The following is a 288,358-nucleotide window of genomic DNA, read 5'->3' on the forward strand; positions in this document are numbered from 1 at the left end:
TCCCTGTGGCGCATATGGGGAATGTATTATCTTACAGAATAAAATATGTTAATGAGTGATTTTCAAACAAACAAAAAAAAATTGTAGAAAGCACCTTTCTCCACAGGCCAGAGGGAAGCAGGTAAGAACTAAGCCTTCTCAAGTAAATTAGCATGCCTAAATTAAACATTCCTTTTATCCATCTCTCCTTCCTGCCCATCCTTGTTGCTGGTTGGGGATAGGTACACAGAGAAGTGGGCTTGTTTTCTTGCTTTCAAGAATCTGCAAGTAATTGGGGTTGATTCTTGTCACCGGGAAAGGCTTTGGAGCTCAGCTTAACAAGCAGACTCATAAAGGGACCATCTGCTTGCTGCAGGCCATGACAACAAATCCCTTAAACATAGCAAAGCTAAGGAGGAAGGGAGGTGGGTGTGAGGAAGGAGGAAGGGAGGTGGGTGTGAGGAAGGAGGAAGGGAGGTTTCACAGAGATGGGCTTCCGGTTGTGACTTGAAGGACCCATAGGAGTATGTTGCACACTTAAACATTAATAAAAGTTCATTAAGCACAAACTAGGATCCATGGTTTAGGTGAGTCAAGCACATGAAAAAACAAGCTTTTATCAGGACTGTGCTTTCAGGACAGGCAGACGGGGGTTGGGCTTTTATTACAGCCAGGTGAGCTCTCCCTCCAGAGTGCAACTGGGATTCACGTTTCAGTTGCTGCCCTTGAAGAGACCAAGAAGTCCCATCTTCCCCATTAGCAGTAGAGATGGGTTTTAAAAGGTGAGCTAATGGCTTGCAGAAATCTTTTTATAAACTCGGGGTTATAAAAAGAGACAGAGAGAGAGAGAGAGAGAGAGAGAGAGAGAGAGAGAGAGAGAGAGAGAGAGAGAAAGAGAGAGAGAGACTGTGACACCATTCACAGTTAACTAGAAATTTCTTCACCATCGCTCATTCCCCAAGCTGGCCAGAGTTTTGGGGTTCGCTACACCCGGCTTCTTTACTGATTCGTGCATCCTCTTGCTTGCTCTAAAGCTCTCCTTCCACTCTGAGTCGCCGGGCTTCTGCCTCTACAGCGACATTTTCTTCCCTTCCTCTCTCCCTTCCCGCCTTCTCAAGCTGTTAGAGCCTGACTCAGCCGGAGCTGTGTGGGAACCATCGTGGAGTGAATCACTGAGCGGTGACTCTGAAGGGGACCGGTCACCTGATTAACCCCTAGTCCATCGGGCACATCTTGTTCCTGCCTAGCCGGCCATTTTCAAGGAAGCTATTTTTTGTGTGTGAGAGCATACTCATGGACTCCAGGCAGAGTATAAAAAGCAAAGAGCTTGTTGTGTAGTTGGTCAGGATCATATTCCCCAGGGCACTGACTGGGAATTTGACATGACACAGCTGGCTGGGGGAGTGTGCTGGAAAACTCAGCCCTGGGGTGAGGAAGAGGAGGAGGAGGGCCCTTTAAATAGCAGGTGGCTTCACTGTTTCTATAAACGAGATGGTACGTTTCCACCGAGCGTTGATTACAAAGACAGTCTTTTATTAGACAGCTGTACCAACCCATAGGCCAGCCCTTGAGGCTCTATCAGGAATAATTTCCCTGCAGCTCATGAACATGCTTGGCTGCACATCTCCGTTGAGTGCCAAGGCTGTTTGTTACTGATTTCTGCCCGTGGATTCTGTGCAGGCCACAAATGAACAGCCTGTCGGGGATGGAGGGAGAGTCATGGGCCAGAGCTTCGTTCCAAACACTGCCAGAGTTATTTATACTTTCTATCCGTGTGTTCACCCTCCTCTTGAAGACTCTGAAGAGAAACTCAGGTGTTCTGCCCTAAGAGAGGGAGAGGAGAGGGGTGAAGAAGAGGATGGGAAGAGGCCTTCAAAACCCTGTAGACCTCTCCGTGAAGGAAGGCTGAGTGTACATTTAATCTACTCAGGAGCTCCCCTCGAAAATGCAGAATTATGTGGGTGGCATATGAACTTCACCCCTGCATGAACGACCTGCTTTGCAGCAACTTTGCTCTGAGGAAACTGGGCTTCATGCTCCTCAGCTCATCACATCCAACCCATTGGACAACATTCCTAAAAGCACAGCAGCCCAAGTGGTTGGGAAGTCAACCTGGGTTGGTCAAAACCTCATTGGCCATGACTCCACACCACTCCACTCACAGCAGCCCATTCTTAACCAAGAATCCTCTCCGTCGATGTTTCTCATATTGTAATGTCTTAGGTTAGATGTAAAATAAACCAGAGCATGCACGCAGTCCTAATTTCAACCTGGAAAAAAAAATAAAATAAACTTTATTTAGCTTATAATTATTATTGTTACAATAATTGTTGTTGTTATTATAATCATTGTTGTTGTGGGCGAGGCGTATCCCACAGTGTGAGGGTAGAGATCAAGGGAAAAATCTGTACAGTTGATTTTCTTCTTTCTTCTTCCATGTGTTTGGGGATTGAACTCAGAGTAGCAGTCTTGAGCAGCAAGCACCTCTGATCAATAAACCATCTCGCTGGCTCTAATTCTAACAACCCTGTGAAATGATTCATATATTCAAACCAAGCCACCAAGGCTCACTCACAGTCACTGGTGGAAAGTGGCATGATTAACTCCAAGTGGATGGAGATCCAATGCTGTTACCACCATGTCTAATCCCCTATCTTCCCTTGTCCATGCTAAGCCCTTCTATGAGAGAATAGTAGAGGCCACTACTCAAGAAATAGCCACAAAATAAAGGACTCTCCCAAACACACTACCCTAATCCAGTTCTTAGCTTTCACAGTAGCTGGGAGGAGGGGTATTGGGTCTTAGACACTGAAGCAAATAAATCAGCTAGAGACTCCAAGTAAAGAGTCCTCAATTATAAAACCTCCCTCCTCCTCCTCCTCACAAGACAGTAGGTTGGCAGAAACCCACATGTTCCAGAAGCAGGAGACACAAGCATCTTGTGGTATGTCCACCCCCAAGAGGGAACAGAAGGCAAGCAAATTCACTTCCCAGATGGCCAGCATTGGAAGAGGGGACTGGCTAGACCCCAAGCCCTTTCCTGACCTGCTCTTGGCTTGGGGTACTGGGGTGGAGGCTGCTCCTCTGAGAAATGCATTTGCCCTTTGCTTGAAAACATCTTTGAGTGATTGATGAACCTGTCCCAGGGCAGAAAGGAATGGCATGGAAATAGAGTCACTTTAAAACAAATCTTTCACTGCTTCAGGAAGCCTCAGCTACCTAGACTTACAACAGGGTCAAAATAGATCAGATTGTGATGGCTGTGGGACCAAAGGCAGGCCAAGAAAGGAGTCTTGGTCATGGTCACTTGTAACAAGATGAGACATACATTTACACAGAGCTATGACCTCTGTTTTCTTCATAGGCTAAATATCTAGCAGATCCAGCTCCCAGGAAGGGCCATAACTCTTTCTCGACAGATTATGTCTGCCTTGGGAAATGGGCTGGAGGCCTCTAGTCTGCAGGTGGGAAGGTCACACAGACCATGTTGACACAGTACACACAAGTGGCTCAGGACAGGGTCCAGCTTAGAATCATTGAGAATCTGACCTTGTATCTGCAATTATCCCATGGAGAAGAATCACAGTAATACCTACTTCACAGATGATTGTAAAGATGGGTGAAATCGTTCATGGAGAGTGCTTCCTATAAAAGGGTTCAGTAGCATTTACTACTATCTGTTTGGCTGTGAGACACTGAGAGTCTCTCTCTGTGTCTCTGTTAAAGGCAGAGTGTGCCTACAAATGACCCCCCATGGGCTGAAGTTTGCCTGGATCCAACCGGTAGAGACAGGACCCGTGCCCCCACCTCTTAGGCGCCTGCCTACCCTGTTGGGACACCTCTCACTCACCCTCTGTCTTCTCACCTTCTGAGACCTCAGGATCTCAGAAGCGAGATCCCTGCTTATCCTCCTCTCCCATGTCCTGTCTTCCTCTGTTACTGCCAGCATCCTGGTGGGACAATTTCACGGGGAACTGAAACCAGTGCATTAGAGTAAGAAACCTAAAGAGATACCATTTTCTGCCTAATCTGCTTTCTCCCCATGGGTCGATTTGGCTGCACTTTTACTTTGAAATCAAAAGAACCTAGAAACCAGATAAGCAAACACCTTATTATCAAGAGTCATTTGCAGAAAATTCCAGGCAGTGTCTCCAAGGTCAAAGCTATATTCTGCCTCATACCCAAAACAATGGACAGGCAGACCGGATAAGGGGTCATGAGGCCCTGAGGCCCCTGAGCAAAGGCAAGTACATTCATCTCAACTGACTCTTTGAGTCTTCGTGCGATGCAAATCTTCAAGGGGAGTTCATGTGTGTATTTAATAGACACATCTAAGATCGCTTGGAGTCAGCTGGGGGCTGGGGGGAAGGGGGTAGGAAAAAAATCAACAGCATCCCCGAGCCTTGTTCTTGCCTCTTTCCTTCTCTCTGCTCTCAGATTTTCATTTTTTAAGAGTGCCATCTGTTCTTCCTAACTTTCTCGTCAAAGGAAATCATTTTGATTTTCGAAACTGCATGTTTTCTCTCTTTCCTGTTCCTAGGCTGGTTCTTCTGACTGCATAGGTGGGGCAGGGCAGGGTTAAGAGACCAATTCCTGCCATTACATGAAAGAGACTACTGACTTCCACCAGGGAAGGCTGAGCCCTGGGCTGCTGGGCTAATTGTGTAGAATTGGAGGATGGCAGTGGGATTTTCTTTAGATTTCGGGGGACCTAGCCAAGGTGATGGGAATGTTGTGCCTATGGTGTCTGAGGCAGTAGCCAGGTGTGGCTACTTCAAGTGGGAAACTACATTTAAAATTTTAATTAATTTCTATTAACTAACCCCCTACTCAAAATGTAAATATGCAGATAGTTAACTGTACAAGCTGTTTACAGGACTATGTGTGAAAGCAGATTCAGGGAGTTGAGACTAGTTGAGCTCCTACTACAGCAGGCTCACACCCGATCTGCCCCCCTTTCTGACCCTTTCCTGGTAGATGATCCTTCCACAAACCACCACAACTCACTGGATATTTCAGAAAGCAGTTTCATCTACCACATGACTGCATCAATTTGTTTTCTAAAAGTAATTATATCTTCCAACTACTGTTTCTGTATGGGCTTTTGAATATTCTAGAATATACGATACTAAAGCCCCATTGCTTCATTTGAATGTTAACTCCAGTGCAAACCTTGAAGCTTTTTCCTGAGGAGAAATGTGAGTCCAGCCTCAGGTCAGAGAGAAAGAATGCTGCAATCCATTAGTAATGTCTGCTGAGGTTGGGGGCATGGGTGAAATGGCAATACTGGTTCTCATCTTGGCCAATCTCACTATTGATCCTTGTAGCTTTGCTTCAAGAACTTTTGGACTAAATTATGTCGCTTACACAATCTATCGAATAGAGGTGCCTTTATAGAGTCTATGCTTCTAAATGTATTTTACAGCAATCACCTCCTGTTTTCTTACTCCTTTCCTGATATTTGTAATGTCCCAAGTCTCTTGACAAGATACAACTTGATAAATCAAGATAAAATATACACCTGAATTTTTTGTTGGGTGAAGGCTGAGGTAAGGCAGTGAGATTTTATTAAGAAAAGGGAATGCAGCCTTCCTACGAACTTACCACTCTGCGCTGGTAGACAAGAGCAAGCAGCTCCCGTATTTCTCCAGCTCGGTTGTTAGAGCTGCACAGAACGGGCAAACACCTTACAGATGGCCACAGGGCTCGCTTTCTGCTTGGTGCAGGGTTCCAAGATTGGCACTCAGAGCAGATCCAACACTGAGATTATATCTGATCAGCAGAGGGAGGAACTGTGAGCAGGTGACTGACACACCTCCTCTATCAGTTTGCTGAAGGTTCAGGGATATGATGCAGACAGTTCCCACTTGACACGGGGCCCATAAGAGGCCATAACACTCACACCTTATTAGCAGTGGGGTGGACTGGGAGGGTGGGGGACCACAGGCCTTCAGTGGCATGATCTGAGATGCCACAGACACTCCCCAAAACAATGGGAGGGGGCTTGGAAGTGTGCCAGCCATCCGTTGGGGTGACCAGCAGTGACGTTTGGGTTATGATTGTTCCTGCAGCTTTTCTGTTACCAATAGGCTGATAAGCCTTGCGGAAACTGAGTTACTTGGAGCTATGGTATAGATGTTGTGTTCTATCGGTGTTCCTATGTGGGAGCCTAACCTCCAGACAGCATCAACAGGAAAATTCTCTGGGGAATGATCGGGCCATGAGGATCCATCCTCACCAAGAGCCAGGACACTTGTAGCTAAGGACTAAGGGAGCCTGTCTGGGGACTTGGCGAGAAGGTGCAAGAGAACAAGTCCTCACCAGGCATGGAACTTATTTATTTATTCATTTATTTATTATAAGTACACTGTAGCTATCTTCAGACACACCAGAAGAAGGCATCAGATCTCATTACAGATGGTTGTGAGCCACCATGTGGTTGCCGGGATTTGAACTCAGGACCTCTGGAAGAGCAGTCATTGTTCTTAACCACTGAGCCATCTCTCCAGCCCAGCCTCCAAAGCTTTAAGCCATCAATTTCTGTTGTTTATGTAGTACCAGGACAAAGACATTTTGTTATAGCAGCAGGAACAGACTAAGATACAAAGTAATAAGCAGAAAAACCCAGGTCTGAATGAATGTCAAAGGTCACCCTGGCTCTTGGCAGTGTGTCCTACCTGCTTTTGTTTAAACTGTGCAGTCTTCAGCCCGCCACGCCATCTGAGACAGAGATGGTGGCTGAAGGAAGACGAGATTATGACCCAACACTTTTGTGAAAGGCCCACTGGGAAAATAAACGCGGATCTAAAAGAGTCCCAAAGGAACAAATGTCCTCCAAACACATCATCAAAATAATGCTCAGCAGGCCCCTGTAATGAGCACTGGTCTCGAATCGGCCTCCTGGCTGTCTGGTGGCAACCCAGGCCAGGATGTCTGTCCCAGTTGCTTCCAGGAAGCTTGCCAGACCCCCGACTCAGGACACTCAGCAGATACTCGTTAGCTGATTATCTAATTTTAAATTCTCAGGCATCTACTTTTTTTTTTTTCCAAAGAAATTTGGCAAAGAAAACCAAAGAACTATTTCTGGTTTCTCTTTGGATTACACTCTCTTCTGCTCAGCTTTGAGCCAATGCAGTAAGAATATATAATTCCATATGGGGCAGCTTTCGCTACTTTATCCAAGATGAACTTCCTTACGACTGTTATTTGCGTTCTGATGCAGACACACGAAAAGGTGACGCTGCCGGTGGCCCTAGTTCTAGACTCCCTACCCTCCATCCTTATTGCTCTTTGCTTCACCCCCCCCCCCCGTCTTCTCTTTCTTTTCTGGGGTCTGATCGACTGGAACTGGAGGTATAGAAAGGTGTGAGCCTCCATGTGAGTTCTGACAGTGGAAGCCAGGTCTTCTAGAAGAGTACCCAGTACTCTTAACCGCTGAGCCGTTTGCCCAGTCCTTCCCTTTTATTTGGTTGCTAGAGTTTGGAACCTAAATGTCCTGCAAAGACTCACTTGTCACCTCAATCCTTGGATGTTGGGAAAGTGACAGGAACTTTAAACAATGGGGTACCGTGAGAGGTTGCTGGGAGTGTGCTCTGGATGGGGGTCATGGGACTACACACCTCCTCTTTCTTTCACTTCCTGTTGACTGGTTCACCCTTTGGCTCATTCCTGCTGTGGCCTAACTCCCTCCACTGAGCAATGGGCCCCTAGTCATGAATTCCAACCTCTAAATGGTGAACCAAAATGAACTGTTTCTCTGTGCAAGTGTGTTTTCTCATGACAGAGTCCCATGTGTGAGGCATTTGTGGTTAGCATTACTAACACTTTTTAATAACTACCCCATGGATCCTATCTATACCATAAATCTTTCGGTTCCAATCTCTACCGGACTTCATCCGTTTATGTTATTTTTAAGTCTCTACTAGCTGTGTCTTGTTTTTTAAAAATATACTCTGAACATTCTTTAGTTAGAATTCTAACTTTCCCTCTAACTTCCTAAACACAAAACGTCTTACATGTTGGTTTTTTTAAATTCGAAGCCCTTAATTTCTCTCATTTTCAGCCTAATGTATTTTAATTATTTTTCCTTTCTATTGAAATTTTAAATGAAATTTTTTTTTTTAAGTTTTGTTTGTGCCACATGTTTGGCTTTTGTCTTGGACTTAAAGTTTCTGGTTCTGTTCTGTTCTGTTCTGTTCTTCTTAAGTCTCTTTGTCTTTCCCATGGGAGTGGAAAGTGTGGTTCCAGAAGTATTTATATAGGAAGACTCAACCCCAGCCAGACTGGAAGTCATTTTCTCTCCAGCTGCCTCCTAAGGCACCTTTGAGCTCTTAACAGGGAAGCCACCGCAGGGAAGTGTTGTCTGGCAAAGGCTCTCTTCTCTGAACTGGAATGGCCTGGAATGGCTTCCCATCCTGTTCCCGTGTAGTAGATCTGTGCAGAGGAGAATTCAAGAAAACAACCCTTAGGCCTTCTTTCCTGCCTCAACACAGAGGACCTTTGGTGCCTGGGACCTGTTTTTGAATCTCCTGTTCCCCAATGTGCTTGCTCTGCCTGAGAAGAGTAGCATGCTCCCGGGGGGTAACAAGGATTCAGAGAACCCCTGAACCAACTCTCAGGGCCTTACTGGGCAAATGAAATGCCATCTCGAGACAATTTCACTCCAAAATTCTTGAGTCCCTTTGAAGGAAGTCCCGGGGTCGGCTCTTATTCTCCAAAGGTATCTACTCTCCTTCTACTAAGCTCAGCGCACTGAAGCCTATTGCAAACAGTGGCCCTCCTTGGAGCTTTCCTTGTGTTCAAACCACCCTGTCTCACACCAATCTCACTGCCCATGGTAGCAAACCCAGACAATTCTTTGGCTCTTTCCCCAGAGAGCCGCCTTCTAGTGCGGTTGCTTCGTTCAGAAATCTCACACACACCTTAATTTTAGAAACATTTAAACGTAAGCTGGTATAGCTTGAAAGAACTCATCCTATTAAATCTTTTGACCATCTTACTGGGAAAAGATGAGCAACTTAAAACCCTTGACCAAAACCTCCCCAATGCTTGAGTCTCTGGAGAATCCGTCCCCTGCTAAAGAACCACAGCTTTGAGCATAGGTAGCCTCTGGAGCCCTCCTGTTATCCTAGGCGGAGCCACCCTGCTAAGCGATGTCCACAATAGGGCATGCTGTTCTTTGAGGGAGCCAAGAGCTCAGAGCATTCTCCTTTTTCCTAGTAAATGTGGTAGAATTGCATTGGTCAGATGCAGCCTGCATCTGCCTGTGATTCTGAGACGCATGCCATGGAGCTCCACCCAGAGGTCTTCATCCTCTAACCAAGTGGCCAACAGATGGGTGGGAAGGAGGTGGATTCTAGGGAACTGGGCCATAAATATTTCTCGGTGGCCATGAAATTTCAGCTTTACTACAACACTGAATTATAATACCGTTCCTCCCATAAGATGCCCCTTAAAGCATGCTAGGTGTCTAAAGTTTCACGCTGCTGAGAGAGCAGAGGCCAGTGTCCTCAATGTCCTGGGAGGTTCACTTCTGAGAAGCAAGTTGGTCGTGTAAACCCAAGAGCTTTTGAAAGGGTAATATTCTATATTACAAAATTAGTTTTATTTTATTTTTAATCTTAAAAATCAGTTATTATTATCATCATCGTCGTCGTTATTATTATCTGTGTGTTTATGTGTAAAATACGTGAGTGTGGAGGTCAGAAGTAGCTTTGTGGCGCTAGCTTTCTCATGGCACAATCGCTTTTACTCCTTGACCCATCACATGGACTCAAAGATCAATTTTTAAAAGAAACTATTACTAGGGACAAATTAGGAATAAGGAAGTTTATCAAAACATTATCTATAGTGTGGAAATAAAACAAGAAGCCAAAAAGAAACACGAGAGGCAGGGTTTAGTGTAGCGCCTGCTTGTACTCGTAGAAGGGGGGGTTACTTTATAGTCATCCTGCATCAGTTCTTCCCTATCAACATGGAAAGATGCTCAATATAGTAGCTAGATTTAAATAATCTACAGCAATCATACGTCTCAATTTCTGAGATGAAAAATTGAAAAGAATCAGAGGTTTAACCAAAAAAAATTACGAAGAAATAATAATAGCAGGTTAAACCGTACATTAAAATGTAAAATTTCACTTTAAGAAACCTTCAAAGGTAAGAAATAGATGCCTTAGGAGTGGAGGAATTCAGTGCGTCCCTGGGATCCCTTGTCTCGTCTGCATTGCTTTTTCTCTTCAGTGTTTATCAGTAAACCTGACTGTCCTGGGGAGTGACTGGATCCCGCTCAGCACAGAAGGCCACCAACAACTCCTCCTGGTCCCTACCTCACTCTACGCAGGGATGCTGAAAGAATGTTTAACTTGGTTTTTTAAGAACTTGGAATTTTCTAGTCCCTGTTCCTCCCTCCTTCCCTAAAGACTCACCCTACCAACCAGAAGAATTCTTTGCGGCGACCCCGCCCATAGGAAGGCAGGAGGGATGGGAGGCCCACAGACCAGAGGTTAAGTTCAGCTCTAGAGTTCAATGTTTGGGAACCAACTTGCCTGCAGTCATGAGCACCCTTCTGCGACATCAGTCTTACCACGGAGCGGTAAAGCACAGAAGAAAGATATTATTTATTGGACCTCTTTAAAACTCCAACAGATTGGTTGAACTTTATAGTTTAAAAAAATGGTTATACAAAGAACAACTGTTATAAACCACCGCCCATCCCAGTGAGGGAGATGCTCTCGGCATCTCAGCAAGCTCTCGGCTCGGGATGGGAAGGGCCCCAGGCATTCAGGACTGGCCTTTGGGGGTGAACCATTGAATAAGGTGTAACCCTGGGCAAGGACTGCCCCCTCTTCCAGCCCTGCTCTGAGTCAGCTCAGTCCCAAGATGCTGCTGGGAGAAGCATCTGCGTAGTCCTCTCCTTGCAGCGATTCTTGGTTGCTAAGCAGATCCCTCGGGTAACTATGTGGGCATAAAACCTTTGCAGAACTGCCAGGAATCTGCTTCACCCAATTGTCAGAGTGAAAAATGAAATCATTCCTCTCACCTGTCACTACTTTGCACAAAGCTTTCATTATTGAATGGTGATGGGCCGGAATGTATTCTCACCTACTTGCCGGAATATAAATGAGTTTTGCATATTCTACCTCCAAGAGAGTGGGAGGGGAGAAAGGAGGTGTTGGAATCTCCGGAGTTGATACTCTGGGGATCCAGCGATTGGGGAGCAGTGGGTAGAACAGACCAGCTTGCTCCTCCTTGTTGGCAAATGGGTGCTCGGAACAAGTGAAGAATCCTTTGCTTTGACGTAAGTTCTTAAGCTCAGCGGTGCCTGGGGACCCCACTGACGCCCGAGTTGTTGAATCATTATCTCTGAAGGGTGAGTCCAAGGCACTCTGCTTTCTAAAGAGATTTCTGAGATGAGTCTTTTAAGCACTGTTGAAGTTTGAAAATCACCGCTTTCTCTAACACACGCGTGTGCACTGATTTAAAAAAAGGAGACATTATGAATGTTCAAATAAATATCACGAAGGAGTGAGATGCTGTTGGTGGGGTAGTAAATTTTAACAGCGCATATTGAAAAGGCTGCTTTGAGTCTGGGGTAGCCAGTCTCTTTAGAGAGCTGAAGAGCCTTGGCCTCAGCCCCAGAGATAACGATTCAATAGCTTCGGAGGGTTTGGTCCCTGGCATCATGGATCCTAATGCACACTTCCTGAAAGCAAGAGTCTTCACTTGTTCCACCAGATGGGGGCAGATTCATCTCTAGGTAAGGAAGGGGCTGAAGAGGGACAGAAGCACTACACTAACAGCAGAGAAGGATGGGACGTTTCCTGGGAGACCAGGAGTAAGAGTAGATCAGCAGAGCTTAAATGGGTAGCCTAGGGGAGCACAGGTGAGGACGGGGGAGGGTGTCAAACTGTGGACTGCCGGTTAGTGAGTGTCTACCAAGAGTGTTTGGTAAGCCAGAGCTATGAGTAGATACGCACTCAAGAAAGGTGGCTGTGATCTGTGTGGTGCCTGTAATGCCGGCAGCTCTAGGCCTGCCTAGGTTTCATGAAAATCCTCAAAACCAAACCAAAAACAACAACACAAAACCAAACGAAACAAACCAGAAACAGAAAAAAAGGGAAAGAAAAAAGGAAAAAAAGGGAAAGAAAGGTAATTCGGAAGGGTAACACTGAAGGAAGGCTGAGTGAAGACAGGAGGGGTGGCACAGAGTTGATTCTCCTTGCAGGCCACGCTAGGTAGGAGGGCAGAAGCCATGAGATCTTTCTTGTACACGATACTGAACTTGAATGCCACCACACTGTTCAAAGGGTGTGCCTGTTTGGGTTTTTGTTTGTTTGTTTGGTAGGCTGGGTTTTGGATTTGTTTGTTTGTTCATTTGCTAATTAGATCATATGGAACTTTTAGCATAGCACCAAATCCGCAGATGATATTTATTTTACAGAATTTAAAAACAGCATTTAAATTAATCTCGAAAAATAAACTTCAGTACTCAGGAGAGCTAATGGAGTTGGTGTTTTTTAAGCAGGACGGTGACAGTGCTGAGAGTTACATAAATCTAAGACACTTAAAAAAGCTAGCGTCAGGGTTGTACCTCAGTTGGATGAGTGCTTGCCTGCTAGGCACAAAACCCCATCTTGCCTAAACCATGTGCGGCAGCATACATCTGCAAGACCAGCACTGGCGATGTAGAGGCAGAAGGGTTAGAAACTCAAGGTCATCCTTCCTTACACACCAATTTTGTGGCCAGCCTATGCTACAGAAGACTGTTTGGAAAAAAAAAAAGTAGAAAGAAAAAAGAAAGAAACAACAACAAAAAACAGTAACAAAATTCTGCATCTTTTAGAAGTAATTGCTTTAAGGATTAGAGAAATTGTTTCTTTTTAAAAACATACAAACGTATTATATACTGTGTAAACCAGGACGGCTTGGATAATAAGTAGCTCGTTCTTTCTGGTAGTTGGTCCAGCAGGAAACTGCAGGTTGAGTGCCATGATCTCTGAAGAATGCTTAAGACCCCAACCCACGATGCATTTTAGTCCTGGTTAGTTAATAGCCTCATCCTTTCTCTCCAGATTTTACAGAAAGGTCATTTTTTTCCCTATTTCTGTAAGGTCACCCTCCTCAATTCATTCACATTCTGGCTCCTGGCAGCTTTTCACCCTGCTCTCAGATCTTCCTTGCCTCAGGGCGGGGCCCCTCAGCCTCTGGCCTGCATTTCTTGCTCAACCAGCAGTTTCTCCTGCTTCCCCATCTGTCTTCTCAGGGCCTCATCAGTCTCCTCATCTTAATTTAGCCCTCCGCTCCTGAGGAGGGAGCAGTCCACCCTCCAGTTGACTTTTCCCTCAATTACTGCAGGTTTGACATTTCCCCTGCCTTCTGAGCAGTCCCTCCCTGAACCCTCTCACTCAGAATCTGAATTATTTTGCATTCAATGACTTTTCAGCTTTTGATTTAACATTTAACAACGGTTGCCTGTCAGCCTCCCTTCTTCCCTTCCAAATGCTGAGAGAGCTCACCGGAGCTTTTCTCACTACTTAGAATGGAGTTTTGCTGAAATTTTAACACAAATTTGACTGGTTTCATCAAGCAAGGAGGCAGAGACAGAAGCGGGGTGGTTCAAGTTCATTATTTTCCCTTCCCCAAGTCTTTGACACAGTCTCAAACACACACACTCACACACACACACACACACACACACACACACACACACTTTTTTTTTTACTTTATTTTTTGGTACTGTGGTCAGAGACTGGCAAGCTTCATCCTGAATAAAATGCTGTTACACAGCAGAACCCCAGGAATGAGAGCAAATTAATCTCTCCAAAGAAACTAAAACAGGGCCCTTTGGAATTGTTGCAGGACAACTCTTATTTAAATAATAAATAAATAAATAAATAAATAATAAATAGATAATAAATAGATCCGAAGGAGAAAGTACTCATGAATCTTGTTTTCAGACAAGATTTCTGGGTGTTGAAAGGCTAATTTGATCAGGAAAAAAAAAAACCAGAATGTTCTCACAGGTAGGTAACTGCAAGATCCTCAGAAAAGTGTCAGTGTGAGAAAGTTCAGTTATAAATCTATGAAGAATTGAAACTGTATTTGGATGGTAATAATGGCAGAGTTTTCTATTAAAGCCTAAGAAGCACACAGCACTGTTCAGATCAACACCATTGATCATCGAGGAAAAGCAAACCCAAGGCACAAGGAGCCACTTCAATATGTCTGCTGGATTTCCCAGTCTGGAACCCAGGCATCATTGCAAGCTGAGGGGAAGGTACATAAGGTCAGTACATGAGGCGAAATAAGAGGGAAAGGTTGGCATACACAGGAAGCTCACTGGAAATGACGTGTGTTTGCTTCCATGATGGGAACATAAGATAATGCTAATCGTAACAGAAGACAAGAAGGACTCGATATCCACCTACTGAATTAAACCTACCAGGTCAAACACCTGGATTTATATTTGCATATGCAAGTGCCGCGTCTCTCGCTCCGATCGCGGGGTGGGGTGCCCCCAGGAATCACGAGTAGCCAGTCTGTCTTGATGTAACAGCAAGAGGTAGCTTTTATTAACGAGATCCTTATTAGCGGGATCCCGGGTTGATACGTATCCCACACAGGAGACAGAGGAATCGACCCCGAGCTTCCAAACTCGGGGGTTTATATAGGGGAGGTTAGGGGCATTCTCGAAGTTACACATGATTGGTCAATTCAAATGGTGCACAGTTACTTTCGGCGTGAAATTACATCAGCAAGGAGTACGTGCTCTCTAGCAGCTCGGCAGGCAGGTAGGGTGGCTCATCTCACTCAGGGGGGTGAAGGAAGGGGAGGGGGTGGCTACAGATGGTCAATGTCCTTGGGGCTGATAGCTGGTCCCGCAAGTCCTGTCTCTGGCTCTCCCTCAGGTACGTCCGGCCCTGCACATCCGGACTCTGACAATGAGTAACCTTTTTAAAACTCTAGTTCTACAATGTGTGTGTATATTTGTGTGTGTGAGTGTGTGTATGTGTGTGTGTATAGTGTGTGTAAATTTGTGTGTGTGAGTGTGTGTATGTGTGTGTATAGTGTGTGTAAGTGTGTGTGTAGTGTGTGTGAGTGTGTGTATGTGTGTGTGTAGTGTGTGAATGTGTATGTGTGTGTAGTGTGTGTGTGTGTAAAGTCTGTAGTGGATATGTATAGTGTGTGTATGTGTGTATATGTGTAGTGTGTGTGTAATGTGTGTATATTGTGTGTATGTGTGTATGTGTAGTGTGTGTGTGTGATGTGTATGTGTGATGTGTATGTGTGTGTAGTGTGTGTGTGTGATGTGTGTGTGTGATCTGTACGTGTGTGTAGTGTGTGTGTGTGTAGTGTGTGAATGTGTATGTGTGTGTAGTGTGTGTGTGTACCACTATGCTTTATCACATTTTGGAACACAAAAACACACAAAGACTTTTCTATCTGCAGAGGCATAAACTTGGTGGAGTTTTAACTATGTTTGCAAAGATTTTCTTAAGAGTTTGGCCATTATCAGATCAAAGGTAATTAGAACTACTGATTCGAAAACATTAAAAGGTAATGATGTAAAAACATGTATGAAGTAAAAAGTAATTCTAATAATGAGGTATTAGTCTAAAAGTAGACTGACTGGAGAACAGAGCTGGGGATCCACACATTCCTGGTCAGCCGACTTTTGATAAAGATCAGAAGGCACTTCAGCACAGGAAGATGAACAGTGCAACTCCATAGTTCTTTTCAAACAAACCAAACAAAAGCAAGACGCCAATCCAAGTTAGAGTTACCATTGCTGTGAAGAGACACCATGACCAAGGAAATGTTTGAAAGAAACCTCTTAAGTGCTGGCTTGCATACGGTTTCTGAGGGTTAGTCCATGCCCATTGTGGAGTAGGAAGCGTGTTGGAAGGCCGGCAGGCATGGTGCTGGAGCAGTGGCTGAGAGTTTACAGCCGGTGAGGGGAGGGCATGGGTACCGGGTCTGGCAGTCTCCTTTTGAAAGTTCAAAAGCCCAACTCCAGTGACACACCTCCTCAAACAAGGCCACACCTCCTAATTCTTCCTAAACAGTTCCATTGAGTGAGGATCAAGCTTTCAAACATCTGAGCCTACGGGAGACTGTTCTCATTCTAACCACCACATGCCATTTTCTGTCCCCTTAGGCCTGGAGCCATCTCATAATGTAAAAATAATGCAAAACGCATTCAGCCCAACTTCAAAGATCCCCATAGTCTTCCACCTTCTGAAAACTGCCTCAAAGCACAAAGTCATGCCTTAGACTCAGGGCAATCTCTTAACTGTAACCTCCTATAAAAGAAAAATAAAAAACCAGATTACATGCTCCCAACATTCAATGACACAGAATATGTATTATCGTTGTGAAAGGGAGGGGAAGGAACATAGTGAGGAAACTTGGAACCAAAGCAAGAATGAAACCCAGATGTCTGGTGTTAAAGGGTTTATTACACGGTTCCTCATATCTCCTACTCCTCCCAGCTCTGCTAACTACAGCACACTTCTGTCTCTTGGGATGGTTCCACTCCCTGCATGCCCTGACTTTGGCTTGTATCCCAACCTCTGGCATCTCCAGCATCTTGGGGTCTCCAATGCAATCCAGGCTTCAATTCCACAGCTACATACAATAGCCTCTGTAGGCTAAACCCACTCTGGAGACTTACATTTGCAAACACTTTGGCTTGTTGGTGTTTTCTAAGTAGATGGAAATCTCTAGTATTCCCTTCACAAGCTGCCTGATTGGCTGGGTGGGGTCTCGCCCTGAGGGTACCAACCCCGTTATTTCATTTAGCATCAAGCTTTTCTTTAAACTTCTCATCTCCTTAAGCACAAGTGTTGCCTGCAGCATTAAATCTCTTGGTGTTCCTTTTCTCCTCAGACTACAGTGTGTATGTTGCTCTGCCCACTGGCTCTATTTCACTGTACATCTGTGTAAGATAATCCAAATAACCAAGGGATACAGTCAATACTAGGTTGTCTTGAAATCTCCCCTGCCAACTACATTAGTCCAAAACTTTAATTTAGCTGTTGGCAGACCTTTTTAGGACAAAGGTCAAAGTGTCCCGCGCTATCGTCCCGCCAGCAAGAACACTCGAGGACACCAGGATCCTTCTGCAGCAAAGCGTTTATTGCATCTTGAAGAGGAGAGAGCCGGGGCCCAGAAAGGCACTGCTTATAAAACCCTAGCACGGCGCGTCCACACCTGATTGGTCGCTTGCCCATGATCTCACTGGCACGCCCCGGGGTGGGCAAAGACTTGGCGCGAACACACTCTTGCACATGCGCACACAGCTAGCTTCCTGAAAGGAAGACGGGCTGGCGCAGCGGAAGCCAGCGCCATCTTGTAATGGCAGATGCTATCCCGGCTTTCCACGTGGGGTGCAGCGGAAGCCAGCGCCATCTTGTGATGGCGAATGTTATTGCGGTTTTCCACATCTCCCCCTTTTTGTTTTACTAGCATGAGGCTGGTCTAGGCCTCTACAGTTACGTCCATCTGCTGTGGCTCCTGTCTTAGGTCTTTCCTCTAATGTCACAGCCTTATCCGTCGTAGGGTAACCCTATCGCCACCGGGCTCCATGTCCTAGATTGGTCTGTGCATGAGGAAAGTTGCCCATCTCTGGATACCACAGTGCTGTGTGATAGTAACTGCTAAACGACCTAGGGTGAACTCTACAAAAGAGGCCAGCCAGAAAATGAGTTAGTGGGGAAATCATGATCACCCTATCGCGTGCAATGAGGAAACCTCAGTGATGTAGAAGGACTGATCAAAGAATCATTGAGTCTCTCTCATCCCAGTGCAATGGATCCACAAATCCATGGGGTGCAAGAGCAGAGAACTCAGATGCCGACTAATTCCTGAGTATAGATAACCAAATTCCAGGGGAGGCCCCTTGTTCAATGGCCACAAGTGCTTGAGTGACAATGACCTTGTCACGTTTCTGTTGAGATCTGAGTTTGCAAACCAACCATAGCATGAACACTAATCCACAGCATAGGGCTGTACCAAACAGAGCCACCCCCGCTAAGTAGTGGGCACCTCATCTGGTTCTCCTCAGCTGCTACCACCAAGGGCCATAGTCAAGCGCTCCTATAATAAAATTTAGAATTCCCAATTGTTACCAACTACTCCAGAAAGTTCACCCACTGTGCTTGCCTAACAATAGATTGGGGGAGAGTAACTCTAGACACTGCAGACACAATGGCTACAGCAGTAATGGCTGCTACAATAGCAGCGAAAGTAACAAGGTCTTTCCCAGGACAGTTCAGGATCAGTCATTCTTCTCTGGAACAACCAGCAGGCAAGGGAACCTTGTCTGAGATCTGCACAACCAGGGCAGAGTTCCCCAGTCCACAGCAGCTTCACGCAGATGGCATACAGACTGCAAAATGACAACACCAGTTAAGGCAGCAAAAGTCGCCAGGGGAATGAGGGGGCAAGGGTAATGGAGTCCAGTCTTCTCCAGAAAGCAGCAGTGCACAGAGGGTCTGAGCGTAGGCCACAGTGGGACGGGACACACGCAGTGGTTGACAAAAGATGAGGGGGGATCTTCCATCTTCCTCTCAGGGCAGAGGAATGACTCCAGGGACCCGAACCATGAAAGATGAATCTTCATGCAACCAGGATCAGCAAGTCTCACCAACCACTCAGGCAGCTGGCATACTCTTGTAGCATCCTGTAGAAAAAACACGAAGATTCCCTCTTCCCCATATAAAATATCTGAACAGGATCATGTCAATACGTGAATCTTTCTATTTCACCTAGGCAGAAGTATGCCTAGTTGTAGAGTGTCATAAACACTCAGAGTGTTCCTTCGCACCCAAATTTTAAAATTGAAATAAAAGGAGCATTATTAAATAATTGTATAGCATACATAGCATACAGGGATAACTCCCCCTTTTTATTTATTAAGATATAAACTGTCTAGTATCATTGTCCTCCCTCGTTAAGGGGTCCAGGCAATCCAGTTTGAGTTCTTAAATGGCCTCTAAAGGAACAGTATTTAGTGTTCTTAACCACTAAGCCATCTCTCTAGCACCTCACAAACTTTAATTCCAATGAGGATAACAAAGACCTAAGTCCTCTGGTAAGGTGAGGTGCTTAGCCAACTAACATATCCTTAGAAGTTTAAAATTAGTTTCAAATATTCTTTTCTGGAGTAGTGCAATAGCTACTCCCCAAATATTAAAGCTCATTTTGAGAGCAAAGGTTTGTAGTAAAAATTTCTATATACACTGAAAGATTTAAAGTTCTAACTTCTTACATTGAAGAAGCAACAAAATTACATAAGGCTATTAGCCATTCTTTAGTAAAATTTTTAATGATATCACTTTATGGGCTCTCTAAAATTATAAGCAAGCTCACAAAATGAAAACTCACAATTGCCAGGAAATAAATAAATTGCATAAAAACAATCCTCTAAATCTATCTTGAAATGGCAGTTGGAGTAAGCAAACTGGCTGTAATGCTCTCACAAGTTCTAAAACCTCATCAATCCTTCGTAAATCCTGTAACAATCTCTAGGTGTTTGATTTTTTCTTAATTACAAATAAGTTTGAGTTAGTCAATGTAACACTGGCAATCCTTAATCACAGTCTTTAAGTTCTCCTTATAACACCAGAGCACAGCCACAACTTTGGAAAGTCACCTTATTCCTGAGTACATGACTAGGCAGCTGTCCTTGGGGCAGTGGAATTAGCATCAAAATACAGGTAACTTCAGGGCAAACCACAACTTTGGAAAGCAAAACTCAACTTCTAACAAACTGGCCTCTAAAATCCAGTCTCCAAAACACCGAGTCTGTCCTTCATTCTACAAAGTTTGACTGCCAATTCCTACATATGAATGCACGATGGTGCGGTCTCCAATACCTCAACAAAGAGACATTGCCCTAAATTCTTTTAGAAGCCTGGTTTCTAGAATAAGAATTCCATAAAAATATTATCTCAATTTAGACCTGTTTCCCTAGGTTGGCTCATGCCACATGTTGTCTAGAATGACTCCATCCAAATTACCAGTTTTATGCCAACTTTCTGTTACCAATGTTATACCTTTTTAACCATATCCAATGACTTAAAAGCCAATAGTCCATAACCAAGGCATGTAGAGCATATTTATACATTTAAAACCAATCAGAAACAAAATTGAATTGGCTACACAAATCTTTAATATTTACACCAAGCACCATTTTTAGTTTTCTAGCTGTGATTTTAAGAGAAGCACCTTGTCACCTGCTAAGTCTAATAATAAGTCAGGGATTTTTCTAAGAGAAACAGCCATCAGCTCCTGTACCAAAGAAGCTGAGGAGCTGTTGGTGCCTTTAAGATCAGCTCGTGCAGACACTCAGCCCCCCAGGCAGCTTCTCCAGCTGACCTAGACTCCTGGCTACAGGTACAGGGCTCCAAGGACTGATTGAAACTGCTTTTTATTCATTTGTTCCTTTTTTGAAACGAGTTAAAACCAAATCAAGGTGTGAACAACTGGCAGATAATGTTTTTACCATTTTTTCTTTTGAACATGAAACATAAAACATTTAAACAATGAGAAACAAAAACCACAGACATAAACTGACATACATGGACAGCTTGGTGCACCAAGGACAGACAATAGACAGAGGGGGAAAAAACTAGATGGTGTCCCACCAAAGGGACACAGATTCCAATAGGAGTCAGCAGAGAGGTAGGATTTCCCCTTTCCCACCACTTCCACGGTGACCATCCACTCGAGTGGAGTTGATATGGACGATGGATTATCTCAATTCCTGGACTAGTCCATCAACGTGTCGAAACCAAATTCCTGTAAGATACTGAGATATATTACGGGATATCTGAGCAGCACGACTGACATTCACAAATGGTATGGAAGTGAAACACAGTCCTGAATATTTCCACTCACAACCCAATTACATTAACTCCATCAAGCTGTGCATGGGCGTTGAGATGTTCTCCTGAATAAATTCTCAGGCGGTCTACCTCTATCAAATCTGATCAGTATGACTCTGTGAAGTTTCCAGAGCCTAATCACACCTTTTACAAGCACAAAGACAAAATTTTTCTCCCAAAATACTGTGTTCCTTTTATCTCCTTCCTGTTTCTCTCCCAGGGTGTCCTTTCCCTTATCTCTCGCTTCCTCAGATCCAAGGTCCTTGGAAGGGCCTTTTTTCTTAGATGCACCTTTTCTCTTTGAGCTCTTTAATCTTTTATTCCGCTCTGTTTCTGACATGCTGTCCTGTAACTCCCCTAGCGCTCCCTGTCCTGCTCTTACTGTTGGGCAGCATTTCCCATCTTCTAGGCACGACTTCTGACTGTGCCTAGCAGCAGCCGCAAAATTGAAAACCAAAAGAAAAAGAATGAGTGCTGCCAAAACAATAACAAAAGCTTCCACCGCATCTTCTAATGGGGGAGACAGATGAGAGAGATCAAGACCAAACATGCCTCTCAGAGCCTACCTGCAGTTCTGGACCCTCTCCGCGAACGGAGGCTCTCCTCGGCGCTGGCGATGGTGAGGCGTTTTCTCCGGGTTTCAGCACCAGATGTTCCGTGCTATCGTCCCGCCAGCAAGAACACGTGCGGACACCAGGATCCTTCTGCAGCAAAGTGTTTATTGCATCTTGAAGAGGAGAGAGCTGGGGACCAGAAAGGCGCTGCTTATAAAACCCTAGCACGGCGCATCCACACCTGATTGGTCGCTTACCCATGATCTCACTGGCATGCCCCGGGGTGGGCAAAGACTTGGCGCGAACACACTCTTGCACATGCGCACACAGCTAGCTTCCTGAAAGGAAGTCGGGCTGGCGCAGCGGAAGCCAGCGCCATCTTGTGATGGCGAATGTTATTGCGGCTTTCCACATCAAAGTAAGCCATAACCTTTGCCAAAATATCTCGAGAATGGTCTCCAGTGTTATTGCCCCATTAAAATGTCTTGAGCTGGGCCTCCACATGACTCTCAGAACTGTGTCTTCCATTCTTTTATCAAGATGGCCCATTAATCTCTGTTTAAATGGCCAACCACTTTTATTAAGCCAAAGTATAATACAACCAATTTAAGCTTATCCCTGGCTAGCTTACGAAACCATGAGACTCAGACTATGGTTATTTTATTTTGGCTTTGATAATTACTAGGGAGTCACCCCCAATCTACTCTTCTTACTGCAGGCCTAACTAATTCCCCAGTAGTATGTCCGAGATACTTGTTGTTTCTCCTGGCCACGCACTCATGGTCCATCTCCCCTCATGGCGACCTCCTCCTTTCCTCTTGTTCCTTCACCTCCTCCTCCTGGTCTCTCCTCTCTCCTTTCTTTTCTCCACCCCATCCAGGTAACTCAAAACCCACCTACCTCTAAGTCCTCCAGTAACTGGCTGTGGCTAATTTTATTTAGCCAATAGTATTAAATTAAGGAACAAGGTTTGCACAACAAAAGCTTGTAAACGTGGGAATTCACTTGTAGGCCTAGAGCTTCAGGTACAGAATTTAGCATTACTGAACATAGCAACAGACCAAACCTCAACACCAAAATAACAAAGTCTTTCATATTTTTTCAACAAACATCAATGCAGTCAGGCCTGTTACAGTAATACCCCAGTCTTTAGTCACAATTTCTGTCTTAATTACTGTTCTACTGTTGTGAAGACACAGCATGACCAAGGCATCTTATAAAGGAAAGCATTTAATTGGAGGCTTGCTTACAGTTTCAGAGAGTTAGTTCATGACAGTCATGGCAGGAATCATGATGGTAGGCCAGCAGGCATGATGTTAGCGCTACATCCTGATCTGCAGGCAGCAGGCAAAGAGAGAGGGCTGGGTGTGGCATGACTTTTAAACTTTCACCAAAATCCCATGCCAGTGGAGCACCTCCTCCAAGGCCACACCTCCTAATCCTTCCCAGATAGTTCTACTGACTGGAGACCAAATATTCAAATATATGAGGACCATTCTCATTCATATTGCTGTATTAATATGTATATATATTGTGTGTGTGTGTAGAGAGAGACTTGCATATATAGATAGATTTATTATGTGTTATATATGTATAAAAGTGGGGCAAAATAATATTTATATATAATTTATATATGATATAATTATAAATAATATATAATCATATAATATATAATAATATGAGTAATATATAATTTAATAATATATAACATATATGTAATATTTATAACATATTATAGCCAAATAAATAATATATTTTAACATAATGTATTATATATAATTATATATAATATGTGTTTATAACTTATATAAATAATATAATTTATATGTTATATTACATATAATATATTATATATCATATAATTTTACATATATAATTTACATAATATATAGATAGATAAAATAATATATATAACATATATAATAAATCTATCTCTGTCTCTATATATCTAATTATATCTTATTCATATTTATATGTTATATATTATATATTTACTATATATTTTATAAATAATATGTGGTACTATTATATTTATATGAACTTATTAGAGTGATTTACAGGTTGTGGTTCCAATAGCTGCCTACGAACAGAAGTTTCAAGAATTCAGTAGTTGTTCAGTCCATAAGGCTGGATGTCTCAGCAGTCTTCAGTACACAACTGAATCCCAAAGAAGTAGGCTCCAGTGGCAGTGAGGGAATGAATGGGCTTGCTACTGAGGTGAGAGCAAACAGGCAAAGAGAGGAGCTCCCTTCTTCCGTGTTCTTGTATAGACTTCCAGCAGAAGACATGGCCTGGATTAGAGGTAGGTCTTCCCACCACAAAAGAAATGTGTTTCCACCTCAAAGATCCAGATTAGAGGTGGACCTTCATGCTTCAAATTAAGTGAAAATCCCTCACAGTGAAAATCCCCCTCCATTTGAGGGGAGAGTAGTTAATTTCAGATGTTGTCAGATCAATAACCAAGAAAACCAGAATGTGTAAAGCTATATAGTTCTGAGAGAAAATCTTGGTAAATTTGCATTATTAAGTAGAAGTCAGGTAGGGACCATCAAAGACAGTCATTGAACTAGATTTCATTAAAATAGAATAAAAACTTCTGTTCATCAAATGACAGTATGAAGTTGAAATGAACAAGGCCCCATGTTGACAGGACAATACTGGGGGGTGAGGGTGGGGACTTCACTAATAGGCAAATAGAAAAGGCATGAGGGGGAAATTATCATCATTGTCGGAGAGATGAGTCCCAATGAGCAACCAGGAGGAAAGAGCGATGGTAAGAATGCAGACAGACAGATTGCCAAAAGGCCCGGAACCTTAAATAGCTGAACTTCTGACACGTCAGCACATCCAGACCTCCTAACTCCAGGTTCTTACCCAATGGAAACAAGAACATTTATTGTGCACAGACTGTACGTGACTGAAGCAGCTGTATTTGTAATAACCCCAAACTAAAAAGAGCTACCTGCTTATCAAAGGTTAGTGAGTGAACAGTGCTATGTCCATGCAGTTAAACACCACTGGAGTGAGCTTTTCATACACAATGGCAAGAGTGAACCCCCAAATGTAGGATAATGTCATCACGCAGGTGAAGGCAGGGACAGGATAGAACGAGGCCTGTCATTGGGCAAGAAGGAAGAATGGGCAGGAGAAAAGTTTTAGAGAGGAAGAGAAGATTGAAGCAAGGGGGGAGAGAAGCTGAAAGATCATGGCAGCGGATGTTAAGATTCCTCTCTGCACATCTACAGGTTGTTATGAATATTCTTAAGGGATGGATGTGCACAGGGCTATGCATGTCTAGATGAGCAAATTATATCTTACTTAAGTGGGCAATTATATCTTAGCAATTGGATCAGAGGTTACTGTGTTGTGTGTTCTTTCATGTGGCAATTTAATTGAATTCAAGAGAGTATGTGGTGGCTGGAGACACTGGGCTGCCATGGAATTGGGATGTGTGTTTCTGGCATGGTGGTAACCTGCCTTGGGTACTGGATGGGTAGAGAGATTGTTGCCAGGCTCAGAGAGAGGCCATCATCAGTGTGATATGGGATAGAGCAAAGCAGGTGAGATGCTTTGCTGACTGAGATGAAAATATCAAACAGATGTCATAGGGCACTGCAGTGCCAGCCCTAGAGTGGGGTAGAAGAAAGCCACTATTTTAATTTTACTGCAACACCCAAATACTTAGACTGAGTGAAGAAACTTACCCAAATGGAGAGTTGCATGCCTTATGATTCCAGCCATGTTGAATTCTAGAGAATGCGAACTCACCTGTGGTAGCAGAGAGGAAATGGGGACCAGTTATGAAGAAGCACAGAGAAACTTCTAGAGTGGCAGGTAGGAGCTTTGTCTTGATGGTGGTTTATGAACATACTTGTCAAAATTCATCAGATCAAGTGCTCTATGTTAGTGCAATGTATTCATTTTAGTTATTTTTATGAGAAAAACACTTTACCATTGCTGCCAGGTGCTTTATTTCTTTAGGCCATGAATTCATAGGGAGCGGACACCAAAATGGAGTTTCCTTCCTAGTCATCCTAATAAAGCCTGCTTCATGGGCAGACACCTGGCACTGCAGTTGAACCCAGGTATCGTGTTCTCTCTCTCTCTCTCTCTCTCTCTCTCTCTCTCTCTCTCTCTCTCTCTCTCTCTCTTAGACATGGTCTTTCTCTGTCTTCCTTCCTTCCTTTTTTCTTTCTTTTTTTCTGTCTTTTTTCCTTTCCTTCTCTCTTTCCTTCCTTCCTTCTTTCTTTCTTTCTTTCTTTCTCTCTTTCTTTCTTTCTTTCTTTCTTTCTTTCTTCTTTTTTCTGATTGTCTTCCTCACTTCTTTCAGGAAGCCATCTCACTTCTTACAGTGCTCAACGCACTCAGTCCACACATTAATTCTCTTAATAAGCATCTCAACAGTGAACTATGAATTCTTCACACCTATGCTAAAGCTACTAGTGCTTCCCAGACCTGCACTAGTGTCCTGGTGAGTTCCCAGCTATTGGGTGGCTGGGCCTTGGTCTCCCATCTACACTCTCATTCCCACCGAGACCATGAAGAACAAGAAGGCGCTTTCTGAGAATGCCAAGCGAGATGACAGAGCTCTACACACCTTTTTAGCCCATCATGACTTATAAAGTATCTTGCATAAGTCTGGTAGACCAAAGGCCTTTATGAATCATAACCCAGCATATAACAGATCAGGAACTCCACCTAACTTATGTTGAAGCTTACAACCCAGTAATCGCTGTGTACTCTCCAAACGCCAATTCCAAACACCAACTCCCTGAGTCTTGTTCTAGATGTAAGACTCAATGATCTCAATGAAGTCAGTGTTTTCCAGGCTCTCTCTCTCAACACTCATTGAAGACAAAACTAAACAAAACAACAACAACAACAACACACACACACACAGAGATGTACTGGGAGAAAGTAGAAAGGCTGAGTTCAGCCTCAGCTTGAGGACCCATGGGTACAGGGCAGAACTCAGCCACCAATTCAGGGACAGGCTTCCACCACTCAGAATGGGAGAGGGTGGTGAGTTCTCAGAGACTGAATTCTAGAGAATGAAGGCCAGACACAAGTAAATAGAACTTGGTATCATTATTTCCCACAGAACACTTAACTTTTGTTCCTTTTTTTTTTTTTAAGTTTTAGAGATTCTGGTACAGATTCATAAGTACCTTAAGAGAAGCTTAAGAGAAGAAAGAACGAGCTATGTTATCTGAGTTGGGCGTGAAAGTCAACCAAATGGTGGAAAGCCCTGGGGGGAGGAGAGCTTTAAGAAAGAGTGGAAAAAACAAATACCAGAGAAGGCAAGCAACCGGACCATGGGGAGACAGAAGACGACAAAGATGCAAAGTTGTGCCTCCCTGAGGCCTGATGGTGGCTTGTGTGAATGTGCTGGGTGTAGGAATTCTGGGAAAGAAAAGTCACAACTTCACAAATGTGGTCACATGCAGGAGGCAAGCCCCAGAGGGAGAGAACACTGATGTGCTGTACCTGTGATCTCCATTCCCACAGACTCCTGCCTCAGCTTCTTGTGTGCTGGGGTGGTCTGTGCCGGGTCACTCTGCTCCACCTTGCCCTGTGTTTTCTACATCAGCCAATCCCAGGTTGCCCATGGCAACTCTGGACCACTATCTGAAAGCCAGTTGTAACAGTTCCTCTTGGAAGCCTTTCCTGCATCCACTGTGAACGTCCCTCATTCTGGAAAGCAGCTGAGACAGAGTCAGATCCACTGACTTCCACCCAGTGCTGTCCACCCAGCCCCCAGCACCTATCACAACAGACAGCAAGAACAGCCTGAGACTTCACGCTATTTCCACCCTGGCACTGATTGGCCAAAGCCAACGTGGCATCAAATTTCAAATGAAGCGTGGCACTAGCACCCAGATTTGCTGCTAAGCGATCCCCGTGTAACCCCACACCTAAACGTTCACATTAACCTCCTTCACTCAGTGCAGATTTTACTCTGAAGGTGAAGTGTAGCTCCCCAAGATCCAGGATTTCCAGGAGGGGGTGGAGAGGCCATAAGTGTATGGCTGTTACCTCAGAAAAGTGCAGGACCTCTGGTTCCCAAATCATTAAGAGCCCAGAGCAAAATTAATCAGCTCAGGACTCCTGAACTGCATTCTTAAATGTACAGGGACTGGACTAAGATGTTGAAATTGACATTATGTATTTTGGGTTGTTCTTTTTTTTTTTTTTTTTTTTTAACCAAAGCTTAAAAATCAATCAGGTCTAACCTGAGCCATAAATGCGCCTTGTCAGATAACAAGCAGATGCAGTCAGAGGCATGAGGAAGCTGGTACTCGGCAGGAAAGGGCCTTGCTGTCTTTGCTACGGGCATATATTTCCTCAGCTCTCACCTGGAACTCTGTGGAGGGTTCTGTGTCCCCAAACCAATGTGCAATTTCCTGGGGTTACTAGAACCACATATTGGGGTGATTTACACAACAGGCAGCTATCCCTTTCCAGCTCTGGAAGCCCACGGTGTGCAGTAAAAATGTCTGCAGCTATGTGCTCTCTGCAGAGACTCCAAAGGAGACCCTCCCTTGCCTCTCCTTCACAACAGGGATTGACAAACCTTCTCATCACGTGACAACAGATACGCCAACTTTCGCCTCTGTCTTCAAATGAATTTTCCTGTTGTGTTCTATATATCCAAATCTTTGCCCCCTTACAGTAGTCATGTGACAGCAAAGCCTCTTCTCGGCCTCCCGATGACATCTGCAAGGACTCTGATCCCAAACAAGGTGATTTTCTCAGGTAAGGTGGGTGCGGTTGGAGTAGGATGGGGGTGATAGGACCTTTCTCAGAGCCACAACTCAACCTGATGAGGGTTTCTCCTCTCTTCTTCTCAAAAGAAAGGATTCAGCCTAGAGACACAAACAGTTTAAACAGAATTTCATTTAGCAAGTGCTCTCCAGAGAGGCCGAATGGGCTATCCTAAAGGAGTTGAACTTTAAAGGGATTTGGTGAATACTCAGGAGATGACTGGCATATTCATGGAGTAAGATGAACCTTTCTCCCCTCCCACATCATAGTGGGACAGGGTATTTCTTCCCACATCTTGAAAAGCTCACAAAGTGTGTGGGGCACGGGGATGGCAGGGAGGGCAAGTGACATTATAATACAAGTGGCTATGGCATTAAATGAAACCAGGATCTTTTGAGCATAAAATAGACCCTTTTTAGTTCTCATGGAAGGCAGTTATGGAAATGGCCTGTGACTAGTTTCTGATACAACAGGAAAACCTGACTAAAGTTTCAAAGATGTTTAACCACCAAAGGAATATCCTGACCCTCACGGGGCACGTCCCTTGGGTCCCCATGTTTATCTGCCTGACTAGACACAGCTGCTAACACTTGGCTACAGCTAGCTTTCCTCTTCTCTCCTGACTGACTCCTTGACTGACTGGTCTCAAACCTACAATATTTTTCTTTTCTTTTCTCTTCTCTGCTTTTCCTTATGTGTGTGGGAAGATGGCGTGTGTGTATGTGTGTGTGTGTGTGTGTGTGTGTGTGTGTGTGTACACACAGAGGTCAGAAGTCACCCTCAGGTATTGTTCCTTGCCTTTTAAGATATAGTGTCTCACTGGGACCTGAGGATCACTGATCCAGGCCCAGGGATCCACTGTCTCCACTTCCCCAGGATAAGGCACACGTGTACAGAACCACCCCTGGCCCTTGACAGGGTTCTGAACATCAAACTCTAGTCCTCATGGTTACACAGAAACACTATCGGCTGATATTTTCCTGCCCCCTACACCCAAGACATTTTTTTTCTTTCAAAATTATTTGACCAAGACAAGAATTAGAAACTTTCCTCGGCTGCTGTCTTGGTTGCTCTATCTCCTTCTTCACTGAGAAAGGAAGCACTAATACCCCCCAAATGCATGTGCTTATGTTTCAGACCCACACAAAACCTACACGAGTCCTCCTTTGGGACCAGCCCAGGTGGCAGTAGCAGACCAGCAAGCAGAAGGGACAAGCAGAGCTGTCACTGTGACCCCGGGAAGCATTTCAAGGCACACACCTCCTTTTCTGGAATCATAAGGGATGTAATTTTGACTTTGAAAAACCTCCAGCTTTGTAAAGATAAGTCTGCACCTTCCCATGGAACCCTCCATCACCATGGCAACGAGGAGGGTCCCATTCTCTCACTCTGAAGGAGCCATGTCCTGAAACTGCAGGGCAGCCAGCATGGGTCCTCTGCCTTGGACTACTCTGGCTTGGTGAGGTAACCACAGCCACTTACAATCTTTTTTAGAAGACATGGCTTCTTTAGAGATGGAGCCTGTCCTCTCAAGCCTGCTTCTCCTCTTTACCCCCTCTTTCACCTTAATTAAGCTAAAAGGAAGCACTGTGGAGAGCAGTTCCCTTCTCTCTGCCCCAGTGAGCCCCATGAGGCCTCCCTGCTCCAGAACCCATCCCTCTGAAGAACTGTAGTATTTCCACTTCCTTCTCAGGCCCTGCATGACCCTGGACATAAAGGACCACACTGACAGGTGGTGTGTACACACGTGTGTGGGTCCGTGCACAGAGGCCCGAGGGCGACATGAGGTGTCCTGCTCTATCTTTCTCTGCTTTCTTCCGTTGAGACAGGGTCTCTCACTGAAAGTGGAGTAATGCTGGTGGCCAGCAAACCCCACCATCTTCCTGTCTCCACTTGCTTCTTCTCAAACCTCCCCACAACACTAGGATTCCAGGAATGCTTGTGGCCAAGCCTAGCTTTCTGACAGGGATGCTGGGTTCTGAAACCCGGTCTGTTTGCTTACACAGCATGAATTCTTACCAGCTGCCCAGACCCCTATCCCATATTCTGTGCACTTTACCCCTCAATTTCATTTCTAGGAACTTACTTAAAGAAAGTGCTGAAATATGCATGCAAATATTTGTTAATAAGAATAACACCTTTGAACCCTCTATTATATGCAGAAGTTAGAGGAAAAATCTCTGTCAAGTAAATGATTACATATATTTGTGGCAGAATACTAAGCACATGTTTAAAATTATATTCTTGAGGCTACTTAAAGATATGGAGGGAAACCTAGAGATATACAAACTCATAATCCATGCCAATGTTATTCTCTGGTTTCTATGAGAAAGAAACAATTCATGGATGGATGGATGGATGTGTGTGTGGGTGGATGGATGGATGTGTGGGTGGATGTGTGGGTGGATGTGTGGGTGGATGTGTGGGTGGATGGATAGATGGATGATGGATGGATGGATGGATGGATGTGTGGGTGGGTGGATGGATAGATGGTTGGATGGGTGGGTGGGTGGATGGATGGATGACGGATGGATGGATGAGTGGATGGATGTGTGTGTGGGTGGATGGATGGATAGATGGTCGGATGGGTGGGTGGATGTGTGGGTGGATGGATGGGTGGATGGATGGATGGATGGGTGGATGGGTGGGTGGATGGATGGGTGGGTGGATGGATGGACGGATGGAGCTCAGTGGATAAGCACTTGCATAGCACACAGGAAGCACTCAGACCCAGAACTGCCAATAAATAAAGTTAAAACAGACCTAGTGTCCTAAGTACTTTTGACGGAAGGAGTGGCCGAGTGCATTCAGAGAGTAGCAGTTACGGGGCTGGGGAGATGACTCAGTAGCTAAGACCACTGACTGCTCTTCTAGAGAGACCTGAGCTCAAATCCCCCAGCACTCACATGCTGCCACACAACTATCTGTTACTCCAGTTTCAGGGGATCCATAGCCCTCTGCTGGCTTCTGTGAGCACCAGGCACCCACGTATTGCACAGGCGTACATGTAAGCAAAACATCTATACACATTAAATAAATAAAGACGAGAAGGAGAAAGAGGAGGAAGAGACAACAGTAGTCTTTTATAAATAAGGGCTGAGTCTGGGTCTTTTTCCCCCATAATTAAAAAAATTATTTGACCGTGTATAATACACAAAAATATAGCAGAAGATATATATGTATATGTATATGTATATGTATATGTATATATATATATATATATATCCCAAATAAAACAATTTTTAAAAGAAAATCTATGGTAATATCCCCATGGCCATACAATAGACAGAACTTTCTTAAATCAAATATGAGAACATCTAACCAAAGAGGGGGGGAGATAAATTGAATTTTACCAAGACACAAAAACCATCTGCTTATCACAAGACATCACTAGGATGCTGGAAATTGATGCTGTAGCAATGAGGGAAAACGCTCCACAAGCACACATCCAAGAAAAGACTCACATTTAGAATATACAAGGAAATTCCAGTAAAGAGAGACATGAGGTCATAGAAAATGAGCAAGAGATTTGATCTGGGCCGGCCCCTTAAAGTGCAAATGCTGATTGCATCCGTGTAAAGGTGTTCAGTCTACGTACTGCAAGGAAGACGTAAATCTACGGAAGTGCAGGCATCTCCATACGCATCTGCTTAAACTAAAGTGGAAGCCCAAGGGATGATAAGAATGTGAAAAGGGAAGCGACTGGAATGCACAGACCCCTCTGGTGCGAACAGAGTGGGATGCAACTTTGGAGGCTCATTGGCAGGGTCTCCTAAAGCAGAGTACATCTTGCCACAGCCCCAAGTCCCCACACCAGTGCCAGACAGAAAAAGCATGCATCTCACACACACACACACACACACACACACACACACACAAACACACACAGGCACACACACACACTAACACACACACACACAAACACACACACCACACACACAAACACACACACACAAACACACAAACACACACAAACACACACACACCAACACACACACACACCACACACACACAAACACACACACACAAACACACACACACACAAACACACACACACAAACACACACACACAAACACACACAAACACACACACACCACACACACACACACGCACACACACGCACGCACACACAAACACAAACACACAAACACACAAACACACACACCAACACACACACCACACACACAAACACACACACACAAACACACACACCACACACACACAAACACACACACGCACACACACACAAACACACAAACACACACACACAAACACGCACAGAGAGAGAGGGAGAGCTTATGAGCAAAAGTACTCATAACAGTAGTACACATAGAGTGTCAAAAGCTGATGCTCTTTCTAAACAGAGAATTTCAAAAGAAAGCTATTATGATGACCTCAAATTTACTTAACTTGGGGAAAAATAAAAACCAAATAGCTAAAAGATTGGAGGACACAAGAGAGCAGGCGTCTGTCAGTCGTGACTCCTCCCAGTGAGCTTGACCACACACTGCTTCTTGTGGGTGTTCTGTGATGCTTTCCACTAAAGCAGAACATTGTATCCCTGAATAATTGCATGTTCACAGGAACACATCACAATTTAGAGCATAATGAAGTTTTCGTGGGTGATGTGCAGGTAGGCACTCGTCAAAACAAGGGGGAAAACCATTAGCATCACCAAGAAGAGGGGCCAATCAGTCCTTGAGACTGCCGGGTATCCGTAGTAGGTAAGCGTTGCCTGTTTTTAAACTTTATGTGAATGGAATCACAATATGTTTCTTGCTTTACAGTTTTTTGCTCAATGCCACTAGAGTCCCCTAAATTTCTTTGTCCCCTTTTCTCTGTTTCTGAACACTGCATCATCTTTTATCTGTGGTCCAATCCCTTTTCCCACAGCACCTAGATAATCACCCTCTGCACCCATCTGAATTGGTACAGCCACCTTCCATGTGTGCTTTTTATCATCAGTCTCTCTCTCTCTCTCTCTCTCTCTCTCTCTCTCTCTCTCTCTCTCTCTCCCCCCCTCTCCCTCTCTTACTCCCCTTCCCCCCTCCCTCTCTCTTCCCCCTCTGATCAGCCTGTATCAGTCAGTGTTTCCTATCACTTATGGAGGTCTGAATGAAAATGACCCTCAAAGACTCCTAGGGAATGGCATTATTGGAGGTGTGGCCTTGTTGGCATGGGCGTGGCCTTATTGGAGGAAGTATGTCACTGGGGGTGGCCTTTGAGGTTTCAAAAGCTCAAATCAGGCTTAGTGACTCACTGTCTCTTCCTGCTGCCTGCAGATCCAGATGGAGAGCTCTCAGCGACCTCTCCAGCACTGTCTGCCTGCACATCGCCATGTTTCTCACCATGATGATGGTGGGCTAAACTTCTGTACTATAAGCCGGTCCTAATTAAATGTTTTCCTTTACAGGAGTCGCCACGATCATGGTGTCTCTTCACAGCAATACAACCCTAAAATAGGAGTATTTTCTTATTGGCTCACATTTTCAGGATATTTCTATCCATGGGAGGATATAGTGGCTGGAGAGCTTCCGTTTGTGGCAGCTGGTCACATCATGTCAGTCAACCGAAAAGTAGATTATGGGCAGAAGCTGGGTTACCCTCAAAGGCAGGTCTTCAATTGACCCTTCACCCACCAGGCCCCCACCTCCCAGAACAGCATGCCCTAGCTGAAAATTAAGCGTTCATTCACAGGGCACTGTGGCATTTTTCCTGCTCACTTGGTGTGGACATTTTATATTCAAATCATAGCATCACAGATAAGCTCCATCTTAATTTGTTCTGTGTTTGTCTCAGACAACAGGAAGCTTAGACACATGTGGTGGAGAACCAGGGTGGGGGTCCCTCATGGTCAGTGTGTGAACTTCATTCTCAGGGTGTCAAGATGTCTGTATCACTCCAAGGCCTTGCGTCTGTATTTTGGGAAGGGACAGGCCAAAGCCCAACACTTTCAAGCAACAGGACACTGGTTTCTGGCTGCGGCATACAGATCACATTAGTCACTGAAATTCTTTGCTGTGTTCTAGCTTCCTACAATGATGTGCATTTAAGCTTTTTAAAAAAGAAGTCTGTGCTAATTACATGATAATGAAGCAAACTCGTTCTCTCATTTTGAACTTCAAGTCGTGTGGAAATAACATATTGGGTTCCCTGTTGGGCTGAATAACTGGAGAATCCTTCTTACTCTTCTAGGGGCAGAAAAATAGCCCTGGTCCTATTCTTGAGGAGATGGAGGACCATGCTTGCTCCATGACTCTCCTACGATGCATAGAGAGGCAGGTGGGGGCCTCCAATTGGCATTCTCTGGGAGCAGAGGTGTTTCTGACCTGAAATGACTTGAGAAAAAGGCAGCGTCCCACACAGCCGGGTTTACTGTGTAGGTGTCTGTCACTGCTGCTCCACACTCAGAAGCATCACGGATCCACTTTCTGGAGCTCTGTGGGGCGGGACGGGGCGGGGGTAGCTTAGCTCAGAATAATTAAGGGAAAATGCAAACCAAGAAATAAGCTTGCTTAGAGTTTAATTCACTAAACGAAGATGAAGTAATAGATGGCGTAAATTGTATGTCAAGACAGAATTGATTTCCAGAAAGGAACCATTGATCAACACTTCTGAAGAAATCACCCTGGGAATGGCTTGTGGTTTGAGCAGAGTTGAGTGTGTTCACCATGGCTGGGTGAGAATTCTTGGCCCCGGGCCTTCCATCCGCCTCCATTAACCATTTCCATCTGAGAAAACTTGGTTTTCAGCAAGCAAATGCCAGTGGAGCTTACAGAATTTGTAGGAGAGGTTTAACCCCCACCCACTGACCTATAAGCTAAGAACTTAAGGGAGTCCTAAAAGTTTCCAGAGGAGAAAAGCAGGAAGTTGATTAGCAATGGCTTTCAGTTATAAGAAAGAGAAATGGGGTTCAAAAACTGATACTTTTGAACACCTTTTTCAGAATTCCCTGTCAACAATGCGGCTTTCTCGATCACTCGCTAGGGTGTCTCTTCTAAAGCCTGTCCTGTTCGGAGAGAATGTCACTCACTAAAAGAAACAACTACCCCACACAGTTACACTCTTTGCAGTCTCTTCTCAGACCCCTGCACAGACCCTAGATTGACATGAGAATATACCACACTCCCATTAAAGCCAGCGTAAGGGACAAAAGCTTATTCTGGCTCATGGTTTTGGACCATGTCACTCGCCATGGTGGGGAGGTGCTGGTAGAATTGAGCAGCCCACATCTCAAAGCCAAGAAACAGACGGGAGTGGCTGTGCTCCCTGGATCTTTTGCTCCTTTCAGTACAACTGGGTCCTCAGGCTAAGAAACAGAGCTACCCACACCCTTAGTTAATCCTCTCTGAAAAGTTCCAACAGGTACACCCACGAGTGTGTCCCACTAGTTCCCTGGGCATTTCCCAACCCAGTCAAGTGGCTAATCAATGCCACCCATCACAAGCAGAGCCTCCATAGATGTCCTGTCCCAGACCACTTTGCACCAGGGCAATCTTTGTCTCCTCTAACTGGTCAGTCAGGCGCTGAGCCTTAGTTTAGGCATTTCTTCTAAGTCCTCTGAGCTCTTCTGCCTATGTTCTGATCCAGAACCTCTCCCCTGGATAAACTTTAAAAGAGCACAAAGAGACAAAGATACAATTTGTCCCTTATGATGATTTTATCGGAATCTTGTCACTCAGCATGATGACATAAGCTAACATTTTTCGAGCACCTATTGTGTACAAGACACTGTTCTGAGTGCATAGTGCACACTAAATATTATTCCTTACCATGGCTCAAAGAGTAGGATGAGTAGGTCTATTAGTGTCACTGTTTTGCAGAAGAAACCCAAGTATGAAAAGGTTGAATTATATCATCTTAACTGCACAGAGCTGGCGAGTTATTTAGTGTAGGTTCCAAAATCCATTCTCCCGGCCCATCTTTTAATGGGCCCATCTTTTAATGGCTGTGCTAACAGTGTCTCACCTTCTATAACTTCCCTAATTCTAATCTACATGTTATGTCTAATCTACATACTTGTGTGCATATCATGGCCTCCTCGAGGGCAAGGATCACCTTTTACCCTTCTTCATTCTTATCCTGGCTAGTTCATGTCAGTTTGACACAAGCGAGAACCATTTTGGGAGGGGGAACTACTCCAACTGAGAAAATGTTCCTACAAGGTTGGTCTGTGGACAAGACTGGGGTGCATTTTTTTTTGACTGTTGATTAATGTGAGAAGGCCTAACTTATCTTGGATAGTGCTACTTCTGGGCTGGTGGTCCTAGGTTCTATAGGAAAGCAGGCAGGTCACGAGGAGCAAACCAGTAAGCAGCACCCTCCATGGCCTCTGCATCAGCTGCTGTCAGGGTTCCTTCCCTGTTTGAGTTCCTACCCCGACTTCCCTCAGTGATAGATATACTATGGAGTAAATGAAAACAGACACTCTCCTCCTCAAGTTGCTTTGGATCATGGCGTTTCATCACAATAATACAAATATCTAAGACAGTCTAACAAGAATCAATATTGGTAAATTGCCAGGATAGATGTAAAATATTTTGTTTAAATTAAAAGTTGAATTCAATCACATTGGATAGACCGTAGATAAAAGTTGTCTTGGGACTTGTTCCATTAGCACATTTTGCTCCTTCTTCCGCAGATGTGTGTGTGTAAAAAGCAATTAAAGTTCATGCAATTGTAGAAACAATACATATTTTCACACGACAAATCCAGTCTATACCCAGGCCAACAATGGGGTAGGAGGTGCCTTTAACAGAAAAGAATTCTCTAGAAATGACACTTGGGATGGACATGGTGTGTAGCATGAAGAACTAGTTGAATAGTTTGGGGTGGAATCTTCTCAGTGGACTGCGTCTAAGCAATGAAACAGATACGTTACCCTGTGGCTGCTGTGAGAGGTTCATGACTGTATGGGTTGGCCTGATGATGCTTGTATTGTAACGCTGAGTGCAGGCCCCCAAGACCTGGAGTAGACCCTGTGACCCTGCCCCCAAGTCAGTTCTGATTGGTGAATAAAGATGCTGATAGCCAATAGCTGGGCAGGAGAGACCTAGGTTGGGTTTAGGTTTCCAGGTTTTGGAGTCTGGAGAAGGAGGAGGAGAAGAAGAACATGCAGGAGGAGAAGGAAGAAGTATCAGCCAAGGGTTAAGAGTCAAGAGAGTATGGCCCTGATGCTGCCTAATTAGTTAAGAGCAACCTAGATGAAACATAGTAATAACTCAGAGTTGTCAATAGGAAAATAGATTCTAACAGCATGGAGGGTAGGCAGCTGCCCAGCTCTTGTGCTGATTACGGCTTATTAAAAATATTAAGACTTACATAAAGGCCCTGAGTGTGTCTTTCATCCAGGAACCTAAGACCTAAGGCAGGGCAGAAACCCCTGGCTGGGATTTAAGAACTTTTAAATATTTTCTACTACACATGACAGAGAGAAAAGTGTCAATTAATTACATGAATTTATTTGCATTAAGAAATTGTGTCCAAAAGAAGAGACAAACCTAGGATATTACTTGCCGGGATAGTATACTACTCAGTTATCTCTGAGTGATGAAATTAAGGATAACTTACCTTTTGTTCAAAATATTTTCCCAGACTTCTACCATAAGGAAAATACTGTATTTCTGTCAGGAATACAATGATCTTTGATGGCATGATTAATAATTACTTTAGTATGAAGATACTGATGCACCGCCATGCTCTGTAATTGTAGCTAGATGGGGAACGCTGTATTTTTTTCATGCTGGATGCTCTAAGAAGTGTGTGCACATATATGTAATGTGTATATACATCTTCCATTTGTTTGTCACAACAACCCTTCTATCCTTTATTTTTATAACATATATCACTTTCTGATATTAAACGGGTCACTAATTTCTCTCCTTTACTCTCCATGGTAGTTACTTTTCTGTTGCTGTCATAAAAATACCATGACCAAGGTAAATTATAGTTTATTTGGACTTACAGTTCCAGAGAGAGAGAGAGAGAGTCCATATTGGTGGGAGAGGCATAGTGCCAGATGGCCAAAGTGGGAGGCTGAGAGACCACATCCCCAACTGCAAACAGGAAGCAATTGAATGAGAGAATGAATTGGGAGTAGAGTGAGGCTATGAACTCTCTGAGTTCTCCCCCAGTGATCTACCTCCTTCAGCAAGGCTTCACTACCTCCCCAAACAGTGCCACCAACTAGGGATCATGTACTTAAATACCTGAGTCCACAGGGACCATTTCTTACTCTAACCACCACGTTGTCTAGCCCTCCTCTGTGGAACATGGACTAGACTCTTAGGAATATCTGTCTATCTGATCACCCTGTACCTACCACAATACCTGGCTTTTTACGCTTGGTAAGTGGTTGATATATGCATGCATGAACAACTTTATGACATGATACATATGACTAATCCTGTATTTTCACAGTGAGGTCTGTACAAGGGGCTAAAGTTTGTCCAAAGCCACAGAGCTCTGAGGCAGAGTCATAACCCCAGATCTCAGAGAGTGCAGGAGCTGAGCTATGAGCTGTTCTCCCGTCAATTCCAGCCCACCCGTAGTCAATCTGAGAGACAGGAAGATGGGACATGACACCTTGCAGGGATGGTTTCTCTCTGACTAACGAGCTAGGAAGATTTGCACATAATAGACTGTGTTCCAACTTCTACAACAGTCACAGAGACAGACATGAGGTTGTTCACATCTAAAGCAGGAGGCAGGGATCCAAAACTCACACCAGGCATTTGCTGAGTGAAGAAGTGGCCACTGAACCTAGGGTTCTTGCATGAGAGTACTTAACCACCAAGTTACACTCACAGACCAGGGTCTCTATTTGAGGCCACTTTTAAGAAACAGATTACTAAGAATGTGAGAACTTGGGTTGAAGAGAGAGAAATGTCTCCAAAGCATGTGGTTTTCAGGGGATCCTAACACCGGTACAGGAAGAAGATCAGAGACAAGGAAACCCAAATATATCTGAGTCTGTGACCACCTGACTCAGTAACACTGGCCACAAAGATCATCCACTTAACTTGCCTTGACCACCAGGCAACCTTCGACAGATCTGGGGCTTCAGTGTGAGCATACACCAGTTCTTCAGGGTGTGTGGGAGTTGAGGGGAAAGCAGCTTGAGGCAGGCTACAGTTCAGCACAAACCCAGGTTGGGAGACAGCAGGCAACAGAGCCTGGGGGCCGACAGAGGGAATTTTAGGGCCAGCAGGTACATGTTCTCCAGCCACCTTGGACATTCAATTTTATACAAACCACACAATAATTCTGAATTATTAAGTTTCCAGGGGTTAGCTAATGTGGATGAGACCCAAGGATGGTGACTTTTTGGGAAACACTGACAAATCCAGCTTCCAGGTTGTCAGTGGGAAAACCAACCCTGTACTCTCCCAACCCCACGAGTGAACACACACACTTTCATACAAGCGCATCCATTAAACAGTCAGATGTAGTTACACACAAGAAATGTACACACACTCACTTGCATGCGCATAAGGGGACTCTGAGGTCCTGTTTGGTCAGCCACATCCCTCAGTGACATCTTGGGGACGCCTTCCTCTCACCCTCCTTGGAACTGCAAAATGGTGCTGTTGAAATGATGGAAACCTTTGTGCCCGCATTTCTTGACTCTGTGAGGAGGGTGAACAGGCTTTTCAGCACAAAGCCACGGGGCAGCAGGGGCTGCTCCTTTTGACGCAGGAAGTGAACAGGACCACAGGGTTCCTGGTTAGAGCTGAGAGAGAGACAATGAATGCCTTTTCATGTCTCCCTTACATGAGGCCTTTCTGGACCTTTCTCTGCAGGAGCTGAGACCTGGTAAGGGCTAGCCCAGGGGCCTTCAGAACTCCTGTTTAATGTTGAGAAACACAGCACAGAAACACATAAAAAGCAACATCTCTGATCCCCCTCCCCCACAATAAGCACCAACAGATTCCGTGAATGAACTAACTGTGGCTTCCCTTTACCGTTCCTCCCTCCACCCCACCCCCTGCCTACCCCACCCCACCCCCTGACCCACCCACACCTTTGGAGTTATTTCACCTACTTCTCCTGAAGTTGTTAAACATTTAACAATGTATTGGCTCTACAGGGCTGTTGTAGGGTGTGGGAAACCCTGAGTGACCTTGTACGGGGTAGAAAAAGTCCTGAGTGAACTTGGATTACTGGCATGAGCATGGCCACGTCAAGGACCCCAATGCTTAAATGCTTCAGATCATGGGAGTGGCCAAACCTTCCCTGGGTGAGGCTTAGAGGCTCAGAAGGATGTAGAATTCTCCTCTGCTTCATGTACCAATGTTGGCAGTGAGTGTGGAAACTGGCTGCCCCCTCCAGGATGACCGCTCCTCTATAGAGACATCTTACAGAAATCAGTTAAGCCTGCATCCTCTCAGCCATATACAATAAACCCACATCCTCGGGTCTGATGTATTAACTAAGCAGGCTAAGGTTCCAGGCTGCTGTCACAGTTGGTGCCCTCCACCAGAGCAAGCACAGCCTATCAGACACCAGCTGTGTCAGTGTGTCTGTCCTTTCTTCATGGTCTCATGTCCTCAATGCCCCAGTTACGGCAAGCCCTGAAGCCCTGTAGAACCATGAAGCCTGTCACTTCTCTCAAGTGTTCCAAGGATCGAAGTCCTTTGTGGTGTTGGGCTGGCTCAGCGCAGCCTGGGAGGTCTACTTGGCTAGGAAGATATTTCTTCAGTCAACCACTGGTCCTGTGAAAAACACTGAAGGAGGGGGTGTGAAGGGGATTCTAGACCATTCTAAGATGTGATGGCCAAATCTATACTAGGGAGAAGAATGTCCTTGGGTATGAGGAACTGCTTTAATGCACCTTTTAGTTCTGAGAAGCCCATGACTTGTACAGGATAAAAGAGACAGAGATAAAGACGGTCTATTTTGTTCTCAGACTGTTATAAAAGACGTCTATTCTAGTGAGAAGTTTTCACGTTTTGATGTTTTCTAATTCCACTGTCTGACCTAAAAAAAGAAATTCAAGTGAACAGAAGCTAGAAGTGTAAAGAAACAAAGTTAACTGGAGAGGGGCTAGTCTGTTTGCTACAGCAGGAAGGCCCGGCTGCAGAACACAGGATCAGAAGGGACTTTGAACAAAGGCAATGTTCAGCTGAGTATTGGTGTTCTTTGAAAATACCCCCCTCTTTGATATAGGATCTCTCTGGCTGTCCTGGAACTCACTCTGTAGACCACTCTGGCCTTAAACTCTTAGAGATCCACCTGCCTGTGCCTCTCAAGTGCCTGGATCAAAGGTGTGAGCCACTATGATCAGATATAGCCCCAGGACTTAACCTCAGCTATGTTAAGCACAGCCTTGGGTTAGTGTCCTGTAAGGGTGCCATGTTCATGTTTGGGAACAATACAGAGACGAAGAGGGAGAAATCCAGAAGCAGAGGAAGGATCAGAGGAAAATGTAGTCAGGACAGAAAATCCAGAAATTTGGGCTAGGAAGTAGAACATCCTATGATCAGTGTTATATCCCCACTTGGATAGAAAGGGAAGGACCCAGTAGAGAATGGGAGAGTAGAGCCTCCTGGACCACACTGAGTCAACGAGGATGTTATCCAGGCTAATCATAGAAGACCTATTATCAAACGCACTAATTCAATGTATTAAAATTGACCATACTGAGTGTATTAGCGAAATACTCAGGAAGCTGGGCTCAGGACTGCAGGATCACACATTTCTGACAATTAGCCTCTCTCAATTGAACACATGATTCTCTGCAGAGTTACTAACCCTTAGGCAATGCCAGAGACTATGTATATATAATATATATATAAGTATATGTTATATTTATGGACAAATTCTAAACTCCATGTGATTGCTTATACTGGTATTGTCATTGAAAAAGAGTTTTTTGTTTTTGTTTTTGTTTTTTTAAATGGTGGCCCCATCAGTCAGAACCCAAGGCAAACACTTTTGAGTCTTGAAAAAAGTGAAAGTCCCATTTACCCCAGGAACGGGGTACTCCTTCTCTTCACCGAGCCCCATCATGCCAGCAGCTGCTCTAACTTGAAAGGGAGATGATGAGGTTCTTTTGAGGGGGTCTATAGGACTGGCACAGGTCCAGACCAGATTTTTTAGCTATTAAAAAACATACTGTCGAATATAACCCAACAAGGGGCACGTTATTTCTCAAGTTAAGAAAACAACTGAACTGTCAAGCACAGAGGTGCAGGCTTCTGATCCCAGTGTTCAGGAGGCAGAGGCAAGCAGATCTCTGAGTATAGGGCTAGCCTGGTCTACAGAATGAGTTCCACACTAGCCAGGACTACATAATGAGATCCTATGTTTTAAAAAAGGAAGAAAGGGAGGGAGGAAGGGAGAGAGGGAAAGAAGAAGAAAGGGAGGGAAGGAAGAAGGGAGGGGGGGAAAGGGGAGAAAATTTTAAATATAATTAAAATGCTCTGAATCACTGAAAGAAGACCAATCAATGTTCCTTCTGGATTCATCAAATTCGCATACATGCTTTAGGAAGATTTTGGGAGCTTTCAGTACAATACCTAAAAAATAAATAAGCCTTTTTTAATAAAAGGAGGTGCATAGCTCCCGACATTTAGTTTTATGACTACTGGACGGGGTCTAGGGACTGGGAGCCTGTGTGTGTGAAACTGTCTAGTGAGAGTCGCACTGCCCCCAGAACATGTCGGGCGTTTTCTCTCCACGGTGTCCTGGTCCAGAGATGCCAGGCTGAAAAAGTTATGCACAACAAGTTTCACACAATAGATTTTATTTTACAAGATGCTAGCCATTTATTTAACAAAATGGAAATCTCTGATATCTAGCACTTTTCTACATTTACATTGTCAGAGAGGAGACGCTTACATTCTACAGCATACGTGATAATAAAAGAATCCATTGTAAATTTAGATCAGCTAAAACATTTTCTCTAATGACTAGGATTCATTATCCTCCAGTGAGGTAAGGTGACGTTTGCTTTGTAAGAGGAGATGTGGTAGGGACACCGCCCTCCCTCCCCTCTCATCTAGATATTGGGTATTTGATGGATAGAACAGGCGCAAGTCCTTTTCTCTGGTCAAGTGTAAATCCCTTGAATTTAGGAAACAACTCCAACCATGAACCAAAGGTGAAGGCTGCTTCCACCCGCTCCGCTCACACACTGCTCCATAAGGCACGAGGACCCTGGCTTCCCTCACATGCTGACTGCAACGCCTGAAGCTATTGTCGGTGCAGGTGTGTGGGAGACTATCTGAATAATGTATAGTGCCTGAGAGACAGGATGACAGCTCTTGTACCCCCAAACTCTTACTCCTATTCTTATAGACTCTGAATGCCCAGGATCACTTGTGCCTGACTGAATCCGGGGGCTCTAAGCCCAGATGCAGAGTGCATTTGCCAGGCTTCTCCAGGGCGAAGGCGGGATGCACGCCCTCATTGAACCTGTGCCTCACGGTGAAGAGCAGCTGTCCACTCTCGGCGTTTACAAACAGAAGTCTCTGGTTGGTGTAGTCCAGCAGAATGCCCACTCTGGCTGGACGCTCGGTTGCATGCACCTCGCTCACGATGCCACTGTAGAAAAATGTGTATCTGAAATGAAACAGAAAGGAAAATTCGGTTTTTAAAATCTTTGGAAATCCTTAGGATTTCATAAGAGAAAAAGAAAATCACTCGGAAAGAATCAAGGTCTCACTTTGTAAGTTCGGTTCCCAGTAATAAGTTGTACCAATATTGTCCTTGGTACTTTTTGGCCAGAGTCCTTCTAGACGCTGAGGTGGGCTCATCCCCACAGCGGTGCGCTTAAATAGCTCTGCTCCTTCCTTCTCAGGGGGCAGTCCCAGAAAAAGCAGCATGGGCCTCCCTTGTGATTTTTCTCTGCATTATAATTCCTTCCCAGCTGCCCACATGTTTTAACTGCCACATTCATGGTGTGTCATTCTTTTGAATAAAACTCCTTTGAGGCTGCCGTGTATTTAAACAGTACTGTGGGCTTGCCTTCCATACAACGTATTAATTTTACAGTTTTGAAGATTTATAGGTAACTTACATAAGGGCCTTATTGAAGTTCAGGAACAATGCTGCTAGTTTTTGCTAACTTCAAGCTCGGAATAAGCCCCTCTTGCCCAAACCAATTTCTCCATTTTATCTCTAAGTTTTCAGCAGCCTGACAGTTGGACTGGGTTGCCATCAGGGTTCTCGGTCCAATACAAATACATTCACCCGAGTTACATGGGCATGTCTGTGTACCTCAGTCCTATCTGGGCCCTCTAGGGTGTGGGGGCAGGCAAGCTCACACTAGGCTATGAGGAATGGCCAAGACAAGAGCGGGTGGGAGGAGGAAGGAGGCAGATCGTGGAAAGAGCAGCAGGAGCAGAACAAGGCAATCGAATAGGTATGGATGAGGGAGTAATCCCTGCCCACCTGGCAGGCCAAAGAGGACTAGAAGCACTGACCATAGAGTGGGCTGGAGAGGACTTGGAGCACGGACCATAGGTCAGGCTGGAGAGGACTTGGAGCACGGACCATAGGTCAGGCTGGAGAGGACTTGGAGCACGGACCATAGGTCAGGCTGGAGAGGACTTGGAGCACTGACCATAGAGTGGGCTGGAGAGGACTTGGAGCACGGACCATAGGTCAGGCTGGAGAGGACTTGGAGCACGGACCATAGGTCAGGCTGGAGAGGACTTGGAGCACGGACCATAGGTCAGGCTGGAGAGGACTTGGAGCACTGACCATAGAGTGGGCTGGAGAGGACTTGGAGCACTGACCATAGAGTGGGCTGGAGAGGACTTGGAGCATGGACCATAGGTCAGGCTGGAGAGGACTTGGAGCACTGACCATAGAGTGGGCTGGAGAAGACTTGGAGCACGGACCATAGGTCAGGCTGGAGAGGACTTGGAGCACGGACCATAGGTCAGGCTGGAGAGGACTTGGAGCACGGACCATAGGTCAGGCTGGAGAGGACTTGGAGCACGGACCATAGGTCAGGCTGGAGAGGACTTGGAGCACGGACCATAGAGTGGGCTGGAGAGGACTTGGAGCACTGACCATAGAGTGGGCTGGAGAGGACTTGGAGCACTGACCATAGAGTGGGCTGGAGAAGAGGACTTGGAGCACGGACCATAGGTCAGGCTGGAGAGGACTTGGAGCACGGACCATAGGTCAGGCTGGAGAGGACTTGGAGCACGGACCATAGGTCAGGCTGGAGAGGACTTGGAGCACGGACCATAGGTCAGGCTGGAGAGGACTTGGAGCACTGACCATAGAGTGGGCTGGAGAAGACTTGGAGCACGGACCATAGGTCAGGCTGGAGAGGACTTGGAGCACGGACCATAGGTCAGGCTGGAGAGGACTTGGAGCACGGACCATAGGTCAGGCTGGAGAGGACTTGGAGCACGGACCATAGGTCAGGCTGGAGAGGACTTGGAGCACTGACCATAGAGTGGGCTGGAGAGGACTTGGAGCACGGACCATAGGTCAGGCTGGAGAGGACTTGGAGCACGGACCATAGGTCAGGCTGGAGAGGACTTGGAGCACGGACCATAGGTCAGGCTGGAGAGGACTTGGAGCACGGACCATAGGTCAGGCTGGAGAGGACTTGGAGCACGGACCATAGGTCAGGCTGGAGAGGACTTGGAGCACTGACCATAGAGTGGGCTGGAGAAGAGGACTTGGAGCACGGACCATAGGTCAGGCTGGAGAGGACTTGGAGCACGGACCATAGGTCAGGCTGGAGAGGACTTGGAGCACGGACCATAGGTCAGGCTGGAGAGGACTTGGAGCACTGACCATAGAGTGGGCTGGAGAGGACTTGGAGCACGGACCATAGGTCAGGCTGGAGAGGACTTGGAGCACGGACCATAGGTCAGGCTGGAGAGGACTTGGAGCACTGACCATAGAGTGGGCTGGAGAGGACTTGGAGCATGGACCATAGGTCAGGCTGGAGAGGACTTGGAGCACTGACCATAGAGTGGGCTGGAGAGGACTTGGAGCACGGACCATAGGTCAGGCTGGAGAGGACTTGGAGCACGGACCATAGGTCAGGCTGGAGAGGACTTGGAGCACGGACCATAGGTCAGGCTGGAGAGGACTTGGAGCACGGACCATAGGTCAGGCTGGAGAGGACTTGGAGCACGGACCATAGAGTGGGCTGGAGAGGACTTGGAGCACTGACCATAGAGTGGGCTGGAGAGGACTTGGAGCACTGACCATAGAGTGGGCTGGAGAAAAGGACTTGGAGCACGGACCATAGGTCAGGCTGGAGAGGACTTGGAGCACGGACCATAGGTCAGGCTGGAGAGGACTTGGAGCACGGACCATAGGTCAGGCTGGAGAGGACTTGGAGCACTGACCATAGAGTGGGCTGGAGAGGACTTGGAGCACGGACCATAGGTCAGGCTGGAGAGGACTTGGAGCACTGACCATAGAGTGGGCTGGAGAGGACTTGGAGCACGGACCATAGGTCAGGCTGGAGAGGACTTGGAGCACGGACCATAGGTCAGGCTGGAGAGGACTTGGAGCACTGACCATAGAGTGGGCTGGAGAGGACTTGGAGCACGGACCATAGGTCAGGCTGGAGAGGACTTGGAGCACGGACCATAGGTCAGGCTGGAGAGGACTTGGAGCACTGACCATAGAGTGGGCTGGAGAAGAGGACTTGGAGCACGGACCATAGGTCAGGCTGGAGAGGACTTGGAGCACGGACCATAGGTCAGGCTGGAGAGGACTTGGAGCACGGACCATAGGTCAGGCTGGAGAGGACTTGGAGCACGGACCATAGGTCAGGCTGGAGAGGACTTGGAGCACGGACCATAGGTCAGGCTGGAGAGGACTTGGAGCACGGACCATAGGTCAGGCTGGAGAGGACTTGGAGCACGGACCATAGGTCAGGCTGGAGAGGACTTGGAGCACTGACCATAGAGTGGGCTGGAGAGGACTTGGAGCACTGACCATAGAGTGGGCTGGAGAAGAGGACTTGGAGCACGGACCATAGGTCAGGCTGGAGAGGACTTGGAGCACGGACCATAGGTCAGGCTGGAGAGGACTTGGAGCACGGACCATAGGTCAGGCTGGAGAGGACTTGGAGCACTGACCATAGAGTGGGCTGGAGAGGACTTGGAGCACGGACCATAGGTCAGGCTGGAGAGGACTTGGAGCACTGACCATAGAGTGGGCTGGAGAGGACTTGGAGCACGGACCATAGGTCAGGCTGGAGAGGACTTGGAGCACGGACCATAGGTCAGGCTGGAGAGGACTTGGAGCACTGACCATAGAGTGGGCTGGAGAGGACTTGGAGCACGGACCATAGGTCAGGCTGGAGAGGACTTGGAGCACGGACCATAGGTCAGGCTGGAGAGGACTTGGAGCACTGACCATAGAGTGGGCTGGAGAAGAGGACTTGGAGCACGGACCATAGGTCAGGCTGGAGAGGACTTGGAGCACGGACCATAGGTCAGGCTGGAGAGGACTTGGAGCACGGACCATAGGTCAGGCTGGAGAGGACTTGGAGCACTGACCATAGAGTGGGCTGGAGAGGACTTGGAGCACGGGCCATAGGTCAGGCTGGAGAGGACTTGGAGCACGGACCATAGGTCAGGCTGGAGAGGACTTGGAGCACTGACCATAGAGTGGGCTGGAGAGGACTTGGAGCACGGACCATAGGTCAGGCTGGAGAGGACTTGGAGCACGGACCATAGGTCAGGCTGGAGAGGACTTGGAGCACGGACCATAGGTCAGGCTGGAGAGGACTTGGAGCACGGACCATAGGTCAGGCTGGAGAGGACTTGGAGCACGGACCATAGGTCAGGCTGGAGAGGACTTGGAGCACTGACCATAGAGTGGGCTGGAGAAGAGGACTTGGAGCACGGACCATAGGTCAGGCTGGAGAGGACTTGGAGCACGGACCATAGGTCAGGCTGGAGAGGACTTGGAGCACGGACCATAGGTCAGGCTGGAGAGGACTTGGAGCACGGACCATAGGTCAGGCTGGAGAGGACTTGGAGCACTGACCATAGAGTGGGCTGGAGAGGACTTGGAGCACGGACCATAGGTCAGGCTGGAGAGGACTTGGAGCACGGACCATAGGTCAGGCTGGAGAGGACTTGGAGCACGGACCATAGGTCAGGCTGGAGAGGACTTGGAGCACGGACCATAGGTCAGGCTGGAGAGGACTTGGAGCACGGACCATAGGTCAGGCTGGAGAGGACTTGGAGCACGGACCATAGGTCAGGCTGGAGAGGACTTGGAGCACGGACCATAGGTCAGGCTGGAGAGGACTTGGAGCACGGACCATAGGTCAGGCTGGAGAGGACTTGGAGCACTGACTGTGACAGTGTATTCAAGGTAGCAGAAGCCCCAGGCCCAACAGTTCCATGGTCACATAGGTTAAGATTTGGGATTCTAGGTGATTCCTGTTTGATTAGAGCCCCAAATAGGGACAGTAGCCACTAAGTACATATGGCCACTTAAATCAAACGAACATCTAACAATGAATAAAATTCAGACTTTCATCCTTACCAGCCACAGTTCAAGAACATCATTTTTCTATTATTGTACAACACCGGTCTAGAGCAGCAGTTCTCATCTTTCCTAATTCCGTGACCCTTCAATACAGTTCCTCATGTTGTGGTGACACCTCCCCCTGAAACCCAAAATTATTTCCATTGCTACTTCATAACTGTAATTTTACTGCTGTTATGAATCTTTTTGTAACTATCTATGTTTTCTGATGACCACTATAAAAGGGTTGTTTGATCCCCAAAGGGGCCATGATCCACAGGTTGCATGACACTGGTCTACAGGGTTTGGAATGACCCAATGAGCTGATACCCTTCACCTACGGCTTGAAAAGTCCCTATCCCCCAAAGGATACTCAAGTCAGTTCCAAGGCAATCTCTATTGTGGAGACAAGAGGGAAAGACGTCCCTTAAAGGCTTGACTTCATCAGTCCCACAGGACCTGGAGTACATCCCTGCTTCTGCTGTCTTTCCTAGCACGCCATTCCTTATGGAGCTCTTAAGTGGAATACATGTGGTTATCTCAGGCCACACCCCCTCAGACCCATGTGCAATGGCCCTGGTCACCAGTCTGTGCAACAGGAGATGGTGGATTTCTTAGGAAGTAGGACTTCATGGGAGGAAGTTAGGCCACTAGGGAAGAAGCCCCTTGAAGTGGGTAGTGAGACCATGGCTCCTCCCTCTTTCATTTTGCTCTGCAGCTTCGATGAGGCAAACTGTCTTCCTCTGCTGTATATTGTCACTGCCGTGGTCTAATGGTCACACAGGTGAAGAAACCAGGGGAAGGAAGCCGTGCGCTAAAATGAAGCATTCCTCTGTTGGAGTTGGTATTCTTTAGTTTTGCTTGGGCATGATCCCACCCCAACCCCAGTTTTTGGCTGTTCCTATTGGGAATTGCTTGACTCTATTCAAATAAGAACTACCCTGAAGCCTGACTTTGGCTAAGTCCCTCAATCTGCCTGCTCTGAACTCAAGCTGATTGTAACCGGATCCCATTTACACTGAAAAAAACTCTCTGGGCTCCTCTGCTCCTAGTCTGATCACTGCTTTCTGGTTTCCCTTCTTCACTGGGTCCTGTGACGCCCCTGGAGGCTCCCAAGACTGTTCTCGTGCTTAGGTTCAATCAAAAGTCATAAAGCTGGTTTAAAGCCACTGAACTTGAAAACTGAGAACCATAGGTGGGTAGCTGCATCACTCTCCAAAATCCTAAAGGCTACGGGTGCTTCATGCGGTACCATCAGAGCGTGAAATAAAGGCACCTATGGCTGGCCTCTGTGCTGTGAACACACAGATGTGCTGTGTATATCTGCCTCCCAGAAGCTCACACTAAAGCTGTAGATAGGACTTGTCCCAATTCAGTTTTCTACAAAGTCAGTTCTAGGAATGTGTGGTCCCTGCACATGCGTGCCAGCGTTCACACTGGAGATCAGACTGTGTGGTCCCTGCGCATGCATGCCAGCGTTCACACTGGAGGTCAGAATGTGTAGTCCCTGCGCACGCGTGCCAGCATTCACACTAGAGGTCAGAGCAGAGCTTTGGCAATTGTTCTCGTCCTTTACAGTGGATTCCAGAGACGGAACTCAGGTTGGCCAGGCTTACACAGCAAGCGCGTCCACCCAATGAACCATCCGCCTAGCCCGCAAAGACGTTTTCAAATGAAATGAATACCTATGTTGGGCTCCCATGATTTGCTAACTGTAAACTCTAGGTTTAAATGATTTTAAAACTCTGGGCAGGGCTGAGTTCTTAAGCACAAGTCAGCACTGAATGTCAATTCACCACGATTGCTCTAACTTGACGAAGTGTGACTTTAAATTGCACTTGGAGACGGCATCCTTCTGAACCATCTCAGAGAATCAAGCTGTCAAGCGGCACGTGGGGAGAACTACTTAGCTGAAGACATGAGAATCCCAGTCTGGGGGCCTCTGCTGAGAACCCGGGGGAGCACCTGAAAGACTGCTTCCCTTTTAAAGCCGTGCATTTGAATAATGTCCGCCACTTGGGAGACAGATTCCAGTGCCAAAGCTCTTCCTCGTCTCTGATTTTACATGATCCTACCACCCCTAAAGGTAGCAGGCACCAGGCCAGAACCCTGGATTAGAATTGCATAAAGAATTACTCCAAGGGCTAACCAACTCACCGAGAGGAACCAGGAGGAGGCAGAATCAAGATAAAACCAGAAGTCAGACCATACTGCAAGTGTACCGAGATCACGGCACGTTCCCCTGAGCACTAGCTAAAGGCTGTGAGTAGTCACCTACCAAACAATCTGAATAATGGAGAACACGGTTTGGCAAACTTATCTATAAAGAGACAAAATACCTTGGCATGTGACAGCTATCCAGTTTCTGTCTAATCTGCCATTGTCAGGGCAAAAGTAGCCATAGCTAATATGTAAATAAATGAACATGGCTGTTTTCTAATAAACAAAAGGCAAGCACAGGATCAGGTTTGGTCTACATGCTACCGTTTGTCAGCTTCTGTTACAAGCGAGTGCCAGACAGAGAGCCTGGAAGCCACCTCTCGCACAGTCCTGCCAATTCTTCCTCTCTACAGAGAGCCCTCTGAGACCCATTGCGGGGTTTCTCTCCTGGCATGTGTTTAGAAGGGAAAACAGTCCACTTGATTCTTCCTCTCCCTGTCCCTCTGTCATGGCTGGTACACCTTTCTCTGCCTCTCCAAAGCACATGCTTGGCTCTGGGTGGCTAAGTCTGTGTGGTAATGAGGTTGACTATAAGACATCCTCTTATCTAGTTTAAGTGGTAATCGGGGTGATGCCTTAACCACCATACCTTTATGGCTGCTGTGCTGTTTAGTTTGGAATTTGGGCAAGGATATGAGAAGCCGCTCATTAGGTCCCTCAGAGGTCCCTGCCTAGGCACTGTAATTTGTCTTTGGATGCAGTTAGGAGAGGCAGGGCTTCAGCTTACCTCTGTGGCTCAGAGCAGTGCATGTACCATGAGCTCTCCCCTTGTCCCAGGGCACCAGCCCTCACCGCTGAGCTGGAGCAGATCCCGAGTCGATAGGCTGGACTGTCTGTGACTGTGGTTTCCCAGTAATGCTGGCCACAGGCAGGCAGCTCCTCACCCAGCACTGAGGGGATCCTGCAAACAGAGTTGACCAGATGAAGCTTATCACAGGAATCACCAGCTTTTACCTCATAATCATCAACCTTATACCCCCTTTAGGCGGTTTCTTCAGAAGCTGCTGCCAGTTGGTTAAAGACACTACCTGTTCCTTATGCTCCTAACCCTGGCCAGATTGCCCCAGGATTCACCAACCTCCAGCATCCATTTGACAGATGCCCACTGTCTTATAGCATGAGCATATGATACATTGTGTCTCTTAAAGGGTCTGGGAACCAGGAAAAGATTGGCATAAAGACAGGAAGGAAAAGAAACACTATAACCTCTGCTCTCAGGGGAGTAGGAAGAATGTAAGCTTCAGGTAGGATAACATAGCTTACAAACTTTCCTTCTTCCAAAAACTGCAAAAATAAAGGTGGAATCTCTAAAACTTTTCACGGTTTGTAGTTTTGACTCATGGGCTCACCACATAGCTCAGGTTCATCTCAAACCATGTAATCCACCTGCCTCAGCCACCCGAATGCTGGGATTACAGGTGTGTACAGTCAAGTTCAGTCTTTCGAACCTTCTAGAACTGAGTTCCAGTGTGTGCTGACCTTCCTTGTAACAGCGACCTCATGGGACACAGCTTTTAAATGTCTCAACAGCTGGCAAGGCCATCTCAGAATATAGAACCTTATGACTGGAGGAGCCTCTGGAAGGTGAGTTCAAGGCTTCTTTCTGCCTGGCTGTAACTATTTTGATAAAGAGCACAGTGAAACGAATCAGACTGCTTTCAACCGTGGATAATTGACCTTTTTTTGCCTGGGTTGCTCAGTTTTGCTGGAAAAGTGGCTGAGACAGCAAGGAGGACTTTTTAACTTCATAGCGTGAATATTCAGTCATCACACTCTACCCTCGAATAGATGACAAATGGTTCATTTGAGGAAATGTGTTTCACTCACTCTATGTCTTTACCCAGTAACTTCATTTCAGAGAGGCTCCAACTGACAAGTCTTCACTCCCTGGAACAAATCTAGGCGTCCTGATATTTATGAGCTAATTTTCATACTAATAATAAACAAAATTCTATAAAATACATCCCACTCTCCATCAGATAGCATCTATGAACTCTTGCAACTCCAGTCTACTTCTTAGTATTCTTTGTTTTTTTAGAAATCCCATTTCTTTCTTTTTTTTAAGATTTATTTTTTAAATTATGTGTTTATGTTGTTGTGTGTCTAACTGAACACAAGTGCAGGAGCCTACAAAGGCCAGAAGGGGGCATCAGTGTCCCCGGAACTGGAGTTGCTGGCAGTTAGGAGCAGCCCAACTGCTTCTGGAAGCCTAACTCGGGCCTTCTACAAGAACAGCAAGTTCTCTTACCCACTCTCCAGACCCATCCCATCTATTCTTCAATTCTTTTTAAAAACTTATTTTTGGATGTATTTTTAGCATCTACAGTGTTTCAATCCCCATGCTAGATTCTGAGAGTTCAAGGTGGTGTAAGACAGGGCTGCTGTTCAGCAGTTTTTCATGATTAAATAAATGGTGGATAAACAGCTTCATAGATATACGTCAGAGGTTCTGAGACCCAGGAAAGACTTGGCCATTTTCAGAAACAAGTAACACCTAAATGTGTCAGTGGACGGTCAAGCATCGAGATTGGGCCACAGGGCATGCAAGTTCCCAGGGACTGGGGTGACTGTGCCCTGGTTGCTCCTTCTGTCAGAATACACCCGCGCATATCAGTGTCCTCTGCAGCATGTGCTTCTAAAGCTTTGCCCATACTTTCTCCCGTTTGGCTATTTAAACCCTCAAGATAGTTGAGAGAGAAAGGGGGAGCAGAGAAAGACAGAGACAGACAGACAACAGACACAGAGAGAGAGAGAGACAGAGACAGAGACAGAGAGACAGACAGATAACAGACACAGAGACAGAGACAGAGAGACAGACAGAGACAGAGACAGAGACAGAGAGACAGACAGATAACAGACACAGAGACAGAGAGACAGACAGAGACAGAGACAGAGACAGAGAGAGCAGACAAATTCTGGAGGACAACTTCTGTGGACAGAAGTAAGAACTCGATAAGCTATCCTGTTCCTCTTGATACCTGGGCTGCTACTGAAATAACGGAATCGTTTCTGGATTCTGCTTTTCATTGAACCAGAGATAATAGCTTAGAGAAGACAGTGTTTCAACCCAAACCATCTGCACTTATGGTCCCAATAAAAATATTGACACTTGCTCCAAGTTGTGGGCTGTGTGTGCCACTTCAGACCTCACAGCGAACAGGGCCTGCTGCACAAATATTTATCCGCATCCCATAACTGAGCGAGCTCATTGAACCAAGAATGCATTTGGTGGGTGAGGCACTGGGGAAGCTTGTCCTCTGGTGCTGGGTATCAGCCCAGCTGTGTTGGCTTCTACTTACTCTGTCAGCCGTCTCCTCTCGGAGAAGCTGATCACCGTCCCATTCGAGGAGATCTGGAGGGCTGGGTGAGCTGTTTCTCTCAACAAGAGGAATCTAGTTCCTACGACAGTTAAGAAAAGAAAGTGACAACACTATTGCAATGCCAAGCATTAGGCCAATCCATATATTTCAAACCCTAGGCTCCCGTTCTCCTGAAGTCAAACATCCTAACTCGGTATTTCCCATCCACAACCGAAATGCTACCCATGAGCAAGCATTTGCAGATGGCTTGGACTGGTCACTCCCACCTGCTGCTACAGGTGACCCACAGAGGTGGATTCTATGGGAGGAAAATATGCTCTTTGCAGCACGGTCACCTAGAAGTGGCAGACTCCACCCTAGACCGACTGAATCTAAAGGTCTACTCGGACAAGATGCTCTAAGATCTGAGTGTGATTTAAAGTTGGAATCTCAGAATAGCCTGTAGTGGCTCCTGTGACAGAATGTGCTAGCAGCATTCTGAGATCTTGGGGAAAATCCTCCCGGATAGGCAGCCCTCCTACCTTTTCCTCAACCCAGGCAGACCCTACCAACATCTTGAACAGCATTGTGACTCAATGTGCCCTGCCCGTGTCCATCTTGTGCCATCTGTGTGTCTAGGGTAAGGCAACATAGTCGCCACCTTCCCATTCCTCCTTCCTCAAAACTGAAAACAGCCGGATGGTTTTTGTTAATATTTTCTGGGGATTTTCTCCCAAACGTCACTTAACAGTTTTAGCACTTATTTGAATTATTCATCCGTCCATTCCTCTGTTTGCTCATTCATTTGACAAACATTAATTAGCACAAACCAGGATAAGTAGAACAAAACTGAAAGCTTGCCACGGAGTTCAAACGATAACGGAATGAGAAAATCATTACGGACATCCCACACCCTAACATTATAGTGCATTGTGGGTGTACCACAAAGCACCTGGTAAATTTCTAAGCCCACACATGCTCCAACCTATCTCCAGAGCCAATAAGTCCATTTCTCTGGGGTGAGGCCAGGGGATACGTTGTTGTAAGCACCCTGACTGGTTGTTAAGCTCAGTGACGCTTGGGAACCTATGAAGAGTAGAAATAAAAGAAATGTCTTGACGCTGGATTGTGACAAGCCCTCTACCCAATGGCAGGCTGGAACTTGCTGAGGTTGCTTTAGGTATCTCCTCTGAATACCACACAGACAGAAACACCCAGACATGCTGACTCTACACTAAGCAGAAAGTTACCTCTGGTGGAGATGAGGGCAGCTTCACTCTGCTCACTTGTCCCAGAGGCATTGGTGGCTCTCACATAGAAGAAGTAATTGTCGTTCGGAGAGAGGTTAACTTTGAGCTGGAGTCCTTTAATTCCAGAGAAAGATCTAAACACAGAGGAAGATAATTCTGAGCATTATGTTGTATGAGTAATAACTTCTCTTCTGTAGGGAGACCACATCTTTCATTATCAACAAGAAACTTAATTTCTTTCCTTTCTAATGGACTTAGCAAGACAGACTCTTTTAAAAATCACTGTCCACTAAAATTACTTCACTGAATTGTTTCTGTTTCCAATCACCTTTTGTTCAGTATAGATCTTCTAGAACCCTCTTCAAGACAAACTCAGACACCATTTTGAAAAAACTAAGAGAAAAAGAATACTAGTGATCTTATGGTTAATGAGAGAGCCCAGGAACATGTTGTGGTTTTTTTTTTAACTGCTTTGGGGTTCAGTTTTGGAGTAATTCAATTTCCAACACAACGGACCACTATTATCTCACCCACAGATTCAAAGTGTGGAAACCTGAGGGTGCTTGACATCTTTAGACCTCGACAAGCCAGCATCACCACAGCGAACAAAAGCTTAATCTTGGCAAGAGAGGAGAATTCCAACTGCCACATCCCCCAAAGTCTTCAAAGCTGCTAGTATTCCTAAATTGCCCATTTAAATGAAAAGGAAAATGCAGGTACTGGTACCTAAAAGACCGCAGTCTGCACGTGGCTTGTAACAACAGCTCAAACATTTACAGAGAGCTCTCGGGATTTGGAGGTGGAGCTCTCTGGACTGCCCATGAACTGGGTGGCTTCTTTCTGTGTGCTTTCCCGACCTGGAAGGAGGACACAAGCCCATAGGCCTCTCTCCTTCAGATGCACTGGGAGTGACTTGGAGAGTTCCAGGCTGGGTGACTTTGCTAATGGAATCCCTGCTAGCCTGAGACCTGCTCTGACCTCTCAGGGAAAAGGATGGTACCTTGTTCTAGCTCATTCCTGGGACGAGGAATTCGTTGTTGTGATTAATGAATGTGCTACGAATGCATTAAAACGATACAACCCCCATCCCCAGGGGATGTCTACACAATTCTCTCCTCCATACCTGTTGTGGAAAATAACATGGAGAAGCAGAAAAAGGAAAAGTGCATTGTGGACTCAGAAAACAAACTACTTTAGCTTACTCTCAGTGTTGGTTGACCCTAAGGCCCCGTGGCTGGGCTCTACTGCTAAGTGGATCCTACCATAAGTGACTTCTTTAGAAACAAGAGTGCCACTACATAGCCCAAACTGGCCTCAAACCAATTCACAATCCTCCTGGCCCCTGCCTCCCGAATGCTAAGATTAAGGGAGTGCATCTGGAGCCTAGAATGTCTTCAAGAAAAAGACCAATGTCTGTGTGGAAGGATGCAATCCTGCCCCCACCCCATGCCTGCAAACACAAAACTCACAATGTGGTCCTCAGGAGGGTGGGGGTAGGGAGCAGGCCTGTTCTGCAATTCTGCTGGTTAGTGTTTGGCTGGAAAAGGTCAGCACATGTTCCTCAGATGATGTTGGTTATTTCTGGACCTATCACCCGACTAGGCCTCCAGAGAGCAGTATATTTAGCTGCACCGAGAGGGGGTGTGTGTGTGAAATTGGGCCATGTGACCCTAATGACTAGCTGTGCTACAGTTAATTAGTGAACATGCACGTCCTACAGTTGTTGAGTGTAATTCCCACTAATATCTAGAATATTAGTCCAGAGCAGACATGTTGCTTATCTAGGTTGACAGCCAAAGAAATGTTTTAAATAAACACTGATAACGATCGGTAATAAAATTATTGTTGTACACACGCTCAGCACGAACTGAGTTTTACACTTCGCTCGCTCATTAAATAACTATAGATCACTCACTGCCTTTGCAGTCCCTGCCACCCTGGAGTCTGGGGGGGGGAGGGGTGGTGATAGGGAAAGAGGGGTTAGCTCTAGAGACCAGACATAACACAGCGGTCTCATGTTGTAATAGCACAGTTGTTGAATATCAAGAATGTTTCTGAAGTCTGTCGAGGACAGCAAATGCCACAACGTCACGTGTATCATTAGCTCCACACCATGTGCCATAGCTTGGATGAGGAACAAAGATTACATGGCACTGAAGTCAAAACACAGCACCTGAGATGGCCACACAGATGTGTGCACCCCATCTGTAAAACAACAGCACAAAAGCAAAAACCAAGCACAAAAACAGAATATCAAATGTGGTGGCACTTACTGTCCCAAGTCAAGCACCAGGTCAAAGGGCAGATACAAAGGTACAGCGCCCAGTCTCCTTACACCGGTGTCACCAAAGTTTCCATGTTACCCTCGCCAGAGCTTCAACCAAATGAAGAGCTACTCCCTCGTGTAGCTTATGACTCTATTACCTCAAAACCAAAACCTCGCCAGGCTTCCAACCGAATTCATGTGAAACGTGGTCTAGATTAAAGGATAAGTTAGGTCCACAGGCTATGCACAAACTTCAGTAAATGACCCGGCAGCAAATGGAACCACAGTAAATTGTTGCTCCTTAATTAAAGGGGGTGCTAGCTGACCACGGTGAAACACATTTAAAAATCTGAATATACAGGCTAAGATAGGAGGACCCTGAGTTCGAGTCCCAGCGTGTGCTACACAGTTAGACATTGTCTCAGAGAGAGTATTGGTGGGGTTATACCTGTAAGAAAAGGGGTTAGGAGTAAAAGTCTAAAACCAGTAACACGATTCAAAGGACAATACGAAATGGCTCGAACGATGTCACTCCGGGTCCGTGAGTGTGGGGTTTCTCCTCTAAGAGCCATAGAGCTGTGGCAAGAGATGGCTTCGTGGGCACAGGATGCAGCAAGGCGAGCTCCTGACATGGCAGTGAGTTGACCACTGAATAATCTGAAGCTGTCACTTAGGCTGCTGCACCCAGCACATGCTCCATGGTCTCATGGCTCATCTCTCCAGCAGCAGGACAATTATTTATTAGGTTCCTGAGCCATAAAGTAGAGATATTGAGGATATCTGCTGTCTCCTCAGCATAAAGTAGAGACATTGAGGAACAGTGGCAGTAGGAAAGGGTCTGCGCAAGCAGGCCACTAGGGCTATTTTCTGAGTGATGGAACTATCTTCTCTGTTGTGTTAAAGAACAACCAAGTGGAAGCCATTAAGTAAGGAAAACCTGTCTAACTTGAACCCTGTAATTCTCGACTGACACAATTACCCATGACTCATAATGGAGCAAAGATTATTATAGGTAGGACTTGAAAACGAATTTTTAGAAAGAAATCTTTAGGGACATTGTGTTTATGAAGAAAATTACTAAAGGCATTCCCACTAACTCAGAGTGGGGAGCAGGGAGGGGGAGGGAGAGGGAGAGGGAAGGGGAGGAGTAGGGGGAGAGGGAGAGGGAAGAAGAGGGGAGAGGGGAGAGGGAGAGGGAGACTAAAAAAGCTATTTAAATACATACGGCTATTTATCTAGAAATCAGCTTACAACTCTTCCACAAGAGAAGTCAGTAGGACGGCTACTAATGAGAGAAACCAGGGTCTGAGGACGAAGTTCTGTGCTACACCACTTGCCTGGATTGCTGAAGCCCCAGGCACCAATACCGGCATCACCAAAACCAAAGTTAGAAAACCTCATAAAAAAATTACAGCCAGACAGAAGGTGGAACCGAAGATCAGAGAACAGGGGCAAGTAGGAAAGTGTAGAGAAAAATATATGAGATCCATAGTAGGTACATCTACAGAGGCTACTGAGAGACACACCAATTCTTCTGCAGGAAAATGGGGCGTCACGGCACCCTCAATTCTCCCGAAGGCAATCAACTCAACACACTCTCCAAAGGTAACCAACTGTCTAGAGTCGGTTGCTAGAGGAAGCTACACAAGCTTCTGTGAAAAAGAAGAAACAATGTATCGAGTGGGCCACCCAATCCCCAAGGGTCCTCTCTAAGAAAGCTCTACTCCTAAAACCAGTGTGGTTCTTAAACATAAGCACATTGTGGGCAGTGGAACAGCTGAGGGGCAGGAATGGTGAGGAGTGGATCAGGTGCATAGACGCTCAGGTAAGCGTCCCAAATCACAAGAAGAAATAAGAGCTGCTTTTTGAGACAAGCATGTTACCATATGGGAGAGAACTGAGTGTGGTGACACACACACACCTGTAGTCTGTAATCCCAGCACTTGAGAAGCAGAAACGGGGGGACTCAAGTAAATTCAAGGACAGCCTGGTCTATATCGCAAGTTCTAGGCCTGAAGGAGCTACGCTGTAGTGAGATCTTGTTTCAAAATCAACCAACCAAAGGAAAAGTTGGAATCTCTTCTTCCTATCTCCTACCAAAGTAGATTCCAAATGACAAAACAGATTTTTAAAACAAAATTAAGAAAATGGGAGGATATATATATAAGATATACATGCATATATTCAGAAAGAAGACATTTTAAAATATTACAAAAAAACTCTGGAAGTGTTTTTTTTTTCCAAAAAATTGGAAATTTCAACTAAATTAACATTTTAAAATATTCATGACAAAATATGTTTCAAAAGACTCCAAACTCACACATGGAAGCTAACTTCCTTTAACACACACACACACACACACACACACACACACACACACACGCGCGATGAATAAGAAAGAAAACATCGACTGAAGAGATGGCTCAGTGGTTAAGAGCACTGTCTGCTTGCTCTTCCAGAGGACCTGAGTTCAATTCCCAGTATTTCCATGGTGACTCACTACTGTACTGGCTCCAGGAGATCTGGTACCCTTTTCCCCTCTTCTGTCCTTCTCGGGCTCTACACATGAAGGTGATACACGGGCATATGTGTAGGCAAATTATTCATATACATAAACCAAAAAAAGGAAGGAAGGAAGGGAAGGAAGGAAAATAAGTCACAATCTGTTGGGACAGGGGATAGTAAGAAAAGTGAGCAGCCGTCGAAAAGGAAGTGTGTGACTCAAGCCATTTGAAAAGGCATCAACCCAAGGACAGAAACTAGGGCTTAAACTATAGTTGCGTTTTGCAGCTATCTAACTGGCAGGGTTGTGAAGAAACGATTATCCTACACACTGCTGGCCAGAGAATAAGCCCAATGATCCCTAAGAAGTTGGTCATATCTATCAGAACTCAAAAGACACACACCTTTTAACCAGTCTTCCTATTTTGAGAAATTCATTCTACAAACACACTGCGGACGCATGAACTCGTGTGTGCATGGGGTTTGCTTCCTACAGCATGGCTGGGGACAGAAGAGAACAGAAGGCTGTCTCTCAACTGGTCAAGTAGGTTCAGCGACACCCTGAAGACAGAACACAGAGGAATTGATTTTAAAGACTGAGGCAGTCCCACGGCGTAGATATGAACGCCCACGAAGGTATATGTTTGAGCAGAAAAGGCAAATTGGTAGGAATACGTACATGTAGGATTGCTGACATTTGTTGGGAAATTATAGATGCTTTAATGTGAAAGGTTAAAGATGACATTACCTTTGGGGGTGGGAAGTGGAAGAGGAAAACATATAATAATAATAATAATAATAATAATAATAATAATAATAATAATAATAATAATAAAAAGGTTCTCTACCTCCCTTTTATGTCCTTTGAATTTGTACCATAAGCACATATAATGGACCCAAAATTAAAGAATCAACTTTTAAAAGCAATAGTACTAGATTGCAAAGGCTAGGTTGGATGTGTTTCCAGAATCTCAGTGCCTCGAAGTCGTTTCTCTAGTCCTTTGATAATCCAGTGAGTTGACCATGAGGGAAGGTGCACATGCCGAAGATGACTTCGGAGGCTGGCAACTGTGAGAAATAGCTGTTCCCTGAACTGCTGTGCCCTGGGGAGGGGGTGGCCTGGTTATAAACTGTGGAGGAAACCAGTACCACCACTCCTAGAAGCATCACCACAGCGCACAGCAGATGGCTAAGTACGGACCGTTGTTTAAAAACACAGTTGGTTCTCACTGCCATTCGTGTTGGCAGCACTGACATCCAGTCAGCCAGGCAATGCCACTCTCTGAACTGTGAACAGAGTGCATGCTGGGTCTGTAGGAGGAGTGAGGAAGGCAGCGTTTCCCACCCTGCCTGGGCATCTAGACTGCTATGTCTTGAAACTTCATTTTCTAATGAGTTATTTTGTTGGATAGGGTCTCACTCTGCAGTCCAAGCTGGTCTTGAATTCATTATGTAAGCTATGTTGGCCTTCATCTCCTGTCTTCTGGACTCAGCCTCCAGGATGCTGGGATTCTAAGCATGGGCCAACTACACTCAGCCTCTGGACTGGGTTCCCGAGGAGAGGCCAGGCACCTGAATTTTGTAAGTATCCCAGCAGACTTCTATGACTGGTGAGCTTTGGGAAGGACAGCCTTACAGTATGGGATGGGGAAATGAAGGAAAAGGGAAACTAAACAAATTAAATATAAAATTACATAACATAAGCAAATTAAATATAAAATCAAGCCAGAAGGACGGTTCACGACTGTAATCTCAGCACCCAGAAGGCTGAGGCAGTAGTAGGATTGCTGAAAATTCCAACCAGCCTTGGCTACAACAAGAGATCCTCTCTCAAAACAACAACAACAACAAGACCAAAACACAAAAGACGAACTAGCAGGCATGCATTTGAAGCTGCTTATAGAATCCTGAACTAGCCATAAATATAGAAAATTTATGAGATGGGAAAAACTCAGTTAGGTCAGGATTAAGAAGAAAATTCTTTATATCCTAATTTTCCGTGGTTAAAAAGACTTGGTAAATAAAATTTTAACAGAGCCATTTTTCTTTTGATAAATAAGGGTATTATGAGACTCTGTGTTACTAAATATCGCCATTCTTTCATAACAAAAAACAACGCAGGTGCTCCACGCTGACAACCACAGGGCTTTCCCGTGACTCAAATCCTCAGAAACTCAGTGTGGGCTGAAAAGTCCTGGAAAAAGGTCCTGGATTCGTGTTTTCTCCATCATTACTTTCCAAAGCCTGAAGGATAGATACTGTCTACATTTCAGACAGAGGCTCCCAGGACTCTGGTAATATTCATGTCTCTGGATCCTCAGAGTCCCCCCTTTACTGACCCCTGGTCATCTGTGTGGACAGTTACTTGAGGTCCCCCAGGCCAGGCTGCTGAGAACGGCGATTAAACACGTCTGCACTCAGACACTGTTTGAAAACGATTAGTAGGTCTGTTTATGCATCTTTCGTAAAACTGCTCTTAGAGACGACCACTGTTATCTTAAGAGCCCTTACATAAAAATCTCCATGAAAAATTCATCCCACAGCTGAATGTCATGGAGCATAATTGTCTCTCAGTGAAATGTTGCACTTCCTTTTAAAAGAGGAATGCATTATATAACCTCTTTCCTCCTCTCTCTCAATCTCTCCCCCTCTCCTCAGTTTTCATTTAAGCTGCCAGCAAGTTCAGATTTGGAGTTTATCTTCCACGGAGGTTCTGTTCTTTCTGACAGTCGTCTCCCTTGCGTTACTTGGCTCTTGTCCCCACAGAGCTGTCTTAGGGGCTCTGTCGTATCAGGGTCCTTGTGCTGGGAATGCTCTTCGGGAAACTGACATAGCATAACCAGAGTGGAGAACAGGTTGCAATTCCATTGTCTGAGACTCTGTGTCCAACCAGGAGGACTCAGGTATCAAATGGTCAATCAAGTTGGAGTCTTTCAAATAGAAAGGCTTTGCTTAGAAAACGATGACTGCCTGGGCTGAAGAACTGGCTTGGCCAATAAAGGCTAGGCTCATCACCAAACATATAAGAAAACGCTAAGTGCCAAGAACACTGGGGGAAATCATTGCAGTACCTCTCTCCCAAAGGCTTCTGTGAAGGGATCAGAAAAACAATTCGACAGAAGCATAACCATTGCATCTTAATCACTCAGTGAATGCGGGCTCAGCCGCTTAGTGACCCTCCCAAGGCCCTGTAAAGCAAGTCTGCGGCAGGAGTACTTGTCTCTTTTAGCTATGGGCTACGGAGAAGGTCAGGAGTACTTGCTGTTGACTGATGGTCAGTCACCATCTATCTTCGTGCGAGCTTAGTAAGAAGGTTTTCAAAGAGACAGGCGCTGAGATTCCTCCTGGTTGCCCTTAAGGACAGAGCAGCAGGAATCCCGGCTGGAGCACCTGACTGAGTGGTTCCTGCTCTATTGCTAGCCCTCCAGCTGGAGGCTGCACAGTGAATTCACAGGCCCGGTACCCAGGCAGACCTTCCTAAGGATGCTCACCCTCAAAGGTATGACCCAGAGAGGATCTCCGGACAGCTTGAGGCAGAGGCAGGGACAGGAAGCTCACTCCCAACTAATTTGTGGAGTATTGCGTCTCTCAGATTTGTCATTCAATGCACAACTTCTCTGCACGGCCCACACAGCTAATCCCCACACTATATTTCTCTCAGCTTTCCTCCTCCACCCACACTTCTGCTGACTTCTCTCTGCAGAGGAGAGACGGAGCAGCTGAGGAAACAGCAGAGTGGTGAAAAAAAAATGTGAAAGTGTTTTGAGCCCACCAGACCTGGGAGAGCACTCAAAGAAAAACAGGAAGAGGCTGACTAGGAGACCCTCCATCTTGCATACAAGCCAGGGATCGTCACTCCCACCCACCTCCAGTCCCAACAGGGGCTGACTAGCTGGGACCAGGCTTTGGTGCCCACACTTTAAAAAAAAAAAAAAAAAAGGAAATTTTAGGAGAACTGTGGGAAAGCTCCTTTGGGCAACTATTTCAGACACATGTAGGGGTGCAGTAGGCTCACTCATTCCATTCAACCCCAACCCTAGAGCATTCAGCCAGCACCAGCACCAGCACCAGCACCTTTGATCTTAAAGTAGGATGGTTCAGAAGTCATCTCACTGAGAGAAGGAATGTGGGTCCTCTGGCTACTGAAATGAGGGTGGCCAGCCCAAGTGAATGAATGAATGAGTGCCCTCCCTCCATGACTGAAAGTGTGTGTGCACATGCGTGGCCTTAGGTGTGGGTGAGGGTGTGGGTCTATGTGTATGCATGTGTGGGTATGGGTGGGGCGTGGGCGTGGTCCTGATTTGATAGCACTCATTCTTCTCTCTCCTTTCCTTTCTTCATTGCAACTCTTTTTCCTAAAGCACTCCAGAGTTTTTAAGGCTCCCCCACAACAAGTACATAGGGTGAGAAAAAATGGAAATGTATATAGTTTTTGTTCCTTCTCTTTTGCTGGAGACTTCCACTGGTTATATAGGACTTGAAGTGGGAAAAGACCAAAGGAGACTGACTCATCCCATTCATTCTTGCTCATTGACAGACCTTTGACTGTCTACAGATGAGTTCTCGATCCTTACCCACTTTATGATCCAGGCTCTGGTGAACACTGCCACATGGGAGACCTTTTGTCTACTTTATTCTCTTAACTAATTTTCTACAGAGTTGCAACATATGCAGAGGTTATGTAACCAATGGGTAGATGAGTCTACATGCTTTCTGTATTAGTGATCCACAGGAAAGTTCTCTACTAACAAACTACACTCATCATGCCTCCTGTCACGTATCCAAACACTAAAGCGAACTCATTCGCTGTTCATCTCTACTTTATCAACAGTTTATTACTTTGAGATTATCCTGAAAGCTGACCTAACAGCAGTGCCAGAGACTGCCTCAGACACTGGGGCTAGAATTGCATCTACTAATCCCTTTAAGGGGGTCAAAAATGGAGGAGATCAGACAACAATGAGCATAGGTCTCTCCAAGGGATGACACCATTTTAACCATTTGTGTGATGTCAAATGAGGCTCTAATGCAATGGGGAAGAAATAGGGATTATTAAGTAGAGGTGATTTAAAAAAAAAACCCTCTGGTTCTTAATTTATTGATTGTACCAGATGACTAGTTCTCCATAGCTGGCATCAGTAAGTTTAAGCTCTTTATAATATGGATAATAAATAGTATTTTAGAGAGTTTCAAACCACCAGACTCTGAAGTGGCATTTCGTCAGGAGATCTGAGACACTCGGACACTTCCAAAGAGCAGAATTTCCCTTGCTACCCTGCGTCTCTGAGATTAAAGATGAGTTATTTCAGAATCTAGTGAGGCCAAACTGAGGTATGAAACACTGAGGCTTCTATGGGAAAGAGATGGCTCTGATATGGGAGCCCAGCAATGGACTTGGCAGAGGGCATGGTAGGAATCTACAGCCAGGAAAATTCTGCTTGCTTCCGAAGATTATCTATTGTCAAACGCAGCAGGAGTCCAGACTTGGAAAGTCAGGTCTGAGCTGTCAGTTGGACATTGCGCTTCCTGCCACCCAAGGCCGTTAAGCACCGGGAAATCAGCTTCATCTCCAACACAGCTCCAGACTCTACACGGTGCTTGTGGAGCTCTCCTTAGTTTTCAACTTGCTGACTAGATCCACCCTGAGACCGAGGATGTCCATACAGTTCTAACACTACTGCAAACTTCTGCATATCTAGACCCGCCTGTATTTACTTGCAACAGAATAAAAACACAGGGACAAAGCCTCAGATTGAACAAAGCCATGACTAGCATATTTTTATGCCTCAATAAATTCTACTTTGGCTTTGGCAAAATGGCGGACGACCATTGTCTTCTCTAAAAATGGAACTGCCAGTGAGTGGTCTCTTTGCTCTGATGGGAGGATTTGTTTGGGATCATTAAAGACAGAAAGAAGGTCCCTCTTTTTATAGTTTTGAGGGTCCCGTGATGATCAAGCAAAAGAAAAAGATCAAGTAAAGGAGATGTGAATGCCGCTATATTATCTTTTCATATCCGTTTCCCATGGGACAAAGGAAACTAGAAATACACAGTAACTCCCGGCTGCCAGGCTGATGGCTTTGGTAGCACAGTGTCTGTAAAGACGAGAGTTTGAAAACCAATGGAATGAATAGAACAGACCTCGGTTTGAGTTCTAACCCAAAACTCGCAGTGCATAACTTACTAGAGCGCCAACTCATGTAAACTTGGTGGTTCTGACTTGATGGAAAGCATTATCTACCTCACAGGATCACTGAGAGTTCAACAGGAACAAACACAGCTTCCATAATGGCCCCTCTGTGGACACCATTCCGTTCTTCCCTCCCCCTTCTGTCTATAACTACACTTATGAGATGACAGTGCAATTCCCTATATGAGATGCCTATTGGGTCTCAAGGTTTTCAGATTTTTGCTGATTGAAGTTTCCTACTGTGCTAAAATGATTTATGTAAATGCCAGCTGGGGGTGCACCCCACAGTGGATGAGTCACATCAGAGCCCTGTGAACAGGCTGATCTTTCCTGGGAACTGGCTTTCCTCACCGATGATGGGACTGACCACCCTAGGACTCCGGGGTTCCTGAAACAGTATTCTCATAGCATCGAGGACTTTGCAGGGAGAGTCAAAGAGTCCCTAAATAATCTAACCCAGGGGTTAAAGTTTTGGGCCTTTAGATATGACAAATCTGTGGTTGAATTCTCCTCGCCACTTGCTAGCTGAGGAACATGTCAGAGTCCTTGTGAGGCCATCTGAAGCACCTGGGGCAGCGCCATCACAATCCCAGAGTCCCTTATTTCTGTGCTGACCAGAGCTCACCTCTCAAATGTTGGCTGACTCCTGGGGACCTTTTCTGGGAATTTGCTGGCATAATTGCCAAAAGAAAGCTTCCTTCTTAAAGCCTTGCATTTGGGCGGCATATCACAACACCAAACCCCTCTCCTGTCCCTGATTTCACGTGATCCTCACAAGCCCAAAGGTAGCAGGTTAGACATCTCCCGTCCCTGTCGTTGGTCTGTATCAGGGATGACAGACTAAAGCCTGTTGAGATCGATGAAGGACGGCAACCAGGTCTAACCAGCTCAGAGTGAGGAGCCCTCCGGAAACAGAACCAGGGGTAAAACCAGGCCCAGCATCAGGCTCTGGCTGTCGGTACAGTGCCCTGTCAGACTATCCCGTAAGCACACTGAGATCACAACATTGCCTTTCTGAGCTCTCAGACTGACACTCATTAGTGGCTTTACATAGCAACCAACCAAACAACACGAACCACGTAATGCATAATACTAATCCCATGATTCCTGAAGCTCGCTTTCCGGAAGTCAGAACGTATGCAGACAGGCTGCAGTTTGTGTGCTTGCTGTATTCTCGGTTCTGCAGAAGGGACTGCATCCCCCACCCCTCCTCATGTACCCAACCCCAATATACTGCCTGATCATTATTTAGCAACACCTGTCTTCAACCTGAAAGAAACTATAATTATTGTTCAGTCATATGAAACCTTATATCATAACTAAATGAATAGCTGCTCAGTCATGGTGTTAATCAAGAGCTTAAGTACACTTTATTAAAAGGTGGTTTAGGGGTTGGGAATTTAGCTCAGTGGTAGAGCGCTTGCCTAGCAAGCGCAAGGCCCTGGGTTCAGTCCCCAGCTCCGAAAAAAAGAAAAAAGAAAAAAAACAAAAAACAAAAAACAAAAAACGGTGGTTTAATTTCATACCACTGCTCCTAACTTCCTGACAAAATAGTTTATCTCGGTAAATGTGGCTAAAGAAAAAAAAAAACAAAAACCAAGAAGCAAACCCCAAAAATGTCTCCTATCAAAATGCAAGTATCAGTTAGTAACTAGTACTGAGTAATCTAACTATTCATCGTGGTCTCTGAAGGTGTTATCTAGAGCGATGACATCACAAGTTAAGGAAATACCGCCTCGAGGTGAGCTAATTAATATTTACTAACTGCCTAGAGGATAGGTGGTCCTTCCTTGATAAATTTTAGCTTTGTCATTTTGGTGAGGGAGCCTCGAATTTCCTTTACACTAGAAGAATCTCTGTATTCCATGTTCTTGGAGAAGCAGGTCTGTCTCTATGATAATATATGTGTAATTTGCTCCCTTATGTTGCTAATATATGGTGGAGACATTCTGATTTACATTAATTATACAGACGCTCACTATTAGTTTCCTGAGTTGGGTGGTACCTATTCTGACAGAGCTAGTAAAAATGGCACAAAATGTGCATAAATCCTGACTAATGACTCAAGTTAAATATACCTCAAAGAATGTTCTATCTTATTAAAATTTGCATACATTTCTCTTACAAGGGAGTTCTTATTCTGCATTGTAGCATGCATTCCATTATAAACGCAGAGTTCATTGATGAATAGTGATGTCCTTGCAAATCAAGTCAACAGCTTAATTAGCTTAGCAGGATTCAAGGATGTTTTCGTGCTGGGTTAGCATAAGCTCAGATGGATAGCCTGGGGCCTGGAGCAGGGCTCCCAGGCTCCAGGCAGTCTCACTATGGAGGCCTTACCTCAGGCCCTCACCCTCAGGAGAGTGTTGTCTGCAGTACTCCAGAGTGTAGGTCTCTGTGGCCTCCGGGTTAGCGGGCCGCCATCTGACAGTGGCAGTGTTCCAGCACACCGTACAGTCTTCTACGTGGATCACAGGCGTGAAAGGTGCTGACAGATAGAGACAAGTAAGTCACAGACCAGGGACGACTCCCGGAAAAGATTACTTAAGTATGGTCTTATTTTTAATTTTCGTATCAAAAATTTGAGCAAAAAAAACTCAAAGGAGATCTTAAAAAACAAACTAAACAAACAACTACCTCCTCCCCCCACATATAAAGCTGAAGGCGCCTCTCCTTCTTCTGCGTTACAAACTGTCAGGTTCTCTCCCATCCCAGAGGAGTCCCCCAAAGTTGCTTTCTAGAAGACCCAGCCTGTTTTCGTTATATAACTACTATATAAATAAATGCAAATATTCTTTCTGTTCTCCTTTTACCCAAAAGGTAGACCTGCTCTTGTCCCCAGGATGCGGTCAGTAAAGGTTTGGGTGAAAGAGCGATCTGTTACTGTGTGGTAAGTTACTGGGCCGGTCTCACGAAGCCCAGGCTGGCTTGGAACTTGCTATGAATCTTGAATTCCTGCCTCCACCTCCCAAATGCTGGGAGTATATGTGTGAGCCACCAAGCACAGCCAAAAGTTTGCTTTTAAAAGTAGGAAGAAAGATAAAGGACCAACGGGCAGGAATAAGCTACTCCCTGCCTGAGGCGGTGGTGATCCTAAAGACAAGACAGCCTTTGCAGTTTGTCTCCTGCTATGGCCCTCTGTGAAGATTTCACCGTGAGTATACTCCCAGTCGAACACCATGGCTTAAGCCATTCCGGGGTTTTCTCACATCGATGTAAGGAAGTCCAGTCTTAGCTCACAATTACACTTTACATGCTAAGCTTTTTAAGGATGATCTTTTTCCTTATTTTCAGGCTTAGGGGAGAATGAAGGTCCCTCATACCCCAATATATACTTCATGTCTACTCAAGTTTCCTTTAAGAGGAATCTGCTCTAGTCCAACTTATCACTTAAACCAGTGGTTTTCAACCTTCCTGATGCTATGGCCCTTTAATTCAGTTTTGTGGTGACCCCCTCAACCATAAACTTGTTTTCGCCGCTACTTCATAACTGCAATTTTGCTACTGTTATGAATCATAATGTTAAGAACTGCTGATTTAAAGCATTCTGTGCAGTTTTTAGCTCTAGGAAGCCATTCCTGGGTCTGCCTGCCCTTCCCCTGTCTGTATTGGTCCTCTCTTGAGCGCTATTGTAATTAAAGCCTGTAGGTATCTGGACCCTCAACAACCATTCCCAGTGGTCATCTGGCTTTTTAAGTCCTCAGCCCAACTCCGATCTCCTCGCAAATAAGACCTCCATCTGTTGCTATTGCTATTGTGTCTGAGGGATGATCCCAGGCTTCATGCAGCTAGACTGATGCTCTACCATTGAGCTCCTTCCTAAACCCCACCTCAGACTTATTCTCTACCCAGCATTTTGCCGAACACCCAGTACATAGTTAGTGCTTCCTAAATGTCAAGAGTCTGTGGAGAATTCAGTCTTAACTCATAATAGTGTCTTAGCACATCTGCTTACCTGTTCTAAAAATTGCCCTTTCACTGGGCAGGCTGCATCCGGTGAAGTTGACAGCCATCACCCACACTTGATAGCATCGATCGGGTTCTAAGTCTTCGAAAATGCAGCAACTTTCCTTCACCGTTAATCTATATTCTTCTACCAGTTCTAGCACAAGACATAATTACGATGTGTTCAACGATGTCTTACAGAGTAAACTAAAAATTAATTGTTAAAAACACAGTCTATGATTTTTACAGAGGACTGATTACAAATATTACTGTGTGATAATGTTCTCTGTGGGATATGTAAGTACTCACTAACTCTCTAAAAGCTGATACTTAGAATGGCATATGTAGCGTTGCCAGTGAACACTTATCACAATTAATAGCACGTTAGTACATTTCTGAGATTCATGATCCACAGTTAAAGTAATTGATTTTGAGAGCAAAATTCAAACTTGTGTAGAATGTACATCACCTTCTTTTTTTTCTTTTTTTCTTTTTTTTTTTCCTTTTTTTCGGAGCTGGGGGCCGAACCCAGGGCCTTGCGCTTGCTAGGCAAGCGCTCTACCACTGAGCTAAATCCCCAACCCCGAGTGTACATCACCTTAAAGTTCAGTAATAAAGTTCTAAGAAGAGCCTTAAGAACCGGTGCCAACATTCCGCAGGACTCTATCACCGGAAGGGACAGCTATGTGCTTATATTTAAGACTCTGTGGAACATCTTTGCAGACTAGTAAATGAGTCTGCCACTTGCTATGAGTGTGCAGGTCTCAGATCCTGGCAGTTTCTTGGAAAAGTTAGTGCCACACCTAGAACAGCTTTAGGGCTTGATCTAGCTAGGGTAATAGGATGGAGAAAGGTCAGAAATATGGCCGCATTTATCCGTCTCAGTCAAGGAGGTGGGCTTATAAAAATACAACTGAACAAGGAGCCAGTTCAGCTAATCTTGGTAGGGGAGCGGCTGTAAGCCTCAGGGAGGAGAAGGCTGAGGTTGATAGTTTATATGTCCGTGGATTGATAGATAATTCCTAAACACTCATACTTGGACCAGAGGAAGGCTTTGCCACTCCCATGGGTCTGAGTCTTTGAGGTCCTCGATATGACTATAGTTATGTCAACAACATACATTTTCTCAGGGCTTCCTCCACACTCCGTATTTCAGAATCCTTTTAACTATGTATTTCTACTTATATAGTGAAATATTTAAATCTGATAGGACAATAAGCTACTATAAGAAGTTGATATTGGTTCAATCAAGATATTCTTTTCCTTTTAAATTTTCTTAAGTGGTTTTACTTTAAATATTCTTATGGTAAATATAGCTAAATGCTATTATGAATGCCTGCCCCTTTGGGTTTTTATTCGTTTGGGGTTTGGGGAGTTTTGATCCATGGTCTCACTTGGAGCAGACTGGAATGGGATGTACCATTCTTCTGCCTCTCTATCTAGAGTACTGGGGTTATATGGTCAGACTACCTACCACATCCAGTGGTGCCTTACATGTTAGGCCAATCTGATCGTTTTTACTGAAATGTTCTCTTCTGAATAACTTTCTACCTGGAATTAGCATATGATGATTTTAGCTATCCTTCTGAATTGCTCCTGAATGTTACCATCTCAAAATACCCCTATTTAAGAACCCAGATTGTTTCCCAAAAGAAACTTACACACCATGGTGCTACAGGGTATCCTCGTATAGCAAGCTGCACCAGTACATTTCAAGGCCTTGGAACAATGAGACACTATAGGACACACTACAGGAAGTCTTCTGGCTAGAAATAGACTGGAATGAGTATATTTGAAAGGCACTCCTAGTGATAACTATAACTTAAGAAGGGTCTTGGCCACACATGGACTTTCATGTGTATAACAAAACAAAGAGACAAATATAAGTGGGTTTGTTTATCAATAAAAGATCTGTTTGACTCCTGACCCAGTCATGAATAAGTTAATGTGACAGTGGGAGAATTATTTAACACTATATCAGTTTTTCCATTTGTAAATGAGCTGTAACACTTTGACATGTATCGTGTAGCTGTTTCCTCCACAATTAAAGCACTCCATCCCGTAGGGAAGCTCCTTACAATAAAAAGTAAACAGTTCAAATAGTGTCAGGAAGTCCCTGAAACTGACCAGATTCATTAGGCCCTTCCCCCTTTACCTGAGAAAAAACATTAAAGACTGCTCAGAGTCTCTCTCAGAAAAGACAGACTGCGTAGGTGACTCTGACAAAACTCCAGACACCTGGACAGAAGAGACCAACTAAACTGTCAGGAAGAGGTTCAGACCAAATGAGCCATCCGGAAAGGCCACTCTAACCCTGTTGAGTTGATTGTAGACTCAACAACTTTATACTGTGCCCACAGTTACCTTCACAGAAGCTTTTTTCTAAATTGACTATCACTTTATATTTCAAGAGATTTAGGTCTTGTGGTTCAGTTGGTAAAATGCTTGCCTAACATGGATGAACTATGGGTTTGGTTCCCATCACCATGTTAACCAGGTGTGTAGTGACACCTCAAATCCTAGGACTTAACCAGTAGGACTAGGAAAAAAAATCACAGACTCAAGGTCATCCTTAACTACAAAGTGAATTCCAGGACAGTCTTGGATTTGTGAGACCTTGTCTTTAAGGAAAAAATAGTTAACTTTATGAAGTAATTTTTAAGTCTTAGCAACAGTGAGATATCCTACCGTTTTTTTCCCTCATTATAACTGAGCTCCTGAGTTTTGTAACTCAACTGTGGTTGTTGATACTGCCACATGCTCATCTAATTTCTCGAGCATGTGGGTCTGTCTTCAACAAGCAACACAGAATGCCAGCACTCCCTGCACTGATTCATCAGGAAGTACAACCTCAAGCTGCCTCGCTCTTAGGCCTTATCAGAAGTTCCGAGCAGAGAGATCCTCACAAAAGCTTAGCTTGCAATGTCTGCCATCTGCTCTCCACGCTGAGCAATTTCGCTTCTATCTCCCATGATTCGGTGGGTACCATACCTACACCCACACCTTGAGGATTATGAGCTCTTGAATCTACAAACCTGATTCCCGGTGTTGTGTGTGCATGAAACTTACCGGGGAGGACGCTGGCCTATGTACCACTCATCTCCCCTCTGCACAGCAGGCCACGCTGCCTCTCAGACTTCAGCACTGGTTAAACCTCCATCTCCCTGACACTTTCCAATGACACTTCCTTCATGGAGATGAGCATCACTCCTTTGTTCCCGTCATTTTGAGCCCTCAAAGTCTAATCTGAAACTCGACATTAAAACTCATGTTGACCACTGTGATATGCATATGCTTTCCCTGGTACCAACTTCCAAACTGTTCCTTTCCTCTAATATTGCATGTAGTATGTGTTTGTTGAGGGATTTTTGTCATTATTCCTGTAAGTGGCTAAATGCATTGTGGAAGTATAGATATTTTAACATGTATGTGTGTATATATGTATGATACATAATATATGTAAATGTATATATGTCATATATACATATATGTATGTACTATATATATGTGTGTGTATATATATGATACATAATATATATAAATGTATACATGTCATATATACATATATGTATGTACTATATATATATGTGTGTGTATATATGTATGATACATAATATATATAAATGTATATATGTCATATATACATATATGTATGTACTATATATATATGTGTGTGTGTGTATGTATGATACATAATATATATAAATGTATATATGTCATATATACATATATGTATGTACTATATATATATGTGTGTGTGTATATGTATGATACATAATATATATAAATGTATATATGTCATATATACATATATGTATGTACTATATATGTGTGTGTGTGTATATATACATATATATATATATATTATAGGTACTTTACATTAAGATGCAGAAATATCTGCCAGCATCTGTAGCTGTACAGAAGTCTTACCATTTATTTCTTGATCATCTTGAGGCTCCTCTACACAGTACACTTGGAATGAGTCCACGACGTCCTCCTTGTTCACGCTCCAGTACACTGCAATTGTTGTGCTGGTAGCAGAATTTGGTTCCTGGGGTTCTAGTCTGGGAGGCTGTGGGACTGGAAGGGAAGCACAGTTCACTATGACTAGTGCTACTTTACTTACTTGACTGTTTTGCTTAGAACATGTTTAATGTGTTGTTGAAATACCAACAATATAGAAATCTATAGGATAAAAGTAGAAAGGTTCCCCCATTGCAACACACAGCCCAACTCTACTCCTTAGATACAGCCACTGTCAGAGTGGAGCGTGCGTCCCTCCAGAGTGCTTGCCAGGCATCTCTGTAAGAACATAAGCAACACACAGAGACGTGAACGAAAGTGCGCCCCAGCTGGGGTCACTGCCTAACACTATTCTGCAGTCCTATACTCAGAGAAATAAACTTACACTGACTATCTGATAATTTGGTTTTGGATAATTATGTTTTTAGATAAGAAATGCTATGCTGTTCTATATTGATATAGTTTAGGGCAATAAAAAGCAGTGGATCTTTTTCAGACATTGTTATAGGATCTTGAAGGTGAAGGAAACATAGTAAATATTAGATTAGAATTTTTAAAGCTGCAATCCATCTTCTTTTTTTTAACATAATAGTCCTACACATTTTTTTAATTAAATGTAAAAATTAACAGGGTTAGAAGTAACCTCTTGATTGACGTGTAAATTGTAGATATCTGATATAATCAGTGCTTCTGAATTCTAAAGAAGTACTAGACATTTTTGAAATGTCTAATCATGTGTATTGAACACTAATGCTGCACAAAATGCAATTATCTTCCTGAAATTATTAAACAAGATCATTGCACATATTTTATACATCAGAGGAAATGATTGTTCTCATAGTTGAAAAGACGTCATACTTTTAAAGTGTGTGTGTGTGTGTGTGTGTGTGTGTGTGTGTATGTGTGTGTGTGTTCCTCAGACAAGTTCATGAGAGATAAGCGTATAGGAATAACGTAGGCTGAATTTATAAGATAACACTCAGGGGAGAGCAAACAAAGGTTAGTTCAGCAATAAGGTCAAAATGAGAAACAAAGTAAATGGATTTGAAGAATGAAATAAAAAGACAAGTTGAAATGATTCAATAAAGATAAAGAAGTAGGGAAATAATGCAGTTATAAAGAGAATGAGGAGCAGACTAGGAGAATAGTTCACAGGCCAACAGAAGCTGGCTTCTAAACATAAGGCACCCCTCCCCCACTCTCGGTGTCATATTAGCCTCAGGGTTATATCCTAGGGTTGTTAAATGAAGCAAGATAATGTATATCAAGTGTTTAAAATGTGTCTGCTAGAAGCAGTCTCTGGGGTGGCACCACAGCCTTGGCAGGAGGAACACAACAGTGGAGAAGAGAGCAAAGAACTCCTAATGGCAAAGACTGAACTGGAATCCCAATACCTGGTAGGTAGGTCATAGAAGCCACAGAGACAGGACAGACACACTGAGCAGACTGCACAAGAAGACAGACACCTGCCTGCCTCTGCCTCCCTCCCTCTCTCCCCACAAAGACTGACAGTTGTATTTTGCAACAGAGAATCAAAAAGTGGTTCTCAACCTTCCTAAAGCTGCAACCCTTTAATATAATTCCTCATGTTTTGGTTATGTCCAACCATAAAATTATTCTGTTTCCACTTCATAACGGTAATTTTGCTGTTATGAATTGGAATGTAAATATATGATATGCAGCCCCCACAGGGGTCACAACCCACAGGTTGAGAACTACTGCTCTGAAGTTATTTGTCCAGAGAGAGGTAATCCTGTTACCCAGGTCTACAGAAGAGCCAAACAAAGCACTTCAACCATTATTAGTCTTTGAAGCAGCATGGGAGCGCCTTGGAGCATGAACAGTATGAATAATCTTCCCACTAATTAACCATGGAGCCGGAGCTAACCTTGAAAAAAAATGGCAACGTCTTTCTCTATCCTTTCTCTCTAGCACTTCACAAACCTAAAAACTGATTGCCAATCCCCCACCATTCAGGTAGAGCCACTAAGGGGAATTAAGAAAAACATGTAGGCTAGAAGTAATTTTGTTTCCTCTTAGGCTCCTTCCACCCAAAGAGTTAAAGTTAAAATGTCCTTTTCTTCAAACAGGAGATATGCATACTCTTTAAAATGCTCCAAAGGGGAATGAGAATATCCCTTAGACATAATCTAATAATCATGGTTTATAATTCATATTTGACAGAATGCTGGAACCTAGACTTTACATGTTAGTAACTCTGCCTAAACTTTTACAGGGGTAAACTTAAGTAAGTGTGATATCAAAAAATACAAATGGAATCTTGGGGCTCCCTTGCCAGGAGCTCAGGTGTAGAGAGAGGAAGCATCTTGTAGAGCTCCTCTGACTGGCAGGATGTGCCCATAGAACATTTTCACACTCAGGGAGCTAAACATTAATCATCTTAGATTCTATTACTTGGGGCCAAATATAGATTCCATTCAACCTGGCTTTCAAAAACTCCACAAAACTTACAATCATAGATGCATGCATCCACAATTCCAGCATCCAGGAAGCTGAAGCAAAAGGACCATGTGTCTGACACCAACTTGGGTTATAAAGTGAAATGCTTTCTCCAAAAACAAACACAAGGCACAAGGAAAGCAGCATCAGTCACAATAGTCAAGAGGTGGAAACAATTCAAGTTCCATCCATGGATGATAGATGGGCAGATAGATGGGTGGATGGATGGATGGATGGATAGATGGATGGAGCAATGGATGGATGGATGGATGGATGGGTGGATGGATGGGTGGATGGATGGATGGATGGATGGATGGATGGATGGATGGAGCGATGGATGGATAGATCAATGGATGGAAGGACAGATGGACAGATGGACAGACAAATGGAGTGATGGATGGAGCGATGGATGGATAGATGGATGGATAGATGGATGGATAGATGGATCAATAGATGGATAGAGCAATGGATGGATGGACAGATGGACAAATGGACAGATGGACAAATGGACAGATGAACAGATGGGTGGACAAATGTATGAATGGAGTGATGGATGGATGGACAGATGAACGGATGGATGGGATGGACAGATAAAGCCCATAATGTAGGCTTATAGTAAGTCTTTTTTTTTAAGATTTATTTATTTATTATAGATGAGTACACTGTAGCTGCCTTCAGACACACCAGAAGAGGGCATCAGATTCCATTACAGATGGTTGTGAGCCACCATGTGGTTGCTGGGATTTGAACTCAGGACCTCTGGAAGAGCAGTCAGTGCTCTTAACCGCTGAGCCATCTCTCCAGCCCATAGTAAGTCTTTAACACCAAATTTGTGACATGTGTTAGACATGAGTGAACTTGGGAGGAAAACATGCTAAGCGGAATAAAACAGTTACAGAAAGATATTATCTGACTTCACTTCTTCAGAGCATCAAACTCAGAAAAAAAGGGAGGGAGGGGCAATTGCTGGAGTCTAGAGGAAGAGGGAGTTGGTGTTTTAATGGACAGAGAGATTCAGTGTTGCAAGATGAAATTCTGGGGATGTATGGTAGTAATAGTTGTCAAGACTATGAACATACTTCATGCTACAGATGTATACAGTTAAAGGCGAGTAATATGCCTGGTGTTGTGGCACACACCTTTAATCCTAGCGGTAGGTAGAGGCAGGAAGATCTCTTTGGTTGAGTGCCAGGCCAGCCAGGACTTTATAGTGAGACCCTGTCTCAAAATAGATAACTCAGTAAAATGAAATAAAGTAAAATAAAGATGAGTGCTTTTTTTTTGTATAAAATTGAGTAATTGGGTACACATGTGTTTCTACGTAGACTTGTGTATATACAAATGCTAGTGTGTATATACAAATTCCGTGGGGAATCCAGAAGAGGGCATCACATAGGCTACCTACTGTAGGTGCTGAGAACTGAACTCAGGTCCTCTGCAAGAGCAGTACACACTCTTAACTGCTGAGCCATCTCTCCAGCCCCTAATATATGGTAAATTATGTATGTGCCTCTCCACATTAAACAAATCTAAGATCCAGAGTCGAAGAGGCCTGCGTTTCACCAGGGAACTGAATAAGAGGCGAACACGGGACCTCCGTGGGAACAGAATACGAGGCGAACACTGCCGCCTCTCGTGGGGAAGCTTGTGTTCTCTCCTCTGTGTTCGTCATCAGGAACCAGATCCGCGAGGGCCTTCTCTCTTGTGCAGTTTCATTGGTCGCAGAACAAAATATACAGGCCCTGGGCTGCAAGTTCAGCAGAGCAGACGCAGTCAGAGGCGTCCATTCTTAGGACTCTCTACCCGGAAGTGCTTCACCACCTCTAAAACCACATACACTTCCCAGGGCGATGGCGAACAGTCTGTGACTGTAATTCCATGGCCTCTAACATATATGAACAGCCCTCCTGATGGGCATAGGGTGCTCAGAAGTCCATTCTTGTAAACGGGTAGCTGTGTATAAAGAAGCCTTGAAAACAGACAGCTACTCCGTTCATCAAAATCTTAGTTTGCGGTTGGTGTACAGTTTAATGCCTCCGAAAGACATAAGAAAACAACCTTCAGTGCAGGGCAGTTCTCAAAAGCATTCATTGGGGTAACTGACTGAATTGTCTGCTTTATTAAGGTTGTTGGGTATGAGTGTTCTCAGGGGGTGTTTTTTTTTGGGGGGGGGGGTGAGCTGTCTTTCTGAAGACGCAGTAGCTTCTGACCGGTTGCTAAGCTGGAACCTCAGCTACAGGAATGAGGGTTTTAAATACCCCTGCCGACTGTGAGGTAAACCTGGTCGACAAGGGTACCTCTAGATAAGGGCGTTTGAGCACCCTGTACAGTAAGCAGAACTCGGGGATCATGAAGATGACAGCTTTGAGCATTTAAATGTTGCATTGCCTTGTTTGCTAAAATAGAACATTAAAAAATAATTTGAGAAGCTGGCAGGATGCTCTGACAGCTGAGTGGGAGGTTTCTGGCTACAGGCCATGTTGCTGAGCTCTGAGCGCTTGCTCTCGGCTAATCTGTTTGGTTTGGGGGTGGGGGGAGGGTAAATGAAGAAGAGGAAGAAGGAACTGAATTGGAGAGGGGGAAAAAAACTACTTATAAGGTAAAATTTGTTCGCCGCATATGAAAGAAAGTATTTTATTCCTTTTTTTAACCTGTATAACCAGGCTGCTGTTGTGAAGTAAGTAATTCTCTTACACAGAGGGAAAGAGATTCCAGTTTTAAAAAGATAGACTAGAAGAAGAGGGGACCTCCAGTGATTCCATCTCTCCTGTTCCGGCCCCAGCAGAGGCACAGAGCTGGGACGCACCGCACCACAGAGTGGGGGCTCCATCTCCTGCCTTACTTCAGAGTCTAGCTTTAAACCTTTACGGCCCACACCCAGTTACAAAAACCGTAACAAAGCAGGCAAGCCGGAGCTGCCAAGTTTCGTCGAGGTAAATGACATATTAAAATGCTCACCAGCCACTTGTTTCAACATCTGGTCACCTCGCGCGGAGCTGTCATCGTAATGTTCGAAAAGCGAGAACGCGGCAGGCATGTTCTCTAAGGAAGCTGTGCTCTCCATGGCAGACAGCAGCCTGACAAGGGAACAGAACGCTCCTCAGTGGGGCAAGCACGAACACACAACCAAAACAGTCTTCCTGCTCAGCCCGAAGCTGATGAGGGTAACTGTGGTTTATATGAGGCAAGGGTATCCAAAGGCATCAGAAAACAGACATCTAGAACCCATTTATTCCTAGGCATCTGATGATACCTGGGCTCTCAAATTTGAAAGGTTTTAAATTGTCTAGACTTCGATTCATATCTAATAAACTAGTCCTAAAATTTTGCTTCATGTCAGTGGTTGTTTTATTTTCTAAAGGACATTAATATTCTGAGCCAATCTGGAAGTTTCCACGCTACAGGGATGGAAGCTTCTCCCTGCTCCTGCTGTTCTCAGCTCTCAGCACTAACCTTCCAGTCTCACGTGCGGGGCTGTTCCAGGGGCTGGCGGGGTCTAGCCGTGAAAGCCAGGCCAGCCACTCCTAGAAGACAGGCCTCAGCTCCCAAAGGAACTGGTACGGTAGACCCAAGCCCTGCTAAGCAGACAGCCTGCTCGCACGGAGAATGAGCACTTGGATCCAGGTAAGACGCAGATGCGTGTAAACAGAAGGGACAGAAACGGGTTAGCTCTGAAAGGGAAAGACGGAAAGGGGAGTTTACAAAATGATTCGTCTTTAGCCAGGGGGACCTCAGAGTGGGTCAAGGCTCTCTCATACAACTGAAATGGTCTTCTATCGGGGAAGGTAACATTGAGGAGCGGCACTGGCTTCCTTCTCTGAACTCTTGGTTTTCCATTAGCAGACCTACCTTGAGGCCTTTGCACTGGCTTCTGGGACTCCCCCCAAGCCCCTCATACCAGCACAGTTCCTTCACTTAGCTCAGTTCTCGGTTCAAACGTCATCGAGGGGAGAGAGGCTACTAGTCGGGCAAGGCCTGCCACCTCCAACCTTGCTGCAGCCCCCTTCCATGTTTGTTTATTTCCTGATATTTATCATGGCAACTGCACCAAAATACAATTCTGTGTTTTGCAGGGGGAAATTGTCTTAATCATTATTGTGTTGCAGTGCCTTACTTGATGCACAGCAGACATTTAATAATACATCTTCATCTAAGACAAGGCCAGTGGTCTAATTTGTATAGAAATCAGGATCTCCGGCACAGTAAATCTGGTGTCACAATAAGGGGGAAAGACCATGAAATATTTAAGGAGTGACTTCTGTGCTTACTACAGTTAAACATGATAAAATCCACTACCATTTGGTTTCAGGGGAAATGCTTTGGTGAGGAATGTCTGAGGAAATACAGGAGAAAGAGAAGATATTACAGATGGGAAAATGGCACGAGGGTAGGCCAGGGGTACCAAGGAGAGCAGAGCACACCATAGCATAAGAAACAGAGACAGAAGGGGGAAGCATCCTGTGACCTGATGCCTTCCGCACCCACAGAAAATTTCTATTTTATCTTTGAAGAATTAGAAGGGTCACAGCGTTGCCAGTGACAGAGAAATGTAGACAATCCTGGCAAGCAACTGGGGAAAGATCACAGTCAGTAGACAAGGTAGGCAGTGGATGGGTTGGCAGACGCCCATCTAGATGGGTTGATCCAGATAGGGGGAGATCAAAAGCCTATATTAAGGCTTTAGGGTACAGAATATGGAAAGAGTAGACTAGGAATTATTATTTGAGTGGTGATGAGGGTGGGATAGATGCCTTAGCAGTGAAGAGCATTTGTTGCCCTTACAGAAGACACAGGTTCAATTCCAAACACCCATGTGGCAGCTTACAACCATCTGTAATACCAGTTCCAGGGGGATCCAGTGACCTCTTCTGATCTCCTCAGGCACCAGGCATGCATATGATACACACACATACACGCAGGCAAAATACCACATACAAAAAATAAAAACCAAAACAAAATGACCAGTATGCACATTAAACCTTCTCAATACATTTCGCTAACTTTACAGAAGCTGCCTGTATATTGCACAGTAAAATGTTGAGTTTTCTCTTGTACATGGACTGATTTAGCAAGTTGATATCCATTTACAATGTTTGAGGCTCTCCTGTTTATAGTACAGAAGAACAGAACAGAGACAAGAATGCATCCTCTTAGCAGGAAAGCATTTATAAGGCAAAAATGTGTTGTTAAAGATATGCAAATGTCCCCAGCTCCGAAAAAAAAAAGAACCAAAAAAAAAGATATGCAAATGTTGGGTCTGAATATGCTTGACACCATTCATTAATTTAAGCTTAAAAAATTAATATACAAGCACTGTCTTCAGAGATATGACATGAAGTGAGAGAGAAAAAGCAGGAAAGAAACAAACAAGGGAAAATAAACTAGATAGCACTTCCTATAGAAAGGAAGAAGTTATCTTGATTTAAAAGTATGTGTATGGGGCTGGAGAGATGGCTCAGTGGTTAAGATCACTGACTGTTCTTCCAGAGGTCCTGAGTTCAACTCCCAGCAACCACATGGTGGCTCACAACCATCTGTGATGAGATCTGATGCCCTATTCTAGTATGTCTTGACAGAGAGGACATTTCTTAAAGGAGAAATATGAAAATATATACACTTTTATACAAACAAGCCTTATGCCACAGCTAAAATGTACTCATCTTTTTTTTTTAAAGTGTGTGTTTGTATGTGTGGTGTCATGTGTGTATGTGTTTGTATGTGTGTATGTGTATGTGCCAAGGACCAGCCTCAGCTTGGAGAGGCGTTCCTGATACAAGGGGTATTCTGGAAACAGTGAATCAAATGACTGGAAGTCAAACTGTGGGTTTCAAGCTGATGACTCATGTTCTGCTCAAGACAGCTCTCCAGATTGCTCTCTCTATGTTCTCCTTTCTCTGGAAATCTCCAGACAGCCTTTTTTTTTTTTTCTTAATTCTAAAAACTCTCTGTACAGATCATCTCTTGCAGATCAAAAGCCCAGTCTTTTATTTACATAATGATTCAGTCTTTACCCCAGGTTTCCTCTTGACTATCCCATGAATCAGCATCCCCTGACCCTAGCCCCTAGATTCTTAGCAAAAGACAACAAACATAGTCAATAAAATAGCTGGGTGGGACCCCACTCTGAAATTACCATTCCTACCATGCCTTCACCTGGACCTAAACTCCCTCTGCACCAGGCTGACCTTGAACTCGGGAATCTGCATACCTTTGTATCTCCCTGTTTTTGTATCATTCTACCATGCTGGCTACAGTGCAGCTGCCTCTGTTCTTTTAGATCTGTGAAGTTCCTTATACAATTCATATTGCATCTTTATATTTTGCATAGTTGAGAAATTATATGTTTTTGAACTCATGTTTTCAGAGTTATTTCCCACAGCCTTTAGGGCTGTCTTGAAGGTCACAGTGTTTTACCATTTTGCTGAGACATCCTGAATTCCCAGGTGCTGTCTCTGATTATCATGGAGTCATTTAACCTTGACAGAGAGGACATTCCTTAAAGGAGAAATATGAAAATATATACACTTTTATACAAACAAGCCTTATGCCACAGAAGTCATCAACACCGTGGAGACTCACTCCCTGATGGCTCTGTTCCAGAGGCAGGAAACCATGTCATATTGTCCCTTACATGGCCAAGCTTCTGGGCACAGTGTGTGTGGGTGTGTGTGTGGGTGTGTGTGTGTGTGTGTGTGTGTGTGTGTGTGTGGTGTTTATAGAGAGTTATTTATTTGCTGAGATTTTTTTCATCAAATCCCAGAGTTTTATTGTCCTTTATTTCACTACACTAAAAAAAGAGTCAGTTATCCCAACACCCACACAATCTTTTGAACATGGAGATGTCAAGCTGATGCCTATATATAGTCTCCACCTCTATCTTTTAGTGTTTTTGGTGTAGGAATATACTCTGTAAGCTACTAAAAGAAAAATATAAACACCAATCTAGCTACAAGCCCTTTGATCTGTAGTGCTAGGTCAACAGAGGTGCAAAGCTTGTGGGAGTGACCAACCAATATCTGATTTCACCTAAGGAACACTCCATGAGAGGGAACCTATACCCAACACTGCCTAGGTGACCAAGAAGCAGAGACTGGATAACCTAGGGACCTAGGGTAAAGCTTAATAATACTGATCTAACAGCAGGGGGGAAATGCAATGATAAAATGATACCAAGAAATGGCTCTCTAAATCAACATGAGCCAAAGCCCATATGATCTCATAGACCCTGAAACAGCACGCACCAGGTCCTTCAGCGTATATATTGTGCCTTCTAGTTTAGTGTTTTTTATGGAATCCCTGAGTGTTTGAACAAGTGGGTCTCTGATTCTTGTGCTTTCTCCTGGATTCTTTCCCTTCTGTTGGTTTGTTTTGTCTAAAATTGATATGATACTTTTTATTTTATTTTGTTATATTTTGAATGAATGAAAGAAAGAAAGGAAGGGAGAAAGGAAAGAAAAGAAAAGAAAGAAAGACTAGTCACTAGGATAAAGGTTAACAACTAAACTGTCACTTATACCTTCTAGGAGAGGGGAAAAAATCCATTTTCTCTCATGGAGTGCGAATGGGTATAGCAACCACTCCAGGACAGGCTGTAGCTGGTCTGACATAATGGGCACCACTGTTTTTTGTGTGCTTTTATTTAGTTACAGTTGGTGTTTTACATTTTTTTTCCATTTGGATGTTCTATTTTGTTTTCTTGTTTGGGGTATTGTTTTATTGGGTTTCTGTTTGTCTTGTTTTGTTTTTAAGAAAGAACTTAAGTTGGGTAGGTAAGAATGAGGAGGGGATCTGGAAGAACTTGGAGTAAGGAAAGAGTATGATCAAAGTATATTTAAATTTTTTTTTTCCGGAGCTGGGGACCGAACCCAGGGCCTTGTGCTTGCTAGGCAAGTGCTCTACCACTGAGCTAAATCCCCAGCCCCAGTATATTTAAATTTAAAAATTGTTTTAAATAATAAAAATATATAATAAAAAGAAAAATATTGGTTACCCCAAGTATATCCCCCTTGAAATGATATGCAGCAGTAGTAAAGATTAATTCATTGTCAATAGGGAGTGAAAAAGAAATTAATTAAAATGACATGTAACTTACCAAGTTAAAGCATAAAACAAAAGAAACGGTGTTTAGTATGTAATGGCTGTCAATTCATATTAGTGGTAATCAAGTATTTAGTATTTCAGCAGTTTTAGAGTAAAAGCATTTATAAACTTTCATCAACCAAATTTCTTCCTAATCAATATGGAAGGGATAAAATAATTAAATATGTATCTATATTATCCAGTATATGTGGAACGGCACTATCAATCCACATATTTTAACTTAAAAAATCAATAATTACATTACTGACCTCTAAGTTACAATGTATACGGATCACTACTTGGGTATGAGTTTCTCAAACTTATCCATGAGGAGCCTCATCTTCCCTACAAATCCCTGAGTGGTGGGGCAGGACTTCAGGGCCAGTCAGTTTTGGAGGCCATTAAGCCTGAGGGCAGACTGCTCTCATCAAAAGTTTCCCACCTCTGTGCCTGCCCATCACAAACGTGCAGGAAGCTTTGTACCCAGACCACACTTCAAAACAATGTTTAGGCATAAGAATAATTAGACACCATTGGCACTGGTGGGCTTTGTTTTTTTGTTGTTTGTTTCTCGAGGTAGGGTTTCTTTGTGTAGCCATGGCTGTCCTGGAACTCATACTGTAGACTGGGATGACCTTGAACTCAGAGATCGGCTTGCCTCTGCCTCCAGGCTTAGTGTCAGTGGGTTTAATGCACCTCGAGTGACCGTTCAGAGTACCAATACTGTTATGAAACTCTAGTCAATTAGTGCTGACACCAGTATAGAAATAGGTTTTATAAAGTATACTGGGATTATGTTGTAAGAAAGTAAGACTCATTTCTACAGCTTCAGATATCTAAAAATGACCAGGTTTCCTATTCGGATTCCTTTTTCCATACATACATCCAGATAAATATTTCTGATTTAAATCTCCACTTTTACTCCCTGTCATTGAGCGTCAGTAGAAGTAAGCCCAAGGGAATACTTAAATGATTTAGAAATGGACATTTATGCTTCCACTTAAGCTCGGGCTTAACAAGCAAGAACAATCTCAAATTCTTGCTGTGGGATTAAAGGGAAAGGGGCGCGGGAACAGTATCTGGATGCCATCAGTAGATGATACAGGAGACAAACAGAAATCCGATGCCTGGTGTTTTTATAGACAGTACTTTCTAATCTCGTTGCAGTCTGCCTCTCACAAGAGTGAAGAGTCTCGTAGACCAAGTGTTAAGAGTATCACCAGCACAAGATTAATTGTGCAATTACAATTAATCAATTAATGGGGTATCCACGAGATGGGTATCTGTAGATTCATTAGATTAGCTGTACAGAAAGAGATGAGGACAGAGGTAACTTCTGTGGAGAAAATGATAGGCTGAGCTGGTGACACAGGTCCTGAAACTGTCACAGTGATGAATGATCGCTTCAAGTACTCATATTCAACCAATAAGCCTATTCATTTATAGGTTGTTTTTTTGTTGTTTTGGTTTTTGCTGTTGTTGTTTTTGGTTTGGGGGGTTTTTTTGGGTTTTTTGTTTTGTTTTGTTTTTGTTTTTGTTTTTTTCTCAGTGACAGGAAAGATGGTTGAGGTTAGATAGAAAATACTCTACTCTATGATAATTGTTATTTAACCAAAGCACATGCAATTTCCTTCTGAGCTGTCATTTGACTTTTAAAAGCGCTATGTGTAAGAGTGAGACCCCAGCAGCTCATCTCCACCATGCTCTTGCTGCCCAGTCCTGCTGCAATGCACCATGCTGCATATACCTTTCATTGATTTCCTCAAATGACTTGGGTTAGGAGAGGAGTCAGGGAGAGAGATGAGGAGAAGGGAAGGAGGAGGGAGAAGGGAGAGAAAGAGAGAGAGAGAGTAATTAACAATAGAACATATAAGCAACCAGAAGCATTGAGATCAAACACATTCAACAATCTTTACCCCTAGGCATCCCTAAAGCCATTTGTCTTTGGGACTTTAGGTTCTAGCGGGGAAATTGGTACTCAGAGAGGGTGGCAGATGAGTGTGGAGAAGGGGGGGGCCTTCATTTGTGCCTTGCCTTGCTCTCCCTGATGGGCAAGGCTGGCAGTGGACTGTTGTACCCTACTTCTCTTTAGTAACAAAGGTTTTAGAAATCTCTGGAGGATAAAAAAAAATGACTTAAATTTGTTCAGTGCGGGCTCTCTAATGAAATCAGCAGTCGTCTTTGAAGGATATCTTCTCTCTCTGTCCTATATTCTCCAGTTTTTCTAGAATGAATAAGTATGGCCAACGAAAGTAGAAGCAAATGTTTTACCCTCTCCTAACTTGTTCTTTCAGAGGGAAAGAAATGTTCTCATCCAAGGCTACTGTGCGAGACAAAGTCCCTTGTTGATGTTTTACTTCATAGGAGGATCCCAATTTAAAAATAATTAAAGCTCTGCTTTAATTAAACATAAAGCCACCTAATAATTTTAAATTCTCCTTTGAGGACGGCCATATTGACTTGACCTAAATCTGCCCTGGCAAGAGGTGTCTACAGAGGCCAATCACGAGCTGCTCTTTAATGCCTATTTTTGCCTCAACCTATCTCTCAACTTCACTGGGAGGTCTAGAAGGATAGGGAACTTTGAAAGGGGAGGCGGGGTCACCTCTTATCAGCTCCATCTGTACAGTTCCCATTTGACAATTAGGCTTGTGTTTGTCCTCTGAGAAATACTCATGGTTATCATGAGTCTACAGAGAGACTTTTGGAACATTCTAGGGGTTTATGGGAAGCAAACTAAGGTGCATCCAAGAGAGCCTTGCTCTCTATAAGTCCCTTGTTTGAATTAAGGAATCTTGTCATGGGGAAGCTGCTTCCAGCAATGTCCTGTCCTATTTGAGAAAGGTGCCACACTTTTGTTTCCCTGATACATCAAAAAGGGAACCAAAATGTTCCTGTCAGCCATTTTGTAAGGCCAGATAGAATGGCGCACATGAGAGGTTACCTCAGATGAGAGTTCACAGGGCTGGCCCAGGGACCAGCATGAGGATGCTAGATAACTAACAGGAGGCAGGGCTGGCCCTTGGAGGAAAGGCACGGCATAAGTGAGGTTGTGAGGGGGCTCTTTGGTTTTAGATGACCAACCTTCTGAAGCATGATAATCGGACAGCCACCTTCCATGGATCTCTCGGGGATCTATTAGCATTTGTGGGGCCTCTTTTATAGTACAGGCATCATGGATGCCCAAAGAATTTTGAAATCCCAGAATTGTGTGAACTCCATACTGAGCAACAGATCTTTCTGGGTTTCCCTTGGAGATGTTGCTTGCTCCGTTTGCTTTCTGAGACAGAGTCTTGTGATACAGAACAGACTGGCCCTGTACCTGTGTTCACACTGCCTCAGCTTCCCAAATGCTGTGATCACAGACTTGTGCTTCTGGACACAGTTTATAAACAAACGTAGGAGTAGTTTTTAAAGCAGGCTTGTCCCAGCATTGCAGCAGGGATCAGGCCTGTTTGCTGGTACTTACGGCCAGGAAAACTGTCTCGTCAAGCTCCTCGGCCTCTCTGACGATGGTCTCCAGGGTGTCCTTGGCTGTGTCCATGCTCTGCAGGAAGTGGACCATCTGGTCATGCAGGAACTCCATTTTCTTCTTCTTCACTTCCTCGAAGCTCTGAGCTTTTTCATCATACTGGGCTAAAACCTTCTTCATCATTTCCTCATTCTGCATTTCCAGTCGTTTCTCATTTTTGCTACACTTTTCCTAAAAAGGATGGAACAAAAGCACCTCTTAATGAGCCAAGAAGCAATGCCTCCATTTGCCCCTCATCTTTTCTTCCTTTGGAAGAACTGACTTCTGACGTCACAGTAAAAAGTGTGAAGCGTTAAATACATGGTCTAAACCTTTGGCTTACATATCTCTTTTGCTGTAATTAGCTTTGCAGTGGAATTCACTGTAAGAGTATCATCAAGAAGGTACAGAAGGTTGGGGATTTAGCTCAGTGGTAGAGCGCTTGCCTAGGAAGCGCAAGGCCCTGGGTTCGGTCCCCAGCTCCGAAAAAAAGAACAAAAAAAAAAAAAAAAAAAAAAAAGAAGTGTAGTTTTGGGGCTGGGGATTTAGCTCAGTGGTAGAGCGCTTACCTAGGAAGCGCAAGGCCCTGGGTTCGGTCCCCAACTCCGAAAAAAAGAACCAAAAAAAAAAAAAAAAAAGAAAAGAAAAGAAGGTACAGAAATATCAAAATTTTTAAAAATGTAAAGAAAGTTAGATCCAGGGAGGGTGCTGGTAATCAGGCTGGAGAAAGGGCCTGTGGGGTTTTCACCTCTCTGCGCCAATATTCTCCTAGGAGAAGCAGATTTACCACAGTGGAAGGAATTTTACTGTCCACTCGGACACACCTCGGGATTGGCTATTCTTACTAGAATGACTGAGGAAGGGAGTAATAAGACAGGTGTTCACTGATGGGCAACAGAGCGGGAGAGTGAATGGTAGCTTTCTGCAGTCACCCGGAGCTCTCTGGCACTCCTGATTGACAGCTGCAGGTATCTGCACCACCTCTGGATAAGGACCGAACATTCCTACCCGCTCTCCTCACAAGTGGAGAGGCAGGAGGTGACAGAAGTTTATATATTCAAAAGCGTCCTGAGGCATCCATTGGCCCAAACCAGTTGCTATAGACCATTTCTGGAGGCCAAGCCAGTGCAGGGCAGGGAAATAGAGTGGAAGCTTCTCACCCATGAAATAGAAACAGTAATTAACACCTCTTAGTAACTGGTTGTGAGGGCTAAGCTTCAGAGAGCATCTGCCTGAGTCCTAAGAAGTGAATGTCTTTTGGGGAAAATTCTTTATCCTTAGGCAGAAAGTAGTCTCATAGCTCACAGGGAGGGAAGACTGTAAGAACCCTCACTTTTTATTAGGAAAACCAACAATGTAAACCCCACACCCATACATACACACATATCACATCCCCCAACAGGAACTCTATACCACACACACAACACATGCGTGTACCCTATATGCCTCCTACACATATACCTGCACACTACATGCTACATACTACATACCACATACACACTACAATACACACACCAATTCAGTTCCAAATAGTTTTCTGTTGATACAATGTATAAAGCAGGATAGAGCAGAAAGAAGTATGTTAACTTACCTCGATGGTATTAAAAAAGGATTCAATCTCACTAACAAAAGCTTCAATCCTCAAGGACTTTTCTTGTAGGTTCTCAAGAAATTCTCCTAATTGAACCTGAAGGGAAGAATTAAAATATCTTTACTGTATTAGAGGAAAACATTTCAATCAGCAAGTTCTGGTTTCTTTAGTATATTTGCAGAGATCCACTATCCTATTTTCACTAACAAATCAATTTTTTTTTGTTTTTTTGTTTTGTTTTGTTTTGTTTTTTGCCGCTTCACCTAAATGGATTCGAAACATTACATATGATAAACAGCCGAGTTTTGTGGTGCTGCAGAAGTAGCTCAGTTGGTTCACTGCCTTCTTTGCAAGCTTGAGGGCAGGAGTTTGAGTCGCAGACCAATGCAAAGCTAACTGTGTATGGATGAACAAGCTCATAATCCCAGAAATGGGGTAGTAGAGACGTGTGTGTAGTCCACCATGAAGTCATGGTGGTTGGAGGCAATGGGTCACTTTGCATTTACTGTCTATCTACAGGTGATCCTAAAATTCCTCAATCTGATAGTCAACACCATAGGGTTCTACTTCAGAGTATAGAAAACCTGTATCCTTATGAACAGTAGTAGCTCAGATCCAGAGTTTATTAAACACAAATGCCCATGGATGTGTGCGCTCACACTCACGGGAAGACAGGAGGAAAGCCTCAAGTACTTTCTTCAGGCACTAGCTACCAGTTTTGCTTTTGACAGGGTCTCTCACTTTCCTGGAATGCATTAAGTAGGCTAGGCTGGCTGGCTAGGGAGAACAAGGAGCGGCTCCCTCATTTCCTCCTCCTTCAGGGTATCCAGACTCCACTGCCCATCAGGCTGGAAGGATGAATGGAGACTGGAACCAGTGTGCGGGGGTAGGGCGAGGGGCCTTCTCGGAGGATTTTTGTGTTACGGCTCTTTTAGACAATACTCAATGAAACAGCTCTCTTAGATGGTGTTCAGTGAGACAGCTCATGCACATACACTTTATTTGGGGTTGACAGGGGCTATCTATGAACTTTGGAGAGTGCAAAGGAGTTTTCAGGGTAAATGTAAAGTCATTGGCCGGAGCCTGACGTCAGCATGTACTGTGGATGCATCATTTGTATTAAAGGACATCCCAGGAATCCCAGATACTTTCTGGGTGGGTTCTTATCCGGAAAGGCAAAGTTGAACTTGTAGGTTTTCCAAGGGCTATGTGACCTTCCTCAGGTAGAGAGCATAGGGGTCATATCCCCAGACAAGGTCAGAGGAAGGGAAGCTCTTCTGGAAAAGGGGAATCCTTCAGTTTGTGCTGAGCTCAGAGGGCTACCAGGACATGGTAGACTGTGACCTTAAGTAGCAGGATTTCCCATCAGCCATCTGGAAATTTGGAGGGTGGTAGATTAGGGTAGTCCCTTCTTCACCTGCAGTTTTAAGCCTAGAGGTATTCTGGCCTGATGGGTTTAGCCTAACGCTGCTTACATTCTTATGTTAATTTGGGTCCCCAAGATCTAAGCACAAGAGTCTGCTCTTCTGTAGGCATCTAAGACACTGAGGGACCCTGCCCCCAGCTGGTTCTGATTGGTAAATAAAGTTGAAGGCAGGGCAGACAGAGGCAGAATTTTTAGGATTCCCAGGCAAGGGACTAAGGGAGGAAGCAGAGGAGATCCACCATGCAGGCCTGAGAAGGTGTAGGAGTCAGGAGAGTGCAGCCCGAGAATTCAACCCATGCCTAGCACAGAGGAGTCCTCAGGGCTGCAACTGCCCACAGAATGGTGATAGCACTATACTATGAAGCCACCTCAGGAAGCCTCAATTTCCTGTAGGCCTCAGTTCCTAGCCCTACCTCCATCCCTTAGGCTCTGTCACACAAGCTGCATTGTTTTGTGGTTTCTTCTCAGACATGTGTTTTTTTCCTGTATCTTCCACTTCTAGAATGTCCTCATTGCTGTTGACTAGTAGAAGACCCCTACCTCATGAAGACTTGGCCACCCCTCAGCTTTTAGGGATACCTTTCCTGACCCACCCACTTCTACCCAACCACTAAATCCCCAAAGGCTTAGTCTCTCAGCTCCTGTACTCCGGAAAGCCAGTGCCAGTCTGAAGAACCTCTAAGTACATGTTCTCTCTTTCCCCCTCATTCCCAAGGACCGGCCTCCTTCCTGACATAGAACAAGGGGGTCAGCGAATGCTGCAAAAGCAGTGGCCTAGGGGGGCAAGGATGGGGGTGGGGAGCTGACAGTCCTGGAAGAGGCACGAAAGCCCACCCAGAAGATGCTACCAAATTCTCCAGTTCCAGCTGTTTGTGATATCCCCTTGCTAACTTTTTTTAGATTTACTTATTTATGTATGTGAGGGTTTTGCCTATGTGTATGTGTGTGCACCACAAGTCTGACTGATCAGAACATTGTTTTCTTGGAATTGGAGTTATGGATGGCTGTGAGTTGCTGTGTGGGTACTGGGAACCGAGCCCAGGTCCTCTGCAGGAGCAGCCAGTGCTCATAACTGCTGAACCCTCTCCCCAGCTTTTCTTTTCTTGAAAGTTTCCTCCAACTCTTAATCGTCTTGGGTAACTTAATGAAAAAAGAAAAGCAAGCCTTCTTGGCTTTAGTCAACTGATTTTCACTTTTCTCCTTCCCACTCTCTTTCAAGAATATCAACAAACAAACAGCAAACAGAACCTTTAAAATATTGTTTTAAAGATGACAGCATCCTACTTTTGAACTGTTCTTAAGTTTTTGAAAAAAATGTATGATCTGAAGAGATCAGAGTGTTACTTTTGAACTTTTTAAATTGTCTAAACTTAAATTGTCTAAATTTAAGTTTAGAAAAAACTTAGATGATGTCGTCGTCATCATCATCATCATCATCATGTATAGAAAAATGAGACTTGTTTCTGCAAACAATGACCAGTAGCTGTCAGTCTTCAAAGCAAGTGTAATTATAGAACGGGGCACATTTCAGTGGAGATAGTGCATCTGTGACTTTTAGAGACACATTTTTGTGGAATCTGTTAAGATCCACAGCAGATTCCACAAAAGAGGTTGCTTCACTCCTTCCTCCAATCTTTAATAGGAAAAACCTAAATAATATTTCACCCTAGAGTAATAAGAGAGAATTAATTTGATAGGAAAAATACCCAGATTATAAAATGCAATCCTGTTTAATCAAAAGGAGGGACAATTATTTAACAGCAACATTACTGAAGTGTGGTTTAAGAATCAGCGATGGCAAAGCCAAGAGCATAAACTCCAATGTCAGACCAACTTGGGTATCAGTCCAAGCTTGGTCTCTAGTGACCTCAGCAAATCACTTAAACTCTCTGAGCCCATTCCATTACTGACAAAGTGATGACAGTGATGGGAACTATGGGAATTAAAATGTACTCTATATACAAAGAACTCGACATGTGTGCCTGGCACAGAGAAAGTCCTTGAGTTTTGAATAAAATTATTTACTAATTTTAAGATCATTCTGGCTGCTCTATGTTGAAGAGTGTGTGAAGATAGAAGGTGGTTGGGAGGTGTATGGGTGCCCAGTGGATGGGTGCTCAGTGTGTGGGTGCTCAGTAGATGGATGCTCAGAGATGGGTACTCAGTGGATGGGTACTCAGTGGACAGGTGCTCAGTAGATGGGTGCTCAGTGGATGGATGCTCAGAGAGGGGTACTCAGTGGATGGGTACTCAGTGGACAGGTGCTCAGTAGATGGGTGCTCAGTGGATGGATGCTCAGAGATGGGTACTCAGTGGATGGGTACTCAGTGGACAGGTGCTCAGTAGATGGGTGCTCAGTGGATGGATGCTCAGAGATGGGTACTCAGTGGATGGGTACTCAGTGGACAGGTGCTCAGTAGATGGGTGCTCAGTGGATGGGTACTCAGTAGATTGGTGCTCAGTGGATGGGTACTCAGTGGACAGGTGCTCAGTAGATGGGTGGTCAGTGGATGGATGCTCAGAGATGGGTACTCAGTGGATGGGTACTCAGTGGACAGGTGCTCAGTAGATGGGTGGTCAGTGGATGGGTACTCAGTAGATTGGTGCTCAGTGGATGGGTACTCAGTGGACAGGTGCTCAGTAGATGGGTGGTCAGTGGATGGATGCTCAGAGATGGGTACTCAGTGGATGGGTACTCAGTGGACAGGTGCTCAGTAGATGGGTGGTCAGTGGATGGGTACTCAGTAGATTGGTGCTCAGTGGATGGATGCTGAGCAGTTCTACGTTTCTGAGGATCTCTAGGAAGATGGGATATGATGAGACTCAAAATTAAAATCTTACTGTTCCAAGCATTTTTTAACACTTAGAATAGGTCAGGGTACTAGATGTATTATTGATGACAGAAAGTAATTTGCTTTGTGTGCAAATGTGTAACTATTGAGGTTAAAAGCATTTTACTTTTTTTTATAACATTAAGAGTCATTTGTTATACAAGGTCCATACCTAAACACAGTAAAAGCAATATATAGGAAACCAGTAGCCAACATTAAATTAAATGGAGAGAAACTTAAAGCAATCCTACTAAAATCAGGGACTAGATAAGACTGCCCACTCTCTCCCTACTTATTCAGTATAGGACTTGAAGTCCTAGCCAGAGCAACCAGACAGCAAAAGGAGGTCAAAAGGATGCAAATTGGAAAGGAAGAAGTCAAAATATCACTATTTGCAGATGATATGATAGTATACTTAAGTGACTCCAAAAGTTTTACCAGAGAACTACTAAGCCTGATAAACAACTTCAGCAAAGTGTTTAGCAAAGTAAAATTAACTCAAACAAATCAGTAGCCTCCCTCTACTCAAAGGACAAACAGGCCGAGAAAGAAATTAGGGAAATGATACCCTTCATAATAGTCCCAAATAATATAGAATACCTCGGTGTGACTCTAACCAAGCAAGTGAAAGATCTGTATGACAAGAACTTCAAGTCTCTGAAGAAAGAAATTGAAGAAGATCTCAGATGATGGGAATATCTCCCATGCTCAAGGATTGGCAGAATTAATATAGTAAAAATGGCCATGGTTGGGGATTTAGCTCAGTGGTAGAGCGCTTGCCTAGCAAGCGCAAGGCCCTGGGTTCAGTCCCCAGCTCCGAAAAAAAGAAAAGAAAAAAAAAATGGCCATTTTGCCAAAGGCAATCTACAGATTCAATGCAATCCCCATCAAAATTCCAACTCAAATCTTTATAGAGTTAGAAAGAGCAATTTGCAAATTTGTTTGGAATAACAAAAAACCCAGGATAGCAAAAACTATCCTCAACAATAAAAGAACTTCTGGGGGAATCACCATCACTGACCTCAAGCTATGTACAGAGCAATAGTGATTAAAAAAAAAAAAAAACCTGTATGGTATTGGTACAGAGACAGGCAGGTAGATCAATGGAATAGAATTGAAGACCCAGAAATGAACCCACACACCTATGGTCACTTGATCTTTCACAAAGGAGCTAAAACCATCCAGTGCAAAAAAGATGAGCATTTTCAAAAAATGGTGCTGGTTCAACTGGAGGTCAGCATGTTGAAGAATGCAGATTGATCCATTCTTATCGCCCTGTACAAAGCTTAAGTCCAAGTGGATCAATGACCTCCACATAAAACCAGATACACTCAAACTAACAGACGAAAAAATGGAGAAGATCTTCAAACACATGGGCACTGAAGATAATTTCCTGAACAAAACACCAGTGGCTTATGCTCTAAGATCAAGAATCGACAAATGGGACCTCATAAAACTGCAAAACTTCTGTAAGGCAAAGGACACTGTCATTAGGACAGAATGGCAACCAACAGATTGGGAAAAGATCTCTACCAATCCTACATCCAATAGAGGACTAATATCCAAAATATACAAAGAACTCAAGAAGTTAGACTCCAGAGAGCCAAATAACCCTATTAAAAATGGGGTTCAGAGCTAAACAAAGAATTCACAGCTGAGGAATAGCGAATGGCTGAGAAGCACCTAAAGACATGTTCAACATCCTTAGCCATCAGGGAAATGCAAATCAAAACAACCCTGAGATTCCACCTCACACCAGTGAGAATGGCTAAGATCAAAACCTCAGGTGACAACAGATGCTGGCAAGGATGTGGAGAAAGAGGAACATGCCTCCATTGCTGGTGGGAGTGCAAACTGGTACAACCACTCTGGAATTCAGTCTGGAGGTTCCTCAGAAAATTGGACATTGCACTACCTGAGGACCCAGCTACACCTCTCCTGGGCAAATGATGTTCTAACATACAACAAGGACACATGCTCCATGTTCATAGCAGCCTTATTTATAATAGCCAGAAGCTGGAAAGAACCCAGATGCCAAAAAACACACAGGGTATGCACTCACTGATAAGTAGATATTAGCCCAAAAGCTCAAATTACCCAAGATAAAATCCACAGACCACATGAAGGTCTGAAGGTAAGAAAAAGGATGACCAAAGTGTGGATGCTTCAGTCCTTCTTAAAAGGAGGAACAAAATATTCATAGGAGGGGATGCAGAGACAAAGTTTGGAGCAGAGACTGAAAGAATGGCCTTTCAGAGTCTGCCCCACCTGGGTATATAGCCCATTTATATACAGCCACCAAAACTAGATAATATTGATGAAGCCAAGAAGTGCAGGCTGACAGGAGCCTGATATAGCTGTCTCCTGAGAGGCTCTGCAAGAACAAGTAAAGTACAGAGGCGAATGTTAGCAGCAAACCATTGAACTGGGAACGGGGTCCCCATTGAAGTAGTTAGAGAAATGATTGAAGGAGCTGAAGGGATTTGCAACTCCATAAGAACAACAATACCAACCAACCAGAGCTCCCAGGTACTAACCCATGTACTATCCAAAGACTACACATGGATAGACCCATGGCTCTGCTGCATAAGTAGCAGAGAATGGCACCAATGGGAGGAGAAGCCCTTGGTCCTGCCAAGCCTGGACCCCCGCCCCAGTGCAGGGGAATGCCAGGGAGGAGGTAGGGAGTGCTTGGGTAGGAAGAACACCCTCATAGAAGAAGGGGAGGGGGATGAGATAGGGGGCTTATGGCTGGGAAACCCGAAAAGGGAATAACATCTGCAATGTAAATTAAAAAAATCCAATTAAAAAAAAAAGAGTCTTTGTTATGAGATAGCAATCTCCCCAGTAGCAATGACCCCTTATCATTTCTTGGTATCCCGAGAACCTAGAAAAAAATGCTCTGACATATAACCTACCCATAAAACTAACGATAAGCTAGTTGTAACTAAATTCTTAGTGAAATATCCATACATTTTCAGACCATTTTGCTTAAAATAAATATCAAACACTAGTCATTTTTTTTTAAGAAAAGGCAAAAGCAAACCCAGTATCTGTGAACAATTTGTATGTGTTAAGTTGGTTTACCTTAACAGCACTTATAGCTGTGTCAAGGGCTGAAACCTCATGGTGTTTGTGAATGTCCAGCACCTTGTCCATTTCAGAGACCAGGCTTTTGCAGGTGTAGCAGTAAGAGTCAACCTGGGCCTTTTTCTGTTCCTTTTGTGTCTTAGTGGTCACTGATTCTCGTGCTGACTGATCTTCTCCCCCTCTGTCCCACTCTTCCTGTGAAGCAGACTTTCTTGGTTCCCCCTCACTCATGAGTTCCCGTTCCCCAGCATGTGACAAGGACTCCGTTCCTTGAGGTAACACTTCCTTGGGTGGGGCTTCAGAATAAGGTTCTCCTGGTAAGATGCCTTGACTGACTATTTCCTGATTCAGAGAGTCAACGAAGTCATACTCGTCCTGTACAGGGATGTTGTGGAGCCTCTCTTCACGTGACACACATGGGACCAGCTCTTCTTGTGATACTTCGGGAGCATAAGTGGCACCTGCTGTAGATTCTTCCTCTGGGAAAGACACTTGTACTGGGACATTCAGATTGACCTCTGGACTTGCATTTCCTGCTTCATGACCCTGGCTGCTTGGCTCACTCGTCCGAACACGGTGGGTGTCCTGGAATGGGACTGCGTAGCTCATCTCCTGGGTGATTGCTGTGACTTGCTCTGTAACGGGAGCTTTCTGCTGCGTTGCTACCTCATTGAGAGTCTCCGTGTGGCTTACGGGCTCTCCCTCCCTGTCAATGACCTTGTGCTGTTCTTCCAGATTCCTCTCCCAAAAACTAGTTCCAGGCTTTCTCCCGATTTCACTTTCTGCGATTCTCAGTTGCTGTGAACCGTTTTCGCCAACTGGCTTTTCTTCCAGGCTTTGGCCTTGGTCTTCCTGATTTACAGATTCGTCATGAAGAATGTCATCTTTGAGTACATACTTCTCGAAGTACATGCCTGTTCCATCGTCGGTGTCAGAATGTCGCCTTGGAAATGACGTCTCAGAATCCACGCTGCCACCCTCTGAAGCTGTTTCTCCTTCATTCTTCTCCCCCAGTGCCCCCTCGTACAGATCCTTATAGAAGAAGGAAAGTGCAGGTGGCTCCTCTAACAGCTCAGGGTTAACAGCCTTGGGGGTGGTGGGAAATATCTGTCTTCTTGACAGCACTCCTTCCTCCACATCGAATAGAGGCATCCCGGGAGACCTGGAGTCCACATCTACACCGACACCCTTCGGAGCATTTTCTTCACTCGGTTTTTGGATAACCAAAGACTTCGGCATCTCTGCATGAGATGACTTGCTACCATTTTTTTCTGGCCCATAAAAGCTTTCGTCTAACTTTACTAAGTCATATTCGTGGTCTAGGGTCTGTTCAGCTGAACTCTCTGGGAAAGACGTCAGTGTTTCTGTGGCTTCCTCTGAGGAGCCCTCAACAGTTGATTTCTGTCTTTCTGAGCCTGGGGAAAGGTTATAATCGATCAAAGTATATTTTTCAAAATAATCCTCTTCACCAGAAACTCCTGGTTGGATTGACGTGAAATCCCCTGACCTCGAGCCTGTGGCTGTCTCCTCCTTTGTCTGGTAAGATTCCTTTGGTTCATTTTCTGTCGGCGATGTGATTTTCCTATCAGGAACTTCTAACTCGCTCTTCTGTGTTTTATGGGAAGCGACTGCTTTCCTCTCATCGCAAACAGATATGCTTTTAAACGAGGATTTCTCTTCCAAATACTGTAAGTTATCTTGCATTTGTTCACTTTCTTCCTGATCCACCGAGGGGATGAAGGCAGGGGCATGGATGTTCAATATCTCACAGCCCTCAGAAATGATGCTAAAAGCACTCTTCTGCTCTTCTGAAAGGCCGGCTGGCTTGCTGGTCACTGAAAATTCTTCACCTTTCCCAGAGGTGCCTTCGGGCTCCTGGGGTGTGCCTCCCACAGGAGGCGCTCCATCAGCACTGACGGCTGAGGCACTGAGCATAAACTGAGTATAGCTGCTTGCCGCTGAGGAGAGTGGCTCGTTTCTGTGCACATCCTCCATAGCTTCCAAGTGACGCTTTGAGATAAGAACAGACTGTTTCGGCATCTCTTCTGGGTGATCTTTAGATGTCTGGATAGTATGAACTGTAGGCCTATCTGACCGTGTCTCTTGTTTCTTCGCTGTTTGTTCTAGAGAAGTTTCTAGAGTCGGCGGTCCTAAATTGTTTGTCTCATCCGTAATGTGTCCTGCTGTCCTCTCGGCAGCCCTAGATAGGGGCCTTGGCTGCGCATGTCCATCTTCAGCAGCCACCGAAGCAGCAAGGGACAACTCGGGCATCACAAACTGCCTCCTTTCCTCTTTGAGATCCACTCTACTCTCACGTGACTTCTCCAACTCCAGATTTCCTCCCTGAGTAAAAGAATGGCCATCCACTTCCTCTCCATGGGGAGGCTCCACACGGGAAGCCTTGGTTTTCTCTACTAAAGTTTTACCTTCTTCCTGGGGATGTGGTTTGGTTTCTGCTGCCTTTCTCTCCCCAATTTCTGGGTATACCTCTGTGAATATATGCTCTGGTTTTTCAATAACTGGTGGTGGTTTAACCGGAGAAGGTGGTTGGGCCTTATCCCAAGAGATGGCTGACGCACCAGGCACAGGCATGGCTGCCGCAGGGGAAGAGGACAGGCCTCCCTCCTTCTCACCTTCTGGAAATACCCGTTCCTGCGCTTCCTTTTCTCTCCTCTCAGAAGCAAGAGTCTTGCTGGGTTTTTCCATGAGCTCCTCCCTTGGAGAGATGCGCTGTTCCAGCCTCTCAGCAGCTTTTGATCCTTCCGATTTGAAAGGTCGAGATTCCGGCATCATTTGCAACTTTCCTACTGCTTTATTTTCCCCTACTTCCAAGGGAGCCATGATTTCTTGCTTCTCTGCCAGCCCCTTCTCCCCTGCCAAGGAAAATGATCTAGTTCCCCAGCCGTCCTTCTCCACCGCTGGGCGTTCCACTTCCTCTTCATGACGCTCCAGAGACGTGGGCTTTGGCATTTCTTGCCTCAGTCTGTCTTCACCGAGATCAATTAGGCTGTCTTCTGACTCCACCGGCAAACTCACTGGTGCCTGCTTCTCTGAGTCCATCCTCGCGAAGGCGGACAAAGTTGATTCTGGCCGTTGTGGCGTTCTATCGACTACGTCAGATGACAAGAGCTGTGCTTCTTTGTGACCACTGCTTGGCTCTTCCTTAAGAACAGAAATACTCCACATAGACGGAGGAGCGATCTCTGGCTTCTGGTGTCTTTGGCTCTCAGTAACATGAAGAGGCGCCGTGTTCTGGGCTTCTTCCATACCCACTTTCTCACCCATTGGGGAGCGAGGATGAATTCCAGGATGTTCATCACCAGCTGAAGTAGCTAAGTTTTCACCCATTCCCTCTGAAAAGCCTGGGAGTCCTTTCTTCCCGTAGTTTTCAGAGTTAGAGGCAGGCTGCTTTAAAACGTCCGTGTTTGGTAAAAATGTGAGTTTTTCTCCACCTCTGGGTTCTTCACCCAGCTTAACTGTGACCTCAGGTAAAGAGTGAACCCCTGGCTTCTCAGCTACAGTAACCTCAGCAGGAACCGCACCCTTAGGCTCTACGGCAGTTAGTGCTTTCTCTAGAGAGGGACTTGGCTGAGTCTCTAGATCTTTATTGTCAGCAACCTTATTATCTGGAGTGCTCGATCCAAACAATAAACTAGACATCCACGATTTGAAAGACGAAATTCCTTTCTTCCCCTTCTCTGCAGGAAGACATTGCTCAGCCACCAGTGACTTCTCAGATGGCTTTTGTGTCACCCCTGGGGTCTCCGGGGGTTGAGGTGCAACATTTGCTTTCACGGCAGGGACTTGCACGTCGGGGGCTAGCTTTCGCCCTTCCTCAGCATCACCTACGGCCTTTGACTGAACCCTCGTGGGTTCTTGAGATGGCTTCTCACCGGACACTGGTGCTATGCTTGCTTCTTGGTTTTTGCCCACTGTGGGTTCTACAACTTCAGCCAGGAAATGTGCTGAGCTGGCAGGAATTGGGGTTGCCTGCTCCACTGATGGGCCAGTCCCTGATTTTTGGATAGTTCTTCCAAGAGGTAGTTTGAGTTCCATCTGGACATCTTCTTTGCAAGGCTTGGGAAATTCTGCATTTGTCTTCTCTGATACTGAATTTTCACTCTCCATGAAAGAACTGTTCTGCCTCTCCTCTGCTCTGCCTCTATCTGTCTTCCCAACAGGAACCACGGCCTCTGTTTCTTCAGAAAGATAAGTCTTAGTGGTGAAGGTTTCTACCTTGCCACTAGATACACGGAGGATAGATGCTTGTTCTTGCAATGGCAAATGGGGTTCTTCCTGCTTCCTGATTCCAGGTGTGTGATCTGAATCCAACGGGGCAGCCCCGAGTTTCTCTGGCATCAGATCCTTGCTCTCAGAGGACTCCAGCTGCCTGGGTCCTGGTTTTCTATCTTCATGCTGACTGACCAAGCCATCTGGCTTGTCCAGCATCCGGGTGTTATCCTTGGGAGAAATCAGAGTCTCCTTCACTTCTGTTCCTATAACATCGGCAGGCTCAGCTGTCATGAATGGCTTCGGTTGCTCCAGATTCTCTTTCCTCTGTGCTAATTGTTTAATACCCAGGTCTGGCTTCTCTGCAAAAGAGCTGCCCACATCAGGCACCTTAACAGCTTGACCCTCGGGAAGGGTCTTTTTAAGCTCTTTTTGCTTTATGGGAAGGTCAGAAGAAGCAGTCTCTAGTGGAGACGTAGCAGGCACAGGGAGCCCCCTATGTTCTTCTTGCTCTTTTCCTGCACTCCTAAGCTCAGTGGGGCCCTTTTCTAAGACACTGGGTTTCACTATTTCTATACCTAAGGACCCATCCCTGTCTCTACTATCGGTGAGTTCCAACCCCACAGTCGGTGCTTCTGAGAACCGTTTGGGCTTCTTAGGTTCTGGGGGGAGCTTTACGAGCTCTTCTTTTCCTGAGAGGAAACTCCCCAGCACTGGAGACGATGTCTCCTCTGCTTGTCCGTTCATCTCATCCCTGAGTGCCAGTAACGTTGGGGCTAGATCATCTGACACTAAATTTTCGGAATCAGGAGACCTTGTCATCTCCTCGGGTTTGTCATCCGGCACCGTGTGTTTGGGTGTGGGCGACACTTGTGATGGAGGAGGCTCAGTGTCTTCTCTCTCTACCTCACTCCATAAGTCGATGGGAAGTTTGGGTTCAGGCCTTAACACCTCTGAGACAGACACCAAGTTCTTTTTCTGTGGCGAAGTGGATTCTTTAGACTCAGGAGCTGGGGAGAGTGAAATGCCTCGTTTGTCTTCTACCCCAGTTTCCGCAGCCACATCTGAGGGCACCTTGGCTCCTGGCCACCCACGTTTAACTTCTTCAGTTTCTACTTTTGACCAATCAGAGAGCTCTGAGGGAGATGATAAACTTAGAGACGACTCTAATCTCCCTTTTTCCTCTGCTTCTGGCCAAGCCGAGCCTCTGAACGAAGAGCTGTCAAGGACAGCAGCAGCTTCTTTAATTGGTTCCTTCTCTCCCGCTCTGAGAACTGTGGGATCGGCTGCAGACATGGTGAGAGATGGCTCACCACTTCCTAACCCCCTCTCCCCTACTCCCTTAAAGCCCGGATGTTCGGCAGGGCCGGCAAGAGACGAGTCTGTCAGGATCTCATCTCTGCCTAACGCAGCTGAATTTGAATCAAGCTTAGTTACTGGCACTGGAGTGGCAGAAACGCTGGCTTTGGTTTCTCTCTCCGTTTCTTCCCGCAATGCTGGAAGCGCGGTTGGTGCAGGTGGATGATGCTCAACTTCCCTCTCGATTCCCGACGAGGCTGCAGGAAGTTCCCTGGTTATTTTGGATTCCTGTTTCACTTCCTTTTGCACCGCGGATAAAACCTTACGTCCAGAAATAGATGTTTCCTCTGGAGGTGAATGCGGTTTTACCACTTCAGGCTCATTCTTTGACAACATTCTCTGTTCTAGTTCAGAAGTCACAGCTGGAGCTAAATCGGGCTTGACATCCGCCTTTGGCTCATCTCCCATGTCAGACAAAACTGAATATCTCATCCCAGACCCTGGAACATTTGGGGGCTGAGGTTCTGGTGTCTGATCCTGTGATTTGTGTGCTGTCGCTTCTTGAGAATCCGGCACAATTTCTTCCCGTCTGACTTTGGGCAAAGCCATCTGTTCCTCTGCACTTGTGAGTGTGAGCGATGCTTTGGGTTCCCGTTCTGTCTTAGGGACACGGGCTGACTCAGGTGAAACGGAGAACTGAGATGTGGACAAAATGGATGCGGTTTCTTCCTTTACCACAGATGAGACTGCAGATGCAGAAGCTGCTATGGTAGATGCTGTCGAACTACTCTTAGCATCTGTCTCCTCCCATCCACTGGTTAAAGGTGGTGGTACCACATCTTCAGCCTCGGGCTCCAGAGATGCTTGAGTTTTCTGCCGTTGGGCCAGGATGAGATATTCAGATACAGAGGTTGAAACCGTTGGAACATCTGGCTTAGTTTCTGCTTGGCCTGTCGTTGTCATAACTGCTGAAGGTGGCAGGCTCAGATCTTCAAACACAGGTATAGAAGGGAAAGGCTCCTCTTTCCGCTCCTTCGATGGAGCAGAATGCTCGGGCACCGGCGTGGCCACTGAGGATCCTGTCTCTTCTTCATCTGCCCCTGAGAAGTAGGGAAAGTCAGGCACAGGACTCATTGGGAGTAATTCATCTGCCTCGACTTTGTTCCGCTCTGTTTCTGCGATTCTGTACGGTGGGATTGAAACCTGTGATGCTGAATCTGGAGAAAAGAGTTCAGCCTCTTCGGTGTCCTCATCGGACAGAACAGTGTGCTCAGAGGGCGACGTTAAACACAGTGGAGAGTCACGCCCCAGCTCTCTTCTCTCTAGTTCCTGAGTTGGATAGGGTGAGAAAGAGAATTCTGATGCAAACGCAGAATCAGGGGAAAGGGGCCCAATGCTGTCCTCTTCCTGCCCTGGCTCTGATAGAGCTGAGGGTGAGGAGGCACCTTTTAGAAGCAGAGGCGATGTGTGGACAAGCTCTGGTGTGGAAGAGAATGAGCGCTGCTGGCCTTCTCCACTCCTTTCTTCGGATAGGCCCTCTTGTTCGGATGAGGTGGGCCAGGAAGGCGGGGCCTGGCTTTCAGAAAGCAACTCAGTGGTTTGTGGAGGGAGAGTGCGTTCAGCTGCAGGGACCTCACTGGATGAAGATAGCTCGATGGCTTCCTTTTCTTCCTCTAACAGGATTGTCGGCTCAGCAAGGCCTTTGGGTTTGAATTGGGGCGTGTCATCTCCTGTTTTTTCGGGGGGTTCCTGTGTTGCACTTTGAGGAACTGAGGGTTTAAATGGCAGTTTTGAATCTGATACGAAACTTCCACTTTCTAGACCCTCATCTTCTGATAGAGCGGCATGTCTGAGTGTGGTAGCCAGGGGTGGCAAATGGCATTCAGAAGCCTTCTCACTTAGTGATGGCGAGTGAGGGTATTCAGAAGTGGCATCCACAGCTGAAGAAAGTAGCCCAATATCTTCTTTCTCATCTTCTGTCTGAATAATGGGCTCAGAAACATGTTGGGATTTTAGCGGGAGCTTAGGGTCACCGGCTCTTACCAGCAACTCTTGCACATGCGCTGGACCAGAATACTCAGTCGCAGATAGAGAATCTGAGGCCTCTGTCTCTGAGGCCTCATCTCCAGACAGGACCAGATTGTCTGGTGAAACTGTTGAAAAGAGTGGGGACTGGGTGGAAGATGTCTTCTCAGTGGTGGATGGAGAGAGAGAATGCTCAGATACAGAGGTCACAGCTGGGGAGTAAGACTCACGTTCCTCCTCGTCCTCTGAAAAGACGGCAGGTTCACTAGATTTCACATCAGATACAGAAACTGCCTCTACTTCTAGCTTCTCTGACTTACGGTTCAAATCCTGTAGGACTGAATACTCAGATACAAAAGCAGAATCAGTAGAAACAGATTCGCTTTCCTCTCTTTCTTCCTCGGACAAGGTGATATGTTCAGGTGTGAATGTCATCTGTGATGGGAGAATGGGCTCTTTTCTGTGCTCCACTTCAGGGGACAAAGGCAATGGGGAATCCTTCTCAGAAACTAAAGGACTTTCTGGGTAATCAAGTTCTATGATCTCTTCTTCTAGACTAGAATCTTCAGGTTCAATGGTATCTGTGATTGGTAGAGAAGTTTCTGCTCCACTCTCTACTTCCTGTGATGCAAGGGAGAGAAGAGGCTCGGGCGCATGCTCCTCCTCCCTATGGACTATGGGCTCAGGCGCATGCTCCTCCTCTCTATGGACTATGGGCTCAGGCGCATGCTTCTCTCTATGGACTAGAGGCTCAGGCGCATGCTCCTCCTCTCTATGGACTATGGGCTCAGGCGCATGCTCCTCCTCTCTACGGACTATGGGCTCAGGCGCATGCTCCTCCTCTCTATGGACTATGGGTTCAGGCGCATGCTTCTCTCTATGGACTATGGGCTCAGGCGCATGCTCCTGCTCTCTATGGACTATGGGCTCAGGCGCATGCTCCTCCTCTCTATGGACTAGGGGCTCAGGCGCATGTTCCTCCTCTCTATGGACTAGGGGCTCAGGCGCATGCTCCTCTCTGTGGTCTATGGGCTCAGGCGCATGCTCCTCCTCTCTATGGACTATGGGCTCAGGCGCATGCTCCTCCTCTCTATGGACTATGGGCTCAGGCGCATGCTCCTCCTCTCTATGGACTATGGGCTCAGGCGCATGCTCCTCCTCTCTATGGACTAGGGGCTCAGGCGCATGCTCCTCCTCTCTATGGACTAGGGGCTCAGGCGCATGCTCCTCCTCTCTGTGGTCTATGGGCTCAGGCGCATGCTCCTCTTCTCTGTGGTCTATGGGCTCAGATGAGGTCACAGGTTCAGACACTGGTTCCATTTTTTCTCTTGAAATCGGCTCTAACTCTTCCATGTCTGGCTCAAACCCTTCTTGGATGGCTGGTCCTGGTCTTGATGGTCCTGTCTTCAAAGACTCTTTCTCTGCCTCCCATGACATGGAATGGTTAACGGAAACCATGCCTTCCTGTTCCACATCATTAGCTAAGCCTGACAAGCCTGACGCATCCTCTGAACTTTCCATTCCTTGTGAGTTCTGCTCCAGTTCTTCCTTTGCTCTTTCGGGGACCATGGTTGCTGGAGTGCTGGGTGGTTCTGTTCTGTAGGTCTTTGACTCGTCAGCTGGCTGTTGTTGCACGGTCTGTGAAGGTCTGAGATGTTCTTCTTGATCGGCTGTATCATTTCTTGAATAAGAGGGTAATGTGTGTTCTGTTGAAGATGTAGCATTTAAGAGGGAATCAGTATATGTTTTCTTTTGCTCTTCGTGACTAAACAATGAGGTCATGGACCCTTTGGAGAGGGCACCTCTCCAGGGTGGAGCAAGCTCTCTTGCCCTGTCTTCTTCTGGGCTCTGGGCTAATTTCCTTTGGGAAGCTATGTTAGAACCACCATTGCTCAAATCCGGCTCTAGACTAATGGATGATTCTTTCCCTCTCCTGTAGTGTATTTCCTTAATCACATAACCTTTTGGCAGTGTCCCATAAAATTGTAGAGGAATTAACTCTTCTTTAACTGAATTGAACATCTTTATTTTGTATTGTACCGTTCCTATGTAGACTGGCTTCAATACTAATGGTTTGTGCTCTTTGTAGATAGCCCCAGTGATGGGAGGCGTATTTGATTCAGTCTTCTTCCTTCTTGTTTTATCATAAGTGCCAATAGATGACTTTTCTTTCTCAGTATTGAGCACGGGCTTTTCTGAAATTAAAGGACCATCTTCTTGGTTTGTCAGAACATCTTGCGATTCTAGAGAATTCCTTTTTTTGCTGCCTTTCCTACGCAATGATGGTGAGCCCCGCTTGGACTTCTGAGTTCTTTTGCGTGTCCTTTTAACTTCATCCATAATAAAGGAAACACTTCCTGGAGGAGAAGTCAGAGCTGACCCTTCCAAACTACATATTCCCGATGTCTGACTTTCTTCTGAAGCCCAGGGAGTGGAAGATCTGCTTGAATTGGTCTCCCAGGTTATCCCGCTGTCCTCCCGTTGAACTGCCACCATGGAAAAGGATGGGTCAGAGATGATACACTCCTGCTTGATCTTACCCTCTTCATCCTCATCTGATAACCTATGGTGATTAATATCAATAATTATATATTATAGCAATAAAATAAAATTCATATTAATTATTAGAACAAGTAAATATAAAATATAGAAGTCAATAATCCCATCTACCTCAAATGTGGGGTGACTATAAAGTGAGCTAAAGTTCATTTTCACACTTTCCCCATTCTGGGCTGCCCACCTGGTCGTCCCGTGTTCCTCGGTCACTAAGGCTCCCTTCTCTCAGCAGGACCCACATGTGACTCTGGCATCTGTGCTCTTTGTTCCCACAGTTGCCGCCAGACCTAGCTGTGGACCACCCACTCCATCTGCTTCCTAACTGGCCAGGAGTCTGATGCCTGCCTCTTTGATTGGCCCGGTCTCAGCCCCTCCTATTCTCCTTCCAGCTGGCTTTCCCAAGCATCCCATTAGCGAGATCCCTCAGCGAGACAAATCTCAATAAACTCTTCATACTTACAAAACAGGAAGATCCTTGGCTCCGAATTCCCATCCGATTTTATTTCCAAGTACACGCCTCCCCCACTCCTACATGATTAGCTTCTGTTATAACGACAACTGTGTACCACAGAATGGTATCAGATTAACTGTGGGCTGCACAAACAACCATGGTCCTAGGGAATTGGAATGGAACTGGGACTTCCTTTAGCCTAGTGTCACAGTAGCCATCATAACATCATAGCTAATGAATCAATTACGTTTGTGATGATGCTGGGAAAAATCTCTACTCGTTTCCAGTTGCATAAAATCGTAACATATACAATCACATAAAGTATAAAATGCTTGATAATGAGTAAACCATGTTACCAGTTTATGCTACATACTCTTTAGTTGGAATGGATTCCAACTTAACAAACAGAAAACCAGCATTTGCTTAGCATGTGAGAAGCTGTGTGTTTGATTCCCAGAACCAGAAAGAAAAGTTGATGTAAGGCTGCATGCCCTGGCGTGGAATGCTGGCAGTTGCCTTTTCAGAGCCTCGCCTCTGGAGGCCATGGCAGGGTTGACTGCTACCATCTAGTGTGAGTACATGCTACGATGCTCACAGAAAAATGAGACCACTAACCAATGCATCTTTTTAGAGCATGGCCCCATAGTTAGTGTATCGAATTCACTATCTAGTAATTATTTCCTGGGTGCAGTTATAACAAAGGAAGTCCCATGCCTCCTCGCTTCCACCATCTGTAGGATAAGAATAATAATCGAATACACTATAGAGTTGATGGAAGGATTAGTTAATATACAAACAGAATGCTAAGAAACCACTCCCGGTATATAGTTGGAGCTCAATAAATGCTATTTGCTGTCGGGTTTCCATATAATCCTTGAACGTGATATTAGACTCATCTTCAGTGGTACGTGCATTTGGAAGGGCTATCTGCTAGGCCTGCTTCCACATGCCCTGAGACAATGGGCTCAGGCTACCCCTGCATGTGCCCCTGGGCAGCCCCCAGGGGGTGGCTCACTCTTCCTTGTTTTGTTTTTCCCCTTTCCTCCCCTTTGCTATTGCTGCTCCTTCCTTTGAATTGCTTCTCCTCTACCATACCCCAGCTCTGGTAGGGTAGCCAAATTCTGTCTACCCATCAGGGCTTACGTTTAAGATTTCTGCTATGACTATCCTGGCTGATTTAAGCATTGTATACTGGCCATTGTTTCATAAACACTAAGCTAGAGATTAAGGCTGCAGGAGTCTCTTCTCCTAGGAGTATAGCTGTAATTTGAGACAATTAAAAAAAATGTTGATTGGCCTATTGTACTCTTCCACAACAAAAGAAACAAGACTATATAACTGTTAAGCGTAGATATTAAAGCAAAGCACTTTCTTTTTCTAAAAAAGGAAGACATACAAAATTCAGAGCCCTTATTAACTCTTCAAAAATCATTAGTCTCTGCTTCAAAGAGTGGTCCTAAACTCTGGAGTACCTTAGAAACACCTGTGGGAGCCGTAAGAAAATACTGCGACCACCCACACCTCTCCATCACCGCCAAACTGGTATTTCTGTTGGGACAGACTCTGGATATTTCCATATCTTTGGTTTTAAAGCTCTGGGGACTGGAGAGATGGCTCAGTGGTTAAGAGCACTGACTGCTCTTCCAGAGGTCCTGAGTTCAAATCCCAGCAACCACATGGTGGCTCACAACCATCTGTAATGAGATCTGATGCCCTCTGCTGTTGTCTGAAGACAGCGACAGTGTACTTACATATAATAAATAAATAAATGTTTAAAAAGAAAAGCTCTAGGGAGCTTCTATCTGGACACGGAGCGGTGGAACCCTTGCCTGAACAAACCTACTTCTGAAACGTACACAGCATGCTTACAGAGACTTGCTTGCTCTGACTTCTTCCTGGTGCCTTGGGCTTCAGGCCAGGACTTCAGTGCCTGCGGCTGTGCCTCACTACTTTGGTAACCTTCACTGTCCCTGGAAGGCTATCCAGAAGGTACAGATGTGCCCTGCCTTTATCTCCTCAGTGCCCAGCACAGTGGGGCATTAGTCTCTTCCTGTGCTACAGTCTGTGAAAAAGAACAGAAAAGTTCTGCAGAGGACTTGGGTGAAAGGGACTAGGAAGAAGTGGGAGGAATTCATTTCTTCATTTTCCCAGCAGTTTGGCCCTCCTTTACTTGTTTTGGTATTAAGCCACTAAACTTAATTAGGAATCAATTTTGGTCCTAGACTACCTTCCTTTTTTTTTATTTTTCAGACTCTTTTTCATACCTAATTAAGGTTTTTCCTCAAAAATGTTCAACTCAGGCTACCCCTTCTCTCTCCTGCCATTCAAGGTAAAATAGGATGGCATTAAAAAATGAAAGTTACACCACAAACATGGGAGTCGGTATTGGGAAGGCCTGTGCATGCAAAAGCATTATAAAAGCAATTAGAAATTCAATTTAGAGTTCGTTATTGATTGTAAATTCAGTGTGCTCAAGCAGAGACAGTTTCATTACTAGCTAGAATGAGTTCAGGAGTGCTGAACGGAGCACCAGAAGGCAGTATAAAGAATCAGAGACCTGCTGCGTTAGAGTAGCCTAATCAATCACTTGTGTATTCATTGACTATTGTTTCTGCACATAATAAATTTTTGTTAAGTTTAGGTAGTAAAAAAATATAAATATAAAGACATAGGCCCTTCTTCTCTTCCCTGATTGTAGGGATCCAACCCAGGGCACTGCGCATCCCAGACAAGGAAGCTACCACAGACCTATGTCTCCAGCACAAGGCCTGCCTCCAGAAGTTCAAATCTAATATAGTGGCTTAAATGCTATTGGGGAGAGCGGAAAGGTCCAATGAGGGCAGAGGGGGAAGTTTCACAAAAGAGAGGTGTGTGTGTAGGTTTACAGAAGACACAGGAGTTTGGGGATGGGTGAGAAGAGGAGGAGCTAGGAACATGGTGGAGCTTATCCCAGGAAAAGGCCACGGAAGGTGGAGACCGCACATCTGAACAGGCAGCCTGGCTCACTGAGAGGCTAAGCTCAGTCACCGGCAGCGTCTTTTTCAGAGTTCTATCACTGCGAAGAGACGCCATGACCAAAGCAACTCTTATAAAGGATGACATTTAATTGGGGCTGGCTTACAGTTTCAGAGGTTCAGTCCATCATCACCATGGTGGGAAGCATGGTGCTGGAGGAGCTGAGAGTTCTGTATCCAGATCCATAGGCAGCCGGCAGAGAGAGACACTGGGCCTAGCTCGGGCTTTCAAAACCTCAAAGCCCATCCCGAGAGACACACTTCCTCCAACAAGGCCATACTTCCTAATCTTTTCAAATAGTGCCACTCCCTGGTGACCAAGCTTTTGAATCTGTGAGCCCTCGGGGGCCAATTCTTACTCAACCACAAACAGCAATGGAAAATGGCTATCTTCGAATGTGTTTAGCCGTAACCCCAAAATTCATGATATACTTTATCTAAAGAAACAATGAACGTCGTTAGTGAAAGAGAAGTGGTCCCCAGAGAGCTCAGGAAAATTCTTAGAGTTGTTTCTCATTGTGTAGGACAAGTCTTTGCTTTTGGGTACCATCTGCTTTGCCTAATTAAAGATGCTGGCTTTGGATCATCTCTCCCTCTCCCACTGCTTTCTCAACAAGCCACTGTCTGATCATTTCTTAGCTTCCTATTAGGTAATGGTGTGAGAACACCCTTCAGAGTCAGACAGGAGAATGACCCAGCAGGTGTGAGTCAGGTCAAGGAAACAATAGACCCACAATACCAGAGGGAGCCCTGACGGCTCCTTTCCAGGACTGCCTTCCCCTGATTAAGGGAGGTCTTTACTGAGTTTGCTAAGACCATTCTATAAACGTTATGGATGCTTGTCAACTCCATTAAAACAGTTTTTATTTGACTATGACATCATTTTTCCTTTCTATGTTGTTCATAAGAATTACAGCGACCAATATACAGAAACCAATGGTGTGGTTTGACTGTGCTTAGCACAATTAGGAAGTGTGGACTTGTTAGAATAGGTATGGCCTTATTGGTGGGAGTGTGTCGCTGTGGGGGTGGGCTTTGAGGGCTCCTGGTACTCAAGCTCCAGCCAGTGTGGAAGAGACCCTTCTCCTAGCTGCCTGCAGAGTAGAGTCTCCTTTTGGCTGCCTTCAGATCAAGATGTATCACTCTCAGCTCCTTCTTGAGCACCGTGCCTGCCTGGATCCTGGATTCCCACTGATAATAGACTAAACCTCTGAAACTCTAAGCCAGCCCCAATTAAATGTTTTCCTTTATAAGAGTTTGCCTTGGTCATGGTGCTTCTTCACGGCAATAAAACCCTAACTAAGACACCAACCTTGAACTTCTGAATTGCACTCAATATGGGTACAGTGTTAAGACATTTTATATAAAGCTGGGCTTGGTTCTATTACTCATTTAGGGAGTATAGAAATAATACTGAACTTCAATATACTTGGTTACAGTGGGTTTTCTTTTTAAATTTTCATATCAAAACCATGTTGCTTCTTTTTTTTAAAGACTTACTTGTTTATTTATTTATTTATTTGTTTATTTATTTATTTATTTATTTATTTATTTATTTATTTATTTATTATAAGTACACTGTAGCTGTCTTCACACACACCAGAAGAGGGCATCAGATCTCATTACAGATGGTTGTGAGCCACCATGTGGTTGCTGGGATTTGAACTAAGGACCTCTGGAAGAGCAGTCGGTGCTCTTAACCTCTGAGCCCTCTCTCCAGCCCCCATGTTGCTTCTTAAAGCAAGTTAGGAGTCATTGCCTCTTCTCTGGAGGAGTTTGCTGCATTATTTCTCCCTCAAGTATTTGGTAGAATTTCTTGAAGTCTTCAGATCTGGAGTTTTCAGGTAAGGTGTTTATTTGATTATTTATTTGTTTTGGTATTCAGAACAGTCTTTCTGTATAACTCAAGTGGGCTTCTAACCTGTTACCCTCCTGCTTCAGCCTGGGAAAACCACTAGTACATTATGCCTAGCTCATAGTGAAGTGTTTAATAAGTAACTTATTCAGTAGACAAAAAAACTTTAATTGTTGTCTATATCAGATATATTTTGGCTGTTTACATGGTTACCTTGTTGCATTTTGAATATTTTTAATTGCCTTGTATACTTATTGTGGTGGTTTGAATGATAATTGCCCTCAGAGGATCTTATGCCTGAAGACTTTGAATGTTTAGTTCCCAGTTGGCGGAACTATTTGAGAAGGATTAGGAGGCGTGGCTTTGTTGGAGGAGGTGTGCCACTGGGGTTGGGCCTTACAGTTTCAAAAGCCCACATCATTCTCAGTGTGCGCTCTAGTCGCTTCGATTTCAAGATGTGAGCTCTCAGCCCTACTCCAGTGCCATGCCTGCCTGCCTGCCTGCCTGCCTGCTGCAGACAGTCATAGACTCACCCTGCAGAACTGTGAGCCCCAAATAAACTCTTCTATCAGTTGCCTTGGTCGTGGTGCTTTATCACAATAATAGAAAAATAACAAGACACTTATGTTTTAGATGTGCCTCTTACAAGAAGTATATATTTTAAAAATCCATTCTGATAATTCAGATGAAACACTGATTCATTTAAAGACGTTTGTGTTGGGAGCGATGCCCTTGAAGCCCTCCATTGTTGATGTTAAAATTAAGTATGACTAAGTTCATGGAAAATCCCCAGCCAGCTGCAGAAGACTAGTACAAATCTGGTGGTCAAGAAAAATAATAATATGATAAAGTTCTCTTGCTGACTAATAATATGACAAACCTGTGACCTTTATGACAACCTGTCAACATCAGCCTACTCCCTGACCACACGAATACTGTGTCCTTGGCCTGTGTAAATGTTTCACACTTCCCCCCTCCCTCTGTTACCCATGTTATGATATAAATTTAGCCTTGGGAAAAAATAAAATTGTCGCCTTGATCAGACTCTTGTCTTGGCGTCCTTCTTTGTGTCCCTTGTCCCCCATTCTCTTCCAGGTACCCCAACACCCCACTCGTTACACATTTGAGGCTGGATTTTGATTACTGTTTACTGTTTGTACTACCTATTCTATGATCTTTTTTCTCTCTTTTCCTGCTTTATTTTATATTGAATATCCTTATTATTAAATTTTCCTCTCTTTTATAATGGTCTATAAGTTACAGTCTATTTTACTATCCTTATACTGCTGACCCTACAGCATGCACCCTTGACTCATTAATTTCTAACATTAATTGGTACTTTCACTTTTTCTTAAACAATGGGAGTACTGTGAATCACTTTAATTTCAACTCACAGGCCACTATAATTACATATTTTCAGCCTATACTTTTTTAAGTTTCACAAGACATAATTACTTTTGCTTTTTAAAACTGTCAATATTGGGGCTGGGGATTTAGCTCAGTGGTAGAGCACTTGCCTAGGAAGCGCAAGGCCCTGGGTTCGGTCCCCAGCTCCGAAAAAAAGAACCAAAAAAAAAAAAAAACTGTCAATATTTACTGAACTTTGCCTACACGCTAAATCTTTGATCATGCTTCCTTTGCTCCTGCACCTTCCAATATTCTATCTGGAATCATCTCTGCCCTCCCCGAAGAATGCCTCCTGATGCTTCCTCTGTTATGAACTTCCCTGGTGACAAATTCTTAACTACATTTTCATTAAAGTTGCTTTAATATCCTTCCTCTTGAAATTTTCTAAATTATCAGGTATTTTACTTCAGCACTTTAAATCGGCGTTCCGTTATCATCTGTCCTCCGTGGTTATGCGTGGATAAACGAGCTGTCAGTCTCATCATTACCCGTCTTGTAAGCAATGGGAACCTTTTCCCCAGCCAACAACCGTCCGTGTGGGACTTGATACTGTCCTCTATTCTCAGAAGTTATTCTCATACGCTTAGCTGTACTGCACTGCTCAGAATTGATATGGTTTCTCAGATCTGTACAATAATGCTTCTCATCATTGAGGAGACAGCCACAGCCCTCTTCTCTTTTCAAATACTGCTTTGCTACGATCTCTTTCTTCTCCACTTATATTCCAAGTCCCCACGAATTCTATCATTAGTCTCACTCTCTCTTCCACGATCTCTGGGTGTTTTCCCTCAGGATGCTGATACTGTGCTTGGTCATGTCTGAACCACTTACTCACATCATCAGACATATTATTTTGTGCTGTTATATCTTTAAGCTCTAGAGTTTCCGTTTCTTTGTTTCTAGTCTCTAACAACGTTCTGTCTTAATTGTTTCTTCCTGTCCTCTCCACTCCATAAATAAAAGCATTACATAAGCACCATTGTTCTCCAGAAAGCCCTCCCTTCCTATAGCAGTCTAGCTGTGGCTTAAATCACTATGGCTTTTTGTGGAAGGGGAGATTAAAGGACTGGGTGTGCTCTGCTGTTCCACATCCACGTTTTCCCCCAATGAACTAATTTATATTTCCTCTATGTGACCAGTCCCCATAGGGGAAAAGTATGTCCATCTCTGAGTGGAGTTGTATGTTTGCTACTGCTATTTTTTCACCTTTTATTGACAGTTTTATAGGTTTATATATTGTACTCATTCTCGCCTCTGTTCCCTGCCCTTAGCCCCTTACCCTTCCTACTGTCAGTCTTCTCAGTGAATCCCCCTCCCACATCCATGTCTTCTCTTTGTCCAAGCGTGAGTGGAAGTTATTCAACGGAGCAGGGGCAATGTATCTGTGGATTCACTACTGAAGAAAATAACATCTGTCCCCCAACTAGCATGAATTGCCCATAGTCTCTTTGGGAGGGGTGGGGTCGCGTGGATCCTCCCCTCATCCATGATAAAATATTGATGGGCCCAGTCTTGTTCAAGTCTTGTGGAGATCACCGCAGCCTCAGTGAGTTTGCGGGTGCGAGGCTATGTCATGTCTAGGGTGTCTCTAATGTTGTCTATTTCTTCATCCTCATTCATCCTCAGCTCTTACATTTTTTCTGCCCTCTTCCACAACGTTGTCTGAGCTTTCTGTGTGTATTATAGCTGTCTCAGCCGAATCAGAGAACCCCACCCGTCACCTACTCTAGCCCTTTTGTCCAGTTGTAGGCTTCACCTCCAGCTACAAGAAGCTTCTCTGATGGAGTCTTATCTCAGCATTAGTCTATGGGTATAAAGGCGAGTATTTAGAAGGCAGATTAAATGTACTACCGTTTAGCAGAATGATAGCTGTGGGTTCATCTCTAGGGTCTATGACCTTCCAAGCCAAAGGCTCTTGACCAGGCTTACAGAACCAAGCACGAGTTCCCTCCATGAAGCAGGCCCCAAGCCCTATTGGAAAGCAGTTGGTTATGTCCATAACAGTCATTCCACTATTGCACTGGAGAATACATCTATTATTGTGTCTCACGAGGCACACAGTCAAGTAAAACTGTTAATGGCTCTTCTCCTTTAGTAACCTACATAGAATCTTCTAGGACCATGTAGCCTAGCTGTTACGGAAGAAGCTTTCAACTCAGCTCCAGCTTGCTCTATGACCAGTAACCAAAGTGTGGGATAGTTTTGGCAATGGAGGTATGACCATCAAGATCTAGTGGTCACCCAAAAGCAGTGGCAATATCCTATATTGGGTCATTTTTTGGGGGGGGCTCCCTTACTCAACAATCCATAGGAAAATATTTCACACCTGATACAGAGATTTTGTTTAATAATCCAAGGCTTCTAGGAGGGGCATTATCCATTTTTGGAAGGCATATCCATTCAAATTCCTTTTTATTGTATTTTTAATAAGATTGTGAAACAGTAGGCTTCTTCATATACCCTGAGTTTCAGTTGCCCTCCTCTCCCCTGTCCTCTCAGTTCCCTCCCTGTCTTGACCTTTCTAACTTAGTATTTCTCTTCCATCGTTATGGCCGATGTGTGCTACCACAGCGACCTCTCCCCCTATTGGCCCTTCTGTCATTCTGGACTTTATGCTGGGTATATTCTTGTATCTCACTGTTGTAATGACATTTTGGTTTTGTGGGTGATAACTTGAATCAGATGAATTTCACTAAAGGTGCAAAAAAAATGTATTACACTCCAAAATGATCAGGTCGGGTATATAAAGATCAGGTTGCAAACCTGTCCAGGTTTTGGTCGCTCTTCCTGGTGACCTTCTGTCCCTTTCTTTCTTCACTTCACCTTAGCTCACACAGAAACCAGTACTTTATTTAAAATGAAGTTAGGAATCATGAGGACTAGGGAGATGACTTGAGTGGGTAAAAGAAAGAAGACCTTAGTTCAGATCTTCAGAACCAACATGAAAGCTGATGTAGTCATGAATATCTGGTATAGTATCAGAGAGACAGAAAGATTGATGGGGCCTGCTGTCCAGTCAGCCTAGCCACAAAGCAGGGAGCTCAGTGAGACACTCACTGTGTGTCTGTTTTAAAATAAGACATAGGAGGATGCCTGGCATCCTAGTCTGTCCTCCATGTGCATATCCATGAGGACATGCACCTGCACATACATGTGTACACACACATACGGCATTCAAACACAGAAAAAAAAACCCAAAGAATTGTATATGGAAAGAGCATGATGGTAATATTTCTCAGTTCAGGGGCCAGAGAGACAGCTCAGCAGTTAAGAGCACTGGATGCTCTTCTAGAGAACCCAGGTTCAATTCCCAGCACCCATATGGTCACTCACAACTGTCCACAACTCTGGCTCTAGTGTCTGAAATTCTCTTCTGGCTTCTGTGGGCATCAGGTATGAACATGATATATAGACATACATGCAAGGAAAATGTCCATATACGTAAAATAATATGTTATTATTTAATAATTAATTATTTAATAATAATCTGTTCGGATTACTGTTCTTTCTGTGGAGACCAGCTCCTTTGGCAGCCTCCAGGGTCTGGATGTTGTTGTCTCAGATAGCATTTGTCATCCTGCATCCAAACTCTGAGCTCCTCTCCAGCACTGCAAACTTGCTGTGAGTAGACATCATGTCATCTGGCAATTGTTGTCTATAGTTGTGTGTGTGTGTGTGTGTGTGTGTGTGTGTGTGTGTGTGTGTGTGTGTGTGTTACAGTGTCCATGTAGAAGACAGATGACAACTTGCAAGTGTAGATTCTTTTACTCTAGGGACTTAACCCAGGTCAGGTCACCGTGTTTGGTAGCAAGCACCTTTTACGTATTGAGTCATCTCATTGGCCCCTTGCAATATTCCTTCAGTGTTCTTTTATAAATCTTCCTAAATATTCAACTTTATTTTGAGAAGAACCAATTTCTTTTACTCTTGGGCCCACATTTCATCAGCTTAAATAAAATTTACTTTATTTTATTCTAACAGTACAAATACAACCAGTACATTAAAAAGCTCAGGGACCAACTCAAATGACCCTACCTAAAACACAGCCTAGGGACCGGACAGGTGGCTCAGAGGTTAAGATGCAAAGGACCTGAGTTTTGACTTCAAGCACTTTAACCACTCCAACTCCACTTCCAGGGGATCTGATACTTTCTTCTGGCCCCTGTGTGCACTGCACTCATGTCCACAAACCCATGTGCTTTTAAAAGACAAAAACTAGAAATAAGTCTTTAAAACAAATACAACCTCAAATATTTGGTGTTCCTGATGGGCAGTCTGCTCCACAGAGTGATTGGTTTGCTGGGGGCATCAGCCTTTTATGCAGGGAAAATGGAAAGCTCTGGGGACTCCCATTGGTCTAGTTACAGTGTCTTAGAAGGGTTTCTCTTAGGCTGGAGAGATGGCTCAGTGGTTAGGAGCACTGACAGCTCTTTCAGAGGTCCTGAGTTCAAATTCCAGCAACCACATGGTTGCTTACAACCATCTGTAATAAGATCTGATGTCCTCTTCTGGTGTGTCTGAAGACAGCTACTTATATATATATAATAAATAAATAAATCTTTTTAAAAGGGTGGGGCTTCTCTTTTTATTGCTAATTTGCATTCATTTGGTGTTAACCCTCTTCAGTCTATGTTCCATGCATAACTTTAAGACTTGAGCAACCCACAGTGGCTTCCAGCTGACTTCATAGAGGTGGAGAGCCATTCATTTCAACAAGTCTTTATTACATCAAATTATGTACTACTACTATTTTAAGTATTGTTTGATAGTGGGATTGTTGTACAATGTAAATCTTCAAAAGTTCTTAAAATTTCACTTAGAATTAACCAATTTTGGCTGAACTTCAGATTTGTAGAAGAAATATAAATTAGCTATGTGGCAGTTCCAACTTCTCAAACTTAGACTGTGTCTGGATGAAGCTACCAGAGGTTGCCTACGCCTTCATCAATACAAGAATGCCACTAGACACAACAACATCCTAGCCGAGCTCGAGAACAGTCTCTTGCTCCATCTGTACAATAGTATAGGAATAAAATGTGTGATATAAAGATTTACATATTCTTGGTGCTTTAAAATGAGCATTTTATCTGTAAAATATCTTAAAATACATGGTAGCAAGTTACTTAAAATAATCAGTCTGGACGCTGACTTCTTATTCCTTTTCATGTAAAAAGACATTTGCTAGCATGACTTGTCTGGCCTAACTTCTCACTCTTCCCTTGTTTACTGTGCTCCCTGTGCTATGGCTTAGATGAGAAAGTCCTGCAGTTCTCTGCAGCTGGATGCATACATCTGTCTGATTCTAGAACTAGGTTTTGGAAAGCACATTATCTTCTTAGACACCCATGCCATCCTATCTGTTCTCACCCTTGTCAGTGAACAAAGGCGACACTCATATCTTTATCTGCCAATCCTTGGGTTCACCTATCAATTGTTTGAAAACTTAGAGAAAACGAGCCCTGTGTGGTAATTCTTCTTGCCAAGTCCCAGTGAAGATAGCAATAGGACACTCTCTGTTAGGAAAAACAACAATGATACCTAATCCTCATGCTAATGAGCATGCCTCACACACTGAAGTGTTAAGGAGACCAAGAGAAACCCAACGATCAGATATCAGCAATACCCCATGGCTTCCTCTAGACACCCACATAACTGCAACATGTATAAGCTTTAAAAACATAATTCTTAAGAATTCTGTCATAATTCTTCAGAAGCAACACGTTAATTTTAATAGTGCATTATCTAGGATCAATGATGAATATTGTATGTACTGAAAATATAGCTACTAGGTTGCAAAGACTAGGCTTGGCAACTTGAATTTGATGATGTGGGTGGAGGTAAAATTCGGTATTCTTAAGAAAACGCCTTAGGTCATTTTATCCTCAGGACTATATGGTCATGTGATAACACAAGCTCAGAGATCCAGAATTTACTTTTCTGGGCACTCACCAAGTGTTTGGGTTCAGTGACAATAATAAATTATACTCATGTATTACTTAGCGGTTTTTAAAATACATTTATATATAAAATCTCCCTATCTATAAACTCACTTTCCTGGCTGGTTGTGCATGAACCTGGCACAAGCTAAAGCCATTTGAGGGGAGGGAACCTCAGGCCAGCAAGCCTATAGGATGTTTTCTTAACCAGTGATTGACGTGGGAGGGGCCAGATCTTTGTAGGTGGGAACATTCCTGGGCTGTGGTCCTGGACACTGGAAGAAAGTAGATTGAGCAAGCCACAGGGAGCAAGCCAGTGAGCAGCACTCCTCCACGGCCTCTGCATCAACTCCCGCCTCCAGGTTCCTGCTCTCTTTGAGTTCTGTCCTGACTTCATTTGGTGATGAACAGCAAGTATAAGCTAAACAAACCCTTTCTTCTCCAAATTGCTTTTGATCGTTGTGTTTCATCACCACCATAGAAATTCTAACTAAGATATCCACCATTAATTTTCTTCAGCAAAATTTACCATGTTGCATTGTAGCTTTTGCTACCCCACCTTAACTCCAGGAATGGATGGAGCTACCAGACCCCACTCAGAGAATATTGGATCGGCAGACGAAAAACACAGACACACACATTGCTCAATTTCAATTGTGCCTTTTTTGGCACAATTGTTGGCACTCCTTATCTCGCCCCTGAGAAGCGTGTCCTTATGAATACTAGACTCAGGTCTAGTCCACGAGGGTTCAGCAGAAAATGAAGGGTCAGCTGTCCTGTTGCTTAACTTTAAGAAGATAAGTGCTAAGAAGACAATTAAATATAGTGCATAGGATAGGAGAAAGTAGCTATGAACTAGAGCACTGTGCTATACATGAGACCAAGGAAGACTAAAGAGATATCTGAACAGAGCCGCGAAAGAACAGAGGGACTGAATATGAAGTACAGAGCAAAGACAACCAAGATAGAGAAAAGGGACCACACTCACCATAGGCAACAAAGGGCAGAGTTGGGAGTTAGTTAGAGAACAGAAAATCTAAAACGAAGCAGAGTTATAGATGGGATGCAACACAGCAGAGCCTGTAGGAGTCTTGATGTTATTATGTGTGAGAAGTAAGCCTGACCACCGTCCCTGGCATCTTCCAGTGAGTCAAAGATAAACAGCTACTCATGCTGGTATAGCTGGGGGCTCGTCACCATTAAACATCTTACCCCAATACTGAACATCTGTACTGTTGGTATATAAAACAGGCTTATGTACATGAATATACTTTTAATTGCACAACTAAAGACATTCTTATTGTAAGTAATTTAACAACTAGACAGACTTTTCTTAATTGCCACCACTTTAACCTCTGTCCTGTAACATGGATAGCTCAATTAATAAATGACACTTTGCAAATTTGAAACAGCGAACTTAAAAACAAGGCCTGGAAAAATAAATCATATAAATTTCCATTTTGAGTTCTAATAAAAAACTTCCAAAGTGCAAACTCATGGGAACAGAAAGAGGAGTGGTGTAGTTCCTTTCTTTCTGACTGCAAACCCACCCTTGCAGTCCAGTATGACTCCACCTGTAATAAAATGAAGGCAATTTCTTTGGAAGGGAGCTCATTAAGACAAAAGATGTTTATAAGGGGCTGAAACAAACATTCCAGGAAGTAAACAACTCAAAGTCTTCAGGAAGTCCCTGAAACTGATTAGATTCACTAGGCTTTTCCTTCCCCAAGCATATATAAACAGTAAGAACTGCTGAGAGATACACTCAGACAAGCTGAGCTGTCTAAAAGAGATAGAGACTAGCCAAGCTGCCTGAAAAAGCCATTTCTACCTGTTGAGCTGCCTATAATTTCCAGTTTTCATGAGCTTTCACCCATTCTGGAGTGGACTTTTGGAGATGTTGCTGTCTGAATTATTTCTGCTCCAGAAGACCCTTTACCCAAGTTCCTGGAACAAACCTTGATAAAATAAAACGGGTCACCAAGTTGGATTTTGGTGTCATTTCTTTTTGTCTTGCTGTCATTTCCCTGTCTGGGGTGAGTAGACATTTGTTCATGTGCTCCTGGGAATGTCACACAACAGCCAAAGGCACCAGATGTGGTACACAAGCAGCAATTTTTTTTTTTCACTTTTGAGATCAAATGGGACAATGTATAGGTCTGAGAAGGGAGGTACAGAACATAAGGTCAGAATATAAAAATGGATGTAAGATTTTACAAGGAAAACTGAGTTTCCCAGGAGGACCAAGCTGCAGACTGTTAGAAGCAGTTCAGGTAAAAGGAATAATGGGCTCTGAAGAGAGAAAGTGTGAAGTACAAAATGAACCTGGTGTGCTGTGGGCGCCTCCACAAATAGTCTGCATTTGTCTTGAAAGTTGTAGCTCCAGGATAGACATGTTAGCATTGCGCAAATGCATGCAGATGCTATTCCAAGCTGCAAGCAGACTGGAAAGTCCCGATCACCCTGGCTTTCCCAAGGCTTTATGGGGGCCTCTTTTGTAACAGTCTAGGACGCCCGATTCATTGGACTTCTAAGATCTATCTTGCCATAGAAAACATTCTGATGGTGCTCAGTTGGGAAAGTGCTTGCCATACAACCATGAGGACCTGAGTCTGACCTCCCCACACTAGGAATGGATGTGCACCTGTGAGCAGAGTGCTGGGAACGCAGAGACAACAGGACGCTAGGACTCGCTGACAAGCTGTTTGGGTAGAGATCAGTGAGCTCCGGGCTCATTGAGAGACCTTGCTTCCCTCAAATAAGATGGAGAACAGGTAAGCACTGTGACAGGATGTACTGAGGAACACATACACTAGACATTGTCCTCTGGCCTCCACACCCATGCCCACACTGACACCCACAAACTGACACACATAGACACACATTTACTTTTAACTATATAAGCAAATAAAGAGCATCTTATTGTAAAACTGTATAATCTATAGAGCTGTGGTTGTAGGCCAGGGCCAGAGCACAAGGCCCTGAGTACACACACATACACACACACACACACACACACACACACACACACACACACACACACACTAACATAGACAAAAAGTCTCTTTTAATTACCACTACCCCATCTCTGATTCATTACTAGAGATGAATTTCTCAGCTGTTCAATCAAATGCCTTTAAAAAAAACTATAATTAAAACTCTCTAAAAGCATCAATTATGAAGTTTAATTCATCTAAAATACATAAGGCCAGACGAGTAAGTGACCTGTTTCAAAGTATTAAGTTTCAAAATAGTGGTTTGCTTATTTTCCCCCTAGACAAAATACTGTAGGTATAGTTCAGGCTGGCCTGTAACTCAAAATTGTCCTACCTCAGTCTCCCGAGTCCTGAATTTACAGGTGTGGGCACTCTGACTCAGTTGTAGTTTCCATTTAGTATGAGTAGGATATATTTAGTTTACAGAGGTAGTGACCTACACTGAACTTTAAAACTATGTGACTCATGTATGCATCCAGAGTTAAAAAGAGTGTTGTTTAGCGTTAGAAATCAATACATAAAATACTCAAGGGGTGTTTGTCCAAAGGCTGGCCACGGGCTCTGTACATGACTCATCTAATTTACTGCAAAGAAATACCTGGGTCTTCTGGTGAAAAGGGAAAAGTCTTGCCTGTTGTCTTACTTGGGGTTTTACTGCTGTGAAGAGACACCATGACCAAGGCAACTCGTAGAAAGGAGAACATTCCATTGGGGCTGGCTTACAGTTTCAGGGATTCAGTCCTTTACCATCATGGCACAGTGACAAGCATGGTATAATCTAGGCAGACGTGGTGCTAAAGGATCTGAGAGTTCTACATTCTGATCCGAAGGCAACCAAGGAGAGACTGGATTTGTTTCACTCTGGGCACAGCTTGAGCATTTAAGACCTCAAAGCCCACCTCCACACACTTCCTCTAATGAGGTCACACCTACTTCAACAAGGCCACACCTAATACTGCCACACCTTATGGCCAAGCATTCAAACACATTAAATCTGGGGGGGGGGGGGGATACCTACTCAAACCCACCACATCCATCCCTGGGCACAGTGGAACACATCTGTAATCTCGGTATTCAGGAGTCTGAGTGTGTGGCCAGCCTAAACAACACAGTGGACATATGGCAATTCTGTCTCAAAATACAAGGGCAGCAGATAGAGTTCCGTGGTGGGGAATATTTTTAGTATGCACAGGAGCCTGGATTTGATCTCTAGTACTACCAAACAAACAAAAACCTTCATTCATCAACCTTTTCACTATTACTGAAAACTAAAAGATCGAGAAGATACCAGCTGCAGAGCGGGGTTGTGGAAGTCCACACCAGTAATCCTGGTTGCTCTGGAAGCCAAAGTCAGAGCAGTGCAAAATCAGGGCCAACCTAGACAACTTCTGAGACCTATTTCCCAACGAAATAAAAACAGGAGGGGGTGTAGGGAGGGAAAAAGGAGGGAAGAAATTATCTAAATAGAGTATTCATATATGAAATTACAGAAAAAGATAAGCCTGAGATGTAGCTCCTGGTAGTTCATTTGCCTAGCAGACACAAAGGCTTAAGTTTGATCCCCGCTATGGAGAAACCAATCATCAAAACAACATCACAAAGCACGGGGTTGGTTCATAGCTCGGTAATCTCTCCTGCCGCAAGTGTGGACAAGTCAGTTATGTGTGGTCTTGGGAGCGAGCGTTCCCCAACAGTGGCACTCCTGGCACTGGAGAGGACTACTCTTTGCTGTAGGAAGCTGTTCTGTATGCTTGGATGTATTAGTATCAACCGGTCCCAGTCTACTAGATGCCAGTAGGACCCCAAGTCCAACGGCAACATCAGAAATATCTGAGAAGCCCTGCTATAGACCTAAGAATGAGAAAGGGAAAACAAGCAGGTGAAGAAGGAAACACAAAACAATGGGAAATAAGAGTGTCTGAGGAGTTAAATGCAGGCTGAACCATTTAGCCATGGGATTCTTCAACAACTGCTCCGAGCCTTGGCTCCGAGCAGAAACTGCTCCCAAGGCCTGCTGGGAAATGCCTAGTGGTGGTTACTAAGAGACAGAGCGCTTCCTCTGAGTAGTGTGTGTCAGGTTGGGAGCCTTTTATGAGCCAGGAAAGACTTTTTGACTGCTCTACTTCTTTAAGCCTACAATTTGTGACTGAAGTATTAAAGATAATTTGTCCAAAACCAGGAGAAATCTGGTGGGCTTTCCGTGGTGGCCCTCTAGCAATTTGGCTTGCTAAATTTGCAACAAAGAACCCCCACACAGTGGCCTTGAAAACACTACTATAAAACAAAACAAAAGACAAAAGGAAACAAAACCTGGTTTGGCTATCGCAGGCTCTGCAGGTTAAACTCGGTTGTCAAAATTGATTGGACCTGGAGCTATCAAAGAGACATTCCTTTAGGGCAGTCAGTGGGAGTATTTCCTGGTAGGAAGACCCTCCCTCAGAGTTAATAGCAGTAGCCCATATTCAAAGAGATCTGAGCAGAACAGACCCCCTCCCCCTCTGTCGGCCTCTTCTCTTGCTACTATGGTTGTCATCACAACCCCCTCCCTCAGTGAAATGAAGGCATGACTCCTTGGTTACTGAGGACTTACACAGGATATGCCAGGCCTCCAGCACCTGAATAAGACAGCTGAGGCATCCAGCCTTGTGCACTGGAGCCACTCCATTCCTCTCTAGCTCATAGCTAGCCATTCTTGGATTACCCAGCCTGTGTCAGGTAAGCCATTCTACCAAACCTCTCTCGGATGTGGAGAACTGGAACCTGGGGTATTTCTCTCTGAAGAACACAGTCTCTTGTCCACTAAACTTCAGTCATTCTCTTCAGTGCTCCCAGCGGTTTCCTAGGTATTTTGCATTCTTACCATTTTAAAACAGTGATGACCTTGGGTCAATCTCTGTCATTAAGCTTGTTGCAGGAGCGCTTGAGTCTGGTGGAAACAGCAGCAGAGCTACCCAATGAGAAAGCAAGCCTCGGAAGGCCCAGCAGAGGGTCCCACCAGCAGACTGAAAGCCCGCCACGGGAGAAAAAGAAAGAACACAGGAGCCCTCTTGCTTAAAACATGGCAGAGGGGCTGGGGATTTAGCTCAGTGGTAGAGCGCTTACCTAGGAAGCGCAAGGCCCTGGGTTCGGTCCCCAGCTCTGAAAAAAAAGAACCAAAACAAAACAAAACAAAACAAAACATGGCAGACTGCAAAGCAGAAGTCTAACGAGTCTCTAAAATTCCAGAGGGAAAGAAGAAACAGATTAAATAACATCCTGGCTAGCTGTTGGCATACTAGGGAGTAACTTGAGCGTTTTTTTGTTTTGTTTTGTTTTGTTTTGTTTTTGTTGTTGTTGTTGTTGTTGTTGTTTTTATTTTTTTCCTTTTTTTGGAGCTGGGAACCGAACCCAGGGCCTTGCACTTGCCAGGCAAGCGCTCTACCACTGAGCTAAATCCCCAACCCCAACTTGAGCATTTTAAGCTGTACACCTGTTTCAACAATGTAACTGGGTTTTGTGAGGATCCGGTTGAGATAAGTGTGTCATCTGTAAAACTCTACATTCCCCAAACCAGCTAGTGAGACACTAAGCTTTGTATCTCTGTAGTTCTAAAAATTAAGTTGAATTTTCCAGAATATCTCTTCTTAAACAGCCACAAAAGAAACTTTTAAAAACCCAGTTTAGGGGTTGGGGATTTGGCTCAGTGGTAGAGTGCTTGCCTAGCAAGCACAAGGCCCTGGGTTTGGTCACCAGCTCCATAAAAAAAACAAACAACAACAAAAAAAACCCAGTTTAAAAAACAATCCACATTTCATCCAGTTTTTTTTCAAAGCCTAACACAGAGTCACTGGGTATTACTTTCCCGCTGACTTCCAGATAATTATGGGTATTTTCTTTATCCTACACTGAACTTAGAGCTAGTGGTGTAGCCAACTGCCAGATGCAATGCAAGAGATAGACGGTCAAGGAGCTTTTCCTATACTCTGCACTCAGAAGGGAGTCAGAGTGGGAAAATGTGACCAAGACCTAGAACGCTGTGAAAATGGTCTTGACCTTGTGAGTGGTTTCAGAGAGAACATCCTCAGCAGAGAAATGCAGTTCACTCTACGAAACGCCATGACACCTGACCAATACCTACCTACCTTTCTTTCTTTTTTTTTTTTTTTGAGCATTCTTTTTTTTTTTTTTTTTTTTTTAGAAAGGTTGCTGTGAGCTGAGCGTGTTGACCTCTGCCTGCACTCCCACTACTTAGGGAGGCTGAGACAGGAGGATCACAAGTTTGGGTTAACCTGGGCTACATAGCAAGATCTTGTTTTTAAAAAAACACAAAAATCCTTATAGATGAAACAATCTACATGTTTTGTTGTTGTTGTTTGTTTGTTTGTTTGTTTTAGAATGCCTTAGGAAATAAGAGTTTAAGATCAAAAGCAAAATTATTTTTCAGGCTCCTTAGACCTGTTTTCCAAGTTTCCTTTCTGGGTGGCATCCCTGTCCGTGATGTGAGGAGGAGTCTCATGTTCTTCCCACTCCCTTGTCAACACTTCCTACCCTGTGAGCCCTGTCTTGATGGCTGGTTTTAGAAAATCAGTTTGCTGCTACTGAGCTCACTGCCTTAATGGTGAACTACAGTTTCCAGGAACCCAGTGCTTGGTAATTCCGTCCCAGTGTTTATTGAGGCCACTTTGTATTTTTATACCCATATTTACCCTGTGTCTTGTGAGGGGAACTTCCTTGTCCCTTTAGCTTCATGTACACCACACCACAGGCTAGACACAGCGTGGGGTGGTAAGAAATAGCACCTTCACGCCTCCAAGGCTCAGGATTACACCTTGACTTCACTGCTTACAGCCGTGTGCAGTCTGAACGCGTCCCAAAACCTCAAGAAAATTAAATCAGCAACTGCCCATACTGAGAGCGTTAAGGTAACTGGGTCCTGAGAACAGAGTCTTCATGAACCTTGAGAGAGAAGGGGGTGGAGTGGGGGCATTCTGCTCTTTCCATCATGCGTGGACTCAGCAAGAAGGGAGACCGCTCTCACCATCCCCACAACCGTGGCCCTCTGCTCACCGGCTTCCCAGAACTGTGGACAATCCAGATTATAATGACTATACATTATGCAGTCTGGGGTATTTTGCTACAGCGGGGCAAGCAGACTAAGACTCTGCAAAGGAAGGCTAACATTTTGCCTTCCTCTCCTGGACTTGAAGGTTAAACAGGAATACACTTATTTCATAATAGCATGCCCCAGTCTCAGACTGTCAGTGGTTGACTTACATAATCCAAGATGTGTAGGCAGTAAGCATTCAGTGTAAACCCTACTTCCTGTTTTGACTTTTTATCACTTCCTGCTTTGGGATCGCTGTCCTAACATATGATTTTTATTTAACATTAAATACCTTCTGTTTCCCTGGATACCATCTCATATGCCAAATGATTCTCAGAAATTTTAGCTAATGTGTTTTTTAAAACCTTCTTTGGATGGCTTATAGAATATATTTAGTATCTTTTAACAATATATTTGTTTGTATGTATGTATGTATGTATGTAAGTATGTATGTATGTATGTATGTAAGTATGTATGTATGTATCGCTGTGAGTGTATGCCACATGTGTACAGGTGCCCATGGAGGCCAGAAGAGGGCATCAGTCCCTCTGGAGCTGGTATTACGGGCAGGTATGAACCATCTAACATGGGATCTGGGAATCTAGCATCCTTTGTAAGAGCAGCAAGGACTGAGCCACCTTCCCAGACTTCTAGTCATCACCTACTAGTAAAATTAGCTGGTAATTTTCAAAGATAAAAACAAATCCGATATAATACAGTATTGTCAAAAAGAACAAAATACAGTTGAGAAAGTCCCCTAAATGGTGATAGCTGTCCCAGTCCCCTCTTTAAATGCCACACACATGGACCCTGCCTCTGGACAATGCAGAGACTCGACACCACTTGAGTCCTGTTTGTACCCACCACAGATCATATATAAGACGGGGACTCGCCCGCACTGTGAGTTGAAGCAGTATTCTCCCGGAAGGGACAGGCCTGGAATCTAGACCACACAGATTAGAAGGGATTCACTTTCTGACAATACCAGATAGCCAAGGGATTTCAGTAGAGTGCTGAACCACGAAGGCAGACACTGTCATGTATAAGAGAGTGTGTGGAGCGCCCCCGCACCTCCTCCTGGTAGCTTTAACTTTGAGATGGAAAGGCATGCCTGAACAAACAGGATAAATGTCAGAACCTGCTGGTCCGTGATGGGGAAGAGACTCCAGACGGTTGTATTTATTTACTGCTGAACGTGGTTTCCAACATAAATTTGAGATATATTAACTAGCTTGTTCCATTGTTTCAATGAAAATGTAAAATATCTGTGGGAGAAGCAAACTCAAGAAGGTTGCATGTTAAATGACCCAAGGGAAGGTCATGAGTCTGAAGGACGTTTCCCCAGAGACCATGCTGCTTCTGTCTGCTGCTCCAGGAGACACTCAAGTCCTTCCTGAGGGTCTGGCAACTGTCCTCTGTCCCCGCTCAGAGACTCCCTCATATGTGGAGACCAAAGGTTGATTTTTGAATGTCTTCTCCAATCACTTCCCCACAAAGGCTATGGCATTTTTCAGTGCTAGTCAGGCACTAATCTCCTTTCTGTCTCAATGGCTTTGCTAGTCTGGATATTTTGTATTAATGGAATCACAAAATATATGACCCTCCATGCCTGGATCTTTCACGTAGCCTGCGGTTTCCAAATTCATCCACACTGCAGCATAGCGAGATGCTCGGTTGCGTTTTGTGATAAAATAGCATTCTCCTATATGAGTCATGTCATCTTTATCTGTTGCCAACGAGTCGTCACTCTCACCGATAATTACTATTTCAGTTATTGCCATCTTAGAAGGTGTGTTGTCATAGCTTGTGGCTGTAATCTGCACTTTTCCGATGGTTAACCACAGTGAGCATTTGTGTTCATTGGACTTTGTATATTCTCTTTGCAAATCTATCAATTCTTTTATGGCTGAATTACAGTGAATCTCAAGTCCTGTTCTGAGGTCTGGCATGAGGAGCTGTCCCCACTCATTTAAAAGCTTGTTTTCTCCCCTTCTCAGGAGTCTCTGCTCGGCCAGATCATCCTCAGATCATCCTGGGTTTATATTAGTAAGTTAGCTTCTGGTACAACTCATGGCCCCAGCTGATGGTCACCCTCATCTGGGGCCAATAACTTAGGTGTGGCAATATCAAGTCTGTTAGGTGGCTATCCTGTGCCCAAAACCCAGGTTTCTGAGTTGTGATTCTGGGCAGTTTAATGGCAAAAGTCGATCTAAGGAAACCTAGGGGATTGACGAATAGAAGCCAGCAGGCTGAGCCAGAATTGTGAGCTGGAACAAAAAGGAGTAGAAGAATCGAAGAAGCTGTTGCCCTTTCACAGTAGTCTCTACTAAGATAGGCTGCTGATCCTGGTTAAGTTATTCAAGTAAGACCCCTTTCCCTCAGTGTTATCTGCCTTGGTCCCCTAGCTGTGACCTCATCCCTCTGCCAGTCTATCAGCCAATCAATTTTACTGTGCATTTGGTTGCCAGGCAGATTTCATTTCTATCTCATCATCACTATCTCTCATGCTCTCTCTCTCCGAACATGTTACTTTTCCCACTCTTTAAACATTAGATGTTTTTGAGGGGTCTGAGACTCCTGAGGATAAGGGTTAGGAGGAGGTTGTTTGCAGCTTCCTGAAAGGTACCCCATGTGCACCTATCAGCCAGAAAGATGGGGTACAATTGCATGGCCACAAATAGGCCCACTCACTGCCGAGCCCCCATCTTTCCCTTCCTAAGGCCCTCGCTTCCAGGACCATACCCTAGGCGACATGTACCTGTTATCCCGGCTCTTGGGGAGCTGGGCTAGCAGAATTGCTGTCGAGGCTAACTTGGGCTACATGAGTTCTAGGCCAGTCTAAGCTTAAATATGAGACTATCTCAAACAAATAAAAGTATGTGGGGAGCAGATCTGAGAGAAGTCAGGGGAGGGATGGAGTAAATATGATAAATATACATTATATGCATATTTGAAATTCTCAAAGAAATTAATAAAAATACTTTTAAAAACTCAAAAGAAAGAGAAAAGCTAGATTGAAAAACTTAAAAATTTACCACCTTACACTTACTTCACATTAAAGAAAGTATGAGAATTTTGTGGCTATTACGGTAAATGCCTACGATGTGTATCATGTGACCCTAATGGCACACAGAGAAGTGTTTGGTGTCACCAGCTTTGACCTTCTGAAACCCAAGTGTGCTGGGTTGCCCAATGTCTATTTTTAAACACTAGGATGACTCTCTCCAGTACACACTAAGAAACTTAATATAGCAAGGGTGCTGGTCAGAGTTGGCAACAACTTTCTGGGCGCTTAATGCTTTTGCTTAAAAAAAGGGTAAATTAAAAGAATCACTTATTTGGGATAGAGAGAGGGTTCGGCAGTCGAGAACACATGTCGTTCTTACAGAGGACATGAGTTTGGTTCCTAGCACCCATGTCGGATGGCTTACCTGTAACTCCAGGGGAACCAGACACCCTCTTCTGGCCTCTGCAGGTACCCAGATACATGTATGCATAACCACAAACAGACAAGTACATATACACATAAATTTTAAAAATTTATAGAAAATAAATCTTAAAAATAATAAAATTATGCTCCAATAGAAAGAAGTTGGAAAATGGAGAACAGGTATCAGTTTAATAGGAATTATATGGAGTGCATGCCTTTATATGCATAGCATGTTACATGTTATAAATATTTATATGTGATTTGAAGACAGAGTTCAAGCCCTGTCATAGGACATGCTAGCATCCTTGCTTATGTCCTGCAAGCTTTCTGAAATTATGTAAATTACTCAATATTTTTACCTCCCACTTTCTCTCTCACAAAGTTAGGTGAAAGCAATGCCAGTGTCCTTGAGATATTATCGTCTTTAAAACCACTGCAGACAGTGAGGGACAGAGTTTGGAATGAGCTATGTGATCTCTGAGCAAGTGTTGATTTCCCTTCCCTCCCCTTGCCTGGGCCTCTGTCGCTGCTCCCAAACCTAAGAGGGTCAGGGGGATGACATCAGAGCGTCCCTCTAGGGCCAGTCTGTATTGGCAGTCAGGCTGTCCTGCCAAGTACATGACAAAACAGGGCTGCTTTTGCTGGATGGAGAGAGAAAGGTTGGCAGCAGGGACACTGGGACTGAAAGAAAACCACTAGGAGTCCAAACCAGACCCTACCTCATCTCCACGGGACTCAGCTCACCGTGCAGGGAGTTCAGTGACAGACACCTATCTGCCCACTCCATAGTCTAAGTAGATGTATTAGAAACTTTACTGAATGAGAGATACAATGGAACAGTACAGGACGATGGGTGATTTTTAGCATGTGCGTTTTCCTGAAGAAAAGCGCATACAAACGAAGCGTGGGAGGTCCGTAGGGGAGTGGGCTTTGACACTGAAGTTGGTAGGTAGAGCAACGGAGATTAACCTTCCCACATAGGCTGCACTTTACCAGATCAGGCTGTAGGATTTTTGAACTGAAGACGTTCCAGAGAGGATTCTTCTCTGAAGGAACAAACGAAGGCTGGACCTATCCCTCCTCAGTCTAGGGGCAGCTTTGGGACAAGCCACAGAAGGCAGAGACGTTCCCCGCAGACAATGTAACTGAGCAATTCTTTAGTGCTTGTCACCGTCCCCTCCAAATTATTGCATTTCTAAAGTCACTGAGTACTGTCAACCTCTGGTTAAACAAGTCTACCTACCTGATCCAAGCTCAATATCCCATGACATTTGTTTACATTCACTTGCTCACCCACTCACTTATACACTCACTGACACAACCAGCAAATGTGCCCTCCTCTGGGCATCCTGAGTGACTGTGGACGACATGAGAACATTTATAGCAGCACTTAGCAGCACAGGAAGTACTGGGATGGAAGTCCCACGTGTGTTGGGTCTGCCTTCTGCTTCATTGACTTTTCTCCTGGCTAGTGTCACTCTAGGAAACCATTCTAAGTCTGACTTGGGGAACGAGTCTTTTTATTTGCTTTTTGATTAATAAATACTCTTTGTGTAGTGAATCTGACATCGTGTGGAAAGTAACTGCTCCCCCGGCCCCCGCCCCAGACTGCAAACTCCTCAATGCTGTCATTTTAATGTCCCTAATATCTGGCACAGGACCTGGCATAGCCTCTGAGCTTACAATCAATGAAGCACTTTTTCCATGGATTCCATAAAGCTAGCTAAAACCTACACATTATCGGGTCTGCAGAGCCCCCACATGTCTGTAGTGAGCGGAAGGCACCTGAGATGTGCTCTAAAATAAATGGACCAAGTTTCAAGACCCAGAGTAAGACAATGCAAACGATAAAATTACTGTCATCTGTTCCTTTGTATAAATTTAATGGCCACTTAAAATGTTAAATGAGTGCTAGGCAGTGGTAGTGCATGCCTTTAATCCTAGCATTCTGGAGGCAGAAGCAAGCTGATCCCTTGAGTTTGACACTAGCCTGGTCTACAGAGTTCTAGGACAGCCAGGGGTACACAGAGAAATCCCAACTCAAAAAGAAAGAAAGGAAGGAAGAAAGGAAAGAGGGAGGGAGGGAGGGAGAAAGAGGAGGAGGAGGAAGAAGAAGAGGAAGAAGAAGAAGAAGAAGAAGAAGAAGAAGAAGAAGAAGAAGAAGAAGAAGAAGAAGAAGAAGAAGAAGAAGAAGAAGAAGAAGAGAGAACAAAACAAAGAAACGAGAAAGAAACAAAGCTAAATTATCTATGTGGTTGACATATTTCTGTTGGCTAATGCTGGATTGACAAAAAGACTCTTTTTTATGTACAAATCACGGCCATTCTCTTGCATCTTGCAAGTTTGCTTGATGTAGAATGATCCAGTTCTGATATCTGAGTAGTGCCATACTTTCCCTAAGCCCACGCTCAGAACAGTCAGGGAACATAAGTTTGTTGTTGCTGCTCTCTCACTATGTCCTACACGTTAGTAGGTTTGCTGTTTTTACAGGGGAAAAAAATAATTACAATTCTCTAATTATTCCTCACTGTTCAAGGTCTGGGCAAGGGCATGTGACAGTCATTCAGCCAACACTTCAGCAGCTCCTAGCTTTCTCCTCTCTCCTCCCTCAGACTCTGGCATCCTGCAGCCAGCCACCCCTCCCACCCCCAGCACTTTCCACTGACCTCAGAAAAGGGCTAGCTCAAATAACACACTTGTCAGAACACCTTGGTAAGCAGAAAGACAGCACTCACTTGACATGTGACCCAGAGTGCCCTGAACTGATAGCAACTGTCTCCCAGAGGGTTGCTTCCCTGTAGTGATGAGTTTCGCTGGAATGCCATTAGGACATTTAATGCTATCAGCCCAGATTGGCATGTTGTACACCCACCCTGCCAGCGCTTCAGTGAAGGTGATTTGGAAGTTTTAGGAACTGCTGTAAAACCCTCCATGTTCCCATAGAGAAAATCAACCTTGACTCCATGGAGGTTACCATAAAACAGGAACAGGTTCCTGATTAGTGGGAAAGGCCTCAGACAGAAACCAACAAGAAAGAAAGAAAGAAAGAAAGAAAGAAAGAAAGAAAGAAAGAAAGAAAGAAAGAAAGAAAGAAAGAAAGGAAGAAAGAAAGAAAGAAAGAAAGGAAGAAAGAAAGAAAGAAAGGAAGAAAGAGAAAGAGAGAGAGAAAGAAAGAGAGAGAGAGAGAGAGAGAGAGAGAGAGAGAGAGAGAGAGAGAGAGACTGAGTATCTCTTGACAGACCTCTCTGCATTCGGGGCACGGTGGCTTTGAGACATTTACAACAGTACTTGTAAATGTGTTCTGAAAATTTTCCCAAATGATAATGTTGAATCAACTGATGTTTAGCCTTTAAGGAAATGCTCCAATCACTACTTCTAAAAAATAATTTGTTTTGACTCCTGAATGGCTCGATAGACAGAACACAGCCTTTTAGTTTTATTAGGAATAAAATCTAAGCCCTGATCACAGCCTGTGAAGACATGTGTGTGTGCGGGAGCGGGGGTAGTAGGGCATGTGCAGGGAGAAACCAGAAGTCAGTATTGGATGCCCTCCTTCTATATTAAAGCAGAATATTCCACTTGATCCCAGAGCTCAAAGATTTGACTAACCTAGCCAGCTTGCCCCAGGGAATTCCCATCCTGAGTCCTGTGATTACAGACAGGCCATGTATGTACAGACGGCCATGCTGGGGATCTCATCTTATTTCCTCACACCTTCATGACAAGTGCTATACCCGCTGGGCCTGCTCCCCACCCCAAATCTGCAGTCTAGGCTTCTTACCCTCACCCTTGTCAACCCTCCCCTGCTCACTTCACTCCAGTAGCCTGAGCTCCTTGTGCTCCCAAGCCAACCACACCTTCCCACCCCAGGGCCTTTACACCTGCTTTTCCACTTGCCAGAGACACAGTTCTTCAGCCTCTGCTGAAATGTTTCAGGAGGTGGCCCTCTGCTCTCTACTCACTGCATTCATTATCTGTCATCTTCTGGGTGTTCGGACGGGACAAACTAGTGAGCACTTGTCTGGAATTGGTAGTCTAAGTTCTGGTTCCACTTTTAAAAACTGTCTCCTGACACTAGGCTTCTGAGTCTAGAAAATGGGTGACTGCCAGCAGATGCTTGTATGGTCTCTAAAGTCTGGAGGTTTCATGGTTCTGCTTTGGCAGATGCTTGTGGGATGATGTCACAGGCGAGGCAGGTACAAGATAGAATGAGGCCTGTCATTGGATGAGAAGAAAGGATAGGTGGGAGAAAAGTTTGAAGGAAGAGGAGGAGACAGGAACGGAGGAGAAGGGGAGAGAGGGTAGCTAGGGACAATATGGCGGGTGATGTTAAGATTCCAAGCTGTACCTTTACAGGTACAGCTTGTTATGAATTTTTTAAGGGATGGATGTGTACTGGGCTTTGTATGTTTAGGTGGGCAAGTATATCTTATCAATTGGATCAAAGGTTATTGTGTTGTGTGTTCTTTCATGTGCAGATTTAAGTGTAAGGGAGTGTGGGGCAGCTGGTCTGGGCCGCCCGCTGAGTTGGGATGTGTGTTTCTGGCATGGTGGCAGCCTGCCTTGGGAACTGGATGGGTATAGAGATTGCTGCCAGGCTCAGAGAGAGGCTTTCAGCAGTGCGATATGGGATGGAGCAGAGTGAGAGAGAGGCTTTGCTGACTGAGAATTAAGATATCCAGCAGATATCTTGGGGCACCGCAGTACCGGATCTAGTGGGGTAAAAAGACAGCATTTCAATTTTTATATTTTTACAACAGATGCTCTTGGATAAAGTTTTCTTCTCATATGCATGAAGTACCAAGCCTTTAGGGACACTTTATTATGACCCCAAATCCCCTTCCAGGGGTGAAACTTCTCAAGCCCTTCCTGCTGGGATTTCCTCCACACTTTGAGGTGCTTCCTACAGAGCCTTCCTTCCAGTCCTTCTGACATAACTGTGGTTTTCTGTCACAGGGAGCGTGAGCTCCCTGAGGACAGGAGTAAATTCTTGATTACTTTGTCTGCGGCATGTGACACAATCCCTGGCTCTCCACACATACCCGTGCATAAGCACGGATGAGCTCAACTTGAACAGAACCTCTGCCGAAAGCTGGTGCCGCCTCTTTCCCCTCACTAAGGAACGGCAGGCAGAAGTAGGGTTTTGCTTCTGGTAATGACCTACTGGAGAGCTGTTAAGAAACGAAAGTTTGCTGGGAGCGCTTTAGAGTCAGGTTTGCCCTCACAGTTTCTCAGGTTTATTTAATCCTTTTGACAGCCTAATAACTAGGAGCTAGCACTGCCCTGGGGCCAGCCGCATAGCCCAGTGGTGGAGCATTTACCTAGCATGAGACAGCAAATAGCAGCCAGGAAAAGGACTGGCTCCATTAATGATGGGGGGATGAACCTTCTGAACTCTAAAAGCATTTTTATCTTAGAAGGGATACTTTTTGTTGATCATAAAGGTAAGAAATTCTACATATGAATTCACTAAAAAAAAAAAAAAAACCCCACCGAAACGAAGGACAAACCTGAGTTCTACTCAGTGGTCATTATCTCTTCACTCAGAAATAAGCGCTGTCAACCTTGTTAAACCGCACTCTCTGAAGCTTTTCTAGTCTATTTTATGTTTGACATCTGTCCTAGTTTGCTTTCTGTTGCTGTGATGAACACCGTGACCAAAATCAGTCTGGGGAGAAAAGCTTACACTCCACCGAGGGAGCTCAGAGCAGGAACTCAAGCAGGAACGTGGAGGCAGGAACTGAGCAGAAACCAGAGAGAGCTGCTAAATGGCTTGCTCTCCATGGCTTCCTTGGCCTGCCTCCATAGACAGTGAGGGCTACCTTGCCATTCCTCATGAAAATCGGTCAAGAAAATCTGCTACAGACCAGTCTGAGGGAGATGTTTTCTGAACTGAGTTTCCCTTTCTAAACGATCCTACCTTGTGTCAAGTTAACAAAAGTTTAACCAGTACAATGTTGCGGTAAATATTAAAATGTTGGTGCCTTTTATCCCGACATCATTTTAGATTATTCTATGATCATATCTTGGTGTAGTAAGATCCTATCACATAAATGTATCTACCATCCACTTCTGTTAGTGCCTTTGTTTTAAACCTGTACATGCTTCTCTATTGCAAAAGTTAACTTGGATGCTAGGGAAATGGCTCTGCTGACAAAGTGCCAGCTGTGTGGGTATGAGTGCCCCACTTTAGATCCTCAGCCTCCATATAAAAGCTGGCCACAGAGATGCCATCTGCAACTCTAGCAGACGCAAGCGGAGCTCATTGGCCAGGCATAAGTGGACTCCTTCAGTGAGAGACCCTGTCTCAAAAAGTAAGGTAGAGAGTGAGCCAGAAAAGCAACAATGACCTCTGGCTTACACACACACACACACACTCACATACACACACACTCATATACACATACACACTCACATACACACACTCACATACACACACTCACATACACACACCCACTCACACATACTCACATATACACACACACTCACACACACACTTACATACACACACCACACTCACATACACACACACACTTACATACACACAGACACTCACACACACACACACATACTCACATACACACACACTCACATACACACATACACACACTCACATACACACACACTCACATACACACACACTCACATACATACACACACTCACACACACACACTCACATACACACACACTCACACACACTCACATACACACACACTCACATACACACACACTCACATACACACACACACTCACATACACACACACACTCACATACACACACACTCACATACACACACACTCACACACTCACATACACATACACACACACACACACACACACACACACACACACACACACACACACTGAGCTGAGCTAAATGTAGTTGCTGGCCTTTCAGAAAACCTACATAAGCTCTGTGTTTAAGCAGGGTGAATATCCCACTATGATACAGAGTTGAGGTCTTCCTTCTTTCTCTAGAAACCTCTCAAAGTAAAAGATGAGTGGAATGTTTCCCCTAGTGCAGTGGTTCTCAACCTTCCTTAACACTGTGACCCTTTAATACAGTTCTTCATGTAGGGGTGACCCACCAATCATAAAATCTTCATTGCTACTTCATAACTGATTTTGCTACTGTTGTAAATCATACAAATATTTGTGTCGTTTGACCCACAAGTGGAGAAATGCTGCCCCAGAGTAAGGAAGGGCCCCTCCTTGAACAAAGAGTGCTCGAAGCCTCCTAAGTTGCTGTGTACCCATGCTGGCTCGCACCACATCTTACAAGTTCTTGCTTTTTTATCCTCAGTGAACGGCATGAGGCTCCAGCTTGTTCCTCCAGAACAAGATAAGGGTCTCCTCATCCTGCTGGGGTTTAACATGAAGTCACACAGGTAAATGCTTGTACAATAAGGCTCTCTTCTGAGTGTAATAAAACTCCTGTGTCCGAGGAAGGTTGACCTGTGACTCTCACCTTCTATCCGCTAGAACCTGTTCCAAATTCTCACTTCCACTCTCGGGGGAACATGGAACTTCAGGCCATGCCTATAATCTCACACACAACCAAGTAGTTTGATTCCTGACCACAGGGGCGTGACAGCTACAGGACCCTAATCACAGCTACCAATGCCTTCCCAGTTCCCCATCATGGCCCAAGCTCTTTCTTTATGTTGCCTCTTCATAGATTCTCTTCTGACATTCAACTTTGCTATCTGCCTGTCAAACTGTGGTCTGTGCTCTCAAGTCCTGCTGGGTTACTTACCATTTGGCTCAAACATGGACAGTTTTCCAGGACTCCATCACCTGCCTTATTCCCCTCAGCTTATTCTGACCCATTTCCTTGCAGTGGATACTTTACTGTCTGTGGTCAGAACAGGCTGAGGTTACCTCAGATGCATTAAATCCTTACTAAGAAGGGCTTAGCTTTGGGCGAAGGGCAACTCAGAAGTGGTGCCTAAAACTACAGACAACCCAATTGTAGTGTAAATGAGCTTCTCGTTATCTTGGAAAATAACGGCTAGACAAGAATATGAGCGTCCCACACATCACCATGAGAATCTCTCCTCTAACCTGGGAGTGGCTGATCCTCCTACTCCCTCTCCCACTCCCCACAGGCACCTCTCCTCTGCCCTTCCTTTATACATCTCCTGCCCATCTTCTGATATCCAGTCTGTAGCCAGTACTCCATGATTCTAGATGCTCGACCTCCCACAGCAGTGTTCACATTCTCCACTCAGTCTTTAGCACACAGACTTCCTTAGCATGTAGTCAGAAACCCGTCGTTCCTATCTTTTTCCTCAAAGTTCTTGAGGGCAGAGCTTGCTTCCTTCTTGGTAGTTGCTTGTTAAGAATGTAACTAACGGGGGTTGGAGATTTAGCTCAGTGGTAGAGCGCTTGCCTAGGAAGTGCAAGGCCCTGGGTTCGGTCCCCAGCTCCGAAAAAAAGAACCAAAAAAAAAAGAATGTAACTAACGCTTCAAGATTTCCAACGGATGGTTTTCTGTAATTAGCGGTACCCTACATGTATATATGCATGTGGAGACCTATTCCTCACATACAATTTAAAAAAAAGAAAAAGCCATCGCCACCAGCCTGGCACTCACTAAATAGGTGAGGCTGACTGCACAGTGAGCCCGGGGATTCTGTCTCTTTCCAGCTCCCTACCACAGAAAACAAGCACAAGCTACCAAGCTGGGCTTTTCCTCAGTACTTCAAGGACTGACCATAGGGATTGACTGGGGATTAAACTTGGGTCTTTGTGCACACGAGGCAAGCACCACACCAGCTGAGCTATCTCCCCTGCCTTCAATGCTACTCTTGGATTACTTCAACCTGAGCTATTCTGGCCTTGGTTGGGCATTCTGAAACGATAAACCTTCACTTGCCACCCGCCAAGGCCTTCTGAGAGGAGTACTCAGGAAGAGATACCATTTGACTGACACATGCTGAGGATAAAACAAAACATACCATTATTCTTATCTTAGGGCTGGATGAGAAGGGACTAAGTGGAGAGAGTCCTAATAGATAGACAGACAGACAGACACACACACACACGCACGCACGCACGCACATATGCATATAGTATTACCTAATCTAATCTCACTCGCCTTATTGATAGATATTTAGGATCAGAGCGACTTTTAGGACAGAGGTTGCTGAAACACCTCCCAGGAGAGCCCAGCTGGTCTGAAAATCACAGTCTTCCTGCTTCTGCCTTTCTATTATTGGAATCACAGGGCAGGCATCCACACCTGGCCTTCATGAGTCTTTCCTTTAAGGAATGTATGGATGTTTGCACCAAAAATAGTTCCCATACAGCAAGCTAGCCCAGCGCTAGAACTCGAGGAGGCTGCCACACCTTTCAAGGTAATGGACTGCGCCTTCTCTGACCGCAGACCCTTCCCCAAGCTTAGGCAGGCAAGATTGATTCAAGGCGGGCAGCCAGACGCAAGGATTCCAGCACAGTTTTGCGGATAGGCAGAACCCCAAGTAAGTCTCCAAGAATAAATGAGCAAGTCACAAGGAGCTGGGAGGCGGGGGTGGGGTGTGGGTGGGGGCAGACTGTGAACTTCGCTGCAGGCGACCTGTCACTCTTGCTGACAGCAAGAACCTTCTACCTTCAAGTTTTTAAAAAGGCGCCGCGCCCCAGACAGAGGGCTTGGCACCGGGGAGAAATGCGCTCCTGAGGTTGGAAAGGGAAAGGAAAAGGCTGGGGGTGGCCAGCGGCCTGGCGAGACACCTGTAGGGTGGACAACTTTGCTAGGCCCTGGGTGGTACGGGCTCTGGCTACCTGGCGTCGGGCTCCTCCTCCGACTCGGCCGCCGTCTCCTCCCCCTCGCCCTCCGACTCCTCCTCTGTCTCCGGCTCCTCTTCCTCCGCGCCCCATCCAAGTAAACCCTGGGCTGCGAGTCCGCTGTCGCTGCTCGCCATCGCGCCTGTCCTGGCCGGAGTCGGAGCTGCCCACGCCTCGCCCGGTGTTCTCCGTCTGACTGCACTTTGCCCGGCCCGCGCGGCTGCTTGGGTTCCCGGCGCGCGGGGTGGGGGCGCCCAAGCCTTTAAATAGAAGGCGTCAAGAAAGTTTCGCCACGGAGCTTTAGCCGCCCGGGCTCAGCTTCCCCTGGTTCCTGTCGCCTGCCAACTTCCCCGCCCGTTTTGGCAGACCTTCGGCGGCCTTTGGGGCCAGGGCGGAGAGTAGTGTTGAGGGCTGCCCAGGGGCGTCAAACGACCCACCAGCCCGGCCTTCCATCCAGTGACCTGGTGGTTCTTACACCTCGGGCTGGGCTGAGGGATGCTTCATGCCAAAGGCAGCGCTCGCCAGGGTCTTGTTTTCCCTTCTTCCTGAGAAGAGAACGTTAGGTGCAGGTTTGTAGATAGCTTAAGGCCCCAATGCCAGTATGGTGACAATGGAAACAAACCAGCAGCTCCTGAGGGGACCAAGATCTCATTGGATCAAGTAAAGCCAGTGCTTAACCTCTCAATCACTACTCTAGGACTAAAGCCCAAGATCCTCCTAGAGAATAAATCCTGACTAATCCACTTTTAGAAATCGGGTATTTACACTGTATCAAATGAATTCTTTCTGCCTGAAAGGCTCACCTGTTCACTTATTGGAGATCACTGCCTTTCTCTGAAACCTCCAGGTTTGAACTCACTGCTCCTCTCCAGGAACTCGAGCAGTCTTTTGAATGTGTTGATACCCAGGAGACTGTTTCTCTGTCACACCACCTAGTTCTTATAAGCTACGAATGTTTCTGAGAAGGCAGAGGCCTGTTCAGTACAAGGGTTAGAAAGTATTCTTTCCAGAGAAAGACGTTTGGCTAGATCTCCAAATCTTTACTCATTGCAGATTCTTAGAGTTGCTAAACAAAGTGGGAAATCAGAGTATTACTGTCCAGTTACTCCAGCTTGAATGCTGCACATTGGGTGTCCCAGGACACTCTTTGGTGTAGATCGGCAGCCACCTCGTTTACCAATTTTGCCAAGACCCTACTTCAACTACCTTTACGTTTAGAATTATATACAGAGTCCACACATTTAATACTAATATTTTTTTCTTTTTTGGTTCTTTTTTTCGGAGCTGGGAACCGAACCCAGGGCCTTGCGCTTCCTAGGTAAGCGCTCTACCACTGAGCTAAATCCCCAGCCCCTAATAATACTAATATTTTAACAGCACATACAAACAAAAACTGTGGCATTCACACAAAATTGAAATGGGAAAGACTTCCAAGTCTCCAGTTGGGGAAATAGGTCAATGGGTGGAGCACTTGCCTAGCAGACCCAGGCTTAGTTCAATCCCATCCGTGAAAATAAATTAAAAAAAAAAAAAAAAAAAAGCCTGTCTCACCATATATGAACAGCCCTCTTCCCTGATCCAACTGGACTGCCGCATGGTCTTAAGTGCTGGCTCCTTAGTTCCAGGATAAAATTCATCAGCTTTTTGGCCTATTTGTCACAACAGATCGGCTGTCACAACGTGGTGGCAATGCAGGAGCCCACGCTGTGGCAGAGTCTGAGGCTTTCTTAATGCCATAATGCTGAACAGCCATCCCCAAGGGACTATGACTTACAAACAGTACCTGGGGTCACGCTGAACTGTCATACTCAATACATTCTGAGAAAGCGCTGCATAGTGTGGAATAAATCTTAGAAATTTTTCCAAGAAAAAAATCATACAAAAAATTTTTACATCAAAAGTACTACAGATCAGTAATCTAAAAAACTGACCCATAGAGAAAGCTCTATTCCTAATTATGGCAGAGAAATAATGTGATTGGCGGCTAGCCATGGATGACTTCATCCCAGGGACTCTGGATTAAACAATCAAGGTTCAGATCGGTTAAGATAACCACAGCCTCAATCTCGGTACAAAACCAACGTTCACAGAAAGATAACGCCTCAGCAATTCCAGATATAAACTTTATTCCATTGACAGCATACGAAAATTTAAACTTAAAAAGAAAAAGGAAAATATGCACCCTTTGTAAGTCAAAGAGAAAGTTTTAGTTTTTTAATTGGTCTGCAAAAAATAGTTTAGTGGTACAAACTGTACCCCTGTAGGCCTACAAGAAGTTTGCAATCTTTGAAAAAGTTAAAACCGCCTTCAAGATTACTTTTTATATTTAACTGTACAATACAGGTATTGACCAATTTACAAGTATTTACATAAACTAACAACAATTTATTAAACAGCATAGCTTGATCTGAACTACTGCTTTCCTGTGGAAAAGAAATACTAAAAAAGATTTTTGTAAAAACATTAAACTTTTATTTATAACTTTATTGTCTTATCTAAAACACTTTGTAGTGGCTTACTGCCTAAAAATTCCAGTTTAGATTATAATCTACAGACATTGGATTCCACAAATAACCTTAGCTTCGATGTTTCAGTTTTCTGTTTCCTATCATGAGGAAAATAAAACCAGGAAAACGGAGGTGAAGCAACAGTGCACAATTCACTGTGCTCTCAGAAAACATAAGAAACTACATTTTTTCCAAAATATTTAAGTCAGAGACTTTCAAACAGTCCATAAACAAGTCACTAACTGTTGTTAGTGTTCCCATTACAACAGTGCAAAATGTATTGTTTCAACACAAACTCTAAGACAGCCTTCAGAGTCTATAAAGAAGGTGTGAAGTGCTGAAAACACACTAATATAGACACACCTCAGACAGTCTGTCCCAGCGGTCAGTCAAGTGAAGACTTAAGGCAATTGTCCAGTATTTCAAGACTCCACAGTGATTTCACTGAATGAAAGATTTCGCTTGCTTCAAGTAACTGAATAGCTGACTTGAATCTTGGCTTGACTAGAGCTGAGCTGGACTACTGTCTACAGCCAGGCACACTAAGTATGTATTACTTAGGTCCTTTGCAAAACTCCACAGAGTTCTTCAGTATAAGCATGTGGTACAAGTACTTGAGAATATATCAAAACCTTATTAGTTCAGGTAATTTCTCAAAATATATTTTATGCTGAAAAGTCATGCCATAATACTACTAATCATTGATGTAAACATTTTCAAAAATACATTTTTAAATCAAAGAGTTTATTAGGAAATGTCATAATAAAATATGCAATCTTTATATAAGTATGTCCTTTTAAAAATAAAACATGAAAACAAGACCATTAAAAAAACCATGATGGAGGTAAGCAAATGAATTATGACGTATGTATTGTTCTTTATTTCTTGGAAGAATTTTAGAATTAGAGACCAGTTATCTTTTCAGGGTAGCAGCTCTCAAAGGTAGAACACTGTTCAGATCTCTCTTGTTTTTCAATCTCTGCCATGACTAGGAAAGGGGGAGAAAAAAAAATCAATCTTAGAATACAAACTAAACACAGAACAAAGGACTGACTTCACAGAGTTCAGACTATTAGTAGTGATTCTAGCTACTTGGAGTTTAGATTATGTTTCTTATTTTTAGTTCCCAAGGTAATTCTTTCCCAGAAAAGAAACAATTATTAAATATTCTTTAATATTCTATTATTTTTTAAAATGGGCATACAGGTAGCACAAAAACCTATGTGACAATAACAACATTACTTATAGATTAAATTATTCAGCTAAAATAGCAAAGTCTCACTCTGAATTTAAGGGGGGAAATGACGTTTTCTAGCTTTGTGAGTAAAAACAGTATTTCTATAAAGGCAAGCGTAAACATAAAACTTAGTATTTACCCTGAGAAATAGTGAAAGTTCCTGAGAAATTCTCATTCATATGCTAACTCCAGGTTGCAGTCTTATCGCAAATAGTTGTCAGGTAACTAAAGCACTGTTTTACAGCTGAGTAACCTACAGGAAGCTCCCTCACTACAAGAACAAGTGAGCCATACAGAAAGCCACGCTCCATTGTGCTATGTAAGGCAAGGCCTAATTTGAAGAGAACTTACAACACACTATTTGCATTTTAATTACATCAAAGTCTGTCTGTGTGTCCAAATAATGAAAACAGTTTATCTGCCGTGTACCCATTTTCTGACCTCTCCCTCCACTTCCAGTTCTTATAGATGTCTTTCTGTCAATGCATCTTCACACTGACACTCATCACAAACAGGTACCTCACCTAGCAAAACTACCAACGAATGTTGTGGACACAAACACATACATACACACATACATCTTTTAAAATTTCAAAACAAAAAATAATAAATAAACTGTCAAAATATACTTAAGATCAAATGCCATGATGGGAATAGCAGAAAGGAAAAAGGACATGATTCACACATCAAATCCTTTCTCTATAATAAATGCCCTGATATTTTAAAAAATGTCCATTGAATCCATTGATAGTCCATTAAGTTATTTGTGAATTTAATAAGCTCCCAATTAAAAGTGTTGTTTCCACAAAAGTGAAACTCATAAAGGAAAAATAGTGTTAGCTCTCTGGAGGAAAATTCATCTAAATTTAAGTCATAAATTCTTTGTACTGTCACATTAGTGACTTTACTTTTCCTAACTTGCACACTAGTCCACTAACATCTTTAGAGTCGACATGGTACACTGTTTTACCTTTAGAAATTGATCCTTGATCATATCAAACTTCTGCTTCTCATGCACAGCTCTGGCGGTATTAGTTCCATCAAAAGGTTCTGCGTCATGAAATGTACATGTGGGAAAATTAGCACAATAGGATTCATTTTTCTAAAGTGAATTGGGGATCAAACCTAGGGCCTTATCTTATATATGCTAGACAAGTGTTCTACCATGAGTAATGAACAACAGTTCAAGAACATATTTAGATTAGGTCCAATTATATGAAATTCCCAGTATGTCATGGCCTTTGATTTATAAGACAGCAAGTTCATATGGCTCCGTCTAGTATTTTTACTAGATGTGTGTATATACACACACACACATATAAACTTGACCTAGCTATGAGCTGTCTGATAAGGTAGATGAAATTTAGTCATTCTTCTGATTTCAATCCATAGGTGAATCGAGTTACATAAAGACTAAAGTACTCCATCTAAGAGAGGGTCACAGTATCAGATGGTACAGGAGTAAGCTTAAACTCAGTTTTAATTTAAAAGCTGATCTTGTTCAGGAGGAAAAAGTCAGGAACCTTCAAGTAAACCAGTGGTTCTCAATGTCCCTAATGCTGCAACTTTAATTCAGTTCCTCATGTTGTGGTGACCTCCAACCACAAAATTATTTTCATGACTTTTATGTAAATTTATTTACATTACTGTTGAATCATGATGTAAATATCTGTTTCCTGGTGGTCTTAGGGGACCCCCAAAGGGGTTGCAACCCCCAAGTTGAGAGCCACTGGAGTAGAAGTTCAATGCTAAAGAGAATGAAAGGCAATGCAGCCTGTTTTGGTGTGAATGGATGTTTACAGAGAGATCTGGTGAGGACAGTTTCCATGAGGAATCTGGCAATGAAGAGAAAAAATTCCAAGCAGAGAAGACAGGAGGAAACGAAGTTCTTCTGTGTGCCCGATACATGCTATCTCCTTGTCTACACCCAGCCCATGCCTGTTCACCCACTGGACACAGCAGAGGTCAGAGAGGTAGGTGGACAGATACATAGATCAAGGAAAGGTCTTGTAAAAACTGAAAGCATTAAAGCTGAAAAGGGGGAATGAAGGGCAAAATCAATTGAGTTGCTTGAGAGAAAAGTAGATAAGCGGAAAACCTGAAGAAAGTGAAGAAATATGAACCTAAGCAGGCCCACAACTCTGACAACTGTTGTTTTGTGGTTTTATGGGTGTGTGCATGTGTGTGTAGATGCAGGCAAGGAATACATATGGCGTGAGAAGACAGCTTGAGGAAGTCAGTACTCTCCTTCAGCCGTGTGGGTCCTGAGGACAGACCTCCAGCAGGTTAGCAGGTTTGGCGGCAAGAATCCTTACCTGCGGACCACCCCCCATCCAGGTCCCTTTAGTCATTCTGTACTACTCAGAAAGGCTATGCTTCAAGACTTCACTACACTGTTGAAGTGGACCTTTTCTTGTTGTGTTTTGGATTCTAGTAGAAAAAAGCTATATATCAAACTATATTGAACCACATCATATATAGATAGCACTTTATAAAAATATTTACTTTTCAAAAGAATATGGGTAACTAATACACACTCACTGTGCAACATTAGCAAACCAAACACCAGAGATCTAAATCAATAGTCAAGCACCCTTTTAAAATGTTGCAAAAAAGAAAGAGAGAGAGAGAGAGAGAGAGAGAGAGAGAGAGAGAGAGAGAGAGAGAGATTGACTGATTAAAACCTTCTTGATCAGCCTGGTGTGGTAGTGCACACCTTTAATCCCAGCATTCAGGAGGTAGAGACAGGCAGATCTCTGAGGCCAGCTTGATCTACAAAGAAAGTTTCGGGACAGCGAGGACTGTACAGAGAAACCCTTAATAATAATAACAAATATTCTCAACCTAATGTTTACTATAAATGTTGACATTTTTATTCTTTTTCACCTCAAGATTGAAAACATCTTCAACTTTTATTTATGAAAGCAATTTTACTGTTCTTGTCAGGAGCACAAGTAGTGCTGGAGATCCAATTCATGGCCCAGCCTGTTAGGAGGGACTCTGGGGATTAGTTTCCCACTGAGTCAAAGAAAGTGTATTAAGAACATATTTTAACTACATGTAAACTCATTTTAGAAAATAGAATTGTTTTCAGATCATCTTTAAAGTTAAATCAACTTCATAATATGTATCACAAATTATATAGTTTCAGTCAATTTAGTATGAAGAAAGCATGAACTGCTCAAATCTTAACAACTAAAATGAACAAATTCACATTTAGCATTTCTCCACAAAGGAACTTTATATATTTTTCCAAATTAAAAAAATGTAAAGGTAGATATGTAAGTAACCTTAGAACATAAATACATTGCTTTAACAGAACTACAAGTTGGAATTAGTAGTTCCACGATGGTAAATGGTGACTAGAGGGCAGACAGTGGTCAGGCAAAGCCTACCTTCAACACAGATGTATTTATTTCTCCATTCCATATCATCTGGCCTTGGGATGGCTTTGGCCTCACGGACTGAAATCATCTGAGTATTCCAGCTGAAGGGAGGCAACAGAATTCCTCTTTTATTAATCAGGGAAACTGACTTGACTGCCTGAGAGAACACTAGGCCTTGCCTCCTCTGCCCCTCAGCCCATTCTCCATGTATGTTACCGCGTGTGATTCTGCATACCTCTTCCAAATAGTTTCAGTTCCAGGATACAAGATACTTCTTTCATGGTTCAACTAGTTCCTCAGTATATACTAGAATCTGTATACTCTTTTAGTTACGAAAAATAGTACAAAAATGATTCTTTAAAGCTTAAGTAAGTAAAACACAAACACACTGCCTACTCCTAATACCGAAACAAAACTTTTTCATCAGTTATGAGGTAATCTCATGGAATTTTCTTTTTCTAGTAACATTGCCTAATTTTCTTCAGGCACACTTTATAGGATTTGGGAGAAATTTTGAAAGTAGCTAACAGAAGCAAGGAAGAAAACAAAATGTTTTTTGTTTTTATATAAGAAGCAGCATTAATTAACTAAGACAGGAAGTCACGTAGCCCAAGCTGACCCTGAATTTTATAGCCAAGAGGACCCTGAACTTCTGGTCCTCCTTCCTCGACTTCACAAGTGCCAGTTTATACAGTACTGGAAACAGAACCTCATAAATAGTGCTTCATAAGCCCTAGCCAAGCAGTTTACTCACTGAGCTGTACCCCACATCCCTGATAGTGAAACAATTTTGTCCACACTGATCCTCTACCATCCGCCTCCCAAGTGCTGGTTTATGCAGTGCTAGAAATAATACCTACACTTCATAACCCTAGGTAAGCTCTAAATGAGCTATGCCTCATAGCCAACAGGGAAATACTCTGAATGAGCCAATTTCATCTATCTATTTGACTATAACCCATATCCACTCTATAGTGTCTACTAATTTTACATGTCTTTAAAGATTATAAACATTTATTTATATTTGTAAGTTACTACAATAAAAGCATTTTTCATTTTTCCAAGAAGCACCCCAATGTACATGAGCTCAAAAAATAATAAATTTGAGAATGAGGTAAAATCTTTTTGCCAAATGTATTGCCTTTGTCTAACAACGAGGTGAGAAAGACCATGTCTTGGGACTCACCAACACTCAACCAACTCTTGCTCCATATATGACAAAGTCTCTAAGAGCATAATCATGGGTCATTTATGGAAGGTTTCTAGAAAAAAGATTTTCATTTTTAAATATGTAAGAAATAATTTGCTGTCCTCTAAGCATAGTTTTTTATTATGGCTTTGATCAAGAGCTGTGCAGAACAGCGCAGTGGCAGGTACCTGTAACCCTAGAACTCAGAAGAGGAGGCAGGAGACTGAAAACTGGAAACTAGCCTGGGATATTGAGAGACCTGGTCTCCAAAGACCAAGGACCAGAGAGCTTTAGTCGTATTTGCCTGGCATGAGCAAGACCTTGAACCCAGGCCAGGGAGTGGATATGGGGAAGGCAACTAGTGTGGAGCTTTAAGGTTTTAAATGTACACATCTATAAAACAAAATATATACATCTTGTGAGTTATCTAGGGAAGACATTAATAACTGATTGTTGCTTACAGTTCCAAACAGAAAAATGACTTTGTTCCATTACTACAAATTTTTCCAAGATTTTCTTTAAAAATAACAATACAGTGAGAAAAATCACTACATACTGAACAAACCACCATTACAATGTTACATTTATATCACTTTATAAAATCATGTAGTCAGGGACATCCCTGAAATTCTCATTCTCCAGCTCCACCTTGTCTTGTGTGTGTGTGTGTGTGTGTGTGTGTGTGTGTGTGTGTGTGTGTGTTGGAAATACATACCCCACAATAGCTGATGCTAGAAGCTGCAGCCCAGACTGCCCTCAAATTTATAATCCTCCTGCCTCATCTTTTTTAGCCTATTGGCTTACAGTACCTCAACCAATGATAACTTTTACTAACTCCACTTTACTAGCCTTTTATTTTGTTTTAAGAGGGTGTGGCTATACTGCTGAGACTGGCCCCTAACTCTACTTCAGCAGTCCTTGCTTCAGACCCCACCAATGTCACTACAGACATGTGCTACCATACCTGACTTAAAAAACAAAAAAAACCCAAAAAACAAACAGTAACCTTTAATGGCATATAAACTACAAAATGTAAATATGCAAACATCCTTTAGCAGACAGTTAATTTTTTGTCTTTCAAGTAAAGAGGGTGCTTTTAGCTGAATAAAATTCAGAAGAAATGCTTATAAACATTTTAGCAATTGCCAGAATTCTGTCGAATGGAACCTCATTCATTATTGTGACCATTCTTGGCTGAGCTCCCTACAGTCAACTATGTGAAATTATTTGGTATAAAATAATACATTGGGCAAAGGTACATATGAGGAAGTTTTAAAATCTTTTCCCAAACATTAGCAACACAGCTAGCATCCTTTGACCCAGTATGCTATTGTTTTCTTAATGTGAACTAGCACAAAAGCCTTCCCATCTAGCTTCTGGTGCCAGTCCAACAAAGCACCTACACAAAGAACAAATACATTTTTCTTCTGTGAATCTTTTCTCGTAACACTTCCAAATGGGTTTGGGGTTAGTAAGATGGCTCAGCTTGTAAAGGCACCTGCCACCGAGCCAGAGGACCTGAGTTTTATTCCTGGGACCCACATGGTGGAAAAAGAGAACAAACTCCCAGGAGCTGTCCTCTCACTTCCACACTTGGGGCTGGAGTTAGGGAGATGGCTCATGGAGTAGAGTGCTTGCCACCCAAGTGTGAAGACCTGAATTCAGATGCCCAGCAAGTATGTAAAGTCAGGCCTGGGCCAGCAGCAATAACTCAGTGGATTAAAGACACTGTCACCACACCTGACAACCCAAATTCTATCCCCAAGGTTCACATGTTGGAGCAAGTGAACTGACCCTACAGATGGCCCTCTGATCTACATGAACCAGGGCACACATGTACCCCTCAACCCCAACACAAAATAAGAAAGTAAATAAATAACTCGATGTAAATTAAAACATGTTTAAAAGCCAGACGTGGTAGCACCTGCCTATGATCTGAGCCCTGGAGAGGGATTGCTGGGTAGCCAGCCTAGTCAAATCAGTAAGCTCAAGGTTCAGTGAGAGAATGTTTTCAAAAGAACAGATGAGGGCAAGGGAGGAACATATCCAAACCAATCCCTGTCCTCTCTACATAGACACACACACACACACACACACACACACACACACACACACACACACACACCCCACACACCACACACATGTACGCACACACCACACAGAGTGACTTCAATTTGAATCCCAGTTCTCCCACTAGTGAGCTGTGTTGTTATGGGCATGTTCCTAAACTTGGCAAATTTTTGCAATGATTAAAAGAAACACATAGCAATCATTTAGCACATACTGGATACTAGGAAAACACTATAAACAATATCCATTATGGCATCTTTAAAAGTAAATTTAGAAACAACCATTACGCCTTTAAAATCTGTTTATATCTCATGTTTCATGGTTTTATAACTTTTGTCAATGAAGACTCCCCTTTCATCATGGTTACCTGATGTATTTCTTAAATTTGCATTTCATTCTAATGTTCATTCAGATCAAGCATTTAAAAAATTCCAAGTTTGTCTTGGCTGAGTTTTTTTTACTATAAATTTTAAATTTCTACAAACAGATGTTCGAACTACATACCATCTACATAAAACTCAAACATAAGACCCACCAGGCCCCACTAGAGAGTCCTCAACATAAAGTAGAATCACAAATGAAATAAAACAAAATTCAAGCTGAAATGATGCTCAAGATTAAGAGCTTATATTATTTTTCAAGAGGACCCAAGTTCAATGCTCAGCGCCTATACTAGGCAATTCACAAAAGAGAAAGGGAAACTCTGTTTCCCTTTTCTGGACTCCATGAGCACTGTACCCACACATGTACAAACATACACCAGTCATACATATATAAAAAAACGAAATCGTAAAACGAGGCTAATTAAACTATGAGTGTTTCGTTAGCAAAGAATACAACGTGGAAATCTTAGTTGCTATTAGCTGTTAGACTATAACTCACATACCTACTCACAGCACTGAATAATACACACAGCCTCTGAGTAAGCCTAGAAACTCACTTATATATAAAGTTTTACTTACTCAAATTCTGTAGCATAGTATTTAAGAAAGCCCAGTAAGAGGTCCCCAAGACTGGATTCATTCTTTGAGAGGTAAGGAGGAACATTACATGGGGCATGATGAACAAGGTGCAGCTGTACAGAAGTACTAAAAGATTCCTGTCAAAAGAAAAAAGGGAAGCACAAAGCCATTTACAATGTATATTAAGGAGTTTATCCAGCCTTATTTAGAAATTTTTTCTAATTCTTTTTCATTAAAGACCTCATCAGTACCCGAACTAGGGTAAAAAGTATATGAAAAACGAATGCTTGGCTTGAGCAAATCATTATGGTAGCAAAAGATTTCACATGTGAGTCAAATTATATTATACATATCATGATTCCCCTCAATGACATATGTTCATAAATACATCTCCTTGTTTCTACAGTAAAAGGCCGTCCTTTATGTATGAAGGAGATATCAAGTGCAAAGGAACAGCTTTTTCCAACTTAACATTCTTCTCAAATGTCACAAAAGCCTAAGTATATGAACGGTTTGGTTTTGGTTTTGGTTTTTGTTTTGAGACTTTCAAAACTGTTTGATTTTGCTGTTATACTTTAAGGAAAGTAGAAAGATAGATGTTCCGTGTGCTAAACTTGAAAGGATGAAGGGAAAGAAGAGAGAATACATACAAATGACAAAGATCCACCGGACTTTCATCAGAGTAATTCACAAAGGAGTGCTTAGCTGTGTGTGAACTAGGGCTAAATAAGGCGTTTATAAGAAAAAAATAGGAATAGGTACTTTCTGTTCTAAAATATTTGTTTTCTTATCTGACCTTTCCTCTTTCAGCAAGTCTAGACTGAAATATAGTAAATGAAGAGAGCGATTTTCAAGTAATATATATTCAAAGTTTCTCTTTTAATGCAGGCTCTACAGCCCAGGCTGGTCTCAAACTTACTATGTAACTGAGAATGACTTTGAATTTCTGATCCTCCTGTCTCTTTGTCCCAAAGGAGAGATTATAAGCATGCACCACCACACCCACTTTTTAAATGTGGTGCTGGGGTTGGGGGAGGGGGGATTCAAATCAGGGCCTTATGCATAATAGAAGTCACCTTTGCAAACTTCATTCCTGTTCCCCCAAAAGACATTCTAAGGTAATTACCACAGTACCATTAAGAATTAAAAACGGTTCTTTTTTTCCTTATTGCTATTCAATTTGAAATGCATTTTAAAAGGGATCTGGGAAAGGACTACAGCAGCACAAAACTAGAATAACATTCTTAATTCTGAAATACCTTAGATACCATTTCAACTGGTGACAGCTAAATAATTACACGGTTAAAAACCAAAAAAAGGTTTTACCTAAATATCTAAGTGGACAATGTACCACTGACTGAAATTCTCAGGGTGGGGAGAGATCAATAAAAACAAAGGAAGAAAAATTAAAATGTTCCCTTGTGTTACTATCCGTAATTCCATCCCTAATACTTAATAATAATTATGTAGCAGTTTCTAACAAGATTGAAACATACATCTGATCTTGCAGGGAAGCTCCTTTTAGACAGAAAATAGAATGCCTCAATAGCTTCAGGAACTATTTGAAACTGACTGGATTAATTAGGACCCTCTCTTCCCAACGTACAAAACCACAGAGAATCACTCAGACAAGGCAAGCTGCACAGACAGATGAAGCTGTCTTTGAGTCATTTCTGCTCCTGTGAGTAACCCCTCACTCATACCCTTAGATGTAACCCCATCAAAACCCATTTGGACCTCACTGGTAGTTGTGGGCTCCCTCTCAGGGGTTAGTAGATGTACGTGTGAGATGTGCGTGTGCTGTAGCTCTGCAGGAAAGTCTGTCGTATAACAGTGAGTGATCACCTTTCTCCAGTCACAGGCACAGCCAGCAGAGGTTTAGTCTACATGTCTAACAGTAGAGAGAGTGCTGTATCACTTAACTCAAGCTAACTCTTAACTGACCAGCAAAGACAGAAGTGTGGGCAGACAGAAATGCAGCTCTATTTTACCACAGAGCCTCAAGGAGAGCAAATGCACTGTCTCTATCATGCTTCTATGGGTAGAGACAATGTGTTTGTCTCCTTTTGATCTATTACCGATAAAAATGATCTTTTATAGGTAAAAGATCATCAGCTATAAGTTTAAAACTAAAGAGATATGAGATCTACTCTACTAAAATACTTCTATTGTTCCTTTTGGTATGACTTTATACATGAGTTATATCATGTTGACAGAGAAAACTGAAGAAAAAAAAAACCCTCCCCTCAAAAAGAAAAAAAAGAAAAGGAAAGAAAAAACAAATACCCTATCACACCTAAAAGAAGCTACAAATAGGAATTTATCTGCAGAAATCCTCAGTTTTGGGGTAAATATTCACATGTGGAAAGATTCTCTGGATTAAGAAAAATATACCCGATTCTAACTGATAAACAGGTAAAGAACTTAGGCTAATGTGTTAGAGAACATAAGGAGAACTACAAACTCAAAGGGAAAAGAAGCCTTAAAGTACAGACTAGAATCAATCAGTAGTAAAACAATTTAACCAAATCCAGTCTCTGAGAATAAACTTTCCAGATAAACATTTAATAAGGAAGGTTTTCCTTTTTACAGTTTTAAAAATTCTTATTTTGAATTTCAAAGACAAAATATATAATGATCTTCTAATATGTGAGAGTATTTTCCAAATGACTTTTTTGGATATAGTTTGCCATTTCTCTTTCATCAATCAATGCCAGCTTAAAGTAAATTTAAAGATGAATCGTGAGAAATATCTGATAGTCCTTTTGTAATTGCCTATCAATACCCTGAGCCACAAAAACACACTGAGCCGCTACACCATGTGAACAAAGCCCTGTATTTTCAGATGCTCCTCCCTAAGTTAAACAGAAACAGTTAGCAGCCCTCTTCTACTCTAACAACGCTGTGGAGGCAATGCTGGTTTTCTAGCTCTCATCCTTTTTCTGTCACATTCAGTATCATAAATGAACTCAAATGTATCAATTTTCAAAACTGTTTTAACTCAGGGACTGTGACAGTAACTTGAAGACATAAATTCAGTCCTCAAAACCCAAGTAAAAAAGGCTGCCCTTGATGGTACATTCTACAAGGTCAAGGCCAACCTGGACTTGTAAGAGGTGGTGTCAAAGGCAAAAATTAAACAGAAAAACATAAACAAAAAAGGGGAAAAACATTTAATTGTAACCTTTGAAAAATAGAAAGTATCTCGTTGTAAAGTAACAAATTAGAAATTAAGTCATGTGTAAGTTAAGAATTTGCCAAGTTTTTTTGAAAGTTCATATAGGAATAGAAGTCATGTACAAATAAAGTAAAATATACAAGTACAGTTATATTAGTGAGTGCTGCAGCAAACCTTCCCTAGGAAACACATAACTGGGGAAACCAGTCTGGATCACCCGCTTACAACTAGATGACCTGACCAATTATGAAAGCCCCTTTTTTTTTTTTTTTTTTTTTTTTTTTCCAGAGCTGAGGACCGAACCCAGGGCCTTGCACTTGCCTACTGAGCTAAATCCCCAGCCCCTTGAAAGTCCCTTTCTATCGCTAACATAGGTATCGCATTACAAGGCTGTCTATTTGAGAGTAATTAAACTTCATACAAAACTTGCTATTTCTAGTAGTTAGAAAAGTGGTTATTATTAGTGAGAAACAAGGTAATTTGCTTGTTCTCTCAGATAGACCACTGAAAAAATGTTCTGCTGACCAGTTAATAGATTTTATATAAAGTAAATCCTACATAAGATGGGGCAGTAAATTCTTATGAACATGAACATCAATCTTACAGCAAATGGAATAATGTAATTTAAGTAGTTAAGATGGCAACCTAAGCCCATCTGAAAGCAAATTAAACCATCCTCAATCTAGGGGATTCTACAATTAGTTTTTGTTATTGGTGGCGTTTTTTTCTTTTGTTGTAATTTGGCCCAACTTGCTTTCTCTTGTCACAGTGTGCCTCTGTCTCCCACATACCAGGGCTACCTATGTGTCTCTTCCCTATCAAGTATACGTAGCATCCTGTAAAGCTGTGAGACTAAGTTAGTATTATTTACTCATTGCAGTTATAGAAATAGGATCGTTAGCAACAGAAGGATGGAAACTATAGAAGCACAAGTGAATGTAAACAGAAACCAGGACTCTGTCATGACGGAAAAGTCAATTAGAAAAATGAAACACACACACACACACACACACACACACACACACACACACACACACACACACACACACGGGTGCTTATTAGTTTAAAAAAAAAAAAAAAGAGTATGTCTACTGCGTCTTCCATTCTCCGCCCCTGAGCACAGCACATAAATGGATATTTCTGTTAGTACAGAGGATTTCACATAGCACAGGATTTCAAGTGAGATCTCCATACATGTACTTTCAATGTACAGTACGAGATTGTTTTTGTTTTTTGAAGCAGGATCTTATAGCTCAGGCTAATCTCAGACCCACAATCCTCCAGGCTCAGTCTCCCAAGTACTGGATCACAGGTGTGTGCCACCATAACCAACTGAAAGTCTTTTAGAGTTAAGTACTGGATTCTTTTTATGATGAAATATATCACTCTTTTTACATCAAACACTGAACCTTAAGGAAAAATAAAGCTGAAGCAATAAAATGAACACATAAATATTATTTTAGATCATTCAGTATAAACTAAAGCATAAAGTATTTGTGGAAGGAAGAAAACATTTAAATATAACAAGCCACTTCCCCGGCAGTGTCACTTGTTACGCTGGTTTACCTGTCTTGCTATTATGACATTTCATTTTGAAGGATGCTTGTGGCTAACTTTCAAGTCTGGTGCTGACTGCTGTTCTTAGCCATCACAAAACATTAAATTCATGTAATTGGAGCTTCCTGCTGTTCCCCAGAAATGGTGGGAATGCTCAGATTTGTATATTCCCTAAAGTATATTAAAATAAAAAGAAACTATTGCTACCATTTAAAAACGAATGACAAAAAGTTAAATAAGCTACTTTTCATTCTACACTTGATATTTTCATTTTTCATATTTAAGAGCATAAAGACTGATTCCTAACAGTATTAAAAGCCCACTAGAATTAATTCTTCACTAGCAGAAGTTTGTTCTAAAAAACAAAACAGCCAGATGCTGGAGGTTACATAGTCTGTTTTTATAGATGACCCACAGGATACTGGGGGACCCCTACACTACTTCTGAAACCTTTATTAGGCAGCATCCCACAATACAAGGATTATTACCATACCTCAGCTATCAGAGTCAATTCAACGAAGCTGCATGTCAAGCATACTTACACACGTACAACAAGAACTTGTTTGAATACAAAGCACACCAGCTGCATAGGATACTCTCCTTTGCAATATGCCCATCACGCTTTTTAAAAAAAAAATCTTTTATGCATGAAATACATAACATAACATATGAAGCAGGCCAACATTATATGGTTTCAGAAGTTTTAGAAGGTTGTCCAAACATTCTAGAGAAGCAGCTGAATTATTATTTTTAAAACAAATCATGAGCTATGATGACAGAGTAAAGAAAAATTATCAAGAACTAAACACAAATACTATAAAATTATATAAAACAGTATGAAGAGTTGGAGTAAGACCCAATGAGCCCTGACCAACCAAGTATGTGATTCGTATTAATGATAATCATGCATATCATGCGAGAAAAATTCAAACAACATAACTGGCCAGATGACCAAACAGTAACACAATATTCTAGAAACATGAACAAGCTATTTAAATGTTCTCAAGGCCAATACTTCAGTCTACATAGAAAATGTTATTACGTATTTAGCTTTATAATTTTTATATTCACATTAATACTGCATATAATAACCCCATACATAATTGACAATATATTATGATAATTTATAAGAAACACTTACTGGGTAAATTTTTTGGAGGGATGGAAGGATGGGTTCAGGTAGGGCTATAAAAAGAAAAAGTTTACAGCTTCTGTGATTCACATGACTCATATTACAATGCAAACTTTTGTCAGCTTTGCCTCAGGTATGAGACAAGGGTTGACACTAAAATTCAAGTTTTCGTGTATTTCATGGAATCTAACTCCTACATTTTTAGTTCATGTAAATTGACCACTTAAGATTTTGTTAATGAACTATGTACCTTCCTATATATAAATGAATGTTTCCTCAAGGTTTTAGAGTAGGAGTCCACCAACAAAGGCACACATGTCATTCAATTAAATATCAAACACAAAATAGGCAACACAGAATTCTACAGATTTTGAATGGACATTAACATGAGCATGACTATCAAAAAAGGTCATTTTAAGAGTGAGTTCAGTGTCCCTGTATCACTAGAACAGTTATCATCACTGTCCCTTATTTAAGTTCTATTAACAAGCAAGACTAAAGTTATAAGAAAATGGAGCTATTTAAAAATCAAAACCAAAGTCACATTCAGCTACATAATAACATTGCTTAAAGAACATCTCAGTAAAGATTAGAAATCTAAATCATGAGATGTACAACCACCCTAGAAATAAAAATAAAATATATCACAAGAAACTCATTACCCTCATTTAGACTATTTTTCTTTCTTTCTTTTAGGCAAGGTTGGCCTCAAACTTACTACTTAGGTGAGAATGACCTTGAATTTTGGGCCTTTTGGCCTCTACCTACCAAGTGCAAGAATCACAGATGTGCACTGCCACACCTGCTCTGGATGCTGGGAATAAAACCTGTGGCATCACACACGCTAGGAAAGCTCTTACCAACAGAACTACATCCCCAGGAAGTTCACAACTCAATGAATTTTGAGCAAACCCAATCTTATTAAATATGAAGAAAAAAAATCTCATGTTATCATAAATCTGACATAAAAGACAAGATACCTGTTATTCACGATGCAACTCTAAAATATGGACTATGATAAAATATAAGTGCTTTAATTCCAAGATGAAGACATGTATTAGAGTATATGATAAAGTATATGATATGATAAAGTTTGTACTTAAGAAAAAGGAGTACATTATGTATAATTGAAGCTTAGTAACAAAGAATACCTAATACTTTGCTACTTAGCAAAAAAATTTAAATAATCTCCATTTACAGACATGTAATTAACCATTATGACCAGCTTATATGGCCGACAACTGTCACTTCTACAAAGCAGACAGTACAGGGTAGGATTATACATTTACATTTCCCTTTCACATACTTCACTCCTAACTGGGAAAATTACACTAACAATTTTGCAACATGAACATGCAGATTATGAATGAGACTACTATAAAGAGAAATATGTAATTGTCTACTTACCAAAGTCACCCTTATGATTAATGTTATATACACGCACAGTCATATATACTTCCCCAGAGGCATTCAGACATGCACCATTCTCTAAAACCTTCCATAAACTCAGACCCAGATACTTTAATTCTGAATGTCTTGATATTTTTATAAAACTTTTAATGGTTTCCTAATAAATTTCATTATAATACAGAAATAACCTTGTGAATCTCTTACTAGGAACCAGTGTGCTTAAAATTAAATAATTTACTTAAAAGTAAAATAAAACATTAAAATTTAATGTTTAATTCCATTAAATACTTCATACATTAAATTACAAAACAAAAAATGAAGACAAATTTTTTTTAAAAAACCACAGAATTGCTTATCACATTCTAGAACCACTATTTGAAATGACAAGGGAAAAAATACCAATAATTGGGCTTAGAGTCATTCAAAGAACCTTTAAAAATAAGGGATTTAGAAGATTTGAATGGTTTCCACAGTCTTTTATGTTTGAGTAACTGTTTGGGAAGGACTAGGAGGTATATCTTTGATAGAGATGCGTCACGGGGTGGGGGGGACCTCTGTCTGGCTCCTGCTGATGGATCAAGACAGGAGTTCTCAGCTGTTCCTGCTACCATGCCTTTGCTCCAGTATCATGAACTCTAACCCTCTAAAATCATAGGCCCAATTAATTGCTTACTCTTTTAAGTTGCCTTTTAACTTATGGTCATGGTCTTTTGTTATAGCAATAGAAAAATAATTAAGAGGGAAGTTGGTACCAAGAAGTGAGCTACTGATGGGGCAGACCTGATCATATGGGGGTTCTAGAGGAATATGGAAGACTTTGGAACTGAGAACCAGGAAAATGGTCTAATATTCTAAGTATATCTTAATAGGCTATCCTTGTAGGATCTTGGAAGACTGAGAGTTACGTTGACTGTGAAAGCCCAGGCCAAGAGGTTTCGGAGACTAGAGACCATTCTTGTGATGTTTTGGCAAAGAATGAGGCTGTTTTTCCTGTCCTAAGATTTCTCCTGAGGCTAAATAGAAAAGAAACAGACTAATTTCTTTGGCAGAGGAGATTTCAGTCTAATTCTGACCTGATGCTATCAGCAATCACTTATGTAGTAGGTCTATAATGAAAAAGAATATGAAGAGCAAATAGAAATATAAACATACAGCTAAAGGAAAAAATGAACACCAGGAAACTTGATGCCGGAGCCAAGGCCATGCTGAATGAGATGAGAAGATTAAAGAGAAGTTTGCTACAGAACAGAATAAAAGGAAGGGTGCTCCCAGGGCAAGACCCCAACCAGCTAAGCTTACAACTTAGAAAAAGAAAGGCCTAAGGAATTTTCTGTTCCTGAAAATGTAACAAGTAAGAAAAACTGCAAACATGATTCAAGGGACACTGGCTCCATCCCAGGCAGGCAGTCAAGCTCAGCAGTGCTCTCCACATGGTTCTAGCTCTAGAAACAGAAGGATGCATGCTTTAAGAAGGTTAGTGCAGGAAAGCTGACCTGCTGAGGTCAAGTGTGTCCCAAGAGTCCCTGCACAATGAGGCCATTCATGAAGCTATCAAAAGCGAAGCCTGGATTTCACTGGAGAGCCCAGGATATTAGAGATACCAGAATCAAGAGACATCTGCCAAGGAGAACTACACATGAGGAATATAATGGTGTGTGTGTGTGTGTGTGTGTGTGTGTGTGTGTGTGTGTGTGTGAAGGTATGTGACAGGCACCAAAGCTGGAAGGGAAGAGGAGGCCTTTGACATCAGACACACAGCTATAGGATTTGGAGTTTGTCCTGCTGGGTTTTAGTCTTGCTTTGGTTCAGTCCCCATTCCTACTCCTCCCTTTTGGAATGGTAATATATACTGTGTCACTATATGTAGGAAGTATATACTTTGCCTTTAAACTGTTAAGGGGGAGTACAACTTAGAGATTGCCTTGAGTCTCACTGGGCCTTAAGATTTTAATAGTATTGAGACTGGAAAAGGCTGGGTACTTTTTGAATTGAACTAAAAGCATTATACATTATAATCATGAATGAGAGTGGTGAGCACAGATTCATATTTCTAAATGTTGTCCTCAGTTGGTGGAACTACGTGGGAAGAACTAAGAGGTGTGTCACTTTGGGGGGGGGGTTCTTAGTTTTTAAAAGACTTGATGCCACTACATGTCTCTGCCTCAAGTTTGTGGATTAAGATGTGAGTTTTTAGCTGTTTCAATGACAAGCCTTTGCTCCACCATCATGGACTCTCAAGCTCTGAAACTGTAAGCCCCAATAAACATTTTCCTTTACAAGTTATCTTAGTCATGCTGTTCTTGTCACAGCAGTGGAAAAGTAATCATGACAGATATCATTCATCAATTTCTTTGCCTTACAACCTTAGAGATTTTTTAACTTTAGGGGTTAAAGAAGAAGTAGATGCATTTATAACAGGCAGTTGTAAACACTAACATGATGATAGAGTCAACGAGTTCTCTAGTTTAAAAAAATATCTTATTCAAAAACAACAGAAACTCAGAAAAAAAATCTGGCTATATAATTCATTTTTATTTAAGAATTTTGGATTTTAATGTATCTTTTAACTTTATCTTTCAAAGGAAACAAAATATAACAAAAGTTCGTTTTCAATATAAAACTATTAGGTAATACCTTGACACAGTGAGATTACTACAAAGTTGCACCATAAGCATTCCATAATGATTTATCAAAACTTTTTAACAGCCAAAGAGTATATTTTCAATACTAAGCAGTCACTAATTTCTGCCCAGGAACATGCTAGCCAATCATAATATTCCTATTTCTACCCAACTGATAATTTTATCTTGGTAGCTCTTATTTTTAGATTGTCTTTAGAATCTGTTCTCAGTAATTTTCCTGTGAAGCTTTGATCAGTGATTTCCTGAAATATGTGAGTCTGTGACTGACTGCTAACATGCATCATAAGAAATGCTATGGTCTTTTTAATCTTTCAACATACAGAACACCTGTTTTACTCACAGCAACATTATGTTTTAAACCTTCAGAAAGCTAAATAATAATCATTTACTTTTAGATGATTACTTATCTAATTATTTACTGGGGGAGGCGGGGGAAGGAAGACCACAGTGGGTAGAGGAGGGCCCAGGAGCAAGCAGCAGGGCCTCAACACCACCGGAACCTGAAGGGACTGACCAGATAAACAGTTCTCTGCACCCAAATCCTGTGGGAGGGAGACCTAAACCTTCAGAGAGGCAGACACGCCTGGGAAGCCAGAAGAGACTGCACTCTGCACACACTACTGATTCCAGAGGAAAACACCAAACGCCATCTGGAACCCTGGTGCAGGGAAGCTCCTGGAAAGGGCGGTGCAGATCTTTCTGGTTGCTGCGGCCATGGAGAGCTCATAAGCAACACCCCACGAGCAAACTTGAGCCTCGGGACCACAGGTAAGACCAACTTTTCTGCTGCAAGCGACCTGCCTGGTGAACTCAAGACACAGGCCCACAAGAACAGCTGAAGACCTGTAGATAGGAAAAACTACACGCCCGAAAGCAGAACACTCTGTCCCCATAACTGGCTGAAAGGAAACAGGAAAAGAGGTCTACAGCACTCCTGACACACAGGCTTATAGGAGAGTCTAGCCACTGTCAGAAATAGCAGAACAAAGTAACACTAGATATAATCTGATGGCGAGAGGCAAGCGCAGGAACCCAAGCAACAGAAACCAAGACTACATGGCATCATCGGAGCCCAATTCTCCCAACAAAGCAAATACGGAATATCCAAACACACCAGAAAAGCAAGATCTAGTTTCAAAATCATATTTGATCATGATGCTGGGGGACTTCAAGAAAGATGTGAAGAACTCCCTTAGAGAACAAGTAGAAGCCTACAGAGAGGAATCGCAAAAATCCCTGAGAGAATTCCAGGAAATCATAAATAAACAAGTAGAAGCCCATAGAGAGGAGTCACAAAAATCCCTGAAAGAATTCCAGGAAAACACAATCAAACAGTTGAAGGAATTAAAAATGGAAATAGAAGCAATCAAGAAAGAACACATGGAAACAACCCTGGATATAGAAAACCAAAAGAAGAGACAAGGAGCTGTAGATACGAGCTTCACCAACAGAATACAAGAGATGGAAGAGAGAATCTCAGGAGCAGAAGATTCCATAGAAATCATTGACTCAACTGTCAAAGATAATGTAAAGCGGAAAAAGGTACTGGTCCAAAACATACAGGAAATCCAGGACTCAATGAGAAGATCAAACCTAAGGATAATAGGTATAGAAGAGAGTGAAGACTCCCAGCTCAAAGGATCAGTAAATATCTTCAACAAAATCATAGAAGAAAACTTCCCTAACCTAAAGAAAGAGATACCCATAAGCATACAAGCAGCCTACAGAACTCCAAATAGATTGGACCAGAAAAGAAACACCTGCCGTCACAAAATAGTCAAAACACCAAACATACAAAATAAAGAAAGAATATTAAAAGCAGTAAGGGAAAAAGGTCAAGTAACATATAAAGGCAGATCTATCAGAATCACACCAGACTTTTCGCCAGAAACTATGAAAGCCAGAAGATCCTGAACAGATGTCATACAGACCCTAAGAGAACACAAATGCCAGCCCAGGTTACTGTATCCTGCAAAACTCTCAATTAACATAGATGGAGAAACCAAGATATTCCATGACAAAACCAAATTTACACAATATCTTTCTACAAATCCAGCACTACAAAGGATAATAAAGGGTAAAGCCCAACATAAGGAGGCAAGCTATACCCTAGAAGAAGCAACAAACTAATCGTCTTGGCAACAAAACAAAAAGAGTGAAAGCACACAAACATAACCTCACATCCAAATATGAATATAACGGGAAGCAATAATCACTATTCCTTAATATCTCTCAACATCAATGGCCTCAACTCCCCAATAAAAAGACATACATTAACAAACTGGATATGCAACGAGGACCCTGCATTCTGCTGCCTACAGGAAACACACCTCAGAGACAAAGACAGACACTAACTCAGAGTGAAAGTCTGGAAAACAACTTTCCAAGCAAATGGTCAGAAGAAGCAAGCTGGAGTAGCCATTCTAATATCAAATAAAATCAATTTTCAACTAAAAGTCACCAAAAAAGATAAGGAAAGACACTTCATATTCATCAAAGGAAAAATCCACCAAGATGAACTCTCAATCCTAAATATCTATGCCCCAAATACAAGGGCACCTACATATGTAAAAGAAACCTTACTAAAGCTCAAAACACACATTGCACCTCACACAATAATAGTAGGAGATTTCAACACCCCACTCTCATCAATGGACAGATCATGGAAACAGAAATTAAACAGAGACGTAGACAGACTAAGAGAAGTCATGAGCCAAATGGACTTAACAGATATTTATAGAACATTCTATCCTAAAGCAAAAGGATATACCTTCTTCTCAGCTCCTCATGGTACTTTCTCCAAAATTGACCATATAATTGGTCAAAAAATGGGCCTCAACAGGTACAGAAAGATAGAAATAATCCCATGCGTGCTATCAGACCACCACAGCCTAAAGCTGTTCTTCAATAACAATAAGGGAAGAATGCCCACATATACGTGGAAATTGAACAATGCTCTACTCAACGATAACCTGGTCAAGGAAGAAATAAAGAAAGAAATTAAAGACTTTTTAGAATTTAATGAAAATGAAGGTACAACATACCCAAACTTATGGGACACAATTAAAGCTGTGCTAAGAGGAAAACTCATAGCACTGAGTGCCCCTGCAGAAAGAAACAGGAAAGAGCATATGTCACCAGCTTGACAACACACCTAAAAGCTCTAGAACAAAAAGAAGCAAATACACCCAAGGGGAGTAGAAGGCAGGAAATAATCAAACTCAGAGCTGAAATCAACCAAGTAGAAACAAAAAGGACCATAGAAAGAATCAACAGAAGCAAAAGGTGGTTCTTTGAGAAAATCAACAAGATAGATAAACCCTTAGCCAGACTAACGAGAGGACACAGAGAGTGTGTCCAAATTAACAAAATCAGAAATGAAAAGGGAGACATAACTACAGATTCAGAGGAAATTCAAAAAATCATCAGATCTTACTATAAAAGCCTATATTCAACAAAACATGAAAATCTGCAGGAAATGGACAATTTCCTAGATAGATACCAGGTACTGAAGTTAAATCAGGAACAGATAAACCAGTTAAACAACCCCTTAACTCCTAAGGAAATAGAAGCAGTCATTAAAGGTCTCCCAACCAAAAAGAGCCCAGGTCCAGACGGGTTTAGTGCAGAATTCTACCAAACCTTCAGAGAAGACCTCATACCAATATTATCCAAACTATTCCACAAAATTGAAACAGATGGAGCACTACCGAATTCCTTCTATGAAGCCACAATTACTCTTATACCTAAACCACACAAAGACCCAACAAAGAAAGAGAACTTCAGACCAATTTCCCTTATGAATATCGACGCAAAAATACTCAATAAAATTCTGGCAAACCGAATCCAAGAGCACATCAAAACAATCATCCACCATGATCAAGTAGGCTTCATCCCAGGCATGCAGGGATGGTTTAATATACGGAAAACCATCAACGTGATCCATTATATAAACAAACTGAAAGAACAAAACCACATGATCATTTCATTAGATGCTGAGAAAGCATTTGACAAAATTTAACACCCCTTCATGATAAAAGTCCTGGAAAGAATAGGAATTCAGGGCCCATACCTAAACATAGTAAAAGCCATATACAGCAAACCAGTTGCTAACATTAAACTAAATGGAGAGAAACTTGAAGCAATCCCACTAAAATCAGGGACTAGACAAGGCTGCCCACTCTCTCCCTACTTATTCAATATAGTTCTTGAAGTTCTAGCCAGAGCAATCAGACAACAAAAGGAGGTCAAGGGGATACAGATCGGAAAAGAGGAGGTCAAAATATCACTATTTGCAGATGATATTTAAGTGATCCCAAAAGTTCCACCAGAGAACTACTAAAGCTGATAAACAACTTCAGAAAAGTGGCTGGGTATAAAATTAACTCAAATAAATCGGTAGCCTTCCTCTACACAAAAGAGAAACAAGCCGAGAAAGAAATTAGGGAAACGACACCCTTCATAATAGACCCAAATAATATAAAGTACCTCGGTGTGACTTTAACCAAGCAAGTAAAAGATCTGTACAATAAGAACTTCAAGACTCTGAAGAAAGAAATTGAAGAAGTCCTCAGAAGATGGAAAGATCTCCCAGGCTCATGGATTGGCAGGATTAATATAGTAAAAATGGCCATTTTACCAAAAGCGATCTACAGATTCAATGCAATCCCCACCAAAATACCAATCCAATTCTTCAAAGAGTTAGACAGAACAATCTGCAAATTCATCTGGAATAACAAAAAACCCAGGATAGCTAAAACTATCCTCCACAATTAAAGGACTTCAGGGGGAATCACTATCCCTGAACTCAAGCAGTATTATAGAGCAATAGTGATAAAAACTGCATGGTATTGGTACAGAGACAGACAGATAGACCAATGGAACAGAATTGAAGACCCAGAAATGAACCCACACACCTATGGGCACTTGATTTTTGACAAAGGAGCCAAAACCATCAAATGGAAAAAAAGACAGCATTTTCAGCAAATGGTGCTGGTTCAACTGGAGGTCAACATGTAGAAGAATGCAGATCGATCCATGCTTATCACCCTGTACAAAGCTTAAGTCCAAGTGGATCAAGGACCTCCACATCAAACCAGATACACTCAAACTAATAGAAGAAAAACTGGGGAAGCATCTGGAACACATGGGCACTGGAAAATATTTCCTGAACAAAACACCAATGGCTTATGCTCTAAGATCAAGAATCGACAAATGGGATCTCATAAAACTGCAAAGCTTCTGTAAGGCAAAGGACACTGTGGTTAGGACAAAACGGCAACCAACAAATTGGGAAAAGATCTTTACCAATCCTACAACAGATAGAGGCCTTATATCCAAAATATACAGAGAAGTCAAGAAGTTAGACCGCAGGGAGACAAATAACCCTATTAAAAAATGGGGTTCAGAGCTAAACAAACAATTCACAGCTGAGGAATGCCGAATGGCTGAGAAACACCTAAAGAAATGTTCAACATCTTTAGTCATAAGGGAAATGCAAATCAAAACAACCCTGAGATTTCATCTCACACCAGTGAGAATAGCTAAGATCAAAAACTCAGGTGACAGCAGATGCTGGCGAGGATATGGAGAAGGAGGAACACTCCTCCATTGTTGGTGGGATTGCAGACTGGTACAACCATTCTGGAAATCAGTCTGGAGGTTCCTCAGAAAATTGGACATTGAACTGCCTGAGGATCCAGTTATACCTCTCTTGGGCATATACCCAAAAGATGCCCCAACATATAAAAAAGACACGCGCTCCACTATGTTCATCGCAGCCTTATTTATAATAGCCAGAATCTGGAAAGAACCCAGATGCCCTTCAACAGAGGAATGGATACAGAAAATGTGGTACATCTACACAATGGAATATTACTCAGCTATCAAAAACAACGACTTTATGAAATTTGTAGGCAAATGGTTGGAACTGGAAAATATCATCCTGAGTGAGCTAACCCAATCACAGAAAGACATACATGGTATGCACTCATTGATAAGTGGCTATTAGCCCAAATGCTTGAATTACCCTAGATGCCTAGAACAAATGAAACTCAAGACGGATGATCAAAATGTGAATGCTTCACTCCTTCTTTAAAAGGGGAACAAGAATACCCTTGGCAGGGAAGAGAGAGGCAAAGATTAAAACAGAGACTGAAGGAACACCCATTCAGAGCCTGCCCCACATGTGGCCCATACATATACAGCCACCCAATTAGACAAGATGGATGAAGCAAAGAAGTGCAGACCGACAGGAGCCGGATGTAAATCGCTCACGAGAGACACAGCCAGAATACAGCAAATACAGAGGCGAATGCCAGCAAACCCCTGAACTGAGAATAGGACCCCCGTTGAAGGAATCAGAGAAAGAACTGGAAGAGCTTGAAGGGGCTCGAGACCCCATATGTACAACAATGCCAAGCAACCAGAGCTTCCAGGGACTAAGCCACTACCTAAAGACTATACATGGACTGACCCTGGACTCTGACCTCATAGGTAGCAATGAATATCCTAGTAAGAGCACCAGTGGAAGGGGAAGCCCTGGGTCCTGCTAAGACTGAACCCCCAGTGAACTAGACTGTTGGGGGGAGGGCGGCAATGGGGGGAGGGTTGGGAGGGGAACACCCATAGGGAAGGAGAGGGGGGAGGGGGATGTTTGCCCGGAAACCGGGAAAGGGAAAAACACTGGAAATGTAAATAATACTCAAGTTAATAATAATAAAAAAAAAAAGACCACAGTGGTGGATTAGCTTAAGTTGGCCAATTACTGTTTTTACCTAGAAATAGCTGATAACATTGTCATTAAACATAAACATTAAACATAAACTGCTTCAGTAAAAACAGAATCTCAAAACAATTTCATTATTCTGACAAAATTTTACTTCTTGATGAAGTTTCAATTTGTTTACAAACCAGTTTAAAGCACTCTAAAGTACTAAAGTAGTCAAGAAAATTAAAATTTAAATGTAACCAATAGGTCAGAGGACTGGGCATGTATCATATAGATGCATGCATGTTATGACAATCAAATATAATTTTTCAATTACTACCAAAATTGAAATGAATCAACACATGGTTATTATATTGTTCTTCATACTACATATAAGAAATCTTTCAATTTTTAGTAAAAGTTAACTGAGATATAAAAGATGATAGCAGCCCTAAAAACTTATCTAAGAGATAATACAACTGGAAAATTGGGAAAATAATGATTAGTGATAGTGATATTGCCTTACTTAGGGTTTGACTGCGGTGAACAGACACCATGACCACAGCAAGTCTTATAACTGACTGGGGCTAACTTTCACTGGGGCTGGCTTACAGATTCAGAGGTTTAGCCCATTATCATCAATGGGGGCATGGCAGCATCCAGCAGGCCATGGTGCATGAGGAACTTAAGAGTTCTATATCTTCAAACGAAGGAAGCCAGGAAGAGACTGGGCATCCTCAGGCAAATAGGAAAAGGGTCTCCAAGCCCACCCCCAAAGTGACACACTTCTTCCAACAAGGCCACACCTTCTAATAGTGCCACTCCCTTGGCCGAGTATATGCACCCATCACATTCCACCCCCTGGCCTCCATAGGCTTATTCAAACATAAGTCTATGAGGCCATACCTAAACACAGCATAATGCAAAATACATTTAATCCAACTTCAAAAGACCACATAGTCTATAGCAGTCTCAACAGTGTTAAAAGTCCAAAGTTTAAAGACTCTTCTGATTCATCTGATCACTTAACTGTAAACCTCAAAGCAAGCCAGGAAAACACCTGGGCATACTCCAAACCATCACAGGTTTGCAGAGTAGATTAGAACAATGTATCTCACATTCCAAATCATTTTTAAATGAGCAAGTTAGTCATCAAATCAACACATACCCAAGGTAGATCAGCAATAAATACACATTATGATTAACTTAAGACACTTTATGAAAAAAGAGGAGAGCATACTTTCTGATGACATCTAAAAAAATGTTTGGTGATTCCTATATTCAAAAGAAGATGACTACTTTGCATAATCTAGAAAATATATAATGTACAGTAAAATATTAAGATAAAAGATCTAATTTCCTATTAAAAATTGACAAAATTTTGACACATACCTTCTCAATATTTGCATACATCTGAATATACACAAAAAGTTATTTTTTAAATAAAATGATTGGTATGTTGTATAAGAGGTATCTTTAAAAAACAATCTTAAAAACATGACTGTGGTAACTACCCATTCCATTCTTGAAGGCTCGGACTCTTTGGCTAATTCGATAAACGTGACAAAAGTAGTTTGATATGTAAATCTGTTTATTACCGCCTTAGAACAAACCTCTGCAGAAAAAACAAAACAAAACTAGAATCAAAGTATATGAACTCTATTATCTCTTTCGGAATCTAAATGCAGAAGACACCAAACAACACAATAAAACTTTTTAAAATCACTACAGTGGGATAACTAGACCGCATGGCACTGACAGTGATCTTTAGTAACTCACAGAATGGTGGAAAGAGGTAACATCTGTTAGTGAAGGAAAAGTAAAGGTTCCACCCAGAGCTCATCAGAGCTCATCAGTCTGCACTGTATTTCTAGGGAACCTTCACAACTCTAAGTTCTTACAGCTACATTATGAAAAAGCAAAAATTACAAGTGCTTACATATTTTAATTTGCCACTAAAATAGAACAAAAGTATAGCGTTATCTGAGTGACCTCAGAGCTAACTAGACTGAATTAAAATCTGGAGACCAATCTGGAATTTGAGAACAGATTTGGAGGTTCATCAGGGGACCAGAGCTTTCTGTATATCCTTAAGCCCAGAACCGTCCTCCTCTCTCAGGAAAATGATGTTCTGATTTTACAGTTGTAAAAGGGCTGTACATGAAGGAACATGGGAACAGAGGGTAACCAGTCACATAATCCCATTCAACCAGGCAACTACAGGGCAACAGATGTCTCAGCCAGTAAACCCTCATGTCCCAGAGGCCAATCTGACAGAAGAGCCCAGCAAACATACAACCCAGTTGAGGAAAAGCCAAAGATTGATTATAAGCTTCTTGCCCAACAAGAATATCATTTAATTTCTATCAATTTTAAGTCCCTCCTAGTGCATGAGTGGCCAGGGCCTGCCCCTGAAGACCTCTAACTGCCATGCTTCACCCACAGAACCGTCTAACAGCCATAAGGTAGCCAAGCTCTGTCCTACAGAGTAAAAGCCCAAGATCAGGCTTCAAAAATCCCACCAATCCCAGGCCACTCTGAAAAAGTCCAGCCCCAAGAAGCCCTATTTAAAACCTGTCTCTCACTCTTTGTTCCCAAGCAGAGGCAGCCACCCTCCTATGCTTCTCCCAATGAATCTCTTGTATGAGGTTTGTTGTGCAGTGTGACTGTGTGGTTGCTATTCCTTGGCTCTCAACTGCCACACCTTTCTCCTCAGAGCTCTGATAATTACATTTGGGAATACCTTTCCCCTCAGAGCTGGAACATGTCTCAAATAAAATAGTCTTTCTGAACATTTATCTGTTGAAAGACAATGGGATCAACAACACAGTTGTGAGCCGTCTTTAAATATAAAAGTGGATATAAGAAAACTGTTAAAAGATAAAAAAGCATATTGAAACTTCTTCACAATGTTTTCCAAAGAATGAAATTTCTGAAATATTAGTTCAGTAACAAAACAGGATAAAAAGTTGTATAGGCCTTAGAGAACTTTTTAAAACAATGCAAATTATAAATAAGCAAAAAAGATACTGCAATGAGGTTTATCTGAGTTTCAATTTTAAAAAGTGAAAAAACTCCCATAATACTTACTTTGTAAATAGTGCAAAACCATCAATACAAGACTATAGCTGCTTAAAGTGCCTCGACTGGCATCATTTATCTCGTGATGACTTGCCCACTTCTTAATCACCAGGACTAATGGACGAACTCGATTTTCAACTGCAAGTAAAGTTAACACTTAAAAATGATCATATCACAGTTACTTTGAAAATGTGTATGATTTCCTAATTCTATGCCACTAAGCACTGTTTCTCTCTACGCTAAAGGTAATGCTCACCCTTAATTTGTTACTTCAAAGCTTACCTTAATTTCCTTTAAACCATCATTTCCTTAAATACATATAGTAACATATTATCCAAAAAAGCAAAAAACGGTTTAACAAAACACAAGTAATGAGATATTGCTATTTACTGTAAACATAAAGGGTCATTGAAAATATAGGAAAAACAGAAGCTGGTTATTTACAAACAAACCAAAAACTTACGGTATGCATAAGTTCTGAGAAGGAATGTGTTTCTAATTCCAACGGTATTGTTTACATTTAAGTCGAATTCCACACAACTATTTAAAAGAACAAAGGAAAACACACTTCAATATGAGTACTTGGAGGTGGACTAGTAATTAAACTGATTCCAATCCATCCACTAATGCCACATGGAATGAAAACTACCACAGAATGTGTTTTTAAAATGAGTCACTAAAGTAGGAATATATACCTAGTGTATCAGTTAGTTTGGTATGTATTAAAAATATAAACTAAGATTACTATTTAAAAGACCCATAATATATTAATGTTTCTAATTACTCCAAATGAGGTTTTAAAATCTTGTAACCTTTTCTAGATAAACAAAATCCCATGACTGAAACATTCCTGTGTAAACTATCCCACTAAGTTATAACTTCTCAATGCATAGGTTTACCTACTTTCAAACAATAAAAATAAAAAGACAAATATTCTTTTCAAAACTGGCTGGAAAATTCTATGATAAATGCAGGTGCTGATGATCTAAGAAGAGACACATTACTCAAAACATCACCAATGGATGCTTCTTTGAAGCAAAATACCCAACTCATAACATAGAAAACAGGGCAATTATTGTTAAAATCTACAAGCAAGGAAAAATTACTTTATATAAAATAGTTCCACTTACACTCCTTTTTCTATTGGCTCTAATTTCTTTTACTACTACACTGTGCTATGAAAAGACGGCCAAAGGGGTAGGTAAGAAGACTCGGCAAGTGAAGGTGCTTGTTGCCAAGACTGATGTCATAAACTCAATCCCCAGGAACTCATGATGAAATACGAGAACTAAGAACTGCATATGTACTACATTGTGCTATACATGCACATACATACACTAAATAAACGTACTCTCCTCTTAAAACACTATCGAGAATAAAATTCCAGGCCTATGATGATAATACATGCCTCTAACCTAACACTTGGGAAGCCAAGACAGAATTAAGACTTTAAAGTCAGTCTGAGCCATGTGTGAGGTCTTATCTCAAAATAAATTAGTCTATCAATTAATTAAAATAATTCTTTTCTTTCTTTTTATTTTTAACAAAATCTGAGGTTTACCTTATAATTTTCTTGCTTGGGGAAGCTAAAAAAAAAAAAATCTAACAAGCATCCCTCATTTCTGTTCATAATAAATGGATAGTATACGTATTAGTGCTACAGAGATAAGCACAGCTTTGGAAACTTAGTGACAACAGCTACAGTCCTTATGTTTGTGTGAGAAATGCCAAAGGCAACTGCTTTATCCTCTGCATAACTCAATGTATCACAAAACCATGTAGGTAGAGACCTGAAGAATTAACTCTTTTCAAAGGGGTTAGAGAAGTATGTCAGCAGCAGATTACCTGCCTGCACGACTAATGCTCTATGTGAACATTCTCCAGCATTAGCAGAAAAATAATTTTCTAAAAGTATGAACTGAATATCCACGATGTTTCCTCCACAGGACTAACAACAGGTTTCTCACACAAATTGATAAAAAAAAGAATTAAGTATAAGATCATTGTAAACAGTGAAAAAGTACTAACTAGAATATGAAAAAGGGCATCTCTCTGCACCACAAGAACGCTTTAACAAGAAGGGACAATGTCACCTAGGCAACCTCAGGTGGGAACATAGGTATTAGGCTAGCAAAGTTTTTGCCACACCTTGCACAAACAGAAAGATGGAGTTTTTAGCAAGAAAACAACTCTTAAGTATATAATCAATAACTAAGAAAGTTCAATCCTGTACATGCATATGTATGTGCATATAATTTCAGTGTTAGCACTGCAAATACCAAGAAAACCTGTCTTATCATAATCCTATGTTTACAAGACAATTTATCCAACTGTTCAACAAATGAAGTAACCCACACTTAACTTTCCTTACTTCTGCCTGCCTGTTCATTTGTCTTGAGACAGACACTCACTAGCAGCCCACACTGGATCTGAACTCATCATCCTGCTGCCTCCAACTCCACTGCTGTGACTACAACACTCGATTGTACCATTTACATTCTTATAAATTCAAATAGTATGTAAAATCTTCTAATACAATATTCTTAAGAATAGAACACAGCCTAGGAGAATATAAAGAAAAGGTTAAATTTCTGAAACTGTTTTACAGTTTTTGTGTCTATCATTCCCTATACTCTCTATGTCTTTAAGTGAAATATAATTTGTTTAATGAAACTTAAAGTTACAACAAACACTTTGACATAAATACATACCAAACTTTATCAAAGAAGGTATGTTTTGGGGAACACATTATGAGAAGTTTTAAATTTTAAACTGGGTCCTCCTTGATTGGTCTGGACCTCACTGTACAGACTAGAGGTTCTCAACCTGAGTTGCAACCTCTTTAAAGGCCAAATTACCCTTTCATGGCAGTAACCAATACCATCAGAAGATATGATTCATAACAGTGGCAAAACCACAACCTGAGGAACTGTACTGAAGGGCTGCAGCATTAGGAAGGTTAACAAACACTAGGGCAGACCAAGCCTGGACTCAAACCCACAGAAATCCATTTGCAAGTGTGCACCATTATGCCGAGCTATAAGAGAATCATTTTAAAACCCAAATTGGATCGTCCCAAATATTCAAAATTCAAGCAGAGTAGCTAAGATCAGGTAAGCATGAAGACTGCTCAGAGGAGGAAGAAGAAGAGGAGGAGATTATTTAAAAAAATATTTCTAAAACCTTCAAGATAACCTGCTGTGCTGTAACACTGATTTCGTGGCTCTCCATCCACATTAGGTAACTAGCCAACATTAATCTAAATCACATGAGAAAAGAGGGGTGGGCTGGTTAGTAATTATTTACCTGACTTTATCCCTGAACTTCACAATTGGCACTTTTGCACGAATCAGCTGAGGTCTCTCAATATAGCCAGCTGAAGAAGAAAGAGGATGTGAGTATCTGCCAATGTTTCTATTCATAATGTCCCAATGTAGTTTTAAAAGTAGTATTTTAATAAACTAAACCAATATAAGAACAAGCATACTGTCCTTTAAAGTGAGGAATGAGGACGTGGAGAGAGTTCTAGGAAGCCAGGGCTACATAGTGAGTCCCTGTAAGGTATGGAGGGAGGAAGGGTGGGTGAGTTAAAGAGTGAATTCCAGGAAACAAGGAATGAATGCACAGTGAGATCCTGTCAAGTGGGGTGGGGGTGGGGCTGGAGGTAGGGATGGGGCAAGGACTGGAAATCAAGAAAAGGAAAAGGAGGAAAGAAAGAAGGAAAGACAGACATCAAGTCCTTCTAAAAGTTGCCTATACTGTTTTAAAGGGCTTTACGGTTTTTTTGTTTTAAAAAATACAATCTAATACATAATAGTATCTATAAAGCCATTCATTGGAACATGACTGCAAAAATAGCTAAAAGTAAGAAAATTGATAAATTCTGGTATGACAAATAATAAGTGGTAACCACAAAAGTCAGCTGTATTGCTCAAATGCTTATAAATTGGTGAGCTGAGGATAGATTCAATTATGTATGATCTCAAAGGGGATAAAATAGATAAACACATTTTTAATTTCATCAAAGAAATAAAGAGTTGTAGAAGATAACACATGTAAATTGCAAAAAAGTATGAAGTGCGGAGGTTAAGAGCACATCCTGCTCTTCCACAGGACCTGGGTTCAGACACTAGCACCCACACCTGAGAGCTAATAACAGCCTGCAACTCCAACTCCAGAAAATCCAATGCCCTCTTCTGGTCTCCATGGCACCTGCACTTTTTTGCACATACCCAAACACAGACAGATAACTAATTAAAAAGAGAAATACTTTTTTGAAAAAGATTACAAACCTTTATCATGGGAGCAATGTTCTAAGTTTTTAACTATAGAAAAGGACAAAACCAGATTTAAGAAAGAAAAAAAAAGAACTAAAAAACTCTGTGGATATGTTTTTGGTAGGGAGGGTAGTTTTCCTCCACGTGTATATGTAAGTACACATGCATGTGAGTCCATGTGTGTGGAGTCCAGAGGTCAAAACCCAGTGTTTTCTTCTATATTTCTCCAACTTTTTTAAGATTAAAAATAAATGTCAGTGAATCTTATGCCCAATAATTGGACAGAATGGGTGGTCATAGCCAAGATCTTCCTGTCTCTGTGCCCCTCCTGACCCATGTTCATCATGTTTTACATGGGTCTAGAGATCTGAACTCAGGCCCCCATGTTAACACAGCGGGTGCTTCGTCTATTACACTTTACCCCAGCCTGTTTGTTAGGTTCTACCACAGTAGGAATGATTAAAAATCCACTGACAATATGAATTATTCCTTTATAGGTGAAATAATGTATCAACTCCAATAAATGATTTTTTTTTTCCTACAACAGATCTAAACAATTCGAGGATAGTGACTTGTTACTTGGCTTTATATTTCCCAATCAATTCAAAGCCTTGTATATAAATATCTGTTAAAAAATGGACAAAAAAAAAAATCTCTCCAGCATCAGTTCTAAGTATATGATGGATTAGCATAGGTTAAAATTTAGTGAATAAAATCTTTCAATTAAATGTTCTAAGTCAACAATTTTGCTTTCTCTGGGGGTAATACACTTGAGCCTCATGTTTAGAGCTCACATCTGTAATATGAGTAAAGTTGTATACTACTGCAGAATAGAAAGTTCTCCCTTACAAAGACAGTCCCTCAAGGTACGCAAGTGGCCTCTAAGCACCAGTTCTCAGCCCCAGAATACTCTAAAGCCCATGATGGCTAGACCCAGCTCCTTGAGACCCAGTTGCTCCCAAGCAGAGGCAGCCACCCTCGTATACTTCTCCCAGTAAATCTCTTGGATGAGAGCTGCTGTGCAACTTGTCTTTGTGGTATTCCTTGGCTCCCAACTGCAGGATACCTTTCCCCTCAGAGCTCTAACACTTCCTCCTGTAAGGCTATTTCCAGGTCTTGGTTTTGGCTGCTCATTCATGCCTACTTCCCAAGAATCTAAGACCTTCTGAGAAAAAGAAGGGAAGCTTATATATCTTCAAATCTCAAAATATCTTCAAAAGAATATTTTTCAAGTAAATTCAATAATGATTTGCTGAATCATGCTTTTTAACTTAAAGCTAAAAGTCAGAAGTTAAAAGAAGACAAAAGATAGGTGATACACACCTATCACTCCAGAACTCAAGAGGCTGAGGCAGGAGGAACACAAGTTCAAGGATACCCTAGGCTCTATCAAGACCCTCTCTTAAAAAGAAGAAAAAAGAAGTCTAAAAGAATTTAGTTGGAAGAAAACAATCCACAGTATATCTATTCTCATCAGAAAATAAACAATTCTTACCAGAAAAATTAAGTGACCAACATTTAAGTAATAGTTACGTCAGAAGGCGTATGAGACTTACAAAGTCTAGTACAGAAGTGCTTATGGACTAAGGTGAGGATATGTCGTGCTTCAGTCTTCTGATTTACCTGGAAAAAACACTGAAAAGTTAAAGTGTTTTTTCATTATTTTTCTTAGCTTGGTGTAGATTTTTTTCTTAAAGTCACACTTTAAAGTAACAGCAACATAAACAGCAGACCTACTCTTCTCTCACGTTTCTTCCCAGCATATGACTACAAAAGTCAGCCTCAGTGCTCTCTCTCATATCCATATCCATAGCTCAGCAACTACAAGAGGCTGTGCTGGGTAAGTTTACGGAATACCTACTGTGATAGTACTAAGATATATTCAAAAGATCAATTAACAGGAAATTCAAATAAATACAATTATAAATAACACAATTGTTAAATAAATATAAAAGCAAAAATAGTACCTTACAAAAATTGTTAAATTTAATAAATCACAATAGTCTTAAAATAAGTCTTCATTGAAGCCTTTTCCGCCCCCCCCCCAAAAAAAAAAAAAACCTCAAAAGTCCACAGCATTGGGGCTGGAGATTTAGCTCACCTAGGAAGCGCAAGGCCCTGGGTTCGGTCCCCAGCTCCGAAAAAAAGAACCAAAAAAACAAAAAAACAAAACAAAAAAAAAAAAAAAAAAAAAAAAAAGTCCACAGCATTTTCAGGGGTTGGGGGACAGATAAAGATTTTTAAAAGGAATCACTGAGAATCCAAAGGAAAGGAAATCTATCAAGAAGATAACTACTACTACATGCTTTGCTTCATAGCATCCTGGTAAACACTCCCAGTGACATTTCACATGAAGAGGCGTCACTTGACAAACCACACAGAGAAGCTAGCTCACATCAACAGCTCAAACCAATTACTGCTAGAGCTGCTCTTGCACACACCATGCTAGAGGTGCCTTACATGTGTGGGCAGGGGAGAGGTCTTTCTGGAACTAAACAGAAAATTCAGACGATGAATTAAACATAAATCAAGGTCTACTCCTTGGCTGGTATATCATAAGAAATGACTTGGAATCACACCATCACTTACTGGTTCTTCTTTAACAACTAAGCATAAATCGCCATCGCTGCTTCGGGCACCAAATCCATTTAAAGACGATCCAACCAAAAAGAGTCTGCTTTCTAAGGAAGCAGAAGAAGACAGTAAGACATCTGCAGGTGCAAACAGACAGCAAAGGCATGCAGAGAAGGCACACGTACGTGGGAAGAGCAGCTGGATCTCTCTCTGCAGCTGTGCTCTACAGAGTTCTTTCTTCTTCAAGTCACTTGCTTGCTGTTGACAAGTTTCAAACAACTCTAGTATCTGCTGACTCAGCTTGAATACACCATGAAAGAAAACAAAACCAAAACACTTGTTCAGAAACATAACTACTGTACAACGCAGTATAAATGAATACTGCCAGAATTTTAAAAATAAATACATATTACCTTCTTAACACTGACTCAAAGCTACTGTTAACCAAGTACAAAGAACTGACCGTAAAACTATACATGAATTTCCTAGAATAAAATACTGTATAAGTGACGGAAGGGTAGTCAGACAATTCATAGTGAGTATAATTATGGCTCATCAAACTAAAACCCTCTTATCACTGTCTGCTTTTATGTGGACCATGAAAAAAAAGACAGATGACATATTCTAAAATATTCACTACAGGTCCCTTTCAAGAAGTTTGCTTAACCTCTGATAGTCGTCACACCAATGAATACTACATGTAAGATTTTAGGAAGTCCCGTCTTTCATAGTCACACAAACCACCCTCTATTTTTGACAGCTTTCTTGGAACCCTGATGTCTTGAGATGAGGCTGGCCTCTGCTGTCTCCTTTGTCTAGGTACCTACATAGTCAGCATTTTCCTTCACCCCCAGTTCTCTGTCACCACAGGATGATAAGTGACACCCTTATATGTACTGAGCTACATTTACCACAATATACTCTGCTTCTGAATTTTTTTTTACTATAATATTTTTCACTGGTATACTCTCATGGTATTCTAGTCCTGATATTTTAAATTCTAGTATACTGCTTCAGCTTTAATTTCCTGCTCAACTCACTTTCTTATCACCTCACATCTAACATATCTGCTCTAGACTTGGTCAGGAGTCCCTTGAGATCACCTTTTCTTCCAACCCATCAGCACCTAAGTGGTCCTGATGTCCTTCCCTATACAGCCTCTATCCCAGATGCATCTCCTGAACTCCTCTGTTACATCACGCACTAGCAAGATTATCCCTCATACGCTAATGCCTATGCTGCAAATCTTTACCTGAAAAAAATATATTACTACTTCCTCTCTTAAATTAAATGTAACATATACAGAAAGACAAAACTGAAAAGCTTTTTAGAAAGCAGAGTCTTGGGGTTGGGGATTTAGCTCAGTGGTAGAGCACTTGCCTAGCAAGTGCAAGGCCCTGGGTTCGGTCCTCAGCTCCGGGGGGGGAAAAAAAAAAAAAAAAGCAGAGTCTTTCAAATGTATGGTGTAAGAGTTAGCGTAGCTTAGTATCCTTAGCCTATATTCTGATGTCTCTGGTTAATACTGTTCCCATTTTTCACTACTCCATTCCAAAATGTTTACTGACTTCTTCAAGGCCCCTAAACTTACTTTCTCTTGCAGATAAGCTCACATTAAAATTTTCTAAGAAAAGCCAAGCGTAGTGGTGCACATCTGCAAATCCCAGCAATCAGAAGATGAAGGTAGGAGGATCAGGAGTTCAAGGCCATCCTTTGCTTCATAGGGAATTCCAGAACAGCCTAGGCTACATGAGACCCTGTCTCAAAGAAAAAAGGGAAAAACCTAAGAAAATTAAAAATACCAGATTCAATTCTTCATCTTGCTGAGACTAACAAATTAATATTCCTGAAGGAAATCTCACCTATTTCCTTCTTTCTATGTTCAAATCTATTTTCTCTACCAATGCTTTTATATCCAGGTCTGCTGTTCACCTCAGGAACACAAATAACGTCATCAATTCTTAATCTCTTCTGCATTTTCAGGCTTTCCTGCTTGAGCCTCCCCATAGTCTATATATACCCAGCCAAAAGCCTCACTTGTCATTCATCCACAGAAGTGTTATTTTGTATCATATCCAGAGTATTTAAGAAGATGCAAGAGCTGCTGACACCTTGACCATGAAACTGCCATGATTCTTTACAAAAACCTACCCACAAAAAGAGAGAGAACAACCAGAGAATAAAACAGATCAAACTAAAACAAAACCAAACACTGGCAACAAATACAACATAAATGACTGAGTATCCTTCATGAACCTTTAATCTAAGCAGTAAAGGTCAAACTCTAACAGCAGAATGGCACAGTATCAAAACAGTGAGAAGAGAAGAAAACAGCATACGGACGGCCCTTAAATCAGACACTCAGAGATCAAATGGTCTCTAGCTACTGCCTTTTGCTTCTTTCCCTCCAAACTGAAGGTTCGCTGTTGATGCAGTATACAATTCTAGGAGGAACCTTCACAAGCTATAATTTAAAAGCAAATGCAAGAAGTTCTTAGAAAGCTCAAGGACTCAACTGTCAGACACTGAAATCTAAACAGAGCAAAGCCATGAGAGAGAGAGGAAAGGTCTAGAATGATTCTGACTACTGAGGGTATTTGATGTTTGGAAACTCTTTTGGTTACCATAACAGAGACAGAGTTGTGTGACTGGCATCAAAAGACAAGGGATACAACTAATTATCCTACAAGTTGCAAGGTTGACTGTTCCCTGGGAATATTTGGTCTAAAGCATTAATAATGGAGAAGAAAAAGTTCCTGTTCTAGACAAAAGTAGGAAAGAAGTAAAACAGAGAAAGAGCCCTAGAGCCGTGAGGCTAGCCTGCCCAACTTTCTCCATCTAAAAGAACAGAAAAAGTAGTCTTCAAATCAAACACAAATAAAACACAGAGAGGGGGGAGGGGAGGGGAAGGGAGGGGAGGGGGGAGGGGAGGGGAGGAGAGGAAGAACTAAAATCTCAGGAATAGGAATAAAATTTAAAAAAAAAGTTTGGGAGTAATACCTGAAAAAGATGTGAAATAATTTCCATAAAGTTTTCTAAGAAAAGAATGAACAGAGAAACACTGCTAAGATAAAACACATTTCCATGGAGACGTGAGGACATTTTAACATATTTTTAAATGCCTTTTCTCATTTTAATTCTCTGGGAAGACAACAATTTAAATTATACATATGAACACTAAAAATTTATTTTAGAAAAAAATTTATGACAGCAGCAAAGTGCATGAAATTATTGACAAATCTACTTTTCAAAAGCTATGCAGGACATATAGACTGGCATTCACAAATACCGGCATGACAGACATGTAAATATGTGAGAAGTAAGCCTGTATGCTTAACATCTGTGCTCCCGGACGGCACTTGGGGGCTGGAGGTGGAAACAATATGAGTCTGAGGTCAGTGTGGTGTACAGAGCGATGCCCTATCGCAAGACAAAATAAAGACATGCCATACTAATAGCTCACAGGACTATCGGTAAGCATATTAATTTTCCTGAAATGAATATGTACAGTCAGTATAATAATTTTTTAAGAAGTAGGCTTCTTTCTAATAATTAGAAAATGTGTGCTTTATTTGGAAAAGTGAAAGATCAAGAATAGTCAAAAGGAGGAAAAAGAAGCTAAAAAGATACAGCTGCACTGCCAAGAAAAAGACAGAAATATACATATATTCATGACTAATACATGACAGCCGGAAGCTGACCCAAAACTAAAACGTGAGAGAAGTATGGACTAAACTAAGATTGGGCCTATGATCAGTCATATGTTGGCATATTATACTAATTTAATCCTGGAATGGCTAAAGATAAAAGATTTACTAACAATATTGATGACATTTTATGTACATAGTTTACCCTTCGCTACAACAAAAAGATACAGGCACCCAGGTTTGTGTAAAAAAAAAAAAGGTTAGTGTAACAATTTTAATGTCATATAAATACTAGATTTTATTCATCCAGAAAGGTTGATAAACTAGGACCCTCAGGCCAAATACAGCTTCCAGTCTGTAATATATGAACAAGCTAAATAATTTTCACAATTTATTAAGTAGAGGGGAAAAAAGTCAAACAGCCCAAAAAGCTTGAATGCCTAGAATATTTGTTATCTGGTCTTTATGGGGAAAAAAAGCTTGCTAATTGAAGTAGAAGCAAGTAATCCCAGACATCCCAGTAGGTACAGTATCTGTTGCATAAGACAGTGGGGAGACAGCAACAATGCTGAAATAAAACTTACTGTGGTTATACGGGAGCCAAAATGGTGCACATCTGTAATCCCAGCACTCAGGAAGCTAAGGCTGGGGCTGTGAATTTGTGGCCACCCCGAGCCACAAAGCACAGCCCTATCTATCCATAATCTTTACACACTATCTCACATATCATTTCCCTGCCATCTGTTACAACTTAATGCTGCAGGATGTCTTCTTATCCAGATACATTAACACCTAAGATGACAGTCCACCTTCAAGGCCATCTCATTCTAAACAAACCAACTCTATTCTGCAAAAAAATTATCCTCCCCAAAATACAATCTCAATGTGTTACTTCATCTTTTCAAAAACTTTCAATGTCATTTGACTATGCATTCAATCACTGTCTAAGTAACTCACATTAAATACTGCATTACTATACACTTTATAGGGATAACATGTAATTGTTGATCACATTGCTAGCAGCAATAGTAAATCGGTAAAATTATTAGTAATTACTGTCAACATACCATGTGATATTACAGACAGGTCCCACAATAGGATCTCCCTATTCTTGACTTTAAGCACATTAAACTCCTGCTCTCTGCATTTCTAAAGACACAGGTCAAATCTTGGTTTTAACACTTAATAAATAGATATGACTTTGAGCAAACTATTTAACTTTCTGAACTTAATAAAATGTAGGACCAGATGTTGAAAGAATAAATGTAACATGAGTAAATATCGAAAGAGCAGTGACATTGGTGAACAGCAGTTTTCTTGAAAAGTGAACACTTAAGCCAGGCATGGCAGCACATACCTATAATCTGAGCTTTCAGAAAGTGGAACCAAGAGGCTCATGAGTTCAAAGCCAGCTGAGCTACACAGTGAGATCCTAGCTCCAAAAACAGTCACTTATAAGAATAAACAGAACTGCTTTCCTTTTTCTCACAGTAAGGCAGAAATAAAGTTATCACTCAAAGAAATAGGCTCAAGTACAAAATCTCTTTACTTTTCTGGGGAAATACCTTAATTCCAAAGATGGTAAGTACACTGGTGAGAAATTTTTATATATGACTAACCAGATCTTACCATATGACTTATTACCAACTAATATGAAGTATACTTTATTAAATCTACAAAGAATCAACATATGCCTAGGCTATATGTAAAAGTAAGTTCTCTGGTTAGCTCTACTAACTACTACAAACATAAATACATACAAAATGTATTCCAATATCTATATATAATAAACCCACTTTAAATGTCCTACTAGCATGCATACATTTAAAACCTATATATAGTAACTATTTATATTTAGAGAATTTACTGCATTTACCTTACAACATAGTTAAACTTAGAAAGCAAAGCAAAGAAGGAATGAAGGAGGAATGAGGAAAGAAAGAAAAAACAAAAACAAAAACAAAAGTAGCACAACATCCCATGTTGGTGTTTTCATTTTATTTTCTCATCTTTCTCACTGATTTTGTCTACTTGTTCCTACTTCACCTCAAAGAAACTGATGGCATAGAAGGGATAAAATCTTTTTAATAAATAATCCTGGGACAAATGAATCAACCATGGGAAAATACAGCTGGAGCCTACTTCCTACTATATATATAAACTAATTATAAACAGATCAAAGTCTAAATATAAGGGATAAGAGTAAAAATTCTTAGAGCACATTCTAACACTCAGGAGAATTATGTGAGCTCAAGGACAGCCTGATCTATATATCAAGTTTCAGGCTGGCGAGAACTATATAATGAGATGCTGTGGATAGGTGGGTGGGTGGGTGGGTGGGTGGATGGATGGATGGATGGATGATAGATCGATCTTGTAACACACAGGCATCAATATTCAAGATACTGTACTGAAAGACGGCTCCTGAGATTCAACACTAACCGCACAAGCAACCAAAGTTTTTACTAATAAACTGAACTAACAAAAAATGAAAATTTTTGTGCTTTAGATGGTACTACAATAAATCTAAAAATACAATCACAGAAAGACAAAACATTTGCAAATCATCTATCTGAAAAGAGCTACTACTTAGCATATATAAAAATAACTCTTACAATCCAGTAATGAAAAGACAACCTACTAAAATCTGGACAAAGAATCCAAATGGACACCTCTCCAAGGAACAAACAAATGTCCACCAAGTAAATTATAAGATGCTCAGTATCACCAGACATAAAGGAATGGAAACTGAAGTCACTGTTATACCAGAGGGCTCCAATAAAGAGGCAAGATAAGGATAAACGTTGACAGTCACTCAGTGTTTGCCCAGCATGTTGAAAGCCCTGGATTCCATCTCTAATAACATAGGGAACTGAGAGACAGATGAGGGGTGTGGGGAATAAGGGGTGAGGAAGTAGGGGGATAGACACAAAATGTCACAGGGGCATAAACAAAATTGAGCATCTGTATACATGCAAAATCCACTTTATGGAACACTTAGGTGATTCCTAAAAGGTTGAACATATTTTACCATATTACCCAACAATTTCACTTTTGTGTAAACATCAAGAGTGAAAACACATATCCACGCAAAATTCTGTATACAAGACATTTACAGCACCATTATTAACAGCCAGAGGAAGAAACCTAAAAGCCCATCACCTGAGGAATATGTTAGCAAAATATAGTATATATCTACACAATAAAATATTATTCAACTGAAAAAAATGCAGTTCCGACAGTCAGTGAAGCTGAGGCAGGAGGTTAGTGTGTTCAAGACCGGCCTAAACCATATGGCCAGTAGTCTCAAAAAACACAAAAACAAAAGTAAATACACATGGATAAACCTAAAACCATTATGTGACATGAAAGAAACCAGGCACAAATGGCCATAGATCACCTGACTCCACTCAGAGGAAGCGGGAAGGAAAAGTGGGCACTGTTGAAGCACAGGTTTTCCGGGGAGTGGTGAGTATGTTTTGGAATAGGGAGCTGCACAGCTTTGTGAGCTGACTGAAATCTACTGACTTGTCCATTTTAAAAGGATGTGGAAAAAAAGGAATACGGGAGACAGGGAAAGGAATCTTACAGTAGCACTCAGAGAACAAAAGGATGATGGACATTCTGCACCCTTCCCAATTACCTACTAGGGCTTCTTAACTTTCACTAAACACGGCTGAGGAAAGAGACATTCTTCTACCATGAGATAGTAACTAACTCTTTGTCCCAATGTTAACATTATTTTCCAAGGAGAAGCAAATGCTTCCATTTAACCAAAATAACTTTTACTGATCTTTTTGATAAATCTTTCTTGATCACACCATTTAAATGTGTATTTCCCCAGAGATCATCCAAAAAGCCAATGCTTTTGAACATTTTATTACAATTATCATATGAACGGCCATGTTTTTTACAGGAAGAACACGTTGTAGTGGTTAGTGGTATGCACCTTTCATCCAAGCACTTGGACACAGACACAGGCACATCTTTGTGAGTTCTGTGTAGACCAGCTTGTTCTACAAAGTAAATTCTAGGACCACTGGAGCTAAATAGAAACCTTGTCTCAAAAACCCACCACCACCACCAATAATCCATTCATTCACTTAAAAAACAAGTTGCAAGAGAACTCCCTAACAAATAAGAAATCAAATGTTTCAGGTTCTAATCCCAAATTTTGCAAGTTAGAAAAAAATCTGATCCTGAAAAGTATACTTATAACAGAAGGAAAAAAAAAATCAGTGATATTTAGAAAAAAAATAAATGTAGAAAATTAGGTATTCCTGATCCATTTAATATATTCTTTATATGAAAATTCAAAAGGCAAAACAACAACTGTACTAAAATTACCTTATCTTTGGCCTCAGGCAGTGTGATTTCTCTAGGTTCTAACAGTGGAATTTCTCGAAGAGGTGGAACACATCTGACTATCTCTGGTACATAGTGTGTATGAAACAACGGTGGCATGGAGTATCTTCGGTCACCTGACAAAGGCACTAGCTGGTTGATTATAGTTGGCTCTTGGTGGGGTGAATGGAAACGCTGCCGTTTACCATCAAGACGAAAGGCTTTTTCATCGCTTATTCTCCTGAAAACAAGCAAATATACCTTAGTGACAAAGTCACAACTTCCTGACAACAGAAAGGTAAAACACGGAAGCAGACAGTAACAGCGCTGTGACTCTTTGGAAAAGGAGACATTGTAAACTCCCTGGTGGACTTCTACTATGTACTTTCAGCACAAGAAATGACTTCCTTCCAATGCCTTAGAAAAATAAAGATAATGATATGCATTTGAACTACCAAATGAGTCACCACATTGAACACACTATAAAGAATGACTATACATTATTCAATCACTAAAGATGACAAAGTGTTAAGAAAATTGAGTAATATGTAGTGACACACATACACATATACATACATATATATATATATATATATATATATATATATATATATTTTTTTTTTTTTTAAAGAGCCTTTGAACAGACCTATGTTCTGGCTCATCGTGGGGATAAAAATGAACATTTTTATAAAGGCTATATAAAAGGTATTAGACAACAGGAGACGCTTAAACAATGCTGCATTTCAGATGCTATGCATCAACATAAGTGTCTTGGGCGTGATTAAAGCATTCTGGTTACAAAGGTTACATGTGTTTCTATAAGGAAAAGGCTAAGATGTTGTAGATAAAGTATAGTAATGCCAACAATGTCCCTTCTTATAATTAAGGGGAATTGTGAGAGTGGGAAGAGACAAAATAAACAGCTAAGGTCTGCAACCAATGAACCTAGCAAAAGAGCACACAGATATCCTTTATACTGTCTTTTGCATATTTCAAAAGTTTGAAATTTTTCAAAAAAATAGTTAAGTTCGAACAGAAAGCCTGCCAAGTTTCTGTAAAGCCCTGAGTTCAAACCCCAGGAGGGAGATAAGTAAGTTGACAAGGAAAATGATATTTACTAAGCTGTTCACATAAAATATCTTATGACAAATCCTTTGGGCCAACACCATCTAAAGGTTTTATTATTACACTGCTCCTCTGGGATTATTCTATCTTTGCAGAATCACAAAATAACTGGAACTCCTACTCATAAATAAAAGTATACAGAACACATAAATGTTCATGTGTTATTTTTAATACTGAAATTAATTACAGCATACACACTGAGTATCTTTGATTAAAATACCGAATTTAATTTTAAAAAATAGCTCTATGAACTAATGGAACTTATCTTTACTCGTGGCTACTAAGGCAATTCCAAAAAAATACACAAAACTGATGAAGTCAGTATTCTTAGAATCAGCATATATCTCTTCCAGGGACAATCCAGAAAATGTGTAATGTTAATCATAAAGCAGAATGACAGATGTCAAATTACAGCCATAGCATCTGTGTCTGCACCCTTCAGCTTTTGTATAAAGACTCAAATAGGCTACACTGTCCATGTAATTTTATACAATTGTTACATAGTTCTCGGGACTATAACATTTCTTCCAAACACTTGAGAAATACTTACTTCCTTCCTCGAAATAATGGGGATGTTGAGGTCTGTATTGGACTAACAGTTCCGTATGTCAGGGGCTGTAAGGACACAGCTCTAGACAAGCTACCAAAAGCAAAGAACAATAGTAATATGAATATTTTTCCTTAGAACCAAAAATTCCACACAAACTAAATACTTTACTAGTCAAAAAGCAAAACAAACAACCACCCCAAGGTTTAATAATATTTTCTCTATTTTCAAATACTGAACACAAATACTTTATTTCAAAGAGAAAACAATTTAATGAGATAGTTCAATATAACACTGTACTCACTCTACATTTTGAAAGTTGAATTGTGCATCTATAAGTTGCTGGTGTGAATAAAGAGTTGGTGAGAGAGCAAAGAAGTTGTTATGCTGTTGGTGGGTTGGAGTGAAGGGTGGACGACCCAAAATTGAGTTTGGGAACATGCTCTTGTTCACTAAAGGTAAACATGTATTCTTCTACCTATAATTTAAAAAGACAATACTATATTATTACAGCTTAAGGAGGAAGAACTCTTTGATAAGTATCTTCTAGTTAAAACAACCAGCTATCAAATTAGTCATTTCATTTGTAAAGTTATTTTTGGTAGTTTAAATAGGCTTTAAGTTCTACTGTAGGTGACAAATCACTGATAACTTAAAATCTGAACCACATTCAAACATTTTCAATATTATGCATGCTTCAAATTTTCTGATGAATATACTCTAGTAAGTTTACCTTAATAGCAACAAATCTTTTATCAGTACTATTCTAATCTAACACCAAATCATTCAAGAGATGTAATTAAATTGCTCAAACAGTTACATTTTCACAACCTCACTCATAAAAAGGTACAAGCTATCATGTGACAACCTGGCTAGGATACAGTACTTTACATATCTGAAGAAATGAAGAATGTATGTCACCTACCAATTCATAAAATTCCAAGATTTTTCTCAATGTCTATACATAAAAGACACAACAAAATAGTGTTGTTCCATAGAGGAAGCAAAGCTATAGAGAACAGAGCACCTTACTAACGTAGTAAGATACTTAGATGCTTCTTTTTACAATTTTTTTCAATGACTAATCCAACAAAGCTGTAGTCTTCAAAGGGGTAGGTAAGGTAGCATACAAAAACCAAGAAAACGAAGTAAAAATGATACTCCCTGGCCACCTTCTTAAAATAGGCAATTAGAAAATTCTTAACTGAGGAACAGTGTAAAAATAACAATAAGCAAAATGACAGAACTCAGTAAAAGGGTCTGCTATAAAAAAGAAAATAACTTTTTTTTAAAAAAGATTTATTTATTATCTTTAAGTACACTGTAGCTGGTCTGAAGACAGCATCAGATCCCATTACAGATGGTTGTGAGCCACCATGTGGTTGCTGGGATTTGAACTCAGGTCCTCTGGAAGAGCAGTCAGTGCTCTTAACCTCTGAGCCATCTCTCCAGCCCCCAAAAGAAAATAACTTACTAGCTTATATACAAGAAATGCTAATAACTGCCAAGCACATATTATTTTCCATTTAGACTTCTAATAGCTCATGCTTAAAATAATCATCAAAGAGGGAGGGAGGGAAAAATGGGAAATAAGCAGAAAGTATAACAATGAACAAAAAGTAAAAATAATTAATAATAATGATGATGATAAAAGCCTAAAGAACCCAAGTACACAATCATTTCAGCAAAGTTCATGAAAAACAGAAAAACACACAAAGAAGAAAATCACTGAACAAATAAAAGAGAAAACTGTCCTGGACTAAAAATATACATACACACAGATGGAATTTCAGAATACCAGAGAAAAGTATTTTATCAATATTCTAGGGAAGGAAATATTAAGAAGCTTGGGGATCAAAATGTCTCTGCACTTTCTAATAGCAACAGTAGAAGCCACAAGACACAAATTAATGCCTTTAACTCTTTAAAGCTTATGTAAGCCATTGTTAAATCACAAGGCTATCCCTGTCTATGGGGAAAATGAAAATATTTGTAGATATGGAAAGTAAAAAGAAAAAGATGAGGCAAAATGACATACATTAGTAATCCCCAGCATTCGGGAGATAAGGTGGGAGATGCAAAGCTGTTTTCAGACACAGAGGCAAGTGGATCATCAAGACTTCAAGGCCAGCCTGGTATATATTGAGTTTCAAAACAGCTGGGTTAAAATAGTGAGACTCTGTCTCAAAAGAAAGAAAACCCAGACTAGGGTAAATTCCCAGAATGATAGAAAAGGGAAGTTGACAGTTCCTCAACAAGATCAGAAAGATGATCTTAAGATAAAACTCAAGAAATGCAAATCAAAACAATTTTGAGATATCTTCTTAGCCCAGTCAGAAAAGCAAAGATAAACAAGAAAATGAAAAACAAACGCTAGAGGGGCTATGCGGGAAAGGGAGCCCTCGATCACTCACTGTTCCTGGGATCATAAGCTGGCCCACATATTCTGGATGTGGTGGCACATGCCTTTAATCCCAACATTCAGGGGGCAGAGGCAGAGGTGGGCAGACCTCTGAGTTTAGGGCCAGCCTGGTCTACAATTCCAGGACAGCTAGAGCTACACAGAGAAACCTGTCTTAAAAAAAAAAATTTAATTAAGTAAGAGTGGGAAAAAAAAGAAAAAAAGTTAAAAATAACTCTACTATATCTGTTGTATTTGCATATATTTACTATGAATTTGTATAATAACACTGCAAGTTTTATGTATATATATTATGTGTAAAGGATTACTCGGGCTCCAAAAACTACTAGATTTTCTTTTCTAATAAACAAAATAATGAACTACAAAAGCTTTTAATAAAGGAAAAATAATACCTAGACAGTTAAATGAATTAGAGAAGAAAGCTAAGAAGACTGGGAAAGTTCTAAGATTAGAAAGGGGGCTGAAGGAGCCTGAAACTAAAACTCGAGCATATAAATTTTGTTCCTTGTTTTTCAATTCTGTGGGATTAAAATTTCCTAGGTTGATAGATTCACCAATCCAAGGTTCACTATAGGTTGTAGATAGGCAACTTATCACTATTATCAGACCTCATTCCAAATGCCTGACTCTAATTTGTACCAGAGACAAAGTATTTCATATAGAAAATTAGTCTGCCCAATTCTTCCAAGTCTACACTTCCTGCTGTAAGGTTTACGGTGACCTGTACTCTGAATTTCACTGCTCAGAGGAAAAGGGTGGTTAAGATTTGGTTCCCTATATTCTGCTTCCCTGAACTAACTTCTCATTCGGAAGCAATCTTTTTCATAGGGTTTATGGAAAATGTCATTAAGTGGTTAGCTATAATGTATTTTGCTTGACATCTTTGTTTTTTGGAATATAGAAACCATGGCCCTACGTAAAAGCATCTAGACTTAGAAAAACTAGAACTAAAAAGTTCTATTTCAAGTCATACACGAAGAGGCAAACCCCTGAAACCCCAGTGCTTGGGAAGCTAAGGGAGGATGATGAGCAGTTTAAGACTAGCTGGGAAAACACAGCAAGCTCACACCCAGCCTGGGCCTAAGAAGACTCTCAAAAAAACAAAACAAGAAAGTTCTATCTCAGAGCTAGCAGTAGTGGTACATTCCTAAGATCCCAGAACTCAGGAGGCTGAGGCACATGGATGTGAAGTTTAAGGGTCGCCTGAGTTTCAAAGGAGTGAAAACCTACCTCTGAAAGCAAACAAGGGGCACAGGGGTGTTCCAGGGTCAAGAGCACTGAGGACCTTATAGAGGACCAGATATGGCCCTCAGCAAACACACAGTGACTCCAGTTTCAATAAACAATATGCTTTTTTTTTACTTCTGGACCCAAACAAGTCTTTATGTCTGCATTCAGACGTAAAGATGAAGAAATGTCAGTAATAAGCTCCAGGTTATGTGTCTATCCTTACACGGTCAAATCCAAACAAAGTGCAAGTCAAAGATGACATGGTACACTGACCTACTCTGCAACATTAACACCAGATGATTCTAGGCTTACAATTGTTATGGCCAAAAATTCTAGGGTACACATCTAGTTCAGCATACTCAAATGCAAAATAAGTACTAATTTTTATTTATTATTTTATTGAGAAAGGGTCTCACTGTGTAGCCTTCCTGTCTTGGAACTCTATGTAGACCAGGCTGGCCTTGAACTCACAGATACCAGCCTGCTTCTGAGAAACATTCATTCTTCTGGAGTCCTAAAATAAAATACTAGTCAGGTTCTCTCAGGAATTTTGACCCTTAAGTCAAACTTACTTGACAAGACTTCAAAACAGAACCACTCCTAAGAAATTTAACCAACAGCATTCTAGGCTTAACCCACCACCACACCCCCTCAGCCTATATGATCCTCTAGATAAGAAGTAAATCAAAGCCCAGATATTTTCTAATATTATGTCAATAATCACTGTAACGATATTGAAACAATGATCTACTGCAAAAGTACAAGGGAGACAGGTGTGATGGTGCACACACACCCTTAATCCCATCGCTTAAAAGACAAAGGTAGGCAGATCTCTGTGAGCTCAAGACCTGCCTTGTCCAGAAAACAAGGTTAACTTCTAGGCTAGCCAAGGCTATATAGAGAGACCTTGACTGAATAGCAAAGCAAATCAAAAGAGATATTTATAAAATAGTTTACTGAAGTAAGATCAAGTAAAACTAGCACTATTCCAGAACTTTATATAAAATTTTAACCATTTTCTTTATAGTTTAGTGAAATTCCCCCACTAGAGACTACCTGTAAGTTATTCCCACTTTCTGTAGTAGTATGATAAATTTTATAGTAGCACCCAGAAATAGACAGTATTCTACTTTTCATACCTTAGAAGTTATTGGCTTTTAAATCTGTACTCAACAGTAAAACAGGGTAATCTAGGAAAATGTGTACAGTTTTTAATAACCATTAGACTACTTCTTGCCTTGAGAAAAGAACCTTAGACTATTTTGTCTAATATGCTTAAACCAATGTAATATTAATACAAGTTTAAGTGTAACTGAACAGATACAAGACAAGACAGTCTCAAAGTATTTCTAGTAACCGTATTTGGTCTCGTAATTTGCAACTGGAATTAATTGTAGTCAAATTGATCTCTCCAACAAGTTATTGACTACTCAAGTTTACATAACTGTCTCTTCAGGATTCCTTAGAAAGTAGCAGTTACCTACTATAAGCAAGAACTCTATGGCTAAATCAAGTTACGTGTCCATTCTGTCCACTCTGCCCAAGAGTCTTTGGTCAGTTCTTTTCTCCACAACAGAAGACTAACTCCTAAATTCTGCTCAGCATGCACTGTCAAAACCACCTTCAGGCTTTGAACAGGGCATTCTTTTTATTACAAATTAAACTCCATCCAAGAGTTAAGAGGAAAACCTAGCAACAGGACTCCAAATGGACATGTCTCACATGATCAAGTTTCACTTGAAGTCTCTATTTCTCGATTACACACAATTGGGGCTATTCACACCAATATTTCTATTATAGGTTACTAATCAGTACAAATTAATAATGTTAATAGTTGTTAGCACAACAAAGCCCTATAAGTACTAAACTATATACTATGATTGTAGTGTACCTGTACACAAACGAACCCTCGATCTTACCTCACAAAAACCATACACTAAACTTGATAAGTTTCCAACCCTGTTTGACCTGCACAATTTTTTCCTCTTCCCTTTCTTTTATCAACAAATGAATTATTTTAAACAACGATCAAATGGGCAAAACAAGAAAAGGAACTTAAATCACAGACATCAGGAAAACACATACCCCCCGGGTTCTTACCCAGATAAAGGACGGAGACCCTCACCACAAATCTAACTAAGAAAAGTGTATTCGACCATCAGACAGTCCCAACCTGTCTTAAAGATAAATGCCTTTCACAAGAGTTAATTAATTTCGACATTTACCTTAGGTCTCCACTGCCTTTTGGAACTCCAGGAGGGAGTATCAAGACAGTCTTACTCTTTCGGTCTAGGGAGTGAGGAAAGGGCGGGAGGCGACATGAGAACTACCGAGAAGACAGAATCAGAGAAGCCAGCGGCACCAACATTCTTCACAAAGTCCAGCGGCCTGGGAACGCCCCTAATCTGGGGAGCTCCAGGCTCCCGCGCAAAACACAACGCCAGTTTCAGAAAAGTTTCACGCGCGCGGCCGGGGACCAGGGCCTACACACGTGCATCCCACCGAAGCCCCTGAACTCACCGGCGTCCACGCCGAAGGGCCGAGCAGGGCCCAGGGGCACTGCCCGCCAACACGCTCCCAGGCCCGAGCTGCCGCCCGAGCAGGCAGAGGTAGGAGCAGCCCGCGGCACAGCGAGGCCCAGCTCGGGCGGGCAACCTAGGACCCGGCAGGGCGGCGGAAAGTCGCGAGCCCAAGGCCAGGCCCGCGCGGGCGTGTTAAGTTGGGGGTATCGACAACAAAAAGAAAGGGGAAAAAAAAAAAAGGCGGAAGACTAAAAAATCGCCGAAAAGGCGGCGTAGACAACCCTGTCAGAGATACCCGGAAGTTCAGCGTGACCCCGGAAGGGAATGTGCAGCGAGAGCCAAAGGTCAGACTTCCGGCAGCAGACTCTGGAGAGCGCGTTGGCTGAACTGCGCAGGCGCACAGCTTCCCCGACTTGTTCCAGCTTGGGAGTCTGCGGGCCGCCTCTAAGGCAGTGAGAAAGGAAGGGACAGACTGGGCCATTTCGCAGAGCACTCTGCCGCCACGTACAGCACCTCCGCTGTTGGCCTTTCCTGCAGGCCTGTTCTGTCTATGGAGGGTCTTCCAGGACATATCCAAAACTAACCTTCCCAATGCGGAAAGATCAGTATTAAATTTTGGGTGATTTTCTCCTCAAAAACAAAACAAAAAACAGTTTCTTATAGACAAAAAAAAAAAAAAAAAAAAGCCCATAATGCCCCCAAAACACCCACTCAGCACCCTGCCCTAGCTCCCACTCACTTGTCCAACAAGCACTGTTGTTTCCTCATTGAGTGAGCTTTAGTATCTGGTGAAATTGTCAAAACTGCTTGATTTATTGATGTAAATCTATAAACAATAGCCCTGTATTATCCCGGTAGGAAGTATAAAAACCTGACCCCTCCCATTCCGGAAAGTAATGATTTCTTTTCTGCTTTTTGGTTTCCTTGTTGGTTCCTTTGTTTGTTTGTTTTTCTTGTTTTTGGTTATGAAATTTTCAATTTTCCTACTTTCTTAACTCAAACTGAGGTCATCTTCGTGATGCTTAGCGTCCTTTAATACCACATGAGTAATAGCCTAGCTGAATCCCACCTAACTTGATGAAATTTTTCATTTCCCTTGACCTCTAAAATCTTTATAAATTATATTTTGAGTCATTTAAATAATTTTTGAAAACTTGTCATGTGCTTCCAAGTACCATCTGACCTGGTAAATGTTCACTGTGCTTTGGTAACAAAGTATGTTCTACGGTTACTATGTAGAGTGTTTCATAAACGTCAGTCAAGTGGATCCTGAGCGTCCCTATGGTTTCCTGCCTTCCTTGTCTTTTGATGCATAAGAAAGGCATCTAGGAAGGCTGGGCATGTAGGTCAGTTGCTCAGCCTATCATATCTGAGTCCCCGGGTCCCCAGCGCTGAAAAAGTTCTGAAACACGACTATAATTATGGCTTATCCCCTGTCTGTATGTCTGTCTGCTGTCAGCTGTTACAGCCTGTGTTTATCAACCTCCAGAGAGTTTTCTCCTTAGGGAATGATCCACGTTGTAAACGGACCTATTCTTCGCTGTTATTATCACTCTAGAGTATGTTCTTTCTGATCATGATCCAGCTTTATGGCAGATAGTACTAATGCACGTTTTAAAAAGGAAAGTTTATTTGTGACTTTGCTTCTCACTCTGACCAAAATATCTGACAGAAAGGTTTCCGCTGGCTCATGGTTTCAGAAGTTTCAGAAGCAAGGAAGTCATGAAAGAGTTCACCATGGCAGCCAACAGGAGGTTCGCACTTGCCCAGTACTAAACTGATCCACTTTCATGAACTTCCATACACAAGAATGGCTGTTTTAAGGCACGAAGCTCCACTTAAGACATTGCATTTTCACCAACAATTACATTTGTATACACTTCACCGCCACAACCACCACCACACACACATTTAAAAAAAAACAAACAAAAACCCAAACCCTATGACAAATTTGAACCATGACTCACAAATATGAACAACTACGTTTAAAACTCCCTAGTGGTCAGAGAACTGTAAATTAAAATTACTTTGAGTAATTTCATCCTCACGCCAGTCAGAATGCTATCATCAGGAAATCTGACAATAAATGTTGAGGATGTAGGGGAAAAGAAACCCTTACCCTGATGGAAAGTTGGAAGGCTCCTGAGAAATTAAAACTAGACCTGCCATATCATCTGTTATACTCCTAGGTACTCTGCCCAGAGAACGTCATATCCTACCAGAGAGAGATTTTGCATATCTATGTTTATTGCTGCTCTAGTCTACAACAGCAAAGAAATTAAAGCAACTTAAATGTCAGTTGACAGATGAATGGATAGTGAAAAGGTGGTACCTGTACAAAATTGAGTATTAATCTCTAAATAAAAACAAAAACATTTTCACGGGAATAATAGGCATAGAAAGTATAATTTGTGAGGCCAAACTCAGAAAAAAAAAAAAGTGACATGTCCTCCCTTACATGACGGTCCTAGCCTATAAAGCCTATAATTTATATATGCCAACAGATGTAGATGAAGCTATGGCAAGTGTTACAGCTCTGAGGGAAAAGGCTTCTCCAACGGAGCCCAGTCCCAGCTCTGGGCCATTGCCCTCACCCTCCATCTCCTCGCTGATGTGTCCCACTTCCTACCTGGTTTGGCGTTGTCCAATTTTGACTTGTACTTTCTAAGCTTTCTCGGGAGCAGCCTGGATACAGCCTGTCAGGGACTGGTGGGCTTGAATCTGCATCTCTCCCCACCACCTGGGGACCCCCTTGTTGTCCAGGTCTCCCCATGTGTCAGTGCTCTACCCTTACCCTGCCTATGATTCACCCCGCTTCCCCTCTGCAAGCCGGCAGGTGAGTCGGATGATCGTGTGCTCTGCCCTGCGCATCCCACTCGGGTACTAAGGGAACATGGGGGGGAGAGGAGGGGACCCCTGGGCCTGGGGTGCCCTCCCGATCTCGTCCTGTATTTCTCCAGCTCCAGTTCTGGATAGTGCAAGTTGTCAAGAAAAGGGACCTAGTTTAGCGATGGCCCTGGAGATGAGGTTCTGGAAGCTCAAGGGTGGATGAATTCAGCTCAGTATCTCCTGCCCAGACTGGACATCTTGGTCTTTTTCTCAGAACTGAAAGGAACCATTTTTTTTGTATGATAAAGACCCCCCCAAATGTTTTTTTAAGTGGGGAGAGGGAGTAGGTATCCCGGGAGACTCCTTAACCTCCGTAAGCTGTTTCTGCTCCTGAGTCTGTTGATTGTGGCTCACTTCTATCCTATTTTCCCTTTGGTCCCAGGCCCTAGGGAAAAGAAAGGAAGTGCATATGTGGGAACTGGTAACACTGGAACTCATATCTTAATGTCCATGATGGTCTGCACCCCTCCTTTCCCCAAGGTAAAATGGAGGGTGCTGTGGGGGTCAGCCCACTCCATGGCAGTGCCCCCAGAGGAGTCAGACTACCATGCCATCCAGGCCAAGAGGGCAGACATTTTTTCTAGTTTTTAATTGATGTGTGGGAGGGTTGGGGAGGCTTTCTATCACTATACATGTTTTTTGCTGAGGGTGGGATATTCCATCCTTTTAATCAAGAAGATTGTGATCTTGACTAATGAAAAGGACTTTATAATTGTGGGAAGCAAAATGAATGAAAATATATATACATATATATGCATGTATATGAATATGTATATACATATATGTGTGATGTATTAGAGTGGCTTACGGTCAGTGGCCCAATTATTCCAAAAATAGCTTTCTCCTGAAAGAAGAATCCAATAGCTGTTGAGTCCACCATGGCTCAGATGGTTTTCAGTAGACAATGGAAGGAGGCCATAATGCCAGTGGAGGGATCAACATGAAAGCAAGAACAAGGGGAAGCAGGTAGACATAGAGAGCAAGCTTCTCCATGTCATTCATATAGGCTGCCACTGAAAGATACAGCCCAGGCATAAAGTGGGCTTTCTTACTTCAAATGATCTGATCAAGAAAGATCCCTCAAGTTTATTCAGCACCTCAGGTTTGGGTTCCAGATATTGTCAATATATATATTTCAGATATATTCAAGCTGACCACTTTGAATACCCACCCCATCTGCCAAAAGGATATTGCAAATCTAAACATTTATTCACCAAATACAAGAACACCCAAGTTCATAAAAGAAATGCTACTACAGCTAAAACCACATATTGACACTCAGTGATAGTAGGTGACTTTAGTACAGCATTCTCACCAACAGACAGGTCATCCAGACCAGAACTAGACAGAGAAATGGTGAAGTTAAATAAGATCATAAATCTAGTGGATCTAGGAAATATATTTAGAGAACATTTGCCCCAAACACAAAGGATGTAGTTTCAGCAGCTCATGGGACTTTCTCCAATACTGACCAGATATTAGACCATGAAACATATCAACAATTATAAGAAATTCAAGATAGCACCCTGCTTCTTATCTGACTACCATGAAGTAAAATTGGATAACAACAGCAGTAGAAAGTATTCAAACTCATGGAACTGAACAATTCACTGTTTAATGAACATTGGGTCAAGACAGAAATCAAGAAAGAAATTAAATTTTTGTTTTTTAGAATTTAATGAAAATGAAAATAACATTCCCAACCATGGGACAAAAATGAAAAAAAAAGCTGTAAGAGGCAATTCATCATTGTGCTGACATCAAAATACTCAAGTTATCCCATATTATTTGACATTAGTTCTTTAACAACACAGCTGAAAGCTTCAGAACAACAAGTAACACCCCAAAACACAGATGGCAAAAAATAATCAAACTCAATGAAATAGAAACAAGGAGGAATAAAACAATACAAAGAATTAATGAATTGACAAAGGTTCATAGAGAAAATCAACAAGATTGACAAACCCTTAGCCAAATTAAAGACAAAGAGAAGATCAAAATTAATAATGCTAGAGATGAAAAGGGAGACATCACATCAGACATCAAGATAATTCAGAGAACCTTGAGAACATACTTTTAAAAACTGTACTTCACAAAACCAAAAAATCTTAAAGAAGTGGATAAATTCCTCAATATATACAAAACCAAACAATGTTAAATCAAGATCAAGCAATTCTAACAAACTCAAAATACTTACTGAAATAGAAGCAATAATTAAAAGTCTCCGAACAAAAATAACCCAAGGCCAGATAGATTCAGTGCGGAATTCTACCAGATATTCCAGAAAGAATTAACACCAATACTTCTCAAATTATTCCCACAAGATAGAACTGAAGGAACAGTTCCTAATTCTTTTTGTGAGACTATCATTACTCTGATACAAAAAGTACACTAAGGTCCAATAACAGAAAGAAAAATATAGATCAATATCCCTTATGGACATAGATGAAGATGTTCTCAATAAGATACTTGTAAATTGAATCTAAGAACACATCGAAAAAATTATCCACTATAATCAAGTTGGTTTTATGCAGAGATGCAGGGATAGTTTAACATATGTAAATCAATACATGTAATCCACATATAAACAGGCTGAAAGACAAAAAACACATTAGATGCAAAAATGGCCTTTGACAAAATCAAATATACCTTTGCGATAAAAGGCCTGAAGAAATCAGGGAATACAAGAGACAAATATCAATATAATAAAGATGGTTTGCAGCGAGCCCACAGCCAGCATCTACCTAAATGGAGAGACAGGCAAAGCATTTCCACTGAAATACAGGAACAAGACAAGAATGTTCACTCTCTCCACACCTACTCAGTGTATGCCTGAAGTCTTAGCTAGAGCATTAAAGCAATTGAAACAGATCAAGGGGCTATGAATAGGAAAGAAAGAAATCAAAATACCTTTATTTGCAGCTATATTGAATTTACAAATAAAAGTCCCTAAAAACTCCACCAGGAAACTTCTACAGCTCAATAAGACTTTCAGCAAAGAAGCTAGATACAAAATTAACTCACAAGGATCTGCAGCTTTCATGTATACAAATGACAAACAGACTGAGAAAGAAATCAGGGTAAATGGTGTCTTTCACAGTAGCCTACAAAACATACAAATATTGGAATAACTCTAACCAAGCAAATGAAAGACTTGTGTAATAAAATTCACTGAAACATTGAAGAAAGAAATTGTAGGAGATGCCAGGTGGAAATACCTCTCATGCTCAAGGATGGGTAGGTAGGGTGAATATAGTGAAAACCGTCATCCTACTAAGAGCACTCTGCAGATTAATGCAATCCCTATCGAAATCCCAACACAGTTCTTCATGGAAACTGACAAAACAATGTTTAACTTCATGTGCAAAAACATAAACCCAGAATAGCTAAAAAAAAAATCATAAATAATAAAAGACCCGTTGGAGGTGTCGCTGTCCCAGATTTCAAGTTGGATTACAGAGCTACAGTAACAAAAATAACATGGCACTGGCCTAAAACCAGACGTTGCTCAATGGAATGAAATTGATTTTTTCTTTTGTTTTTGTTTTTATTTTGTTGCATTCCTAGTGGGAAGAGAGACAGACAGAGAAAGAGAATGAAATAATAATTCAACAGAGAAAGTAATAAAAAGATGAGCAAAATGTTTGATGGATGATTCACACTAAAGCCAAATAAATGGCAACCCTCTCCCCACCCCCACCCCCACACAAAGATACATTATTTCTGATTAGGAAAATACACTGAAAACCAAAGGACTGGAAGATTGGTCAGTGGATTAAGAGCACTTGCTGTGAAAGTGTAAGGACAGTACTCAAATCCCCAGAACCCATCCATGCAATCTCCCCAGCTTGGGAAACAGAAACAGAGGATCCCAAAGCTGGCTAGCCAGTCCAGCCAGAATTGGTGAGCCCACACAAAGGCATGTGCACACCCAATGAACACACGGTACATACATATATACACATGCGTACCCATACATGCAAAGCTACGTGTTTATACACTACCCAGTTAAATATAAAGTTTAAAGAATGCTAACCAGGCTTGTAGCTATATCCAGACGTACAGCACGCACTTACGCGCACAGGCACTAACCATACCGAGATGTGTTAGTGAGAACACAGAGAAACTGAAACTCTCATGCAGTACTATTGGATACTTCAAATGGCATAACTGCTGTCTATAACATCTTGACAGTTTCTTTAAAAGATAAGTATGCAGTTTAGCATATTAGAACACTTGTGTAATCCCAGCACTTGGAAGGCAGAGGCAGCAGGATCAGAGTTCCAGGCCAGGATAGGCTATCTATCTAAATGATGAGTGCCAGGCCAGCCTGCTCTATACGTCTTTTAAAAAATTGAGTGAAGTATGTGTTTACATGGGCTCCTAGGACATTGAAGAAAAGTGCACATTCATACCAAAACTTGTGTACAAATATTCCCAACAACTGTATCTGTAATAGCCAAAAATTGAAAAGACACAGTGTCTATTCACAGGTAAATGGTTTTTTAAAAAAAAGTCATAATTTATCCATTCAATGGTCTACTACTCAGAATAGAAATAAACAAGCTACCATTGCTTGCAGCAACATGGATCAAAGAAATCATGATCACTGAAAGAGATGGGACCAACCCAAATGCAGGCAGAGGAGCACTGATTATAAAAGCATGTCAGAGGTGACCTGGGAGAAGGAGTAGGGGCAGAGAAGGGTGTGGGGAGGGGAGGTTGGAAAGGAGTGTGAGGAAGCCTCCTGAGGGTTATACTCATGTTCATTACCTTGATTATTACAGTTTGTATATGCATCTGTGCGTAAGATTATATGCAGCTCATCATGTGTCAAGCAAAACTAAAAAATTCTACTAAAGTTAGAAAGAAGCTCTTGGCCCATGTTGCAGTTGTACTAAGTCTCTGTGCTTGTAATAGGCCGGATGGGGCATTTAGAAGTATGGGTTTACCGAGTTATGAAGTTGTTTTCAGAGAGGATTAATTGAGGAAAGAATATGCATCCTGAATGTGAGAAGCACCCATGCCATTGGCCAAGAACCTACATGAACCTACATAAAGAGTACCACAGTCTTGGGGCTGGGGATTTAGTTCAGTGGTAGAGCACTTACCTAGGAAGCGCAAGGCCCTGGGTTCGGTCCCCAGCTCCGGAAAAAAAAAAAAAAAAAAAAAAAGAGTGCCACAGTCTCTTTCTATGTGTCCTAGTGCATCGAAATGTTTTGAGAAAACCCTAGCCATATGCTACCACTACCATGAATTTCACCATGAGAAACAGTGCTATTTCAAACTGTGAGCCAAAAGAAAGCCTTCTTCTGTAAGTCACCTGCTAATAATCACTAGCTAACAAGTCTTTCTTGTAATAAAAGAGGAGTCATAATATACGCATTGAAGAAACTAGAAGGAATTTATCACAGGACCAAGACCTGTTCCTTCCTTCCTTCCTTCCTTCTTTCCTTCCTGCCTGCCTGCCTGCCTGCCTGCCTGCCTTCCTTCTCTCCTTTTTCCTTTGTTTCTTTCTTTTTCGTTTGTTTCTTTTTTGAAACAGGGTCTTTCTACATAGCTCCAGTTGTCCTAGAATTCACTATGTAGACCAGGCTGGCCTCAAATTCACCAAGATCTGCCTTCTCTACCCACTAAGTGCTGGGATTGAAGGGGTGCACCACTGTGCCTGGCTGAAGAGCTCCTTCTTTGTGTATGAGTGATACTAGTCCAGTCACAAAGCTATCTTCAAAGCTTCTCCACTTTTGATTAAACGTTGTTAATATATTAAAGATCGAGATGCTTCAGAGACTGTAACATTACTATGTGGCCTATAATTTTATTGCAGTAAAAGACTAATTAGAATGAATCCACTAATTGTTAAACAACAACAGGAGTGGATACAAATAACTGGCATGCCAGTAATCCTAGAACTAGCAGGCAGAGGGAGGCTAGGGAGCCAGCATTCAAAGTCTGCCTGGCCTCCATAATGAATTCAAAGCCAGTCTATGATACACACTGTGACTCCGTCTCAAAGAAGCAAAAGCCACCTAAGCAACAACAAGTACAGACCTGAGGTTGTGGCTCAGTGATAGCATACTTGCCAAGCATGCTGTGGGTCCTTGGGTCCAAACCCCAGCCCTGTGAAAAGTAATAACACAAAAATAGTGACTATTAATACATCTTGTACCTACTCGTGCCTCTCATTCATCTTGAGGATGCACAAATGAATAAGATAGACCTGGTGACTCCCTTCATGCAGCTTCAAGTTAAGGAGAGGGTGCAGGAGTATTTTAACATTTAGAAGACAATAATTTTCACGATAATAACAGAAAATGAAAATATATTTTACTATAAGAACAAATAACTGGGGTGCTAACTTGTTACAGAAAGCAAGGGGACCATAGCTCTGTGCTCTGACCTTAGATCCTAGATCTCTTAAGGGCAGAGTACAGTTGACTGACGAGCCAAGCTGCCGTGTCTTTAGATCTACCACGACATTGATGGATGAGGCGCTGCCCTATAGAAACCAGCTAGTGACTGAGCAGTGCTGTGTGACCCTTCCCTGGGGAGATGTTAACAAATGTCTGCTCATCCCAGAGAGGGATCCAACTGAAGTCAGGATGCCACCAAAACTCAGCTTGGTGACCCACTGAGGTTTGTTGGGGTTACTTACAGGAGTACAGGTGAGAGGTTACATAGAGGAGCAGGAATGATTCAAAGGCATGTACATCCACCCACGCCAGCATGGATGACAGCTCACAAAAGCTAGAAACCTGGAGAACACCGTGCAATCTGCAGGCAGCCTATTCAGTGCGTTAGCATGTCCTTTTCAGGTAGCTCAGTTGGCCAGAGTGTCTTTCACGCTGTTTGGTTAGTCTCTGTTTCCCGGAAGGGTGGAATATTTTTAGAGCTGCCTTTGTTTCACCTCCCGTTCAACATCCTGGGTCTTAACAAACTTCCCTCCAAAATGGAAGCTGGAATTTAGAAGAATTTGATACACAACAGAACGGCAAGGACACGAGTGTGAGTTCTGTACAGTTCCTCTACTGGGCAAACCTGGCTAAGAGATTTCCCGTTGACCTAAACGATCTTCTATTTGATCTCCCTCCTTCTTTCTCTCCTTAATAGTCACCACAGACTTGCAAACACACGCTTAAAACAAAACAACAAGTCTTTGCTTGTGGTTCAGTCCCTGGGAGCTCTAGGGGTTCTAGTTGGTTGATAATGTTGTTCTTCCTGTGGGGTTGCAAACCAAAGAGTACACATGGAGGGACCCATGGCTCCATTCACATATATAGCAAAGGATGGTGTTGCCTGGCATTAGTAGGAGGAGAAGCCCTGTGAAGGCTCATTTCCCCAGTGTAGGGGAATGCCAGGGTGTTGAGATGGGAGTAGGTAGGTGGGAGGGGGAGCATCCTCATAGAAGCAGGAGTAGGGGTTATTGGAGAGGGGGGGAACCAGGAAAGGGGATAACATTTGGAATTTAAATACATAAAATATCATATATATATATATGATATTTTTAAAATATTTTTTAAATAAGTCCAAATCGTCTCAATTTTCTCTCCTGTTTTTCTTTTGGCATTGAGGAGTATTTGAAAAGCACATGTGATTCCATACGGACAAACTAATATCATGGCTCTTAGTTTTCATTACTGCGAAAGCTATAAAAACCAATGCAAAATAGCATTCTGAGCAATATTTACAATTAAAATACTATTCAAATAAATATAATGTATACATTTTACAAATCGAAGATCAACTTGCTACTAAATGAGAATCTCTGATAATGCCTCAAGGGTAGATTCGAGTATCTAAAGAGAGTGACTGTAATTAAATGAGTTAATTGGACAAAAGCATTTTCCTGAATTAACAGCCATAGTTTAAATTAGTGAGGTTTTTGTTTTAAGCCAAGAACTGAAATTATACAGGTATGTGGACTTTTCATATTTTTGTACAAGTTAATAAATGCTAAGGCTATGTAAAAATATATTATAACAACTTGTTGGAAGACCCTGCTACTAAGGGTGCAGTTGACCATGTCTGGATAGCTCTCTGAGCATAGCACAAAATGGAGGACTCCCTTCCTCAACAGGAGTTCCCCTTCTTCCTGATCTTATCTGGAGAGTGTCTCTAAGCAAGGATGCTGACCTTATCTGGAGGATGACCTGCACAGAGCTTCCTGCAAATGCTACATGGTTCCATTCTCAAGTCCCGATCTGCCCTTCCCGCTGTGCAATAATTAGGTACTGTTATGACCTATCGTCCCTTCCTGCCCACAGCCCCCCAAACCTTTATATATCCTACCCCTGGAGCAATAAAGCAGAGCTGTCTCACCGAAGACATCTCGGGAAACCATTCCATCACAGGCAGAGTCATTGCTCCCTGCTTCTGCTCCCTCTGCTCTTGTGGGCCGATGGCTAACAACCCCTGAAGAAAGAGAGACCCACAAAAACTCTTTATTTCATGCCTCTTATTCATCATAATTGCTATACATATAAAACAATAATATATAAAGACAGTACAGGATGTGTAATCACTATGGGTAAATTTATGATTCAACCTGCTAAGTTCATTCAGTGTTGCTTACCTCTTATTCTTTAATTATATATATTTATATACACTTATTCTTTAATTATATATATTTATACACACACATATATAATGAGATGTAAATATATATGAAACAATAATAATATATAAAGACAATATAGGCTGTGTACTCACTAGTGGATAAATTTATCATACACCCTTCTAAGTTTATTTAGTGTTGCACGCTGGATCTATTTTTAGAGCTGACTGCTTGGGATTACAGCTTACTGTCGGGATAAAACCAACTCTCCTTCTCTCAGCTGCCATTAATTGCCTGTAGTTCTTCACCTAGAGGTGGGCCTTGAGAGATTTCCCCATCCATATTGGCATGTCGATTGTTTTTTTTTTTAATATAAAGATCTATTTACAATATTTATGGATCCACATTAACCTTCTCCCATAGTGCTTTGCTACCTGGTTAGGTTTCCATCCATCCATCCACCCATCCATCCATCCATCCATACATTCACCTATTTAGTCAACAACAAATATTTAATATCTTCTGTTTACCAGATTCTATTCTGGGTAAATGTCACCTTTTAAGAGATGGAGCTGAGGGTGGTGAATGCTTAAACAGAAGAAATAGTTGTAAAGAAATGGAGCCCAAAATTCAGAACCAGACAAGTTATAAGTAAGAGTTGAAATCTTTTCATGAAGGACAAGGGTTTAACTCAAAGAATCCTCTTTAAATCTCAAAAAACAAACAAACAAACAAACAAACAAACAAATGTGAAATGGGGGCTAGTAGAAAGCTAAGTCCGTCATGCAGGAAGATAATTTCCATGGGTGTCAGAATTTAATGCTCAGTTTCTAGATTTTTCTATTTGGATTTTGCCTTGCTTTATATCATAGTCTTTTCTTACAATGTCTTCTTTAAAAAGTTCCACTCAGAGCATTTTTCAGGGTGATGCAAAGCAGATGGCTTCTTCTAATCTCCCACAGTGGGGAAAATGCAAAGCGGGACTTGAAGCTAACACTGTCACCTACGAGTGAGTACTTTGAAAGGAGAAAAGATTGAAACACCAGTCATCTGGGTATTTGTCCAAGCTGCCAGAAAACTAAGAATAGACCTCTAGAGCCAGGCTTCGGTTTATAGAAAATAGAAATGTGCTTAAAATAAAATAAGAAAAGAAAAAGAACTTCAAAGCCCTGGCATTATTTGAAAACATAAAGTCTGTTTGCCTATGTATTTTATCTTTGTCTCAGCTTGTCATTCTACTCATTGCCCAGGTCCTTGCGCAAGCTACCTTTCTTTCTGCCATGCATGTGCATGTGCGCGTGTGCGTGCGCGTGTATGTGCGCGTGCGCAAACTCAGCTCATTTGGGAGTGGGAGAGAGGGAACATGCATGTACCGCAGCATGTATGTCGGAATCACGGGACAACCTAGGGTGTGAGTCCTCATCTGCCACCTCGTTTGAGACACTCTTGCTGCGTGTTGCACATGTTGGGCTACATGCTTGCAAAGTTCTAGGAATTCTGTCTCTACCTCCTGTCTCCCAGTAGGGGCAAAATTACATTTCCCTATTTGAATAGAGATACTAGACTTGTCTCTATGTTAGGATGAGTAAATTATTAGTGCTATTGCAAACTTAGTAAGGCTAAACATTAATGTTTAGTATTATTAGTGCCATTAAAACTTGTATAAACATGCTATTATAAAATAATAAATTTTATTAAGAATAGTTGGATTAAAATCTAACCTATTTCATATTTTTTGGAGTTTGTCCATGATCAGTCTTAACCATTCCTGATCATTTGAATATGCTTTGCTCAGGGACTGACACTACTAGGCAATGTGGCCTTGTTGGAATAGGTGTGTCACTGTGGCATGGGCTTTAACCACCACCATCACCACCACCGCCCCCCAATTGTAGCTGCCTAGAAGTCAGTCTTCTCCTAGCAGCCTTCAGACAAAGATGTGGAATTCTCAGCTCCTCCTCCACCATGCCTGCCTGAATGCTGTCATGCTCTCACCTTGATGATAGTGGACTGGACCTCTGAACTGTAAGCCAGCCCCAATTAAATGTTGTCCTTATAAGAGTTGCCTTAGCCATGAAGTCTGTTCACAACAGTAAAACCTTAAGACACCATTATTCATAACTTTACCATATACCACTGACACCCACCAAAAAGCCAGACCAGGATTCATGTAAGCTGCTCATATACACAGGGTCAATGGGTGAGAAATCCGCCCTGGTTCACTCTGAAGTGTTCACCTGCACAGGTTGGTGACTGCTGAAACAGATGGGTCCTACGTGGGATTCCAGCATTACCATTAATATGGTAGATAGAGAACCAACGGCTGCCAAATTGAACTTTTAAATTTAGCTTCTTCAATTATATAACCTATTGGGTGGCTCCGAATTCTAAAAACAAAACAGAAGCAAGACTCTGATACCTAGGACACATGACAGACTTCAGTGCTCTGCCTTGTTTCAGAGAATGAGCATGGAAATGCAGTCAGGTGCACTCCCACTCAAGGCCACGCAGGAAATCACTCACTGGGGAAGGTGGGTGTGTGGAACTGGGGAAGGGGTAGAAGGATGGGAACAGCGTCTGACTGAGAGGGTACCAGGCTGATGAATAACTGATATACTTACCAATCTATCTGACGCCATGCCACTCTCCGCACCTGAGAAGCAGCTTGTTTTTAAACCATTGATGAAAAATAGTGCAGAGAAATAATGAAGAGAGGCTTGCAAAACTGCAGTCAGAGAAGTTGTTGATCGATTGGTTGGTTGGTTTTTAATGTGTTCTGCCATCTGTGGACCCGGAACACTTAAGCACTTCTGTGAACTTGTCAATCATTCAAAACCATTTTGAAAAAGGATAGCATTTCAAATAAAGCTGAGTGTGTAATCTAGCAACTCCATGTCTAAATATTCACCCTGCAGAAATTCTCACCCAAGAGATGTTTCCTATCATGTTAATGATGCCATAACTGTTTCAGACACTATCAAAATACATACATACATACATACATACATACATACATACATACATACATTCTTAAAGCTAGTCACACAAATACAAGAAGCTGAATGAAGAGCTGGGGATATAGTTTCATGACTTGATGTCCATGAAGATCTGTTTCTCAAGGGCAACCAGATCTTGGGAGCCACTATTCAACATTCAAGTACAAGCAGCACCAGACCAACCTCCTACACATTTGTGCATTCATTTATGAGATAAGGGTAAAGCAAGGGAAAACAGGAAACTCAGGGCAGCACATCATCTTGTGGAAGGGAGAACAAGACTGTGGATGGGCAAGAGGGCCTGGAATAGACTGATAATATTCTGCGTAGTTCCGAAACCAAGTGGTGGGGACCTGACCAATCATGTACTGTGTTTCATGTGTATGCTGTACACAGTGAAAAAAATATTAAAAGTATAAGTTTAAAGAGATTTTTCAGATAATATATAACAGTTTTATAAATATCCAAAATCAGGTAATCAGACAATAACACCTTTTTAAAAAAAACTTTTTTTAATGATTGAAACAAAAGCATCTAGAAAAACCATTTGTTCTTTCCTCTTTTATATCATTTCTCGAACTTGACCTTGACCTGGCATTGCATTTCAGAGCTAGGTCTCCAAAGACATCCTTATTGGCAACAGTTTGTCCACGGTGATATCTGCAGGGTACCTTGTGGGTATGATGTGATTGTAATCATAAGCTTTCACAAAGGACTCTCCAGGTTTTCCCCTGTGGCATCACTGTGGGCAAAAGAACAAGTACAGTGACTAGGAGATAGTAACAATGAGATGATAAGACACTATCTAAAGGCAGCATCAGGGAAACACTATTTTAGTTAAGGTTTCATTGCTATGAAGAGACACCATGACCAAGGCAACTCTCATAAAAGAAAATATTGAATTGGGGCTAGCTTACAGTCTCAGAGGTTCAGTTCATTATGGTCATGGTGGGAACATGGCAGCATCCAGGCAGACATGGAGCTGGAGGAGCTGAAAGGTCTACATCTTGTTCTGAAAACAGACAGGAGAAGACTGACTTTCAGGCAACTAGGACAAGGGTCTTAAAGCCCACACCCACAGTGACATACCTACTCCAACAAGGCCATACCTACTCCAACAAGACCACACCTACTTCAACAAGGCCACACCTACTCTAACAAGGTCACACCTACTCCCAAGGCCACACCCACTCCAACAAGGCCACACCTCCAAATAGTGCCACTCCCTAGGCCAAGCATAATCAAACCACCACAGAAGTCACATCAACTTATTATGAGTGAAGAGTGGCAAGGTGAACCAATGCCAAACAGTGTCATCCACTGTTGTTAGGGTTATATTTATACTGTTTCCAAACATCACATGCTCTCTCAAGCATCTACTCCAGCAAAGCATCACATGTCTTTTTCCAGGCAGCTTCCAGAAAAACACAACATGACTATTCTCAGCCAAGCATCCTCCCACATGTCTGTTTCAGCAAAAACATCCTCTCATAAGACAGTCTCCAGAAAAACATCACATGACACAACTGAATCCCCAAAGAAAGCAGAAATTTCCACTTCACATAGGCAGCCAAGAGGATGCTTTCTCCCACACTGGGTGTAATCTGAGCACACGAGAAAACCTCAAAGTCCACCCCCTCGGTGACACACTTCTTCCAACAAGGCCACACATCCTAATAGTGCCACTCCTCAAGGGACTAGCATTCAAACACATGTGTCTATGAAGGTCATGCCTATTCAAACCACCACAGGCACCAAAATCCCCTTGCACTTGTGTGTGTTCTGTCTCTCTTGTTCTTTCTACCCCATCCTCAGGATCATGTCTATTCTATCAGTTCCCCAAGGTGGTCAAATATTCAGGGATTCTTACCCTCAGCATAAGTCCAGGAAGGGAGTAGGAAGTTCCCCCTTGATCTCCTGTTGAGTTGCTACAGACCTTCAGTCTCCAGAGGAAAAAAACCAACACGGCAAACACAAAACACATTTTGAAAAAGACATGGACTTTTGTTGAAAATGATGCTATTCACTTGAGAGTTTTATTTGGACATATAATTTTGCTAAAAATGTGTTCTTACCACATGGGATAAAAGGAGAGAATAGGGCTGTAAGGAGACAAGCACAATTATTAAAAAAAAAAAAAAAAAAAGAATGGTCACTGGAGAATCAAGTGTCTCTAGAGCCAATGGGGGAAAGAATCACTTTAGAAAAGGAATACCACAAATCTAGGTCCCAAGTCTGAGAGGTATTTGTAGAATTAAAATGAGGCCAGTGTGACAGGACTTTTCTCAACTCTAATAAAGGCAGGAAGGAATTCGGAGCAGAGCATTTTAGGTCACATTACACAGATTAACCTTTCTTCTACATAAAGAGTGGATCATCAGGGAGGTTAGCAGGAAGACAGATAAGTGAATGACAGAATATTGAGAAGTGGGCTGTGTGATCTGTTGTATGCCAATTCATTCCTCAGCCTTAACCTTTTTAAAATTATCATATAATAAATCTGCATTGAGAGCTGTGGCAGATCCATGGCCCTCCATGCCTGGATCCTGCCCAGAGAAAGCTGGTCTTCCAGGAATGCTCTCACTCTTAAACCCATAGTAGAGACCCCACTTTCGCTCCAATAACTGTCCAAAGAGGGACCCACCGGGAGCACACAGGACACAGGAACCTCAGAGCAGCCTAGGATAGGATCCTTCCTGTCTCTATCTATGCCCTGGAGATAAGACTGTCCTACAGCCCTCCATACCTAAATCCTGCCCAGAGAGAGCTGGTCTTCCAGGAGCTCTCTCAATCTTAGGCCCAAAGGTGGGACCCGACTTTCACTCCAATAACTGTCCAAAGAGGGACCCTCTTGGAGCACATGGGGGCACAGGAACTGTGAAGTGGCCCGAGAAAGGATATTTCCAGTCTCCATGTACACCCAGAGCTAAGGCTATCCCACAGCACTCCTTACCTAAATCCTACACGGAGAGAGTTGGTCCCTCCAGGAGTGTTCTCACTCATAACATGCCAGGCTATCAGGCCCACAGGAGGGAAAATCTCCAGTCAGAGACAGTACGACCAACTAATACAAGAGATATCTGATGTCGAGAGACAAGTGGAAGAACCTACACAACAGAAACCATCAGGGCCCAGTGATCCCACCACAACAAGTCCTGGATATACCAACACACTGGAAAGGCGAGATTTAGTTTAAAAATCATATCTCAAGATGCTGATACAGGACGTAAAGAAGGACATAAATAACTCCCCTAAAGAAATACACTACAACACAGGAAAACAAGTAGAAGTCCTTAGAAAGGAAGCACAAAAATTCCTTAAAGAATAACAGGAAAACACAAACTGATGAAGGAAATGAACAAAACCATCCAGGAACTAAAATTGGGACTAGAAACAATGAAGAAATCACAAAGAGAGACAACCCTGGAGATAGAGAACCTAGGAAAGAGATCTGGCATCATAGATGCAAGCATCACCAACAGAATATAGAGATTGAAGAGAGAATCTCCAAGGCAAAAGATACGATAAAAAAAAATTGACATGATAGTCAAAGAAAATGCAAAAAGCTCCTAACCCAAGACATTCAGGAAACGAAGGACACAATGAAAACACCAAACCTAAGGATAATAGGTATAGAAGAGAATGAAGATTCCCAACTTAAAGGGCCAATAAATATCTTCAACAAAATGTTCAAGGGCTGGAGAGATGGCTCAGTGGTTAAGAACACCCGACTGTTCTTCCAGAGGTCATGAGTTCAATTCCCAGCAACCACATGGTGGCTCACAACCATCTGTAAAGAGATCCGATGCCCTCTTCTGGTGTATCTGAAGACAGCTACAGTGTACTTATATATAATAAATAAAATAAATCTTTAAAAAAAAATGTTCAAGAAAACTTCCCTAACCAAAAGAAAGAGATGCCCATCAACATACAAGAAGTCTACAGGGGGCTGGGGATTTAGCTCAGTGGTAGAGCGCTTACCTAGGAAGCGCAAGGCCCTGGGTTCGGTCCCCAGCTCCGAAAAAAAGAACCAAAAAAAAAAAAAAAAAAAAGTAAGAAAAAAAAAACAAAAGAAGTCTACAGAACTCCAAATAGATTGGATGAGAAAAGATGTTCCTTCTGTCACATAATAGTCAAAACACGAAATGCACAAAACAAAGAAAGAATATTAAAAGCACTAATGGAAAAAGATTGGGTAACATATAAAGGCAGACCTATCAGAATTACACCAGCCTTCTCAACAGAGACTTTGAAAGCTAGAAGATCCTGGGCAGACCCAAAAAGAACACAAATGCCACCCAAGGATACCATATCCAGCAAAACTCTCAATTAAAATAGATGGAGAAAACCAACTTTACACAATATCTTTCCACAAATCCAGCCCTACAAAGGATAATAGATGGAAGACTCCAACACAAGGAGGGAAACTACACCCTAGAAAAAGCAAGAAAGTAATCTTTTCTCAAGGAACCCAAAAGAAGATAGCCATACAACCATAATTCCACCTCTAACAAAAAATAACAGGAAACAATCACTATTAATATTTCTTGACATCAATGCACTCAATTCCCCAATAAAAAGACATAGACTATCAGACTGGATACATAAACAGGACCCATTTTTTTTTTTTTGCATACAGGAAACACATCTCAGAGACAAAGACAGACAGTATCTAAGAGTAAAAGGCTGGTGGGGGGAGGGGATTTTCCAAGCAAATGGTCCCAAGAAACAAGGTGAAGTAGCTATTGTAATATCAAATAAAATCAACATTCAACCAAAAGTTATCAAAAAAGATAAGGAAAGGCATTTCATACCTATCAAAGGAATAATCTACCAAGATGAACTCTTAATTCAGAACATCTATGCTCCAAATGCAAGGGTACCTACATTCATAGAAGAAACTTTCCTAAAGCTCAAAGCATACATTGCACCACACACAATAATAGTAGGAGATTTCAACACCCCATTCTCATCAATGGACAGATCATGGAAACAAAGACTAAACAGAGACACAGTGAAACTAACAGAAGTTATGAACCAAATGGATTTAACAGATGTACTTTATCCTAAAACAAAAGAATATACCTTCTTCTCAGTACCTCATGGTACCGTCTCCAAAATTAATCACATAATTGGTTACAAAACGGGCCTCAACAAATACAAGAAGATTGAAATGATTCCATGGATCCTATCAAATCACTACAGACTAAGACTGGTCTCCAATAACAACAACAAAAAAAAAAAAAACAGAAAGCTTACATACACAGGGAAGCTGAACAACACTTTACTCAATGATAACTTGGTCAAGGAAGAAATAAAGAAAGAAATTAAAGACTTTTAAGAATTTAATGAAAATGAAGGCACAACATACCCAAATTTATGGGACACAATGAAAGCAGTGCTAAGAGGAAAATTCATAGCTTTGAGTACTCCAAAAAGAAACTGTAAAGAGCATACACTAACACCTTGACAGCACACATGAAAGCTCTACAACAAAAAGAAGCAAATACACCAAAGAGGAGTACATGACAGGAAATAATCAAACTCAGGGCTAAAATCAACCAAGAAGAAACAAAAAGAACTATACAAAAAATCAACAAAACCAGGAGCTGGTTCTTTGGGAAAATCAACAAAATAGACAAATCCTTACCCAGACTAACCAGAGGGTACAGAGTCAGTATCTAAATTAACAAAATCAGAAATGAAATGGGAGACATAACAACAGGAACTGAGGAAATTAAAAAATCATCAGACCCTACTACAAAAGCCTATACTCAACAAAACTGGAAAATCTGGATGAAATGGACAATTTTCAAGACAGATACCAGGTACCAAAGTTAAATCAGGATCAGATAAACTATCCAAAGAGTCCCATAACCCTTAAAGAAATACAAGCAGTCAGTTAAAGACTCCCAACCATAAAAAGCCCAGACCAGATAGGTTTAGTACAGAATTCTATCAAACCTTCAAAGAAGATCCAATACCAATACTCTTCAAACTAGTCCACAAACTAGACACAGATGGAATACTACCCAATCCCTTTTTGAAGCCACAACTGCGCTTATACCTAAACCATACAAAGACACAACAAAGAAAGAACTTCAGACCAAGTTTCCTTATGAATATCCATGCCAAATTACTCAATAAAATTCTTGCGAACCAAATCCAAGAACACATCAAAATGATTCAACGTTATCAAGTAGGCTTCATCCCATGGATGGTTTAATATATGGAAATTAATCAATGTTGTCCACTATATAAACAAACTCAAAGAAAAAAACCCATGATCATATCCTTACATATTAAGAAAGCATTTGACAAAATTCAACACCCCTTCATGATAAAAGGCTTGGAAAGATCAGGAATGCAAGGCCCTTATCTAAACATAGTGAAAACAATATACAGTAAACCAATAGCCAACATTAAACTAAATGGAGAGAAACTTGAAGCAATTCCACTAAAATCAGGGACTAGACAAGACTGCCTACTCTCTCCCTACTTATTCAGTATTATTAGCCAGAAGTCCTAGTCAGAGCAAGTAGACAACAATGGAGGTCAAAGGGATACAAATTGGAAAGGAAGAAGCCAAAATATCACTATTTGCAGATGATATGATAGTATACTTAAGTGACCCCAAAAGTTCCACTATAGAACTACTAAGCCTGATAGAGAACTTTAGCAAAGTGGGTGGGTATAAAATTAACTCAAACAAATCAGTAGCCTTCCTCTACTCAAAGGATAAACAGGCTGAGATAGAAAGTAGGGAAATGACACCCTTCACAAGAGTCACAAATATCATGAAATACCTCAGTGTGATTATAGCCAAGCAAGTGAAAGATCTCTATCACAAGAACTTCAAGTCTCTGAAGAAAGAAACCGAAGAAGATCTCAGAAGATGGAAAGATCTTCCATGCTCATAGATAGGCAGAATTGATATTTAAAAATGGCCATCTTACCAAAAGCAGTCTACAGGTTCAATGCAATCTCCAACAAAATTCCAACTCAATTATTCATAGAGTTAGAAAGAGCAATTCGCAAATTTGTTTGGAATAACAAAACACCCAGGATAGCAAAAACTATCCTCAACAATAAAAAAACTTCTGGGATATCACCATCCCTGACCTCAAGCTGTGTACAGAGCAATAGTAATAAAAGCTGCATGGTGTTGGTACAAAGACAGGCAGGTAAATCAATGGAATAGGATTGAAGACCCAGAAATGAACCCACATACCTATGATCGCTTGATCTTTGACAAAGGAGCTAAAGTCATGCCATGGAAAAAATACAGCATTTTCAAAAAATGGTGCTGGTTCACCTGGAGATCAGCATGTAGAAGAATGCTAATCAATTCGTTCTTATCACCCTGTACAAAGCTCAAGTCCAAGTGGATCAATGACCTCCATATAAAACCAGATACACTAAAACTAGTAGAGAAAGTGGGGAATTGCCTCAAACACATAGGCACGGGGGAAATTTTCCTGAAGAGAACACCAAGGGCTTATGCTCTAAGATCTAGAATCGACAAATGGAACTTTGTAAAATTGCAAAGCTTTTTTCTGTAAGGCAAAGGACACTGTCAATAGGACAAAATGGCAACCAACAGATTGGGAAAAGATCTTTACCAATCCTACATCTGATAGAGGACTAATATCTAATATACACAAAGAACTCAAGAAGTTAGACTCCAGAGAACCAAATAATCCTATTAAAATATTGGGTACATGTAGGATTATATCATACAGGTGAAGGCAGGTACAAGATAGAACGAGGCCTGTCATTGGATGAGAAGGAAGGATGGGCGGGAGAAAAGTCTGAGGGAAGAGGAGAAGACTGGAATGGAAGGAGACGAGAGAGAGAACATGGAGGCTGATGTTAAGATTTCACTCTGTACCGTTATAGGTTATTATGAATGTTCTTAAGGAATGGATGTGTATAGGGCTTTGTATGTTTAGGTGGGCAATTATATCTTATCAATTGGATCAGAGCTTATTGTGTTGTATGTTCTTTCTTGTGGAGAATTAAGTTTAAGAGAGTATGTGGTAGCTGGGACACTAAGCCACCACGGAATGAGGATGTATATTTCTGGCATGGTGACAACCTGCCTTGGGAACTAAATGGCTAGAGAGATTGCTGCCAGGCTCAGAAAGAAGTCTTCGGCAGTGTGATATGGGATAGAGCAAAGTGGGCGAGAGGCTTTGCTGACTGAGATGAAGACATCTACCAGATATCTTGGGGCGCTGCAGTGCCAAATCTAATAGGGGTAAAATAAAGCCCCTTTTAAAAAATATATTTACAGCAACAGGTAGAGAGCTAAGCAAGTAATTCTCTACTGAGGAACATCAAATGACTGAGAAACACCTAGACAAATATTCAGCATTCTCAGTCATCAGGAAATGCAAATCAAAACAACCCTGAGATTCCACCTCACACCAGTCAGAATGGCTAACATCAAAAACTCAGGTGCTGTCTAGGATGTGGAGAAAGAGGAACACTCCTCCATTATTGGTGGGATTGCAAGATGGTACAACTACTCTGGAAATCAGTCTGGCAGTTCTCAGAAAAGTGGACATAGTGCTACCTGAGGACCCAGCTATACCACTCCTGGGCATATACCCAAAAGATGCTCCAACATATAACAAAGACACATGCTCCACTATGTTCATAGCAGCCTTATTTATAATAGCCAGAAGCTGGAAAGAACCCAGATGCCCTTCAACAGAGGAATGGATTCAGAAAATGTGGTACATTTAACACAATGGAGTACTACTCAGCTATTAAAAACAATGATTTCATGAAATTCTTAGGCAAATGGATGGAACTAGAAAATATCATCCTGAGTGAGGTAACCCAATCACAAAAGACACACACGATATGCACTCATTGATAAGTGGGTATTAGCCCAAAAGCTCAGAATACCCAAGATACAATCCACAGACCAAATAAAACTCAAGAAGGAAGACCAAAATGTGGATGCTTCAGTCCTTCTTAGAAGGGGGAACAAAATATTCACAGGAGGAAATACAGGGACAAAGTGTGGAACAGAGACTGAAGGAAAGGCCATCCAGAGACTGCCCCACCTGGGGGTCCATCCCACATGCAGCCACAAAACCCAGCCACTATTGCTGATGCCAAGAAGTGCTTGCTGACAGGGTCTCCTGAGAGGCTCTGCCAGAGCCTTATTGATACAGATTAAGATGCTTGTAGCTAATCATCAGACTGAGCATGGGGATCACTATGGGGGAGTTAGAGAAAGAACTGAAAGAGGTGAAGGGGTTTGGCAACCCATAGGAAGAACAACAATATCCACCAACCAGATCCCCTAGAGCTCTTGGGAACTAAACTACCAACCAAAGAGTACACATGGAGGGATCTATGGCTCCAGCCACAAATGTAGCAGAGGATGGCATTGTCTGTCATCAGTAGGAGAAGCCCTTGATCTTGTGAAGGCTCATTTCCCCAGTGTTGGGGAATGCCAGGGCGTTGAGGTGGGAGTGGGTAGATAGAGGGGGGAGCATCCTCATAAAAGCAGGGGGAGGGAGGATTGCAAAAGGTGATAACATTTGAAATATAAATACATGAACTATCCAATAAAAATTATCATACAATATATTTTAATTACTTCTGCCCCAGTTCCTCCCAAATCCTGCTATCTCCCTAGCCACACAACTTTACATTCTCTTGCCCTCCCCACCTCTCTCTTCTTAAAAAACAAAACCCAAGAAACACAGGTATACTCAAAACCTCCACAAAAGTAGAACTCAAAATAAACAAGTAAATACCAAATAAGACAAAAACAAAACAAAACTAAACTAAAACAATGCAAAATGGCATACAAAGACTACAAAGCATACCTCTGGGTTTGGTTTGTTTTGACCAACTACTCCCTATGGCCTGCCCTAAATGTGGTCAACCCACCCAGTGAGATTCAGTTAGATAAAACTGATTTTCCCTTTGCCAGCGGATATCATTGCAGAACCTTCTTGATTAGGACTGGGAACTCGTAGACTCTTCTCCATCTCATTGTTAGGATCCTTTCTGGCTTGAACCTGTGCAAGCCTTCTGCATGTTGCTACAGTTTCTGTGAGGTCCTAGGTGCATCAATCCTGTTGTGTTTGGAAGATACTGTGTTCGTGGGGTCATCCATCACCTCCAGCTCTTACCATCTCTTTCCTACTCTTGTACATAGATCCCTGCTGAGTCTGGCCTGGTCTTGGTAGGGACAGAATGACATGATGCCTGCTCCTGGAACAGGGCCAACAGACGTGGGCCTCCAGGAGTGTAGATGGCTATTGCAGACTTAAGGCTTGTTTGTATAATAATGTGCATATTTTCTCATTCCTCTGAGGAATTTCCTCCTTGTTAATGACTCCATGAAGATTAGAAACAGCATGAGTCCAGGAGTCAGGTGTGTCTATAGCAAAATGGTAAATGCTGAGACCTTCAAGACAGCCCTTAAGGCTGTGGAAAAGAACTCCAAAAGCATGAGTTCAGAAATGTACAATTTCTCAACTCTGCAAAAAGTATAAGGATGCAATATGAGTTGTATAAATAGCTTCAAAGATCTAAAGGAATAGAGGCAACTGCACCATGACCCAGCTTGTTAGAAAGATAAAAGACTGGAAGATACAACTGCAGGCAGGGTTCAGGGTCAGCCAGGGACAGATTGAATTTAGGTTCAGGCAAGGTCAGAATGGTAATTCCTGGGCGGGGTTCCACCCAACTATCTTACTGTCTGTTCTTGTGCTAGCTGTCTCTTCCTAAGAGTCAAGGGGCTAATTTGCTGATTCGTGGGATACCCAAGAGGGAACCTGGAATAAATAACGGAAATGATATGTAAATAGTAAGCTGGGCTTTAGGGCTGCATGAGATGAGCTAGCAGTTCTTTTTTAGGAATTTTTTTCTAGTGAGAGCTATCCAGAGATCCCTGGAGAGCAAACACAGCTCTTCAAAAAATTTTTTTCTAACAGGATTCTGATTCTAGTCAGAAAATCCATGGTGAGCTCTTTTAGAATTCTCCCTAAATGGATTTCTGGCCTTGGAACCCCAAGAATCGCTTAGAGAGCTGCCACAGTTCTTTTAGAATGTTTTCTAGCAGCGACCCAGAGAAGGCTGTCTGAAGAGTGAACACGGCTCTGTTAGAATTTTTTTTCTTTCTGATTTTGATTGGAAAACCTAAGAATTACTTTTAGAATTTTTCTATCTGACTTGGTCAGAAGATCTAAGAACTTTGTTAGAGCAGCTTTTCCGACTTTGGTCAGAAAACCCATGAGCTATTTAGAGAGCTGTTAGAATGTTTACTAGCAGAGAGAGCTGTCTCAGCAGAAAGCTAGCTGTCTCAACCAGAGAGGGTTTTTTTTGTTTTTTTTTGTTGTTTTTGTTTTTGTTTTTGTTTTTGTTTTTTTGTTTTTGTTTTTGTTTTTTTTAAGAATAGCAAGAAAAAAAGCTGTCTAGAACAGAGAGAGAGAGAGAATCTGGAAACATAGGCCAGCTTGGACCCATGAGGCTGGTCCTTGGCAGATTCCTGGGCCTTGAAAGGAGGGGGTTGATGAAGACAGCCCATTTAGAACTGAGTGCTCTGAAATGAACTCTCTCTGTGCGTTGTCAGTTGAGGGTCTCTGTATTAGCTCCCATCAGCTACAAGAAGCAGCTTCTCTGATGAGGGCTGAGGGAGGCACTGGCCAGGGGTATAGCTGTGCGTCATTAGGAGCCACGTTATTGCTGTGTTCCTTTAGCAAAACAGTAGTATTAGGTTTCTCTGTCTCCTCTCAGGTTCTTGGCCAATTTAGCTGCGTCAGATGCTAGTTCCATCTAACAGAGTGGGTCTTGGATCCAATCAGAAAGTGGTTGGTTACTCTCACACACATATCGCTATTGTACAGTGGCCTGCAAGCAGGTCATTATTGTAGGCCACAGGTTTTATAGACGATAGATATCGATAATCACCCTTATCCTCCAGAACCACACAGAATACCTTCCAATATCATGGATGCTAGTCAGTAGAGCGTCTTGCGAAGCTTCCTGTTGGACACCAGCTCACCTTCTCTATAACATATATAAGTTCTGTCTTCAACATCAGGACCTTACCAGCAGGTTATTGGAGTCACAGCCTTTACAGTAGCCAGCCTTGTTTAGGTGTTTCCATGGGGAAGGGGCAGGGAGGATTGGCCCAACAACTCAACAAACTGTGATCCATTCCTGACACTGGAGGTTTTAAGTCATTGGACACCGGAGGCATAAGATGTTTAGTTGGGACATCGTGTCTCCTATCATTTGGTGAGTACATTTGGATTCATTTCACATAGGTACACATTTTAGGAGACTTCTACAGTAGGAGATTTTCATAGACTTTTTCAAATGACCTTTAGTGTGAGTCGTCATCCCCACAGTCCTCCTTCCACCCTTCTCTTTCAACCTTCCTCCTATTTAATTCTCCTTTTCATAACAATATATTCTATCTCCCCTTCCTTGGGGGTTGTATGCGCCTGCCTAGTGCCTTACCAGGTACCTGACTTCTGTGGCTATTCTTATTGTAGCACACGTGTCAAAGGCTAAGAAGCTATCACCCTCCTATAAGAGAACACAAACCATATTTATATTTCAGGGTCTGGATTACTTTACTCAGGATGATGTCTTTTTCTTACTCCACCCATTTCCTTGTCAATTTATTTTTTCTAAACAGTTAAATAATGTTCCTTTGTGTAAATGTACCACGTCTCCATTATTCATTCCTGGGTTGACTACCATCTAGGCTGCTTCCAATTTCTGGCCCTCGTGAATAAAGCAGTAAACATAGATGAGTGAGTGTCTCTGTCATAGGATGGAAAGACCTTTGAGTTCACATTCAAGAATGGCATCGCTGGACTTTTCGACAGATCAGTTCTTACCTTCTGAAGAACCTCCACACTGATTTCCATAGTGGCTGTACAAGTTTGCACTCCCAGCAACAATAAATAAATAAGTGTTCTCGTTTCCCAGCATTCTCATTAGCACGTGCTATTGAAAGGAAAATTATACAGATTTAAGGTTTAAAAATATGAAGTTAAAAGAGTAAGTTTCAAAATTCACAGACTCAGGGCTAAACACTGTGAAAAGCAAGTCCAGGCAGCCCCGCCCTGCCGCTAGGACTAACAGACCATAAAGATAAAGAAAAGGAATGCAGGAATCAGCCCAAGTTATCAGGACTGACTCAAACCATCTGGCAGAAGGGCACCTCCCCCAGCTTACTCAGAGTCACACCTTAACCAGATGTCCTTCAAACCCTGATACGCCCCTAGCTTCTAAAATCCTGTACGCTCCAGTCAATACGTACTCCCGCTGTGCTGTAATCTTACTGCCATGTTTAAATGAGCCAATCACTTATAGCCGCGCCAGAAATTAGCCAATTGTGTGTAACCGCGCCAAACCCCCTAGCCTTCCCTATATAAACCCCTGACTTTTGAGCTTCGGGGTCGACGCCTCTGTCTCCTGCGCAGGATACGTGTCAACCCAGAGATCCCCGTAATAGATATCCATAATAAACCTCGCCTTTGCTTATTACATCCAAAATGGTCTCTCTGTGTCTGGGGTCCGCGATTTCCTGCGACTTTAGGAAGGGTCTCTCTTTGAGGATCTTTCATTTGGGGGTTCGTCTGGGATCAGTGTTTCCTGGGGCGCACCATCCTGAGACTCGAGCTAGGATCTTTCACTATCATTGTTCTATTGATCCTGACCATTCTGACTGCTATAAGATGAAATCTCAAAGTAGTTTTAATTTGAACTTCCCTGATGGCTAAGTGTGGTGGTTTGAATGAGAGTGGCCTCTGTAGACTTACAGTGTTTGAAGGAGACTTGGTCTTGTTGGAAGAGGTGTGACTTTATTGAAAGAAGTCTAGCACAAGAGGTGGGCTTTGAAATTTCAAAAGCTCATGCCAGGCTCAGTCAGCCTCCCTCTCCCTCTTCCCCTCCCGCCCTGCTCCCCCTCTCCCTCCCTACTTCTCTGCCTGCAGATCATGTAAGATTTCAGCCTCACACCACCTGCCCCCATGCTTCCTCCCATTGATAATGGATTAATCTCTGAGACTATAAGCAAGCCTCCGAGTAAATGTTTTACAGGAATTTCCTTGGTCACGGTGTCTTGTCACAGCGATAGAACAGTAAGACACTAAGGATGATGGACACACCTTTAAGTATTTCTCAGCCAATTGTGTTTTATCTTTTGAGAACTCTGTTTAGTTTCTATATCCCATTTTTAAGCTGTCTTGTTTGTTTTTGATGTCCAGCTTTTTTAGTCTTTTATGTATTTTTATATAATGACCCTCTATAAGATTTATAAATGCTAAAGATTTTCCCCCAGTCTATAGACTGCTTCTGCTTCACACAAATGATACTGTTCCTTGCCATACAGAAGCTTTTAACCTTCATTTGGTCACATTTATTCATTGTGGCCTTAGTGCCTGCATTATCAATGTGCTGTTTTAAAGGTCTTTTCTGGTGTCAAGAGGTGATATCTATCCCTCTCCCTGACTTCTGTCAGACTCAGGGCACTTGGTCTTACGCTGAGGCCATCCAGCATGCCTGTCAGCATTGTTGAAGACACTCTATTTACTGCAGTTTGTGTTTTGGGCTTTTTAATTAAAAGAAAAGCAGGGACTTCTATTTGTGTGGGTTTCTGTGTGGGCCTTCAATTCAATTTCATTGATCTAAGTGTTTCCGTGCCAACGCTATGCTCTTTTCACTACTGTATCTCAAAATGAACAATAGTCCAACCTGAACTTTACGATGGCAATGTTCCCCCGGGTCGTTTATTACTCAGTACTGTTTTAAGTCTGCTGGGTCCTTTGTGTTTTCATAAGAAGTTGAAAGTCAAATTATCAGTTCCTATGAAGAACTGTGTTATGACCTTTATGTATATTGTATCATACATATTGTTCTATTAAGAATTTTCTGCTTAGTGGTAGAGCACTTGCCTAGCAAGCACAAGGCCCTGGGTTTGGTCCTTAGCTCCAAAAAAAAAAAAAAAAAAAAAAAGAATTTACTGTTTTGTTCATTACTGTATCATGAGGAACATTTATTCATTACAAAGTGTTTATGGAATGTCTAGTATTCTGCCATGAGTTTGACAAAATGCCTCTGGGAGATTGAATTATCTTAAGTTTCACAGAAAATCATTGACTTAAGAAAAGGACCCCAGACAAATTGCTGGGGGAAAGTCAGTGTCTGTCTGTCTGTCTGTCTGTCTGTCTGTCTCTCTCTCTCTCTCTCTCTCTCTCTCACACACACACACATACACACACAGACATACACACACACACACACACACACACACACACACACAACTTGCACGTCTCAGGGAACGGACACCATGAGCATCACTTGGCCATCACACTCATAAGCTCACAGTGGCAAAAGGTCAAGTCAGAATTCTAGCACAGATAGGAGAAGGGCACAAGAAGCCCCTGTCCACCCCTGTGCCTGAGAAACTATTACCATTTGGTGGCATCTAGGGGATGGAAAATTATTTTTTTCTGGAGGTATGCACACTGGTAAATTGTCAGTGTGGGCAACAAGAACTGGATTCAGTGGGACAGTGGGAAGAGAAGCGGGGGTACTTACTGGGGATGTCTCAGCGGAGGGGACTTGGGATGGATGTGATCAAACTTTATTATATATATCTATGAAAATGGCAAAAGATCTATATGTGTGTGTGTGTGTGTGTGTGTGTGTGTGTGTGTGTGTGTGTGTGTGTGTAAAGGGCCAATAAATTTGCTCAGTATCTAAAAGGCACCTGGTGACCTGAGCTCAATTCAATCCCTGGCACCCACATGGTAGAAAGAGAGAAGCAATTCCCTTGGGCTGTCTTCCGCCTTATGTGTGTGCCACGGCATGTGCACACACACACAGTGTAAAACAGAAACAAAGGAAAGAAAGAGCAGGAAGGGAGGGAAAGGGAAATACCTTAGAATCAATCAAGAATGCCCTGGATCCTGGTTTCTTTGTTAGTTTTTTAATTATGAGCAAGGAATTTAATTCATCAATTTATTGTGAATGTAGTCAGATTTTTTTTCTTTTTTTTTTTTTGAGCTGGGGACCAATCCCAGGGCCTTGTGCTTGCTAGGCAAGCGCTCTACCACTGAGCTAAATCCCCAACCCTGTAGTCAGATGTTTTAAGTGCATTTTTTTTCCTCAAAAAGATACACTGGAGTTCGTTCCCCAGCATTTCTGAATGTGGCCTTTTCTGGACACAGAGTGGAGGTAACTGAATTCAAAGGGGGTCATAAAGCAAGACATCGGTTTGTCTGGTCTCTCAGTATAGAGGAAGTCACACAGGAAAAGCACCTCGTGATGCTGAAAGCAACATTCCAGGGGATGCTTCTGCGATTCAAGGACGGCCAGCACACTCAGCAGTTAGGGGAGAGGCACGGAGCCAGCTTGTCTTCATAGTTCTAGGCTTAGATAGAACAGGCGCGCAAACCGGAAGTGATCTCATATCGGTTAAACGAAGTATATTGGATGGCTCACCCAATTTCTACCTAGTAACCTTGTCTGCCTAGTAATTCCTGTCATGGTCAACATAAGGTAAGCTGGAGCCTATGAGTGTGAAGTACATGTACCAAATGACCAGAGAGGACAGATTGCTCTAGCATAATTGTCTTATCTGACCCTGCAATGTGCTGTCTGTGATGATACTCAATGTTGCTGAAGGCCTGGTGTAGGTAGTGGAGATCTCCTTTCACAGGCATCTGGCTAGCACACTGCCTGCTCACTTCTCCAGCTGTTACTTTGTCTTGTGCCCTAAGTTCTGCTTCTCTTTCCAGCTTGACACTGACTTCCTCTGGGGAGCTTCCTCTGCAACCTCTGCACCTCAAACAGAGGGCTGAGGAAATACACAGTGGGTTCTTAGTAAGCACTGTAGAAATAGTGTAATATTCTAAAGAAGTTCAACATTCCTTCATGAGAAAAGTCCTGGAAAGACCAGGAATTCAAGGCCCATACCTAAACATAGTAAAAGCAATATACAGCAAACAAGTAGCCAACATCAAACTAAATGGAGAGAAACTTGAAGCAATCCCACTAAAATCAGGGACTACACAAGGCTGCCCACTCTCTCCCTACTTATTCAATATAGTTCTTGAAGTTCTAGCCAGAGCAATCAGACAACAAAAGGAGGTCAAGGGGATACAGATTGGTAAAGAAGAAGTCAAAATATCACTATTTGCAGATGATATGATTGTATACTTAAGTGATCCCAAAAGTTCCACCAGAGAACTACTAAAGCTGATAAACAACTTCAGAAAAGTGGCTGGGTATAAAATTAACTCAAATAAATCGGTAGCCTTCCTCTACACAAAAGAGAAACAAGCCAAGAAAGAAATTAGGGAAACGACACCCTTCATAATAGTCCCAAATAATATCAAATACCTCGGTGTCATTTTAACCAAGCAAGTGAAAGATCTGGACAATAAGAACTTCAAGACACTGAAGAAAGAAATTGAAGAAGACCTCAGAAGATGGAAAGATCTCCCATGCTCATGGATTGGCAGGATTAATATAGTAAAAATGGCCATTTTACCAAAAGCGATCTACAGATTCAATGTAATCCCCATCAAAATTCCAACTCAATTCTTCACAGAGTTAGAAAGAGCAATTTGTAAATTCATTTGGAATAACAAAAAACCCAGGATAGTGAAAACTTCTCAACAATAAAAGACCTTATGGGGGAATCACCATCCCTGACCTCAAGTAGTATTACAGAGCAATAGTGATAAAAACTGCATGGTATTGGTACAGAGACAGGCAGGTAAATCAGTGGAATAGAATTCAAGACCCAGAAATGAACCCACACACCTATGGTCACTTGATGTTTGACAAAGGACTTAAAACCATGCAGTGAAAAAAAAGCATTTTCAGCAAATAGTGCAGGTTCAACTGGAGGTCAGCATGTAGAAGAATGCAGATCGATCCATGCTTATCACCCTGTGCAAAGCTTAAGTCCAAGTGGATCAATGACCTCTACATCAAACGAGATACATTCAAACTAATAGAAATAAAAAAGTGGGGAAGCATCTCGAACACATGGATACTGCGGAAATTTTCCTGAACAAAACACCAGTGGCTCATGCTCTAAGATCAAGAATCGACAAACGGGACCTCATAAAACTGCAAAGCTTCTGTAAGGCAAAGGACACTTTGCCCTTAGGACAAAACAGCAACCAACAGATTGGGAAAAGATCTTTACCAATTCTACATCTGATAGAGGGCTATTATCTAAAATATGCAAAGAACTCAAGAAGTTAGACCCCAAAGAACCAAATAACACTATTAAAAATGGGGTATGGAGCTAAACAAAGAATTCTCAGCTGAGGGATTTCAAATGGCTGAGAAGTACCTAAAGAAATGCTCAACAACCTTAATCATCAGGGAAATGCAAATCAAAACAACCCTGAGATTTTACCTCACACCAGTGAGAATGGCTAAGATCAAAACCTCAGGTGACAGCAGATGCTGGCAAGGATGTGGAGAAAGAGGAACACTCCTCCATTGTTGGACCCCCAGGGCAGGGGAATGGGGGGGGGAGGTGGTAAGAGGGGTATGGGGGGAACAGCCTTATGGGGGAGGGGGAGGGGGAGGGGGAGGGGGTTTATGGACAAGAAACCAGAAAAGGGAATAACATTTAAAACGTAAGTAAAGAAATATATCCAATAAAAATAAAAGAGGTCGGGTTGGGGATTTAGCTCAGTGGTAGAGCTCTTGCCTAGCAAATGCAAGGCCCTGGGTTTGGTCCCCAGCTCCGAAAAAAAGAAAAAGAAAAAAAATAAAATAAAAGAAGTTAATCAGTTTAAAACATTGTATGTAAGACAGTATGAGGTGAACCATGTAAGTTGTATCCACGTTTCTTCTCTTCCTTTCCCAACTAGTCTACCCACAGATTGTAACTGTTACTGGGTTGTTGTGTGCAAGTGCACTGAGGTTTTTTTTTTTTTAAATTTCATACACATATTAAAAGGCAAAATTACAACTAATTTAGGTATGTTATGAGCAAAAGATTTCTCCCTTGTTATTGTTTTCTCCAAGGAGAGAATCCAGCCAAGAAACAACCACATGTTTAAGCAGAAGTTCGTTTTGAGAAGCCTAGTATATACTCCAGAGAGAGACTGGAGTAAGCTGACTGGGAGGGAGATGGGTGGCAGCCCACTGGGTTCTGCACTGTTGACTTTATCAAAGTTCTTATGAATGGTTTTAAGTGGGTGGTATACATTCATGGCGGCAGGGCGGTCCTTTTGCCCTCCATGTTGTGGCGGTCCAGATCTCCCTTTTAGTGCATTTCTTCCCACGAGCCTCTTGAAAACCAAAGAACAGTGCAAACGATACAGTAATGAAGCCACAGTGTGTGCGGAGTGCAGACCCACCATTGGTGGGCATGTACGGCAACTGGGAAGTTCCAATTAGATTGAAAGTTTGGATACAATTATGTGGAATTTGGCTTGAGTGACACTATTTCGGTTAGGTCTGGTCAGTTGGGTCAAAACTCAGCCCCAAAAACTGGTCTCCAGGGTCAGTGAATGGCTCAGGGACTAGGGGCATTTGCCACCCAGCGGTACAAGCCTGGCAAGCTGAGTTCAGTTCTGTGTTGTCACAGGATTAAAGGTTGATGGACGGTACAGATCCCACAAAGTTGTCCTCTGACTTCCATATACACGTCTTGATATGTGTGCCTCTCAACAACAGTAATTTAGAAACTAGTTTCCCATAATTTCTTTCCCCGTTAAAACTAAACACAGTGTAGCCATTGTCAGTGTTTCTGTATAATAAACACATGCATTATATGATTTTACATAGTTGCTTAGTGTCATAACATATCGGATAGCTACACTGGGGTATTTAAGTGTTCCCAGGTTTTACCATTGTAAGTAAAGATACGATGCACCCTTTTGAGCACACGTTTTTGCCTGTGGTGGGAGTGTTTCTGATTGGCTAAAGATCCAGATTTGCAATTTCCAGGGAACATTATGATGATGCCCAGTAAAGGACACTCAAGAAGAGTCATGCTGTAGTATTAACTCTGTCACGCCTGCTCTGTGAAATCTAAGCAGGCCTCTGAATTCTGTTACTTCCTTTGTTGGGGGGAGAAAGGTACCATCCTAGTTTGCCATTTGTGAATATCCAATGACAAAATATGCCTCCTGGTTGTCTTAGGCACAAGTTTGGTGCATTTGGTCTGTGTATGCCCCCTCCTTCCTCATTATTTGGTTTGCTTTTTTTTCCTCCCTCTTCTTCCTCCTCTTCATCCTCCTCTTCTCCTAGGGTTTGCAGGGGTCAAAGGACTCACCTAACATATGCACACCACAGGCTAACACTCCACCAGTGAGCTATAGTTGCTTCCCAGTTTGTAGTTAGTCGAGTTTCTCCTTAGCCTCTCCATGGTCTGCTTAATTCCATTCAATGGCATGCAAATTTTTAGTGGTTGACAGGAACTGACCACCTTTAAATATCTAACATGGGATTGAATAGGGGAATATTATTGAAATTAAATAAATGAATGTATTATATGGAAATAAATCTTTGGAAGGGCAAACTCAGTACCTCGTATTTGATTATCTTTAGAAAAAAAACATGAAAGTGGCCTATAATAATAATACAGAGTACCTTTAATCCCAGCAGCGAAGGGGAAAATGGCACATTAGTCAGTCCTCACTGCTATAATGGAATGTTTGCAACAGCTAACTTATAAACGGAGTTTGTCTCAGGGCTCTAAAGGTTCAGTCCAAGATCGAGCATCTCCACTGTTTGCTCTAGCAAGGGCAATGGTCATGACAGAATTGTGTAATGAACAAACCACTTATGTCATGAGCCAGAAATGAGAAAGAAAACAGGCCAGGGTCCTATAACCAACCTTGACCTACAATGAGCACAGGGTCAGAAATGGCTGAGCATGACCGACAATATACCTGCAGTGAGCTAAGAACCTGCTATAGGGTCCTATTTCCTGAAGGTTTTACCATCGTCTACTGGGAACACCCTGAATACCAAAATTTTAACACATAACATCTAGGACATGTTCCACATACAAATTAGATCAAATACACAGAAATTGTCTACCCCAGATGCTTATAAGCCATGGGTAGGAAAGTCTATACACCCATGTTAATCAAGACAATCAATTATGAAATACCTCCCAATTGGTTACAAAGGTGTCTATGACTAGTTTGTTACCAAAATCCCAGACCTGGAAGTTTTGCTTTATTGCTGAACAGTTCTGTGTGCAAGTGATAAGCTTCAAGTTTCTTATAGAATATAAATAAAAAAAAATATTTCAAAGGTTATATGAGGCACTATATACAAGAAACTCAAGAGAGACCTGTGGAAAATGTGATATTCAGCAGATGTAACCAAGATAAATAGAAATGAAAATATTCTCATGGAAATAGCATTTCAGAGATGCCCTAGCTCTGAGGTCTTGAACTAAGAGTTACTACTCTGGACCCCCACTTTCCTCTCTTGCAAAGAGCAGAGATAGATCTTTAACGTCCCTGTTACTCAGGCAACAACAAGGACAGCTGCAGGTAAACAGTGCTCACATGGGTTAGGCCTGTTCCCACTGCTACACTTAGTCACTCTGATCCTCACAGAAAACCTGAAGCAGCCTTTGCTTTCTGCTAATTTTTGAAGGAAATTCCTGCATCTCGTTTTGTTTTACTTTAAGGCTTTTAACAAATAGTTTTTCATCGTTTTTAAAAACATTGTGTGTGTGTGTGTGTGTGTGTGTGTGTGTGTGTGTGTGTGTGAGAGAGAGAGAGAGAGAGAGAGAGAGAGAGAGAGAGAGAGAGAGAGCGAGCATGCATGCAGCTTGGTGCATATACGGAGATCCGAGGTCAGCTTGTGGGAGTCAATTCTGTCCTCCTACCATGTGGCCCTGGGGATTAAAATCAGGTGGCTAGGCTTCACTCTGAGCATCTTAACCTGCTGAGGTGGTTTGAATACAAATGGCTCCCATAGGTTCATATATTTGAATACTTACTCCCTACTTGGTTGAACTGTGTGGGAAGGACTAGAAAGGATAGCCTTGTCAGAGGAGATGTGGAAAGACCCACGGAGAGGACCTTTCCCTCAGGAGGAGACCCAAGCGCCCAATGATCGAGCCGAGTCCACTCGGATGCAATCAGCAAGAGGGTTTATTGGAAAACACAGGTACCTGTGGGCACACGGTCTCTTCGGAGGACTTGCGCGCCCAGCAGCTCCAGCATGGGGCTTTTATAGGGTTTGGGGAAGCAGAAGCGGGCGTACAGAAGCAGATGCATAGTTACGGGGATTGGTGGATTCAAACGAGGCACATAGACATGTTCACATATGATTGGCTATTTCACATGATGAGGTAATAAGGTATAGCTACACACATTGGCAGGTTTGGGGCATCCTGGATGTCGGGGGCTGGGGGCTTATCTCTTCCTGCCAGGTGGCCTGTGAGTCAGATCCGGTACTCCTGGTCTGTTCTGCATTCCTTTCCTTTTATGGTCTGTTAGTTCTAGCGGCAGGGCAGGGCTGCCTGGACTTGCTTTTCACAGTGTTTAGTCCTGAGGTTGTGAATTTTGAAACATACTCTTTTAACTTCATAATTTTAAACCTTAAATCTGTATAATTTTCCTTTCAATGTGTCACTGAGGGTAGGCTTTGAGGTTTCAGAAAGCCCAGGCCATTCCCAGTTAGCTCTCTCTGCCTCATGATGGGTGTCAAGATGAGAGCTCTCAATCAATGGTCCAGTGTCCTTCCTACTGTCATGCTCCTGCCATGGTGATCATAAACTCTAACCTCTTGAAACTGTACACACACAATAAACTTCCTCTTCCCTAAGTTGTCTTGGTTTTGAAGTATTATCACAGCAACAGAAAAGTAACTAAGACACTTGCTAATCAATTTCCCTGACCCTTCAGGCATTTATTATTATTATTATTAAAACTTTAAAGCTATTTTCCTCTTTGAGAAGAAACAATGGCTATAAAGAAAAATTTACATTAGTTATCTAATGCTGTTCAGCAAACTATCCCCAAAGCTTACTGCTGTAAATGTCAAGTTTTCCTTGTCCCAGATGAGATTTGAGAGCTAGAGACTCAGCAAGCGTGGTTCTCCAGAGGCTCTCGTGAGGTTACAGTGCAATTGTCTGACGTTTAGACTACAGCTGTCTGAGGGAACGGGAGAATCTCTGCGGAATTTGCTCCTGCAGTTGCTGGGATAGATTTCAAGCCCCCATCATACGGGACTTGAACAAAAAGCAAGGTTTTTGGAGGCTGCTTTCCCAGTCGAAAAATTAGAATGAAAAAAGATGGGGAAGAGAGGATGGTGGGAAAGAACCAGGACTGAAGCTACAGTCTCCTAACTGTGAGCATATTCACGCTGCTAATCTTAGAGTCCATCATCTCTTCCAGATTATCTTTGCTAGAAGAAAGTCGAGTCCAGCCCAAACTCAAAGAGGAAGACAGTTGAGTTTCACTTTGCTTCAGGGGAAAATATCCAGAGTATGAACAATATATCACAGCCGAACTGAAGCCACCTACCATGAGGAAAGCATGTCATCCGACCACTTTTATACTACAATAATCCAGTGTTTCCTTGCCTCCTGAGTACTGGGCGCACAGGTGTGTGCACCACGCACCAGAGCTGAGTGTGTCTTTATAGCTGCAAAAAGCACAGAGAAGAATATGAAAAACAGCTGGGTTCACTGGCTTGAATTAGCAATTATTATGTCTGTCCTATCCTTTTAAAAAAACTCATTTAAAAGTATTTTAAAGGTATTTTATGTCCTGTTTAGTTTTTAATTGACATAATCTCCCTCTCTTTCTCTCTCTCTCTCTCTCTCTCTCTCTCTCTCTCTCTCTCTCTCTCTCTCTCCCTCTCTCTCCCTCCCTCTCTCTCTCTCTCTCTCTCTCTCTCTCTCTCTCTCTCTCTCTTTCTCTGTGTGTGTGTGTGTGTGTGTGTGTGTGTGTGTGTGTGATACCATGTGGTAGATTGATACACATACATAGTTGATGTTCAACTCAAAACAAACACTCATTTCTTCAAACATTATTATTTCTTTGTGGTTAAAAACATTCAAAATTCTTCGGTTTTTAAAAATACACTAAACTTCCAATATCTGTGGTTAACCTACCGTGTGACAGAACATCAGAATTTATTTTTCCAGGTACTCACTGACCAATCAAAAGACATCTCAAAACCACATGATAAAAGTAGACTGCCCACATGTTTATCCCAAACCTTTCCTACTCACCAGGAACTATCTTCTCAGCCTTTTAAATTTTCTTTCTATAAGTATTGTGAAAACAATGTGCAGTGTATTCATAGATATTTAAATTTTTCATGTAGAATACCATGTCTACATATTATGAACTTACCTTTTCTACTCATGGTGACTTGGTTCAATATTTTCCTTTTTAAGTTATATACTTATATGTTATATATGAAAAGCTCTCAGGGAGAACTTTCTCTCGGGATGGAGACCCTCTAACTCCAAAGACCAGACCGAGACACCACAGGATGTAATCAGCAAGAGGATTTGGTTTATTGTCGGGATACACAGGCACAGGCACCTGTGGGCGCTTCAGTCACTCGGGGGACTGGCGCGCCCCACGGAACCAAGGATGGGCTTTTATAGGATTTTGGGGAGCAGAAGCAAGCATACAGAAGCAGATGCATGGTTATAGGGATATAATTGGTGGATTCTAATATGGCAAGGGTTTAGCCCGGGAGCAAGTTTCCTAGCTACCTTCTTGAAACATAACGGCTGACTCGGCCCCCCAAGGGTTCAGCCCGGGGGCAAGTTTCTTAGCTACCTTTCTGGAACATAACAACTGACTCAGCCCCCCACCAGGGTGTGGGACCTCTCTCGGGGCTTTTTTTTCATTGTCAGGTGCTCAACCGAAGTCGTCCTGTTGCCAGGCCTTCAACCAAACACATCCTGCTTGGCAGCCGCTGTGTACTCAGTGTTCTAACCTTTTTCTGAACCAGTCATCTTAAGTACAGCCTTGCAAAATGGCGTTACTGCTGCTAAGCTGGGGTCTTTCATTCCCCCATTTTTTTTGCTAACTTTGAGTGAAATCTTTCACTCGACTTGGTCAAGAAATTTCTGTCTGGTGGGGGCTTATTTCCCCACTGACTCTAGGCCACAAAAGGGCTAGGAGGAGCCACGTAGGAGTTTTAACTTTAAGGGGTTTGGAGTGTGCTGAACTCTCCATGTCTGGGGTGTAGTGTTGTGATTAGTCAATTCCTCAGACCGGACTGCCTTGACGTGTGGTGTGTGGATCTAAGCCGAGACTCTGTCTACCTTTAGGGCGGTCGGGGTAGTCAGGAGGACGGTGTAGGGTCCTTTTCACTGTGGCTCGAGATTCTTGGTCTGGTGTCTGTGCACCCACACGGTGTCTCCAATCTGGAACGGGTGTGGCACCACCGGATGCTCAAGCTTGTCCTGGTAAGCAGCGGCCAAAGGTCTCTAGACGTCTCTCTGCACAATCTGTAGGGCCTGTAAATGGGCCCTCAGAGAAGGGCTGTCAGCAAAATCAGCAATGTTTGAATCAAAGAAATGGACAAATGGGGGTGGTGTTCTATATATTATTTCAAAAGGAGTTAGACCATGGGGGCCCGGGGTATTCCGGGCCCGATATAGAACTAGGGGAAGGAGGGCCACCCAATCCTTTGAGCCAGTTGCAAGCGTAAGTTTGGATAAAGTCTCCTTAATTGTTCTATTCATGTGTTTTACCTGACCTGAACTCTGGGGTCTATAGGCACAATGTAATTTCTAATCAATCCCCAGCAATTTGGCCACCAACTGACTTACTTGGGAGACGAAAGCGGGCCCGTTGTCCGACCCCAACACTTGAGGCATGTCATACCTGGGAAAGATTTCCTCGAGGAGCTTCTTGGTGACCATTTTTGTAGTCTCGTGTTTTGTGGGGAAGGCTTCGACCCATCCTGAGAAGGTGTCTATAAACACTAGGAGATACTTGTATCCATATATACCTGGTTTAATTTCAGTAAAATCAATTTTCCAATGGATGTCGGGATGGTGTCCCCTAGGACGAACTCCTTGTCCAATCATGGTCTTTTCCGGGTTAACCTGAGCGCACGCTTTGTAACTCTCAGTTACCTTTTGTATCGCTTTGTCCCGATTTAAAAAAAAAACACAGATTTATCTCTTCCCGATCTAGTAAGGTTTTTATCTTCTTAAACCCCAAATGGGTTAATTTATGTAAAAAGGAGATCAATTTAAAAGTCATTTTTATTGGCATAACTGTCTTTCCTTTGTAGACCCACTGTTTTAGTTGAGGGTGGTAGATGGCCCCCATTTTTTTTTCTAGGAGCTCTATGTCCTCATGGGCATAAACCCAACTGGTTTGTCCCACTGGTGGGGGTGTGGGTTGGTCTGGGCTATTTAAGGGCAAGATTTGTTTGCTCATGGCCGCTTCTCGCGCCGTGGCATCGGCCAGCCGGTTTCTTCGTGCCTCTGGGTTGTGCCCTTTTTGGTGTCCTGGACAATGTATAATACTCAGTCTTTTGGGCAAGAATAGGGCTTCTAAGAGGGCCAGAATTTTAGCCATATCTTTACCCTCAGATGTGAGCAGCCCCCGCCTCCGGTAGATCTCCCCGTGGATGTGTGCCGTGGCAAAGGCATAACGGCTGTCTGTATATATATATATTTAGCCTCTTATCTTTTGTCATCTTGAGCGCCTGAGTCAAGGCGATGAGTTCAGCCCGTTGTGCGGAGGTACCAGCAGGCAGGGCTTTCGCCCAAATCACTTTGTCCTCCGTAGTGACCGCAGCTCCAGCCTTTTGTTCTCCCTCTGCCAAGAAGCTGCTGCCATCCGTGTACCATGTGTGGTCAGCATTCTGAAGAGGCTGGTCCGATAGGTCCGGCCTGGTTCCATGTACTTCTGTGAGGATTTGTAGGCAGTCATGCTGTTCTGCCTCCTCTGGTAGAGGAAGCAAGGTGGCAGGATTGAGGGCAACTATAGGCCCAAACTGAACCCGTTCTGCATCCAGTAACAAGGCTTGGTGTGAGAATTAGAGAGCCAGCGGTCTGGGGGCTGTTTTACCAAGGCCTCCACTGCGTGGGGTGCTAGGATGGTGAGTGGCTGTCCCAAAGTCAATTTTCCAGCGTCCTTGATCAGGACAGCAATAGCAGCCACCATCTTTAGGCACGGTGGCCAGCCGGAGGCCACAGGGTCCAATTTCTTAGACAGGTAGGCCACAGGGCGTTTTCAGGGTCCCAACCTTTGTGTTAGGACCCCTTTAGCATACCCCTGTTTCTCATCGATGAACAGTTCAAAAGGTTTGTAGGAGTATGAGGGTGGGATGTTGAACCCTAAAGTCAGGAGCAAATTGTAAGGGTTTGGAACAGTCGGATGAATATCTTCTACCCTCTTGTTGACCTCTCTCAAGTCTTGTACTGGCCTATAATCTCCAGTGCTGGGTTTCTTAACAGGCAGAAGAGGCGTATTCCAAGGCGACCGGCAGGGGACTAGGATGCCTTGATCCAGAAGCCTCGTAATGTGAGGCCTTATACCTTGATAAGCTTCATGGGACAGGGGGTATTGTTTTATGGAGACTGGAGTTGTAATTAAGGGGGGCTGTTGGAGCGCCAACCCCATCCCACCAGTCTCTGTCCAAGCCAGTGTCCTGTCCCAGTTCATAGGGTTAGAACTTGAAGGGGAGTTCCGTGGGGGCCAGTTATTTGGGCCCCTCCTTCCTCAAAATGAATTTGTGCTTTTAGCTTGGTGAGCAGGTCACGGCCCAGCAGAGGGTACGGGCAGTCCGGAACATGTAAGAAGGAATGGGTCACCTTACTAGTAGCCAGCTGAACCCGGCGGTCCGTAGTCCATCGGTATTGTTTCTCACCAGTAGCTCCTTGTACCCAGGCCGTCCGGTCGCTGAGTTGTCCTGAAGCTTGAGTGAGGACTGAATGTTGGGCTCCTGTGTCTATCAGGAAAGCAACCGGCTGCCCCCCAACTTTAAGCGTTACCCTGGGCTCAGGGGGGGCTCCTGGCCCTGACCTCCCTAATCTTTATCTAGAGCCAAGAGGGAGGTTCGTGGTCGAGGCTTTCGGGGTCCGCCAGGCTTCTTGGGGCACTCTCTGGCCCAGTGCCCTTTCTCTTTGTAATAGGCACATTGATCTTTATCCAGCTTCAGCCCCTTTCGAGCTCCCCCCTATCTCTCTTCTTTTCTTGGCCCTGAACTACGGCGGCCAAGATTTGACTCAATTCTCTCTCTTATTAAAAATCTTTTTAGCTTCTTTAAGTAAATCCTGTAATGTATAGCCCTGCAAATTTTCTAACCTCTGTAACTTAGTCCTGATATCTGGAGCAGCCTGCCAGATGAAGGACATAGAGACACTCGTCATTTGTCCTGGGTCATCTGGGTCATAGGGAGTGTACATACGGTAGGCCTCCTTAAGTCTCTCTAGAAAGGCGGAGGGAGTTTCCCCTGCTTCCTGTAATACCTGTTTTACCTGAGCCAAATTAGTAGGGCGTCGTATAGCCCCTCGGAGACCCGCTAGAAGCAACTGGCGATAAAGGCGTAGGTGTCCCTTACCTTCAGCTGTATTAAAATCCCAGTTTGGTCTCTTAAGTGGGAATGTAGCATCAATTTTTTTAGGCAGCTGGGTGGGACGCCCATCATCTCCCAGAACATGCTTTCTGGCCTCTAGGAACACTCTTTGTTTTTTTTCTGAGGTTAAGAGGGCCTGTAAGAGCTGTTGGCAGTCATCCCAAGTAGGCTGGTGGGTAAGTAAAACAGATTCTATTAGGTCGGTGAGTGCCACCGGATCTTTGGAGAAAGAAGGGTTGTGTTGTTTCCAATTGTAAATGTCAGCTGCTGAAAACGGCCAGTATTGGGTCTGGCCACTGGTTCCCTGTCTAAGTGGGAAAGCCTGGGAGGTTGAATCTGGCATCACCTCGCGCTTATTGCGCAATCTCCCTGCGACAGGGGAGAAACCCTTATCAGACTGTGGCCCGGCAACTGATCTGGCCGGCGGCTCTGCCTCCTCCGTTTTAGCCGGGCCTGTCAGAGAGAAGATCTATGAGAGGGGAGTTTGGGTCTGCCGGGAGGACAGGTTTCTTAAGACGTGGCCGGCAGACCGGGCGGGGCCGAGGGGACAGGCTGGGGGTTGAGGGGAGGCCAATTCGGGTCCACGAAGGGTTCCGCCTGGGGGGGGGGGGGTTAAGGCGAGACTCTCTCAAGTGATAATATAAGGAACCTGGTCAGGATGTCCGTGGACGACCCGATCTTTAACCTGTAAAATAATGATCTTATTAAATGTGTCATTCACTGGCCATCCTGCTCCGAAAGTGGGCCACTCGGATGTGTAGAGAGTCTGCCCTTTTCCTTTTTTTTTTTAACCTCGACGGACTGGTTGTGTGCCCAGTTGTGGACGTCTTTCCAATGATCAAGAGTGAGACTTAGGGGCGTTGTTAGGGACTGTCCCATGTTAGTTCTAAGGAAGATTAGAACACAGAGAAAACAAACAACACCAACAGTCAAACAAACAACAGACAGGCGTGCTGCACGGCTTTGGTACCAAACTGAAAGCAAAAAGTCAGATGGAGGTGGCAAAGGTCCGGGGCCCTCTGAAAGCCAAAAATACAGACAGAGGTGCCGTTAGTCCGGATCTTTCTCTTCTCCCAGATTGGGCCCCGAAAAGTCGGGCCCCTAACACCCTTGGAACGTCTTCCAGGGCTGCAGGGCAAGAAGTCCGAGCTCGTCAGCTCCTTCTTCGTCCCGCCCAAATTCCAAACAACCTGGCTGAGCGCTCACAGAACAGACCTGGCTGAGCGCTCACAGAACAGACCTGGCTGAGCGCTCACAGAACCTGGCTGAGCGCTCACAGAACAGACCTGGCTGAGCGCTCACAGAACAGACCTGGCTGAGCGCTCACAGAACAGACCTGGCTGAGCGCTCACAGAACAGACCTGGCTGAGCGCTCACAGAACAGACCTGGCTGAGCGCTCACAGAACAGACCTGGCTGAGCGCTCACAGAACAGACCTGGCCGAGCGCTCACAGAACAGACAGAATAAGGCAGAACGAGACAAAATCAGACAGACAGACAGACGCCGGCCGGCTTACCTCCCAGTGGGTGGTCGGTGGTCCCTGGGTGGAGGATCTCCATTCCCGGCCAACGCACCAAATGAAAAGCTCTCAGGGAGAACTTTCCCTCGGGATGGAGACCCTCTAACTCCAAAGACCAGACCGAGACACCACAGGATGCAATCAGCAAGAGGATTTGGTTTATTGTCGGGATACACAGGCACAGGCACCTGCGGGCGCTTCAGTCACTCGGGGGACTGGCGCGCCCCACGGAACCAAGGATGGGCTTTTATAGGATTTTGGGGAGCAGAAGCAAGCATACAGAAGCAGATGCATGGTTATAGGGATATAATTGGTGGATTCTAATATGGCAAGGGTTTAGCCCGGGAGCAAGTTTCCTAGCTACCTTCTTGAAACATAACGGCTGACTCGGCCCCCCAAGGGTTCAGCCCGGGGGCAAGTTTCTTAGCTACCTTTCTGGAACATAACAACTGACTCAGCCCCCCACCAGGGTGTGGGACCTCTCTCGGGGCTTTTTTTTCATTGTCAGGTGCTCAACCGAAGTCGTCCTGTTGCCAGGCCTTCAACCAAACACATCCTGCTTGGCAGCCGCTGTGTACTCAGTGTTCTAACCTTTTTCTGAACCAGTCATCTTAAGTACAGCCTTGCAAAATGGCATTACTGCTGCTAAGCTGGGGTCTTTCATATATTCCTGTAACAATGTGTTAGTCAGGGTTCTCTTGAGTAAGAGAACTTACAGAATGGGTCTCTTTCTCTATGAAAAAAAGGAAATTTATTGGAATAACTTAAAGGCTGTGGTCCAGCTAATCCAACAATAGCTGCTTATGAACAGAAAGTCAAAGAATCCAATAATTGTTTAGTCCATGAGGCTGAGTGTCTCAGCTGGTCTTCAGTGTACACTGGGACCCCAAGGTAGGCTGTAGTACCAGTGAAGGAATGGATGTGCTAGCAAGAGGAGAGTGAGTAGACAAAAAGCAAAAGCTTCCTTCTTCCGTAGCCTTAGGCAGAAGGTGTGGTCCAGATTAAAGGTGTCCTCCCTTCCAAGACACAGATTAAGGGTGGGTGTTGTACTAACCCATACTTTTTCCAGCAAGATATGAGGGTCCATTTTCCTATACCGATATATCTACATTCAATATTGCCAGATTGGCCTCGCTTTTGCCAAACTCATTTAAGGGTTTGATAGAAGTGGGCATACATAAGTGTATTACTTATCTTGTGTTCCAGGCACAAATGGGATGGGAAAATGGCCCCTTTACAGGTCCTCATTTGGTAGAGTGCTCATTTGGCTAGTGTGTCATTACTGAGTCTCTCACAAAATGTAATAATTAAGTGAGTCCCCTCAGGACTCCCAGGAGCCTCTGGAACAGAGCCAGACTGATCTGACAGGCTCCCCTGGTTCTCCCAAGGGCCACTTCAACCCATTCACCACTTTCCATTAAGCCCTCTCCTGTCCTGCTGCTCTCTGGTACTCAGAATCCACTTACACTCCTGCCGCAGAGAGCTCGAGAAGACCGCATGCAAACTGTCACATCCAACCTTCATCTACAAGCACACTCTACCTCCCATTTTCTCCTTCCAGTATGGTTCAAGTGTGCTCCTTTGACACTAATCCCTAAAGTCAATTGATAAAGTCCATTGGGAGATTGTTTTAGTGGACCTGTAAGAAGAGGGCTTGGGATGTAACTCAGTGGTACAGCATCACCATGTGTATAGCTTATAAACCACCGGAGGACTCTATACGGCTTTCTCACCAAAAATAAACCAAAAATCACTAGCCACAGCCCCTCAACTGTGGCCCTCCAGAACTGTGAATTCAATAAATGTTCTCTCTTGATAAAGTGTTCAAGTCAGTTACAGGAATAGAAAGTAGACTAAGATATTCTGCATGCTATCCTAAGAAAGCATTACCCTTCTTCCCACCCAAGGCTAGTCCTGGCTCAGCAGCAACTCCTCTCTCAACCTCTCAGGGCTCTTCCTTCATAAATAAGCCCTCTTTTGCCTCTATAGTTAACTGCACTTCCTTCCTCTCTACCTCAATTTTCCTCTATGTAAGCACCTTCACATCTTCCTGTGAGTCCTGGGTCTTCTCTTGCATATCATTTGCAGGACCAACCACCACTTCCTCAGAAAGGCATTTCCTTTTATGTAGGAGACTTCTTTGCCTTCTCAGCATTGACAGAAGCAGAATTTAAATGCCTCTGTGTGCCCCTGTCCTCCTCCAGGAATCCTCCTCTGAGTCTTGCAGAAGACATGGTCAATGCTTATCTGCGGAGTAAAGAAGTGGCCCCAGCCTCCAGCCTCATTCATCTACAGACCTGCATCTGATGCATATTTCAAAATGAGAGGTCCCGTTACTGTCCTCTGGGAAGTGCTTTTGGAGGCTGAGTCACAGAGCAGAGTCCAACACAAAATGATCCCGGGAGAGCAACTCTGTCTTGCTCCTCACAAAGCCAAATGCATACTGCTGTAGAATGTTCTCCGACAGCAACTCCATTAAAGATCCTGTGGAGTATTTGACCTTGGCTGACTCAGTGCCATGATAGATAGTGTAGGTCAGAGCTTCAGGCTCTCTAGGAGCCAGTTGTCTGACTTCCGTATCTCACCTGACATCCTTCCGATTAACAGGCACATCTGTTGACTGGCTTGCTGAGCTTATGGGACCTCTATCTCCATCGTAAAGCCTTCACGTCCGGTTTCTCCTCTCCCCTCTTCACTGTCGCCTGCTCATATGAGGATCCTACCAATGTCATAGGCAAATGTATTGGCCTATGTCTCTTTTAAGTTCGGTGACCTTAAAAATTCATGTGACTCTCCTCCATAGGAAGTGTGTCATTCCAGGGACCTTGGATCACGCTCTTGAGTTGGGATCTCTCATGCTCGATTCAGAATTGACTACACTCTGCTTTCCTGTAAAAGCAGAGCCCTTACAACAATGCCAAGCAACCAGAGCTTCCAGGGACTAAGCCACTACCTAAAGACGATACATGGACTGACCCTGGACTCTGACTTCATAGGTAGCAATGAATATCCTAGTAAGAGCACCAGTGGAAGGGGAAGCCCTGGGTCCTGCTAAGACTGAACCCCCAGTGAACTAGACTGTTGGGGGGAGGGCGGCAATGGGGGGAGGGTTGGGAGGGGAACACCCATAAGGAAGGGGAGGGGGGAGGGGGATGTTTGCCCGGAAACCAAAGAATTATTAAGTATTAAATAAATTAAAAAATATATATATATAAAAAAAAAGCAGAGCCCTTAGTTTAGGTTAGCACCGCCTTTTCTAATATAAATAGCAAGAGAGGAAAAATGCAGTAAGCTAATATTGTTGCTGACTGACAGCCCTGGTAAAAAGACAGAGCGCGGGCACCAGGCATAGCACAGTGTAGACTGGTTAGCATACTAAGGCCCTAAATTCCACTCCGAGTGGACTCCATCCCCACAAAAAAAAAAAAAAAAAAAAGACTTTATATTCTAAAGTTGAGAATCTATAAAGAATGAAGCATTTGTTTGCAGCCTCGTTCATTAGTTGTTAGTTTGTTTTTTTTCCCTATCTTTTTCATCCATGGAAACATTTAAACCTACAGTTTCCCAGGAAAGAGACTCCTGCTTACTGAGCATTTATGATATGCCAGACATTGGCTAAATATATTATTTGCTTTCTCCCATTTCAAACAGTTTTCTTCAAACCACATCTTTGTCAACCTGACTCTGTGTAAGAACACTATGGAAACACTCCCATGAGTGTGACTGAGGGCACTTCTGGAAAGGTTTAACTGAAGAGGGAAGACCTTGGAATGTGGGTGGCGCCCTCTCACAGGCCTGGCCCCTGACAGCTAACTGATGGGGGGGGGGGGGGGGCGGGAGGCTGAGTGTCAGCAGCTAGTGTCTCAGGACGTGATCCTCTTCCTCACATTCCCGCTTCTTTGCTGTGTGGATGCTACTCTTAACCCATGAATCCAAAGAAAGTTGTCCTCCATCGAGCTGCACTTGTTGAACATTTTATCACATCAACGAGAAAAGTAAATAGAATGCATTCTAAAAATTAAATGACAGGGCAAAAACAACCCAAGGCCCCAGGAAAAAGCGACGTTACATTCCGAGAAAGTTTAAAGACCCTGTACTGTAGGAGGTGGGGGTTTTTTTTGTTTTGTTTTGTTTTGTTTTTTTAAGTTAAAATTAAGCTATGGTCATCTCTAGTGTATGTGACACTCAAAGGCTTCAGATTTCCACACAAATCCCTCTTGCATGTGTTTCTGGTTCTCCCCTCTCCTCCCCCACATCTCCCTGACCCCCACCCCGTTTCTCCCCACCCCACTCTCTGAGTGGCTCACTGCTCTTTTTCACCATTCACTTAATCTGATTACCTTCCGCCTTTTCCCTTTACTCCTGGCTTTACTCTTTTAAACCAATCATTGTTTTTTAAAGCCTCTGTGGCTACCGACCCCCTTGCCTAAGCTGAAGTGAAAGCGGAAGAATCTCTTTACCTCCCCTGAGCCAAAATCACACCTGACATCAAGGTGTCCTGGTGCAGCGTGCAGCTTAGAGATTAAGTCCCGGGTACTCACCAGGCTTTTAGCTAATAAGGGCTTCGGCAGAGCGAATCCCCGCGTTTGAGCTGATTCCTGAGCCTGCTGGGATTCTCAGGGTGCCATGATGAGTAAACGACGACGCCTCGGAGACTTGGGGATTTTCTACAGATGAGATGTTGCAGAGCAAAGTGTGCTGAGACTTGCGTTATAAGACTGGAAACCTCAAAGGGAATTCGCCGCGTGGCCATCTGAAAGTAACATCGAGTGGAAAAATCAAACCGACAAGTCTGCCCTCCTGGTTAGGTCTAAGAGTGCGGGGTCTGGTTTGGAAACTCCAACCTACTGGATGAAAGAAGGACGTTTCTCCTTGGGGTCAATGTTCCAACTACACTTGGCATGGCAGGTGTGTCCGCTAAAAGCTCCCTTCAAAAGCTGAAGCAGGGGGTTGGGGATTTAGCTCAGTGGTAGAGCGCTTGCCTAGGAAGTGCAAGGCCCCAGCTCCGAAAAAAAGAACCAAAAAAAAAAAAAAAAAAAAAAAGCTGAAACAAATCCCTGCGAGAAGTATAACTCTACTTGAAGAAAAGGGTATTGATTTATTTGCCAAACTTTCTGGGTGCTTTGTGAATATCAGACCTGATATTTGAAGAAGGCAAACTGGAGACAAAACAGATGATATTAATCACGAAAATCACCTTTCTCCCTCCGCTCCAAACAAGCAGGCAGTAAAGAAAATTAGTGTTGAAGACCAGAGCTGGTGGGTAGGTGGTTTGGAGCTGGGGCTGACCATCTGACATCATTTCCTGAGAGAATTTTGCTGAGTGGCAAGACACAGTAAGTTACCATCGGGGGAGGGGTGGGGAAAACTGTTGTTATGAGCACTTAGGGACCCAAGTATTATTTCTGGCAGTAAGAGCAGTGTCTTTATGTCTTTTACATCTCTTGGGGGAGGGACAAATGGTTCTTCGTTCCATGAGGAAGTCTTCTTGACAAAACAAAACAAAACAAACAAAAAAAAAAAAAAAAAACAAGATAAAACAGAAACCGAAACACCCTAAAAGTATTTAGATCCCTGCCAAGGCACCTTGCTTCCTTCCACAGCCTCCCAGTGCCCTGAATTAATGTCTTGTGCCATTTCAATGCATATATCATTCCAGTGATACAGTATGCAATCTCTGCCTAACGGATGCTAACGTTGTACCTTGGAGATGAGCGAGTGAATCATCCAGTTGGTTTAGGAAGAGAACTGCTAGCTTCTAATTGGAAGAGAAAGAAGGAGGAAGGAAGAAGGACAGAGGGAAGAAGGGAGGAGATGAGGGAGGGAGGCGGTGAGGGAAGGAGGGAGGGAGAGAGCTCAGTGGGGGGGAGGATGAGACTGCGTGGGAGTTCCCCTGTGGCCTAAATCTTACAGAAGCTCTTCCTTCTATGCCATAATTTCAGGAATGAAATAGCTACGGCAGTTATAAAGAAGTCTCACAAATTTGCACTCCAAAAAGGACCACCCCAGAGTTGTTCTGGCTAACTGCATGTAACCCTTTTAATAAACCAGTTTGACTCCGTCAGGTGGGAAAGAAAGCAACTCTACTCTTGCCAGCTGCTCTGCTGCAAACCATTAAACTGTCCTTCTCTGCTCTTGTACAAACTCTCTGAACAAGCCCCCAGCTTCACTGCCTCTGCTGAGACATCTTCCGGCCCAATACGAGAAACACAAGGTTACACTCTCCTTTGGTTCAAAGTTGCTCTCCAAGCCACCATTAGCCTTCCATCCATCCTCAGAACCCAGTTAAGTTTGCAAGCCTAAATGTGGGAGATATTGGGGCTGGGGATAGCAAAAGAGGTTGGATGCTTCTCTTTCCAGCTCCACTACCTTCTAAACTTTAATCTGCCATTCCACTGTACCCACATCCTGTGGGGGAGGGAGCTGGATTCTCAGAAGGGCAGACAATCCTGAGAGCTCAAGGGGGACCTCCACTTCTGCACACATTCCTGCCCCAAGAGGAACCTGCTTAGTGCCCTCTGCTGACCCAGTCCCACAGGGCTCTGTACCCAGATCCAGCAGAAAGAAAACAGATCTACAGGAGTGCTGACACACAGGTGTACAGAAGGGTCAAGCCACTGTCAGAGACAGAAAGACAAGCTAACACCAGAGGCAACCTGATGGCAAGAGGCAAGCACAGGAACCTAAGCAACAGAAACCAAGACTACTTGGCATCATCAGAGCCCAGTTCTCCCACCAAAGCAAATACTGGATATCCAAACACACCGGAAGCAAGATTTGGATTTAAAATCACATCTCATGATGATGATAGGGACTTTAAGAAGGACATAAATAACTCCCTTAAAGAAATACACTACAACACAGGTAAACAAGTAGAAGCCCTTAAAGAGGAAGCACAAAAATCCCTTAAAGAATTACAGGAAAACACAACAAACAGGTGAAGGAAATGAACAAAACCATCCAGGATCTGAAAATGGAAATAGAAACAATAAAGAAATCACAAAGGGAGACCACCCTGGAGATAGAAAACCCAGGAAAGAGATCAGGAGTCATAGACATAAGCATCACCAACAGAATACAAGAGATAGAAAAGAGAATCTCAGAGGCAGAAGATAACATAGAAAACATTGACATAACCATCAAAGAACATGTAAAACACAAAGAGCTCCTAATGCAAAACATCCAGGAAATCCAGGACTCAATGAGAAGATCAAACCTAAGGATAATAGGTATAAAAAGGAGTGAAAACTCCCAATTTAAAGGGCCAGTAAATATTTTCAACAAAATTATAGAAGAAAATGTCCCTAACCTAAAGAAAGAGATGCCCATAAACATACAAGAAGTCTACAGAACTCCAAATGGATTGGGCCAGAAAAGAAATTCCTCCCATCACATAATAGTCAAAACACAAAATGCATAAAACAAAGAATATTAAAAGCAAAAAGGGAAAAAGGTCAAGTAACATATAAAAGCAGACCTATCAGAATTAGACCAAACTTCTCACCAGAGACTATGAAAGCCAGAAGCCCCTGGGCAGATGTCATACAGACCCTAAGAGAACACAAATGCCAGCCCAGGTTACTGTATCCAGCAAAACTCTCAATTAACATAGATGGAGAAACCAAGATATTCCATGACAAAACCAAATTTACACAATATCTTTCTACAAATCCAGCACTACACAGGATAATAGATGGAAAACTCCAACACAAGGAGGGAAACTACACCCTAGAAAAAGCAAGAAAGTGGGGGCTGGGGATTTAGCTCAGTGGTTGGAGCGCTTACCTAGGAAGCGCAAGGCCCTGGGTTCGGTCCCCAGCTCCAGGGGGAAAAAAAAAAAAAAAGAAAAAGCAAGAAAGTAATCTTCTTGCAATAAACCCAAGATAGCCACACAAACATAATTCCACCTCTAACAACAAAAATAACAGGAAACAACAATCACTCTTCCTTAATATCTTTTAACATCAATGGAATCAATTCCCCAATAAAAAGACATAGACTAACAGACTGGATATGTAAACTGGACCCAGCTTTTTGCTGCATACAGGAAACACACCTCAGTGACAAAGACAGACACTACCTCAGAGTAAAAGGCTGGAAAAAATTTTTCCAAGTGAATGGTACCAAGAAACAAGCTGGAGTAGCCATTCTAATGTTGAATAAAATTGACTTTCAACCAAAAGTTATCAAAAAAGATAAGGAAGGACACTTCATATTCATCAAAGGAAAAATCCACCAGGATGAATTCTCAATCCTGAATATCTGTGCTCCAAATGGAAGGGCACCTATATTCATAAAAGAAACGTTACTAAAGCTCAAAGCACACATTGTACCTCACACAATAATAGTGGGAGATTTCAACATCTCACTCATCAATGGACAGATCTTGGAAACAGAAACTAAACAGAAACATAGAAAAACTAACAGAAGTTATGAATGAAATAGATTTAACAGATATTTATAGAAGATTTCATCCTAAAACAAAAGACTATATACCTTCTTCTCAACACCTCATGATTCCTTCTCCAAAATTGACCATATAATTGATCATAAAACAGGCCTCAACAGATACAAGAAGTTGAAGTAATCCCATGCATCCTATCACATCACCATGAACTAAGGCTGGTCTTCAATAACAACAATGACAGAAAGCCCACATACACATAGAAGTTGAACAAAGCACAACTCAATGATAACTTGGTCAAGGGAGAAATAAAGAAATTAAAGACTTTTTAGAATTTAATGAAAATGAAGGTACAACATACCCAAACTTATGGGACACAATGAAAACAGTGCTAAGAGGAAAGCTCATAGCCCTGAGTACCTCCAAAAAGAAACTAGAGAGAGCATACATTAGCAGCATGACAGCACACCTAAAAACTCTAGAACAAAAAGAAGCAAATAAATCCGAGAAGAGTAGACAGCAGGGAAAAAATCAAACTCAGGGCTGAAATCGACCAAGTAGAAACAAAAAGAACTATACAAAGAATTGACAAAAACAGAAGCTGGTTTTTTGAGAAAATCAACAAGATAGATAAACCCTTAGACTAATGAGAGGGCACAGAGAGAGTATCAAATTAACAAAATCAGAAATGAAAAAGGAGACATAACAACAGAATCTGAGGAAATTCAAAAAATTATCAGATCCTACTACAAAAGACTATATTCAACAAAACTGGAAAATCTAGATGAAATGGACAATTTTCTAGATAGATAACAGGTACTAAAGTTAAATCAGGATCAGATAAACCATCTAAACAGTTCCATAACTCCTAAAGACATAGAAGCAGTTTTTAAAAGTCTCCCAACCAAAAAAGTGCCCAGGACCAGATGGGTCTAATGCAGAATTCTATCAGAGCTTCATACCAATACTGTTCAAAGTATTCCACAAAATAGAAACAGAAGAAACACTATCCAATTCCTTCTATGAAGCCACAATTATGCTTATACCTAAACCACACAAAGACCCAACAAAAAAAGAGAATTTCAGACCAATTTCCCTTATGAATATTGACGCAAAAATACTCAATAAAATTCTTCCAACCCGAATCCAAGAACACATCAAAATGATCATCCATCATGATCAAGTAGGCATCATCCTAGGGATGCAGGGATAGTTTAATATATGAAAATCCATCAACATAATCTGTTAACAAACTCAAAGAAAAAAACCACATGATCATCTCATTAGATGCTAAGAAAGCATTTGACAAAATTCAACACCCCTTCATGGTAAAAGTCTTGGAAAGATCAGGAATTCAAAGCCCATACCTAAACACACTAAAAGCAATATACAGCAAACCAGTAGCCAATATCAAACTAAATGGAGAGAAACTTGAAGCAATCCCATTAAAATCAGGTAGTAGACAAGGCTACCCATTCTCTCCCCACTTATTCAACATAGTACTCAAAGTCCTAACCAGAGCAATCAGACAACAAAAGGAGGTCAATCAGATACAAATTGGAAAGAAGTCACAATATCACTATTTGCAGATGATATGATAGTATCCTCAAATGACCCCAAAAGTTCCACCAGAGAACTACTAAGCCTGATAAACAACCTCAGCAAAGTGGCTGGGTATAAAATTAACTCCAACAAATTAGTAACCTTCCTCTACTCAAAGGATAAACAGGCTGAGAAAGAAATTAGGGACATGACACCCTTCATAATAGTCCCAAATAACATAAAATACTTTGGTATGACTCTAACCAAGCAAGTGAAAGATCTGTATGACAAGAACTTCAAGTCTCTGAAGAAAGAAATTGAAGAAGATCTCAGAAGATGGAAAGACCTCCCATGCTCATGAATTTGCAGTATTAATATAGTAAAATTGGCCATTTTGCCAAAAGCAACCTACAGATTCAATGCAATCCCCATCAAAATTCCAACTCAATTCTTCATAGAGTTAGAAAGAGCAATTTGCAAATTCATTTGGAATAACAAAAAACTTGGGATAGCGAAAACTATCCTCAACAATTAAATTACTTCTGGAGGAATCACCAGGATCCCTGACCGCAAGCTGTGTACAGAGCAATTGTGATTAAAAACTGTATGGTATTGGTACAGGGACAAGCAGGTAGATCAATGGAATAGGATTGAATACCCAGAAATTAATCCACATACCTATGATCACTTGATCTTTGACAAAGGAGCTAAAATCATACAGTGGGGAAAAGATAGCATTTTCAACAAATGGTGCTGGTTCAACTGGAGGTCAGCATGTAGAAGAATGCAGATTGACCTATTCTTATCGCCCTGTACAAAGCTTCTATCTAAGTGGATCAAGGACCTCCACATCAAACCAGATACACTCAAACTAATAGAAGAAAAAGTGGGGAAGCCTCTCGAACACATGGGCGCTGGAGAAAATTTCCTGAACAAAACACCAATGGCTCCTGCTCTAAGATCAAGAATTGACAAATAGGATCTCATAAAACTGCAAAGCTTCTGTAGGGCAAAGGACACTGTCCCAACCAACAGATTGGGAAAAGATCTTTACCACTCCTACATCTGATAGAGAGCTAATATTCAAGATATACAAAGAACTCAAGAAGTTAGACTCCAGAGAGCCAAATAACCCTATTAAAAATGGGATACAGAGCTAAACGAAGAATTCTCAGCTGAGGAATATTGAATGACTGAGAAGTTCCTAAAAAATGTTCAACATCCTTAGCCATCAGGGAAATGCAAATCAAAACAACCCTGAGATTCCACCTCACACCAGTCAGAATGGCTAAGATCAAAAACTCAGGTGACAACAGATGCTGGTGAGGATATGGAGAAAGAGGAACACTCCTCCATTGTTGGTGGAATTACAAACTGGTACAACCACCCTAGAAATGAGTTTGGAAGTTCCTCAGAAAATTCAACATTGTATACCCATTGAGGACCCAGCTATACCACTCCTGGGCATAATCCCAAAAGATGCTCCAACATATAACAAAGACACATGCTCCACTATGTTCATAGACTGAAGGAAAGGCCATTCAGAGCCTGCCCCACCTGAGGATCCAGTCCATACATATACAGCCACCAAACCCAGACACTATTGATGAAGTGAAGAAGTGCATGCTGACAGGAGCCTGTCTCCTGAGAGGCTCAGCCAGAGCATGAGGAATACAGAGGCGAATGCTAGCAGCAAACCACTGAACTCAGAACAGGGTCCCTGTTGGAGGGGTTAGAGAAAGGAATGAAGGAGCTGAAGGGGCTTGCAACCCCATAAGAACAACAATGCCAACCAACCAGAGCTCCCAGGGACTAAACCACTACCCAAAGAGTACACATGGACAGACCCATGGCTCCAGCTGCATATGTAGCAGAGATGGCCTTGTTGGGCACCAATGAGAGAAGAAGCCCTTGGTCCTGCCGAGGCTGGACCCCCCCCAGAGTAAGGGATTGTTGGGGGGGGGCGCCCTCATAGGAGAGGGGAGGGGTGATGGGATAGGGGACTTATGGACCGGAAACTGGGAAAGGGAATGACATTTGAAATGTAAATAAAAATATCCAATAAAACAAACAAACAGACTTCAGCCGTGGGACCACAGGTAAGACCAACTTTTCTGCCTGGTGGACTCAGGACACACAGAGGCAAAATTCCTATGGGACTGGACACTTCCGGTTTTTAGCTGGAGCCCCAACCTTGCTGATCCCAGCCCATAGTTCCCTGCTCCCAAACCCCTTGGGAGATAGAGCTCACTGCCTGGACAGGTGAGCACTCCTGAGACCAATACTGCCCACTCCTGCCCACATCCCTGGCCCAAGAGGAAACTGTATAGGGCCTCTGGGAACCGGAAGATAGGGGTACTCAAGTGGCAGGTCCCCTGTAGTCCACACTCAGCCCGGATCTGAAAGGACCCAATCAAAAGCTCCCTGCACCCAAACCCGTGGGAGGGAGAGCTAAGCCTTCAGAGGAGCAGACAAGCCTGGAAGCTAGAAGAGACTACACTCTGCCCACATTTCTGATTCCAGAGGAAAACACCTAAGGCCATCTGCACGGGGGCCCCGGGAAAAGGCGGCAGAGGCCCTCCTGGTTGCCGCACTCATGGAGAGCTCAAAAGCAGCCCCCCCAGGAGCCACTTCAGCCACGGGACCACAGGTAAGACCAACTTTTCTGCTCCAAGCGACCTGCCTGGTGGACTCAGGACACAGGCCCACAGGAGCAGCTGAAGACCAGTAGACAGGAAAGACTACACAGGAAAGCAGAACACTCTGTTCCCATAACTGGCTGAAAGAAAACAGGAAAACAGGTCTACAGCACTCCTGACACACAGGCCTATAGGACGGTCTAGCCACTGTCAGAAATGGCAAAACAAGGTAACACCAGAGACAACCTGATGGTGAGAGGCAAGCGCAGGAAACCAAGCAACAGAAACCAAGACTACATGGCATCATCGGAGTCCAATTCTCCCACCAAAGCAAACACTGAATATCCAAAGCACACCAGAAAAGCAAGATCTAGATTTAAAATCACATTTGATCATGATGATGGAGGACTTCAAGAAAGACATAATGAAAACAAACAAAACAAACAAAAAAACTGCCATTCGTGCCTTTCCTGTAGTGCAATGGGAGTGGGTGTGCCATCAAACAAAGAAAATAAAATTAAAATTTTAAAGTCTCTACTGTGCATCTTAAGGGTTATAAACTAATATTATTAGTATCTTAGAACTTTCTTTTATGCTCCTGCTTGGCGCCTCTTTCCTTCCTTCCTAGGTAACTAATACATTAAAACTTAGTTAATCACTCCTAATTTCCAACTTTTAAGAAATATATATACCACTATGCATTTGTTACCTAGTTTTGCCTGGCTTGCAAAGCCTAAGTGGGATTACATGTACCTTGTTCATTGTGTTAGTCCTTCAACCACCGATACACAAAAGTGTAAGTTCCACACTGTGAGTAGACGATGTCCAGGTCTGCTGCCAGTGGACATTTAAACTGTGTTCCTCTGTCTCCTTATGAACAATACTGCTATAAACTCTTCTATGCATGGCTCTTGGTGTGTGTGTGTATAGACAAGTTCTACAGTACAAACCTAGAAGCGGGGAGCTTTTGTTCTCATCAAAGATAGATTTTCAAGTAGAAGGGAATACACAGGAGAGCTGTGTACATCTGGTAGCTACAGTCCGTAATATATTGTATTTGAAGACTAGTGAGACTTCCTAATGTTTCAGCTACAAAAGAAGTATTAGTTTAAGAGACGCTGCATAGCCCACATCACCTGATCCATCCTTTCTGCGGTGAGTCAAAACAAATTGTTCAACATCAATACAGACAGTGTTTGCTTGTCTACCGTAGATAAACAAGTAGTAAATAATGATCGAAAGGACCTCCAGAAGCAAAGCGATGCCAACCACAGGGTCCTCAGACCAAGCATTCGATGGTGACAGTGATGATTTTCTTGCTTCCTACTGACTCAGTAGGAAGAGTACCTGCTACTTGGGATCTAGAATGTTACTGAATATCTATTATTCCGGGAAGGCATGCAAGAAATTTCCCCCAGGTTTCTTGGTTTCTACGGGCTGGAAGGATAGATATTTATTCATCAAGATGGTTGACATTTGCCAAGGGATGCTATTGAAAAGGAACTGAAGGGGTGCTAGACAAGAGAAACCAAACTGGACCTCAAGGATGCTTCTGTTTACGTGTGTGTGTGTGTGTGTGTGTGTGTGTGTGTGTGTGTGTGTGCGCGCGCGCGCGCGCGCGCGCGTGCGTGTATTGGGTATTGAGCCCAGAACTCCTATGTTCTACCACCAAGCTGCATGAGCAGCCTCTGCTCTGTCTCTGTTTACAGATGGCCATGTGATACTAGACAAACTGGGTTTCCCTCTGAGTTTCAGTTTCACGTCTCGAAGTGTGGCTTAGATGACCTTTGGATCACTGAGCTGTAACAGTCTGATCCAGCAGCTTCAGAAACAGTCCTGGAAATAACAGTTTTGCATGCCCCCTTGTGGTGTCTTCTGGCATTGCAACTAGAGAAGCAAGCTTTAAAATGGTGGTTACCGACTGAAAAATTTCCCTGAACTATAAATACATTTAGCCGTTAAAATTAAGCAACGTAAAAAGATATTTTGAAGTTATAGCAGTTCTTAAAACATGTTTAAACTAAAAGTTTTTGTTTCACATAAGTATGTTTTAAATAATTGGGTTTTTTTTTTTAGTAATACAGTTATAATTTTGCATTAACTTCTCTGTAAACACTTTTGTGGTACGGACGATCAAACTGGTGTTTTGTACCATGTGGTGCATTCCATTGCATATTCTTGGCAGAGCCCTGTCACTGCAATGCACCCTCTACTCTCCTTTTCCAAGGCAAATTTATTGTTAATAAAATACAAAACCATACAAGTAGATACTGGCATATAAAACCATACATGTATACATCATGGGGCACAGCATGATGTTTCAACACATGTACATATTGTGAAATGTTTAGATCAAGTTAAACATATTTCCTCAAATATTTGTTATTTTATAGTAAAACACTCAAAATTTTTTCTTATACTTTTTTGAAATATGCAGCAATATTTTTTTTTCTACAGTGACCCTATAACAAACAGCACACCAGAACTTCTTACTCTATTTGTAACTCGGTACCCACTGATCAACCTTTCTTCATCTCCCTCCTCCCTCTCATCTCTGGCCATCACCGTTCCATTCTTGACAGTCTGTGAGGGGTGTGTGTGTGTGTGTGTGTGTGTGTGTGTGTGTGGTGTGTAGTGTGTATGTGTGGTGTGATTTATGTGTGTGTGGTGTGTGTGTGTATATGGTGTATGGTGTGTGATGTGTGTGATGTGGTGTGTGTGAGTGTGTATATGGTGTGTGGTGTGTATGTTGTGGTGTGTGTGGGGGTTTGAGTGTGTGTGTATATGGTGTGTGGTGCATGTTGTAATGTGTGTGTTTGAGTGTGTGTGTGTGTGTATATATATGGTGTGTGGTGTGTGGTGTGTGGTGTGTGTTTTAATGTGTGTGTGTATGGTGTGTGGTATGTGTGTGAGTGTGGTATATGGTATATGGTGTATGGTGTGTGGTGTGTGTGTGGTGTGATGTATGTGTGTGTGTGCTGTGTATGAGAATGTGTATATATCGTGTGTGCTGTGTGTGTGGTGTGTGATGTGTGTGTGTGTTGTGTGTGAGTGTGTGTGTGGTGTGTGTTTGTGTGGTGTGGTGTGTGTGTGGTGTGAATGTGTGTGTGGTGCGTGGTGTGTGTGTGGTGTGTGTGTGAGTGTGAGTATGTGGTGTGTGATGTGTGGTGTGTTATATGTGTGTGTGGTGTGTGTATCTGTGTGATGTGTGTGTGTCTGTGTGGTGTATGTGTGTGTGGTGTGTGAGTGTGAGTGTATGGTGTGTGATGTGTGTGTTTGTGTGGTGTGGTGTGTGTGTGTGGTGTGTGAGTGTGTGTGGTGTGTGTGTGGTGCATGGTGTGTGTGTGAGTGTGAGTATGTGGTGTGTGAGTATGTGGTGTGTGATGTGTGTGTTTGTGTGGTATGGTGTGTGTGTGTGTGGTGTGTGTATCTGTGTGATGTGTGTGTGTGGTGCGTGGTGTGTGTGTCTGTGTGGTGTATGTGTGTGTGATGTGTGTGTTTGTGTGGTATGGTGTGTGTGTGTGGTGTGTGTATCTGTGTGATGTGTGTGTCTGTGTGGTGTATGTGTGTGTGGTGTGTGATGTGTATGGTGTGTGATGTGTGTGTGTGTGGTGTGTGAGTATGAGTGTATGGTGTGTGTGTGTGTGTGGTGTGTGAGTGTGTGTGTATGGTGTGTGTGTGTGTCTGTGTGGTGTATGTGGTGTGTGGTGAGTGTGTGTGTACGGTGTGTGATGTGTGTGTGTACATAGGGAGTGTAGATGCTCAAGGTCAGCTTCAGGTGTTGTTGTTTCTTCTCACTCTCTATCTTTTATTTTGAGGCAAGATTTCTCCCTCACCAGAAGCTTGTGATTTGGCTGAGCTGGCCGGCCATTCAGCTCCAGAGACTCACTGTCTCCCACCCAGGGCTCCGGTTACAGGAGCTGCCTGCTGCCAGCTCCACCTTTCACTGCTTTCTAGGGTTCTGGGACTCCAAACTCAGTTTCTCATACTTCCAAATCGGGCTCTCTATAAACTGAACTATTTCTCCAACCTGTGACCAACATTTTCTTATTCACATGTGGGTGAGACGGTGTGGGATTTGCCTTCGTGTGCCTGCCTTGCTTCACTTCACATGACGGTCTCTAATCTCATTGACAAGGACAAGATTTGACCTTTTCTTCAAAGAAGACCAGTCCATAGGGTATGCGAAACACATTGTCTATATCCATTCATCAGCTGATAAACACTTTGGTTATTTCTGTCTCTTGGCCATTGTGATAAGTGTTACAGTAAGAAGGAAAGTGCACATGTGTCCTTAGTGTATTGAGTTCGTGTCCCTCAGATGCATGTCCAGCTCGAGAACTGATAGATCATTTGCTACTTCTTATTTAGTTGGATTTTATGTGTATAATGTATATTGTTTATTTTATGTATATATGATATATATCATATATATTACAGATACTCTCTTGCACGTATGCGTATGTACCATGTGTAGACCTAGTGCTCTCAGAGGCCAGAAGAAGGTATAACTAGAGTTAGGTATGATTGTGGGCGCTGGGAACAGAACCCAGGTCCTCCGGAAGAACAGTAAGTGCTCTTAACTGCTGAGCTACCTCTCCGGGCCCCTGTGTGTTACTTCTATTTGAATATTTTGAGGAACTTTTATAGTTTACCCACAATGGCGATAGCAACACACAGGTTTACCAGAAGTTCTTTGATTATTTTTTTCATCTATCTTTTTGATAATGGCTATTCTTAGCAGGGGTCATATCTCATTATGACTTAAAGTGGTGTGAGTTCTTTTTCATATGCGTGTTCATCAAATATAAGTCATCTCCTGAGAGACCGCTACTAAGCCTGCTGTCTGTCTTTTAGTAGGTTGCTTTGTGGGGATTCACTATTTATTTTTGCATTTCCTTTATACTCCGAACACCAGCCCTGTAATGAAGTCTGAGGCATATCTGTCCACCCTGCAGTCGGTTGTCTCTGATTACTTCTTGTGTGTGAGATTTTGCACTTCACTGTTGTGGTTTGCCCTGGAATTATCTGCATTTTGATGCTAATTCCACTGCCCCAAGGACAGCTGCCTAGTCACATGCTCAGGGAACAGGTGACTTCACCAGAACCTTCTCCCCATTGAATTTGTGAAATACAGGTGAGGGGCAGGTACAGGATAGAATGAGGACTGTCATTGGAGGAGAAGGAAGGATGGATGGGAGAGAAGTTTGAAGGAAGAGGAGGAGACTGGAACGGATGGAGAAAGAGATAGGGGGAGAGGGAGAGAAGCCATGGCAGGAGAATATGGCGGGTGACGTTAAGATTCCATGCTGTAAGGCTGGAGAGATGGCTCAGTGGTTAAGAGCACCCGACTGCTCTTCCAGAGGTCCTGAGTTCAGTTCCCAGCAACCACATGGTGGCTCACAACCATCTGTAAAGAGATCCGATGCCCTCTTCTGGTGTATCTGAAGACAGCTACACTGTACTTAAATATAATAAATATATAAATCTTTAATAAGAGAGAGAGAGAGAGAAAGAGAGAGAGAGAGAGAGAGAGAGAGAGAGAGAGAGAGAAAGCAGGTATAGTCTACACCCAAAACACCACTTTAAAAAAAAAAAAAGATTCCATGCTGTACCTTTACAGGTTGTTACAAATGTTTTTAAGGGATGGATGTGTACTGGGCTTTGTATGTCTAGGTGGGCAATTAACTGGGTCAATGGTTATTGTGTTGTGTGTTCTTTCATGTGTAGATTTAAGTGTAATGGAGTGTGTGGGTAGGCTGGTCTGGGCCACCACAGAATTTGACAAGATATGCAGCAGATATCTTGGGGCACCGCAGTGCTGAATCTAGTGAGGTAAAAGACAACCACACTTTTTCTTTTCTTTTTCTTTTTCTTTTTTTTTTTTTTTTTTTTTTGGAGCTGGGGACCGAACCCAGGGCCTTGCACTTGCTAGGCAAGCGCTCTACCACTGAGCTAAATCCCCAACCCCTTATTTTTTTATTTTTACAACAACACTTTACTCTTGGTTTTGTCTCCTGTGATTTGGGATTCTCGTCCCTCTCCAGGGTTCTGAAGTGATCCTGCTTTGTTTACCATGGGTAGTTTTATTGTTTCAAGTTTTCACTTTGAACTGGTAATCCATCTCGAGTTTACTTTGTAACTCAAAGTAACAAACTGAGACAGAAGACCTCCTTTTATTTGTGCATGCACATCCAGTTTCCCCAGTACCATTTATTTGAAAGCACTTTAATTGGTGTTTTTGTTTTGTTTAGGTAGAATACCACTGTGTACCTACCTAATACAATTCAATTCTTCTGCTTTCCAAGTGCAACAGTAGGGGTGTGGGCCACTTAATCTCAGTGTATCTAAGGGAGAGACAGTTGGGACACCTGACTCTAAGATGTCCAAAGAACAACACATCTCCTTTCTTCTAAGTTAATCCCACTCATGATTGCGCAGGTGGAGAAAAGGCTAGAGCATCCCCAAGGATTTAAACACAATGGCTGACGTAGTGCCCAGCCTAGAGCAGACTCTCAGCGAGTTAAACGAACGTGGATCTGAGTTTAAAAAAGTGATGGCAACACTTTTCAAGTTGAGATCTGGCTTTTCTGGTGGGCTCAAGGAAAAGAATGTTTATCTTGTAAAAATCTGTTGGAGACCAGCTGACCCACTTTAAGACTGAATTTCTCTCTCTGCAAAACAGGAGTAAAAATCTCATGTCTGTTGAAATGTTGGGCTAGAGTGAAGATAAGGGAGTTGTGCATGCTTGAGCACACCATGTTCCTTACAAGACTTGTTACATGAAGGTGCAGCTTAGCATCACTAGAAGCTGGCTATAGGGACCGCACAATATGTCATAGATATCCCCTGGCTCAGACAGAGTTCTGGTTTAATAACTCCATTCATCCCAGGCTGAAATGCATTCATTTTTTCTTTTATTTATGAGTTGATGAATAAAGCCATGTGATGTTCTTATCAGTCGGGTACCATGCTATGTTTCAGTGCATGATTGTATTTTGTAACATTTAAGCTGGATTAAACACATCTATTATTGTTTGAAGTGCATGGGATGGAATCTGGGACCACATCAAATAAATTATCACTTTGCACTGCCACAGCCCATGACATACATTTAATGTACTGAGACTACTAATCAGCTTAGCAACACAGTACACTAAGGAGGAGGATTCGTTGTTTCTTCTGGGATCTGCAGGTGCAGTTCCTCTGCCAAGAGTGCGTGTTGGACTGAGGTCACTCGTCCAGGAGAAGGTCAAAATCCAAAGTACGTGTTTTCCTTGATCCGTATTGTCTCATCATCATAAAGTGGCAGCGCTCTAAGTCAAATATCGCGTAAACCGTTGACTAACTGTATAGAAGTTGGGAGACACCTGCCATTTTAAAAATAATTATTCTCCAAAGGAAAAAAATAACACTTTTCACAAACTATAAAATAATTTCTTTTCAGGAAAGAATAAGAATATGAAAAAATAATAAAAATGAAGATAGTTAGCCTTGAATTTAAATACAAAAATCAACACATGAAGGAAGATTCAAGTTCCAAGTTGGTATATTTTCGTTTTCTCAGCATTTCAGTGAATAAAAATATACATTTAACTATATTTATTTTTAAAATGTCTGATCTTTTATATTTATTTTTAAAAAGTCTGATTTTTTAAAAATCTTTTTATTGGCTCTCCCCCTTGTTATCTTTGTCTTTTCCACAGTTCTGCTGCCTTTGAGAATGTTTTTTTCCTCCTTATAGGCTCATCTGACTTTCCAGGAGACAGCTCAAAAGAGCTGGGGCAAATGGGCTCCAAGCCAGAGACTTCAAGTTGAGCGGGTGCCCTGCCTTGGGAAGTGCAGCCCTGGGCAAGCCACTTCTGCTAAGAGACATAGCCCCACAGAATGGGGTTATTAAGCAGTAGCTAAACTATAGTTATCACCAAATTTTATTGATTTTCATATTGATTTTTGTCTACAGAAAGCTATCAGTTTTGCTTTCATCCATAATCATGCCTTGCTGGATAGCCTAAGTTGTTTATAGATCACAGCTTCTGTCATCCTCAGGTTTAGATACCCAACACTCTCCCTCCTAGACTCCACGACACCCTTCCCTCCGACTGGTGACTCATGTCTGAGCTGTCAGGCTTTCCTGGTTTGTATTCACCTCGGGACAGTCTCTGTTCTTGCTTCCCTGGCCATCTTCACCTCCTGCTGGTTCTTCCTGCCCTGCACAGACCCACAATTCAAAACGATGGTTTTCCCTAGAGTCTGTGTGCTTATCCTTCCTCAAACTGCCTCTTGCTACTCAGAATCTCCACTACCATTTTCCCACAGGCTTCTTGCTGGCAAAGTCCTGAAGACTCTCCACGTCCCACAGCTTCCTGCTCTGTCTGCATCTTTTGCATAGCCTCCCTGTTCCTGCCATATTCCCTTCAGGTGTCGATTCTGATGGAGAATAGGCCCAAGATAGGTGGTGTACAGCGGTAACCCCAGCACACAAGAGCCTGTGTCAGGACAACTGCATGTTCCAGGCTTGCCTGGGATACTCTGCAATCGAAAGGAAGCAGAAGAGAACATGGCAAGTCTTTGCACACTGTGGTCTCATAACCAGAACAGCACCGGTGTGTGGTAGTCAGTGGTACATAGGCAGACATTTTCTAGTCTTCTTGGTCTTTGGACTTGGTTCTCTAGATTTTCACAATCCATGCATTTTAGCATAGCGCTGTGTGTGTGTGTGTGTGTGTGTGTGTGTGTGTGTGTGTGTGTGTGTGTGTGTTTTAGAGCACTGTATGTGCTCTAGATCTGGGGTACACCTTCCTCCTAGTTAGCACACCGCTGGTACTTACAATAAGCATCTCATGGGGCATCGTTACCGCATCACGCATGTTATTGCTTAAGTCAAAGCTTTTATAATTAGAACAGAGAATGACTCAACATCCTTGCAGGAGGGGAGGAGAGGGGGTGGGGTGTATTTAAGACACTGCAGTGAGGCTGTGGGCATCCAAGCACCGGCAGCCTCACGGGAAATGAAGCAGCTTCTCTGTCTCTCACTGTGTCCTGGCATCTTCTGTCAGCCCCATCAGGTTTCAACTGCCTGGTCATGTGTCCCATTAGTTTTGATGTAATTTGAGTCCCTAACACTCTTGCAGCCTGCCTCTGTTGCTTCCTTTCTTGTTCTCAAAGATCGAAGAGTGCACTCCGATGACAAGGCTTGCCCGTCTGGGCCAACCCACATTTATTTATTTATTCATCAAATATTTATGGGACACCCGATACGTGCTGGGTACACTTCTACACGCCGACATAAATTTGACAAGAAAGACAGATGAGAACGTGTCCCTGGGGAGCTTACCTTTGGCTTCCTTCCAGCCAGTCACTATCGGCAGTGTTTGAGCTGGAAAGCACCTTTGGCCTCATGCTCTGAGTTGGAAGTAGGAAGGCAATGTCATGGGAGAGGCAGCATGGCCACCAAATCCACAGAGGTGAGCAAGGCAGACTCCCCTGCAGGATATGGAGGCAGGCATGGGAGTACTTTGGCATAACTATCCCTTGAAATTTTCAATACATGATGCATATTCCCTTGCTCCCGATGTATCTTATACGTGGCTTTTAAAGCATTTTTATGGGTATAGGTGCATATAGATGTATGCGGGCATGCACATAGAGGATAGAGGACAGCACTATTGTCATCTTCAGAAATGCCACCCACCTCCTTTGAGACAGAATCTCACTGGGTTGGAGCTCATCAATTAGGCCCCCAAGGGTCCTCATGCCTCCCCACCTAGCTCTAGGATTAAACATGTGTGCCACCACACCTGGAGTTTTTATGTAGATCCACTGCTCAAACTGAGGACTTTCCTGACGTGTAAGACTCTTCTGGCTAAGCTAGCTCACTAGCACCTCAACTCACCTTAACCCTTACATTCTTTGGTCAGTTCAGGGACGCAGTATTTGAATGCTTTCTTACATCCTCTAAGTAGATATCACACTAAGTGCAATTCGGAAAGACTTCACTTAGGGAGAATCTATGGTTTCAGGTGTATTTATAGCTCCTAATGAGCACATCCCATGGCGAAAAGATAATCTACTTCACACACAATGATATTGACTCACTTCCCAAGTACTGCCTGCTGTGATCCCCATGTGTCTATAGTTGAATGGGGAAAAGAAATTACTTTGAAAACCTTTCTTCACCCTAAACCCCATTCAAGTGTGCATCTGCTTTTCTTTCTGAAATCACCGTGTGCCCAGGGATGAGTGTGTGTGTGTGTGTGTGTGTGTGTGTGTGCCTATCTCTATGTGCATATGTATCTGTGTGTCTCTGTGTGTGAGTGCATGTGTCTGTATGTGTCTGTGTGTGTGTCTCTGTGTAAATGAGTGTGTGTCTCTGTGTGAGTGTGTGTGTGTATATATATGTGTGTGCCTATCTGTCTCTGTGTGTGTCTGTGTGTCTGTCTGTGTGTGTGTGTATCTGTGTGTGAGTGCATGTGTCTGTATGTGTCTGTATGTGTGTCTGTGTGTGTGTCTCTGTGTAAGTGTGTGTGTGTCCCTGTGTGAGTGTGTGTGTATATATGTGTGTGTGCCTATCTGTCTCTGTGTGTGTCTGTGTGTCTATGTGTCTGTTTCTGTGTGTGTCTGTGTGTGTCTGTGTGTGTCTGTGTGTCTGTCTCTGTGTGTGTGTGTCTGTGTGTGCCTCTCTGTGTATATATGTGTGTGTGTGTGTCTGTGTGTAACTGTATTTGTTGACCGTCTGACATTTCCTTTTTTTTTTTTTTTTTTTTTTTTTTTTTGGTTCTTTTTTTCGGAGCTGGGGACCGAACCCAGGGTCTTGCACTTCCTAGGCAAGCGCTCTACCACTGAGCTAAATCCCCAACCTCTGACATTTCTTTTAGGATGGTTTTGTTGTTGCCTCTTTGTCTTCTTCCCAGCTTCCTCTCATTCTCCCTGTAGTGATTTTTAACTAGCTATGATTTAGAAGAGAAACTGGTGCTTCACACACCCCTGGTGCCTCACCGCATTAGACGGGATTCTAAATGGATATACCATGACAGGATACCATTTGGTATTATGCCTAAAATTCAGTTTACTAGCAGCAAATACTGGTTCAGCCATAGACTCAAGCTGAAAGTATAAGCTGCCTTCCCTCTTCCCGTCCCCTCCTCTCTCTCCTTCTAATAGCAGTGAACGCGGGGCCTTACCATGCCAGGCAAGGACTCACCGCTGAGCTATATCTCCAAGTAGAAGGTGCCTTGCAGACCTAAATAATGGCAGCCAAATGAAGTCTTTATATTAAAACTCCACCAGTAAACTACGGATAGACATTGCATACCTAGAATACCAGTGCTGTGAAGATGAGACAGGGGGATTGTGGATTTGAGGTCACTCTGGACCACGCCAATCAAACAAAACCTCATTATAAGGATTATACAAAATCCATAACGATGACAGACATGAATTTTTTATTATCTGATCACGATACACAGCACTGTTGAGGGAATCAAACACAGTCCATTGTCAGTCGAGAAGTCTGCTCATGGCCTTTCATGTAACTGTAGCTGATCTGTAGGGATCTGCTCTATAGCCCCTTTTTAAATAAGCCAGGCTTCCTGGGTACAAACAGATTAAATCTGTATTTAGTTGCTAGCCTGATTCTACTCTGCATTGGAGGCCTGGCTGCAGAACAATGGGACTTTGGGGCAGCATTTTACAAAAATCAATCAATCAATGAATTAATTATCCTCGTAGGTGGTTCTTCTCTGCTTTTAAACCTTGAGTGGCTCTCCACTTGCTTACCCTTATCTTCCCAGTTTCATGGTAAAGGGTAGGGTGAGGGAAGGACACAGTTTATGCTCAAGAGCAGAACAGAGATCCTGGATGATCCTCATTTTATCAGCCGGCAATTCTGCAATGCTTATGGAAGGTCATAGGGTTTATCCCAGCCTTGGAGCTTGGATCTAAACATTGACTATTGATGCATTTCAGACAGACTTAATGGAATGACACTTAAGTGTGTGCATGTATGTGTGTGTACATGCTCACATGTGTGTAGATCTGCATATGAATCCATGCTGGGGTGATTCCTCAATCACTTTCCACTTCACTTTTTCAAGACCAGGTTCCTCGCTGATCCTGGAGGTTACCAACTTGTTTAGACTAGACGCCTGGGCAAGCCCCCGGGAGCCTCCTTTCTGTTTCCATGGCAATGGGAATGAGGCTACAGACTAGCATTCCTGGCCTTTTACACAGGTGCTGGGGTTCCAAACTCAGATCCTGAAGCTTGCCCAGCAAGTCCTTTGCAGCCCCAATATTAAATCTTTCTCCTCTTAGTAAGACTCTTAAAGTGGGCTCAGACATCCTTCTTCCTGCTTCTAAAATACCTTTGCAACGTGCTAAACTAACAGGAGGGCTTTGAAAGAACTTGTTCAAGACTTAGCAAGCATCTCTTGCCTTCTACTAGTGCTAGACACTGGGAATACAGTAGAATTAAATGTACAACCTGTTCCATAGCACTTCCTGACTAACTGTGGATAAAATTGTCTTAACAATGATGCAGTATAGTGAAAAGTGGGATGTTATATGGAAGAAATAAATACAACCAGGAACAGAAAAGGGGGACTGCAGTGTTCAATAAAATGCTTAGGTAGGCGGAGTCTTTTGAAATGGCTTTATATTTTCTCCTCTGGATTTAAAAAGGAGAGAGATGTCAATCTCTAATCCTCCCACTCTAGAAAGGTAAGGTGCTGTTCTGAATTCCTCTTCATCGTCTTTAGTCCCGGTTAGCTATTTTCTTGTGATCTGGCTTTGCCAGACGAGAGGACAATCCTAAATGCAGTTTGTTTCACCGCCTCCCTGGTGGCCCCAGCTCCTTCTTTCTCATTTACAGGCAGCGCTCACCTTTGTCTGGCAAACAAGTACCAAAGACATGATCCTGGGAGCTGATGAACTAAGTTCCTCCAGATTATCCAGGGCTCGGGAACTCTGGCTGTCCGAGTTCAGTCAGGTTGGACTGACGTTCGACGTCCTCACGTGTTCCCACACCTCAGATACAACGGGTAACCACCACGATTCTCTGTGGTTCTTCAGTTCCTGTTTACTTTCCTTGAGCCCCATCTCACTAGCCACAAATCCATGGCGCATCCCTTTGGATTCTAATCCACTACCCCGACCGTGCCCCAGGAAATCACTCAGTGCCTAGTAAATCTCTAGGATCCAGATGTCAAGCATCTCGGGAGTGCCTGCTCTGGCTGTGTTTCCTACAGTCGTAGCCCCACGAAGCTTCTTTCTTGTTGGCCGTTTCTCTTATCTCTCATTTGTTCACACATTACCTCATGTGAACTTAGACTTCTAAACAAAGCATGCCACTATATCCACATAGTCTTTTAAATCTCATTTTTGTTTGTTTGTTTTATAAGAGACTCGGCAAATTTTTTTGGAGTAAGAACATCTGAACTTCGCCTGTGAGCCCTGAGCAGCCTCCAGCCCAGCTCCTCTGAGAGACTCTAAGGCTTGATTCCTGGCGTGTCCCTTCTACAAGCCTTAGCCTTTGCCCTACTCTCTCACCTTCCTTTTACCTCTTGTTCTGTTCTTGTCTGCTTCAGCCAGAGTCCTGCTGACGGTGCCTACTGGAACTGCTTGGTCCTGTCGGTGGCCAGCACCAGGCTGTTTGTGGCCTGTGATGGCACACAGATCTAGTTACCCAGAGAGTGTCCACTCAGCACTTCTGGGGGCAGGGCTGTGTCCCTCTAGGGCCTCTTCTCATGCTGCCAGGTAACTGCTCTCCAAAGCTGGTGCTACACTTAGGGTCAGCCTTAAAAGTGCATGCTTGACCTTCAGAATGGCCCTTAGAGTTCCTGTCAAACAATGTGATCACAGCACCTGAGTGTCGCCTGGTGCACAAGACATCTTACCATCTGGTGCCTTCCTCTTTCCCAACCTACTTCCCACCATCACGAACACAGTTCTGCTTCCACACACAGGCACATAAGCACACGCGTGCACAGGCACGCACACACACACACACACACACACACACACACTACAGAACACATATACACATACACATCACAGAACACATATACACACACCACACACAGAACATGCAACAACACATTCAACATACACACACACCACAGAACACACACTCAACACACACATATTCAACACACATACACACGCCACGCACAGAACACACAATACATCCAACATACACACCACAGAACAAACACACCAACACGTTCAGTACACACATATACATAACACACACACACACACACACACACACACCCCTTACACACTCATCTTGTGGTGGCTTTTGTGCTCCAAGAGCAGAACTGAGTAGTTGCAGAAGCAGTTCCCTCTTCGGAGAAAGCGGGCCGATCCTTGGTCTGAAAGAGTCCAGTATTCACGCTCTAGTAGAAAGACGGTATAAAATCAACCCCACGGTTTTACAGTTTTACAGTTTTTGGTAGAGCTCGGACTTTGTTAGAGATGGTGCGGTCTGTACAACACTTGCTGCCCATACATAAAGACCTGAATTAGAAACAAAACAAACAGGCACCAGTGTGCCCGCCTGCAATCCCACTACTTGGAGGGCAACAGTGCTGGCCAGCTCCTGTGCACTCCAGGATCATTGAGAGACTTTGTCCCACAAGGGTAAGGTAAGACTTGGAGAGTTAACTTAGCCGTAAAGAGCACTTGCTGCTCTTGCAGAGGACCAGGTTCCGTTCCCGGCATGCACACAGCATCTCACAGTCATCCGTAACTCCAGTTCCAGGAGATCTGACATATTCTTCTGACCTGCAAGGGCACCAGGCATACATGTGTTGCACACACATAAATACATGCAGGCAAAACATCGATACACATAAAATAAATAATCCTAAAGTTTTAATCTTTTTGAAAATTTTTTTCAAACACTAGTTAGCCATCAAGAGAGACACCTCTGGCCTCTTCACATATGTGCATGCATAGCCCCCCACACTGAAACACACATGCTTAGATATACACACATAACATACACATATCCAGGTAATGAGGCATTTGCGAGTAGCTACATTTAAAAAGAAAAGAAACAGATAAAACGACGCTTTATTTAACCCAGGATATTCAAGTTGTTATTTCAATGTGTCATACTGTGAGCATGTAGTGGGGCATTTTACATTCCAGGTGCAATTCAGGTCTTTGAATTCCTTCTATTTTTAATCATTTGTAAGTGTTCAGTAGGTACATTATGCCAACAACTATGCTATCAGACAATCCCAGGTCAAATTCACATCTGTAGTTGAAGAGCCTGGCCCGGAGATGATTGGTTTCAAGCAACACATTAGAAGACTCTTTATCCTAAGTGGGGTGCACAATATCATAGCCTCTGTACCTGAGGAGACACAGAAAGATCCAGTTTTCTAACTCTGCACAAGCATCACTGTGTCGTGTGACTCTAGGGTAGCTCTTTGCTTCTCAAGATTCCATTTTCTCATCTCTAGAATAAAAATCCCAGGACCGGGATGATCTTCAAATTGTAATGCCTTTGACGAGTGAACAGGCTGACTTACAACCCGGTATATACTGCAGTCACTTTACCTAAAAGTCCTGTTCTGATCAAGCGAGGGTTAAATGTGAATCCTGAGGTCATGGTGGTTACCACCATGAGGTGAGGAACGTTTTCAGTAGTGAGAAATAGTGGTAGTTAATCCATTCGCATCCATACAGCGATACATTTGATACATTCAATGATACATTTGAGCAGAGTGTTCGGACATCACTGTTACCTCCCCAGGAGATTCTGGAGATGGCCGGAGAAGGCCATTGCTGAGCAGTGTAAGAGTGAGACTGGCGTCTATTCTGGCAACAGAATGGCCTCCTCTAATGTCATGTGACTATCAAACACACTGACTTATCAATCACACAGCACACCCTACAGTTACTTTGTCTCAAAATCCTGTTCCTAAGGAGCTCTGGGCGAATATCAGAGTAACACTTTGGGTTTATAGTTAAATAAAACCTATTACTAAAATGACTTTGTCTATTCTCATCTTTAAAATGTAACTACTGGCGAATTTGAAGCCACTTATAAGGCTTGTAGGCTTGTATGGCTTATACGGTTGAGCAACAGTAACACAGGGAATGTTGAGGAGATGGGCAGCATCCCACTAAGGGAGAAAATGTTACAATGAAATCAGTATCTTTATTAGGCTTGTACCATAAATCATGGAAGAAACAGCAGTGTAGGAGAAAAACAGAAATGAAGATACCTGGACACCAAACCTTTGGGGAAGTTTTTCCTACAATTACTGTGTTCGTTTCAATGTCCTTGACCCCTTGCCCCTCACAACGGGAGATCAGTTCCTGCTTTCAGAGAACAAAGATTGTAGTAAGGAGTGAGACTGTGGACATAAGTCTGTAGCAGCCCTGTATTCTCCTGGATAAATTATAGGACTCAGGTACAAGTTTGTGCCCCAGTACTTTTGCCCCCGTGCAAAGTGTACAAAGTAATAGGACACAATGGTTTGAAGATAAAATAAGGCAACAAATAAAAAGTTCTTCACGGAGTAGTATCGCACACTAGATTCTAAGGTAATCCGGGCTATTACTCCCATTCTGAATCCAGATTCAAGCAGCAGGAGCACTCTATGCCCATGGCTGTGAATCAGAACTGGTCCACCGTGTTTATGGATATATTGTTGGTAAAACTAAATTGAAAATATTTACACGAGTGCAGCCCTACAGCAGTCTTACCGAGCTACCAAATCCTCAGTGTTAGTGTGGCTTCAAGATTAGTGATTGGGCACGTACCTGGGCATGATGGTGCCATGTCTCCTGGAGAATCCTGCTGGGCATTGTGCTTTAGCTCCTTGAGAGCTACGCGTTTCAGGATTCTAAACCCGAGACTTGTTGTACATTGTTGGGTATGTGCAGGAGCTCATGCGAGCAAGTGAAGGCCAGAGGTTGATGCTATCATTCTTTTTTTTTTTTTTTTGGTTCTTTTTTTCGGAGCTGGGGACCGAACCCAGGGCCTTGCGCTTCCTAGGCAAGCACTCTACCACTGAGCTAAATCCCCAACCCCGATGCTATCCGTCTTAGTTTGGGAGGCAAGGTCTCTCCCTGAACCCAGAGATCACTGACTTACCTAGACTGGCTGGCATCCTGACCTGAGATACTCCTGTCTCCCTCTTGCCAGCACCGGGATTGCAGGCCCATGGGATTACACGGCATGATGGGATGCCTGGATTTCTCACACGGGAACGGGAAGCAGGCTCATGTTCTTATGTTTGCAGAACAGGTGCTCCCAGGTGAGCCTCCTCTGTCCTACTAACTGCTTTTTAAGTGGCGTGTTTTTGTTTCGTTGATATTGTTGTTTTATTTTTGTTTTTGTTTTTCACCTTCTGTCCTCCTGGGAAAGTGACTTCAGGAAACAACCCCATCGTTTGTCCAGACAAAAGGTTATATGTGACCTGGATATGTTTTTGCCTCTTAAGGGTCTACATGATTGAAAGCAATTATGCAGCATGATCTTTGAGTAAAATAGTTGGAAAGTGGTATAGTTCTAACACGCTATAGGTCTCCTAGGACAATGTTATCAATCGAGTTTCTAAACCCCAAATTTATGTAATTTCTACCTCTGAGCATTTATTAAGCCTGGATTAAAACGGTAGTGATGGCTATGCTATTTCTAGACGGTTTCTTGGATTATTTTACAAGCTCCTTTTTCCTCCCATGCTCATCAAGTGGCAGAGTCAACAGTATGAAAATAGCTTTATTAAGAAAGCAGCCAACAGAGTCAATGTGCTCTCCACAAAAACCAAGCACTCTTCACAGAACTGGGAAAACATAGTCCAGAATTTCAATCAGAAGGACAAAAGACCTGACTAGCCAAAGCAATTCTGGGCAAAAAGAAACAATGATGGAGATAATGTAGCACCTGGTTTCAAATTTTATTGCAGAGCTGTAGTAACAAAAACAAACACAGAGTCTAATGCAATAGAACAGATGTAGAAATGACCAAAGTTTGATAAAGGTGCGTGCGTGTGTGTGTGTGTGTGTGTGTGTGTGTGTGTGTGTGTGTGTGTGTTTCAACAAATAATGCTGGAAAAACTGGAGATCTGTTTGCAGAACAATGAAACTAGATCCCTATCTCTCACCCATATAAAAACCAATTCAAAATAGATGAATGTCCTCATTAGTGTGAGACCTGAAATTCTGAAACTGCTAAGAGAAGACAATTCACGTTACAAGCACAGGCAAAAACTTTCTGAAAAGGATACCAGCTGCTCGGGAAAGAACAGCAAGAACCGATTAGTGAAATTAAAACACTGCAGCCTAGCAGAGAAAGCCAGAGTGAAGTTCATAGAATGGGGGTCAGGGAGTGCGGGTGGATCTCTTTCCAGCTGTGTATCTGACAGGAGATCGATCTCTAGAAAATATAGATAACTTAAAAAATTAAACATTCAGATCAATCAACAAATCTTCAAATTAAAAGTCTGAAAAGACAAAGTACAAATGGCCAAAATATCCAACATTCTTAGCCATCAAGAAAACACAACTCGAGCTGGAGAGATGGCTCAGCAGTTAAAAGTATTTATTGACTGCCTTTCCAGAGGTCCTGAGTTCAACTCCCAACAACCACATGGTGATTCACAACCACCTGTAATGGGATCTGATGCCCTCTTCGGTGTGTCTGAAGACAGCTACAGTGTGCTCATATACATAAAATAAATAAATATATCTTTAAAAAACACAAATCAAAACAATGCTGAGAGTCAGGCATGACGGTGCACACTTATAATCCCAGCACTAGGGAGCTGAAGGTAGGAGAGTCAGGATGTTTACTAATTGGGGGTAGAAAGAGGGGGGGTGTGATGGTATAGATACACATAATTAAACCCATTGTTTCGTACAATAACTAAAGATAGTCAGAGCTCATTTCACTAACGTATTTTTGAGTCAGGGTCTGTAGATTGTCATTCTGGATTATGTACTGGTGTTAACAATCTAAACCCTATAGATTCTGGACCGAAGATTCTCTTGGAATCTGTGGCAAGTATTAACAGAATACAAACTTGCTGATTTTAATCTCAATCTTTGCTGTTTCCAGAAGAAATATAATTGACCCCATCTACATTCACCCTGTATCCCCACAAGATAATGCTACGAGGGACACAGTAGACTTCTAGAATCTCAATTTCAGATCCCCAAGTACTCTTTTGACTGTGAGTGCTCACCAATAATAGAAATGTGGACCGACTGAGCCAGCTCAAGTAAATGGAAAGTCACAGGATACCAAGAGCCTTTCTGATGGCACACTAAGGCTTGAGCTAATAGAGAATCAAAGCTTTTGCAAATATAGTAAATTTTGCCTTCATGTGCCTCCTTTGTAATGGAAAAAAACCCATGGCTTGTGTTACTGTCTTGGTTTTTGTTTGTGTGTTTGAGATGGGAGTCTAACTACGTTACTCAGGTTGATCTCAAACTCCTGAGCTTTTCTTACTGTCCTCCCTCTACACCTGGACGACAGGCACATGACACAGCACTTGGTTCACTTAAAAAATTATATTTATTTATTTATTTATTCATTCAATATGTATGTGTGTGGCTATTTAATATGTATGGTTATTTTGGATGCATGTCTGTCTGTGAACCACACATGTGCTTGGTGCCCACAGAGAGCAGAAGTGAGAATAAGATGTCCTAGAACTGGGGTTACAGATGACTGTGAACCATTTTGTAGGTTCTGGGAATCAAACCTGGGTCCCCTGGAAGAGCAGACAGTGCTGTTGACTGCTGAGCCGTCTCTCGAGCTCACTTTGGGTAGCTTGTTTGTTTGTTTGTTTGTTTTCGTTTCTGTCTTTTCTTTTAAGTTCTGGTAGAGAGTTTGCTTTACTAATGCTTAGGTAGAGCATTATACATAACTTTAGTAACCTCATAGCTCTCTCTCTCCTCTCTCTCCTCTATCTCTGTCTCTCTGTCTCTATCTCTATATCATCTATATCTATATCATCTACATCGATTTCTATATCTATATATCACCTATATCTATATCTATTTCTATATCTATATCATCTATATCAATTTCTATATCTATATCATCTATATCTATATCTATATCATCTATATCTATTTCTATACCTATATCTATATATCTATATCATCTATATCTATTTCTATATCTATATCTATATCATCTATTTCTATATCTATATCAATTTCTATATCTATATCATCTATTTCTATTTTTTTATAGAGTTTATTTACGGGCATGGGAAGGGGAGTTGAGAATGGAGTAGAGGCAGAGAAAGAGAGAGGACAGAAAGAGAAAAAGCTGACTAGGAACACCGGGCGGGGGGCGGGGGTGGGGGTTAGGGAAAGGAAAAGGGATCAGAGAGTCTATTTCTATTTCTATATCTACATCTATACCAAGCACTCACCTTTGAAATGGCCGAGTCTTTTAACATCTCTTGTGTAAACAGTCTACACCTTTTGTGCTCAGCTCTTAGTAGTAAATACCAAGACTGACTTCAGTCATTACCAGCCCTTCCTTTCGTGCAAGTCAAGTTGACCTTGTTCAACTATGTTCAAGCCATTTTGTTGATTTTTCTCTGGGGTTTAGAGTGTATTCAACAAACATGTGGGCTTTTGATTTATTGGCCTCAAACAAAGGCTAAAAATTTTACAGGGGGATAAAACTCACCTTCGTTTCTGTTATATTAGGAGGAAGAGTTGCTCCAGCTCCATAGAGATTAACTTTATTTTGAACTTCTTGCCTGGTGCTTCAGAGCAGTGAGATCGATATTTTGAATCTTTTTTTTCAAGCCCTACACTTCCAAACCAACTTCAGCAAGCTGAACCAAAACTTCATCTGGCTTTAACAACTCATACCTTTAATATTTCCTTCCCGGTTGTTCAAAGTCAACCAACCTGCTCGTTAATGAGTTTGTGATTTATTTGAAGTGTTTTAGTTACATAAAAGCCTTGATCTGTTATGTTTACTAATGTAGGATAAGCTCATTATAAAAAAATAATAAAGCAGAGCTTTGATGGCTCAGCAAATAAAGATGCTTGCTGCTCAAGCCTGGAGACCTCAGTTTGATCCTGTGTAAAGGTGGAAGGAGAGAATTGACTCCACGAAGTTATCCTCTGACTTCCACACACACACTATGGTGCACACAGACACACAGATAGGCACACACACACACACACACACACACACACACACACAACACACCATGTACATATGCACACACTGTAATACCAAAGAATATTTAAAGAAAAGGAAAAATTAAATGTTTAAAAGAACTGTAGAAAATCCAACTCTTCCATAGGCAGCCATTGTTAATAATGAAAAAATACAACAGATATTCCCTGAATGTTTTCCTGAGGATTACTGCACACCAATATAAAGGATTTTTTGTTTGTCTGTTTGTTTTATGGTTTTGCATTTTTTTCAAGACAGTGTTTCTCTGAGCCTTGGCTGTCCTGAAACTCTCTTTATAGACCAGGCTGATCTCAAACTCACAGAAATCCTCCTGCCTCTGCCTCTGGAGTGCTGGGAATCAAGGGTGTGCAGCACCGTGCCAGGTCAAGCATTCATTGATCATCATTAGATAGGCCTTAGAGACACATTGATCATATATTATAGGGTTTTAAAAAACATATTGTGGGGTTGGGGATTTAGCTCAGTGGTAGAGCACTTGCCTAGCAAGCGCAAGGCCCTGGGTTCAGTCCCCAGCTCCGAAAAAAAAGAAAAAAAAAACCATATTGTGACTATCATTTAGTATCTCTTTGCTATCTCTCCGTATTAATATTTCTAAAGTTGATTTCATTCTTAGGATTGGTCACAGATAATTCTGTGATTCAGAATGTTATATATACATATATGCATATACATACACATTATACACATACACATACATATACATATATATGTATATATATTATATATATACATACATACATACATACATACATACATACCATTATTCACTCATAAATTATATCTGGGTTTATTTTGTTTCATCATACCACAGTTTCATTATCTTTTAGACATGCCTAAATAGAGATACAGTTGGAAGCCAGTGCACTTAAACATTTTGAGAAGTAATGGTGGCAACACGATGGCTCAGCAGGTAGCAAGGTTTGCTGCCAAGTCTGCCAACGAGAGTTCAATCCTCAGTAGGATACCCACATGGTAGAAGGCAAGAGCCAACTCTCACAAGTTGTCCTTTGATGTTCACATGTGTTCATACACACAACCACACACATGAAAATATATATGCATATATATAATATATACATGTATATATATATATATATATATATATATATATATATATATATATATATATAATTTTGAACTTTCTAAAGAAGTAATGGATCCTATTGGACTGTACCTTGTTGTTCTTCATTCATCGGCTCACGATGGGAGATGGGCAATTTTGCAACAAATAACGTTTCAAAAATCTTACTTTTAGCTCTAAGGGTAAGCGCGTTTTTATATAATTTGAGAGCATTTTCCTACAAAGGACCCTCTGGCGTGCTCTTTGACGACTCACTGAACGAAAGTAATGATCGCTTGAGCGATGTAAAGCTTTTCAGTTTGCAAGGCACCTCTGCCTAACCACCTCATCGGTTCCTCACACCAGCGCGATGCGTATAGGATAGGTTTATAGGAAGAAGTGGTGCCGACTTGGAGATTCACACTGCTTGGAGTAATTACTTAGCGAGTAGATCCCTTGTTCTGCTAGCTCAGGAGTGGAGACCAGGGGCCTGGGAGGAGTGCTACATCGTCCTGGTGCCTTAATGTGAAGAGCACTCAAGTGTCACTTCAACAACTGAGGCTGCTAATTTGCTATCCAGTTTCCAGGCCTTTTTATTTTAATTCTTTGATAACTAGAGATTAGACTCACCAGGCGTTTATTAGCAAAGTGCTTCAGTAATTGTTGCTCCCCCAAACGAAGCATTTAAAAGACGTTTATGCAGCGTCTGTTAATGGCTGAAGAGTTTCAGTCCCACTTCTCCTCATTTGGAATTGGAAGAACAGAGGGGAATGCTGGGAAATGTCACTGGATGTAGCACCGTCCAACTGGCCTTAAAACTTAGAAATCCCTCTCCCCACTCATCGTTATTTCTTACCCCAGGAACTTCCCTTTGCAGGGTGCCCGTAATGTCTGGCGTGTTCTTCCTTCATTTCCCACAGTCCTGAGAGGAGGAAAGCTCATGTTCATGGGGAGGAAATCATTGTTTCTTTGTCTTCTTCCCCTTTGGGGAAGGAAGCATAATGAATGGCATGACCGTTGCCATGGCTGCACCCTTAGGTTGGCTCGCTAACAGATGCAACCCCATCTTTGGTTTAAACCGAGAGTGCACTTCTGAACTTCCTGTCTCAGTCATCTCTTGTAAGAAGGGTCTCAAAAATCAGTTCTGAAATCTCACAGGGTCCTACCTCCCATTGAAGCACCAAATGTTAAGCACGTCAGGAATTTTTAATCAACTATGATTCTGCTGAGTAGTGGCTGCATGGATACGTAAGACAAATTTGGAACCGCTAGTTCTGTTGTCATCTAGCAACGTGGTTACAGGAGGGTGATAAGACCCTTATCCCCATCAACCCAGTATTACTTGGCAAAGGTCAAAGGGTACTTGGCTGGCAAACCAAACCGTCTCTTCTGTAACTCATGCAATAGCCAGCTCCTTCCCACTTAATCTGCTTTTTAAATATTGTTGCTTCCCCCTTCAATCCTTCCCTCTCACACATCTGACTTCTAATCAGGTTTGAAGAGCAGGCCCTCACAGCACAAAGCCTTCTCAGATATGACATTCCTACTGTTTTGAAAGACCCCCAGAGCAGGGAGACCCTCACTCAAGTCTCAGGATGACGCGATCCCCCTAGAACTCACACAAGACCGTCCTTGCTGTAATCACATGAGGTTTATTGATAGGAACCAGTGCACTGGGGTCGAGACTCGTATCCCACGCAGGGGCACAGGAGTTCGAACCGGAGAGGCTGGGAGAAAGGGTATTTAAAGGAAGAAGCCACACCCATGGGGGCAGAGATGGCATCATTGGAAAATCACAAGGAGAAGCTTTCTGTCTCTCAAGATTGCTTAACTTTAGGGTCCCATAGTTCCTAGAAGCTTCCTGCTTCTCAAGGTTGTTCTCTAAGATTTTAATCTAACTTTATGGTCAGCTAGTTCCCGGAAGAAGCTTTCTGTTACCTTTACTAGGTCTGGAATCGCATATCTAAGGACCTTATCTTAAGTCCTTTTATCTAGTTCTAGGGAGAGCAGGCTCAAGAAATGTGACCTTGTACCTACTTTCAGGTAGAGGGCAGGGTCTGGAATTTGAGGTATTTAGGGCTTCTTATGGGTGAGATAGCACTTCTAAACTTCTGACTTCTTAGCTGCATTTTTTTATTCTTTCAGTTTGTGTATTTGCAGAGAGAAAACAACACTCTACTCGAATCCGATGTCTTTCCTTTTCAAACTCTAGTTGGATCATCAAATGAGTGTGCTTGAGAATCAAGCTCTTAATACTCTAAATGAATCGGGTTGAAGTAATCTCACTGGGCACTAAGTATAGAGTGTGTATGTCTTGCCCATGCTCCCACTCCTAGAGCTTTGTCTAGGACCCACGTGGGGAAAGGTACCGAAGTGTGAAGTGGCGTTTTATATTTACCTTGGAGAGCTTTTGGGGCGGCTTAGCAGGAATTTAACATTAGCTCAGGCAGGATTCTGATTTTAGGCTAGAACAAAGAAGTAGGCTTCAGGCAAGAAGATGACTTTGGGCTAGGACAGGGAAGTAGGCTCAGATGTCTTGGTCATCCTGATAAGCCCCTAGAAACAGTGATCTCAGGACTTTGCTTGTTCCTTGACTATTTGTGTTTATGGTCTTGCTTGTTCCCTTAACCGAGAACTGACCTTATTACTTACGTGTAATTAAAATGGGATAAAAGCAGACTAGGGGGGAAAATGCCTTCAGTCTCAGAACTGGGGTTGGGGGTCAGGCTACAGTGTTGTCTGATTGTCTCTTTCCTTTTAATCCTCACTCCACTGCTGGAGAACCTGCTGACTGACTGAGCTTGGTCATTTGCCACATGCTCTGAGTCCGTAGGATACACTCGTGGTAAGAACCATCAGTAGTTGATTGGCTTCTTAACTCTAGCAGTACATGGGAATGGTAGATCGTTCCAGACTGACCAATATGTCCTCATTTGTTGATGGACAAATTCCCTTGTCACATACAAGAATGACTTCTAGTGGGGTTGGGGATTTAGCTCAGTAGTAGAGCGCTTGCCTAGGAAGTGCAAGGCCCTAGGTTAGGTCCCCAGCTCTGGAAAAAAAAAAAAAAGAATGACTTCTAGGACCCCCTGATATTTGTACATCAGGTACTGCTGGACATACTTTATAGGATCAAAGTATCACTGGTGGGAATTTCACCAGTAATTTCTAGTTCAGAATGATCTACTCGCAAAGTCTAATATGCAAAAACATTTCTGGTTGAAGAAGCTCTTTTTAAAATTATAAGAAGTATGTGGTACCTTCAGAGTGAGCATTTCCTAGTGAACCTTTATCTCATTTCAGCTGACTCATAGCATGGCCCACCTTAACTAATTTAACCATTACAATTTCAAGTTGCATGTTAACCTTCAATGTGTTGGTCATAAACTCAAGGGGGAGAACATGAGGAGTGACTTGTGCCTGTCATGGCTCTTAGCATGATTTTGAGTACAGGAGACTAACTATGTATCCATTGGTTGATGTGTCACAGTCATCTTTCAGATGGGGTTTCTGAGTTCCAATTCAATAGGTTTGAGTAAGAAACAGCGAATCAATGGAATTTACAGGAATAAAATCCATTCTATGTCGTTTGAAAGAAGAGAATTAACAAAATGACCACATAAATATGCCTAGGCAAAGAAAAGAGAAAAATCTTAAGTTTTCCAAGGACAAGCTGTAAAAGGAGGACCTCAATTTCACATGGAGTTGAAGAAAAAAGAAAGGAAATAGAACCAAAAGGGATCTAGCGGCATGCGCCAGTAATAGGGGTACAGCGGTACACACCTGTAATTAATAGGGGTACAGGTGGTACACACCTGTAATAGAAATACAGTAGTACACACATGTAATAGGGGTGCAGTGGTTCACACCTGTAATAGGGGTGCAGAGGTACAAACCTGTAATTAATAGGGTACAACAGTTCACACTTGTAATAGGGGTACAGCGGTACACTCCTGTAATAGGGGTACAATGGTTCACACCTGTAATAGGGGTACAGTGGTTCACACCTGTAATAGGGGTACAGTGGTTCACACCTGTAATAGGGGTACAAGTGGTACACGCCTGTAATTAATAGGGGTACAATGGTTCAAACCTGTAATAAAGGTACAGTAGTATACACCTGTAATAGGGGTAAAACAGTTCACACCTGTAATAGGGGTACAAAGGTTCATACCTGTAATAGGGGTACAGAGGTACACACCTGTAATTAATAGGGTACACCAGTTCACACCTGTAATAGGGGTACAGCAGTACATACCTGTAATAGGGGTACAACGGTTCACATAGGGGTACAGTGGTACACACCTGTAAATAATAGGGGTACATCAGTACACACTTGTTATACCAGCCCTCAGGAGACAGAAGTGGGAGGAGGGCCACAGATTTATGGCTTACACCGTGACTTCCAGGCCAGAGACTCTATTAAGAATTGAAAACAAGGGGGGTGGAGCAGAAAGAAGAGAAAAACAAAAGTCGGTGGAGTCAGAAGAAGCCCCTCAGAACTGGTCTAAGTCAGCATGAAATGTAGCCGAAGTGCGACAAGGCTACTGAGAAAAGCAGGATGCCGAAGCCGGAGCGTGGAAGAAATTCCCATCTGCACCTTCAGCTCGCCAGCGTGTGCAGGCCCAGAACCAGCCCCGGAGATTGAGCCAACGCATTCGCATTCCTGGAGGAGGACACAGGAAGGGGGACCGGCAGGGCTGGAAAGGTAGCATCCACATAGGGTCTAGAATCATTATGGGACAGTAGGTGCTAGAAAACCCAAAATTCATGCGCATGAAGTAAAATCTAACAGCCAAATTTAGATCTTGACATGGTGCTGACTTTCTTCACTAAATTTCTCTGAATATAGAGAGTGAATGTTCTCTGTTGGTCAATGATTTTGTTTTTCAGTGTTAAGCCTTGAAATGACTATGCATATCTGTCACTCAAGACAATGAATAAAATCTGTTCTTGGGCATAATTTAATCTTGCTGGAGGTGGGGGTTGCCCACTCACTGAGCTTCTTCATTTTCTGGACTTTTTTTTACTTTGGGCTGTAAATATTTACTTATTTATTTCGTTAAATAAATTTCTTTAGTAATTTTAAATATTACTCAGTAAAAAATAGAAAAAATATTTATTTCCTGTGGGGAACAATTGTTACTAAGAATGTCAGACCATTTCCTTATATTTAAATTTTACTTTAAATTTATTTTAACATTTGTTACTATAGCTTCATGCAATCCGTGACCACGTAAGGGGCAGTGATATTTACATAAAAAGAATCCAGAACTAAAGAATGTCACAGAGCTGGTTATGGCAGAGATAGACCATAATAGTCAGTATTCAAACTCAGATTCCCAGACTCCTAGCAATGCCTGGTTTAGTGCTCACTAAGTTACCAGTGAGTAGAGTGGTTAAAGTTGGAGTTCGACAGATTTAGGAACTCTCAGCAGATTTAGATTCAAATCTCACGGCCCTTAAGCAAATGACAGTTCCCTGCTGATATCCATTCCCTGCCTCTTAAACAGGAGATGGTTACACTGTAGGTGAGAATGCAAAGTGTTCAGTTACTTTGTACCACAGCTTGGCGTTTTCTTGAAATGCTAGGCAAACATTTACCATTTCACTCGTAGTATTATGCAAGAGACAGTGACATGCATATATCCCTACAAAGACACAAACATGAACGCTCACAGCAGCATCAGCAGCACCGTCGATAGCATTCCAAACTGAAAGTCACTAACTACCCGCCAACACACGGACAGATAGAGAAGGGGTGGTAAATCCATACAACGGAAAGAGCTGCTGACCGCTGCTGACCGAAACGTGCTGCGGTGTGTATGGATCCTAACAGCTGTGCTGAGTGAAATAAGCTACAAGAAGGATATTTGGCGTGGCTCTATTTGCACAAAATTCTAGAGAATACAATTTAATCTAAAGAGACAAGTGGATGGCATTTACCTAGAGATGAGGCAGCTGAGAGGAATGCAAGGGAGGAGGGACTCTCAGGGACGGCTTTGAAATGAGCAAAATTAAATATGCGGTGATTACGTAACACTTATCCTGTTGGGAAAATACACATAAATGCTTAGCACAATGCTGGCCATATAGTAACTGCCTGATAACTACAAGGTATTACATGCTGATTACAGTACTGTTTGAGTTTTCTTTTAGAATTACTTGGTAAGTTAGTCATAGAATATGTCCAATGAGAAGCTGAGAGGCGCAATGCAGGGAACACCAAACTGAGGAGAGCAGTAAGTTTAGCTGGGCTGTGGTGGCACACACAATCCCAGCACTCGGGAGGCAGAGGCAGAGGCAGGTGGATCTTTGAGTTTGAGACCAGCCTGCTCTATGTAGTGAATTCCAGCACAGCAATGGCTACACAGAGAAACCCTGGGGGATTCCAGGGGCAGGGAGAGAGAGACAGAGGAGAGGGAGACAGACACAGAGAGAGAGACAGAGAGAGAGACAGAGACAGAGGGAGACAGAGACAGAGAGAGACAGAGAGAGACAGAGACAGAGAGAGAGAGATAGGAGAACAAAAGAGCCAAAGTAAAAAATTACTTCATAGTAGTGGTGGGAGCTAGCATAATAAAAGAAATGTTGTTCTCTAATTTTTACTAAAGAAGCATAATTTTTACTTTTAAACTATATACTCTATAAAACAAATAGATTCTCAGAAGTTTTATAGATAAATTTCCATTTGATTCACAGAAATTGATATTATTTTACCCAATAAAAAATTGAAAATATCTGATAAAAATCACAAAGCCCTTTATAGCACTAAGGGGATGTATTTCTCATGACTAAATGGTAAGAGTCACTCACTCACAACCTATTTAATATACCAGAAAGAGAGGCACCACATCATTCAATATATCTAGGTTTAAATATATATCTCGAAGATAAAACAGCAAATGTTAGTGAACTTGTACAACCTGGCAGGGCAACCTCACCAGAAGCCTGAATGATTATCTATCTGAATTCCAAAAGAATTGCAGGAATGGCTGTGGAGGCTCACAGATAGCATTGCAGTGCACAGGACAAACTTACCAAACCTGTCATTGAAGGGCAGGGCCACTCAAAAATATGCAAACATACTGGGGGAAAGACACCTTAGTGTATAAGAGAAGTCTATACAGAAATACTGTGAGCACTTAGGAAAATAGCCACCATTGTGTCAAAGGAAAAACCAGTAGATGAAATATAGGGATTTAAGTTCGTCCCTACCGTAGCACTTAGAAAATAGAAACAGGAGGCCCAAGATCACCTTTAAGTACATCGTAAGTTCAAGGTCTGCCTGGGCCACAATGAAACCCTGTCTCAAAAACAAACAAATCCTCACATGTAAAGGGATTTCCTACTGTTAAATATGACATTTTAAAGACTGTGTCATCATTGGAGTGACAATATTTAAAAATTAGGGTGAGGAAATGGGAATAAGAAGGATGGTTTGATGGTTTAAATATGCTTAGCCCAAGGAGTGGCACTATTAGGAGGTGTGACCTTGTAGGAGTAGGTGTGGCCTTATTGGAGTAGGTGTGGCCTTGTTGGAGTGAGTGGGTCATTGAGTGTATGGGCTTTAAGATCCTCATCCTAGCTCCCGAGAAGCCAGTCTTCTCTTATTCCACTTTGGAACAAAATGTAGAACTCTCAGCTCCTCCTGCACCATGCCTGCCTGGATGCTGCCATGTGCCCACCGTATGATGATGGACCGAACCTCTGAACCTGTAAGCCAATCTCAATTAAATGTTGTCCTTTGTAAGAGTTGCCTCAGTCATGGTGTCTGTTCACTGTAGTAAAACCCTAACTAAGACAGAAAGGTATAAAATAAACAGGTCAAAAAAGCTTAAATTGAAGAGTTGTAAAAAATAGGGCTTAGAGGTGCCCTGTGCTGGGATATGTGGATTTAAAATGTGTGAACGTTATCTGGGAGACAGAACACCTGGTACAGTGCTCACTGCCTGTCAACATCTGGGCATACCCGGCAGGGATTAGCTAGCTTAGGTCAGCCTCTGGGCATGCTTGTGAAGGTTTATCAGGGTTAACTGAGGAGGGAAGACCCACCTTAGCTGTGGTGCTGCTATTCTGCTGGCTGGGGCCCTGGACTGAAGGGAAATGATAAACGATCTGAGAATTAGCATTCATCTTTACTGCTTCTGGACTATGGGTGTGATGTGAGAGGCTCTATACCACGACTCCCCTGCCAGGGGACTCTGAGCAAAAGAAATCCTTCCTTCCTTAACTTGATTCTTGTCAGATATTTTGTTCTAGCGACACAAAGAAGTACTAGTTCACCAACTTTACAGATTGAGTTCTTCCAAATAGAAAATGTCTATGATAGTAATGAAGGCGGGCGGGGGGAGGTAATGGGGGAACATTATTTGGGCAAATAGCTCGGGAGCGTTGACTGACCTCTTTTCCGGTGAGAGGACCTCAGAGAGATGCTGATAGCTAAAAGGGGATAGCACAGGGGAGTGGAGGGCTCCATGTGGCTGAAGCTTCGATGTTTGTTCATTTTAAACTAGGTATGTAGAGGGCTAAGGATAGAAGTGGCCCACTTTCTCTCTGGATCTACACTGGAGGATGTTTTGCCATTCTAAAGAAGTCTTCCGTAGGAGTTGGGTGGGCAGAACTATGAATATAGTCTTGCTGCTTGAGGGTAGCTGTTTTGTTAGGTTTGGCTTAAAAAAAATCTTACGGACCCAAGAAACTTTGTTTTGTTTTGTGTTTTCAGAAAGGGTCTTACTACATCGTAGCTCACATTTACCTCAAATTTGATATATAGCCCAGGCTAACTTCAAACTCACCATGTTACCAGCCTTAGCCTCTTGAGTACTGGGATTACAGACGACCTCCTAATATGCTCTTAAGCAGGTTCTTAACTCCTGGGCAATCTTTGAAGTGATTTTTAAGATCTGCAAAGGTCTTTGAAGGATCTCACAGTTTGTGTGGGGGGAAGTGAACTTTTAGCAAGCCAGGAATTTACTTCAGCCTCTATGTGATAAATACAAGGTCAATGAAATTCTGTACTTTAGTCTACAGATGTGGGAGACTTAAAATGTAGTGGCTCAGAGAATCCGGAGATTACTGAGCAAGAGGCATAAAAGACTTTCAGTTTGGGTGTTACAGACTCTCTGCTTGGCTTTCCTTCTGTGCTTGAGATCACAGAGCTGGAATGGTATGCCTCGGCATAAAAAGCTTACAGAGCCTGGAGGCTTCAAAGGAAAATAACGACTTCTGTAAGCATTTTAACAATCAGTCTTCCTGATTCTCACATGGTCTGTTTTTTGTCTCTTTGACAGTCCCTCTTGTTGAGGTGGTAGAGCTGGCCAAGTTACCTCATATGCTAGAAAAGCTCTAGACCACTGGACTACCCTCCCAACAGCTGTTCCAAAGCAGCTCATTATGAGGTAAAACTAAAAGGAGTTAAAGAAGGCAGTTTCCACACCAGTGAAAAAACAAACAAACAAACAAACAAACAAACAGAACAACCCAAAAGATGGCAGCTGTTTTTCATATATGAAGAGTAGGTGCAGGAACATCCAGGGTTTGCACATCACTTAAGTATTTCAATGAGTCCCTCAGGTACCACTTTAGGCAAAAATTAGGATCTGGAAAACTGAGAGTCACAGATAGTAAATGATTTACTCAGTGCTATCCGGCTCCCCTGGATTCAAATTCAAAAACTGTCAGTCTTTCTCCTTCCTGTTCTTAACATCCCTGTTTGATGTGATAACTCTTAAAGTTCAAGTGATTTTATTAACATAACAAAAGGTGACTTCATTAAAACAGCTTTTTGTCTTCACAGTTGATCATCATCGTTCCTTTAGAAACATTTTCATCTTATTCTTCATGCGGCATACCTTGTTAGTACAACATCCACTATTACAGATTACAAAAACTATTTCCGACAGGGACACATTGCTGAACTGAAGCCGTGACTGCTTATGTGCCGGTTCTAGTGATTTAAGGTAAGTTTGCCTGGGGTGCCCACTCTATTGCATTTTTGAGTAGGTTATAAATCTTTTTAAAAGCAATAAAAATATAAATTCGGAATTTTTCCCAATCAATCTCTTGTGCCACTGAGTCGCAAATCCTTTCTGTTTCTACTCTCTTCTTGCCCAGTACAGAAAGCATTTTGATAAAAAGTATTTTATCTTCAAAGATAATAATTTTACTAATTAGAAAGTGATACAGGATCACATGAGAGAAATTAATATACATAAAAATATTAAAGAACCCAAAATTCTATTATCTACAAGATAAAATGATTAATATTTTAATTTTCTCCCTTCCTTATTTTTCTAAATAAAAATGTTAACTACTCTATTTTAAATTGTAGTGTAGGAATTTCAAGAAATTTTAAATTAAACATACATGTTCATTCAAGATTCTCACATCAAAATTTCCAATGTTTTTAATACCATTCTCCACATAGTGATTATGAGAGGAAAATTTCATTAATTTCTCCAATTAAGAGTTGAAAAAATACACCAAAAGTTATATATAGAAGTTTGAATATGTTTGCACATTTAACTTAATTTCTGTTTCCAATGATAGTCACAATACAATGATCAAATTATGTATGAAAAGCTTTTTTTTTTTTTGGTTCTTTTTTTCGGAGCTGGGGACCGAACCCAGGGCCTTGCGCTTCCCAGGCAAGCGCTCTACCACTGAGCTAAATCCCCAACCCCATGAAAAGTTTTAATAATGTGTGACACATGCCAGGCACTATTCTAAGAATTTTGCTGGTACTAAGTCAGTAACTCTCACTCTCTTTCGGTGCCTGCACATCACAGTGTAGCTCTCATTACTGCTCCAGGATCATGCGTGCAACCATGCACCTGCCAATGATGATAATGGACTGAACCTCTGAGAAGGTTAAGCAAGCCCCCCAGTTAAATGCTTTCTTTTGTAAGAGTTGCCTTGGTCATGGTGTCTCTTCACATTAGAACAGTGGGTAAACAACAATGATTAAGGCTTTGTCCTAGAAAGAATGAATGAATAGATGTCTTTATTTCAGAGAAGAAAAGAATAGCTGCACGTGAGGCCCTTGTAGATCAAGAGTGAAGATGAATCTTTGACTGAAGGGCACATTGGCCATTCAGCTTCAAGGCAGGCAGTTACTATCTTAAATAGTATCTTAGTATCTTAGATAGTATCTTAGTATCTTAGATAGTATCTTAGTATCTTAGATAGTATCTTAGCATCTTAGTATCTTAGATAGTATCTTAGTATCTTAGATAGTATCTTAGTATCTTAGATAGCAGGGCTGCTATCTAAGCTTAGGGAGAGCATCACCACAGTCCACACTTTACCACTACCTCAAACCACCTCTAGAAAGTATAAAGGAGGGGTTGGAGATTTAGCTCAGTGGTAGAGTGCTTGCCTAGCAAGCGCAAGGCCCTGGGTTCGATCCCCAGCTCTGAAAAAAAGAAAAGGAAAAAAAAAAGTATAAAGGAAAAAGGCATTGCAAAGAAATAAAAGTCCTTCTGTTACACAACCATTGTAACACTGACAGCTGCCATTATATTGGTAAATATTCTTCTAGACCCTCTTTAGATGCGGGTTTCCATGAAGTCAATAAGCTTTGGCAGAACACCTTGGAACATGAAATGATAGAGACGCGTGAAGAACTACTTCAAGAGCCTTTCCCATTTGCCTCCTGGTATTTTCAGAAAGTGTATGAGGCTATTTCCTGCCTCCTGATTCTGAGAAGTACCTAGGAAGGTTTTTCCTTTTCGTTCTGCAGAGCAACTATTTGAACTATCCAGAATTTAATCAAATTCACACACTAAGGCAGAGTCCTCCTCAAGATTTCCCTCATGTCAAGTACTGGCTCCAAGATCAGAGGTTCCTAGACAAACTCACTTCTGACTAACTGGCTACAAGTTTAAGGATTCTCGTGATTACCCCATACTTTATAATTCACTGGAATGGCTTACAGAATTTGGGGAAATCTATACTCCAGATAGTCTTATTAAATTTATTTATTTATTTATTTATCCCAATATCAGCTCCCCCTACCAGTACCCACTCACACAGATCCTCCCAATTCCACTCTCCCCTTCCCTTTGCAAAGGGGGAGCCCCTTCTTGGTGTTGCTCCCTACACTAACCTTATCCCACCTCACTCTTGAACATCAAGTCACTGTAAGACTAGCCACATCCTCTCCCACTGAGGCCAGACAAGGTAGACATTTTGGGGAACAGGATCCACAGGCAGGCAGGCAACAGACTCAAGAACAACTCCTGCTTCAATTATTGGGGGACCCACATGAAGACCAAGCTGCTCATATGCTATATATGTGCAGGGGGGCCTTGGTCCAGCCCATGCTCATTCTTTGGTTGGTGATTCAGGCACTGGGAACCCCCAAGGGTCCAGGTTAGTTGTCTCTGTTGGTCTTCTGTGGTGTCCTTGTTCTCTTCAGGTCTCTCAGTCCTTCTCCCAACTCTTCCAAAAGACTCCTTGAGCTCCATCTAATGTTTGGTTGTAGGTCTCTGCATCTCTTTCCATTGGCTGCTAGGTGGAGCCTCTCAGAGGACAGCCATGCTAGCTCCTGTCTGGAAGCATAACAGAGCATCATTAATAGTGTCAGGGATTAGTTCTTGCCCATCGGGTAGGTCTCAACTTGGGGCAGTCATTGGTAGCCCATACCCTCTGCCTCTGCTCTAATTTTGTCCCCACACATCTTGTAGGCAAGACACATTTTGGATAGAAGGTTTTGTGGGTGGGTTACTGTCCTTATCCCTCCACTGGGAGTCCTGCCTAGCTAGAGGAAGAGGCTACTTCAGGATCCACATCCCCCACTGCTAGGAACTCAGCTAGAGTTGCCCTCATGGACTCTTTGGGGTCTCTCCCCATTTCAGGTCTCTGGAATATCCTAGACTGCTGCCCCCACTGCCAATTTCCCTTCTTTACCCTGCTCTGCCTAATCTAATCCCCCTGCTTCCCTTTCCATTCCCTACTACCCAGGTCTATCCTTCCGTAGACCTCTAATATCTATTCTGTTTCCTCTTCTGAGAAAAATTCAACCACTCTCCCTTGGGCCCTTCTTGTTATTTGATTATAGTGTGCTATCCTGTACTTGATGGCTAATATCCACTTATAAATGAGTATATACCATGCATGTCCTTTTGGGTCTGGGTTACTTTACTCAGAATGTTATTTTCTCATTCCATCCACTTGCTTGTAAAATTCATAATGTCCTTGTTTTTAATAACTGCGTAGTATCACATAGTGTAAACGAACCACATTTTCTTTATTCAATCTTCAGTTGAGGGACATTTGGGTCATTCCCAGTTTCTGTTTATTACGAATAAAGCTGCTGTGAACAGAGTTGAGCAAGTGGCCTTGTGGGACGGTGGAGCATCTTTTGAGTATATGCCCAGGAGTGGTATAGCTGAATCTTGAAGTAGAACTATTCCCAGTTTTCTGAGAAACCTCAAAAATTGATTTCCAGAATGGCTATAAAAGTTTACACTACCACCAGGTGTGGAGGAGCGTTCCTCTTGCTCCACAACCTTGACAACATGTGCTGTCCCTTGAGTTTTTGATCTTAGTCATTCTGATGGGTGTAAAGTGGAATCTCAGGGTCATTTTGATTTGCATTTCCCAATATCTAAGGATGTTGAACATAGGTGCTTCTCGGCCATTCAAGATTCCTCTGTTGAGAATTCTGTTTAGCTCTGTACCCAATTTTTAAATTGGGTGGTTTGGTTTCTTGGTGTCTATCTTCTTGAGTTCTTTATATATTTTGGATATTAGCCTGTCAGATGTAGGGTTAGTGAAGATCTTTTTCCAACTTGTAGGCTGTCATTTTTTCCTATTAACAATGCCATTTGACT

At 42.6% G+C, this 288,358-nt stretch overlaps 2 protein-coding genes and 4 long non-coding RNA genes across 18 annotated transcripts; 2 read left to right on the forward strand and 4 right to left on the reverse strand.

Moving 5' to 3' along the window:
• Nucleotides 1-42,916: 42,916 nt before the first annotated feature.
• Nucleotides 42,917-141,645, reverse strand: Cmya5 (cardiomyopathy associated 5). The gene is made up of 13 exons (XM_006231789.5): nucleotides 141,410-141,645; nucleotides 97,340-107,459; nucleotides 89,996-90,091; nucleotides 88,363-88,596; nucleotides 86,641-86,663; nucleotides 79,773-79,891; nucleotides 74,262-74,411; nucleotides 70,342-70,488; nucleotides 68,727-68,874; nucleotides 55,429-55,562; nucleotides 54,179-54,278; nucleotides 51,607-51,780; nucleotides 42,917-43,751 (listed from the first exon to the last, which is right to left on the reverse strand). Exons 1-13 carry the CDS (start codon nucleotides 141,547-141,549, stop codon nucleotides 43,505-43,507), a joined length of 11,832 nt encoding a protein of 3,943 aa, XP_006231851.1. The 5' UTR covers nucleotides 141,550-141,645; the 3' UTR covers nucleotides 42,917-43,504.
• Nucleotides 141,646-143,521: 1,876 nt separating this feature from the next.
• Nucleotides 143,522-195,837, reverse strand: Tent2 (terminal nucleotidyltransferase 2). 10 transcript variants are annotated; one of them, XM_063282027.1, is made up of 16 exons: nucleotides 195,156-195,837; nucleotides 194,861-194,924; nucleotides 189,288-189,461; nucleotides 188,987-189,076; nucleotides 187,315-187,552; nucleotides 179,509-179,623; nucleotides 179,339-179,430; nucleotides 178,306-178,372; nucleotides 175,779-175,848; nucleotides 172,936-173,012; nucleotides 172,482-172,610; nucleotides 158,640-158,683; nucleotides 152,764-152,900; nucleotides 148,552-148,643; nucleotides 146,127-146,206; nucleotides 143,522-144,907 (listed from the first exon to the last, which is right to left on the reverse strand). In XM_063282027.1, the coding sequence occupies exons 3-16, from the start codon at nucleotides 189,422-189,424 to the stop codon at nucleotides 144,833-144,835; spliced, it is 1,443 nt and encodes a 480-aa protein (XP_063138097.1). In that variant the 5' UTR covers nucleotides 189,425-189,461; nucleotides 194,861-194,924; nucleotides 195,156-195,837; the 3' UTR covers nucleotides 143,522-144,832. The 10 variants fall into 10 exon arrangements, 8 of the variants coding, with proteins under 8 accessions (XP_063138097.1, XP_063138096.1, XP_006231840.1 ...); XM_063282026.1 differs by having other exon boundaries at nucleotides 178,306-178,384; XR_010063621.1 differs by lacking the exon at nucleotides 194,861-194,924 and adding an exon at nucleotides 147,873-147,928 and having other exon boundaries at nucleotides 144,773-144,907; nucleotides 178,306-178,384.
• A 14,266-nt stretch (nucleotides 195,838-210,103) lies between these two features.
• Nucleotides 210,104-217,213, reverse strand: LOC134485575 (uncharacterized). Of its 2 annotated transcripts, XR_010063703.1 has the most exons (4): nucleotides 216,828-217,213; nucleotides 211,467-211,539; nucleotides 210,514-210,608; nucleotides 210,104-210,338 (listed from the first exon to the last, which is right to left on the reverse strand). It is a non-coding gene; the product is annotated as an uncharacterized LOC134485575 (long non-coding RNA). The 2 variants fall into 2 exon arrangements; XR_010063704.1 differs by lacking the exon at nucleotides 211,467-211,539.
• A 3,400-nt stretch (nucleotides 217,214-220,613) lies between these two features.
• On the forward strand, nucleotides 220,614-222,563 carry LOC134485574 (uncharacterized). The gene is made up of 2 exons (XR_010063702.1): nucleotides 220,614-221,869; nucleotides 222,345-222,563. It is a non-coding gene; the product is annotated as an uncharacterized LOC134485574 (long non-coding RNA).
• A 2,068-nt stretch (nucleotides 222,564-224,631) lies between these two features.
• LOC134485573 (uncharacterized) lies at nucleotides 224,632-233,358 on the forward strand. The gene is made up of 2 exons (XR_010063701.1): nucleotides 224,632-226,150; nucleotides 232,993-233,358. It is a non-coding gene; the product is annotated as an uncharacterized LOC134485573 (long non-coding RNA).
• LOC103691422 (uncharacterized) lies at nucleotides 233,105-244,741 on the reverse strand. 3 transcript variants are annotated; one of them, XR_005500506.2, is made up of 3 exons: nucleotides 244,531-244,725; nucleotides 244,224-244,435; nucleotides 233,105-233,242 (listed from the first exon to the last, which is right to left on the reverse strand). It is a non-coding gene; the product is annotated as an uncharacterized LOC103691422 (long non-coding RNA). The 3 variants fall into 3 exon arrangements; XR_010063700.1 differs by lacking the exon at nucleotides 233,105-233,242 and adding an exon at nucleotides 233,445-235,107 and having other exon boundaries at nucleotides 244,531-244,728; XR_010063699.1 differs by lacking the exon at nucleotides 233,105-233,242 and adding exons at nucleotides 238,996-239,352; nucleotides 239,449-242,401 and having other exon boundaries at nucleotides 244,224-244,741.
• Between the last annotated feature and the right edge of the window lie 43,617 nt (nucleotides 244,742-288,358).

This window comes from Rattus norvegicus, chromosome 2, assembly GCF_036323735.1.
Source record: "Rattus norvegicus strain BN/NHsdMcwi chromosome 2, GRCr8, whole genome shotgun sequence".
NCBI lineage: Eukaryota > Metazoa > Chordata > Mammalia > Rodentia > Muridae > Rattus > Rattus norvegicus.

Coding starts and splice junctions, on each gene's coding strand:
- Cmya5 (XM_006231789.5), bottom strand. CDS start 141,549: ATGGCGAGCAGCGACAGCGGACTCGCAGCCCAGGGTTTACTTGGATGG. Junction 86,664..88,362: donor ACGAGACAGTTTTCCTGGCC/GTAAGTACCAGC, acceptor TCCTAACCCAAG/TCATTTGAGGAAATCAATGA. Junction 70,489..74,261: donor AGATGATCAAGAAATAAATG/GTAAGACTTCTG, acceptor GTCTTGTGCTAG/AACTGGTAGAAGAATATAGA.
- Tent2 (XM_039102524.2), bottom strand. CDS start 189,424: ATGTTCCCAAACTCAATTTTGGGTCGTCCACCCTTCACTCCAACCCAC. Junction 189,077..189,287: donor TTCAACTTTCAAAATGTAGA/GTGAGTACAGTG, acceptor TGCTTTTGGTAG/CTTGTCTAGAGCTGTGTCCT. Junction 187,553..188,986: donor CCATTATTTCGAGGAAGGAA/GTAAGTATTTCT, acceptor GCTTGTTTTCAG/GAGAATAAGCGATGAAAAAG.